The sequence below is a fragment of the Manacus candei genome, unplaced genomic scaffold, assembly GCF_025592945.1.
Source record: "Manacus candei isolate 608988 ecotype Guabito, Panama unplaced genomic scaffold, ASM2559294v1 h1tg000061l, whole genome shotgun sequence".
NCBI classification, from domain to species: domain Eukaryota; kingdom Metazoa; phylum Chordata; class Aves; order Passeriformes; family Pipridae; genus Manacus; species Manacus candei.
The window spans coordinates 6,944,602-7,232,959 of NW_026138109.1; the positions used below are offsets into that span (position 1 = coordinate 6,944,602).

The 288,358-nt window shown below is 50.0% G+C and overlaps 1 protein-coding gene across 5 annotated transcripts; it reads right to left on the minus strand.

Moving 5' to 3' along the window:
* Nucleotides 1-22,433: 22,433 nt before the first annotated feature.
* CNTFR (ciliary neurotrophic factor receptor) lies at nucleotides 22,434-225,852 on the minus strand. 5 transcript variants are annotated; one of them, XM_051804631.1, is made up of 12 exons: nucleotides 225,688-225,766; nucleotides 223,386-223,559; nucleotides 174,150-174,254; nucleotides 127,823-127,916; nucleotides 107,721-107,805; nucleotides 80,373-80,603; nucleotides 46,195-46,312; nucleotides 45,257-45,423; nucleotides 38,003-38,166; nucleotides 26,118-26,298; nucleotides 24,477-24,621; nucleotides 22,434-23,622 (listed from the first exon to the last, which is right to left on the minus strand). In XM_051804631.1, coding segments are annotated over exons 3-12 (1,230 nt in total). In that variant the 5' UTR covers nucleotides 174,194-174,254; nucleotides 223,386-223,559; nucleotides 225,688-225,766; the 3' UTR covers nucleotides 22,434-23,621. The 5 variants fall into 5 exon arrangements, with proteins under 5 accessions (XP_051660591.1, XP_051660590.1, XP_051660588.1 ...); XM_051804630.1 differs by lacking the exon at nucleotides 223,386-223,559 and having other exon boundaries at nucleotides 225,688-225,784; XM_051804628.1 differs by lacking the exons at nucleotides 127,823-127,916; nucleotides 223,386-223,559 and having other exon boundaries at nucleotides 225,688-225,852.
* Between the last annotated feature and the right edge of the window lie 62,506 nt (nucleotides 225,853-288,358).

Below are 288,358 nucleotides of genomic sequence, written 5' to 3' on the forward strand. Positions count from 1 at the left end.
GGTGTTGTGCTCAGCTGTGGTTGAGGCTTGGTGCCCACAGCACCCGAGCAATAGCCCAGTGCAGCACATCTGCTCGTGGCCTGGGCTACTGCCTCGCCAGCCACATGTGGCCAGATCCATCCCGCTTGCACTACAAGAGCTGGGGCAGTGCCAGGGCTGGGGATATCCCTCCCTGAGTCAGCTCACATGGCCTCTCAGGTGCTTTGCAGAAGGAGTCTGGTCCCACCAGCCTCCTCACATCTACCCTCAGCTAGTGGCTCATGAGGATTTTGGGATCCGGGGGACAGGCTGGTCCCAAGCAGAGAGAGGTTTCCTCCATCCGGCTTCTCACTTTCCCCTTCCCGCCTCCTAACGCTGCTCTGCACTCCACAGTCCATGTGAGCTGAGGGACACTGAGCATCTTCCAGGATCAGCCAGCTCCTCGGGAAGGAGCGGAGTTGGGCGGGCTGCAAGCGTGCATTTGGCCGTGGGTCCTCCCCCGGGAGCAGACCCTGAGCTTTTCTCAACACTTCGTGGTGCTCGCAGGGCGCCGGGAGCTGGGCTGCTTGGCGCCAGCGCTGGCGGGGAGCCACGCGCTGCTTTCTCCGCTGTTGCAGTGCTGGAGAGCTGAGCCGAGCTGAGGATCCGGGGAATCCCCTGGCTCCGCAGGGCTGGGGCCGCCTTTGGGGGTAGGAAGTTAAGAGCAGAGCTCGATTTATAGGGGTCTCTGTGTTGGGAGTTGGAGCTGGCAGACACCCCAGTGGTGTGCCGGGAGGAGGGGTGTACTGAGGACCTGGTGTGTATTGGGACTCCATCTCTGAGCAGAGCTAGAGAGCTGCAGCGTTGGGTGAAGAAGGAGGTTTGTCAGTGGTGCGGGGTCTGCTGGTGAGCAGCGCACTCGGGGGACCTGCATGCACCCTGGAGTCCTTGGGGCAGGACTCCTCTGCATCTCCCTGATGAGGAAGCTCTGACATTGCAGCCATTCCCCTACCCCATCCTCAGGCTCAGAAGAGGATCTTGAGCTTCGCACACTTCGAGCTCCTCCTTTCTGCCGTGGCACAAGAACTTCCAAAAAGACACGTTCCAGGCTGTCTGCAGCAGCATCCCATCCAGCAGTTAGTCCCCCTTTCAGCTCCCCATAAGGAGAGAATCTGGGGAGCCTAGGGTCTTTCTTCTCTCTCTCTCTTCTCTGAGCGAAGAGGCCAGAGAGGAAGCTGCCAGCTCTTGTCCAGACAGATCAAGACTTGGACATGCGAGCAGATGGCTGGGGGTTATATTACACTACCACAAACCCATGCAGGACCAGCTGAATTGGGGCCATATGAGCTGTGTGCTGCCCTCCCTCCCAGTCCACAGCTTTGCCTGACTACCTGCTCAGAGATGTCCTGAGCTCTGCCAGGAAGAAGCAGGCACATCCATGAACTGGGCTCCCATGTGCTAGATTGGGAGAAGAAACTGGGAGGTTTGGACTCATAGGCTTGAGAGCTGGAATTGGGCCAAACTTGAAGCGAGATGTGTCATGCTGATGTGCAGGTGCCACCTCATGATGTTGTGCTGAGGAATGGGGACGCTGGTTCTCAGCCGTGCTGGATGAGTTAGCACTTACTGTAATTTCTGCCTGGATAATGCAAGGGGAGCAGATGGATCTATGGTAGAGGACTGTGGGGACTGGAGATGAGTGCATCTGCAATGTATGGTGTCCTTTCATGGTTTCTGGGCAGAGGGAATTGCCAAAGGGTGTGCCTCCTTGTGTGCAGGGCTGGCTGATGGCGTGAAGCCTCTCCTGCCCCAGAACCCATTTCAGTGCTGCCTGTCTGAAGATGCTCCATGATCATGCAGCCTGGGCATGGATGGGGCACACATATGCCCTGGAAGCCAGCTCCAGTGACCGTCCCTGACGTCCTAGAGACATAAGTAACCATTCCAGAGGTGTAGGTGTCTGCTAGGTGCAGGGCACTGTGGGGCAATGAGACTGTTCAGCACCAGCCTATTTGCCTTGTGTGGGACTTGTCCTGTGAAGTCTCCTGCTCAGTGGCTTTGCTCTGGCTGGCTTGGCGTGTGTCCGGGCTCTGGCTGACGTGCTGTGGGCATGGCCCCGTCTGAAGTGCAGGCTTGTTGTGTGTTTACCCTGGCCAGCCTGAGGTGTACAGGAAACCAGAGAGCTCTGCTCCCTGGCTGTCACTTTATTTATTATGGTCACAGCTTGGGCTGCCCACACTGTGAAATGAAGGTAGCAAAACCCCCAAGTGCTGCAGTACAGTTCCCGCCCTGCCAGCCCTGCTCTGCTCTGATTCATATTGCTATCCTGGAGCTGGGAGCAGTCCTGTCCTGGAGTGAGATGGCAGGATGCTTGGTGCCATGCAGTTATCATAGTGTCTGAGAGCAGGGGGGCTTGTCCCAGAACTGTCCATGCCAGAATAAATTGCTGATGGATGCCCAGCCCAATGGCATGACACAGTCACTACCTGCACTAACACTTGGATGTCCCAGTCTGGTTGCATCTTCCCTGGCTCTTCCCTCCTGTTCTGCAAAACAGTAGTGCATCTAGTCCATAGCTGCATCTCTGCTCCAGGGATTTTCATCCATCTCTGTCACCCCTGTCACCCCCAAAGGAACACTGACCAGCTGCCACTGGGGAACACTGCCCAGCTGCCACTGCAATATGCAGACTGGACTCATTCACTCTTTGGGCTTTCAGGACCAAAGATGTTTGTTGCCTGTGGCCAGCAGCTCCACACAGCCTGCTCCGTCCCTGCTGGATGGTCCTCCTCCTAGAGAGGACACCATGGTGGTGGCTGTGGTGGCTTGAAGGGTGGAGTTTAAGGTTGGGAGGCTGTTGATGACTGGGAATCTCTCTGTGTGGGGCTGGGAACAGGTGCCTGAATGGGGACTTGAGCCATCCCAGGTTCTCCCACCACTGTGCACTGCAAGGACCCGGGAGGCACCATGTGAAAGGCTGCATGCTGCGAGGCATGGGCAAACTCACAGCTGAAGGGTGAAGCAGAGACAGGCAACATTATACACGTGGCTATTTATAGGAACTGCTCTTCTGCCAGAACCTGACTGGCAGCAGCAAGGGCTGGGCTGGCATTTAGGGAGCTCAGTCCAAAATCACCAGCCAGCAACCTGGGGACATGAAACAAAACCTCCCAGTGCTCAGAGAGCTCCTGGTCCCCACAGAGTCACATGGCTTGCTGGATTGCATTGCTATTAAAGGGAGAAAATGCTAGTGAGCTGATAAACAGGAGAAGGTGAGCCAGCTCCTGAAACCTTGGGCAATTTGGCAGCCCTCCTCCCACAACAGGCAGCCAAGTGCTGGAGCCTACTGAACAGGACAAAGCGTTTGGTCTGAAATGGTTGGCTTGAGTCACAGAGAGTGAAGGGGAAAGAGAGCTGCTTCTTAAGGTGGATTTTAAGAGCTTGATATTAGTTTTGTTGTATTTAGGCATCTTAAGTTTGTGTGGTTTTCACCAAAAGAAAGTCCAGGCAGAGATTCACTGAAGCACCATAGCAATATTTGAGTCTCACTTTCTGAAGACATTAAATTTATAGGGTGAGATAGCGAGCAAAAGCCAACCAACCAACGAAAACCAACCCAAAGATGTGGAACATGAGATTTTATTTACAAAGGAAAAACAGGAATATTCTGGGGGGTGGATTTCCCTTCTGGCTCTAGGTAGCATCTCCTTGGTGCCAGCCCTCAGCATCTGGATGCTGCCCATGGAGCCGCCTCCTGGGCACTGCACAAGGAGACCTTGCCCACTGACAAGGCTTGGCTGCTTCCTGAAGCTATTAGTGACTGACTACAGGCTGGCTTTTTGTTGTTCAGACCCAGAGATATAACACTCACATTCTTGTTCCTCAATCTCACAGTAGAATAACTGTTCTTGTACCCAGTAAATCTTAGCAGAGCTGAGATACTGCTGTTCCTGAGACTCCCAGCTTTTCTGGATGCAGATATTTCTGCTATGCCTATTGGACCAGCTCCACTAATTGCCCTGGTGCTGCTTCTGTGCATTGGGATGTTGACACCCCATGTGCAAAATTATAGGGGAGCCAATCCTGGGACCTGCTGCTGGCTGTGAATCCGGGCAGGATGGGGGCTCTTCTTGAGCACCTGCTCCTGGACGCTGCTCCTCATTTGTGACCCACATGGGATAGGAAAAATCTTTATGCTAATGTGGAAAGTCCCACTGCTCCTGCCCCCATAAGCCCAGGTCTATCCATGCCTTGGCACTCTGGGTGATGCTGCAGCATGGAGCAGAGCTGGGAAATAGGGGCAAGATAGGGGAACTCAGAGCCCAGTGCTCAAAGCCCTCCATCCTGCTCCATAACATAGTGGTTTTGCTGGAGGGGCTTTACCCTGGGGACGGGCATGGGCCCGATGTGTGCACATCCCGGGGGTAGCAGCAGCCCCCAGGCTGGACCACGACGTGCTCATCTAGGGCTGGGCGGCTGAGGGGGAGCAGGAGCAGTCCCCGCCGAGGCCCGGGATGCAGGCAGCCTTCCCGGCTCTGCTGCTCGGGCTGCGGCTGCCCTCTCCCGGCTGCCGACAAGGTCTGAGCTTCTCTTCCCGCCGGCATCTGCCTCCTCTGGCTCCCAGACTGCTGCAGACCTGACGCTCGCACCCCTCTGACCCTTTCCCTGCTCCACAGCACCCAGCAACTCCAACCTATCGAACTGGAACTTCCGTGTCCCCACTTTCACTGCCGAGAAAGTCACGGCAGGAGCTGACACATCAGGCTTCGAATCGTTGCTCCTTCCCCCTTGATGACAAAGAGCACTGAGGTGTCATAGAACATAGAGCATAGAGCATAGAACATAGACCCAGGGGTGTCATAGAACCTCTGAATGGCTTGGGTTGAAAAAGACTTTAAAGATTGCTTTACTCCAAACCCCCTGCCCTGGGCAGGTACGCTTTTCACTAGACCAGAGGGTCAAAACACATCCAGAGATGAGGCATTTACTTCTTCCCTGGGCCACCTATTCCTGTGCCTCACCACCCTCACAGCAAAAATATTCTTTGTAACATCTAACACAAATCTCTCCTCTTTTAGTTTAAAGTCATTCACCCTTGTCCTATCACTGTCTCCCTCTGTGAAAAGTCCCTCTTTTTATAAGCCAAACCCCTTTTAAGTAGCAGTTTCATGGTGGTTTGTTCTACAACAGGTGACAGGTACATCTCTCCTCCATGCTCCACATCTCCTGGGTCCCTGGTGCTCAGGGCCTTTACCCATTGCAGTGGGACCCTGAAACAGTCAGAGCTTTGGGGATATCTGTTAGGAGATTTTCCTCTGAGTGAAAAAAATACTCCGAGAAGTCAAAGCTTTGGAAGGAAAAAAGTCAGGAGAACTGCAGTGGGAAGGGCAGTGGTACTGTGTGGGCTGTCAGGCGTGAAGCTCTTGTCCCAGACAGAACAGGAACGTGCTTGGGTTCAGGGACAGGCAGAGAGCACAGCGGATGTCTGTGAGACAGATATTTCCTGAGATGGGCCAAGCCATGCCCCATCCCCATTCAAGATTCTACCATGGTTTTGAACTTTGCATCCTCCAAGGATGCAGCAGCTTTCCAATATGGAAAAAGGCAAAAGCATCCAGTTTGACAATTTTTTCCTGAGCTGCTGCTGCTCCATTTGACTCTAAGTAAGGTGGGGCACCTGTGAGAGAAGGAGCAGCACAATCCAGGTCATCTGTCTCTATGGCAAGGGTCACAAGAGGATGGACCTTGAGGTTAGAGGCACCATGAAAAATGAGGATCTTAATATTTAATGGCAAGGATCCTTTGAGCAAGGACAGGTCTAGATGGAGAACAGCCCAAGCATACAGAAATGGAGGGAGCAACAGCCACTCCTGCACCAGGAAGAGATGCTGTGGGCTGGGGGTTTGTGTGAGACATCAAGGAAATCTGATGTTTCACTGTGCATCACTGGATTTGTACCTGCTCCCTGTGAGAAATGACACCTGTGGAGCAGTGGGTGCAATTTGCAGTTGCAGGAACGGCATGGCAGGGGTGTACACGGGGACAAGGGGAGCAGTAGGGAAAGTGAAGAGGTCTGTGGCAAGAAAAGAGGGATTTATGCTTTGTGTAATAAAACCACTATCTCAATTAAGTCCCCGGAATTCGTTGTCTGGATAGGTTATATGGGTTTATTGCTGGAAGCTGGTCTGGGCCTCTTTCTTGGAATCAGTGTGAGAGGGTGGTGTGGGACAGGGGGAAAATTGCCCCCTGTGGGGTGTCTCTGTCCCTCACTGAGGGGCAGCGTGAGCTGATCCAGTGCAGAGCAGCTGCTGCAGCTCCCAGGCAGCGTCACCAACGCGGTGGTCCCCGCAGACATTTCTCTCACCAGCGGGGCGGTGGCACGTGTTAGTAAATCCGTGGCTGTCTGTCCTGCAGGCTTTGTGGTATCCGAACAGCAGAGCCTGGATCCATGGGCGCATTTGGTTGATTTGGAGGAGCCTCGCACAGCCGTGCGAGGGCAGCACAGACCGCTGACACACAGCAGCAGCAGCAGCAGCAGCAGCAGGAGTAGGAACAGACCAGAGCCTGCACACCTGCTTGCTGACGATTCTCTGCACAGGTCCCTCTGGGGACCCCTGCCCGGTGCTCCCTCTCCAGCTTGCTCGGGTTGAGCGGAGCTGCTGCAATTTCTTGCTGCTGGCTCGGGAAACATATTATCTCCTTTCCCCTTTCCCCCTGGTGGATGAGATTCAGTGACCATCCTGGGTGGGTGCAGAGGGCTCCAGCTGTCACTTTCCTCGGGCTGTGTGAATTGTGCTTGCTTGTTCACTGAGAAAAACAGGTTGAAAATGGCGAAGAGACATGAGAAAAGTTGAAAAGAAAGTCAACTTTTTGGGAGCTGTGTGGGAAGCCCTGCTCACCCAGAATTTGCCCTGTGCACCAGCAGGCCAACTCTCTGCACAACACTGGGGACAGGGACTGGAACTGTGTCCATGCTAGAAGTGTTTCCATGTTGGCAAAAATCTTGTGGGTGTTGGGATCTGTCCAGGCTCAGTGCCCCCAGAGATCCCTGTGAAGCAGAGGAGAGGATGCCCAGGATGACAGAAGCCTCTCCAGTGTGACAGGAGACCAGCATTGCTCTGACAAGGGAGGGGGAAAGAGGCTGGCGAAGGTGACAGGGCAGAGGGTGTGTGACCTGTGAGCTGTCAGAGGGAGCAGCAGGCATTCAGGAGGGTGAGCAGGTAGGAATTTGTGCAGGATCCTGTTGCTGATCTGGCAGGTATTCCTCCTTGAAGACACTGTTCATTAAAGATGGGAAGGCACAGGGGATTTTCCTATATTTCCAAGCTCCAGACAGTGTCTGAAGGACTTTCTTCACAGGAAAAAGATCTCTGGTGGACACTGGAACTGGACTAACTGTATTTCTGGGAAGTGAGCCAGGACTGTGTGAGGATACCTCTCAGGACTATCCCCCTGCTCAGCCCAGCTCAATCAGCACCCAAAAGGGACTGACTCTGATCTCTGTGTTTGCCAAGGAACACCAAACAGACGCTAAGGCACTAAATTTGGGCATTGGACAACTTTATCCTTGACTCAATTACCTCAAAACATTTGAGAAAGACCCATCCTCCCCACTGTAACAGCAGGCAACAGCACTGGAGGGCTGTCCTATTCAAGAGCCCACAGAAAAGTGTGGATGTTCAATTCCTGGAAGTGTCCAATGCCAGTTTGGACAGGGCTTTGAGTAACCTGGTCCAGTGGAAGGTGTCCCCACCCATGGAAGATGTTCCTGCCCATGGCAGTGGGATTGGAATAAGAAGAACTTCAAGGCCTCTCCCAACCCAAATGATTCTATGATTGCGTGATTCTATGCCAAGTACAGAGAAGGTTGTTCCATTTTTGGAGGAGCTAGCGCATCCAGAGATCATCTACCCATCAACCGCAGCTAACCTTGATACCTGCTTGGGTTATAAAGTTGTGTAGAATTGCAGCATCTCCTCCCTGGATTCGACCTTCCTTCCTTTATGGCTTCTGGAAACATTCCCACTCTTCAGAAAAAGTGCTCTTGGGAATACGAGGTACCTGAAGAAATGGGCCTCCGTGAATCTAAACACTTCTGCAAAGCAAATGCCAGCCCATGGAACACGGAGTGCAGATGGAGAGAGTCACAGGCCTCCCCGCTGGGATGTGCCACGGTAATTACACAGCAGGTCCCTCCCCAGCTGTTGGACCAAACCCAAGCGCCTCCCACTTGGGCTCAGGTTCGAGGCTCAGGGACAGGGAACAGGATAAATCTGAGAGCTGCCAGCTCCAGAAAGCCAGGTCTGTTCCTACAAACGGCCTTTGGATGGGTGAGCTGGGCCCAACAACAGACCCGAGTTTTCACCGGGATCTAGAAGGGGCTGCTGTGGGGTCCCATGTCTCAATTCCCTTCCCCTCCTCTGCTCCTTGACTTTTCTCAGTGCCCTGCTCCACTGCAGGGTAAAGCGGCACTCCATCGTGCAAATTTCTTCCCTGAGGGAGTCCAAGACACTGGAGAAATAGATATTTGCTACTGCCCATGTTTTTAAGCCACAGCCCTGCCCATGCTAAAAGCTCCAAGGTGACATACGTGCAGGTTTCCCTGCATGAGCAAGTGGTTGGTCATCACAACAACCCCAGTAAAGCCAGGGCCAACACTCTTCTCTCAGGCATCTTGCTGCCTGGCACAACCTGATTACATGGCTCATCCCTAGGGCTTGCTGGGCACCTTTCAAAGGACCTCAACCCGATGAAAACAGTTCCTGCCGAGCAGGTACGCTCATAACTCTGGCATGTTCGAGGCTGGGGAATCCATGGCCTCCCCTGATTTCCCCTTCCAGGCAATTTGCAGATCATGATGACACCCAGGATAGTTTATTCTCGGCCATCTGATGCTTTCTCACCTGAATATGCTCCCACGACTGGGGAGTGCTCAGCAAAACACACTTCTGGAGGAGAGTCCCCCAAGACTGCAAGAGGCCATGGGATTTATCTCTGCAACTTATAAAAAGTTTTACTACAAATCTTCTGGCCCAAGCGAGCCAAGAGCTTGCTCCATAAATTACTACCAAGCTGGGGATTAGGAGCACTAAAACAGACGTACTTCACAGCTAAAAATAAGGCACGGCACAAGCTTGAAGATTTGTTCTGCCTGGAAGTTTTATTGCACCCAAACTGTATGAGATAATGTGCAAGAAAGAACCGCTTAGCGGATCCATCTGCTTTTGGACACATTCGCCTGCGCAATCACTCTGGAAAGAGGCAATGAATCCGTGAAAGAAAGTGGAATTAGGCAGTGTTACCCAGTGCAGTAAAACTTTCTCCACACAAAAGAGAACGGCTGCCCTATCCCCTCCGAGCTCTGCTCTTACTGTGGCCCTGGGGATGGCATCCCTGGTGCTCCGAAGACCCCAAACTTAGGCAGTGTTTGGGGGTGCTGATAAAGTAGTGAGCCCCACCACTGCTGGTGCCAGGTTGCTTTTGCAGGATTCTTGTCATCCCAGGGGGCCCTCATGCACAGTCCTAGCCTGGGTTTGGTATCTGAGCCCATCCAAGGGCCCATGGACAGTTCCCTTCCCTGGTTGGGAATGGATGCAGGAGCTGTTGAGTCCAGCCTCGGTCAGGACTGGGATTCCTCTCATCTGTCCACAGGCACGTCTCCACCCTGCTTAGGTTGGGTTACCTTAGCCCATGGATGTGAACAGGCTTTGAGAAAGTATTTCTCTATGGCTGAGGCTTGGGTGTACGTCCAATGGTGCCCATCTTTCTTCTGGCTGGGTGACTGAGTGTAATCTTGCCAGTTTCCATCCTGCAGGCACATAAAAAAATATAGTTAAAAAATTTTAGTACATGCAAAATTTATAATGTAATGCAAGAATGGTAATGTACGCAAAATTAGTCACAGAATTACAGGGTGGCTGAGGTTCACAGGGACCTCAGGAGCTCATCTTTGCTCAAGCAGGGTCAACTAGAGATGTTTGACCAGGACCACATCCAGGAGGCTTTTGTGTAACTCCAGAGATGGTGAATCCACAATCAAATTGGTCAACCTGCTCCTGTAGTTGGTCACCTGCAAAATAAAAGAGTGTTTCCCGTGTTCCAGTTTGTGGCCATTGCCTGTTGTGCTGTAACTGGACTCTTTGCACCCTTCGCTCAGGCATTTATGAAATAAACAAATACAATAAATACATCGACCAAATCTCCCCTAATCCTCCTCTTCTCCAGGCTGAACAATCCTAGCTCTCCCAGCCTTTCCTCGCAGAAGACATGATCCGATCACTTCATCATCCTTGTGGCCCTTTGTTGGACTCTTTCCAGTATATCTACGTCTGTCTTGTACTGGGATTCCAGGACCGGACACAGGATTCCAGATGTGTCCTCATCAGTGCTGAATAGAGGACAAGGAATTTCTCTCTTCGCCTGCTGGCAGCTCTTTCTACAGTGCAACTTAAAATAACTCCTTTGCAACAAGGGCACACTCCTGGCTCATGTTCATCTAGGTGTCTACGGGGATCTCCAGGTCCTTGTCTGCCAAACTGCTTTCCATCTGAGTGGCTCCCGGAGTCTATTGGTGCATGGGGTTGTTCCTTCCAGCATGCAGGACTTTGCACTTCAACAACCTCAGAGGGGACAGCAGGACCCGGGGACATGGTTGAGACCCCAGTTTGGTAGTAAGGGCCAGGCTAGTTAATGTCTGGGGCCATGACTGCAGCAGCTTTTGAGGAGCCTTGAACATGCCCTGACGGGAGTTACCTGTCTCAGAATCACTTTCTCTGGGATATGAACAAGGGCATGGGGGAAGGTAAACACTGAAACAGCCAGGGGATATGTGGCTTGACTGAACTGGGAATCACAGCTTCCCTGCTAACCTGTCCCTTGTCTGGGACAGAGGCAGACCCGTCCTGTCACTCTGCTGTGTGACGTGAGTTACCAGCTTTGCTGGAACCAGAGCTCAAGAAATGTGGCACTGTTGGACTTCAGCTGGGGCTGTGCTGACCCTCAGTATGAAGGGACCCAAGCACTGATCTGTGGTGACCCTCTTAGTCACATCACCAGGGTACAAGCATGCACTTAACATACAACGCCACGTGCATCCTCACCACACGTCTGAATGCCTCATGCCATAGGGCAGAGGAATAGGATAAGCCACCCTGCTCTGGAAACCATCTGTGTGTGTGTGTATGCAGGGATGGAGAAAGGCAGGAAAAGGTTTGCTGGGAGAAATTCAGCAGCAAATGAAACCACAGCCACATCCCCTCAAGAAAGCTGCCAAGTCCTGTCAGCTCCTGGAGGCTGTGAGCTCCTCCTGCATGAAAAACCCTAGAGCAGCAGGAGGAAGTCAGGTCTCCTACAGTGGCCCAGAGACTGCCACTGTAGCCCCCAGCCCCACACCAGCACTCAACCAGCTGCCTGGACTCCCGGCATTTGCTACTGCTCTGGGGATCTGCAGCCTCAGGTGTGCCCAGGTGGTCTTCAGGGCCACCACGAAAGGGCCAGCCATGGGAATGTACCCCGCACTGAGACCAAGCTGTGGTGTGCGGTGAAGCCATCTGTTTCCATCCTGCAGCTGCTGTCCTTCCCATTGCAATTTACTCGGCCTGCTATAATTTATTCATCCCAGGATGCAGCTTGTACATCTGCAGTATCATTACTGGAGACACCATTAGCTTTAAAATTTTATAAACCTCTGTGCAGGTGATAAGTTGAAAAGTTAAAGAGGGTAATTGTGGCAGGAAAAAGGGGGTATTTGCTCAGTGTTCATCTCACACCAGAGATCCAGGCTTGAGGGGGGGGCTTTGGAGGGAGATCAGCAGGCTGATGTGAGTGAGTGAACTGCTACCAGCTCCCAGCCAGCTCACCCAGCTGCAAATCCTTCCCCACTGGATTCATGCCCTGGGCAAGGGACCTACAGGCAATTCCATGCATTTCTCCCTCTTCCCTCCTCAGCTGCACCATTTCCTCAAGCCAATGACAAGAGGGGCTGGACATCCAGATGTTTGCATCTGGATGTGTTGCTCATGTTTCCATGATGAACTTGACAAGGGACTGGCAAGTGTTAGGGCAATCCTGAATCATCTACCAGCTGTCTGGTAGTTTGGATGATTCAGGACTCTACAGGGAACTGGAAGAGTCTCCATCATATAGACACTTACCACTTGGAGCATGCTTGGGTCTCCCAAGCTGCATCTCCTGCCTGCAATTCCCTCCTACCTTTCTGCTTCCTGACCAGAGCACCCAGGTTCATGTGCCCTCATTAAGAATCACAGCAATTAAGTCATACTGGAGAATTTTCCTAGACAGTTTCCATGGCCTGAGTGCAGGCATGCACCAAAGGTTTGTCAGGAAAGTGGGCATGGGAGCCTTAACCAGAGGCCTTGCACCCTTTGCAATGAATTAAGAGCATGCTGATCGCTCCTGACAGCTGGAGGTCTACATGACAGCTGAGACAGGGGGATAAATTCCCTCTCCCCAAGGCCAAGGGAGATGCGTGTACAAGGATGATTTACAGGCTACTCATAGGGAGTGGAGAGCTAGGAGGCTGCAGGGACCGGGGTCAGTGCCAAGCAGGTTGGGGCATGAAGGAGTGAGAGGTGATGGGAAGGAGTGAGGGATAGTGAGACCAGGGAGGGGAGCAGAAGAGACAAGGTCCCAAAGGAGACTTGCAATCTGCTGACAGCTTTCTCTCTCCATGTTGCAGGTGAGAGCATCTCAAATCCCCTCTCATTCCTGGTGTACCTTCACTCTTGCTCAGTCTCCTGCAGCCTGGGAGCTTGGACATTTTTGCCTGTCCCTAGGATATGGTCATGGCACAGGCAGCTGTGAGTGCTGTGGACAGGCTGCTTATGGGTCTTGGTGGCATGAGTCTGTCCTGTCTTGAACATTCTTTTTTATGTTGGCTAGTGAAAGCAGGCTGGGCAATCTGACTTCCTCCTGTCCTTTCTGTGCACATAGTCAGTCCCTTATACACAGCACCACTTTGCCTTCTGTGGGTCACTGGTCTGCAAGGTGGGTTCATCACACTGCATCTGCATTATCCAAGCCCTAAGCCCTCACGTGAGCTTTGCCAGTAGTTGATGGCAGTCCAGTTTCAAGTTTCAGGAGGCATTTCCCTCTCCACTCTGCAAGCATCCTGTGCGTCCTTCCAGAGCCACATTTCCCAGGATGCTCCAGCACCTAGTCTAGAAGGATGCAATATCTGAATGCTCAGCTGAAGGGAATTCAAAAACCCTTGAGCAACAGGAGGGTAATGAATCATGGGGAAGTCTGGAAGATATATCAGCCCAGTCAGCTGAGACTGACCAGTTCCCAGCCTGGCCTGCTCTGCTGACATAGCCAGATTGTCCTTTCCTTACCCAAGGGACACCTACACACACATAATTTTCCTGCTCCCTATCCTTCTTCACTGTGATTTTCTGTCTCTGGTTTATTGTGGGAAATTAAATTGATATAGGACTGAGAAGCCTAAAATTGCCTTAAGTGAGAGGACAGGCTTATTCTGCTGCATGCCTCAGGTAGCCATGATCTGAAGGGGTGATTTTGCCCCAGGGCAGAGTGGTCATTTTCTTTTTGGGGTGTCACACCACGGACTGTAAGCACCATCGTTCCCACATTTACAGACCCTACACTGTTGATGCCAAAACAGCTCAGCCTTCCCATCAGCTCTCACTCTGCTTCATGGGTCACAACAAGGGCTGCCTTCTGGTTTTCCCCACAAAGCCCTGGCTCCTTGGGAACAAAACGGGAACTCCTAGCAATGCCTGGACATCTTCTGCAGAGCATAGTCCTTTACAATAGTCCTTTGCATAGACTTTACAACCCTCAGCAGCCTTGATGGTTCTGGACTTGAATCCACGCATCCTACTGAGCTAGGACAGAAAAGACAGCCCTGCACAACAATTTCTTCTGGAGTGTGAAGACAAAGCAAGACTGCACTCAATGGCCAATTTTGCCGGCCAAAGCTAGCTCCTTGCTATTCTGCTGCACTGGCTTTCTTCCCCCTGTGCTGCACAACTTCCAGCCACTGATATGCCAGGATAAAGTCTTCTCTAACTGTTCCTGACTTCAGCATGCTGCCAGGTAAACAGCGTGGAAATTAGTGGAGACAAGTAAATAATTTGTAAACAATCATTTATTCATTAGTTTCCCCTCCTTTCCCTGTGCAAGCAGATTGCGAGGTGCCTCAGAAGCGCTTGCAGTTTGGAGAGAGTTCTCTTGTAAGGCATTTCCCACTCCCCATGAATAACTTATGAACAGATCAGAGTGAATATTAAAGGCCTGAAAATCCAGAGACTTTTGGCTGCTGAGCTCAGTAAGTAGTACTCCAGCTCCTTGAATAGATAAGATATCTAACGAAACAGCACTAAGTGATTCACTGTGCTGTAATTAAAGGGTGCTCACATTTGTTAGTCAATGGGCTGCCTGTCAAGTAGGAAAAAGTAGCCATGCATCAAGGGGATGGCTGCCTGGGTCTGTGATTGAGACACCAAATGCTAGCATTTACTTTTGGGGATGATTCATGTCGTACAGTGTTTTTACCAAGCTGTTCATGGGAGGCAAGCACAACCTGGCCAGCTGGATTGGGTTGATGCAGGAGGTTCACAGAAAGAGCTTTCTGGATATCCTCATGAGTCTATAAATTACCCAAGCACCGACACTGAGGGTTTGAGCCCCAAAACCATGGAGAGTATGAAGATGCACTGACTTCAAAGAGTCCAGAGGCAGGTTTGCACTTGGCTTCAGTCAGGTGCTCTGTGACGGGCATTTATCCACCTTCGAGCCAAGCCACCTGCTTTGTGTTATTTTTTTTTCCAAAAGATGATTATAATTCACTCAGAGAAAGGTTCCCAGCCCCCTGCTTGGCTCCTGAGACAAGGATTCTTATCAGTGCTACATGAAATAGGGGGAGGTAGGTTATGGGCTGAAATCCCTGTTGCTTTTGCAAAACTCCCTGTCAACCCTACAGATGATGTTCCCCACCCCCCAGACCCAGCAGGACGCACTGCTCAGGGTGGTGCTTGTAGGACTGGAGGCTATGTCCATTCTAGGTGTCTTTCCCAGTGTAGGTCTTAACTATGTCCCAGTGTTGGAGGAACCACATGGCTGGGGACATCACCAGAACCCTGCCTTGAGGCATTTGGCACAGCATCTTTCCTGCCACCTGGCTGAGACACCAGGAGGAGTAGAGACTAGAGGATTTCATTCTAGTGGCTAGGAGATCCTTGATAGGACTTAAACCAGGGGTGAATGTGGGTCACAAAACTCTGGATCCAGGTACTTAAATACTTGGGGTACACAGGGGATGCTATGGGTACCCCCACAATGCCATGAGTCTCCTCTGGGCATCCCACGGCATATCTACTGGCATGGTGCAGGTCTTCTCACACCCCTGAGCATCCCCATGGTAGGCTACATGCAGGGAGCCCTGCCAAGAGCACCCTCAGGGCAATGTGGAGGCTCTGGGGCAAACAGGGCCCCATTCCCACCGCTGGGATAGACCCAAAGCAGCACACAGCTTGAGGCCGACCCCAGCTCCCCCTTGCCGGATCCCCCATGCATCTGTAGTCCCTTCCCCTCTCCGGCAGCCCCCTTGCACCTGCACTCCGAGGCGGAGTGGGATTTATCCTGCCCCAGGCGCTCGGTGCGAGGGGTCAGCCCTCATAAACCTCACCGGCACCGGAGCCCGGGCCAGCTGCCTCGCTCGCGCCCACAGGGAGAGCCCCGCACCCCGGGCGTGTTTTCCTACATGCGCCTAATGCTGTTCCCCAGACTAGCACCTATCCTGTTGGGTCCAGAGCATGGCATGGTGGCGACATGGTGGGGATGGGGCTGCATGTTCCCAGCCCCAGGCTCCCCTCCCCACACCAAGCACTTTGGGTAACCCCCCGGAACGTGGGAGGCGGCATGAAGTCATTCTGGTCCTCCAGCAAACCCCTCCAGCTGTCTGGAGCCAGTGCAGATTGTGGGACGTGTCTGGTGACTGACGGGGCCTCAAATCCACGTTTATGTGAGATGATATCGAGAGTTTTAATTTTTTTATGAGCGAGGGGTCAGGGGGAGGAGGGGATTCCCAGGGCGGCTCGGAGGGGAGGCGGTGGTGCGTGCATGTGCGTGTGTGAGACACATTTCGTCCCACTGACCCCCAGCTGCAGGAGTCCTGCACAGATAAAACTAGCATCCCATCATCTCGGAGCGTCAGGAACCAGCTGGGGAGGAGATTGGACAATGGCAGCTAGCAGCCTCCCTGGAACAGGAATGTGGCATCAGGGCTCACAGTTGGCTCTCTGGATCACACTCTCTGCTCAGTCTCTCCTGCACATCACCGAAGTCCCCTCTAGTCCCTCCCCTCAGGGTTACTCCAGGCTCAGGCCTTTCCTTGGTAGATGAGTCCCTGGAAAACTTTGTTGAGCTGGTGTCCTCCTTTCCCAAAGGAGAGGCCACTCAATGAAGCACCTCAGCATGACTTCTCCAACATCCAGAGTCTGGTGAGATGCTGTGGCAGCATTCAAACCCTACTGATATTCCTGGAGAAGCTGCTATCCTGCCCTGCAGCCTCATGGGCAGCGTTTGCTGCATGCTGGTGGTTTCCACAAGGATAACCTGCCTGCAGATTGCTCTGCCCTGGTTTAATCCTAGCAAACCTTAGCTCCTAGCCCTGCATAGAACCCCATGATTGAGGAGCAGGTCAGAGTCACCAGTGCTTTGCAACTGGCCAGAAAACTGCCTGGTCTGTTGTCAGGCAAGGGCAAGGCAAAAAGTGAGCCAAGGTGAAACCTTGACATCTGTTCCCAAGTGCACCTATGCTGTGTGGGATCCTGCTGGGAAAGGTCTTGGAGTAACCAGAAAATCATGGAAGAAGAAGGTACCTGCCAGCTGCACATCCAGGGTCAGTGGGTGAGCCTGTTCCCAGAGCTACCTCAGGTGACTTCCAAAGGTGGGGAGCTGGGAGCTATATGCCAACCATGTCCCATGGCCAAGGCTGCAAGGTGACCATGAAGGTCACACACTGCCATCTTTGACTGCAGGGTGGGGACTTCCAGGTGGTGCCTGGCTTTTTTAGTGGGAAGATCCTGTCTCTGCTTCCCATGGACAGTGAGGATGGAGGAACCTCTCCTCAAACTGGCCAGAGTGCCTGCGCGCAGTGACTCTCACACGGAAAGGAGGAGGGGGGCCGAGGCCTCTTTGTAACCCAATCTCGTCTGCATGGGCCCCTTTGTTGTTATTACATTTATTTATTGATCCCCCTTGGGAAAACCTTAGCGGCGCTGGACTTGCCGGGGCTTTATTAATGGGGGTAGGGAGTGAGGGGAGGGAAGGGGGGCTGAACAGAGCACTCCAACCATCTGTTCCCACCAAAGGGATGGAGCAACAATAGCCATGTTTATAAAACTTCTCTGCAACTCATTGTGTTTGCGAAAGGACAGCTTCCACATCAAAGGCTGTTTCCGCTCCCACTGCTCAGGGGCCCCTCCATCTTCCAGCATCCTGCAAGGATTGCCCTGTCCTGGTCCCTTCTCCCCACAGCTCCAGGCACATGGTGAGGTGATAAGTGGCATCACCCACAGAGGGACCACCACGGCTGGGGACACCCCAGCCAAAGGGTCTGTGCATCAACCTGCTCATGTCTGGTGGTCCAGGGGGACTTTCCAAGGGGAGGTTTCTCCTGGAAGCAATAAAACTCTACCATAAAGCATTGAAAAGTGTTTACTTAATGCTGGTGATGGGAACACCAATATGCCCAGTGCTGGAGACCTGACCCCAGGCTGGTTTCATTCAGTCCACTGGGACAGCAATGTTCATGAAGCTGCTTTGGTTTTGCTCAAATTTCAGACGTGGAAAAAAAATAAAGGAAGAAAAACAAAAAAGGAAAGGAGCAGGGTTTGGCCACGTCAAAGCTGGCTGATAGGGTCCTTCATAATGAAACAACTGTGCTTGGCTTTGCTTGAGGCTTGTATTAGATTATCTGTTACAATCAGACATGAAATAAAGACCATTAAATAGCAATGAAATATTTTGACTGAACCAATATGTTGGGCTTTTTCTTCCCAAACTGATCTTTATGGACAAGATGAGGGTTTAGTTCTGGTTCAGATCAAAGCCAAATGCTTTCTTGGGGAGTTGTGAGCCACCTCCTGACCATGACCCAGTCCTGCAGCTGTGGGGTGGGCTGCTCTGAGGTGAGTCCGCAGGCTGGAGGTTTAGGACATACCCAGGCTGTCACACATCCCCAGCATGACTCCAAATAATAGCATGTCACCTCCTTGGACTGCATGTCCTTCCCCATTTGCTGCTGCTTTATGGCAGCGATTGTCTCCATGGGGTGCTTCATACATGGGTTGGTAACTCTGCTGGGATTAGTGCCCACTGGGTGTCAGGAACAGAGACACTTTCTCTAGAATTTACAAACATCTCAGTCCAGCTTTGGACAAAACTGAGACCTCTAGAGGATGCTGCCACTTTGTCTTGCATGGGAAAGGCTTCTCTCTGCACCATCTGCTTGTGCAAGGACCTGATTTCCAGCTGACAGGACAGGCGTCCTGACAGCAGTCTGGTGGCTGGGCAGGCAACAGGCTGTCTCACACCTTTCAACTACCCCTTCCACAATGGAAGGGGAAGGCCTTCCCAGAGACTCTATGATGCCTTCTTGGGAAGCAGTCCAAGTCCCTGTTGGCTGTGTCCTGTTGGCCTGTCCTCCTCCAGGCTGCTGGAGGAGACCTGAGTACGGGCCCTGATTGGTTTTGGCAGGGGGGTAGGGAGCATGCTGCTCTCTCCCAGCACTTAGCAGCTTCCCAGGGAACTAAGCAGGAAAGAAGGAGAGGAGCCCAGACTTGTGGGAGACACTCATTTCATGCCTAAGCCACTACTCCACTGCTCAGCCACATGGCTCCATTAAGTCCCCTCCTGGCTGTCTTCTTTCCATCAATCACCCCGTCTCTGCGAGCAGCCCAGACACCGGATCTGAGTTATAAATAAGACAATCAATCAGCAATGCTATTAGATAAACAGAGTGGCAGAAGCCAAATTAATGCTTGGCTTTTTCTTGAAAGGGAGGGAAAAAAGAGTCAATTGCTTATTAGAGGACCCTGGTGTGGTCTGGTCTCCCTGCTGCAGCTGAGCCGGGTGGGCTGTGCTTAGCTGCTTGTCTGCATGCAGGGAGGTTTGGGATGCAGATAATCCATGTGGGTCACCCTGACCAGAGCAGTCAGGGCACCGGGGCAGACTGGAGGTGAACAGGGAGGTCGCAGCACTGGGACAGTAATGAGGAGCTGAGAAGGCAGTGGTGGGAGCTGCCCATCTGGAGGTTGAGGAATTTTCAGGGCTGGCCTTGTGGGGAGGGAGGGCATGAGTTTGCAGGTGGAGGTGTCTGGGGACCAGGGACACAGTGCCAGGACGAATGCTGAACCAGCCAGGACAGACATGAGGAAGAAGAGAATCACTGCTAGCAGGCTCTTCAAATAACAGATGGTTTCTTCTGGAGATGCATCAAGTCCTTATCTGGAGGCACCAAGGAATAAGATGGTCCAGGACTGTCATCTGTGGTCTGCTGTGGCCATCTGTCACCTCTTGTTGCTACAAACCTCTGCCCTACAGCATTATAGGGATACCCAAAGTTGTTTCTACCATCAGGGTCCCCAGCTGAAGCTCTGCCTGCTTCTCTGTGGGGTGGTGGCTGAATCACTAAAAGCTACAGGATAGCAGAGAGGAGCCTTTCCTCAAGGGGGAACCTTGGTGCCTGAGCCATCCCTCCTGCAACTGGGAAAGAGAGACCTGGAAGGATGGCTATAACCTGGAAGGATGGCTATAATATCCTGTGGTTTGGGGTGGGCTCTTGTATTTTGCTGGACTTGACACCATTACTGGTTGAGGACTGGGGGAGTCTGGGCTCCTCCAAGTCAAGCCGACTCTATATCCTCACCCCTCACAGATGCTGCTCTTCATGCTTTCATCCTGGGGACCACCTTTCCACTAGATCCTGCTGCTTTCACTTCCACCTCCCACTTCTCCTTTTTGTTGTGATGGAGGAGGATGTTTGCCCCTTGAGGACCACTTCTATGCCTGTGCAAAGAAGCAGCAGCTCTCCTCTGCCAGCTGGCTCAACAGATCCCACCTGGCATTTCCACCTGGCTCAGCAAACTCTCACACTTGGGTCTGGCTGTGCAGCTAGCAGTGTGCTTTTTCAACAGCTGAGCCTGCCTTCATTTTCTGCTCTCGCCTGTGACTGTAATGCTCTGCCAGAGAGGAAACACACAGCACAGTGCCCACTGCTCCTCCTTTATCCACCAAAGCATGCTGCCCCATCAAAGGCTACACGACTCCACCCTGTTAGCCTAATTTGTGATAAACAAGCTGTTTTTTTATCCTCTGGGGGCTCCAGGCTCCTGGGAGGCTGGTGTGGGAGCAGGTAGATTCTCTGACTATTGGGTCAGGGAGGATGAAGTCTCTGTTGTCACCCGTCTCCGGGAAGGATGCAGGAGGTGCAGTGATTCAGTCCTATTCCCCTTGCTCAAGCAAGGGGGCTCTCTGCTTCCTACGAGGCCTCATGTCCAGGAAATAGCTCCTGCTTTCCACCTGCACTTCTGATCCCTCCTGCAGAGCTTGGGGAGCTCCGTGCAAGGCTGCTCTCGCATCAGCAACAGCCCAAAACAACACCTAAGGTGGGATTTACTGCCACATATGTTCTGGGAAGATGCAGGGACCCGTTGCGCCCGAGTGATGTATTGGATTTCAGGTTATGTGATGCACAGGTCTCTCTGAGCACTGTAATTCCCTCTTTCTTCCTGTATGGATTTATACTGTTAAGTGGATGGATTTTCTGCTTGGCAGGGACACTCTCCTGGGACCTTCCCCAGTTTGAAACATCTCTGCACATCTGTACGTAATATTCCTGGGGCACTTAACAAGTGGGCTTTTATGACACCCCTTGCTTTATGGACTGATGCTTAATGTGACCAGGCACCACGGAGGGGCTGACGAACCTCAGCCCAGAGCCAGCAGCAAGCTGTGCACCAATTCCAGGTGCTGGAGGGTGCCCGGGGCTCTGTGTGAAAGCCACCATTCTCAGATGGCTCTCCATACAGCTGCCCTGGGCAGTGGGACCATTGCTTTCTTGGTCCCTGAAACAGCTTGAGAGGGACAGGTTTCCTCTCCTTAATAACCTGAGACAGCATGCTTCCAGACCAGGCATGGAGATCCGGGGTGGAGATGAAGGCAATCTGTCTGTCTGGGTTGCTTCCCCCAGGCAAGGGCTGGGCCTGACATTTTCATCTCTGCTAAGAGCTGTTCCTTCCCCCTGCCCCAAAGAGCCATCTGCTATGGTAGATTACCCCAGCTTTTAGCACTGTGAATCCATAATTAGTGCATAATTAATTACCAGATGTTTTTAACACTAATGAAACATTAATAAATGACGGAGGCATGTTGTCTGGTAATGGAACATTAACCAGTGAACCAAGCCAGCATGTGGGGCTGTGCTGCCGCCAGCATGGCCGAGCCAGAGACAGGGCTGCATCGGACTGAGCTCTCCTCTAAGAGAGTCCCAGCACAGCTACAAGCACAGCAAGTGCCTGGTGAGATCTAGTGACCAGCTCTGTACTGCCTTCAGGCTTTGCAGAGCCAAGGCTGTGCCTCCTTCACCTCCATCCTTCCTTCCTTCCACCCATTCATCCATCAATTCACCACCATGCAGGCATGCACCCATCCTTCCACACACCCATGTCCCTGCTGGAGAGATTCTGTGGAGCACTGGATAGGTAATTTGCTAAAAAACTGAGCTTTTTTCCCCCAGGATGAACTGCAGCTTGGTAGCATCTCTGCTCCAGGTGGTGCTCACGAGCAAGGCACATGGGGAGAAGACAGACTCCAGCTAAGTGCTTTACTGCATCCATTGCCCCCACACTGGGTCCCTGTGAGCCCTGCCCTGATGGAAGTTTAATTCAGAGCATCTTGGGCAGTGACATTTTCCTAACGTGCAATTATTAATCAGACAAGGAAAGTGCATTAATTGTGACTACGTGCCACCTCCAGCCTCGAGGCTGCAGTGGGGCACAGGCAGGCCTCCATCCTCCTGCCGGTCCAAGAGGTGTCAGGATGCAGTCAGAGCTCAGGAACACATGGGTTCATCATCAAGGGCCCATGAACAGGGAGATGTGGTGCCTCCCCATCACCATACGGGTGTCACACAGGGTGGTGACAACCATCCCCTTTCCATCACGGGGGGTTTCCAGAGTGGGTATCCCCACTGCACCTTCTCAGGATGTCCTGAAGGCCAGTTTCTGTGTTTCCCATCCCCCTGGAAAGATGACGCTATGGTCTCAAGCCCCAGGGCAGGCTCCAGGGTGTCTGTGTCCCCATCACTGCTGTCCCCACGTCCTCCCCATCTCAGCCAGCATGACACACAGAAGCAGACAGACAAAAACACCCACTCCAGACAGAGAGGAAATAACACCCAGAGCCTCCAGTCATCATGAAATGAACATTTAATGAAGACAGTCTCTCCTGGTGCGTGTGTGTGTGTGTGTCTGTGTGTGTGTGTGCATGTGTGCGTTGTCTCTGTGTGAGCTTAGTTTTATCCCCTCTATTACTTTTTTTTTGATTCTTTTTCTTTTTTTATATATATACATCTATAAAAAATTCAAATACAGCATGTCAACAGTGGGAATACTAGGACGTACGGTATTAAATACTGCGCTTGGGTCCAGGCAGGGGCAAGAGGAGGTGTCTTTACAAAACAGGACTTCGGGCAGGATGGGGAGGAGACCAGAGCAGGCACAGGGACATCTGGGGACAGCGGGGGACAGCAGGGGACAGGTCTGCAGGGCTCCAGCTCTAAAGGCAACAGCAGAGCTATTCTGCTTTTGTTGGAGAATGAGACAAAGACATCAATGGGGGTGATTCCCTGTATCCAATATGGTTAAAAGTTTGGGGGTGATGTTGGGGTGGGGTTGGGGGTGGCAAAGGCTCCTGCAGGGTGCTGCGGAGAAGGAGGTGGAGGGACAGCTCTCCAGGTGCTCAGCAAGGGGCAGGAGGGTTTTATTGGTGTTTCATTTCCTTTTTTTCCACTAAAACCCTGCCAGCTCCCTGCTCCCCATCACACTTGTGAAAGCCACCAGTTGTCCCATCCATCATCCCCTCGGAGGGGACCAAGACCCCCTGACCTGTGCACCACTCCAGCTTCGCCATGTGGTCGAGAGCTCAGGGGAGCAAGTCCGGTCCTTGGGGGACCCCCTTTTGCCATAAGGGGGTACACAGCTTGGAGCATCGTTCCCCTCACCACCCCCCCATTTTCATATCCCCTTTTCTCGGTGCACCGCTGCGGGGGGCAGCAGGCACGTCTTTGGCGTGGGGGGGTTAGCTGTATGAGTGGGGCCCTCAGCTGCGGCACGGGGCCCAGGCTCGCTTCACTTTGCTGGGCAAAGGGGGACGGGGATGTCTCCTTGCAAGGTCTCCTTGTTCCGGGCTGGGAGAGGATTTTGCGGCTCCCCAGGGGACGGCAGCGGCTCTGTCCTCCTCCGAAGCGATGGCGAGAAGCGTGATACGTCCTCAATGTGTGCAAAATCGAAGAGATAAGAGACTCATCCCGGGAGTGGGGCAGCGGGGCGGGGGGCGGTGGCGGTGGTGGACGATGGGGAAGCATCTGCACTGGGCTGCGATGGATGGACAGATGGAGATCTGCAAGGTGGGAGGAGAAGGGTCATGGTCCCTCTCCTCACCGATGGGACACACCAAGGAGAATTTGATCTTTTTCCACGGGGGAAATTCAGCCCTTCCCAGAACTCAGGTGCCCAGACACATCCCTTCCACCTCCTCCTCCCAGGACTGGACCCTCCCCATCCTTCCCCAGCTGCAGGCCACTGCCCCTTCTGATGCCACCACTAATGTCACACGTGAGGTGACATAGTGAGTCAGAGGGGAGCAAAGGACCTCATTCCCACTGGGGGCTTTTCCTTGGACACCTCCTGGGGCATCAAAGGATGGGTGGCATGTTCTTTCTCTCCCAAAGGTGACACGGGTGGCTGCACCAAGATCCATCCCCCAGTTTTTGGGCAGCTTGGGTACAATGAAAAGATTTTTGAGTGGGACACCCATGATACAGCAGGCCTGATCTGTAGAGGAATAGGAAATTTTGTGGCTCTCCAGGCTGCCAGCTCCACTCTAACCTCTGAGCTCAGACAATTTTTCTTCCATCACTACGCAAAGGCCTTAGATTTTCACGTGGTTCCTTTGCCTCTTGAAAAATCAGCAGCTGAGGGGGAGAAGGGCTGCTGAGAATGAGACATCAAAGACTGACCCCTTTGCCAGCTTTGTTTGAAAAGCCATTTTTGAGATCTCCACCAGAACATCCATTTGGAAAAGCAATCAGACTTGGTGCATTTACAAAAAACTGCAAGAAAAACCCAAATTACTTGTTCTCAATGCCCGCCACAGCCTGGCTGGAGCATCGCCTTCCCAACCGCACTAGAGCCCCTAGGGTCCCCCTGCACCCACACCCCACCTCTTACGCCTCTGATTTGGGAGATACTCACTAAATAAAGAGGACACTATAGGCAGCCACGACCAGTCCAGCTGTCCAACACACTGCCACGGCCCCGCTGCCCACCACGGCCCCCTTGTCGCAGATCTTGGTGGTGGGTGGCGCCATGAAAGAGGAGGTGCTAGCGCTTGTTGTCTCTGTAGGGAGGGAAAGTGGATGTCGAGGGCAGCTGGAACGCCCTGGGATGCATCCCATAGGGGCAGCCCTGCTCTCCTGTGGGTGGGGATAGCGCAGTGTCCCATCCCCAAATTGCCCTCACTGTTATGCCACACTAGGGCTGAGTGAGCTGGAGGGGGTGGGATGATTCAAGGGATGGTGTGATCCATGAGACTTTCCCTGATGTGACAGTGGACCGACTGCTTGGAGATGCTTGTGCAATCAGGCAGAGCTGGGCATCCCTCCCCATCACCATCCTGCCCAGCCGGGCTACTCTGAGCACCAGCTCTACAGGAAATTTAGCTAAGAAATCATGATGAGCCACATCTCTCAGCAGAGAGCATCCCTCACCCACAGAACATCCCAGACATGCCTGTGGCTGCTGGGCTGGCTCACAGGGCTTGTCCTCCTTTGTACTGGACCAGATGGGTTATCTGTCCCTGCACAGAGCTGCAGGATTGCAGAGAGGACCTGTATGGGCAGTCAGACTGGGGCATCTTTGGCCACATCCAGAATACCAGAGTACCCCTGGCCAGAAAATCGGGCTGATTGCTGAGGGGCAAAAGGGTCTGTCTTGACATCTTTCAGACTCCACTGAGGTGTCACAGTGAGACTCAGCCCTGGTGTTGGAGTGTCCCACACCAGCCCTGCAGGGCTGCACCAAACTGCATGCACAGGGACATGTGTGCAAAGGGCATGTGTGTGAGGGACACACGTGTGCCTGCACAGGGAGCAGGCAGGTGCCATTGGAAGTGGTATTTACATTTAGCACAATGCAGGCAGATATAAAAGCAAAACCAAATCCCCAACACCAGCACTGCTGCAAGCTGTGCCTGCACTCCTCGAGGGAGTTCATCCCCCTGGGAATGGGGGACTGCAAATCTGTGCTGCTGCCTGAACTTCCAGGTGCTCTACTGGGTGCTGTTTCTAAAAGTGGGGGTGTCTCTGCACGGGAGTCAGGGGAACCAGTGCAGGGTCTGCTCCATCCCTTCTGGGAAATGGAGGGCTGATAACACCCATTTGGACACAGTCCCAGCTCTTTCCTAGAAACAGAGACTTGTTAACTTTGTGGCTTTTATTTTGAATTGGCATCACTCCGAGCCATTGTGAGGGGTTGGAGGTCTGGAGGGGGTAGGACTGGAGAGGGGAGGGAGGGATGGAGGGGGACAACACTAAAAGGGAATAACAGTAACAATAATAATAATAAAACAATGCCCATCTTTGTCGTCCCACCCCAAGCATGCCGGCAAGAAGGATGCTGGACCCACGTGAGCTGAGTCAGCATTCCTCAGGCCATGGTTGCACCTGCTGACAGGGAAAGTGTAGGGTGAAGGGCTGCAGCTCCCCAGGTGCTCAGGGGATATCCTTGTCTGGGGACAAAACTTGCACAGAGCCAGAGAGGAGGTCCCTCAGCCAGGACTCCTGTTTTTATCCTGGCTGCAGGCACAGCCTGTTTGTACTGGGAAGGGGCTCTTACCTGTGATCTGGGCCTCTGTGGTGAGATGTTTGGGCTCCTCCGTCCAGGGGGTGGCATGAACAGCCACGCTCCAGTCACTCCACGTGCCGATGTCGTTGTCTTTGGCTGCCACCTGGATGATGTATTCCTTGCCAGCGTAGGCATCCGTGATGGTGTGCGACGTCCCATCTGACAGCTCGACCTGAGGGCAGCAGTGGGGAGGGGAGGGTGGTCAGAAGGTGGTCAGCATGTTTAGCTCAGCTAGAGGACGTTAACAAGATTTTGCAGCACTTTGGGAAATACTGGGGGGTTGTGGGGAGAGGCATGAGCCCTGGGCAGGGATGCAAAGGGAGATGCTCCATGTGCAGCAAAACCAAAGGTCTGGAGACCCGGTCCTGCTCCCAGACTCGTGGTGCCTGAGTGGAGCAGCTTCCTCTAGAGGTCACCAGAAACTAACAGATGTGTGTGCAGGCTCCCTCAGACATGTTAGGGCAGCTGGGATTTGGATGTCACAGGCAGTGGATGGGGTATGCAACAAGCTTTCTGGGCAATATTGCCAGTGCTGGGAGGAGGCTTTCCCACCAGCAACACCCCTGGCCACCCTGCTCCTGTGCCTGTGGCATCCCACTGTCCTGGCTTCCATCCCTCTGGTTGGGCCTTTGGACAAGGATCAAGTTGTGTCCAGCTGTCTTTCCTAGAAAATATTCCCTCTGTCCTGTTGTCACTGCTACCTGAGCCACATATGGTCCTGCCTAGCCTGTCCTTGTTGCTGCAAAGTCCAGTGATTTAACCCCAGACTGTGTCCACACCTTCTGGGGGATCTCTGATCCACTTGGAGCTTGGCTTAAGCACAGGGGGATGTAGATGCTCAGCAGAAATGGTCCCTCATGGCACAGATACCAGTGACCAAACACGCCTGGCTGACCGAAGGGGAGGGCTCAGCACCCAAGTGACCTTCCAGGGATGAAGTCAGACTTGGCCTTGGGGTCCTTAGGGTATGGAGGGGACCAGGGCAGGAGCATGCCCTCCACCCCATCTCTCAGACTGAGGACCAACATGCTGCCAGCTTCACCACCCTACTATGCTGCCTGTGCATGGGTGGGTGGGGGGGATGGACACACAGCACCCCTTATCTGCCCTGAACCCTGTCTGTCTGCCCAGACACACTGATAATAAAAATGCTGGAGGGGTAAGGGGGTGGTGTGTGTCTGATGCAGTCCATCCTTGAACACCAGTGATCAGCTGGGGGCTCAGGCTCAAGCAGAACAAGTAGCATGTCATGAATGGGAGGAACTTCATGGTGCAAGCCACACAGAGACCTCCACACCTCCCCAGCCACCCAAGAGAAGGTCAGGCACAGAATCCCACTGCCCCAGGGAGCACCAAAGGCTGAATTTGATTAAGAACTCAGTTCAATTACAGGAGCAAGATGAAAACTTCTGCTGGGTCCTTGAAGCCCAAAGAAAGAAAAGCTGCACCACTGGGGTGCCCTGGAGGTACCTGAGCCAATGCACCTGTGGGATGAGGCTGTCTTGGCATTGTGGCTTTACACACACAGGGATGATGTGCACACCAAAGATGTAGGTGCACACCAGTGCCTGGTGTGGTCAATGTCATCACCCCACTGCTTACAGGAGTATCTGAAAAGTAGGAACCCACCCTGAGAAAGAACCAGCCCTTTTTCAGAAACCACGGTGCAGCACATGCAACAACCTGACACAGATTTAATCCCTTTGGCATGTGAACTGCAGCCCTCTCCCTCCCCACCCCAGGCTTTTATAGTCTCTGTAGAGGATCCCTTACCAGGCAGAGGGGCAATTTTGCTTTCTTGCACCAGGTGAGAGCTTTTTTTTCCTATTCCCACTTCTAGAGCTGCATCCAGCCTTCCGCCCAGCACATCAGGGCCCTTGGGCTCTTCATTTCCAGCTGCTCCTGCCGCCCAGCCTGGGCCCGTAGGAGCCCCACATCTGGAGCACATCTGGAGGCAGACCGGACTGGTCTCCCCCACAGCCGACAGGGAGCAAAGGTCCTCCTGCTGCCAGCAAGGCATGAAGTGCTACCAAAACTCGGCAGCATGGAGAAAGCCGCGTGTCCATCTCACTGCTGCAGATTTTGGGGCTGGATGGGGGTCCTGCCTCTCTTCACACCACTAACTTGGGTCTGACACCATGACTGACACCCATGGTGCTGGTGGGATGCAAATGAGGTGCCACTGGTTTCACTGCAGGCTTGTACCAAGCTGGCATGTGCCTAAGCACTAAACCACTATCAGCAAAGCCTGAGTCCACCTCTATCATCCAGGGGACATCTTCCCACTGTGACACGGGTCTCACCATAGGGTCTCACCTGTTGGCATGGGGGCAGTTACTGAGGGTGCCTACCAAGGGATCCAAGATCACAGCCTGGCTGGGCAGAGCCTGATATGGGGTGCAGACGAACACAGACCCTGGCGGGGCTCCATGCAGGGTCTCCCTGAGTTTCCAGCAAACTGAAAAGGCTGAGCACCAACCCTAGGGTCACAGGTGCTGCCTCTTGACCAGGTAAAAGGGTTAGCTCACAGGTCCCCAGCAATCTATACCAGGGGGGTGACTGCTCCCATCCTGGGGGCATAGGTACAGTCCATCCTGCCGGAAAATGGTTCGGGGCCATTTAACTTAATGGGATAGGTGAAAACTGAAATCTTGCAAGGTCTGGACAGAAGGGAGGATAGGGAAAAGATAAGGAGGATGCCAGTTCCTCCTGCAGCACAAGGCTGTGCATCCTCCAGCATGCAGGGAGTCTTGGCTAAGACACATCCCACCAGCCCCACCAAGCTCCCGCCCTCCTCAGCCCAGGACCAGGGTCCAAGATGGATCAGGATCCTCAGACGTGATGGGCTCTTCACACCTGTTGCTGCACCCAGCAGAGCTGCAGAGGCAATTTCTGTACCCTCTTCTCACAGGGACACACTTTCATGGCCCTAGCACCTAGGGATGGGTAGGTGGGACAGGAAACCCATAAGGTTGTGAATCACCTGGTCTGATTGGCAAGGCACCTCCCTGCAGTCTTGTGGCATGGTGAGGCTGTGCCTGCCTCCCACACCTTGGGATTCATGCCTTTGCCAGTGGCTCCAGTCACTGCTCACAGGTGTACTGCTGGTGGGCACAGCAGGCCGGGGTGCCCGTACAGCACTGTGCACACCACACAGTGGGGACCCACCTGGATGGGGTCAGCCCAGAGCTGTTTAGTGGCATCCACCAATGTGGATGGCAATGCTAAGGTGATCAAGTTAAATTAATCCTTAATGACAATTATATGAAATGAAAACTCCCTGCAGACCTGGATTGCTCTGTGCTAGGCTGGGGGTGGCTTGGAATAAGAGAATGAAGACAGGGTTCTGAAAGATGCTGGGGTTATGCAGCTGGTGTGTGGCTTTCTCCAGGTCTTTCAGCATCCTCTGAGCCCCCATGGCTCCTCTCTGACACCTGTAGCAAGCAGGCTGCAATAGACCAGCCCCACCGAGGTCTCACTGACTTGGCCAGGCTGCTTTTCCATCCAGGAGCATTTTCTCTATCCCAAAGAGCCTTGCCAGCTCAGTGCTTCCCCTTGGGAGCAATTCCTGCCTCTTCCCACCCAGAACAACAAACCAAACCTGAATGTTTGCAGATGTTGTGTCAGAGACACAACTGGGTCAAGTCTGTGCCTTGTTTGTCGAGGGGGAACATACCCCCAGGACCCAGGCTGGAAAACCTGGAGGACCTTCCTTATAGGACCTGGGAGGATGCTGCCCTAAGCTCTGCTTTACACAACAGACAAAAAGAGAAGGCATGGACGACATCATCCATCTCTCCCCACACATATGACCTCTGGATGCAGAACTTCTGAGCTGGGTAGCCAGGGACACATCCAGTATTTGCCACGGTGGGTGAGAAAGGCCATGGCTCAACACAGAAGTGCCACAGCAGATGGGAAAGCACATGGGGACTGGGTCCAACTGGATACAGACAGGGAGAGACGGCAGGGAAGACACACTGGGGAGGCTGTGGGGGGATGGATGGACACACAGCATCAAAGGCAGAGAGAGAAATTCCTTAATCCCCGACCCAGCCACACAGAGACAAAAGTTGGAGGAAGGCTGCGCATGGTAATTTTTTTGGCCGGGGGGGTGGGTTTGCGTGTCGCTGCCTGCCTTTGTGTACCTGCCAAAAGTCAGTCCAACTGGCTGTGAAGTGCTGCCCAGATTAATGAGGGATCAGTAGCCAGTGCAATGCAGAGCTATTAGCATTGCAAAAAAAAAAAAAAAAAAAAAAAGAAAAAAGAAAGAGAGAGGAGATAGAGGAGAGAGAAATGAAAAAAAGCCCTTGAACACAGTAATTCAGACAACAGCTTGCTGAGGACAGCGGAGGCTGGGATCCCATTCCATGCCGTGGTCACATACTCCAACCAGCCTGTTTGGAACGATTATGGATCTGCTGAGGGCCCACCCACAGTCCCAAGCACCAGGATAAGCCCAGGGGATTGATAAGTGGGGGACAGTCATCCAGGGCAGGTTGGGGAGATGATGGACCCACACTCAGCTTTCCCCCTGCCCATGCTGGTCCCCCCTGCACATGTGCTGGAGGCCTGGGGACATCCACAAGAGCCATTCACACTCCTACACAGAACATAGATGTGTGCCCTCATTCCAGTCTCTGCCTGCAGACTGGTGACGCTGCCTTTCAGCGCTCAGCACAGCAGGAGCTAAGAAAGCCTTCCCTGCTTCCGAGATCCCCCCACCCTGCTCCCATGGTCCACAGCCCACCCTGCCAGGGTGCCCCAGCAGTAGAAAAGGTCACTGTGTTCTGTTCCCATCTGGGCTTTGCTCCTGGTCCAGTGGGACCAGGTAGCAATTATTTGTGAATAGGGTGATGCACAGGCAGGTCTGAAGCCCAGATGGCCTTTGGAAAGGGATGGGTCAGGAAGGGAAGAAAACCCCAACCGTCCCTGCCCTGGCAGCTGGGATGGGGGCTGGTGCGTGTTGAAAGGAGGTGGAGGGGGATCAGATGCCTCCTTCTCTGTATCCCACATGAAAATGTGTTTGCTGGCTCCCCTGTGGCAGCATTGGCTCTGCCTTCCATTCCTTGACACCTCCTGCTTTCCAGCACAGCTCCTAGTGCAGGAAGGGCGTGCTTTGCTGGCAATACGGGGATGGGGGCTGGCACCCCTCAGTCCCACGGCAGGGACACACCACCTCTGTGCATGCCAGGACAGAAACCATGCACCTGTCCCAGGTGTATCAAGCCTGGATGAGTCTGCTGTCCCCAGAATAAAAGGAGCACCCTGGCTATTGTAGGGTGAAGCTGATGTGCTCACACAGCCTATGCTACCCACAGCATGCATGGAAACATGCTCGTAAGAGCACAGCTAGGTGTGCCATGCACCTGGCATCCTTGCACCCTCCTCCTCCTCTGGGTGCTCCTCAAGTTGTCCTGAATGATGGGGGAAATGGGAAGTGGGATAGGGATGGGACACCCCAGTGGGCTTGATTTCACAGCCACTTTTCCCCACAACAAGCAGCCAGATCCTGCTACCGGGCTACAAGGAGCTTTGCAGGGACCCAGTTACACAAGCCACTGCTGTTTCAGGTGCCTTCAGTCCCTATGAGTGCAGGGGGATCTCAGCAGGCTCTCACCTGCCCTGGGGAACAAACTAAACCAAAACTGTAATCCCCAAGCAAGCTGCTCCACTGCTGGGAAGTGCAGGAGGGTCACTGCAAAACAGTCACTGCAGCCTGTGAAAAGATGTTGCCATGTGGAAAAGAAATGTTTTACTTTTTCCCTTTCAAAGCCATGTCTGGAGAGCAAACAGGTCTGACATTCATTACTAACAAAGAAGCCCCCAAATACCTCCTCCTTCCACAGCGCCACAGGAATCAGTTGGGCTAACCACAGACAAAATGTTCTACCTGGACACCAGAATAATTAAAAGGTTGGGAAAAGTGAATGACCTCCTATTTTTCTCTGCCAGGCAGGTAGTGGAGGATCCAAGCAGGGTCTGAATTGTGCTCCCTGCTATCACCCCCTCCTGAAAGGTCTGCTGTGGTGCTGGTGCACATATCTCAGCCCTGCTGTGGGTCTGGGAGGACGAGCTATCACAGGGCTCCTCTGCAGCCAGGGCTGTGTCACACCAAATGCAGCTGAACAGATCCCTCCAAACTCAAAACACAGAGCATCTTTGAAAGCGGGGCTGTAACACTGCTAATAACAGGACTCTCTCTCCAGATGTGCTCGTCCCTTCTGCCAAGTGACAACTGGCAGAGCTCACTTTCACTTGTGGCTGCAGGGAAGATGGGATTGGGGATGCTGAGGGTGCTCAGAACAGCCCTAACCCTGCCTAGCACTGACATATCTGCCCGCAGATGCATTCACCACACTGACACAGTGGGCTGTGGGTGAAAGCAGCTTGTGCATTGGCATGGCAGGGCACAGGCACCTGCCTGGGGTGCTCTGCATGTGAGCAGAGAAAGCTGGGCTTGCTAGGACCTTCCTACCTGCCTGTGGCTGTGTGAGCATGCAGGTGAGTACAGGCACACAGTGCATGCATGAGTGCTCTGCTGCTCAGTGGCACCTTTACAGCTGCCAGGTGCTCGGTGACTTTTAGGTCACTTGTAGTTTTCAACTGGCCTGAGAGCACCCAGACAACACCAGCCACGGGTCCTGAGCCTCAGCTGTGTCCCTGAGGCTGGGGGGAGGGTGGATGGAAAAGGTGATTTCTAGGCATTTCCCACCTCCATCCTCCTTGGAGACACACTCTGCTCCAGCCCTGCCTGACCCACACTGAGCTGCGAGCGACACTATTACAGCCTCAACATTTTGCTCCCACCTATTAATTCAATTCTTTTTCCTCTTCTTTTTTAATCACTGACTTGCAGCCAGGAGGGGAAGGGAGTGAAATGCTGCAATAAAAGCTACCAAGCGTGAAGCTGTAACCCAGCTCCCTCAGGGTGACCTCCCTGCCAAGGTTGCCTCATGAAGAGGGGGAGCAGAGGAGAAGCAGCAGAGGCACGGGGGGGATGCAAATGGGTGCAAAGAAGCGCGTCTGTCACAAAGTGACATTGCCACAGTGCTGGTGGGGACACTGCTGTAGCAGGCAGTGGCACTGATTGTTTCCCTCCTCAACTCTCTCTGTCCCTCTCCCTTGCCCATCACCAGCAGGATATGCATTAGCTCACATTTTCAGGTTATTTCAGGCTGGTCCAAGGCAGGAACTTCAACAGACAGACTGTGAGATATCACCTGTTTGGCAAAAAAGTGTTGCTTTGCCCTGGGAGATGACCCTGAGCCCACCCTGGCAGCCATGTCCGACACTGGGTGAGGGAGGCCAGTCCAGTGGACAATGCTGTCCTCACACCAACAAACCCAACACTAAATATTTGGCAATACCCACGAACTTCCCACTCCTTTCCCCAAATCCCCATCATTTGCCCAGACAGAGCAGGCACATATGTCTACGTTTCTTTCTTTTTGCCCCAGTTCTTAAAAATCCTGTGACTGTGGGAGCACCTCTGCTTGCTTTTCCAAAGAAGGATGTTTCCAGCCTCTGCAAATGCTCACGAACGTGGCTCTAATGCTTCAAAAACAGAAGAGGAAGGAGAGAACCCAACCACATTATTAGCTTTAAATATCTCATGACCTTTTACTGCAAATCTCAAGATCTGAGGCGCAGCCCGCCTCACGCTTCGTTAACATTTCATGTTGTCAGCACGGCCAATGGGTTCAATTAGACTTCACGACGGCATCTGCAAATTGCTGGCAGCCCACGGGAGGAAATCCTCCCTCAGTCTGGCCACCAGCTCTGACGCTGCGTAAGAAATACCTTCCTGAGCCTTGCCACATTCCCAGGATGTGCATCGAGCTGATCAGTGCTCAGCACATGTGACTGCCCTCCAAAAGCTGCGAAAAGGGGAGATCCTGCTCTGGAAAATGCTATGGGATGGGAGCAAATTGGGTGCAAGACCTGCTCCGGGCTCCCCAAAGATGCTCAGAATGGTGTCTGGCCACCCGCCTGCATCTAGGGGTGAATGTGCAGATGTGCTTGTGGGGAGATCACAAGTGTGAGTGCGGCGATCGCTGCTGTTGCAAGTTAACTGAAAGAGCCTGTAAAACCAGAAACAGGCTATTAGCAATCCATTAGGAAAGGGTATCCAGTTCCAGCCTAGGTAAGCCATTAGAGGAACATCTGAAAGCATTGGGAGAGCTCGCTTGGGGCCAGGATGGGGCTATAAAACAGAAGAGGAAACCATGCTAATCTGGCTTGAATTACAAACTTAAAAGCAGGAGAAAAATAAAGAATACCCTAAACATTTAATGTTTTATATTTAGGAGACAGAAGGGGAGATTCTGCCAAAAGGAGAGAATAAAAAAACCTGTTTAGGCTACAAATATCCATCTCTCTACTGGCAGCAGAGAAACCACCAGCCCCTCTTCCAGAAAGGGAAGAGTGTGACTTTAAAGTTGCTTGAGTTTCAGAGTGAGCTCAGTGCTGGTGGGGTGGAGGGGAGTCTTTGGCCACATGATGGTGACATGATGTGACATGGCTGCACCTCCAACAGCTACAAAATGCCTGTGCCCACATTCGAGGGAGCTGCTGTGGAGTGGCACGATTTGGCACATGCTTCACTGCACGCCCATGTGAAAAATCATCATCATCATCTCTCCATGATATAACTCCCAGAGGACTTCACCGTAATTCCCAGAGCAAACTGCAACACTGGAGTTGCTAAGTGGCCTGAGCAGAAAAGCACTGCTGAGCAGGGGAAAGAGAGTGCAAATGGCATGCTGTGACTCAAACCCAATCTGCAAAGCGCTGGGAATGGGATGAGGGTATCCCCCACCTCTGGGTCAGCCCCAGAGATTGCTCGATGGGGTGGGATGCTTGGACCAAGCATCACCTGACTTTCTCTGGTGGGGGAAACTGCATTTATGGCTCGCTTGCACAGTGGCAGTCTCGATAAGATCCTCCGCTCCTGCCACGGACAGCTTCATCTTCTGGTGCCAAGCCCTGGCATTATTAAAATCCTGAAAGGAAGAGCCTGGAAGAAAGCAGACGCTGATTGAATCAGGCCCTATGGTATTCGACAGCTCAACATCCATCTGATCCTATTAGTGCTCATTCAGTCCTGCCTGCCGAGGTGCTGTGCATAAATCAGACCCTGCAAAGATAACGGGAGGTGGAGAGGTGAAAGGGGAGATGCTTCTTCTGCCAAGAAATATCACGTGTGAGTGAGGCCTGCATGGATATTCCTCTCTCTGGGCAGCCTCCTATGCTTCTTTGTGGGTTTGCTCCTGCAGGGGTGCTGGGCTTCCCACGGGGCAGCCAAGGAGATGCTTAAAACCCACAGCTGATGCAGAGGTGGGTTGCCATGAGGAGGCAGGAACAGGGCTCAGCCTGGGGACCTTGAGCACACAGGGATGTGCCAGAACATACCCAACTCCTCCTGACTGTTGGCACGGACTTCTCCTAACCCTGCTGAACTCCCAAGCTGCCCTGCTGTTGGCATGAAGGTTGTGTGGGCATAAAAATGAAGGGCTTTTCCATGCCAACAGCCAGTGGGGACAGTTAGAGCCAAGACAGGGAGCAGCTTGTGGCAGGAGACCTACACCTCCACAGGAATTAAGACACTCCCATGCAAGCACGGCATGTGTGACCACCTCATCCTTTCTCAGGGCACCTGTCCCTTTGAGGTGAGACAATACACCACCACCGTAGGACAAGCTGGCTGGCTGAGCTAGGTTTGGCCCTCCCAAACCATGTCCTTCCCTTTCCTCTCCGGATTTGGGGGAACAGAGACACCCCACAAGATGACAACAAGAAATAAGTCAAGCAAAGAGTGCAGTGTGGCTTGCGCATGGTCCTAGCATGCTGACATCGGTAGGGTTCATTTTTGGGTGCAAATGCCTGCATTTGCAGGGTGTCCGGCTGGGCTAAGCAGGCTGAATGTGCCAAGGGGGTCTGGGGCCAGAACAGCTCCAGTTGCTGCAGCAGTGTCATTCCCTGGTGTTTGGGAACTGATTGAATTAGGCTTCGCGAATAATTCATCTGATGAATAGTGGCAGTTTTCCTCAAATCATCTACAAATCAGATTTTTCATTATCCAGCCAGCAGGGCAGAGAGTCAGAAAACAAGGCTGGTACCTCACTTGCTGAATGCTTGCACTTGTTCACCGAGCAAATTATTCCCCAAACACTCTTCTCCATCCATCAGTGATAAGGAGCATGTCACTTGCAAGGTGATTCTGATTAAAAGCAGCACCCAGGGCTGGTGAACCTTCTCAAAATGCTGGGAGATGAACCCTTCCCAGCCGTCCTTGCACCCACCATGACTGCTGGTACCTCAAGCTCTCTCTCTCTGAACCTCAAGATATCTTTATACAGGAGAAATGAAGGTTTTTTAATGCCCAAGAACTGCCTTTTCCAACTAGAGTGGCCTTGCCACCAGTGTTGCCAACACCTCCATGTATTTCCCACCACCGCTGCCTGCCCAAGAGCACTGATGGACAGGCCACACCATCCCCTCAAGGCTCTGCGGAGAGGGAACTGTCATGGCTTGACCCCACAAATACTGTACCCAATACCCAGTGATGGAGGGACTGACCACCCTGGAGGTGTTGAGGTGAGAAGATATCTCACTGCTATTCCACCATTTTTGGGTGCAAATCAGGGTAGTTGGCTGGATCAGGTTGTGGTAGGGTAAAAAGATTAGCTTTTTCCACAATTTCCCACCTTGAAAAAACTGATGTTGAGTTTAGCAATTGCCATTAAATCTTCCCCTTTTGGCACAGTTTCTACACTTGGAGCATTTCTCCCCCAAGTGACAAAAAGTACCTACAGAAAACTAACATCGAAACTCCACCTCTGCCTTCTTACCCCTCAGAATGCTCCTCAGATGCCCTCCCACTCCCAGGAGGGAAGCAAAGGGCAGAGAAACAATCAGGAATACCCTCTGATTTTCAAAGTCATAAGAAACACTGCAATTTGAAACATGACCTGCAGCGCTGCTTCATCAAAAACCCAACCGACGCAAAAAGAAGTCTCTGAGACACCAACACCTTGCAGAGACACGAGCAAAGCCTCCCATCCCCTCCCACATTTCTCTCCCCAGGAAGAGCTGGTTGGAAGAAAATCTTGCTTGGCTCCCTGACTCCCAGGTGCTGGGGATGAGGCGCTGCCTCCTATTTGTCTTTTTTTTTTTTTTTTTCAAAATACTTTATCAAGCACTAAGCACCTAATTGGCTTTCGACTGGCCCTGCTCAGCACAGAGGGCATGCTGGATGAGCCATGCCAGCGTAGAAGCACCTTTCCTCAAGTGGCAGATTGCTTTCCTGCACAAGTCGAGCACACAAGCAGCATGCAGAGGTAAAAGAAAAAAAAAAAAAGAAAGCCTGTTCATTATCTTCCTGCAGTAACAAATGAAATCTGTCCTCCGGGCTGTCGAGGATTTCACCGACTATTTTTTTTAAAGAAACAAGAAATAAAAGTAAAAAATACGATAACATTGCAGCAATCACTCCGTGACTGTGCTCTGAGTTACAGCGAGAGGTATTTTATCTCCAGTTCAAAATCTAAATGTGGCAGAGGCGCATTTAAATGTGGTGACATTTATACTTTAAATGCCTTTTACATCTCGTTGGCAAGTTTTATATAGAACATATGTATGGAAACTAGGTAGGGGCTGTGGATGAAAATGTGAAGCAGGGAGAGCCTGCAGAGCCATTTGTAGGCAGTGTGAACTAAAAAAAAAGATAGAGAGGAAGAGAAAAGGGACAAGAGAGGTTGCCTGGCCATAACTTTACAGTTTTTTCGTCCCTGAACCTTGTTCACAGTGCAACTTATTCCCAGTCACCAGCTCCCACTGCTCTGTCCCATCCCACATAGTGCAGCATCACTTACGTGTTGCCACTGGTCCAGGATGAGAGGCCGATATCGCAGGAAGAACTTGAGCGGGAAAGACTCAGGGTCAGGCCAGGATGAGGGGTTTTGCCATGATACCTCCAATCTCCGAGGGTTATTGGGCACGGGTTTGGCCACCACACTCTCCGGAGGGTCTGGCTTTACTGGAAGAGAAGACAAAAAGGTGGTTGGTAAAGCTTTGGATGTGGCATCCTTCCTTTATACCCCTTGGCACAGCTGGCTGGACTTTGCACCATGTGCTTTCCAAGGATAGCAGCCAACAGGCAGAACATCCTTTTCCCAAACTAATTAGATGCAAATCACCTTTTCTTGTCCAGGTCAGTGGTATGGCTGTCCTGGCTCAAAATACCACCATTAAGAAGGTGCCAGTGCTGGCAGAAACAACCCAGCCTGGGCAGAGAGCATCCCTCCTGGACAGGGCTAATGAGGTCAGGGTGAGGAGCCCACCAAGCCCAAATCCTGCACTTTCATTGCACCTGTTGATTTCTGGGAGTGTGACCCACATTCAAACCCTCTTACTTCAGAGTGATGCGCCAGAGTTTAGCCCTTGGGTTTGGGGCTGGGGTTTGGGGCATTCACAGCAATAGCAGAACATATTTGCTAAAGGGGAAGGCTTGCCCTGGTCACTTTCTACTCCAGGTCTCTCTCTGTCTGCCCTACTCTGCTTTTGGGATACAGGAATATTTTCTTGCTACCTGACATGTATTTGAAGTGAATATTAATTGGCTGTGAGCTATGCAACATGCTTTGATGTTGCAGTTACTTTCAGAGTGCCAGAAGCACATCACAGACAGGCTGTGATGAACGTCGCTGCCTGTTGCAGAGCAAGCCTCGTTCCTTGCCAAGGGTTTGATCAATCCTGACAGCTCAAATTCCCAACTGAAACGGCAAAGCTAAAAAAATGTGTGTACGCCCATGCTTCTCCTTTGCTCATAGCCAGGGAGGAGTTGGACACAGGGAGCTGGGCACACAGCTGTGCCAGAGGTGGAAGAGGGCTCTCTGTGCACTCTAGGAATAGCAATCCACGTGAGTCCTCATGTCCTGGGAAGGCCCTTAACCCTGTTTTGATGACCACATGCAGGTGAATGGATCCCTCTTGGCCTGAAAATCTCTGGATTGAGTAATGGTCCCCTAGCTCTGACCACCTCAAGAAGCAGCCTGTGAAGATGCCAGCATCAAACTCCACTGCCAAGCACGAAGCAGGAACACTAGGGCCATGGGGAGCCCCCTTCTGCCTAGCAGAGCTCCTGTTCTGCTCTCAGAGTTCTTCTCCATGCTGACCACAGGGTTCACCTGCTGTGGGCGGGAGGTGATGTCCACACAGGGGCTTTGCCTGCCCTGAGAGAGGAAGGAGGGGGTGAGTGAGCTGCTCCCTCGCTGGCCTGCCTGCCTGCTGCCTGCAGCCCTCTCCTGTGCAAGAAGGGCATCTCCCCCTTTGCTCAAATGGGACCACACACTGACGTGGGGCCAGTGTGCACCAAGTGGAGTCAAGTGTGTGTTGCTCGCTGCCATCCTGCTCCAGAATGATGGTGGCATCGCAGCAACTGTCTCCAGGAAGACACATTCCCTGTACCATTACTGCATCCTCCTCTTACGAGAAACCAGCCTGTGATGCTTTCAGACACACTTTCTTGGCCATGGGGGGCTGCTGAAATTAAGCCACAGCCCAACTACCTTGGTGGGCTACCTGTTTCGCCTCAAACATAGCCCACCACCACCTCCCCAGCCTTCTTGCTCAGCACCCTGGCACTCACCCTGCTGCAGTCCTTCTTTACCATCATTTTCATCACCACCCTGAGATCACCCTCTCCTGCCTCCCATCACCTTCCCTCTGTCACAGCGAGTGCAAGGAGGGCTGGGCATTCCTCCATCCCCATGGCACCTGGTGCTCAGAGGATGCTCCCAGAGGCTCAGGGAGTGGTTGGTAAGGAAGCACTCATGTGCCTGACCACAGGTGCCTTGTGCCACTCTCCCAGCACCCATTGACCACTCTCTGTGGCAGGACAGGACATGATTTTCCATTTACAGCTTTAACCTCAGCAGGAGGACTTGCTGGGGCTGTGCTGTGCTGAGCTACTCCAGATGGCTCTGCAATTCCTACGTTTGCTTTGAATCCCAGGGCTCGGGCTGGACATCAGCTTCCATCGACAGGGACTTGGAGTCCAAACACATACGGAAAAGTATAAATCCAGCACTGGCTCAGCAGGCTTGGTTTGCAAACAAAAGTCTGTTTGGTTGAATGAATGCAGATGACTGTGAACTGCAGCTCTGCAGTGAGGAAGCGCAAAGGAAAGTGCAGGCCTAGGGGTGGACGTAATGGATACTCCCTGGGGTAACACAGGGAGCCTGGTCCTGGTTTTTAGTATGCCAGCCTGGAGGCATGCTTAAATTCAGTCGTGCTGGGCAAGGTAAATGCGCTTGGGCAGCAATGAGAAATGTGATGGTTGGAGGAAGTCAGAAAAAAGGGTGCCCTGATGCTGAGGTGGGAGTCACCTGCCCATTTTGCAGGGATGTGACCATAGCCCGGCTCCCGTGGGTTGGAGACTGTTCCTGGTGCACAGAAGAAGGCTGCCCTGGCTCCAAGCACATGTTCCTGGCTGTGACAAGGCTTCAAACAACACTGTGGGTTAATGGGAAAACCAGCAGTCCCTGCTACCTCCCCACGTGTCCCTCCATCCACGGGACTCCAGCCCAGGCTAGAGAGCACAGCAGTACCAACCCCTCCAAAAGCACAAAGCCAAATCTGCCACATCCCTCCAGGGCAGTGGGGATACAGCAGCCAGGAGAGGTGACTGCACCTCCAGCAGCCTGTCCAGAGAGGATAGACCTATGTCTCCTAGGAGAGACATCATGGGAAACACCTGGACTAGTCCCATAGGGGCCAGTTGAGGAGCAAGGGGAGACAGGGTGTATCCAGCCCCTTGATTTCTATGTGACCTTGAAGGAGTCCTTTATCCCCTGGAGCCTCCTGGGTCCCTGCTCCCCAGACAGGGACAAGCGCTCCTCCTTCCCCAGCCTTTGTCTGCCTTCATTCAGCCTGCACATGTGAGGCAGGGGCTGTCTGGATGTACATCAGCCAGCATAATAGAGCCCTGTCCTCACCGAGGGCCTGCAGGCAGTAACGTAATAAAAGCAGTAATAGTAATAATAATAATGGATGATGGGCATTAGGCTGAGTACTGGTTAAGCGGCTATAAAACCAGATGTAATATTATCCTGCAGAGCTGAGGGAGCATCATCAGACATTCCTGGGAAGGGGACTTGGCCAGGAGGCTACTCACAGCTCTTCCCACTTGGTTTTTGGCTGCCGTGTCCAAGCGAGGGTTTGGAGTGCAAGAAGAGCATCTGAGAGCAGTTTTTCTTTAAGGCGCTGCATGCTGATGCTTAACCGTGAGTCTTTAGCTATCCATTGCCCCTGGCTGTTGTCAGACATGCCTCAAAATGAAGGTGGCAGTTCAAGAAAGGCAGCCGAGACCCTGTGGCAGAGAGCAGCCCGTTGCCCAACCCATCTCTCCAACAAGCACTAAAATGGATCCCTTGCGGCCATTAAATATCCCCTGGCATTTTCCATGAGCAGAGGGATATTAAACTCCATGTCTTAGCCAAATGTCAGTCTAGGTAATTTAATTCTGGCTCCCTAAGTAGTATGAATTGAACTGACCTTCTGCTTAGGCAACTGTATACCCGTGTTCAAAGACTCCAAATTTCATACAGACATGGGCACGTTTGTGCTCGTGCAGCCTCTCTGAGATGCTCTGCATCTTCATCACCACAGAGCTGGAGCTAGGACAATCAAATGACCTTCTCAAGGTCACACAGGACATGGGCAGCAGACATGGGGAAGGCACCCATGCCTGCAAGGCCCCATCCAAGGCTGCCTTCCTCCTTTTAATGCTGTGCATCTTCTGATATTTTCCCCCAGGATCACGAGGATACAAGTGGGGAGATGGGATGCTGTGTGGTGATCTGGCTTTCCTGGTGGATATAAAAACCAGCTACCTGGTTATTGGGCTGAAACACAAGTGAGGAAGGTTGGCTTGTGTCCTGGAGCATCACAAATGTTCCCACGCTGTCCCAGCCATCACGGAGGAGGTGGCCACTCCTGACACACCATCTCACTCCTCCCTGGTATTTGCCTCTGCATCTCGGCCCTCTCCCATCCAGCCCCTTTCCCACCTCCTCCTGCCTGAGGCTGGAGCGCTGATGTCTATAGGGTTTTGCAGAACCTCCTCACACTCACCTTTACCAATATCAATACTTCTGCAGAAGATGTAATTATGAAAACAAATTCCAGGAGTAAGATGAGGAGGAAGGCAGCCCGGATCTCCTACCAATGGGAGATGGGGCCCAGGGGGCCAGAAAAGCTTTTCCAGTCATCATTGAAAATGACAAAGCAGAGTGACCCTTCGCAGCTGGTTGCTAATAACCAGCACGGCACGACTGCCAGCAAGGCATGGGCTCAGGACAGCAAAAGAAAGTACCAATCATTTTCCACTCAATTAGAGACCATCTTCCGAGCAGCTGGGGAAGGGATTTTCTGCTGTGGGCTCCCGGGAGGGAGCAAGGAGAGAGGAATAAAAACCAAAGCAGGTCACTCCTTCCCAGGGGGCTTTTTGTGCTTGCCCAGGCTGAGTGGGTGGTCCAACCCAGCAGAGGGTCTGCTCCTGGCTCAGATGGTGCTGGGAGGGAAAGCTGCTTGCCCTGCACTGCTCCGGATTGCTCCGTGCCCAGTAGGGCATGAGATCAGGACTTCACGGCGGGAGTTTAACCTCCATGCAGAAGGTATGACGCTTTTCTCTAAGCTAAGGGAAAAACAGAAGGCATGCTCTGACAACCCCAGCCCATGGGTTTTAGAAGAAGCATCACACAGGTGCTGGTTGACACTGTCTCTTCATTTTAGCGGGATGTGTCCAGATATTGCAATGTTCCCACTCAGCACTTTTTCAACGAGCCGGAGCAGCGGCTTTGCCCTGAGCCGTGAGTTTTCCAACTCTTCACTTAGCAGAGGGAAACCCAGAAAAATTTCCAAGATGAGATCTTATCAACCCTGCTAATGCTAGTGGAGATCCCCAGAAAACCTGTCAGGTGCTACATCCACACCTCCAGCACCCACCATGCTGGAACATAGTACTGGATTGCAGCTGCAGAGAGGGGAGCTGGAAGAGGCACTGAACCTTCTGTAAGGACAGCAGCCAACCTGGGGCAAAACTGCAGGGCGAAATGCACTAACAAAGTGCTCTCGTTTTAACTGGAAACACCAGGATGGCAAAGCTCCACTCGGGGTAGGTGGCTGCTGTTCAGAAGCAGCAGAGTTCATCCTATAAAGACTCTGCTAAGCTTCCTGACTGCCTTCTTCAGCACTCTGTTACCACCCTCTCTGTGCTACTTATCCATGGTGTCCATACTAAGTCCTGAGGAGATTCTAAGGCCATTAGATACTGAACTGGTTATGGGAGAGGGCTGGTGGCAGGGTGCAAGACATGACCCTTTCTATCAGCATCAGCCCATCACCCCTTCCCCAGGTGCCATCCTGGAGCATCTGCCAGGTAATGCTGGGTGGTCTCGCCTCCCACTGCAAATGCTGGGATGTGTCCAGGCACCCTGCACCTCTCCAGGCACTCTTGCAAGAGACAGCTATAGTACACCCATGCTAAGGGCTGGCCTGGGGCAGCACTGGCCTCTGCTCACCACTCCTCCGACCTGGGCTGAGTTCAGACTGCTGGGCTGGATCCGGCTTGTGCTGGTGCTGGGATGCCCGAGGCTTGCAGCTGGGTGTGCTTCCCAGGGGAGTTACCCTTGTGTGCTGGATGAAGGACCAGATGTTTGGGAAGCCAGGCAGGGCATGGGTGGGATGCAGATGATACAAGAGGATGCCCTGAACTCCTACAGGAGGGAATGCAAGGAACTTGGAAAATGCAGCTTAATTGCTGTCCTGGGCCCTGCAGGTTGGAGGTTACCTTCATTTTTAAGGAGTGTATCTTCCACAAACACAACAATTTCCATTTAAAGGCACTCAAGTGACTGAAACTCCACCACTTTCCCACTAAGCTCCCTGCCTTGTTAGCAATGTTCCCAAAGCATCCTGCTCTGTTCAGAGCTGGCACCTTGCTTCTTGTTCAATATTTTCCAGGATTTGGAGTAGAAAGGAAAATCTGGGATACCAGTGGAGCTCCTCTTCTTGTACTCTGGTACTTCCAGCTTCTCTGGACTGGGATGTGTAGCACACCGAAGGCGAAGACCAACTGCTGGCTGCACTTCAATGATTCATTTATTTGTTTTTCTGGTCCAGTAATTGCCACATGTAACCAGCAAATTGTTTTTCAACGTATTCCTGAACTCTACTCTCTCCTATTTTTCCCATTCTTTGAGGATGTCACAGCACCAGCTGTAATCTGGCTTTGGCTGGTGGCAAAAGCTGCCTGTTTTGCTGTGTCTGGCACTCAGTTCCTCAGTTCATGCCTGCCCTTCACGGTCAGAGCATCATCTCCACCGTGGGTCTGGACATGGTTGGGCAGAATCCCTGCGGCACAGCCCAAGACATGGACATCTCAGCTCCCAGAGCCTCCCGCTCCCTGTCTCACATTGCATAGCGTCTGATGGGGCAGTGAAGGGGTGCAAAAAGGGGAATAGGGTTTTTAGGAGCATATTGGGCAAGGGCTGGGGGAGGCTGACTGTGGGAGAACTTTATCCTGACTAAGGATGGAGGGAAGTGAATGGGACATTTTAATTTCCCTTCCACTCCTAATTCCCAGGACTGCTTCCAGCACAAACACCAAACCTCTCTTTTAGGGACACTCTGAGGGGTAAGATGGGCAACACCACTTGGACCACACAATTTTAACACGTCTCTGCCCTGGTACGTGGCAGCCACTTCCCAGTCTCCCAAGCAGGGAGGAGCTCAGCAACCATGGGCGATCTGGACCACTGGGGATGGGACCACGCAGGGCACCAGGTCACTGATGTGACCAGCATGGAGGCTGCTGTGGCCATCCCCCAGGATGCTCAGGTGCTGGCATCAGTTACAGCAAGGTCGTGAGAATGAGAGGGTCATGGGGAGGATGCCAGCATGGCTCAGACCCCGTCTCCATCTCATGCATGGATAGAGACTCCAAGAGGCTCCACTTGGAGAGCCAATCCTTTCCCCATCCCATCTCCCCAGTGGGTGACGCTGAGCACAGAACAAGCCAACCCCAACACCACCTTGGAGAGACCAGTTGTTGCCGTGGAAGTTACCTATGGCGAACTCGTCAAAGGTGACAGTGGTGTAGTTTTTGCCCAGAGCATTCGTGACTGTCAGAGTCACCTTGTACTTCACCGTTGAGAAGAGCTGGAGGTATCTGATGTGACACCTGTTTTTGGGAACTGCATCCTTCTCACAGACCATCTCTTTTGTGCCGTGTCTGGAAAGCAGAGGTGAGAATAGCTGTTACCTATGGACGCATCCAAGCTGCTGGAGGAAGCTGCAGAGTAAGCATCTCTGTGTCCTCACTAAGCCCACGGGGCCCCCATGCACCAGCCTCTGCCACAGCCAAAGGGGCTGCTTTCCTCCTGCCAGGAAACTGGGGAGGATCAGTGATGTTTTATCCTAAGCCTACACAGAGACTGCAGTAAATGTCCTCACGCTGGCTTCAAGGAAAAGATGGGACCCTGCTGGGGTTGGGTCTGCCTCTCCTACGAGAGGAAGAAGATAATACATGGCACCAGCCTGTATAAGGGCTGTGCCAGAACCCAGGCATGGGGGGGAATGATGCCATGCCATGGCCTTTTCTAGCTGAGAGACACTGCTGCTGCACAAACATAGCCAGACTACAGCAGGAAAGTGTGTGGATGTGCCAAATGTCTCAAAAAACAGCAGGCACCACCTCCACTGCAGACAACTGGTGCAGAGAGGATGTCTTGGGAGGTACGGAGAGGGGACCTGGGAGATGGGGACTTTCCTTGTCCCCTCTAGGGAAATCAAAACTTTCTTGGCACAATGCCCCAGTCCCAAGCATCAGGTTTGTATGTCCCTGAAACATCCTTCCCCAGCTCCATTTTTGGAACACTGATCCCATATGCTCAGCACAGGTCAGACTCACTGCCCCAAGACTTCATGGCTCTACTTGAGACCTGCTCCAGGCTGTGGGGACTAAAACTCGCCCCATTGCCACCCTCCCTTCCCAGACACTTACATGACGGAGATGTTGAATATGTTGGGGATGTAGGTGGGCGTAGGCAGGTGCCAGCTGCAGTAGAAACCCTTCGGGTAGTTGTTGGATCGGCACATCAGCACTGGCTCCCTCGGCGGGGCTGCCAGGGAAAGAGAAAAGTAATTACCTGCTGAGGAGGGGTTATTATCACCAGGTTCCGAGCAAGGGGATGACCCTACTGCTGTCAGCCTGGGAGGAAAGAGTTTGCAATGGGAGCCTGATCTGTGTTTATCAGTTGCTGGAAGTATTTGGGGGTCTTTGTCCCATACATGGTGCTGAGGTCCCCCATGAAACCTTACTTTGGACTGGGCTGTGCACAGCAGCTCCCCTTCTCCCTGGGCAGCTCACCATTAATGAGAGATGGAGTGACAGAGGGGGTTGGCAGGTACCCGGGGAAATTATCTTCCAGGCTGCAACAGAGATGTTGCTGATGAGGAGGAGGTGCTGCTCTCTTGACCCCATTAAGCTGCACTGCTCTCAGCTTTCTCTGCCACATCCCTGGGGAGTGATAAACTTGTTGAGGGATGATCCTCCAAAAGACTAGAGGGAGGATGAAGGACCACTGGCAAGATGACGAGTAACAATGTGAAACCAGCAGAAAAAATTCAGCTCTGCAGGCAGATTAGCAGTGTTAATGCTTTTGGCATGGGGCAGAGCATCCCATCCCAGGGCTCTGCCTCCCAGGAGACAACTGGAGACAGGATGAGAGCACCCAGTGGGAGCAGCCTTCCTCTGGTCTCGTTAGCTGGTCCTAGACATCAGAGTCAGAAGAGAATTTAAACCCACACTGCATTCGGCTTTCCTGGACATCCTGCTCTTTGCAGCAGCACAGCCAGAGCTGCAGAAATACTTTGCAAAATGCCGAAGGCCAGCGCTGGCAGAGGATGAGATGTGATACCTTTCAGCTGATACATTTCGTCCTTGTTGTTAAAAATTTTAACTGACCTGATGCTGAGGTCAACTCCTCTCAGTACCTGGGCACTTGCATTGCTAAGAGCAGAGTCTGGCTCCAACTGCAGCACCCTGGTACAGTGCCTTGCCATTAAATACACTCCCGGGGCTGGATGTGCACCACGTGCCCCTGCCCATGGCAGGGGGCTTGGAATGAGATGGTCTTTAAGGTCCCTTCCAACCCAGATCATTCTGTGATTCCATGATTCTATGATGTTGGTTCAGGGAACTCGTGCACCAGTCTAACACTCCTCTGCCTGCTGGGCCAGAGGCATAAAGGGTGGAGGAGTCGGTGCCTTTGCTGCACCAGAAGGAGGCCAAAACCTGAAGCATCAACAGAAAACAGGGCATCCCGGCAGCCATATCTTGCAATTCCCCAATGTGTGTGCAGCCCTGCAGAGCTGCAGGTGTTTGGGAGGTCTCTTCGGTCCCACTTAGGCACAACCCAGGTCTCACTAGCATAACACCCTCAAGGACACATCCAGAACCAGAGCAGGACCCTGATGGGCAGCAGCAGACACCTGGAGAGGGCCAATCCAGCTGGTCTGCCATGAGCACAGACTGCCAGGGCAGGATGCCGGGATCTTGGCTCAGCATTGCACAGCAGAGCCCAGGCTCAGGAAATAAAGATGGCTTTTGCTAGAAAAGTTGGGGGGGGGGGGATGCAATGAGTTCCAGCTGCAGCTGGAGTCTACAGAGTCTACTACAGTCTGATGAGGGGAAACTGAGGCACGGGGCTTGCACACCTGCCAGCACCCCTGGGGCAGGGCTGAGAGGGAGCCAGCAGATGACAAGAGAGCCAAGGGCAGCAGTGTCAGGGAGCAGGGAGAAGGAGAAGGAGAGGGAGAGGGAGTGGAGGGGGCCAGCAGGAGGGAAGGCTGTGCTGCTCGCTCCGCGTGTTCCTCCTAATGGCTATTTCAGCCTTCAGCCGACAGACGAAGGCCAGAGTCTGGTTAATGAGCCTCCCAGTTAAATTATTCAAGCAGACCCTCCACAGCAAAACAGAGTGGCTAATCGCAAGGCCAGAGATAAGGGCCTGATCCCTGCTACAGCTCTATCCTCTTCCTCCTCGCAGGCTCCTTAACCCTTTCCCTGCCTCCCCGGGGAAGGGGGGGGGCAAACGCAGCATTGCCCTTTGCAGGATGCAGTGGGGGTTCTGGAAGTGTTCCGAAGGGGCTGAAGGGGTGCACGCAGTTTAGGGGCAGCCTTTGGGGCCCAGGTGACCGCGTGGTGGCACTGTGGGCTAACAGCACCTGCCCGGCCCCCGGCAAACAGGGTTGGGGCTGGGAATACTACTTAGGGACGCTGGAGAAGCTGGGGACACTAGGGATGCTACCGTGAGCGTCTCGCCCATTTGCTGCTTGTGCTCAGCTGTCCCACTAGGAACCGGGAGACGCCGGGAAGCCAGGCAGAAGCAGAAGGGGCTTTTTCGAGCATCCTTGTAGTCCCGCAGGATCCAATCCTACCCGCACGGCCCCAGATGCTGCACTGCTACTGTGTCACTAGTAGTCCATCTGAGGATAATTTACCTCCATTGTCTCCAGTATTACCCCTGATATGGCTCTTTGTGATCTGAGCTAATTCCTCCACTGAGGAGGCTGGGGTGGGCTCATGCCTCCAGGTTTGCTTTGCTGGGAGAAGGTGGGGGCTGACCAAGCTGCCCCCTGCTTCCAGCCCACTCTGCAGCAGCCTTTGAAGATGCCCCATTTTCACAGCCTTGAATGCCTTGAAAATCCTGCCCTCTGCTTCAGGACTGGGGCCCCAAATGCAGCCTCAACCCTCTGTGTCCACAGCACACTCCACCTTTCATCCTCTAGTGCCTTTTAGCAAGCCAGGGGTGAAAGAAGAGGCTGGGGAAGGGGGCAAAACCACCCTTGCATCTCTGCCCTCCTGATGCAGAGTTCAAGCACAGATGCAGCTGAAGGGATGCTACTGCCCCAGCAGCTGTCTTGCCCCAGCTATCACCCTCTCTTTCTGGGCAGACACAAGCTGTCTCACAGGGACACTCCTGCAACCTCCATCTCTGCAAAGAGCCATCGGTCCAGGAGCCACAGGCGTTTCGGGAGGGGGTTGTCATGCAACTACCCCATTTTCCACCTTGATGGAGAGTAAATCCATCCCACAGGAGAGTGTAGGGCCAGTGCAATGTGCCACCTGGAGCTGTGACCACGACAACACATGGGTGACTGTGACCATGACTGCCAGGCACCACGGAGGAGAGGGCTGCAAGCCCCTTCTCAGCTGCCTTGGTACATTGGGAGGGCTCTTTTTGCCCACTCTGTCTTTTCCAAGCTGGTGGCAGGGCCCTCATCTCCCTGTGGGACATGGTGTCTTGCAACCTCGTTCCTCTCCCCTCCTCTCCCATGAAAGGCGCTCGCTGGCACAGCTCATGCTGCCCATCAAAGGCTCTTAAAGACAGCAAATAAAATTGCAGGCTCCAATCGATCCGGCACTCTGTAATGCTGTCTTTGGAGGTGGGCCAGCCCATCAGGCCGACAGAGAGAGCAAGAAAGGCAGTGGAGCAAAACAAAGCCATCAAGGGAGCAGCCTTAAAGGCTTTTTCTGCCCTGAGGCTTTGGGCAGTGCTTCTGGGTGTGGGGTGTCCTGCTCCAACCTCCTTCATTCTCCCCCAGATGATGTCCAGCTCTCAGCACCTGCCCCACGCCAAAACCAGCCCAAGTAACACAATGAGCCACTTGGGCACTTCTCTCCTGCACACAGCCTCCTTAATCCTGGCAAATATTTACTTCCCTGTCACTTCATGGAGCTGCTGAACTATGTGAAGGCAGAGTTCCTTTCCTTTCGCCACAAACAGTGCCTGCCCTCTCTAATCTGTCTGTTAACCTCTCGCATGGCAGGAAGCCACTTCTCCCACGTGCTCTGCTGATGTCCTCTGCTCTGCTGATGTCCTCTCTGGAAACCTGGCGTGTTTAATGCCTGGCTGTGGCAGCTTCCCAGAGGCTTGGGCTGCAACCAGCCTTGTTGCAAAAGCTCAGAGTGAGGGGATGAAAGGCTGCACCAGAGCCAAGTGTATCCCACATGGGCATGCTGCTCTCAAGCAGTTCCAGCAGAATATGGGGCTGCAACAGGCAGCAAAACCTGGGCCCAGGGTCATCATCTCTGAAGACCCCACAAAAGACTAATGGCAGGGATGGAGTTGGCTTTCCAACCACACAGTGCCCAGTGTTTTGCATCCTTTTAACCTCTGTCTCTCTGGTTTGCTGGAAACAGCTGTTGCTTGACCAGCTCCAGCACCCCTGCTCAGCTGGTAAGAGCACAACACGTGGACCTTGAGGATGAAACAGCTCTCGATGCATCAGCACAGATACACATTTTTGTTTCCCTCCTCATCTCTAAAGCCCAGTTATCCTTGTACCCTGAGTCCCACTGTGCAGAGGAAAAGTGTGACCAATCCATTTTAAAAACCACTAAAAATGATCTACAAGAGCTTTTCCTAACTCTGCTAGGTCATGAGATAATGGACATTAAAATCATGACATTTTTATATATAGAAAAGTTATTTTAGGTCACTTTTAGAGGTTTCTGAAATGGATCAGTTATAATTTTCCTCTCCTGCTGAGGGCTGAACGTACTAAAGATGCCTTGCTCCACAGGTGGAGGGATACAAAAAATAGTGCCAATAAGAGTTTTAAGAGGCCTCTCAAACACTTCTGTAGGAGGTATTTTTTCTGGTGCACTCGGGGCACATTCAGGCGCTGGGCTGATGGGGGATAATGAGCCTATAGTGTGCTTTTGGGGTCACCTGCATAACTCATCATCTCTGTCTTGGACCAGCAAAGGCTCCAGAGTCCCTTGCAGCAGCATGTGCTTGTGCTAGAGGTACAGCTGTGACACAACCTGCCTGCACATGGGCAGGACCCCTGTGCTGCTCTGTGCTAGGGAACAATCACAGAACCAAGGCTGTTTGCTGCCAGACTCCTGCTGTTTGCATCCTGGCCTCTCCCCAGTGCCCACTGCAGGACTGCTGCCCAATCTCTTGTCTGTGCCTAACATACCCTCCATATCATCACCCACTGACTTTTTTGGCACCACAGCCATGACCTTGCAGGCTGTGAGTATGTACTGATGAGTAAAAAGGCAGATGAGTGACCAAAAGCAAAGCTGCAGAGGCCAGAGGGCACAACAGGGACCCACCTGGGAGTGAGATGCCAGCACTGAGCATGTGGGCAAATGTGCACGAGAGCAGCAGACCCCTCACATCTACACGCACATTGACACAGATGCTTTTGTTATGCACATGCTGGCTGCAAGCACGATGTATTATTTATCTAATGCTGCTTTTCTAAAATTGTTTGTGTAGAGCAGGCTGGTAGGAAACAACAAAGAAAACAATGATGAATAAATCATATTTTTTACTGCCAGGTGGATGAGGGGAGCATCCTTCTGCCATGCACCACCTGCGCTGGAGTGCAGCATGGCTGTGGCTGGGGACAGTGCCTTCCATCAATCCAAATGTTTGGATATGGCTATGTTTTGTTGCTGGTGAAAGGGATGAAGGTGAAGCTTTGATTTTGCTCTGATTCCCCTTGTTCAGTTGTTCTTGGGTAAGTATGAGGATGAGAAGGGGTGCAAAGGACAGCAGTGGGGTGGTGCGTAGGCAGGTGATGCTCCCTATGTTCTGGGAACATCATGTTCATAGCCACTGCTTATTCAAGAAAGATAAAGCAAGGGTTTGGCTTTGGTTTGATGGTTTTGTTTGTTTGTTTTTTAATTAATGAGGCAGAATTCCTTTGAGGGAGAATTAGAGAACCCAAGAGTGCAGGGGCACAGAGTGAAATGGGTTTGTTCCTCATTGACCTCCTGGGTTACCTGGGCAAGTGTTGGAGACAGGGTTTACGTCTCTCCCTTTCAGTCTAAGCCACCCCAACCTTAGCAAGTGGACATTTTAAGGAAGACATTCCTCCCGCTTGAAATTAGACACTGAAGACATACCCCTCTGGAGTGTAAGCCATCCCAGCTGACACTAGAATTGTCCGCATTCAGCCAGCACCTGGCCCAGCCCTGACACTCATAGGATGCAGCACCTCCCTGGTAGCTCCCAACAGGGGCCAGGGACAGCTACAGCTGTAGCCAAAGTCCCCTGACCCTGCTACCATCTAGGAGCCAGCTCCCCAGCCTCAAAGAGCAAGAATTTATTCCCCAGAAGGTGCTGGAGAAAAAGGTGAACTCAGCAAAAGATAAATTTCTAAAAGGCCCTGTTTTACACTGATTGGGACTCATAAACCAAACTATGGATTTTCTCATTTCCCTTGCAGAAAATTCAGTGAGCACGGCAAGAGGCAACGCTGTAAATTTTTGGGTAGGGCATTATTCATAGAGAGGAACGTCCCACTTTCAAGCCCATGTAGCAGGGCAAGCTCCTGGTGTGATAAGAGGCTCACTGGAGTTTGCTTCATCCCACACTGCACGAGGCCATGCTGTTTGCAGCACAGCGTAGGTGCTCTTCAACCTGACCACTCTCCAGGCTTCAGAAAATTAGTGAGCAAGCCTCACAGCCCCAGTCTGTGAGAGGAAAGAGCAAGAGAAGAGGGGCTGTGAGAACTGCAGCTATGGGTGGGTTGGATGGCTGGCATGGCAACTGTCTCTGGAGATGCTCCTCAAGATGTGGGATTTAGGCAGGAGAAGCCATCTGGCATCCTGCACCCATGACAGACCCCCTTGTTCCCCCTCTGTCCAGCAGCGCTGGTACTGGACAGCATTGCTGTCCAAAGGAAAATGACCATATGAGTCCTTGGAGATCCTGCCCAGCACACTAGCACCCCAAACCCTAACTGTGCTCCTGCAGTTCACTTCGTCCCCCATGGAACAGGATTCTGGGCTGGATGCCTTAGGGACGGATGTACAGCAGGGCTGCTGGGCACCTCCAGCCTTCACTTGGGACTGCATCACAGGGGAAAGTCCCCACTAACCCCCCTGTCCTCCACCAGAAACCAAAGAGCAGCTTTGTTCTGAAACAATATTAAATATTGAACAAAAGAAAGCAAATCTGTTATCTGGGATAATTGTGAGTAAATAAAACATTTAACCAAACCAAATGCAGCTGTTTCTACTTGGAGCCGGCACAACAGCAGGGAAGCCAGCTCAGCTACTCTGCATCCTCGTTACGGCAGCTGATTATTGTTTTGTGTATAACAGTAGCACCGCCAGTCCTCGAGCGGGGCCGGGGTTCGCCGTGCTCGGTGCGGCACCCCCGGGATGGGGGCACCGTGAAGGCGGGATGCGGCGGCACAGCAGCGCACCCGGCACGGGAGGTTCTTTGCAGCAGCGCTGGGGTTTGCTCTCCAGCCCGGGGAGTTCACGGCGAGGCCGGCTTTCCTCCCCCAACACCTCTGCGAGGGGATTTGCATGTAACATAAACCATTTCAGAGCCAGGTCACTGGTTCGCACATAGCCCCGGGCAGTAATGACCGAACGTCGTTACCGGCTGCTCTAGGATTGACTGTGCCGGGCCCCCGTCCAGCTCCCGGAGACCTGAGGAGCGGTGTGGGGTGAGACACCGTGCAGCAACCGAGGGAGGGTGCCGGCAAACGCAGCCTTGGGAGGCCCCGGGGATGGAGAGCGCATCCATGCCCACAGTTCAGGACCGGAGCATCCCAGGATGCCAGTCTCCACGCTCACACAGCAGCGCCGGGGCTGCAGCTCCCACGCGTTGAGCAAGGGGCTGACGTGCTCTTGGCTTTTGCACATTCATGGGGCTTTCCTCCACTGGGGTTTGGAGAGGAGAGCTGCAGCTCCCATCCAAATGCTGTGTGTGTCCCTTATAAAATGGCTGGGAAGTTTGAAGGGCATGAATTACACGGGATTTTCCAGTCCCTGCCAAAATAATTTCTCCTTCCAGGGACCCTTTTCTTCGACATGAGGCTGGATGCACTGTGCCAAGGCAATGCAGGGGGAAAATGCTTCCTAGCAACACATGGGCTCCCCAAGCAGCTGCTCCTCACCCCAAGCAGATTGTGGTCAGTGCACATGAGAGCACACCACAGCCCTGATCTCCAGGGAGAAGGATCTGCCTCCCTTGGTAGTCCTTGATAAAAAGCAGAGCTGTCTGGCACTGCTCTGGTTTCTGCTGTGCCCCACCTCAGTCCACACCAGCTGTGAGCAACACATAGTCCTGGAGCCCAAATTTGTGCAGACCCCTGGCAATCTAATCTCCTCCAGGAGCTCAGCCCTAAAAGCTGCCAGCCAGAGAGAGGGAACATTCCTGTCTGGTGTGAGGGAGGGCAGCGCCTTCCTCATCTCAATTGTGCAAGGGGAATGCCCTTGATGGTTCTTTGGCAGGTATTGGGGACCCTGAAGGTCTGTGCCATGTCAGTCCCCTGTCTCCCTGCCTGCAGTGTTTGCAGAAGAGAACTCAGCATCCACTTCTCCCTTTTTTCCCAGCTTCAGGTACAAATTCCCTGCATAACCTACACCACACAATGCCCCTGCCCACTCCATCACCTTATTCAAAGGCAGCGAGAAAGCAATCCATCCTCTCTCCAGATGGAGAAGACAGGGAAAATACCAGGTGTGATCAGACACAACTGGGACCATCAGCAGCCACGTATCCTCAGCAAAGCTGTCCCACCAGAACTCCTGGAAGTTGTATATTTATCCATGAGGAGCCTCTGGAGGGAAGCTATAAGCACTTTGTCATGTACTGAGTAACAACCCAGCCACGAACATTACCAGCTATCACTCCCAGTGGGGGAGTGTGGGCTGCCTCCAACAGCCAGCAGTTCTCCAAAAATGCCTCCTCTCTCTTCATCCCTCTTGACATGCAGTCTGGATGCATCCCCTTCTCTGCTCTGCTCTTCCCCTTGTTGTTCTCTGCAATACCCCAGTGAGGTACCTCCTGGCAGACATGTTTCTCACTCCATGGGGAATGCAAAAGAAGAAGTAAGAGATTTCTGTCTCTCTGGAGAAGAGAAAAGGATACTTTTGGGCTTCTATTCCCCTGTCTGGTTAGGAGGAGGGACTGATGGGAGCAGTTAGTAAGCAGATGTACCCCCTATCCACTTTCTCCTTGCAGTTGCACTGGCTTTTGCAGGAAAAGTTCCTTTCCTTCAGCATTTATTGAAAACCACCCTCTCCTCTTTTCTCACACATGTTTTCCTAGACAAAACGCTGCAGGCTGTTCTCCCATCCCTTTAAAAGGCAGAACCCTTGGTGCCCTTAAGCCTGTACCGACTGCTCAGCCTTGGGTTCAGTTGGGACAGGGAACCTGATAGTGGGCATCTGTATGAAGGTACTACTTCCTGTGCAGCAGGTGTCTGCACAGGCATTGGAACCATTTGCTCATCCCATGTTTGGTCATCCTGATTGCATTTGGGTTTGCTCATGCAGACTCAGCATCCCCTGGTCACTGACTCATATCATTGGGGCTGCCTTTCTGCCCCCCATACTCTCCTGGTGAGATGCTATGCTGCTCCAGGGCTGATCTGCAGCCTGTGCCTGTCGCTGAGCCCCAGGGACTATGCTGGGAGTGTGGAAGAGCCCTGGTGACCTTGCCCAGCTTCAGGTCATTGTTACAGTCCTGCTGGGAAATCCCAACTGCAGGCACCTTGCAAAAATAGCTGGCCTGGAGCCAAAGGTCCTCCGAGAGAGATGCCAGAGCTGGCTGCAGAGAAATGACAATCTTCCCATGCTGTTCCTTCTTTGAATACGTGCAAGTCCTCTCAGCAGTAGCCAGCCTCTTTCAGTATGTCCAGTGAAGCCACCCAACCCACTCCATATGTGCCTCTGCATAATATATCCTGGAAAATCAAAGCACTGGACTATGGTGGGGATGGAGCTGAGAAGGACACCTCAGGGGATGGCTCTGGTTTATGGTGCTATTCTGGCTGCTCAGGGATGATACGAGTCCATTAATGACAGGTATATGGGAAGATGCCTAATTTATCACAGGAAGTGAGGTCTCCACACCAGTCCTCAGCTGCCAACTCTCTAGCCTTGAGAAAATACCAGTCAGGCATGTCACTAACAGTGGGAGTGTCCCCACCTCAAGCCTAAATCCTCCCCTGTGCTGGGGTGGAGGCAGGAAGACCATCAGTCTCTGCAGCTCACCCAAAGTGTGTTGTTCAAGGGGATGAAACCCAGAGGAGTGTGACATTTCTGGATGCGGTGGGCTGGGATACCAGCTCAGCTAACACCACAGTTCAAGGCCACTGCTCTCTTTATGAATGTCTGTTTTTTTATCCTCAGGCCTGACTCAGGCCCTGGCCTCATTCTTTTTTTAAGGCAATGGGGTCCTTGGGATGATGTAAGTCACACAGCTCCAGACTTCACTGCATTTGGAAGTAATAGCTGCATCCTTAACTCAGGCTGCTTCAAGGGACGTCCCATTATTCAGCCCATCCCTAAAGAAATGGAGCTAAAAAAAGGCCTTTTGCTTTATGAAAATGATGTTCATCTTCCTCAAATCCTGGCTCGATGCTTAAATCCCCACAAACAGCAGTGGGCAAACCCCAGGGGACACTCATGGCATGTGTGGCCAGGGCAGCTCCAACAGCTCGAGGGGCTTGGGGAGCCACTTCCCACTCAACCGAGAGCCTGAAATTTGCAAAACAAAGTGTGAAGCACAAACCAATTTAGTTATCCACAGCCACTGTTTTCACCTGGTCTAATCACCACCTTTGCAAGGTTGTTTTTATTTTCTTCCTTCCCTACTCCCCCCAGCTCTACTCCACAGCAAGCACCTCACTAAATTCCCTTAATCTTCCCTTTAGGTCATATGCTATCTTTTAATCCTTTAATCAATTTTTCTCTGGACTCCCTGTAATTTATCGATGATCTTTTAACAATGAAACCCCAGAAGCAAACACACCTTCCCCGAGTGCATCAGCACTGGATCAGTGGCAAGAGCAGCATCATTCCAAGTCTGCCCTGACAGTGATAACCTGGATGCTCAGCACAGCCTCTCTCTCCTGATGGAGGAGAGCAGCTTGTCATGCATCCTCTGATTTGCTTACAACAACGAAGAAATAACAAGCACTTATTTTCATACAAAATATTGTTATCAATATTTTAATTATTTCCTGAGGACCAGTGGGAATCCCCAGCAGAAGGATAGATCGCCAGGGTGGGCAACCCCCCTGCTCACACCAAGCACCACAGCTGGGAACGAGTTGTCACTCAGGGATCCCCATACCTCTTTTGGGCAGGATAAAGGAGCCAGGATGCTGGGATGGGCCCCACCCACAGGTGATTCTCCTGCTTTTTTGGGGAACACACCACACTGTGCATGCAGCAGCACTGCCCAGCACAGCAGGAGACCCCCCAGAGACCTGGAGCAGAGGGGAGAGAAGGGCATTATGCCCAGATACCCCACTGATGGGCTGGGACTGATTTTTGACTGGGTTGTGGTCTCTGCAAGAGGCTCAGCACTGGATCAAGTAGTTTGGCAGGGAAGCACAGGGCTGCTCATTCTTCCCCTCCCTTTCTCACCCCCTCCAAGGTCAAGCAGTCCTGGACTCTCAATAAACTGTCGCAGGGGCTCCAGGGGATTTTAGGAGGTATTTGCTAGGATTTCAGCAGACCTGAAGCGTGACTTCACAGGGATGGGGGGGAAATACCCTAGAGCTTTGAAGGGAAACGTTATTAGAGTCACTGAAGGATTTTGCTGTGCTCTCTGAAGTGTTGCACAGAAAATTACAGGTGAAGAGCAAGTCCCATGGTCTGGACCTTGCCAGCAGCATAAGGATGGTGTGGTGTCCTGGCTCACATGAGCCCCATCACATGAGCCCCACCACGGACCAGGAACACACTGCAAATGCCTCCTGCAATAAGGAGATGCTTCATCTCGATGCACACAGATGGCTCAGAATCCTTCTGAGATGAGGTGAGCAGCCAGGATGGGTCTGAGAGCCAGGGCTTGGCTGAGGATGAGAGCTGCAAGGAGGTGCTAGCAAAAAACAGACAGAGCTGAGCACTAGGGGTTTACCCAAATAGTTTACCATCCTCTCCTGGAGCACAAAAAGCAGCTCTGGCTGGGTTAATGCCAGTGCAGCTAGGTCTGTCCCATGGTTTGTAAGTCACCAGAAGCATGGGAAGGAAGGCAATACGCCTGGAGTAAGTGGGGAAATGCTGCAATGCTGCCAAAGTTTTGGACCTTTCCAGTGGTGACACGAGGTTGAACCCAACCAGGATCCTGATGGGAAGATTTGGGATTTGTCTGTCACAGAAAGATGCTGGAGGCATATCATCAGTGTGATACAGCAACCTCGTGCCCAGAAAGTGGGTCACAGGCATTTCTGGACAGCAGATCCCACAGCAGCACCCACAGCATTACGGCAGAGCAGCTCAACCATGGCCCAGCATAATGAAATTCAAATGACTTTTGAGGTCATAACTCACACATGCATCTCAGTGGCTGTCTCTCCTGCTTTCTGCACTAATATGGGCTGGAAAGTCAACAACTGGGCCAGGACTCACAGGGCAGACACACAATCTTTGTTTCTCTTCCCATGACAATGCTTTACTTGGACCCTTGGGGAAGTCTGTAGCTCGAAAGCAGCCCTCGCTATGAGCCAAATGGGTTGCAAATGTATTGGCATGTGTTGTGTCATCTGCAGTGGTTAATAGGATCCATTTTCCAAGGAAGGGGAAAAGGAAGAAGAGGAGGGGAATGCTTGAATCTGCAAAACAAACATTCACCACGCCTTCCAAAGCACTACACCGAAGGCAACAGATTATTTATGAAAGTTAGGTCTGGAGCTGTAACCTGCAAGGGCTTCTCACAAAAATGCAGCTGGATTCAGATGTCAAATCAAAATCCTTAGCACTTAATACCTTCAAAGTCTGTACACGGAATGGATGCATTGCTGGCTCCAGTGGGGTTATCATGAGATTTGTCTCTCATTTCACCAGCAGCCCTGTTATTACATCAATTCCTGCTACCCTGGAAGAGATCAGGGGACCTCTCTTCCCAGTGGCACCTACACCATACCCCAGCTCTGAGGCATTGCAGGAGTTGCCATCCCATGCAGTATTTGCTGCAAAGCTTGGGAAAAGTGATAAATGGCAGAAAAGCACCCTGTGCCACCTTACAGACAAGGAAATGGAGGTGCAGAGCAGTCAAGGGATGGCTACTGAGGATGGAGAGGCTGACTGAAGATGCCTGCTAAATCCCTCAGCCCTGAGTGCAGTTCCCCATGTGTCCTGGTAGAGCCAGGTGCTCGGTCTACCTCTGCTGGCATATGAGCATTGCCGGGCTCAGCACCCATGGGTGGCTGAGTCGCCCAAGCCCCTGCCTCCTGCCTGGCCCCAGACAGGGCTGGGAGATCCCTCCTTGCCTGTCCAGCTTCCCTGCAGCCCAAGCAGATGTTCTGGGTCCTGTGTCCTGGGACAGATCCCGGCTTGATTTATTACTGGACGTGACTTCTGGAGTTTGTCAAAGGCACCCACTCCCCCTCCCCTGACTTTTCCCACACCCTTCCCATTTTGTTTTACGTTCACTTTGTGGTCTCCCCACCATAGCTTGCAATAAACAGAAACTCATTTCCAGTATAAACAACTGCACACTCTGCCCCAGCGAGCCGTACAACCCTGCCTTTCCTGCTCTCCACCCCTCACTGCTTTGGGTTCTCAGAAAACAGTCTCTTCCTTCTGCTTTTTTTCACCCCCCAGCCTCCTGGCCCTTTGCATTATTTTTTTCCCTGAGATTTATGACGTGCCAGCCAGAGTTGGAGTGGTTTATCCCACTCCACATCACGTACATGCTATTAAAAGGAACTCTACCAATAGATCTTGGTAAGGAAAGCCACCTGAGCTCTGCCTGAGCTAAGGGTTTACACCCAGGATGGGCAAGTTGGCCCCAGTATGGCTAGAATCCTTTAAGACGTGGGATGCCTCTCAAGGCATGAAACAAGGCAGGATTTAGAAGACTTGAGTCATAGACTGGAAGTGTGTGGGGCAGATCTTGCCCTCCCCAAGCCCTGAGTCGGGAGAGACACCAGCCTGATGGGAGCCAAGCCTGGTGAGAGACTGCAGGAATGCCAAGGAGAGCTGGACAGTCACCTCTCTGGAGGGCTGGGCTGATGCTCTCAGTTGCCTTTATCTATCTTTAACCACTGGGGAGGGAACTGGCTGGGCCAAGCAGGCTGCCTCTGCTCTTGTTGTGCTTGACGGGGACAGACAGGCATTCAGGGAAGGCAAATCAAATCTTCCCTTTACATGGGGTACACAACTGTCCGCAGCATTTCCATGGCTGTACAGGGAGGGCAGCCAATACATGTGTGCTAGAAAGACCCGTAACTTTGCAAACATGGTGCCCATCAAACGCCTTTGTCACCCAGTGCTGGCACAATGTGCAAAGCCAGGCTGGCTGTGGCTCAGTGGTGTGGATGGTGTGCTTGACCCCACCATCCTGACCCTCCACCTGCCAGCATGCACCCAAGTGGATGAAGCCAAATCTGCGCAGATTCAACCAATAAAAACAGTGAATATCATTTTGTCACCTGTAAGAGATCACTAAAGGCTCCAGAGGATTCCTTGACACTGGAAGTCTTTGTATCAGGGCTGGAGGCTTTCCTGAGAGTTCTGCTGCCCTTTAAAGAGGGATTCATTCAGAGCAGCACCCTGGCAGAGGCTACACAGCAGGGCAGGCAGCAGCAGCAGGCCTCCATGTCTTCCTCAAATCCCACATCACAGGGATGTTGCAGGGGATGCTGTGCAGCATCTGCCTTTTCCCATGGCACAAGGATATTGAGGTCAATCACCTTGTCACACTCGGGGACAAAGCTGCTTGTTTGGCCCAAGCTCTTTGGTGCAATTTTACTCTCTGTTACCTTGCTTTTACTCTCTACTACCCTCTCCCTAGGACAAGCAAGCCCAGGACCACCAACCAGTGGTCAGAAATCAGTAATTTAATTCCAGGCAAAGAGCTGGTCAAAGCAGCCAATGGTTTAATTTTTGCTGGGAGATTCAGAAAAATAAGGAAACGAGATGGGTTAGTGGAAATCTGAACCTAAGTGGTTTGGCTGGAGAGAATCCCAGCATTGTAAACTGGCCTCTAAGAGTCCTGGAAATATCCTTATGCCTGCTGTGAATGTATGACACCATGCTCATACTACCACTGGCTTGGACCCACTGACAGCAGGACTTGTGTAGTCCCAGACAGCTGGATTTTGGCTGCTTGTGCTGCATCTCTGTTGGTTTTGCCCCATTTGGGGTTTTCCATGTTGAAATGAGCACCCTGAGGGGGCTGCAGAGCACTGGGGTGCTGCTGGAGGGCTGCAGCACTGCACCAGGAGCTCCACATCTACAAGAAGGTTATGTTGATTTGGAAAAAAACTCACACATGTCATTTACAGGAACATTAAACCTGAGTGACTGTCTCTATGCAGAGTATGAGTGCAAACAGAGACTGCAGTACTATAGAAACCCTGTCACAAGGCAGTGGAGAGCAACCAGCCACAGCTCCTGGCCTCTGATCACTCTCAGCAGCTATTCCAAGCAGGTGAGTTTGCCCATCTTGCTTTGTCCTCAGAGAGCAGCTGATGCTGATAAGGTCTGTAATGTTCCCAAGACAGCTCCGTGGGCAGGATCTGGGCTGGATTGGTATCTCCAGTCACCCACTTTAATGCATAAATGTGCTGGATTGAGCTGTACACACGCTGCTCGATGCAAGAGCCAGGCTGTGAGCTCGTCCTGGGGAAGCTGGGTCCTCCCAGAGGGAACTGTTCCAGGTGGTTTAAATTCCCTTGAGCAGGAAGTGACAAGAGATTTGGTAATGCAGATCCACCTTGGCGCAGCCCGTGCTGTCTGTGCAGCAGGTCCAGCAGATGGTCTGCCCATATTTGATGGGAAAGCTGAAGGGCATGGGAGGTTTACACTGCAAAATGCCCAGTTCTCATGGAAGCACACTGATCAGGAGGAAACACTCTAAAAACTCCTTGTACAAAAATCCCCGAAGCGGAGAAACCCTTCTGTTACATGCTGAGACTCATTTTATCTTGACAGCTTGGCTAATATGTTGCACCTCATCTCCATTTTTCGATAGCATGTCATGACATGGCTCCGTATCATGATGAGAGCAGTTGATGTTGCAGGTGGCTGTACCATGGCAGCAGAGTTACAGCCAGCTACACGGAATTGCACAAGGGTCTGCCAGATTCCCTAATAACGAATCCATAGCAATGGATTAGCTGTCTATGGAGATAGCTGGTAGTGTTTTATGACCCCTTCACACCCCATTGACAAAAGCACTCTTGGTATGAAGGGTGGCAAGGAAACCACTCCGCTCCTCCCCCATGGATGAGGAGCTGAAGCTGTCCCCAGCCTCAGCTGGGGCCCCTTTGTGTTGTCCACACAAACCACGCATCCTCAGTGCAGTTAATCTCTGCAAGCTAGAGGCAGGAGAGAGCCCGGGCTGCCGAGGCCCTGCACAGCTCCTGGCACTGTGGCTCCTGGCAGTGCTGCAAACAGCACAGTGTGCCCTCACGGCTCACAGCAGCTCCAGCCTCTAACCTCACTGCAGTAGGTCTCTTTAGGCATCCCTGGCACAGTGCCTGCCTCCCTGTCCCTGTCCCTGCTCAGGAGCACAGGCAGCAGTCCTGGCTCTCTCCAGAGTGATATTTGCAGCTAGGAAATGCTCCAAGTGTGCCAGCACTGGAGCCTCTGATTCGACTCCAAGTGACCTACAGGGTACTGTTAGAGCTGCTGTTATGGTGATTTTTATTTAAATCAGTATCTTCTGTGTTATCCCTGAAGCACTCATTACTAATAACCTCTCATCCTCCCAGCACGCCTTCAGCGGTGGTCAGATTTGCTTTGCTCTGCACAGAGCTGCAGGCCCTCAACACTTCCCCTTTGCAACTCCACCTCTGCTCATGCCACCCAGGAGCGATGCTGCTTCTACCCTGGGTGCCACTCAGCCCCTCTGGCAGTCACAAGTACCTGTGGGACTCCCAGCTGGTATTTAAGTTTCCAGACACTGCGATGGGAGGAGAAAGCCCTGTAAAATCTCATTTCCAAAGTCTTTAAGTGCTGGCCTCATGTGGGATCTGACAAAGCAAATCCCAAAGGTCCTGCACGCGGCTTTTGAATTCCATGTCTGCAACACTCTTCATTACTATTTGCACACCCTGGCCCTGTGTTTGTGGCCATGTGATTGCTGGGGAGAGCAGAGGTTTCTTTGCCTACAGTTTCTCAACACGCATGGAAGAAGTCCAGGTCACTTGGTCACCTGCACAAGCAAAAAGGGGCAAGGGAATCCCTCAGGCACTAATGCAATCCTGCTAACCACACAGTGCACAAAGAAACACCCTGGTTTCCCATTATCTTAAAATTACAAGAATAAATGCTCTCCTGTTTCATCTGAGCCCATATAGGTCCTTTTCTACCAGAGCAGAAAGTCTTGGTGAATCTTCCACCAGGTACAAGTGTGGCTCAGCCCTGAGGTGAGCAGACATGGATCCCTCATGGGCACATGCTGCAAAGGCAATCCTTTCTGCCAAGCACTGTGCTAGGGGTGCTGCAGACCCTTGTGGCAACGGCCCCCGAGAATAAAGCACCAGCCACCATTTCTCTGTCCTCCCTGGCCACCCTTCCCCAAATCCCTCCCCAGCGGCTTCCCCAGGTTGTAAAAGCCAAAACCAACACAGGGAAAAAGTGAGGCCTAAACTTGTCACCGTGATGGCAGATAGACACGTTATGGATTTCCCATGTCAAAATAATGGATCAAAACTCATGCTGCCACCCCGGCTCCAGAAGGGCACGGCTGCTCCTGCCCATGGTTTATGTTCGATGAAACCGAGTTAGTAGCGTTTTTATCTGTCAATTAGGAACCATGAAACAGTTATTAAATAGAGTCAGAGCCCTCCTTGCTGCTCTCCTGGGCAGTGCAGGAGACACATAACAGCCTGTAATGAAGCATTAAGCAGCAGCAGTTTTGTTTCTGATAGGATTGGAAATGATAAGCCAGCGAGGCATGGCCGGATAGGGGGAGCGGGTCCCCAGCTCAGCGGACACATACCAGCAGCTGCTATGGGGAAGATCAAGACTGAAATTTCTGCCCCCTGCCCCAGATAAAGTCTCTGTAGGACTGCCGTCTTGCTGCATCTGCTTGATGGGGAAAAAGCAAGGGCCTGAATTTAATTATCTTCTTTTCCTGGTGCAGCCCTGGTTGATTACCGTGGAGCCAGGAGGGCCTTTCGGCTGTGAGCAGCAATGTTATCCAAGCCCCAAGGAGAAAAAGAGCTGGTTTAAATAAGTTTTAAGAGACAGGGACTGGGCTGTTCGTGGGAAGGGAGATAACAGGCACAACCCACTTCTGGAGGTCATCAAAGTCTGGGGAATGTTGCCACTGCCCTCCAGCTGCAGATGTGATGCCCTCCAACATCTTTCAGTATGATGGCACATCTCAGGGCTGAAATTGTCCCCCAGGCAAGGCTGGGATGTCTACCTGACCTCAGGGGTCCTCTCCCAGGATTCGGTATAGGGCAAAGCCCAATTCTAGACAGAGGGATGGTATCCTGTAGAGAGTGAAACATCCCAGGGAGGAAGAGACTATCATGGAAAGGGGCAGAGGTGCATAGTCCCAGTGCCAATGGGCACATTTACCTGTCTACTTCCAACCCCTCGTGTGTCAGGGTTTGGCAGGTCTGCACCCACACCAGCTCCAGAAGCTGCATGTGCTCACCCATCCACAGCCATGGACCCACACCCTTCTTAGCGATTGCAGGCAATGCCTGTTTACATCCAAGGGACCACACAATTAGGGGACGAAGCAAACTGTCCTCACAGCACCTTGTCCCGAGGAACACCATGGATCTGGCCATGCCAAAAAGTTTCATACATTTTTGGGTGCTGTGCAGCTTGTTTGTTCACAACAGAAACAGGACAACAAAAGCAGTGTTTTTTTTGCTTCTGGTGATTTTAAATGAAAGGTTGAGTTTCCAGGGCTTTTCCTTTTGGAGCTCTCTCTGATTTAATTAAAAACCTCATCAAACAAAAATAAAATGAACAAAATCTTGAACAGAAGCGCTTAATTCTCTAACAAAATTCAACAAAAATTTTCATCTGGCTCCAACTTCCAGGGCATTTTTCCAAAATTGCCAGTGAATAGCAAAACCTATTCATTTCTGCTTTCTGGGCAAACCCGTTAGGAATTCGAAGATTAGCATCTCCCAGTACAACAAAGTTTCCCACTAGCTCCCTCTCCAATTGCCACCCTTCAGAGTGCAGTTATTATGTTGGCTCACTACAAACTTACACTATTCACCCCTCTCTTCCCAGGGACTTTTCAGAGTTTCACAGTGTTTGCAAGACTATGCCCTGTCCTTCCCTTCCAGCCGTGAAGAAGGAGTCCTGGCTCCGGCAGCGATCTGAGCTCTCCCTCCATGGGAAAATGCAGCTATAGTAGCAAATCACTCAAAGGCAGTGATGGACAGGTTTCAGCACAGCAGACAGGATGGATGCTGGCAAGTAGGATGCTATGAGAGGAACACAGAGGGTACAGTGATGGGCATGCTGCCCTAGGGAAACACCCTCCTCCTGCATCCGCTGTCCTGCTGCCATATGCCATGGGCATGTGGTACCAGCATGGGGCTCTTTAAACCTCATGAAGAGAGGCAGACTTGTTTGGTATTTATTGCTACCAAGCCATCTCCAACAAGTTCATCTTGCCAAGATGAAGAAGATGACCAAGATATGGCTGAAGTAGTTGTGCTGCCTCTCTAACCTATCTACAGAATAGAAGTGGGGAAATACTGAAGTGTCAGGAGAAGCAACAGGTGCTGTAACAGAGGAGGAACCCAGGAAAGGCACAGAGCCATGTCTGCAGAGACTGGCACACCCAGGCCCTCTGAACTGCAAGCTGCTTCCTTGAGAAAATGCTGTCTTGGCTCCTGCAAATTGGGATGGGTTGGTGCCCAGGGCAGATTTCCACCTCTGCAACATGGTGGGTTGCTCATGGCTGCAGACAGCAGGGGAGCCCAGTACCACTCAGGCTGAATTTCATCCCTACTCCTGCTGGGAGCTGGGTGCAAGCCCCTGGAGTGGTTTGGCACCTGCCACTGGAGCCATCACACACAGCTGGACTGGGCTGCAGAAGGAAAGATGCAGCAGGGACAAGAGAATTGGGAATCCCTGACTGTTCTGGGAAAATGGTGAGAGGTTTTCAGCTCCCTTCCCACCTTAACTGTGCCTGCAAGGTAGCCAAGATGGAAGGCCACATCTGTAACCAGTGCACCAACATCAGGATAGGGGTAAGGAACAATCCAAGTGGTTCTCCCCATTCTATCCCAAAGAAGATGCAAAATTAGGGCAAAAGGCAGCCCAGGGTCCTTACAAAGCACCTACAACCCTCATCTGTCTGGAGACCTTGGACTTTGCAGCCCTGCAGCAGCAGGATCCTTCCCTCGTTGCACCTCTTCAGCACAGAAATAGAGGCTCCAGGCTGTTCCTCAGGTATCAGCCTCTGATTTCGAAAAGCAGCCAAGTGTCTAAACCAGGTTGGAACTGCTGTTGGTTCCACAGAGCTGATCAGCCAAGAGACAGACTCGGGTCAATGTGGACAGAAGACCCGTGGGGACTCTGCAGCAGTGGCGAAAACGCTCTGCAAATGCCTCTATCCTAGCATGAGCATCCTCCAGCTGGCAAGAGGGGCTGCAGCCTGACCAGCTGTTCCATGCCTGCTTTGCACTGGGAAGGGATTCCAGGAGTGAGGGGAGGGAAGGTGGGCAACCCCTCCTCCCGCACCTTCCTGGCTTCCCTGAAATTTGCCCAAGAACAAACTCTCAGGGATTAGCAGCAGCCACATCCTGGTGAGAACAATGTTAAGGGATTATGAGATTAGAAATACCATTTATGCCGAGAGGAATAACTCTAATTCTTATCTGATTGTCTACAGATGTCAGCAATCAAAGCTCCTCTTTCATGCAAAGCAGGGAGCACTGCCCGAGTGGTAGGTGAACAGGACTTGGCCCTCTCCTAACACCAGGAGGGCCAGTTCCTTCCCACTGATACTGGTATGTGCCCTGGATCATGTTTGGCAGCAGTTGCCGCTGTGTTAGTTCCTTCACGGGGAAAAGCTGCTCAGCAGGAGCCCTGTGTTGGGGCTGCATCCCCCTCCTCTTCTGTCTCTGCTGGGTCGCCTGCCCGGTATAAACTCTACTGTGCCCTCTCCGTGCAGGGTGCTGGTGGAGAGCCTGGGGTAGTGGGTGCTGCTTTGCCCACAAGCAACACCCCCCCGAAACTCCACATCTCCAGATCACCTGCAAGCCCACTGCAGCCATTTGCTACCCTGTGCCACCAGTTCCTCCTGCCATGGGCTGTGTCCTCATGAGCAGTGTCAGCACCTTTGGACACAGCACCATGTGAAGGTGCATAGCCTCCCCTGAGTGAGGCATAGCTCTTCCTGCTCCTAGAGGGGTTAGACAGCTTCAGAAAGAGACAAACTAACCAGGTCTCACCCCAAAACGATGTGCTGCACCACTGTACTCTCAGTGTCTGCCTTACGCCCAGCTGTATGGGCTGAGAGTGTCAGGGCTGGAGGCAGCATCACTGTCCCTGTGGCACAACTGCTCCCTGAGCTGGCCAAGCACTTTGTGCCAGCTCGCCTGGGGAGGCAGTTCCTAATGGGGTGGCCTGGGAGACTCTCCCTGGCCATTAAGGAAGGTAAGTGCTTCTGGGCGTGCTGTGCCAAGCTCCTGTCTGCACACTGGAGGCAGAGGTTCATGCCGTTTGAAGGCACATTATCTCCATTCAGCTCCTCATCAAAAGCTCTCTGTCAATCCCTCCTTTGGAGGAGGGCTGCAGGAGCTTTCTCTCCTTCATGCTAATGTTTACTTGAGTATCTCCATCCTATCTCTCTTCTTCCTTAGCTTTCTCAGACCCGAGCCATCTCATCCCATCTTAGCAAATTTTGCTTTCTGACTTCCCTGTGCCTTGCAGACACCCCAGTGCCAAGCCACCATTTGGCCATTATCCTAAGGAGGGACATGCAGCATCCTCCAAACACCCCACAGCGTCCTGTGCTGCAGGTTTTACCTCACAGCCCTGCTCTGCACCAGCAAATACCCAAGTCACATAATCTGATGAAAGAAACAGCAACTGCGAAGCTAAATCTGCAAGACGGGGAAATGCACCTTCCTTAACTCACAGACTTGAAGGCCACGGGAGAAAATTAGTTCATCTCACCTGACCTCCTGGGTTGCACAGGCCATTACATCCCTCCATTACCCCTCTGTTGAGCCCAATAACTCGTGTTTGACTGAATCATCTTTCAGCAAGGCAGCCAGCCTTGATCTGCAGATAACAAGCGACAGAGCAGCCGCCACGGCTTTTGGCAGTTTGTTCCGATGCTTAATCATTTTTTCTATTACAAATATGAGCCTCATTTCTAATTCAAACATGGTTGTGCTCAGCTTCCAGTTATTGGCTCTAGTTATGCCTTTGCTTGCTGGTTTAGTACCCAGCATCTTCCCTGCTTGGAGGTAATTACCAATGGGAGTCAGGGCATCTTTCCAGCTTTCCTTGAAGGCACTGAAAAGACTATTTTAAGTCTTTTTCATTTTGGCAGTTCCACTGCTCTCTTCACATCCTTCTTTACTTTCCTGGTTTTCCAGGGTCCTTCTCAAATCACTTAAATAACATCACAGGAACAATCTTCAAGGAGCTACTGTTGTATTTGTTGTATGTATACAGCATTTGGCAGAGCTAGCTCAGTCTTGGATCCAAGAGCCCTCTTTTTGTCCAGCCTGTCCCAGTGCAAACTCACAGTTTGGGGCATTTCCATCCTGGCACCCTCCTGCAAGAGGTATCTTCAGCGCTCTCTGCAGTTTTGCTTTCTTCATCATAATTACACCCTGGAGGTGTGTGGCAGCAGAGACTTCACAGCACCACCAGTCCCAGGTAGCTACTCTGCTCACCCCAAATGAGAATCATCCCCCAGGCTTGCTGGGAGTTGCTGGGAGACAGGGAAGTAAGAGAAGGGAATGCTGCAAAGCAATGCCTGCAATGACTATGTCTCACAGCAGCTTTGTGAGCCTTTTAATGCCCATGAAAAAGCCCACCACTCTTTTCCACTTCTGAACAAAACCCTCAGCATCCTCTGTGGGCTGACGCAGCAGTCCTTGCACCACTATGGCAAAAATCACATCCATGAATGCTGTCTTGGCAGCTAAAAATACAAGTGGTGCTTCCCCTCCTGAGCCTTTGGAGGAGATGGGAGTGTTGTTGGTGTGCTTATGCTGCTCCAGCAAAGCCAGTGGTGTTTGCAAAAGCCAGGTGTCACCACCGACACTTTCAGCAAGGAACAGCCTGGTGCTCTTGCACAGAACAACCCAGAAGCGTTTTCCCACCTGCTTTGCATTGATGTGAATAGCAAGGATGGTCATGGTATCAGCACCTCCCTCCATGCTCTCTTCTCCAGGAGTGCAGAGTTCTGATTTTGTACCTTATCTAGCCACTTACATCCAATTTTTCATCCAATGTTTCAGGTCAGCCGGAGATAGGGGAATTCTCCCTGCCTGTGACATGTGTATGTGATATAGAAACACCTAGTCCTGTGTGATCTGAGTGTGCTGCTTCCCTGGGGTGGGTTGCAGTGGCCAGGACTCCTGGAATTGGGGGGGCCCAACCCAACACACCCCATTTGGAAAGCCTCGTAGGGTGAGGATGGCACTGAATCATTAATCTGGTTTTTAAGCCCAGCTTTGGAAAATTGTTCCCCAGTCTGTGCCTTAATTTCCCCTTCTGCCTTTTTATTTAGACTCTAACTCCCCTGCTTTCCACTGAGCTGGGGGTCTTCTCCCTGGCAGGGAGGGGAATGGAAGGTGTGGTGCAGGCTGCTCTATAACACCAGTGCAGCATGGGAGTCCATGTTCCTGGTTTTCAGTGAAGTCAAGAGAGGAAGAGGAGGAAGAAGCTGGTGAGGCCAAAGAGCCTTTTCAGAGGGCAGCTGCACCTGGCTGGTGACCCAAGTAAGTCAGGCACAGAGGGAAAGGGTAGCAGCTTGGGTCCAAATGCAGAGAGTAGGGACGAACTCAGCACTGGAGGGATGAGCATTAGGAAATCAATTAGGAGCCAGAAATGCACCCACAACAGCCAGAGGTGCTCCATGCCAGCATCCCGTCTTTGCAAAGGCACATTCAAATCCAGTGCACACTTTCAAGCAACACATCTACCTATTGTGCCAAGCCACGACACTGCTGTGCATACAGGGATGCTGCAGCACGCAGGTGGTGATGCACAGGTATGCACAGGCAGGTCGTTGTGCCCCAGAACACCACCTCTTCAGAGACATCAGCACAGGCATTTCTTTGCCCAGCACCTTCCACTCTGTGCTCAGAGAGATACCTATGCAGCACTGGATGCTTTGGGCTCTCACCTCATTGAAGAGACAGTTTTGGGAGCGCATACTGTCTTGGGCACTTCTGTGGGAGAAGTGCTCTGTGGGCCACACCATCAGCGTGTACCCCACCCTGAGAGGCAGGGATTCAGCAAGAGAGGCAGGGATTCAGCAAGCTGATTATTCCCCAAAAAAACGAATGGTGCCATGTCAACTGCAAAGACAACGAGAGATGACAAATCCCAGCTCGTTCATCATACACACAACATATTTTACAGCTCCAGCCTGCCAGGAGCCGGCATTGGCTCAGACTAACACAGGTTCCACAGCATCCAGTAAGCAACCAAAAGGCAGAGAGTTGCTTGCAGCCCTCTGCTTTCTTCCCTGACCAAGAGGACAGGATGCACCCATGACATGTGACAAGCCACACATGTGACAAGCTGCGCCTTAAGGAACATGCAGAGTTGGGGTGTGCTCAACACAAAGCCGCTCACACTTTAAACTGTGGAGAGGAAAAACATCCAGGGTTGGGAATGCTCAGAACAAGACAGCCCACATGAGCAAAAATAGAGCACCGAGGTCTGAGCTACAACTCCTAACCTCCTCAAGGTTTCCTGGGATGGACCCACTGAGTGATCTCCTGGCCTCCAGAGGTGGATAGCAGCATCCAGCTCCTCTTCCTACATGTCCAAGCTCAGCCACACAGGAAATCAAGCTTTCTCTGTGAACCTGACTCTGATCCAGCCCTGGCTTTATAGTTGCTCTGTCCTCAACTTCTCTCAGCTGGGGTAAACTGCAGCACTGGGGAGCCACTGCTGGTCCCTGCTGCCATGAGTTTCTGCACATGCATTGCTGGGCTCTGCTCGATGTCCCCATAGCAAGACTAAATTTTCCCATGCTGCTTGGAACATCAGGTGGTCATTGCTCGCTTGCTTTTGGTAAACACCATGCACCCTTCTCACTCCCCTGCATCACCAGCAGCCAGGCTGCCCAGTCTGGTACCCTGTGAGCTGCTGGAGAGAGGGACACCCAGTTTATTGTTAGTTGTGTTCAGCAGGCTGTGTTTAGCTCCTGTTGGCGCAGAGAAAACAAGCAGCCGTCACCCTGGGGATGGTATCATAAACCATTTTAATAAGGCATTTTGCTCCCCTCTCCCCACCATCCCAACTCATGCAAACACTGCCTTGTTTAGTTGGCAGCAAACAATAAAGAACCCCAGGGAGCACAGGAGGGGGAGAAAAGGGACATCTGTTTAGAGCATTTCTACTGCATGGCTCTCCCAGGCTATTTCTATCTCTTCTTGTCAAAATTTATCAACTGCATAATTGTTTAAACAGCATTAAAGTGCTTGGAGCAAGAGCAACTGGAAATTGTCCTGTAGTTGCCTCTGGTACTGATGCTGACAGCTCAGGAAGGGACTGGGGAGAGAGGGGATCCATCGGGCATGGGAACCCTCTGACTCCTTTTCCGGGGGTGAAGACACCACCCTGTCTTGCTAACAGGAACAAAATAATCTCATTTTATCGCAGTGTCCTTCCCTGCTTTCCAGATCCAAAATTCTGCTCCCTGTCCTCTGCTCCCTGTTATGACCTGCTGTTAGCACACTTAGTCTGCTAAATTATTTACAGTGGACTCACTTGCTTGGGAAACCACAACTAATGACAATGTATTTCACACCGAAGTACCCTGGATCTTGCCGCGACCCTGCTGAACCCTTGGGTGGCACCTCACTGCGTGCCCGGGCTCTGCTGTGGTTCCCAGCCACCACCAGAAGTTTCAGAGAGACAAGGAAAAGCACTAGGAACTTGGAAAAGATGAGGATTTGTTGCTGCCTGCCATCTCTTCTCCTTTCAGGCAGGAGGGATGTCGCCACACAGGATTCCCACTGTGGCGTCTTCCCATCCCTGGTGACACTAGGGTGCCTGCAAATATGGGCACATGTGGCTGGTGACAAGAGCTACACTCTGTGCTGGTGACACCAGTGGGATTTCTTATTTTAGCACTGTCTGGGAAGCAAATAGTGATGTTCTTTAAGTACCGCAGCTGTATAGAGCTGTGGGTGAAGAAGAGAAAGCGGCATATGCAGCATCAGTCACTTTGCTCCCTGCCCCATTGCTGCAGTGACAGGAGGTGGCCACATCCCAGCCAGTCCCTCTCCTCCCAGCACCCTGGAAGCTGAGGACACATGGCTGGTGAGCGGCAGGAAGTTTGTGCCAAATATTTTGACAAGGGGCACTTAGGAGCAGCTCAGATAAAATCCTTCCTGGCACAGAGGCCAGTGCAAACAGAGCACCAGTGTGGGTACCCTCTGCTCACCCCAGCAGTCAGGGTCCCAGCCTGTGACCACTGTCTCTCAGCCTAGGAGGCTTTGTCTTCTCAGCCCTAGGCATCCCTAATTCCTGGCACTGCAGAGCAAGAGTTGTGGGAAGCTGTTTAGACTGGACTTGGGCTTCTTTAATTACAGAGCTGTTTTTGTCATGTTAAGCAGGATAAACAAATCTCAGGAGAGCAGAAGGAGGCTGTGCTGCCATCCACCCAGGAGGTAGGATGCTGGTGCTGCATGAAGCCTTCCGTATTCGGTGTTTGTGCTAGGCAAGAACAGGGAGGGTTTCCCAGGAAGCTGCCAAGCTCCAAAGCCTTTTTTCCTTTTCTCCTCCAGCCCAGCAGCTGGAGCTAGGCTCCCCATCCCATGAGCTTATTTCCAGCCCAGCTGCAGGAGAGAGGATGCACAGAGAGCCTCTCTGGGCTCACTTCACGTGTAGGTCCAAAGCTCAGGATCACACATTCACTAAGAGGGCTCTTGCATTTTGAGCAGCCTGTCTCTGACAGACATTCCATTCCTATGTCTGGCTGGTTACTGGCAACTCTGGAACTTTGCCACTTGAGGAGGGTGGCAAGAGGGAGATGACCACCTTCTCCCCTTCACAGTGCTCTCAGGCCATGCGATGCTCCTGCTGTGACTCAGGTGGAGCTGTGAGCTCTCCACAGCACCCAACATGGCACGAGCTCATCAGTCAGTGGGGCTGAGCACGGGTCCACGTTCCTTAAGGTACTGATGGGGACCTGCCATGGGACGAGGGATACTGCATGCACTGGCCACCTCCTGGGCATGCTCTTCCCTCAGGCAGTGGCTCCACAGGCCACAGCATTGGCAAGGCCGGGGCAGAGCTGCCAGCACTGTGGTCTCATGCCTCCGTGGCCCCTAACAAACGCCACGTGACGCTCCCCTGGCCTCACCACCGCGCGCTCCTCGCTGCCCCCAGCTCCCCCGCGGGAAGGGGGGGGGAGCCACGAGGAAGGGAGAGGGGATATTTTTATTGTTTCTGACACCGGCTGCCCCAGATTATCATGTTTTATGCAGCGAGCCAAAGAAGCATCACTCTGCTATGCTGCAGCTGGGCTGGCTGCCCAGCCCAGCCAGGGGACGGGCGAGAGGAACGCAGCGGGGCGCGGGTGCGTGCGCGGGTGCAAGCGGACGGGTGTGTGCACACGCGGGCCACGGGGCACGGCTTCATTCAGCCCTCCCCGCTGCGGCACGCAGCGTGCATCCCGCTGGACGGGGCAGGAAGGTCGCCTGCTGCCTGCAAACATGTTTGTTTTTCTAGTCCGGCTCCTAATTCGATTAGGACTAATTGCATTTGGGAGTGTGGTGGGGTTTTTTGGGTGGTTTTTTTTTTTTTTTTTTTTTTTTGGCCTTCTCCTTAGAAAACTGGGATTGTGATTTGCATACTGTTACCCGGTATGCCTTTCCAACTCCTGGCTGGGCCAAGACCCGAAATCTAGTCACTGGCAGCACAGTCCATCCATCCATTGAATTTTACCAGCCACAAAAACACAGCACAGCATGGGAAGGCAGTGATTGGAAAGCCTCCGTGCCTCGTGAAATAAAGCCGAATTTTGATGAACTCCTGCAAGCTGGTTGACCTAGTCTGTCACACTTTCTTTCTGTGGCTCTCACAAACTGGGGGTGATGCCTGACTGTGAATCACCCCAGGACTCCTGCACCTACTCAGCCTCCAGTAGGCACATGGGGAAAAGGAACCCCATCTGTAGCAATAAACCTGGCAGCTCTGGGGTGTATCTCCTGATGTTGGAATACCAACAGTCATTTAAACTTATTAGCTCCATTCTTGCCATAGGTTTGGTCCACATTAATGTAGTCCTGCCCCAAGCACTGCCTGGGCACAGCCTTGGGGCTGACCTTGAGTGGGCCTATCCCCAAGGGGCAGGAGCACATTTGGAGGGTGAGAGGGATGAATCAAAGGGGCGGGTGCTGCTCCCTGCCAGCTGGCCCTGGTGCCAGGGAACGGTTACAGTCGTGTTTAACTTGTTGCTCTCGAAATAGCCTCAGTTTACATCGCCGCGGGAAGGGATTGGATAAGGTCATAAGGGAAGAATCCATCAAAAGGACTTTAAAAAAAAAAAAAGCCAAAACCCAAGCTCTGTGTCACAGATCGCTGGACACAAGCAAGGAAATATCTGCACACACTGACCCCAAGCCCAGGCCTTCTCTGTCAGCATCTGTGCAAGTGGCAGGAGTGCTGGCCTGACCAGAGGCATCCTGTTCCGAGGCAGGGTATCCTCACCACTGGCTGCCAGGGCCAGCCAAACCTCTGCTCTCCCAAGCTCGCATGTTGACAGTGCCCTTCTGCAATTTTTCCCACCAAACCAACCCATGGAAGCAGGCGAGCATACACCAGTCTCTGGCACTGCCTTTCTCCACTGTTTAGCTGGTGCCCATCATGAGATGCTCACGTCTGCCCTGGTGCTGCATCCCACTCCTGGGATGCAGAGGTGCATGTTTTACATGGAGATGTCACTATGTTGTTGTTTTTTTTCTTCTTTATTGCAATAGGTGAAAAAGAAAAACTGGTTTAAAAACAACAGCAACAAAAAATAGATGCAAACTTGCAGTACAATCCTCCGGTTGCAGCTGGAGCCCAGCTGGGAGGAAAAAGTCTTCTAAGACAGAGAAAAGGGAAGCTCTGATTATTTATTAGTGGCCAATGCTTGATTGCTTGCTAATCAGTCCAGAGAGCACACTTGGGTTCTCCTGGCCTCCCCGCTCACATGTGGTTCCTGTTGGTTTGTCCCTTCCTCCCTCCTTCTCTCTGGTTTTGCTTTGTTTGTTTTTCTGATAATTTGGTTGTTTTTTCCATGTCATTTTCCGTCAAACCGCATGTTTTTTCCCCTTTCTCTCGCCAGGCGCTGCAGTGACAGACATGGAGGAAAGCAGGCCAGCTTAGGACTGTTTGTCCTCTGCCAGTCCCATTCCCAATCCCTTTCCCACCATTCATTGCCTGGGAGGCAGCGATGCCCATGGGGCAGGGCTGGGGCTGGCACCAGGCTACAAGACCCCCACAGCATCACTGTGACACAGTAGGTGACTCCACTGCCTGCATCCCGACCTGTGCATCTTCTGCTGGAGGAGATTCTGCTGTATTTCCTCTCCCACACAGACCTTATCCCTGCCTGCACTCCAAACCACTGGGCAGCACCTTGCTAGGCAGTGGGCAGAGTGATGAGGTTCAGATGTCCAGCTGACAGGGCTTGGGCATCCCCTAAGCTGGGCGGAAGGACAAACGGACAGAGCTGCTGTGTTGGGATGGAGATAAGCAGATTAGAACAGGACAAAAGAATGGGAGTGGAAGGAGGGTGCCTGCCCTGGCTGCCTCCCTCCCTCCCTTCTTTCACACAAGGCCTCCCCACTCCCATGTGCGCTCTCCGGCTTCTGGCAGCCTTTCCACCGCGCGTTTCCACTCCTCTCTGGCCCATTAGCAGTATTTTTATAACATTCTGTAACGCACGGAGCCGTGTGCCAAACCTCAAGAGTGCATTATTTCCCAACGTCTTTGTTATATCCACCCCCGGGCCCTCCGGCTGCGCGTTTCCAAATGCAGAGCTGTGGCTTGTGGGGGCAGCCAGGAGCCCGGCACCACACTCCTGGTACCCAGAGCCTTCCCCTCCCTCCTGCCTGCTCCTGGTGCTCAGCCCCAGGCTCAGGCCAGAGATGCAGGCCGGGTGTGCAAAAAGACCTGGACCCATCTCCTGCTTCAGGCCATACTTGGGCATCTGCTGCTCTCCAGGCTGCAGGGCAGGTGATTACTGAAGATAAACACAGAGCATCCTGGTTCCTTTCCTGTTCTTTACCTCCTGTTCGACTGCTTGAAAAATGGGGCAGACCAACAAATCACTGCTCCAAGTGCCCTGGAAGAGGCTTCCCTGGAGTAGTGCCAGCTTCCCCCAGGCCAATTTGCGCTAGGGTTGATTCATGCCCTGTAGATGGGTGATTTGGGACCCCTAGGGATAAGCAGGCCTGTGGGCCTTTCCTTCTTATCATACCTAGATGCACACTGTCCCTCTGGATGAGCAACAGTGTCCCCATTTCTGCAGGGAATAAAACAGCCCAGCTACCTCCAGCAGGGTGCTGGTGGGCTCCTGGCCACATCCTCCATGATGTGGACCTGGGTGTCAAACCCCACCCCAAGGACCAGATGAACTACCTGTGTCCTCCCTCCCTGCCCATTGATGAGACACCTTAACACTTGTGATTGCACCATTATGTAGCATTCTGGCCCCTTCAGCAAGAAATCCCCACCCCAGATATCCTTGGGTACCCCCACAGCCACTGACACATCCCATGGGAGAACCCTGCTCCCTGTGGGTCAGGGCCATTATGGATAACACCACTGAGAGTGGTCCAAACGCTGATGCTGAAGCTTCGCCATGTCTCCCAGCAGCTCTCCTTTTCAGCACAGTCTGATCCCCCTTAGCTATTTCCTAAGCTGTGTTCCAATTCTCATACTAATCCACATTTTCTCTGGTTTAACTCATAATTTCCCATGTGGCATCATAGCAAATACTTCACTGAAGTCAAGACAGATTACATCGACCACATTTCTGGGCTTAGAAAATTGTTTCCCTTATCAAAGAGAGCTATCAGGTTAATTTGGTGTGATATATCGCTGGCAAGCCCCTCTTGTATTTTTCTCCCATTTTCCATTTGTCTCCATGTTTTTAATTGCTCCCTGTTCCAAGCGTGCCCCACAGCCCCACTGTCCTGTGGGGTCAGGCTGTCTGATTAGGACTTTTCCTTCTCTCAAGCACAGGAGACACACCGCCTCTCCCCACAGCCCTGGGTACCACCACTGACCTCTCAGCTGCTAATGAGCCTTTCTAATGAACAGATGTCCTCACACAGGGGATGAGGTGTTCCCCAAGCCTTCAATGCATTGTCTTCTTTGAAGGTGCCTCTGTGACAGAGGGTCATCTCCAGGTTTTATCCTCCCTTCTCTCCCTTAGCTTGTGATGCCCGTGCTCTCAGCATTGCCACTCAGACCCACCCAGCACGGTTCATTTGGTATTGGGCTCTGCCAAGCTTACTTTTAATCTCCCCTGAAACCTGTCTGCAGAGCCAGCTCTGCTCTTCTCTTCTCATTTGCTCTGTATTTATGTGGCTAACTCCCCTTTTCATTTCCTCTGCAAGGTCTCACTCAGCTTGACTCCTGGCAGGTCTCTCTTTCTCCCTGTGCTCGCTGACCCCCATGACAGAGCTTGCTTTGCTAATTGACACCCTTTCCTGGTCCTCGACCCTTCTCCGCTCCCTCCCCACATCCTTCCTGTGGCGTTGTATGCTCAGGAGCACTCCTGGCTTGCCTGTGGGGCACGCTTTAGGTACCGTCATTTATTTAATGAGATCTCCAGCACTCTCCACTCACAGCCTCTAGTCCCTCTCTCCCAACTGCAGTCAACTTTCTTGTTGCCCCAGTAAAAGAGAAAAATGCAGGCATAGGCCTGTTTTCATTTAATTTCTCATGCAATTGAAATGAAACAAGCCTAAGATCCCTCAAATCCCAGGTTTGGGCTCCCAATGCACTCAACTGCAGCAGGGATGCTACCACAGGGCCATGCTACAAACATTCCATGAGTCACCCATCTCCACCTCCACACCCAAGCCCATCTCCATCCCCTCCTGGGATGCTCCCAAACCCACTCCTTTGCATGAAACCACACCCACACACCCCCAGGGAATCAATTATGCCCAGCAGAGCCAGGAAACTTGGGGTGGGGAGGGGGATGCAGGCAGGGGCTGGGGGTGGCAGCGCTGGGAAAAGAAACCTCGCAGAGAACATTACATTAAAATCCAGGCAATTAAATTAATTACTTCTAAAAGCGTCTCACCTGATTAGTTCCTTGTACAGTTAATTGTGTTAACAACACCAGACATTCGCTTATTTATTTGTCACCCTATCTCCTGGGGCTGGTGGGCCCCTCCAGTGTCCAACTGGGCTCCTCAGCTGCCCAGTGCTTAGGGGGGCTGTAAGTCTCCAGCAAATGGGAACACACAGTAATAGGAAACAGCAGGATTTGGGCTCTAATGCTGAGCAATTCCCACGGGTCCCTGAGCGGATTGACAGGGATTACTATTAGCAAGGTGCTTAGCAGATGGAGGAGCCATTGCAGTCACAGCGATGCCACAGCTGCAGAGGAGGTGGTTGGAGGCTGCAGCCCCCTCCCCACTACCTTCGTTTCCTGGAGACCTGGGCTGCAGCCCCTCGTGCTCTGTCACAGCCTGGGACCTTTCCCTACTCGGGATCTGACAAGCACATGCCCAAGCAGAGGAGCTGCAAAACCTCTTTGTGCTGCTGCCCACACTGCACCCAGCTCCTGCCTGTTCTGCCTCTGAACAACTCGTGAACACTCCTCACCCCAAGAGCGCAGTTAAGAGGCCCCCAACTCATTTGCTAGGCAGTGGCCTTTTTGTCTGCCATGCTCCCAGCCTCCACACCTGCTCGCTGGTGTGAGCCCTGCCCTCTGCTGACTGCTTTTCCTTGTCTGCTTATCACATCGCTTTTCAGCTTCTTCCAGCACGCCTACTCCTTGGCCCACATGCCAGGATCCCTCTCAGATGACCCTAAAACATGAGTCAGGCACCATACAGCATCTCCAAAATCTCTTCAACAGGTGCAGTGAACCCCTCCTGCCTGATTTTCAGGGCTTATGCAGACCCTCCTGTGACCCTCTGCCCCTGCTCTGTGGTCTAGAACGGGAACACCACCCTGGCTCTGATACAAGGTGCAGAGGGTGAGACAAGGAGTAGAGAAAGGCTCTGCTGTGTCTTCCAAACCTGGAAACATACAACCACCTACATGATGCATCTCTAGATGGCAGAGCTTCCAGCTGGTGCCTCTCAGTATCCTCCACAGCAATCATCTCAGAGCCGGCTACACCGGCTGGTGCCCCCAGACACCCACAGCTGCCAGTTGCAGACGCTGTACTGTGAAACACACAGTTGCTATCAGATGTACAAACACAGCAGCCCCTAAAACACACAGCTGCTATCAGCTCTCAGCATCATGTGAAATACAGCACAACTCTTATCTCTCTGCCGCTGCCCCCCCACAGAGACTTGTGAATCCGTGGATCTTGTCCTTAAGATATGCAAAATGCTGGGGAACGTGGAGCTGTCCTCCAACATCCTGTGCACCCAGAACCCTGCAAACACACAGGGATCACCAGCACCTTTTGGCTGCTCCTCTGAAACAATCATGTTGCAGTAACCCCAGCCAGGCCTTCTCCTTCCTGACTGCAGTCCTCTCTGACAGCTCAGCCCCAACTCTTTCCACCTGTGGAGATGGTTGCTGTGGCCCATGGCTGGATGCAGAAGCTACATCCCTTCCCAAATTATTCCCAAGGCATCATTTAACCTATCGTCTTTGATGAAAAGTTTGAGGTGGAGGGGTTGATTTCAGCCAGAATCAGTCTGCCATAGGGAGCTCATATGGTGGTGTGCAGCTGACGACTGTACGTATGGAAAGTAGAGGGGTTGGCATGGCAGGAGGGGGCTGTGAGGAGTCAGTATGGGAGCAGAGACTGTGGCTCTGTCCCTCTCAGTGTGACATGCTGGGGTACTCACTTCCCACTTTCAGGGTGGTCTGGTATTTGAGGTGCCAGGCGGAGCCCTCGTAGCAGGAGTACTGGCCGCTCTGCGACAGGTCAACGTTCTTCAGGATCAGGTAGGACCCGTTCAGGTGGGACTCGTCGATGTCGGTGCCGTTTACTGTCCAGGTCACAGCGGCATCCCAGTCCATGGAGCCACACTTCATGGTCACGTCTGCACCTACCCGCTCGAATTGGGTGTGGCTGTCTGTGGGGAGAAAGGGGAGAAAAATGGGTGAGCTCAGAGCCTGTGGGCATAGCTGCCTTGGAAAGGGGATCTTACCATCCCATCTGGGAAGTAAGACAAGGACTGGGGCATGGACTGACACCGTGTAGGTGGCCATGGAAGCCTGAGTTCTCCTCCTGGACCTAGTAATTATTTATTTTAACCTTAGACTAGATTGACAAATACCAGGGGATCAGTATCCATGGACCACCTCCACCTGCAGGATGGTGTCCTCTGACCTTTATCATGGAGGAGACACATTGGAGCTCTATGGCTCCTCAGGTAAACATCCCACAGCACGGCCAGAGACACACACCAGCAAGGCATTGCCATTCCTGTATCTACATCACTTGTTGGAGGACACAAACCAAATACATGCATCGGAACTCTCAGCAGAGAGATGACAGAGTCCCAGGACTTGTCACCAGTAAACTCCACATATTTCCTAGCAGAGATGGGAAGCAGGTACCTCTCCTTGCAATTCCCTATCCAGGAAACCAGGAAGGAGGACTGCAACCCAACTGTGCCATGCTTTGGAAAGGGGCAGCTGCTTGGTGCATGCAGTGCTGTTTGTCTCCCTGTCTGGGTTTTCTACTCTCTCCACAATAACATGATGCCTTGCTGAGCTGTTTGATGTAGCAACTCACGAGTGGGGCATCACAGCTCATTGGGCACCAGCTGCCTAATTGAATTTTCTCAGGTTTCTGGACAGAAGCTGGAGCTGACATTCATTAATGATCCTTAGCAATTGAATATTTCCCTTGTTGTTACACTTGGCTGTGCTGAGCTGCATGTGGCAAGGATAAAACCACGTGTGTGTGTGTGCATGACACGGGGTGAAGCAGGACAGGCAGACTGAGTGGGAGATGAGGTTCCTTCAAGGCTTCATCAAGCCTTTGTGCAGAGACAAGGGTGGTTGAATTCTCAAAATACTCCCGGGCTTCAAAAACACATTTGACAAGGTGCCTTCCAAGGAAACTAAGCAGCCCTGACACATGGGAAAGTCCTTGCAGGGATTTATAGCAGCTAAAGGTCACAAGACCAAAGGTGAGAGCAGGCTGCCAAATATAGCAGTAGGAGACATCACCTGGTGAAGTTTGACAGAGATCAGAGCTGGATCAAATCTGTCCAACACCCTCATAACTCACAGGTAAAAGGGAGTCAAGGCAGTGAGAGAAGACAGCGTGCTGCTGAGGCTGTCAGGGCAGCCCAATCACAGCTGGGTCCCAAAGTGCTGCAGAAAGACATCACGGTACAGACCCACCAGGCAGTTACCCTGTGTCAATACATGCACAGTGGGATCCACACTGAGAAAATGAAGCCTTGCTTCCCCTACCCTTACGGTTCTAAATGTGCCACAGCCTTCATGGAAACATATCTTGGAGTCATCACGCTCACTTCCCTGAAAACATCAGCTCACTGGTGACCAAGACTCCAAACCCAAAATGGAAAACACTGTAACCTAAAAGCCATGAACAAACCTGTCCCCATGCTGTTAGGAGTACAGCAACACTGAAAACAGAGCAGAGGAAGGAAACAGGAATAGCAAAGGCTGGAAACAGATCCTACATAAGGATGGTTTAGTAGACTCAAACCCTTTATCCATAAAAGGAGACAACCAAGCAGAGATGTGACAGACGTCTTAGCAATGATGGGTGACACGAGAGGACAAATAGAGAAGGACTGATTGCTCTTTCTCGTAATAAAATAAGGGGTAGCAAAACAAGCAAAAGGAAGTGGGTATTTTTACATGAAGTGTGATTAAATTACAGAAATCCATGTCCATCAGATGCTGTGGATGTCAGCATTTGGGAGGGGGAACACTAAGTAAATAAATTCATAGCAGAAGATACCACCCAGGGCACTAAAACACCAAGCTGCCCAGTGAGCCAGGGGATGCTGCAGGCAGCTGATGGTGCAGCAGGATGGGAAAAGCAGCCCCCAGGCCTGTCCTGATCTTTTCTCCCTCTCCAGACATCAGGTCCTGGGTCCCCTTGATAGGTGGGACCACACGGGCATGATCCAGCCATTCCTTGTGTGAAAGCCCACAGCCTAAACCCACCTGCAAAGGAGGGAGCCCCAGGGTAAAGCTGGGCCCTGGAGGACAGCCTGGAAGATCTCAGCCCTCCTGCAGATGGTCTGTCAGGACACCTACTTCTGACAGGGATACAGCACCTTTGGGGATGTTACCCCTGCTAGGAAAGGGTGTGCTAGAAACACCCAGCGAAAAACTGGGTTCTAGTGAGTAAGATGCTACTGGGATGCCTCAGGACCATTTCAGACACTAGTCAAGGAGGGGGACCTTTAGTAAACTGTGCTGATCAGAAAAGTGTATTTCAATGGTCTTAAAAAAGTTGAGAGCATATACTGACAGGTGGAAAAGAGGGAAGAACACCTGAGATGACACATCTATGTGAGGAGGGATTCCTTTAGCTGGAACAAGACCAGACAGACAGATAGGCAGAAGTGGATGAAGATGGATAAGTGGATGGATGAATGTGTGTGACAACAGACAGATGGAGAGCAGGCTGGATGGGCACAGATGGGACGGAGGGAAGGAGGGATGGAAGGACAATAAATGGCAGTAGTGTTGGGTGGATGGCTGGCTGTTCAAATGGCTGTGGCAGTGGACAGATGGATAGTTGAGTGAATCAATGGATGGATGGAAACACAACCAGGAGAAGTGTGGATGGACAGATACAGGTATCAGAGCTTACTTAAGAGTTCCAGCATCTTACTCAAGTTTTCCTCTGATTTCTTCTATTGCATAAGGTAAAGAAATTTTGTCTTCTCTTTCCTGCTGGCTCACACATGGCCTTTGACTATCCTGTTCTTACACTTGGGATTCTGCTTGGTAGAAGCACTGGAGACAGTGCACCACCCACCAGCCTTGCGTGGGGAAAGGCTCAATGCAGTGATGGACCCACAGACCTGCCTCCCTTGCCTTGCTCCTGCCTGCTCGGGGAAAGCTCTGGGGATATCCAGCTCTACTTCTCATGACTGTGGCTGAGAGCTTGTGTATAGCTAGTGACTGAAGGACTAAGCTGGGAAGGAGCTAAAGGCACCTTGAATTATTTCTTACTTGTCCATAAACGCAGAGCAAATGCATCGGCATTCATCCAGAAGGGCTGAGGGAGCCATTCCTGGAAGACAGGTCTTTGAAAGCAACGCTCCTTTCCAAGGCAATGATTTAAGGTTTCTGATGAAGGAGAAACCCAAAGCACAGCTTCAGAGGAAGCATTTCTCTCAGCAGGGTTTGCTGAGGATCTTACTGGAGCAGAGACAGGTCCCCGTGTCCTTCCTCACCCCATTCCAGGCATGGGAGTCCCACCCAACCACCCTGCCATGCAAACATATGGCAGCTCCTTTGGGAATGGGCACCATGGGGGCAGCTCCCCCAGAATGCTGGAGCAGCCCTGTTTTACACTGCAGACACAAGCTCTGCTTTAGGATGGGGATGGGCAGCAGTGTCCAGAATTTTTTTCTGTGAGTCTCCACTTCCTGTAGGCTGGGAATGGGTAGGCTCCCCTCCCAGCCACCAAGAGCTTCACAGCTCCCTTGAGCAGGGAGAGAAGGGAGGTTTGTCCACACTCCTGGTCATCATGTAACATACAGGATCCGCAATGGTGCCTGTGCTGCAGTGCCAGCCCTGCTGGATGGACCTCAAAGAGTGATATGGGCAGAAACAGAGCCAACAGTTTAGATGGTTTGAACTAGATGTGGAGGAAAATTTATTCTCCAGGAGGGTGGTGCAGTGCTCAGACAGGAACCCCCAGAGAAGTGAGATCTCCAGCCATGGAGGTTGTCATGGCTGTGTTGACAATGCCATGATTGATCTAGTCTTCTGCTGAGGACAGACCTCTTCCAAGTGGGACATTGGACTTGACACCTCCAAAGATCCCTTCCCACCAACACTGCTGTGGTCACTGGCTACTTTGAGATGTTTGTGACCGTTGATACTTAGAGATGCTGTCTAGCCCCTGCACCACCCTACTTCTCCAAAGTATGCCACTTATTGGGTCAGGTGACATCACAAGGCTGCGATGCCATTTTAGCAAGGCTGTGATGCTGCCACCCCAACCAGCAACATGCCTCTAGGCATCCAAGCCCACCAAGGGCCACATCTTCTGCCAGGGCACAGCGCACCAGACAGGCACAGCATGGCTTATAACATGAAGTTCCAGATCTGGAAAGAAACTATGGTGATGCATAATGGGGTCAGAAATTACATCTTTACCCACAGCCACACAAAACTGCAGTGGAGGGAAGACGGGAGCCAGTTGTGGGACAAACACACACAGCTCCCAGCATTGGACCTGGGGCAGCTTGGGGAAATGAGCTCTGAGCTGTTTGCTGCCCTACTAGTGATAAAGAGTGACAGCTTGACGGGTCCTGCAGCTGTAGGGATCAACAGGACAGTGGTACAGCAGAGATGTGGAGGGAAGATGAAACAAACTGGCTGAGATGCAGGGTCCATGGAAGCATATTTGATGCTTCCCAAACCCATCCAGCTGGAAAACCGATAGGAAGATCATCCTCATTTTCCTCCCTAATGAATCTTGATCTATAGCGAGACTCAAAGGGCAACAACACAGGGAAGCCCTACAAAAACCTGAGGACTGACCTGGCATACACTGTGCTGGGAAGGAGTGGAAATCCTCTTGGGACCTTCCAGCCCCACTGGTTGCTCTCCCTCTGCTCCAGCTGAGACTCCCACCCTGTCAGCATGGGCAGCTGCCAGCCACGGCAGGTGTGCTGCTGAGCACTGGCCTGCCCAGCATGCACGGAGCCATGGACGAGGCGCTGGGGGTCTGTGCCCAGATGCCTGAAGGATCATTGGAACAGCCAGAAGAGGAAGTGGAGAAGATGGTTTGCATTCCTGGCACCAGCACTCACCACAGTCCTTCAATGGGGGTCTTTGAGCCAGGGCCTGTGGCAGGCACACATGAGGCCAAAATCGTCCTTGCTGTCACAGCAATTTGCAGATAGACTGGAACAACTATTTCCTCTGGAGTACTCTGCCCAAATGCACCGTGGGGTTGTGGCTCATGCAGTCAGAGAGAGAGCAAAGGAAGGCACTGCAGCGTTTCTGGGGAGAGGCACAAGCACTCTGCATGTTACACAGCCTCAGGAAGCTGAAGCAGTGAGAAAGGTCATGTCTCTGCTTTTCCTGACAGGACATGGAGCATTTCTGCAGTAGGATAGAAAACTACACACATTTCTTTGGATAGAGGCATTCACATCACCCCACTAGCCTTCGTAAGTCCCTCTCACAGCTAGGAAACTAGCCCCAAATAATTATCTCAGTGGCTAATTGGCTGTCTGTGTACACAATAAATTATACGTTTAATATTTACATGGTGCCAGGACTATGCCAAGAGCTTTCCAAGGATATAAACCAGAAAGGTCTTGCACTCTTCAGCTTCCCATGGTAATTGAGATGAATCAGCCCACAAGAGATCAGCTGGGAGCCCAAGAGGATGGAGAAGGCAAGGGGACAGAGAAGGGGCCAGGAGAGGATGTTCTGGCCTTCTCCAGCCACTGGACAGGGTAGGGGCACATCCTGTGGCCTCTCTCTTGCTCCAGGACCCATGTTCACTGGCCAGAGCAGCATCAACTGTTTCCAAGGGATGCCAGTGGTTCCCCTCCCATGTGCAGCTTCATAGCCTTGAGGTCTGCCCTTCTTGAGATGAAACAGCCTCTGGCTTTGGAGAGGGTTTCCCGACTCCTTGAAGCACACCCCACCCTTGATCTCCTCACATCTATTTCCCCTGATGCCACTTGGTCTTTGCATAGCTTTTGTTGCCAGCAGAAACCTTCCCTTCAAGGAGAAGAAATTTCATGCTTAAGGAGGCACTTCTTCCACAAGTGATTTAAAACTGGATACATCTTTGTAAGGAAACAGGCATAATTAAGTGTCATCGATGTAGCCAAAGATATGGACTGTTCCAAGTTAATTTTGTCCATTAATGAAGACTTGCAGAAAGCAGAGCCTGCATTTGTTTGCTCTACTTTGGTAAATCCCTGGAGTCAGCAGCTTTGCTCTTGACAAGAAAAAATAATTAGCAAGAAACTTTAATTAAGAGATAACAGATGGGTGCTAAAGGACTTGTACTCAATCATGCCACGATAGCCTGGAAGCAGACCTTGGTTTACTTCAGGGGTGTTGTGAAGGAGGCACTTTACCCCTCCTACGTGCTTGGCTCAGGGCAAGATCCAGGGCAGGAAAGCCTCTTCTCTCAGCCTGGATGCGACCACAAAACATTCTCCTGTGAGCAAAGCCCTGCTCCCCCTGGAGAAGCTTTCCTCTCAGTCTGCAGCAGCCTCACCTCCCACCACTGCCCTGCTGAATGCACCTCCCTCTGCAGCTGCACCCCAAAACCAGCCAGGGATGTCCATCATGAGGGGACAAGGGGCTCCATGGCCCTTCTAGCTGCTCAACTGCATAAGGCTGGTGCTTCTACCATCAACCTTGATGCAACATCTGCTGGGCCTTTCTGAGGGTGAAGGGACACTTTTACCATCAAATGTTCCATTGTCACAAATGATAATTCAATCCATGGGCTCCCTTTTGGACATGATGGTCCAGCAGTGGGGAGGTGTGATGCCTGCTCTGCTGTGAGCTTGACGATGCCATCCCCCAGACCCAGCTCCAGGTGACACAGTTGGGATGGCAGCACTGTCAGGATGGTGGCACTTGCATCGCTTGTGCACAGGGGCCAACAAGGCTACACAGTGGCAGGGCATCAGCACCCTCCTGGGGACAAAACACAGTGCTAAACCCAGTAGGAAACCACAGAACAGAAATCCACTGCTGGAAGCAGAAGCCACACAGACTCACAGCAGAAGCAAGGGCCAAGTCCTTGCTGCAGCATTGGTTCAGCCTCATGGGAGGCAGCAGCTCCCCGTGCCTTTTGGGCTGTGGTCCCACGGGGCCTGCTGGCAGACATGGTGGCAGGATGGGGAATGCTGCTTTAGCACACAGGTAACTTAGTGCCATTTTTCTGCTTGTACCACATCGTCAGACTGTCTGAATCAACAGGTTTGGCCTGATCTGAGTGAGATCTCACCAGGGCACCCTGTAACTGCATAGGACTATTATGTCTGTGCCTTGTCCTGGTATTGCTGCATTTTCATCAGCCCCACGTTGGGACAGAGCCTCTCTTTGGACCTGCCAAACCAGATCAGCCCAGAGCCTCATGCTGGCAGTGCTCCTGGTTGTAAGCCAGAAGGGCTCCATGTCAGAGATAGCCTTGTTTTCCTTCATGCCATCACACCCAGCTCTTGTTGGAAGTAGTAGGAACTGTACAGGGATGTGCTGCCCCAACAATAACTTGACCCTGGTCACAGGGGTCAAGCAAAACTGGAAACAGCAACCAAGTCCATCCTGACTCAGTAACAAGAGTCTCCTCAGCCATATATGGGTAGCAGACCCCAAAGAAGCTGCCCTTTCCCATGGCTTCAAGGTAGGAGTAAGCTCTGCCAGAGGGTGCTAATGCTGGTGTGCACCCATCTGTAGTGGTCACATACTTCTATCACTGATCATGCTCAATTGACACAGCCAGGACCAGGAGAAGATGCACCTCTGCTGTTACTTCTGCTTTTCTGTCCCAGTTGCTCTGCAGCAGAGAGGTCTGGATTCTGTTGGGCTGCAGAATCTGATCTTAGCTTTTTTTTTTTACCCCCCTAGGAGACTTTGCATCCCAGGAGGGAACCTGAGCTCATGCGTTGATCTGTTTTCCAGAAGGTCTTGGTAAGACCATCACTTGGATGTCCCAACTCTTCTGGTCCAAGTGTTCTGGGACTCCAAGTGCTCTCATTACTGCAACTGGCTGAGCTGTGACAGCATTTTCATCCTAAGGCAAAGGGAAAGCTTGCCCACTTGGCTTCCTTGCAAAGCCAACTTGAGATGACTCATCTTGAGGAAGAGCAGTTGCATGGCAAAGCAGCAACTCCTCCAATCTCTTGCAACTACATCATGGCTGCCCCAGCATGTGGAGGGGTGTGATATGGGGGGGAAAGTGTTGGAAGACCAGGGGGACATGAATGGCTCTAATGGGAACCAGCACAGAGCAGAAAAACCCCACCAATATCCTTCAAGCCAGGGTCATTTGAGTCTTCAACCTTCGCTGCCAAGTGACTGGCGTTAGCACCACGGATGAATTAGAGACTTGCTTTCTGGTCCTGCTTTTTCATGCAGACAGGACAAATAACTCTAGGCCACAAAAGAGTGCTTAGATCAGGCTTTTCAATGCCGTTTAAGGGGAAATCAATATGATTCGGAATTAGGTGCCCAAATCACAGCCATAAACACAAGAAAAGCTCATTGTGGTCCAGCAACGGCGTGAAGACACCTGTATTTACTGAGCTTTGGGGAGGAGCCAGAGCCGGATAGAGACTTCGGGGCTCCTCGCACCCTGCTGATCTCAACCTGCCTTTTCATCCCGGTGCACAGCGTACACTTCCTCACCACTGCCTGCCAATGCCCGCACGCCCTCCCCCAAATGACAGCCTTGCTCCACAGAAATACTCTGGGGGCGACTGCTATTTGTTCACACAACAGCCCGGCTCCCGCTTCACCCCACTCAGGGTTGCGGATTAGCATCAGGCATCGTGCAGTGTTTTTTTATTAGCACAGAATTATGGAAGTCAGAGGCGTAAAAGACCTGTTGGGTCCCACTCAGTCCATCCTCCTTCTGCCAAGACAGTATTGGTCCCTGCAGCATATTTACTATTTCTCCAGTCTAATTTTACATACTGTACAATCTGTGCTGTGCCAAGTTACGATCCCTGTGTGAGAAGCAGAGCTCTCAATTTCCAGGCTCTTGGGTGTGTAAAATCACAACCGCGATGTTAAATTAACTTTTTTTTCCCTTGCATTTAATCATTTAATAGCTCTAAAATTCAGCCCCTCAGGCTCTTTCTGTCTGTCTGTTGGCTTGGGTTTTGCCTGCTGTAGGCCAGTGGCTTGTCGCTTACACATGTAACACTCCCACCCCTGGGTGGATCGGCAGCAGCTGGGCTTGAAGCTGGGGCCGCTACAACTTAACACATAAACTTCTGCAGCCTGAGGATGGAAAAACTTGTTTTCTTAACCACAGGTACAGGAGGTTTATCCTCCTCCTTATAGCCCAGGCCTGCAAGGAGGAGGCAGCACAGAGTACGCTGCACACAGGAATGGCGCTCAAAAGCATTATCCAAGCTGGACTGAGAAATCAGAACAGAGGTGCAACCTTCAGTATAAGACAAGGGAGGATAGGGAAGCACTGAAATATTCCAACTGGTGCCTTGTGCCCAGGGAACTCCCAACAGAAGCTCACTATTCCCTCCATCTCTACATCCACCAAAAATTACACTCCAAGACTCATTTCTTCCCAAGCAAGGGATTTCTTCCCCCCGCACCAACACCAAGACTTTTCTTTGTGTACATAGCTACAGGACGGCAGAGGAATTGAGCTGCTGCCAGAACAGCATGAGGAAGAGGGGGGGAAGAAGAATAGATGCTGATAAAATGGGAAGCATTTTCCCAAGTTTGGGGGGGGGAGTTTGACTCAGTCACCATCACTCCTCCAAGTAATTCCTGAACATCTGGAGCCCAGTGCTGATTTCAAAGCAATATTAAAAATAAGGCACCCATCTACTCTGCCCTGTAGGGGCTCTATTAACCACTAAAACAAGGCACTGGGATTTGTATTGGTAATAACAAAATACTACATTTGCATTTCATGCCTTTCACTCTGAAGGATCCTTAAGCAATGCCAAGCCTGGAAAGCATCACTGGCACGTCCTAAACTGTGTCACAGTCTACAGAGCTGCAGCCCACCCGTCACACAGAGTATCTGCAGGGTGCAAGTACCTCTGTTGGGAAAGATGAGCACATATCAGATCCATAGCACACTGGAAAGAGAGGAGACACAAGATAAATACCTGAGTGTAGCTAATGGAGCACTCCAGGCCACATAACAGGACCCCAGGAGAGAGCTCCTGGATCTCAAGCTGAGCTTGGAAGCAGAATCCAGCCCGGGGCTGAATGAGGCTGGGACTCTGGTTAAGGGCTGGAAAGTGTATCTGAACAACGGATGACATGACTGCAAGATTGTCGTCCCCAAATGGCTTCTGAGCTCCTCGTGGGGCTCAACCATATTAGGAAGCCCCATAAATTCACAGGCTGCCTGGGTTTTCACAACTTACTCTGCAGTCAGAGAGCTATTGAGGGTGGCACAACCATTTGTAGTTGTCTCTGGGCAGGTAGGAGAGACGGGGACTTCTGTGCACTACATGGATGATCCCTGCAGCAAAATGTACATCCATGAGAGAACAGGGGGCTGAAAATGCATGATGCTTCGGGGCACACAGAGAGAGGCTTTGCATGACTTCTTATGAAGATCACAGAATCCTGGAATGCTTCGGGTTGGAAGGGACCTTTGAAGACCATCAGTCCAACCTCCCTGCCATGAGCACGGACAGATGTGCACATACCACAGAATCATGGGATGGATACATCCTGTTCATATCCCCACAAAGCACAGTGCAGAAGCTCACAGGAGGTCACACCACCTCTGAAAAGAAAGCTTTAAGACAAGCACAGTAAGCCAGGAGCTTTCGGCTGGGTAGGTCCCATTCCCAGCAGCATCACAGAGTACTTTCAGAGGAGGGTGCATGCAACTCCTTGAAAGATTGTGAACTAAGCCAGTTCCTGCCTGGCGCTGCTCCCTTGTTGGTGCCCTAAGAACCAATGTCCAGCACCCTTTCCAAAACCTGTGAAGCAGCTCTTCATTCTCTTAATGCAAAGAACCTGCTCTTCATTAAGCAGTTAAGCACTTCCCAAACAGCCCCCCCAGCTTGCTGGTGGCAAAGGTCCTGGCTTCATCATGCAGAGCCTGAGAAAAACCCACCCTGTAATTTCTATTTGATGTTGGTGGCCTCTCTGCTTCTAGAAACACCTCCTCCTCTTCCTCCCCCTCCTCCGAGCTTTTCCTGCTTGTCTACCAACTGCCATTCCCTCCCCATTCCACTTTTGTTGCCATACCTCTGACTAAACTCTCAAAAGCAGAGAGCAGCGCAGCTTTTGGGAGCTCAGTCTGCCTTTCGGAGCATCTCCTAACCTCCAATTATTGATGCTGCTGTTTCAGAGAGCCCTCAATTTGGTGTGTGTTTTTTATTCCCTGTATTGGGGATGATGAGCAAATGTTAGTTCAGGAGTAGACATTCATTCTGTATAACTTGAACCAATTGCCCATTATTTCCTAAATTTCAGCATGTAAAAGCTTTGAGCGTCTCACTGCAAAACAACAGGTAAAAGGCCAGTTATGTTCATTGACTGAAATACAAATAAATGCGCCCTGCTCTCTGGAGAGCTCTTGGGTTTGAAGCAGAAGAAGATTTTAGGGAAGAACATTTTCTGAAAGTAAGACTATACAGAAGCTCACCACATCCAGACCTCCAGTTATCTGAAGGCACTACTGAATTACAACTATTATTAGCACAAGAGACACTTGAATTCTGGAATTTCTGTAAAACATTTCGAATTCAGGTTCTGAAGCATTTAAAGGACTTGAGAAAATATCTTTGGCTCCAAGTCAGCAAAGCACTTAGGCAAGGCCTTAACTTTGAGCATGTGTTTAAGTACCTTGCTGACCTGGGGCTTTTAACCCCAGCAAAAAGAAAGCAGAGAAGAAATAAAAGCCAAATAAAAAAATTCTGGTGTACACTGAAATCTCCAGACAAGCAAAAATAATATAGGAATCTCTTCTGGAAAGTAAGAAAACCAAAATTAATAGTGACTGGCTTTAGAATTAAACACTAGGGGAAGCTTTCTGAAGGAGGGGGGAAGAAAGACTCCCAGAACAAATGGAGTATTTCAGTGTAGCCTAACGCCAGCTTTACTCTCCTGCCTCTTCAGCATCCAGAAATTATTTATTGCTGAAAAAAAATCCCAAACCAAACTCAAAACCTGCTTCCCCCTCCCATTTCCAGACTAAGTGTGATGGGAGAGAGAAAAATCTTGGCTTCAGCAGTTAAAAAACATCTCTGAAATGAGTCGGCTGTGAGAGGCTGTCTCTATCAGGAGGGAGGAAGAGGATAAGGGATGAGGGAATAAAGGGTAGTAATGAGGAGGAAATTGCCCAGAGGCAGGAGCCTGCAGACAACCTTAAGCACTGCCTTCCAGAGAGGAAATAGGAGAAAGTCCTTAAGGAGAGAAAAATCATTGCAAATCTATGCACACACACACAGAAAGCAGCTACAGGCAGCAAGTGGTTCTTCCCCTACCTCCAGCTTGAGGCCATGAACAGAAAAACCGAAGCACAGCAATAAGAGGATCCTCTGCAGCCCACCCAGGGAGAGGGGCCGCCGGCCCACAGGAGACAGCAACGGGAGAGCAGCCACCGGTGCAGGGACGGGAGACAGGAGGTGCCCTGGCTGCTCCAGGCTCCGGTGCTTGCCGCCCTGCATGGCTCTGCCACAGCCAGCAAAGGCTCAGGGTGCCATGAAGTTGAAAATGCTGCTCTGGCCCCGTGAGGGCAAAAGTTCAAACTGACAAAAATTCTTCATTAATGGGGAAAAAAAAAAAAAAAAAAAGGAGCGCTAAGTTCCTTCCTTCAGAAGGAAACCAAAGGTTTCCATGTCTTTTAGGGCTTTTTCTTCAAAATTTCTACATTGTGTTGTACAAAAGGCTTTGTAAAACTTTTTTTTTAGGGGGAAAAGGATGTTAATTAAAAGTGATGAACCTAACCATTTCTGAAAAATACCAAAAAATTCAAACTACAGCCTTTCCTTCCCTTAAACTTCTTTTCTCTTCTCCCCCCCCCCCACACCCGCCAGAGAAATACAACTTTGTAAAACATTGAGATGTTGATGGGACTTCATTTCCAACAGAAAATGGTTCCCCTGAGGATTTTCCCAATCAACTTTGCTCAGCACAGATTGGCAAAAGCTCTTTGCTTCCCAACGGAGATGCCCCTCATGGGAAGCGCAGGATCCCAGCACAGAGCTCTTCCTCAGCACTCATGCTGCCACACTGCCTGCAGCCCCCCAGGGATGGCCACCCTGTCATCCACTGTTTCTTGCTGGCACGCAGAAAGATGCAGCTCTCAGAAAAAGGAACTGACAACACAAACGAGCGAGACAAATGAGGAGAGCATCATCCTGTCTGTCTAACACAGGCAGAGCTGAAGTCCCCAAAGCAGATGAAATGACTGGCCCGGGGGAGTTGACTGCATCAGAGCCAGGCTCTGAGTTTTCCTCTCACTCGGGATCCTATGGCACCTGGTATACTGACACCAGGGTTTGGTTGGGCTCTCTTGACCCTGCTGAAATACAAAAACCCAAAGCACTGAATTAATTTGAGCTGATGTCTTTTTATCCACCTGGGACCTCCTGGGGATGCCAGCACTCAGACACTGTAGGGGTTGCTTGCAGGACTATGAGACAGCTGCTGCAGTGCTCCCTCTGAAGCACCAAAACAAAAAGCCTTCCACGAATAAGGGTTACACTAAAAAACTCCTCAGAGCTAAGCAAGTTAAGAAAAATGGCGCGAACTCACTGGAGGAAGGAAAACACAATTAAATCACCCAACAGCCTGTATCCACTAATCCTTCGTGCTACCAGGCTTGACTTGAAAGTCTCTGACTGCTGACACCCACTTCCCACCCCTCATCCAGCCCTGGCACTGCTTTCCCAGCACCCTGGCAAGGTGTCTATGCATACGCGTTACGTGGCAAAGAAAATCCAGTAGAGCCCAGGGCTCCTAGCATGCTGTCACAGCCCAAACTGGCAATGGGCTGTCAAGTGGTAACCTCGGGAACTGTCCCATGTTACAGCACAAACTTAAGACACTCAATGTTCAGCATTCCACAACATCAGGCAACAGCACCAGAAAAAGCTGTGATGTGCTCATGGTGGCTCCTGTTTTGAGGTTCTCCACTCTGGAGCTGTGATTTAGGGTAGGATGAAGAATGTAATGGGATTAATTCTGCCTACCTAAATCCTGAAATTTTCCTTCTGGATTTATGTCCCAAAGTCCTACTCATAGATCAGTAGAAGGATGTCCAGGGCCATCTCTCCTGTGCTGACAAGAATAAAATTGCAAAAATATGGAGAAAGAAATGCATTATCCATACAAAAGCCCATGGACTCAGACAGCTCAGTGGAACAGACTTGCCCAAATTCTGGAGTAAGATGGTTCACCAACACAGAGATAGGCTGTCCGCTGGGTTCCTTGCTCACATTGGGTAGACACCTCCATCCTAAACCGACTGATCCAACACCCCCGCCCCCACAACCTCTTCCAAATTTCTTGGAAGACAAGGAACTTCCCACTTCTTAAAAGCACTTTTTGGTGGACCAGGGGTTAACTGACCCTGCTGCCATGCAGGAGATGTGAGCAGCACCTTTGTTAAGACTGAGTCAAGCTAAAACAATGTCAAGAACCAGAAAATAAATAAATAAATGAATGAATGAATGAATAAAAAGAAAAGGAAAAAAACCAAAACCCTGCATAGACATATAAACAGATGTTTCTTCTAAAATGACAGCTTCCAAAGTCCCATGTGGTTACTATTCCCCCCTCAGGGATTTTCCTTTCTGTCTCCTATGCTGCCAATGCAGCAGCTATGTAACTTTTGAAAAGCACTGATCAACAGCATATAAATAGCTGCAGTGATTATATTGCAACACTTCACTGCTTCCCTGAGCTGCAGCTCCCTCCTCCACTGTTGGAAATACAATCAATGCTAATTAATTAAGGGCCAGAGCCTGCCAACCATGGTCACACCAAGTTCAGTGTTGCTTCCTGAATATTCAGGGCTCACTCTCCATAAAAGCAAGGATCAGTCTCCAGCACTGTGTGTTGAAAACAACAGAAACTCTTTGCAAGCCAGGAGGGACAGACAGACGGACATGTCTGTCTCCGAGCTGAAAGGCAGAGGAATTACCTGTGCCAGGGCAGACCCAGTGCACTGCAGCTGTAAATCAGCAAAGGGCCACTGACACGATGGGAAGAGCAATGAGGTAGCCTGCAGGCAGTCCCAAAGGCTCTCTGCCAACAGGAACCACAGAGCTGGCAGAGCTTTTACACCTGGCCAAGGCTGAAAGGAGGATGCTTGCATGTGGCCAGGGAGAGAGCACAAGCGTCTCCCGAGACCAAGGAGGAGTAATACCCTTTCTCTTAGTGCCCTGTGACACTGGAAGAGGGGAAGGCAAGGGTGGGTGTTAATGGGTGAAGATGGAGAGGCCCCTTGAGGGTAAAGGAGACAGAGAATATTCCAGCAGAGTCAATGGACTTCACTGGAGCACCAGTGGGAACAGTACTGCAGCTCACTGGCTGCATGAGCCTGTGGCCATGGTTCCTACCCCTGCCAAAGGGCTTGTGTGATGCTCTAAGAGTGAGGAGGCACCAGTGGGGAATCCAAGCTCCTAGCTACCCCTTTCCTATGCCACACAGAGGGACCCTCACTTAAAGGAAAAAAAGAGACAAACTCAAGGCCCTGTGCTTCCCACCACAAAGATAAAACTAATTTTCAAGTCTGTTGAGCACAGGAACTTATATGTGACTACCAGACTGATGCCTTGCTGCATCCCAGGTAATGCTACCTCCCCTCCTAAGAGCAGACATCCTGCAGGGCTCAGCAGCCTCTTCCCACTCCTCACCAACCTCACTGGATTTTCATGCTTTGCATCCAGCCTCTCCAGTTGTCCCAGAGGCTAGCACAGATTGTGGCAGGTCCCCAGGCTCACAGTTATGGCCAGACATGGAGGTTTCCCACGGCAAATTGCAGGCAAAGGACTAGACAGACAGGCATTAGCTTCTGGATTTGATGCACTCTCACTCCCATGAGTGATTTTCTCCCTTGCACAGCATGCTGTCAGCTGGAGCAACCACACCACAGTGCAAGTAAGCCACAGACGCAGCAGAGCCCAACCTGCCAGGGCTTGTGGCTTGGCTGGAGTCAGAGGCTCTCTGTGACTCATCCTACAAAGTCTCAAGTTCATGGCTATGGCTGGAGAATCCCCTTGGGTACACTCCAGGCTCAATTTACTGTCCCCCTGGGAGCAGATTTGAGCGTAAACAATTCAGATGATGAGCAGAGCTCGCCTTGGAGAAGGTCCTCACTTGAACCGATGCATGGATGTGGGGCTACAAGGACAAGCTCCCAGAAGCAGACCCCCATGTGTATAGTCTGCACCACACAGATTTTCAGCTGGCGCTGCTGTTGTGAGCCTGCCCTCGTGCTGCTCACAACAGGATGAGACTCTGACCCCCCTCTGCAGCTCTGTCACCTCTGTGAGAGATGCTTATCAACTTCCTTGGCTTTATTTCGGTTTGGATCCTGGAGGCAGCAGGTGTGGCCCCTTGCAAGCAGGACAGACCAGTGGAGCACAGAGGGGACCTTTGTCCAGAGAGCAGAAGTACCCTTTGGAATAGCAAAACATCCATCCTCCACCATCTCTCTACCAGCGTAGCTGTGTTATTCAGCAGCATACCCAAGGCCTGGACATCAGGAATTCATGCACACACATGCACACCTCATTACACCTTAGCAAATACCGCAGGAATCAAGCAAGACGTGCCATATGCTGCAGCTCTGCTTTAGCTTGTGCATCCGAGTCGCTTCCTTGGTGTGATGGTGCCAGCTCTGCTCTGCCTACAAAGCACACAGGTCTTGGCCAGCAGAAGCCCTACAGCCTCCCAGCCTTGCAGGTCAATGTTTTCTAGCATCAGCTCTGCAGACCTCTGGCTGCTTTGCAAAGCCCTAGAATAGATAACTAAGAAAAGCTTGGCTACCGGCAGATGACTTAAATTTTCTACAATAGGTCTGCTCTGGGGGAAATGCTGCAGGCTTTGCAAGCTAAAAAAGCTAGGAAGGTCAAGTGTGTTGATCCTGGGATGTAAGGCAGTGCATGGCTCTGTCACCCGTGCACGCCCTGAGGTGAGGCTTTGCCCCATCCACAGGGAATTTTGCACTGAGAGGTGAATATGTCTTCCCAGGGACTTTCCCTGCACACAGGTGCACACAACTGTGCAAGGAGAAGCTTTTAGCCCCTTCCCCTTGTCTCTTGAGTGGAGACAAATGCTGTGTTACCCTCTTCTGTGAATCGCATCCACAAAACCCTTTCCCCAACACCAGCCTCCCCAGTATGGCTCTAGTCAAGGAAAGGCAATGCAATGAGGCTCCAGACTCCTCAGCTTCAATTAGCACCTGATATCAGCTGAGTCTAAATAACAGTCTTTCCCAGCAAATTGTACACCCAGAGATCAATGGTCCACACACAGGACTAATATCGCAGTAACCCCTCCTGCCTCCATCACTGTCAATTGCCTCGTGGTTTCACTTCACTTCTCCACCTGATGGGCCTTCCTGGAGCAGTCATTACAAGGTGACACACATCACTTTTCCCCTCTGTAACAAGTCTGCCACAGCCTCTCCTCAATCCTTCTTCTCTTTCTCCTTTTAATATGCCCGAATTATATTGGCTTCTCTGCATGGATCCACTTCATTTAGTGCTGCCCAAGACCGCTTATCCTGAAATATGCTCTTTTCATCCACAGCACAGACTGCACACCTTGCAAATTGTTCTGTTTATTTTTTACACTCCAGCATCTCCCACCCTTATTAGTAATCTGAGTATTAGGTATTTCCCTTTCCACAGAAGCACAGTGGCTGCCCATAGAAATTAACCCCACCAAAGGCTTTGATAACAGAGGTTTGTGCATGTTGTGTCCCAGCATCTGCACTCTCAAACATGCTTCATGGTATCTTTGCTCTGTTCCCACCACAGAAAATCCTTTCCTCAGAAAGCAGAGATGAAGGTATTTGTGTTCAGTGTCTTGCCATGGCTTTGCTCCCTTTATGCAGGACTTTGCTTGCTCCCAGATTTGTCATAGGTGGATTGAAGACAGCAGTGAGTCCCAACACTACAGATGGATATGCAGGACCTGAATGTCTCAGTCCCAGCCCCACTTGCCCTTTTGGTCCTGGCTTCTGCTACACATAGCTACTGGAACATGTTCTGGGGATGATCAGCATCACCCTCTGCTCAAGCTGTGGGCTCCTGCAAGTGGTGCCCGGAGCTGCCCACAGAGCAGCAGCACTTTGCTCTTTCAGCTTGACAGGAGATTGCCTTTGCAGTCCCAGAGCAGCCTATGATCCAGGACTTCAGACACTGGAAATCCTTCAAATCAGATAACTAATGAGTGGCACCTTCAGTCCAAGTTCTGTTGGAGACACGTCTCTGAACAAGTTGGCTGGGGCAAGGCTGCTCTGGAAACATGAGATGTCTGGCTCCCTGGGATGGCCACATGCAACTTCTGAGGCGAGACCTTTCTGAGCTTTTGGAGGCTAGTTGAAGCCAAACCCCTGAAGCACTAAAGGTTTCCACTCCAACTGTCACTTGTTTTATGAGATCTTCCATTTCTGGAAGCATTTGAGAATGTAAAAGCAGGACGAGGATTGCTTCCTCCCACACTAAAAGGAGTTCAGTGCTAGGACAGAACATGGCCCTCCTTCAGCAGCCAGAGCTCACGTAATGAGCAAGGCCCATGGCTATTCCCTGGGTGCTAGGCTACACCTCAGCTTCCCAGGGTCTGAAAATCAGTGCAAATTAGACTTTTGCTTTCTTCAGCATTTGGGGGCCCCCAGCTGCTATGGCAATTTACAATCAGGTGTCAGCAGAGGAAGCAAAGCTCCTGCTCCACACAGCAGGACGATGCCACCCCAAGAAGGAAATGCCAACCCTTCCTCTCAGCCTCTCCCCAATAAGCAGGGCTTGCTTGGCAGTAGGTTTCAACACGGGTTTATTGGCAAGGACCCTCTGGCTTATGCAGATGCTCCATGAACTGAGTGCTGCTCCCCATCCCACACTGCCCTCTCAGCACATCTACACAGGCAGAGAGGGCCTGACTCCTGCCCATAGGTTGTGGCCGCGTTGCCCTATGGCAGCAGTAACTCTCCACTCAAAGTTTCTCTAGGTGTCTGGATGGACTACAAATCCCATTCCTCTTCCTTCACTGCCTGTTGGTGTGCAATGAAGTCTAAGAGACTACTGAGACATGTTTTTCCTTGCCACTGGCAGAACTAATGAATCCTGGCAGACTGCGATCCTCCCGGCAGTTTCCTCTTCTTACCACAGATGTGAACTATTTTCACCAGTTTTGTGGGATCAAAGGCTTGCCCAAAGCTTGACAGATGCACACTTTTAAGTTATATTTTCTTTTTTCTTCCCCCCCCCCCCGAGATTTGTGATCTGCTTCAATACCCAGGACCTGCAACTGATGGAAGGTTCCTATTTTTGTAGCATCACAGGTATTGCCAGTAGGTTTCCTTCCAAACTCCTTCACAGCTCATGTAGGACAGAACCCCGCTATCCTCCAGGACTTCATCAGCTGTATTTCAAACAACTTCTCCCATTTCCAGGAAGGGGCAAATTCAGTTGAAATGCCTCCAACCAGACTTGTACAACAAAAGCATGCGGCTCTTTTGCAATGGCCCCTGCATATCTCCAAACTTTGGTAACTTGCAAAAAGCAAGTCTTCAAAGCCCTGAACCATCAAGCTGTGTTTCCTCTTGTCTAAATGACACACCCTCTATTTTTCTTTCAGTTCTTCTACTCTCTTCCCCACTTGTACTTCAAGAACATCTCACCTCCTGCACTTTGCACAACAGGACATCAGTCATCAGTCTCATGCTGACCTGTGGCTCTTTTCCAAACCCAGACCCCAGGTGAGAGCTGTGAGATCTCCACTCCCTGTCTGAGAGGCATGAGCTGTGCTCCTACATGTCCCAGCAAGGCAGGCCACACTGCTCCATGCACCAGCAAATTTCTGTGGTGAAAAATTAACAGACACTGCATTGGAAATCAACCCTCTTGATTTCCCACCTCCCAAGAGGGAGAAGCAAGCCTGGGATGTGCTCCTATGGGGCTGTTCTGCATTGCTGACTGGACCCCCAGGGAATGCTGGGCTCTGGAACCTGTGGAGTGATGAGGCAGTGGGCAAGGAAACACAGGCACTAAAAATAGGCTGTTTGCGGTAGGGGCTGACCACATTTATTAGCAAGCTTGTGCTCTGGCTGACCACAAGGTCAGCTGCCGAGAGCTTGGCCATAATTCACTCTGTGTCTGGGCAGGAAATCTACTTGAGCTCAGAGGGATGTCCAGTAATAGAAAAAGTTGTTCCAGGACCTGGGGCTATTTTTGCTGTTTTCTTTCATTTTGCAGACAGGGAAGCTTTTGGGAGATGCATCCTGTGCTGGGAGGGAAAAAAAAAAAAAAAGCCAGGTGCTCGGGGACAGATGGAGGGGTAGAAAAGAAAAGGGGAGCATGCAGATGTTTGTGCCTGTTTGGGTCTGGGGTTGTTCTTCTTAGACAGACTCACCTTCACCATGTAGGGCAGGGAAGCAGTAGGGGAAGATCAGAGCAGCAAGGGGAATCCCAGACCTTGATGGGCTCTTAAACACCCTAACAGCATGCAGCAGAACTTAATGGGTTGCAGCAGGGGTGTCACTGCAGGTGGGGTGGGTTGCTGTCTCTGCTGCTTCCCTGCAGCTGTGAGTTGGCAGGGAAGATGGGGAGGCAGTGGGAAAACCATCACAGTAATGAACGCTCAGGGATGGAGATGATGGACCTTCCTTGGAAAGGCATCAGAGGGCAACTTGAACTACAGCCAGGTCGCACCTCTGGCCAGCATGGGGATGGGCCAGCAGATTGGCCCCCAGCAGATGCAGCAATCCCATTAGGACAATGCTGATCCCCAGTGGATGGCCACAAGCCTGGGCTAGGCTTAGCTGTAAGCAGCAATGAGCAAGGCAAAGGAGGCAAAGAGCAGATGCCTGCCCTTGAACGGCAGCCTTCAGAATGATTTAAGCAGGCTCTGCTGAATGGGACTGCAGTTTGGAGCGAGGCTGGTATTTTCAGCCAGCTGGATAATGAGAACATCCAGAGTTATAACAGGAAGGATTAAAAAATGTAATTGCTAATGGGGAATTAATTGTTAATGGGGAATCATCATTGCAGGAGGGTGTTCCCAGTGTGGCCCCGCAGGGATCTGTTCTTGGCCAATTGCTAATCACTCGTCTTATCAATTATCTTGAAGGCAACATAAAACTGTTGCTGGCAAAGTTTGCTGGTGACACAAAAGCTGATGTATATAATGGAAAGGATGAATCCGTCACACACAGAGCTCTGGAGTAGTTAAAATACGAGCCCTCCCTCGGCAAGAGCATGTGTTTTACGCAGCCAAACACAAGTCCATTCATCTGCAGTGGAGGAATGTAGGTCAGACTCACAGAATGTAGGATGGTGTCCTGGGGAGGACAACGCTGATAAGGCCTTGGCAGGAGCCACCCGGAGATGAAGTGCCAGTGCACTGTGCTGAGAGCAAAACTTGGCCAGAGACACAAGCAGGTGTCACGGGAGGTGGGAAGGTGCTGTGCAATAAGAAGACAGAGCTTTTTCCTGTACTGGCTCCAGCCTGAGCCTGAAAGGAGGCTTTGTGGGAAGCAGGCACCATCTCCAGCCTCCCAGCCGGCTGCTCAGTGCACAAAGGCAGTCTCTTTGACCTTGCCTTCCTGAGCAACTGCCTGTGCCCTGGCAATTACAAAAATTCCAGATCACTCTGTTGCACACGCACCTCGCCATGGGGAATGCATGGACAAACAAACAACAAATGACAGATGTTAGTCATGTCACTTAATGCATGACTGAAGGACACTGATAGTGCCATGAGGGAGAGGAGAGGAGAGAGGAGAGAAGAGAGCAAAGAGAGAAGAGAACCTTCTGAATATATGTTTGTAGACAGTATTCCTGCAGAGCCATCTTAGGTTGGATGCATATCTCCCCTGTGGGCACAAGATCAAACTTCAAGACCCAGGTACCTCATCACACCTCTTGAATCCAGGCACCTAAATTGAACTGCATTTGCATAACAACCAAAACCTACATAGATGTCTACAAACTAAACACACAGTCCTGTGTGAATGTCCAAACCATCTCCTGCACAGAAAATCCAGAGACCACCAACAAAAGCAAAGCAACCAGTTTAAGCATGCCAGGCAGATGGCATTCCCTGGCATGTGCTGAGTGATGTGGAGGAGGCAGAGTCCAGAAAGAGCTGGTCACATCCCTGTCAGCCTGCAATTGCCACACAGAGAAAGCTGGACAATGTGAGGAGGGGAGAGATGAACATATCTACAGCTGGTTTCCCTTCAAAAAGCCAATTTGCATGGCTTTGCTGTTCCTTTTGAAGGCTATTTACTGGTCCAGGCTTTGTCTTAGCTGAAATGTGGGCAGCATTTCTAACGAGGCACATGCAAACTGGAGCTCTCGGGAGGCTTTGCAGCAGAACTGAGTGGAAAAGATTAGTGTCAGGGCTTAAGAGAGCAAGAGAGAAGGGAAAGTAATGAAACAAAATCTCTCTTTTCCTCGGCTGAGGAATGATGGGGGCTAATTGCTTGTTGCTGCTGAGAAAGAGAGGAGATAGGAGCTTCTGCACCTATCAATAAATTAACCCAGGCATGTGGCATCTGAAATGCATTCATTTCCAGAGACTTTTATCTCTTTGTCTCCTCTCTTGGGCGAAAGCATAATTATTGTTTAAACATGAGTTAATTCAGCAAGGTGAGGATCAATAAAACAGAATTACTCCTCTTTTAAAAGCAAAGAAATCTCAATCTGGGACAGTTGTGAACATAACTCTGGCAGAGCTGATGGATGGGGAAGATGCCTAGGTCATGGCAGGAATCTGGGGAAACAGAGTTCTGTCTTTCCAGGACTCCTGTAGCCTTTGGGTCTAAGAGAAAAAGATGATTCCAACAGTAGGCAGGCATGGCATTCAGTAGAAAAGCTGAAATCACCCATGCCTCTACACTTTATAGCATGATGTGTGGTTAGGCATCTCCACTATGTACACACTTCCCATGTAAGGGCTTTGGTAAAGCTCCAGGGCTCATGCTGTGACCTCTTCCTTTCCTTTAAGGGTACCCAAGCCCTGTTAGGGAGAGGGACCCCTGCCAGCTTTGCTCTCACACAAAGGAGATCTTGGACAATCAAAGGTGTGAGTGTCACAGCAGGCAGCACTGCATTGGTGCTCTGCTGAGCTTTCCCCATCACCTTCCTCTATTCTGAAATAAATTGGCAGCAACTACTGCCTGGAGAACAAAACACAGGAAGGAAAACTGAGCTATCCACAATAATAGGAAGATGATTAGAGAGCTACAACACCTCTCCTATGAGGAAAGGCTGAGAAAATTGGTATAGTTTAGCCTGGAGAAGAGAAGGCTCTGGGATGACCTTACAGCACCTTCCAGTACCTAAATGGGCTACAAGAGATGTGGAAAAGTGACTTTTCACAAGGACATGTAGTGACAGCACAAGGGGTAATGGCTTTTAAGTGATGGAGGGTAGGTTTAGATTAGATATTAGGAAGAAGTTCATCACCTTGAAGGTGGTGAGGCCATGGCACAGGTTGCCCAGAGAAGCTGTGGATGCCCCACCCCTGGAAGTGTTCAAGGCCAGGTTGAATGGGGCTTTGAATAAACTGGTCTAGAGAAGGTGTCGCTGTCCATGGCAGGGGGGTTGGAACTTGATGATCTTTAAGGCCCCTTCCAACCTAAACCATTCTGTGATTCTGTGATTCTGTGTAGAGAATACTAGGTTCCCCCCTATGGTCTTCAGGCTGTTGTGCCTCCTCTGACGTCTCCCGTTCTTCCTGCAGCTCCTGTCCATCCCTCCATGCTGGCTGGATCTGTGTAGATGCGAACAGCTCTGCCCAGGGCAATGCCTGTCTCTGGAGGCAGCCTGGCCCAATCTGGCAGCCCCATCCAAAGCTGCTTATTCCTGCACTGGGGATGACACCCCTGGACCACTTGCTCTGTGAGTCTGGCAGGAGGGTCAAACAAACATATTCTGACAGCTAGTGCCTGTAAACCTCATCTCTTTTTATCCCGCTTCCAGCTTCACCCAGTGCATCACCTTTTCCTCAGCTGAACAAAGAGCCTGAGGTGGCTGTTCAGAACGACTTGGTGCCACTGGCCGGGCTGGTAAGGTTGTGTGTTTGATGGAGCAAGCAGTGATCCCACCCATGCCGAGCATGCCACAGGGGCCTGCCAGAGCCACCCAGTGTGAGGGGCTGAGTGGCATGGGGTGAGGGGTTTAGTGGCAATAGGATTAGCAGTGAGTGCAGGGTGCAGCTCCTGGCCAGTGGCAGCACCAGCGGCACCCGTGGTTCAACCCGGTTGCTCCAAAACACAGAACCAAAGACCCCTCAGTGGAGGTGGGATGGCAGCAATCCCGATTCAATGGTTTGAGCTGTTCTGGGCATAAAGACACGTGCCAAGAAATCAGAGATGTTTCTTCTGGGAGGTGGCACCCCCGCCCGCAGCCAGGCATTCTGTCCTATCCACATGCCCCCCCCCCAGTCAGGATAACACAAGGTACTGTGCCATGGGAGAGCCACTCAAGAACATTCTCTTTCACTGCCCCTCCTGTTGCCCTTCCCTGCAACAGGACACCCAAACTCCTTTGCCCGAGCCAGGACATTAGTGCCAGCCTCTGAGCAACCCTCTGGGGCTGCCCTGATGGATATTTCTGGTCTCCCACCACACAGTGCCCACCCCCCATGGGTAGCTGGACGTGGCAGTGCCCAGTGAGGTGGTGAAGGCAAAACCTTAGCAAGCTGCCATGGATGCAAAGCAAAGGAGCACTGCGACCCTTGGGAGGAAGTGTACCCCAAATCTGCTGACCTCTGAGTCCCTCCACTCCCTTCCACCAACACAGGGGATCATCCTGAGCTTCCACATCCTGGCCAGATGCACCCTTTGCTCTGCTGGCTTCAAGGAGAAGGACCAAAGACGAGCAGCAGAGGGGTTAATGCACAAGCAGCCTCACCTTCACCAAGCCTGATGCTGCTTTTATTAATTCATGTGGCACTTTGCAGGACGCTCCAGTAATCACCAGGGTGCACATGAGAGCCAGGAGCGGGTGGCCAGGCTCAAAGTGCTCGTGCTCACTTAACAGCTTGTCACATCCTCCTCACTCAAGTATTCAGTGCTAATGCATCTCTTAAAGTGCTTCATGAGCTATTAAAGTCGAACGTGCCTCAAGTGCATGATAAATGGACTTTATGCCAGCATCTTCCCCCTATTCCACCCAGTCCCTGCCACCAGTGGGATTAATGCATCCTTCCACCCCATTCCTGCTGTGCTTTTCCAGCCCGAGGGCCCTGCTGGTGGGAGATGAACCCTGGGGTTGGCTGGTGAGGAGAGGCTGCAGCACAGCAGGGGGTGAGCTCTGGGTGGGGGGCACAGAGCACAACCCTCGGGTCTCAAACGGGGGCAGACACTCCCCAGCTTGACCCGCATGTGTGCAGCCTCTCCAAGCCAGCCATGCTGGGATGGGCAGGAAACCTGCTGCTCCAAAGCCCCTGCCCAGAGCATCCCCTCAGTGTTGCAGAGAGGTGCCCAGGACGGACATGCAGTGCCTCTAGAGAACAGATTGAGGACAGACCTGGAAGTGCCCTACTAGCCTTCCTCTAGCCCTGTCTCCTTTTTATGTCCCTCAGAGCAGAGCACTCTCTCTGGCTCTTGCAGATGGGAAAAGCCCTGCCTCACTTTGCAAACCCCATTTGCAAAGCTCCCTTCCAGGCACAGGTAGGCAAGGGAAACAGGAGGGACACAAGGTCAGGGGAGGCTATGCTGCCAAATCTCTGAATCCTGCTGGATCACAGAGTAGAAGGTGACTGTCACTGCAGCTCTGTGCCAATATGCTGCTGTCAGTGGCAAAATGCATGACTCTGCTCAGCACTGGTGGGGAACAGCATTTGTTTCTGTCTAGACAAAAATTTTCCAGCATGTGTAACCCTAAAGTACCTGGCATTTCTGTGTTTTGTGCATCACTCTGTGTGGAGCTGTGGGCTGACTTCCCTGCAGCATAGCAGGAAGCAGCCTGGTGCATCCAAAGAATGCTCTGGTAGTCTTGGGTCTTTCAAAGCTTCCCAGGCAGCCGTCCTGCAAGCACAGCAGGGCCGAGCAGCTTTACTTCTCTGCAGGAAGCGTCACACCACCACAAGCAGCACACACAAGATCAGCACCCAAATGTTTTGAGCAGGAACTCTGGGAAGGGACTGGGGATGTTCCTGCAATACCAGCCAGCAAGCTCCCGCTGTGTCCAAAGAGTGGTGGTCCCCATGCAATAGAGAGGTGCTGCCAAGTCTCAGCTGCTTTGTGTCCAAGCTGGAAGCTTTTGGCAATGTAAACCTGCCCAGATGGATTTAGGGCAAGTCAGTGGGGCACTCTGGCTGGGTTCCTCGATTTCACAGAGCCCACAGATAAATAGATGTCTTTACCGGAGTTAATCAGCAAAATCCCCCTCTATCATCCACTAGAAGCAACTACAGACAGGCTGACTGCCAGGAAAAGCAGTACATTTTGGAAGTCCCCCATTTAGTCCCATTTTTGCAGGGCTGGACTCCACAGTGGAACCCAACCATCCCCCATAACCTTCCTGCTTCCTGCCTAGACTCATGATCATGTGGGGCCCTCCAGCTCCCAATGCTACCAGTGACTCCAAAATATAGTCTGTCTAAAGCCACAGCTAAGGTAGGCCCTGAATCCTCTGCCAACCTGGAGAGAAGTGAGCTAGTGGTGGGTGCAGATGTGTGGTGGCAATGGGGATCAAGTCACCCCAAGGAGGTGAGAGCAGGATGAGATCATGGTCATGGGGCAGGGCATCAGGGTTTGGGGCTGTCATGCTGATGCCTCTTCCCAACCGTTCATCCCTTCATGGGTGGGCTGTGCAGGGCAGTGCCCAGAAAAGGGTGGGGGAAGGTGTCCAAAGCAGTGCCCTGGCTGTAGGGTCACCATGGGACGCACAAGGGTGTGGGCAGGGAAAGAAGCACCAGCAGGTGCTGGGAAGATGCAGGATACCAAAACCCCACAGTGATGGGCTGGAGGAGACATGTGTCATGGAGAGGAGAAAAGTGGTATCATGCAGAAAAGTAGCATCAGGCAAACCTGGACGGTGCACCCAGCTTCCCACAGAAGAGAGGCTGAAGGAGAAGCATTCACATTTTTCAGGACCCGCAAGGTATGGGAGGTGCGAAGGACTCACCCGGCTGGCTGTGCCTCTGGGCGTACACCACCACCACCACCGCGGCGAGCACCATGCAGCAGGCTGACGGGACAGGATTAGCCATCTGTGGAAGCAAACACAGGCAGGAGCAGTCAGGGTTGGCCCCCAGGAGACTCCAGTGCTGAGAGCCCGTCCCTCCCGCACAGCCAAAGGATGTGATGGGACAGCAGGGAGACGGCCATAGAGCCAGACTTCACCTCGGCCACGGGGGAACTCGCTGCAAAATGAGGCATTTTGCTGGCACGTGTTTCATCATTCAATAGCCTGTGGCACTTCCATGGGAGCTGCCAGCACAGGCAGGTGCCTGGAGATGATGATATGCCTTGCACAAATGCTGTGCCTTCCTCATCTCATTTTCAGCATTTCTCTTAAGAAAGTCAAACCCTAGTGCTGGGCTCTCCTTGGCAGCTGCAGCATCATCTTAGGAGCCGACACTGCCTGCAAGAGGATAATTGAAGAGATGGGAGCACACCCAACTAGTTCACAGCAGCAGTTGGTGCTTAGGATGTCCAAGACGCAGATCTCAGCACAGGCAGCTGCTGCCACTCCAGTGTGGCCTGTTTTGGTGCTGCCCACCAGCCCGATGCAACAGCAGCTACACTTCTGGGCATGGCAGGGACAGCACAACCCTCTTCCATATCTTCAGAGTGACCAACAGATGTGGCATGCTGCCTCAGCCACCTCCTGTCAATATGGGCACAGTCATTTCCCACTTCTCTGGGCCAGAAGAGAGGCAGAAGCTACTCCATCCCAGTGAGCTGTGCCATGTCCCAGGGGATGCTGTGGTGGAGAGAGGTGTGGAGGAGGCGACAGCTAGGAAAGCAGGCAGTGAAGACATCCTCCTTGCACCAGCAAGTCCCCCCAGGATTGGGCAAATGGCAGCAACAACCACAAGATGTCCTGCACAGCCCTGCCAAGCTTGGAGATGCCCAAGCTCTCCTGTTCTTGCAGCCAGGGCTGGTAGAGGAGACCAGAGCTGGGAGGGAGCCGCTGGGGACAGCAGTGGGGATGCCAGCCCACCCGCCAGGATGTAAATAGCACCATGCATGAAAAGCAAATTACACCTTCAAAACCATTTAAACCTCTCTAATCTCCAGTGCCGTATCGGTAACATGCACAGGATTGTGGTTTAATCTAGAACATGAGTATGGGCTCATTAGCCAGATGGCATCCATTTAAACCTAAATAAAGGGGGAGCTGTATTGGCGAGAGAAAAAAAATCCACCAGAACATATTCGATTACCCAGCACTGTTGCAGGAGCCCAGATGGCCTCGGGTTCGCAGCAGGACATCGTGAGCCTTTGCAGGGCTGGAGGGGAAGGTAAGAGCAGCTGGGAGGAATATCATGAGCAGATTTTGGGGTGCAGCTGGACCAGCCTGACCTCAAATGCCTCTCAGGGGCAGGGATGCTGTGGGAGGTGGTGGGTCTGAGAGGGAGAGCCTGGAGACGGGCAGAGAAGGGACCCACTGCTGAATTTGCAGTGTTGGGTTTGGGCTGGGAGGAATGGCAGTGAGAGCCATTCCCAGTGTGCTGTAGCTGCACAGCACGGACATGCCAGCCACAGACCCTGCTCCCAACCCTCCTGAGTCACCTTGAGCAAATCACTCTCGTTGCCTCCCCCATGCCTCAGTTTCCCCACCTGTAAAACAGAGATAATGAAGGTGACCTTCTTCTGAAAGCTCTGGGCAAGGAGCACTAAGCGCTAATTACAACATCCTTATCATTCCCTCTGCTTCTTCTCTCCTGCTCCTCTTGTGCCTGCTCTCCACTCTGGCTGCTCCATGCGTCCCCCCAATGCCCATAGCATGGCTGCCCGACTGTCACCCTGTCTGTGCTCTGGCTGCATCACAAGTGGCAGCCTGGGGAGCAGGTGATAGCTGGAACCTGAGGCAGGTGGCAGTGCCACATCCTGGGGCACTGCTGGCATGTGGGGCCCTGAGCAGCTTGGGAGCTACCTGCAAATCAGGATCTGACTCCCTGTTTACTCCCAAATTTACTTCCTACTGAATATTTCATTCCTACAGCCCTGGAAGGCTGGTGGGTGGCACCAGAAATTGAAGCAGGTAAGAAACCAGGGGCCAGAGCCTCCCTTCACCACAGTCCAGGTGACTCCAGCTAGTGTAGCCACCCCATTTCTGGGGAGAGTGGCAATGACAGGAGGTAGGACAGACCCCCCAGCAACCAGCCTGTTCTTTGAAGAGCGTGAGATCTGCTTGATGTAGCCTTTGGTTTGGCTCAGTGCAAATACCATCACCAGCCATTATACTCTACCTCTTGGTCCTGCCAGGGAGCAAAGCCACCTAGTGCCCTCTCCTGCTGTTCCTCATCTTACTAGCTGTTAAAATAATTGCTGCTGCTCCTGCCTATGTGTTTGGCAGTCTCACCTAAGGCTGGACCAGTGCCGAGACAGGCACTGGCAAGGAATGTGGCAAGGAATGGTTCCTGTCCTGAAGCACTGATAATCTCCAGGGTGATGTTGTTTGGATACATGTAGGAAAGAGAGAGCAGAGGGACCTAGATGAGGTCCCTGGGGACTTTGTAGCACAGCCAGGACACAGGCAGAAACTTCCAGTGACGACACAGGGAGCCCACCGCTCAGCTGCTTTTACCCTGCAAAACCTCACTTCTTCTCAAGGATGAGCCCTGTGACAAAGCAGAAGCTGGAGCTATTTTAATATGAAAAATCTATCCAGAAAACCAACTTTTTCTCACTTGAATTGCAATTTTCCATGCAGTATTTGCTTTGTTTGACTGTTTTGCCCAAAGCCATGCTGATTTTTTTTTTTCAAGCACATAACAAAACCTTCACAATTTCTGCAGATGCTTCTAATGCAAATTTCCATTTGCTGTATTTGCTCATTTAACTGTTTCTCTAGCACAAGCCAGAATCCCAGCATGTGGGTGCATGGGCCAGTGAGCAGCAGCTCACCAGGTGTGCAGCTCCCTGGGCTGTGTCCCCACGCCAGCAGGGATCAGTTGAGAGGTGATGGAGGGGAACCACATTTATGACACAGCAAACTCAGCAGTGGGAAACTCAGTCTTTTGCGGAAAAGGAAGATTTTTCCCCTGTAATGAATAATTTCTTGTTTGTGGAGAGGAAAGAGAAGCCTGGGCAGGAGGAAGGGATGTGAGGGGGCACATGTGATATGGTGGACCAGCAGCTCTGGAGCTATCCTCCCTGTCCCCAGCTTCTTGTCTGGGGAGAGAGCAAATAGTTGATCTTTCCCTACCTTGTCCTCTACACCAAGGGTAATGAGGACATCAGTCATGGTCTCTCTTAGCAGAAGACAACTCAACATAGACATGAATATGGTCCCCTCCAGCAGCTCTCAGTCTAAACAAAACTTGTTTCCAGTTGCCTGTTCCCTGAGCCAGATCAGAACTGAAGGGGCGCAGCGATGTGACATTAAGTGCTGTTGTGTGATGGGGCGAGGACAGTCCCAAGGGGGGTAGCAAGAGTGAAGAGGATTGTTTACCCAGGGAAAAAGCTGGATGCCACTATCTGCTGAACAGTCCCAGTGTCCTCTTCTGAGCAGGCAGCGAGATGGATCCTTTTCAGCTCTGCTTTAGTATAATCTCCAAAGCCTTGGGGATGCTCACTGATAATGGGGTACCAATTGGCAGCTGGAAACAGCAGCTCCAGGGCAGGGCTATCCCTGGCTAGCGAGGGATGCAGCCTCCCACCACAACTCTCACCTGTCACTTTCAGCTCACTCTCAGCAATGACAAATAAATAAAACCTCACTCTGGAAGTGGGTGGCTCCCACAATAGAAAAGCGGTAGTTTCAAAACCTAATATTTCCATGACAAAGTCTTCTGTCAGGCAATTCCCCACTAGGTGCTGTTATAGGGACTGGCTCTGAAATGGTGAACTGAGAGAAAACAAACTCTGTTTAGCCATTTCCTTCCCCTGCAGCCTTGCCCAGAGCCTGGAACTCTGCAGGTACCTAGGGCAGACACTCTGCTGTGACTGTACAGCAGACAGCAACTGTTGATATCATGGTACAACCTCTACTGCAGACACCAGCTGTGGATGTCATGGTACCCCTGTACTGCAGACACTGACTGTAGCTGCTACAGCACACCTGTACTGCACACACCAACTACAAGCGCTCTGCTACACCTGTCCTGCAAACAGTGACTGCAGCACACCTGTACCAGAGATGCTGAGTGTGGTACTGTACACCTGTACTGCAGGTGCTGACTGTACACACTACAGTACAGCCCACCTATCCTGCAGGAGAGGCCACAATCTGCCTCTTCCAGAGGTGTGATGCTACACCTGTAATGCAGATGCTGACTGTAGGCATCACAGTGCCCCTGCACTGGATGCACTTGAAGCAGACACCTCCTGGGCCCCAGCATTATCAAAGGAGAAACACCCTTACCAAAGCCACCCTTGATTCCTCAGCCTAGCCCTTTGCCAGAGATCCTGACACAGCTTCCCCTGGCCCTGGGGATACAGGGTGCCTCCAGAGAGATGCCAGCCTTCCCAAAGGGCAGCCCATGATTCCAGGGTGAGCAGTGAAGCACCACAGCGGGCAGGACACCCGCCAGCCCCCATTCCCGAGGGATTGCACCACTCCTGGGCAGCACTGTGTGAAGGAGGGCAGCCCTGGGAGCAGTGCTTGAGCACCTGAAATTACTGAGTGCTGTCTCCTCCTTTCAGATCACCCCTGGCAGCAAGGCAATGGAAAGGAGAAGAAAAAGTAGTTGTCACTTAATGTCAGACACTTGCTAACAGCCCTGAAACCTTCTCGCCCTACAGTGCCCTGTCAGCATTAAACTCCACTTTGTGCTTAAGAGGAAGAGAGAAGAGAGGGGCTTTATCATCTCCTTAATACATGCTATCAGAAAGCCTTACCTGCAGAGACAGAATCCCTGCTGCCTGGAAAGCTTTCTTAAATCTAATTTAAACCCCCACTGCCAATAGAGCAATTAGCGCTGCCCTCCTGGTCCACAAGCACCACAGGGAGGATTGAGGCCAGCTGAAATTAATTCACTCATGGCTCTCATGGACTGTGACTTTCCTCCCTCCACCTTCTCCCTTTCTGGTAATGAAGGGGAGACCCCAAACAAGAGGATGCCCTGGAGGAAGGAGCCCCCCATGGCAAAGCTCCTCCATCACTGTGTCTCTGCCATCCCAGCACCCACTGGATCCCTGGGTGGCTGCACAGACCCTCCTGCCCTTGTGGTCTAAGTGAGGGACAAAAGGTGGAAGGATGGTCCTCACAAAATTTCCCAGCTGTTTTGGTGGAAGATGTGCCCCTGAAGGCAGCTGTAGACTTGCAGGGCTCTTGGCTCCAACATAGCCGCTGAAGCCTGGGGTTGCTCCACCTTCCCTGCATGTCACAGGTAGGGTGTCTTCAGTGAGAAAAGCAGTGAAAAAAGCTGCTCCCCATATTCATGAGAATGAAGAAAGCAGCTCCTCTGGAGGGAGCATCGGCCCAGATAAAATGAGAGCTACTTTGCAGGGGGTACTGCAGAATTTAGGAGCTCCAGGGGGAGCTGGGATGGTTTGGGTAGGAACAAGCAACTCATGAAATGGCTGAGGCTCCTTGGGAACCTGCCTGACTGGCAAGCTGGCACCCAGGACAGGTAGTTTCTTGCTCCCATGGATCACAGCAACATGTTCCCACCAGGGCAGGGAGCTGTGGAAAGGCCAGCAGGGTCCCAAGACTCCCAGCAGTGAGGTCTTCACCCTGCAGCTACAGGGGCTGGGGGATTTCTGCTCCAGGAGCAAGGTGGAGTCCTCTCCTCTCAAACCACACCTTGCAGCTCTTCAAACTGACCAGGAAGCCCTAAAGCAGCAAGACTGCAGTCCACCCCTGTCCCATGCTGGGTGCTATGATTCCTCTGCAGCCTAGGGACAGGCAGGAGCACAATGTCAGGAGAGCACTGGACAAGTACACTGATTGAAACCTCTCCAGTGACTCTGCCTACCAACAGCCCTCGGTGCCACATCCACTGTGGGGCCATGCTGCTGCTGCCCATCCCCTCTTCCCACTTGGAGCCTTGAAGGGGATGCTTCCAACAGCCCATACCTGTCCTCAAAACCCCCACCACCGTAATCAGTTTTATTTCAAGTAGAGGGCAGCAGTCCAAGACCAGCCATCTGCTCCAGCAGTGATAAAAGCCAACACAAAGAGCAGCATACTAATAAGCACCACACGTCTTCAAAACTGGCACCGTAAGAAAGCCCAGCAGGGCAGGAGGGGGCCTGAATCCCCAGGGCAGAGATTGCAGAGGAACATTGCCCCCGGACTCTTCCTCAGGGACACCAGTGCCACCTGGGCAGAAAGCTCAGCTGAGCTGCCACATCCAAGCCCACCTTCCACATCCCACATCCACACCTGGGCAGCCTCTGAGATGGAGGAAAGCCTGGACCAACAATAAGAAATGCAATTTTCCCCCCTCTTTTTACTCAACTTTCCTCTGCATTGAGCATTTCCCGACTCCCTGCAGAGAGAGATTGCAAGAATCAATTGGATCTTTGCTTCTATTAAAGAACTGCCAAAGACAGCGCTTTTTATCTGGAGTCTCTGTTAAAATGAGGACTTGAGCAGTGTCTTTCCATAGATGGTATGGAGTTGATGGTACCATGCCAGGGACGGACAGAAGAGATCAGACAGAGAAAGAAGGGAGATTGGAGATGGGAGATGCTTGTGGTTCTGGTGCTTCCCAGTGCTCCACTGCGGTCACCCAAAACAGGCTATTTGGGAGCAGATCCTGCTCATTCTGTCTCTCTAGGCTGTGATTACGATGGTTTGGAACTCTTGGCGTCACACTGAATTTCAGCACTTCAATTCCCAGTCTCCACCCACAAAAACAGACTATCAATGATGCAGAATAAAACAAAAAAACCCCCACAAAACCAAAACCAAACTCCCATACACTGAGCAAACAACCCCAATCAAACAACCCCAAATGCTTTAGGAAGGTCTTGCTTCCTCACTCCAGGTTCAGTTTGTGATATCCAGGCAAATGCTGGCAACAATTCCTATTTTTGTCTGCGGGGCTGCACTGTCCTTCAACCCATCCAGGATTTTGCTCACAACCCTGCTTTCTGTCTTGAGGAGATTCTGTGGCCAGGTTGCTTTATGAAATACCCAACACCCCTTAAGATGTAAAGCTCCAGGTCAGAAAAAAGCATCCTAGTGTTTAAATTCAGACTGAAGCATAGTCATGTGCCATCCAGAGCAAAACAAAGAGAAAAGGGAGGACAGAGCTTGTTGTCCAGACTTCCTCTGTCAGCTGGATGCCCATGGCAGAGCAGATATGGAGCAGCAAGGCATTTCCAAGCCTTGCCAAGCCTAAGGAGCCTGGTCTCTGCTAGTAGAGATTTTGGAGGGTATCTGGCTGCTGGAGCTTCAGTATCCTCCTCAACAGCACCAGGAAACACAAGTTTCACAGGGTCTTGCTTGAAACATGAAGACTGCATCCCTTATTAGCCCAAACCTGCTCCTCTAGAGGTCTGTGCTCTGCAGCACCCATGCAAGGGGCTGGACATCAGCATAGGCAGGTCCATGCTGGCTTGGTCCATGCTGGTTTGGCCCCCGTAAACCTTCTGGTGGTGAAGTCCCCAAGCCAGGGAGACCTACATCTTCTTCTTGAATCAACACACACAGGCAAGGACTGAGGCCACAGCTCTGCTACTCAGAAAGCAGGGCATGTTTGCTTTTTGCCAGCATGCTAAGACTGAACTGGACAGGGATGAGAGTCTGAAGTTGTGCTGCAGGGGCTCAGGGATGCCAGCAGGATTGGAGTGAGGAACGCTGGAAGAGACCTTGGCAGCCCGTCTTGTCCAGGGAGGGAATTAAGATACTGGCTTAGCAGCTGGGGCAGTAAGTGATGGAACATCCAGTTGTACAGAGCTTCTTGGGCATTTTAATTTTAGCTTGCTTCTTTTGTTTGGGCTTTTTTTCTTGGCACAGAGGAAGCCACTCCAATGACTCTGACGCTGCCCCTCCAGAGACGCCTCAGGATCGTGGAATCATAGAATCAATCGTTTAGGTTGGAAAAAGACCTCATTGAGTCCAACTGTGAACCTAACATTGCCAAGTCCACCACTAAACCATGTCCCTAAGTGCCACATTTACATGTCTTTTAAATACCTCCAGGGACAGTGACTGTGATTTGTTTTTGCTTTGCTTCATCTCTCCCCCCTGCCTGCAGTGCGAGTTGGCAGGAGGATGGAGTAGGCAGGAGCCAGGCAGCTTCCAAGGCCCAGGCAGGGCAGCAAACACTGCTGGAGGCAGGAAGGGGCTCAGGATGCTGAGGACTGTGTGTCTGTAATGGCTGTAAAGCTGCTGTGGGACAGGTGTGACAGTGAGGACATTTGTCCTCCACCTGCATATGGGCTTCCCCCTGCCTCCCTCCCCACTGTAAGAAATCTGCCCAAAACCTGAGCAGGGAAAAGCAGGCTGGAGTGAAACGCTGCCCACACTGCAGACAGATAGGGTTTGGTGCTCATTGCTTCACCCAGTTCCATACATTTTCTTCATCCCATTCACCCCATGAGGTCCCACAGGCACCCAGCATGCCTCGTGCAGCCTGCTGGAGACTGTCCTCAGACACCACAGCAGCACCCAGTTTTTTAAGTGGGCACTGGAAGGGGAAAGCTGAGGCATGGGTGGTGTCTATGTAATGCCCAGACATCAAGTGAAAAGGGTGGCACTGAAGGGAGGAACTAATCCTGCCCTTCGGTAGGGGCAGCCCAGCCAGTGATGCTGGAGGGGGCTTTCTGCTGCCAGTAGCCTCTTTGGTAGACACAGGGGTCTGCCCCAGAACTGAGCCTAAGACTGGTAGTAGGACTGGGGCACCTGTTCCTGCTTGCAAAATGGTAAAGCAGTGGGAAGGAAGCGATCCCTTTTTGTTCTGACCCCCTAAATGGCACTATTCATAGGCTAACCTTTACCACGTGGCAGCAGTTATCTCGCCATCACTGATGCCTCAGTTTGCAGCAGGACCTCACTGACCTCTGCCCCACTTTCCCCTCTCAGCTTGGCATTGCCTGGAATGGAGCTGGTAGAAGGGGAAAGCAGCCAAGAAACAGAAATCCAAGGTCTTTCCCCCAGCAGCATTTCTGAAATGGGCTGGGAGCACCCTGGGCTGCCACTGCTCACTGGCCTCCAACTGCTGCCTCTTTGAGGGGCTCTGGCTGCTGGAGCCTGGAGCCAGCAGAGCATCTGGGGTGAGCCCCAGGGGCCACTGAGGACACCTCTGAAACCCCGCGGAGACCCTCGCTCTCCCAGGGGTCCTATCCCAGACCCCGCCAGCGGCGGCTGCTGAGAGGGAGCAGAGGATGAGGAGGGAGAAAGAGCTGACCTGAGGAGCTGTGCTGAAATAAAAGTCAAGAAAGTCTCCCGCCCAAAACTACAGGAAAGTTTAATTACCAAGGACAAAACACCATCTGTTTGTGCTGACTGTGACCTCCCGCTGCCCCCGGGCTTTAACAGCTCTTAAATTAGCATGTTTGTTTGGGGGTATTAGCTGTCGGACATCAGGGAAGCAATTCCCATGGGGTAAGGAGTAGGATGGAGTGGCTGTACACTGAAACACGTGCCGGGGTGATGTGACAGGCTCAGCCGCGAAGGGGGAAACAAAATACCCCTTTGGAAACAAGGATTCCCTCTGAGCATGGCTCTTGTGAGCAGCAATGAGCTCTGGCAAGCCGAGCCTCACTGCATGTTGCCACTGGCAGGTGAGCTATGGTGTGAGACTGTATTTGGGTCTCAGCCTCCTTCCAAAAAAGAAAGCCAAGATGTACACTTGGAGGAAGATTTTGCTATGTAAAGCCAGCAGAATCAATTGAATATTCAATACAGGAGAAATTGGATTAAAATCCAATTTGTTTTCAGACCTGCAAGGGAGGAAAGATGCACACATTGGTACCAAGCCCTAAAACTGATTTAGTGATGTCAAACTGCACAGTTCCTTTCTTTGTTTTTTCTTTCCTATGGCTTATGGGATACAGTATCCAAGATGGACATACCATCATATTTCTACCTACCTACACTGGAAACAGTCTGAAACCAGCTTGGATATATAAGAGAAAAACAACTCACTTGTGAGAGGTCCCACTTTGCAAGACCCCAACAGTTTTTTTCTCCATCACCTGAGCTTTGCTCTCTGAGCTTTGCTCCACTCTCAAGCCCTGTGGCTGCCGCAGAGGAGGCTGGAGGCAAGGGTAGATGCTGCCAGTATTCCTCCTCCAAGGCACTTTTTCCACTAGTAAACTCTCAAAGCCAAGTGCTAAAAAGGAATGCAAGTAGCCTCTGTGATCTGCCATGAAGACTTGCATCGAAGGAGCACAGGTCCAGGTCTAAATTCATCCTGGGGCAAGTCTAGGACCTGTGGGTGTGGAGGTGGCCATGCTACCAGACTCCAGGACTAAGCAGGAGCGTGCTTGCTGCTCCTCCTGCTTGGCCCCACACTCTCTGCACTGCTGGGGCACATCACCCTGCTGTCCCAGCAGCCAGGCTCTCGTTGGACTCTCCAGGTTCTTCTTTCCTTCCAGTCCACAGAACCAGTGCCTATCTCCCACATCCCTAAGTTCCTCAGAAGTCAGCTCCTCTCCAACTCTGCACCACATTCATCTGCCTTAAAACTGTCAAGAATTTTTGTCCCTGAGCTCAAGAGCCAGCATTAAGCCTCACTCTGTGCATCTGCCTCCCCTTAGGGTCCCTCTCCCTCCCAATCCCTTCCACCCCTAAAATCACGCCACGACTTTGCTCCTTCTCACTTTTGCAGGCAAAGCAGCCAGTACATGAAGGATAACTTGACTTGGAAGTCCCCTTGCCCACCTACACCCCAGTGATCTCCAACCCGGGAGGCTGGTGTTCTTCAAACCTCCTGCCTGGAGCCTGTACTCATTCCTGCCCTCTCACGGGCCAGGCAGGAGGCAGGAACTAGGGTGCCACCCCTGCCCAGCCGGCTGCCTTCCACCAGGCATGGCAAGGCAGATGTGGACCACGTGTATGTTTTGTCTCAGGACCCTTCCTGCAAGCTCCAGCACTGAAGGAAGAAAAAAACCATCAGCCAAGAGTAGCCATGGAGTCCCTGGCAGCCTCTAGCCCCCTCCCAAACTCTGGCTCAAATCCATCCACTGGGGCAAGACTCAGTTTAGGGGACGGCTTGTTTTTTAATCAGAAAATATTCATCAGCATTTAAAAATAAAATAATAAAAAAGTGTCAACCAGCTGGGGCCGCGAAAGCTGGGGCGTTTTTGGCTCCTGACCGAGCACTTTGATAGAAAGGCTTTTTGGAAAATGCCGTAGAAAACATTTAATTTCTCCCAAGGCCTGCATATGGGGCTCATCACTCGCGCATATTGCACAGGAATATTCATGTGTGCTGGCCTCCTGCTACAGGATGACGAGGGTTCGCCGGTGCAGCATGCAAGAGGGGCTCCTTCTCTTCCCTTTTTTTTTTTTTTAACTTTGGAAGAGGAAAGCACAGTATTTCACTTTCAATCCCTGAATATTTGTCAACGGCAGAACAAAGGAAAAGCTGAGCCAGAGTCGGGTCTGCTCATACGCATCAGCTCGCTGCACTCACCACAGGGTAGAGACACAGATGAACAGCAAATGCAGGGAAACAGATTTCTGCCCCTGGTTTTGCTCCTTTCTGGTTGCCTGAGCCCATTGTGATGCTGCCAGGATGGAGAGTGGAAGCCCAGCATCCACCTCCCTGGCACAGCAAGAAGTTTCAGTTCAATTCCCAGTTCTCCACCCCAAGGACATGGATGTGGCTCATCCTGGTCCTGCTGCTCGGTAGATGCTTTATCTAATGCCCTTCTGCAGAACTCAAGAAGACTGAAAATACTCCACTGTGGCTGCAGAGCAGAGCCTGTACCAGCAAGGAGATGACTGCCATGGCTCATCTTCCACCAATGCTGCTGGCTCTCTCCCTTTCACCCTCAGCTTTTGGCTCAGCAGCATTTGTTTTTCTGCAACAAGGCAGTGAACTCTTTCAGACAGAGCCAACTGCACACTGAGCATCTTCTAGCCCTTTCACTGGGACGCTCACCTACAGCAAATGCTTCCTTCCTTCCCTTGAGCCTCCCTCCTTCTGTGAGACCCTACCTCTAACGTGCTCTAACCCTACCACCTCCCGCCCTGTAGCTTGCATACCTTCTTTAACCTTTCCTAAAGCATTTGTGCTCTCTTTCCCTAGCTCTGGCTGGACCCCTCATTCCTATCAAGCAGCTCTCTACAGCTCCAGCACCTCCCAGCACAGGGTGCACCAGCCCCTGCAGATTCTGACTGGAGCAGATCCTGACTCGCCCCCGAAAAGCTTCTTCCCAGTAGATGAAAACTCAGAGCACTACTTGAGAGAAACCTGGGCAAGGAGAGGGGATAGGAAAAGAAACCATCTGAGCCTACTATCTCTGTGGCTGAAGTGAAGTCAAAGACAGCTCAGTGCAGGGCTCAAACTGTCATTCTTAAACACACTCTTGAAAAGTATTAATAATAAAAAAACTCGATTGAATCTTCCAAACAGGAATCATGCCTAAATAACTGTGCACACTAATGTGCGCACACACACACATACTTTATTAATTTTCATATTTTTTGGCAACGTTTCCCAATTGGAGGGGAAATTTGATGCCAAGTATATGCTTAGGCAGGGTCTGCAAGATCCACTACGGAAAAAAATTAAATGGAAAAAAAAAAAGTCCTTAAACCACATCTGGAGAACTGTGCCTAGTTTTTGGGCCCTGGTACAAGATGGGCATTGCTGACCTTCAGCAAGTCCATGAAGGGCCATCAGTGTGGTGATGAGGCTGGGGCACGCAGGAATGAGGACAAATTGAGAAAAAGGGCTTGTGCAGCCTGAAGAAATTATGGTTTTGCGGGGATCAAACGGCAACCTGACAGCTCCTAGCTAGAGATTCCTGAGATGATGCAAACAGACTCTTTCCTCCATGGTGGAAAGATGAGTGACAACAGGCAGGAGCTGCAACAGGAGAGGTTCCGGCTTGCTGTGAGGAAGACATTTTCCTATGACAGTCACCTGCTAGAAGACAAACCCAAATAGGCTGTGGGGACCTAGAGGTTTTCAAAACCCAAATGGGCAAACTCAACTGGTCCCCTCTCAGTATTCACCCTGCCTAAGGCAGGAGGCTGGCAAGGTCACTTCTCACCTGGAAGGACGGGTGAACGTGCCATTGCTAAGAAAAATTAAATATGAAGAATTCCACCACAAATTCTGAGGGGAATGGCTCTGCTCAGTGCTCCTTTTGAACACGTTGGAAAGAAAAGTCTGACTGAACAAATCTGAACAGCTCTCTGCCTGGAGTGGGATGCAGACCATGGAGATGGACAGAGACCATGGGACTGCAACATACCAGGGCCAGATACTGTGCTCAGCTCATCCCCATCAGTGAAGACCAAGGAGATGGCTGTCTTCCCCTTTTCCAGATTTCCTTCTGTGGGGACCGACTCCAGTAAGTGATTAACGAGCGGCCAACCCCATCAGCACGCAGGCTGCGTGCATGGGCGCTTACATGTGTGCGCGCTGCTCCCCGAGACTTGGCGGGGAGGGGAGCTGGGGGGAAGAGCGCTGACAAGCAGATGATTAATTGAAATGCAAGCGGGAGGAAAAGTAATGTCCGCTAAGACTATCAGGCGGCGCGAGCATGGGAAAGAAACTTGGAGACGCCGTCTCCATCCCTGCTCCGCACGCATGGCGCCTCCCAGCTCCGAGCCGCTCGCCAGCCCCTTCCTGGCTTCTATTTTTGCAGGTGCAATTTCGTATTTGAAAATAACCATGCTGCACACGCACATATGTATTTTTCCCCGCCGTCCCCCGGCTCATTGCACACGGAAACAGCAGCGATGGGAGAGCAAACCTCCCAGTCTGCAGCGCACGGCGGCAATTAGACATGCAAGCAGCTCGTTAGCCCGCGCCCCGGGGTGAAGGTGCCCCCAGCCTGGGCTCCTCACACAACCTGCACCTTACAAGTGGCACAGGCTTGAAAAACACACAAAAAGTTACCAGTTTGTGCTTAAGTAATAAGAAGAAAAAAAAGGAGAAAAGAAGGAAATAGAAGAGTCTGCAAGCTCACGTCTGGCTCAGTTCCGACCGTTGCTCAGAGTCCATAAATTATATCCCAAGCATTGGAGCTGGCGTGATTGCACTATCAGCAAAGAGGGCGAGCAAGCTTCTGTTTCTCATCCAAGGCAAACAGGCTCAGTTTGGGTCACCAGATAAATAGAATGGAGATGCAATGTGGTACACGCTGTTCCCCGGCACCGTGGCTGGGAAAAGTACAGAGGGGGAAGGTGACAGGAAAGGGATATCCTAGGGGGAAGTTTGAAGCAGCAATAACAGCAATAACATGACCATTTTATTATGGTCATGGTCAAGGTTAGCACCCTGGGAATGTCCTGCCTCCAGGTCCTTCTCCAAAGAGGAAGACCAAAGAGAAGACCAAAGGGCCTTTCTGCAGAAAGGAGAAGATCCTGAGCTTTGAAGTTTTTGGTTGGAAAATGAGGGATGTGATCTTGCTGGTGGCCTCTTGATATAACCACAGTGCAGATGACAAACACCAGACTCTTGTCCAATGGAGCACTGAGCAAGCAGGGCTTTACAGACGCTAGCTAAAACATGATCCAAATCCGGGCTGCTAGAGCATGGTTATTACCAGCTTTTCCTTGGCAAGCTGATCTCCAGCCAAGGCAACTGGCTCGAGAAATTAACTTGTTGAGTTGTTCAGCACTTTGCTGCTCAGGTAATGAGCAGAGCTGTAGGCGATTGCATCGGACGGCTTCACAAACTGTTTGTACCATTGACACGGTTTAACAGACTGCTGTTTATGAGACAGAGCAGTATTTAAAAGACACACTTCTCTCAGAGCCGCACATAAAATTTGATAGCTAAATAGCTGTAAATGCTACTGGAGTCTGACAACTCAAAGAGGAATCAAGGGTCTGTCACGCGGAGTATCCGCCAATACACCCGGCCCCGCAGAGCCAGCGAGACTTCCACTCTCATAAAACCTTTTTTATATTGGAAGTGAGAATTTGTGCAGCGCATATGAACTCTCTTTTATTGGGCTGGTGTGATGCTGAGAAAATGCAGTTAAAGTTGTACAAGTCCTCCTTGGAGCACTATTGGGGTGCCTATAAATCAAAAGCTTTATCCCGAAATGGGTTTACTAAATAAACCCTCTTTAATTTGGGCTCGTGCTGAGCAGCAGGACCACAGTGGGAGTGGGTGCCTCCCCTTGATGCTGCCCGTTCACACTGGTGGAGTAGGGCCAGCCCGAAGTGAGTGGTCTCTGGCCCATCTCCCCACTCTCAGAGCCAAGAAGAGGATACCAACCACAAACCATCCCCCCAGAGCCTGGCACTGCTCTCCTCTCTCCTGTTATGGAGGTTTTACCCTCCCAAAACACCCATGGCCCCCCACAGCACTCCCAGCTCTCAGTCCCAGCCCAGTGGCTGCCCTGAATCCAGTCCAGATCCCTGTGCCTACACAGCTGATTCTGAGAGCTCCTGGGAGCATCCTGGGCTGGAAGGACGACAGACCCACCTTCAGCACCCAGTGGAAATAGAGTATTTCCGAATCTTCACAAAGGTCTGGAGCGCTTAGGTTGGGGAGGAAGATTTGGGCCAGCTCCCTTATTCCCCAAAGACTCCTATATCTCTGCTCCACAGCTGCATTAATTATTTCATCTTAGCCTGGCTTCCTCATTAAGCTAACTTAGACAGCCCGTGGGTGAGTGACAGCAAGCCAGCCTGTAAAAGCCCAAGCCAGCAGTGCTGGAAACCATAGGCTTGACATGGACTAATATTACACATATCTCAAACTCACAATCTTCAGAGAACCTGAGGCTGCTGGCTGGACAGGGGAAATCCCACACAGAGCCGATAGCACGGCATCCGGGCCAAGCGTGGGTATAGACACCTCACCCCACACTCGGCCAGCAGGGCCTAGCCCGATGCTGGGAGCAATTCCCTCATGAATGCCCTGAAGGTGCTGGGAGTAGAAAGCCCTGGCACTGCTCCCAGTGGACCCGAGTGTGACACAAAACATCTGTGTCAGAGCAAGGGTCGGGGAGCACAGCTCCTCTGGCACCGACTGAGGGACAGCCACTTCACTCCACTCATGTGGCTGTAAGCTCAGCTAATTTCAGCATTGGGCTCCTCTTGGGGATGTATGGCTTTTGTGGGCTGTAAGAATGACACTTCAGGGCATTACAAAAATCCCCTTTTTCCAGTGCTGCCAAATATGAGGCTTTTGTGTGAGTCCACTGTATTTTGCCATCTCTGCAAGCAAGTGTAGAAATACAAGACTTCAGCCCCCTAGAATCCTCCAGGGAAAATTCAAAGCAATGAAGAAATATGAGTTGTTTTTCCATGAACCCATTGAAAAAAGAAAAAAAAACCACCCTGGAAAAAACCCACATTACTTTTCAGCCCAGTTTTGCCAGCAGTACAGGTCTTTTTCCCACAGTCTAAGGAATCAACACATTTTCAAATCACTCCTGCTTACGGTATTGAATATCAGAAAAAGATTGCCTTCCATTCAGCAGCTGTTTTGGGACACCGAGAGAAAAGGCAAGCAGTCTAAACTTAAGAACACATGAAGAAAGGCTCTGATACATTTAAAAACTAGTCAGAGGAACTGGAACAGGAAAGGAGAGGTCTGCAAGGGGTGAGTGCAGAGTGTGTCAGGGTCGCAGCATCCTTCCATAGCCCCAGTCTCAAATGGCAGCAGAGGGATCATCAGAGCACTGCTCCACTCCTATGGATTCTTGGAAAAACGTAGGGATGTGTCCTTATTTTCCCAGGAGAGTCAGCAGTATCTCCTGATTTCCACACCTTCAGCCTTTCTGATACATGAATGCCCTGGCATGTCTCTGCTGCTGGTGGGGAGTGGGTAGCTCCAAAAATAAACCAAGCAGCTTGCTGTGTTAAGAGGAAACACAAGGGAAGGAATAGCAATAGGGGACAGAGGATTTGCTGAAACAAGTTTGCCCTGAAGCACTGGAAGGAGACAAACCTTCGTTTCCTACAGGGTTGTGCTATTTAATCTCCCTGCAGCCCCAGCAATAGCTCCAACCTCATCCTGCTCATCCTGTGTTCCTTGCCTCATCCATAGGGACTAGACCAAAACCCCAGAGCTTTTCTGAAATAAGGGTATGGGCCTGGACCCCAACTCCAGTGGTCTCCCCTATCTATCAGACCAGGGTGCCATTGGCGAGCAGGATAGTGAGCCTTCAATGGAGAAGGCTGGAAGTCCAGCAGACCACAAGAAGAGGACCTACAGGAAGAGAGATGAGGAAGCAAAACTCAGCAGATACCAGCACTCAAGTTGGGTCATGCAGCACATCAACCCTGGCTGAATGTCCCCAGTGATACCCTTGGGCAAGGGATCAAAGCCGGGCACCTTGTCCCCATTCTATCTAACTCCTGGTTCCCACCTGGCCCCCACAGAGCCACAAAAAAAGCCTTAATGCCATCAGGTAAGCAAAGAGTCATGACCGCTAGGCTTCTAACAAAGACAAACTGCCTCTCTCCTTTCTCCCAGATTGCAAGCAGATGTGTGCTTAAATTACCTGCTGCTGACTGTGATGCTTAGCAAAGCGCCGTGGTCTAGGAGCAGAACGAAGAAAAAATGTGTGAATCGAGAGAAGGGAGGATTAGCAAGAATTCAACTGGCTCTGGGAGGGCAAAATGTCATCATTGCAGAAAACAAATGTCACTTCCATCGCAAGACAAGCATTCGTGACAGCCAGCACAAGGGAAACCCTCACTTCGCTGAAGTCAGTGGTGAAATTAAGAAAGTTCAGGGAAAGGCTGCAGGGCTGGGTCTGAGCTCCCCAAAGGGAATAGCTCCCAGTCCACAGCACAGTACAGGAGCAGCCCTGCTACATGGCCTTGGCTTCTTCCAAAGAATCTCTTCAGGCTGGTGTACCCAGCTGCCTGCATGACTGGTACACAGTGGCTCCAGACTGTTTTGAACTTCCTGACCTGGCTCCTGCCAGTGTTGGCTCCAGTGGTGGGCTGCACGTCTTCATCCTTTTTCTTGAGTCTCCCCACAGATGCCATGGGAGTGCAGCAGCAGCTCCTGTGCCCAGGAGGGCACAGACACCCAGGACACATCTCGGAGGTGCTAAGAAAAATGCTAATAGAGCAAAGGCCTGGAGAAATGTACCCCCATCATGCTGGTCCTCTGTGATGCATGAGGAAAATGGGCTCTGCACCACCTCTGCCCCTACTCAGAGCCTGCTTGCACTCATATCAGCAGCAGCTATACCCTCATGGGATGCTGCCCAAAGCCTGCAGCTTCAGCACACATCTTTGTACCAAGGGCAAGGCTCCAAGAAAGGCCTCCTCAGAGAGCTGGGTGCAGCCCAGGAGAGCCCAGACACTGTGCTTCTTCTGTGAGGGCAGCAGATGGCTGCAAGGACCCCTGGTCTTTAGAAGAGCATCCAAGGAGATGTCCCATCTCCCAGCAGCATCCTGCATGGCAGGACAGCATTTTGCAGGCTGAGCCATAGAAATCAAGCCCAACCTGCTCCCCTTCCCCCTCACTGCTCCTGGCTTGCTCTCTGCTGAGCCCTTGCGGGTCACACGTGGCGTCCCACTTCCCGGCACAGCTCCGCCGGCTGGAGCAAAGAGCAGAGTCAGACCCCAAATTGCAGATTAGTGCGTTGGGTTCATGCACGGGAAACAAAAGATCGGAAATCTCTGAAGTGCACAGCTGGAATCCACACCCCGACCATGTTTTTGTGAGATATCACGTACATTTTTAAAAACTATCTAGAGAGGGTTCTGCTTTAAAACAGCCTGGCGGCTGCTGCACTGACACCGCTGCCTGTCATGCTGACCAGGACCTTCAATTGTTCCCTGTCCCCCACAGGCCATGCTCATCTGTAGCCTTTAGCCTTAGGTTATGAAATGACTCAAAGAAAGGATTGAATGTCCTCCTCTGCATTCATTCAACACCAGCTGTGGAGGGAGGGTGGGAAAGGAAGGACGTGTGACCCAGAAAAATCACTGTGGGATACTACCTGCCAACACCCTGAAATGGTGGTTCCCAGAAACTCTGGGATTCTTCTCCCCATCATATGTATGGCCTTCCAGGGTCACTGCAATGGGAATGCCCATAAACAGCCATAAGATACTTACACGGCAGCATGAGGAACATGGACTGTGAAAGCACTGGTCTCTCTCTCATACCGCAAATGTGTGGTTTCTTCTCCCTTCGAAGCTTCTGCAACAGCAACTATATGATGGAATGCTAAACTATGAGATCATTCTTTGCCTTTTTCCATGTACCAGGCTTTCAGGCTAAAAGTGATCCAAGGTAAGATTGAATATATTTGTGAGATGCTTAGGTATTCTGTTCCTCAAAACCACTGATTTCCAAGAAGTCCTCCCACATGCTGCAGGAGCCTGGATGAGGGTTTCATTTCCCTTAGGGCTTTGTGTCTTCCTCATTGACTCTTCTTCCCATATCTTACACTGTCTGAGTTCCAAGCTGACCCCTCGGCTTATCTCTGCAGGATGTTTGCTTCAGAGCTGATCCTCCGTGAGCACTTCCTGCCTGTACTGCCAGCTAGAAATGACCAGTCAGCCCTTCCTATGCCTGCTGCTTCCCAGGACTCCTCCACCTCAAAGCATCCTCTATGATAATTTTGCAGCAAGCATTCCACTCAGGAAAACATGGTTTGCTCCATTCAAACTGACTGACCTCAGAAAAGTAGCAGCTCCTCCATCCTCCCTGACCACTTTTTTTGGTCAAGGAGAATTGACACGAGACATTGCATTTCAAATTGAAATAATTTCTTTAAAATGCAGTATGAAATTTAATTCCAACTCAGTGACATGCCACAACCAGCCTCCCCAGAAAAGGAATACTTTGGGAGCCTCTCTAGTGATTGCCCCTTAGGGACTGCAGAGAAGGTGCAATGTGTTGATGCCAGGACTCAGCAGAAATGGTGCTCTACGCACTCGCCATGATGGGACATGGAGCAGGATACCACACTATTTGGAAAAACAGTTTCCCATCCATACAATAAATGCCAGAGCAGCAATATTGAGAAGTACAGACACAGGCTCACCTTAACGCAGGGAAGAGCCAATCCAATCCAACCTGGGACAGCAAAACTGTGAGCGAAATCCCCTTCCAGCAAATGCAGGGCCAACAATGAGATGCTGAAAGAAAGTGAGTCATTGAATGAAGGCATTTGCTTTTCCCAGCACATGTGTGGAGTTATTCTCACCTGAAATCGGTTTTTGGACAGCTAGTGAGAACATGCTGTTTCAAGTCAAACATGCCTCGGTCACTGTCCCAGACAGGGAGTTATCTCTGGCTTTATTAATGGGGAAAGCCACCGCACTGACCCTCTTGCAGTATTGGGGTGAGAGCAGTAAGGAAGGAGGAGAAGCAACACCTGCTCTGCTTCTCCCTAGGGAAATGATCAAAAAAACCAACAAGACCACCGCCCACAGCCAGGGATGCTCAGTGTTGCCCGGACAGCTCCAAGCCCAGGCTGCCCTCCCTCTCACACCTAAGATGGGAAACCCATTAAACGCTGCAAGCAATGAACCCTCTGCTGCTGCTCCCTGGAGGCACTTTCACGGTCAACTTGAGGAAATTGTTCCTGATATCCAGCCTAAATTTCCCTTTGTTGATTTTCAGCTGAGCAGCGGAAAGGTGGGAGCTTTAATGAGACAAGTGGGGCCGCTGGAGGGGAAGGAGCCGTCAGTTTGAGCGAGGCAATGCACAGAGCTGTGGTTTAAGTAAAACAGCTATTGCGAAAAGCCCAGAATCCTACAAATTTGGGATGGAAAATGTCTATTAACTTTCCCAATGGACTAACATGAGATTGTTCCCCCATTTTCTAATGTTTCTCCCAGTCCAGCTATTTGATTGGGACCAGAGCTCTGCAAAAATATGAAGGCTTCGTTCATTTTTTTTTCATAAGGAATTGCTGTACGTGGAATAAAGTGTTGGACTTTACGATCAGATTTTCTTGTTTCATCCAAGGGCAAAGTTCTGCTGTTTTGCCTTCTCTGCTCTGCAAACCGTGTGTCCCCTCCACCACTCTAAACTCTTCTGGTGTATGAGTCAGGGCATGATGTGCACAGCAGCAAGTTACTACCAACTTGTGTGAGCTTTTGGGGGTGAGAAATGCAACACAAAACTGCAAGCAGCTGCCTTCTGGGATATAGCTGCTGTTCAGCAAGGCATCACCCACCTCATGCACTTCCTCAGGAGCCCAGCATGATGCTGTACGGCAAACAGGCACTAGGAGAAGTTCACTGGATGTGAACCCAATGCCATCACTCACTATTTTTTCCACCTCTAATTGAGGAAAAGGCTTTTCATCAGCAGGTAAGACACTGCAATGCTCATGGGAGCGTTCCTGGGATGTGCAGATGTGTGAGCAAGGGGTATATAAGGGAATGATGATGCAGCCAAGTGGGTTAGGCATGACATCTGTTGCTTCCAGCAACTGGGACATCAGGACCTAAAAACCCAGCTTAAGAGATGTGATTCAGCAAGCAGAGTAACAATGGTTGAGTCTGGGAACACTGGGCCCCTCTGCTGAGCAGCATCAGCAGTGTACACCCTTGAATCCCAAAACCAGGTTGGCTCCTTTTGGGGGTAAAAAAAGCTCCCAGGCTCTGCTGCACCACTGTGGCTAGGGGTTTGCCCATTGCAGCCACAGATCCCACAGGATTACAGAAACAGAGGCATCAAAAGAGCAAGACCTTGCAGGGCTGGGCTAATTAACTCACCCCAATTTGCCTTAATTGCATGGTGCTTTTCCATTCCACTTTTAGAGGCTTGTAAAGGCAAAGTGGCCGCAAGCTCTCTAGAAACATCAGGCTCTCTTTCCCTGGGGAGCTGCTACCCATAAAGTTTTACCAGCAGAAAGGAGAGCACGGTGTTCTTGGTGGTGCACAGTGAGGGGGTTAGGTGGGCAGGAGCCCTTCCTTGCACCTATGTTGGGTTAGAGCAGCGCATTGCCTCCCCAAAATCTGGACCCAACTTCCTGTGCGGAGAAGGGCAGAGGGTTTGGCGCAGGCAGCTACAGGCACGCACTCTCTAATACTAACATCAGGTTTTGGAAGCTTGTCAGGCAACACATTAACCTGCTGAGCAGGCAGCCTTGGAGTTTCCTCTCTGTTGCCCTCACAGTGCTCTTTGGTGTCACAGCAGTACCCTTGCAGGATAAGGGTTCAGCACACACTAGCTGCAAAAACTTCAATAAGAGACATCCACACCAAAACATTAAAGAAAACCTACCTCACCGCCTCTGGTTTTAGCAGCAGGACAAACCCGAGCAAAGGGGAATGAAATAGAGATTTTCCCCATCTACTTCCTAAACATCAGGTGAGGGAGCACATTGCATGGTCCATTGCAAATTTGGGATGTGGCAAGACAGCAACCACATTTTATGTGTTGCAAAACCACCTCCTCTGTGGCAGATGAGATTTAAAGCATACGCTCCGACCTTGGTAATACTTTTTACATATTGAGTCACTGCTGACACTGGAAATAACAGGGGGAAAGGGCTGGGATTTCAAAGAGTTTGATGCATGCCTGGATCTGCTAAGAACTGGGACAGTCTCAGTTGCCAGCCCGGCCCTCTAGCCCTCTGCCACTCTTCATTATGGGCACAAGGCAGTGCGATTGAAATGATCTGAGGTAACGTAAAACACTGGCACACCAGAGTAGGAAGGAGGAGGAGGAGGATTCAAAGGAGGATGAGGCACAGCCCTCTGACATGTAGCCCTAAGAGTGATGAGTGCAGCCAAGACGGTGATTCCCCATTTTTTACTAGCCACCTCCAGTGAAGGATGGCTTGTACAGAACAGCCCATCTTTTTTTCCTGCTGGAAAGAATCAGGACAGGTTCATGTTCTTTGCCTGTGAAGGTAAACATCTCAGAAACATGGGGAGAGGAGTGAGGAGACTCGGCAGAGAGCCTTTTCACTGGAGGGAGCAAAGATAAATGGGCAGATGGACAGGAAAAGTGAGGAATCCTACCCCATCTGATCCCTTCAGGCTGACCCTCAGCCAGAAGGTCAACCCCCCTGAGACACTTTACCAGATACATTATTTGATTTCCCAACTCTCTCCCTTCTCCCAGCAAGAGAACAGCAGTCTCCTATAGCTCTGATTTGCTAAATAAAACACTCCTTGAAGGCTCCTTGCAATAACATTTGCACAGAAAATTGACATTCTTCCTCCTCCCATCAGCCCTGACACTGTTTGTTTGTGAGTTAATAACTTGAACGCTTGGCTGAGCTATTGATCCCTTCTCAGAATGATCATTCTTTTGTCCAAAATACACCAAAAATACAGGAACAAGTTTGCAATGGCAGAATGAACTCGATGCCTGAATGTGGCCCCACTGGCATTGGAGGCAGAGTCATGTCCATCCCAGATGCCTGCGGTATCTTCTGCAGACACAACTGTACAAGGTTGGATTTATTTCTCTCCATTGTCAAGGAAGAGATGTTGCAGCTTGCAGGTAGAAAGTGAGCTTTCATGACCCAAAATTATCATTTAGCTTTAAATATTCATCACCCAAACGGGGCTTCACAGAAGAATAGCTGGTGCATGTAAGTGTCTGTGCTAGAGGTGTCCAGCAGAAGCAGTGTGTGGGTACCATCACATTTAGTTATAGGAGAAACAGTGCTTCAGAGCCCCAGTTCCCTACCTGAAGGAGAGAGGGTAACACACCAGATCAGTCCCTCCATCCAGGACGTGGTGTTCTTTGGGCTTTTGTTATATTAGACAGGACCTGGCATTCCAAAAGCAGAGCAAAGCTCTGGGTTTCACCCACTCCCTCCTGCCAGCGCTCGCTTGGAAACAGATCCTCCTCCATCATGAGCCCTTACAAAACCTGACTAAAGGAGACAATTAAGGTCTCTCCAATGCCCTCATCCTCCTTAACCACTCCTGTGCCAGTAGGGCATTGCACCACCTCTCCCAGGGGAATCCTCGCCCATGGCTGTGTTTTCCTTGGCAACGTGCTTGCATGGCTCTGGCTAATTGTTCTTCAGATTGCTCTTTTCAGGAGAGACTTTCATGGCAAACAATCAATTTTTCCCGAGTTGCAATTTCTTTTTTTTCCTTCAAAGCCTTTGATGTCTGGGAAAGTAACAGGCAACCTCAACACACGGCTGAGCATCAGGCGAAGGCTGGGAAGCACTAAGCGGAAATGCATTTAGTTGTCTGGGTCAAAAACCATTTCCTTTGTTAAATGATTATTATTGTTCCAAGAGGATTTCAGTGGGAATTGAGGGTGCTTAGATAGATGGATTCACAGGTTTGCTGAGCTTCTATAAGGGTCTCTATATCCTCCACCATAATTCTACATCATAACTTCCAACACCAATAACTCTTCTATGACTCCCAACAGATATTCCTGTGCCTTCCAAAGCAATAACTTCTCAATGAACTCCAGACCTGCCAAATCGACTGTTTTCCCCCTGCGGACGCCTGCTTTTTGGCCCTTCTCACTGCCCCCCCGGGAATCTTGACCCATTTACCTCTCCTTCTGGTTCCAAGCCCAGTGCAAGGGGAGATGAGATCAGAAAGCGATCTGCCTCGAACATCAACAAATAGCTCTGGCACTAAAAGCTTTCAGTCATCTCCCATTTTCCTGACTGCTCTCAGCAGTCGAGGATCCAGATCTGGACCTGCCTGCACTTCTGAGCAAACCTTTCCTCGTCACACGCTGCCCTTTCTCACAAAACTCGTTTCTTCCCACCCATACCTCAAAACTGCTATGAGTGTGTTGCAGGTCTCCCCTGGAGAAATTATTTAGGTTATTCTTTGGGGCTAAAGAACAAACACTTAAATAAGAAATAAATTGTTTTACATTTCCTGAGTTGCCAAGCCTCCCAGTTCAGCTGTAAGAGCATTGTGCCAGGCACAGAGGCACAGAGCTGCTACCTCTCCATGCACTTGATCTTAATGATGTGTTAATTAAGCTAAGGTTAGAGCTGCTCATTACTTTATTATTTTTGGTTCTATCACAGTAATGCTCAGTGGGTCTCAATCAGGAACAGACTTTTTTTTCCCCCCTCTCTCCTTTTAAGTCACAAATTATTTCAAGATCTGGTAAAAATAAATGCACACAAGCAGGCTTTGCCCTTTTTCAGGGAATTTCACTTTGCACAGGAAGAAAAGTTTCAACAGTATATTGAACCAAAAATGAACATATGCAAGAAGGGAAGAATGATATGCATCAAAAGTTACCCTTTTTTGTTGTTGTTGTTGTTGTTGAAAAATGGGTTTTTTTGGAACAAAGAAAAACCCCAGAAGATTAATCTTACAACAGTGGGTGCTGTGTACAGAGTCAGTTCGTGCTGCAGAGCAAATACTGAGCAAGGTACAAAGGTGCCCAAAGGAGGACAGAGGAAGTATAAGTGATTTGACTCCACTTTTGGGCTCTCCCATTGCTATTCTACTCGCTGACCTGCAGACTGCTCCAACTGCTGGGGCCAAGCATGGCCAGCCACCTCGCAGGTCATCCCCATCCCACGAGCACACGGAAAGCAAGCAGTGCTTCTGAGCCTGAATAAATAACCAAGATTTAAAAGAAGACACTAAATTTGCTGGAGAGCATGTTAAAGGAGCATGCCCTGGTGTAGGTCTCCTCATCACAGGATACCTTCATGTGTGTGCAATGAGTTGTCATCAGTCCTGTGATGAGCTGCCACAGGCACAGCCCTTACCTGTCCTGGGGAGTTGGTACCAGGGGTACCAGGAGCTCTGCAAACCATCATAGTCCGAAATCCAATGAAGACCAGGACGGATAGGCAGATGGGGAATGCCACAGAGGAAATTTGGGCAGGTCCTCTTGACACCAGAAGAGATGCCGGTGCTCGTTCTCAGGGAACGAGCATGCTGCTGCTCTAGGAATTCCCCATCTCCATTCTCTCCTAGTCAGGGGGAAGTAAGCCACAAAAACCTAGAATCACAGAACCTTAAGTTTGGAAAAGATCCCTTATATCACCAAGTCCAACCAGTAAGACCTCTCAGTGTCCTAATGCAGGAGGATCCAATGCTTCTAACACTTCTAACCTTTGACTACTATAGCTGTCAGCTTCTCCTTGTGGGTATACACTTAGATGTTGGTGTAGGAATCCCACCAGGAAGACAGGCTTGCATTGCATCCCCCAGCTGCACTCCAACACCCTGCAAATGACCTGGCTTTTCAAAGATGCCATCACATCCATCCTATACAATTACTAGAAACAATTAAGCCCATGATGGACCTCAAGACCACCATGAAAAAATGTGAAAGTGAGCCTCCCGTTCCCACAGAGCCTAGTTTCTGCAAAGGATTTGCAACCCAACTTCACATCTTTTGTCAAACAGGAGTCAGGACTCCTCTTCCCTGGTTTCCAACCAAATGCAACCTATGCCATTTCTGGCTGCTTCTGAAAACCACTCAAAAATGTCATTAAGAAACGAAACCTCTAGACACTGTTAGTGTTTCCCTGCTCTGTGCTGAAATCATCACTTCTCTTTCCATTTGGTGCTGCTACACTCATGGGGAAGGAGATGATTCTGTCCCACAATTTAACCCTTGATTTCAGAAAACCTCCAAAAGGGAAAAAAAAAGCACCCTTTCGGAAGAGTAGCCCATAGGAAAAAGACTTTAGAGAGGTTCAGCAATGCTTAAATGGATAACGGAGCAGAAATGGCTCCAGCAACTGGGGCAAGAGAGGACTTTTCTAGGGAGTGTGATGTATCCTAAAGCAGCAAGTCCCATTGGCTCTAGTTTTCCAAAGAGGTCTCACAGCACAAAGTGATGCAGGCAGACACACAGCAACTTACTTGGAGGCTCTGGCATCCAGGCTTCGAGCAGGAAGGCGCTGCACAACTGCACTAATTATCTGCTGAACATCTGTCTCTCCCCTACTATCGTGGGGCTGGAGGAGTCCTCCTGCATAGCTGAGGATTAGCACTGGAAAAGATTTTGTTGACTGTGTGATTTTGTACAGGAGGGGGAGAGAAAAAAATCCTACAGATTCCTTCAAAGGGGGAGTGTTTCAGCGAGAATCTCTTGCATGAAGGAGAGGAATTTGTGCTCTAAATCAGAGACCCTGGTGGAGCAAGAAGTAGGCGCTTGCCGTGATGTGGGCTGAGGGATTTAGTCCTTAGCTCCAAATTCTGGGGAGCAGGACCTTTGCCCCTGTGATCCCACACACTGCAAGCAACATCACGGCATCTGTTACAATCCAGAGGGTTCTGGATTGTAATCTTCCTCCCTCCAAAATCCCTTTCATATTTCCTTACAGCCAAATATGAGACCGCAGAAGATTAATGGAGTGAAACTGCAGAGGCGCAGGGGGAACAGTGCATGGTTGGGCTCCCATTGATCTCTTCATCCACACTTGGTGAATTGCAATCCTTGTTAGAAGCTGGAGCTGCCCTTCAACAAAGCCGCTGGGTTTCTGTAGGAGCAGAGCCTGGGGCAGGCAGGATAAGCCCCTGGGGTGGGGAGAGCTTGAGCAGGGCTCCTGTAGCAGGCACCCAGCCTGCTCCACTGGCAGCAGAGGTTAACTACCAGAGACCAGTCCGTTGGTGGCTTTCCAGGGACTGCTTTCCTGGGACAAAGGGGGATTCTTGAGTTCACCAGTGACTTCAGAATTTAATAATAAAAATAATAAGACTTTCAGTTGTGGTGTGGTACCCAGGGGGAGGTGTGCATCCTTCTCGCTGTCTTGGCCAGGATGTAGTTCTCCCAAAAACCCTCTATATCCAGGGAGAGAGGCAGCAGCACAAAGGACCTAGGACAGGCTGCTGGCATAAATCACCCCCTAATAAACTGAGGAGCCTTTTTTCCTGGAGAGGCAGGGGAGGGGATATGGAACTGGAGGCAATGGAACTGGGTGGAGGGAATACATCCTTAATCTTCTAATCTTCAGTCTGCATGCCCCCAAACACAAGAGGAAAAAACTGCCCAATTTTGTGTTACATCCACTATCCACGTTAATGAGGTTTGTGGAAATATGTGCAAAAAGCCTGAGAGAAGCCTAAAAACCAAACCTGTGGAGAAGAGAAGCTAATTCCCCACTGTTTAATTAGTACAAATATCTTGTGAGTTGGGCTTTTTTTTTCCTTTCAAGGCCATCAGGGGCCAGAAACTTGCACAATAACACAAACAAAACGTCCCTTAAAATCAACTGGTGCTTTTGGCCAAGCAGAAACAGTTGGGATTTCCAAATATGGCCCATGGGAACAACAGTCTAGGCATTCTCGGGAAGCATCTCGGAGCCTAAACTGTCTCCTAAGAATAAAATCCTTCAGTTCAGCACGACAAAAGAGCCATTGCATGACAGTCTCTGTCACACAAGTGTGCAAATTAAGTAATCGATCAAACGAGCAATACCTGGGAAAAGAGCGGCGCATGGTGCACGTCGCACCAGCAGCAGGAGGACAGGGCTAACCTGTGGATGCCTCTCATCACACGTAGGCTATTGTATCCCTTCTCCACCCACACCACAGCAAGAGGGGGTTTCTTTTTGGTTTTGGCTTTTTAATCCAAGTTTGGGGAGCAGGACCCTTTCTTGGAGAGAACACAGGTATCCAGCAAAAGCATTTGTTTTGGACTCAGACACCACATAAATCAAGGGATATTCCATGGGGACGTGACAGAGCAAAAAATTAGATGTAAAATTTGCCAGACAGCAAGAAATGAGCTAGAAATTGTTGCCGTCTCTCCTGGGTCAGAGAGGGAATCCTGTCTCAAAGGCTTGGGATTGCGTGTGTGCCGCCAGCTTCACATAATGACGTTCCCTAGGGCAAAAAGAGAAGGAAGACTTTTTAAAATCACCCATGACTTACTGTCTTCCATCTCTTTTAATTAGTTCAAAGGACATGGCCACTGCCCCTCCACGGACTGAAACATCAGGATGTGATTTTTGGAGCCCAGCTGTGCCACCCTGAGAGCAGGGCTGAGCAGCTGCTCAGCACCCAGAGGCCCAGATATGTTTGCAAACAGATCGGGCAAACGGCTGCATGTTTGTAAGTGTATTTTAAAAATCAGATCCTGTTGGCAGGCAACTCTCAGACAGTAAGCAGGGCCAAATCCCATGAATAAATTGCTTGGAGCGAGTAGTTTGACGCGCCATTATTCATAACTAATGCAGTCCTAGTAAACAGAAAATGGAGGCCAAATCTGCCTGTATAGACACCAATGACCTCATCTATTTTCACCCTATTTACTGAGCAAAATAAGCGCAGAAGAGAGTTACCACCATCCTCTAAAAGGGGAAATGGAAGTTTTGGAGGAACAGTATTCCCAACGGCTCCAGAGTACAGTGGGAGCACAGTGAGCAGGGATGCAAACTGAACTCAGAGTCAGAGCAGACATTTGGTCCACCAGCGCAAAGAAAGAAATAAAGCCAACCAAGTCCCTCTCCCATCTCTGAGCAGCTCTTGCTCAGGATTATGAAGAGCACAGTTTGCCTGAGCCAAGAAGAAAGCTGGAGCCAGCGGAGGGGGCACAGCATCCATAGCGCTCTCCTCCCATTTCCCAGCCAGCATTTCAAAGCAGGTTATGTAGAGTTTTTTGGGAGCGAGTAAGCTGCAGTGCACTTCCCAACCTCTCCATAGTGAATTTCTAAGCAAAACAAACAAAATAAATGAGGGAAGTGAAAAGGGAGCAACAGGCTGCTCCTCTACCCAGCATAGCAACTGCAGGGCTGCTCAATTCAACCATCGAACAGTTGGTTACAGCAAGCACAAGACACAACCCTCATGGTGTTTTCATTCACAAAAAAAAACATCAGAAGTCACTGCCAGGGCATACTGCACAAACAAAACACCCATCCTGATTGCAGATGGGAAGGGACCCTTGTGAAGCGCAGGTCTGCTAACGCTGATGCAGCCGCCAGAGCAGCAGCTGCTTCCAAGAAGCCGTGAGGCTACAAACCAGAGCAGACGTGATATTTCTGCCACATTTCCTATGTTCTTTAAGAATTACATTTATTTCAATTTGAGCAACACATAGGAAAATTGTGAACACGGCTGTGATCACTCTTCTCTTACTTCCTTTCCCAAATAAATGCAAATTTTAAAGGTGTTTTATTTGCAAGTTGCTTTCACCTTGAAGAGGCCAGCTCAGCACCTCCAGAATTTACCTTAGGGAAAACCAGAGCCATTGACCTGAAGACTGCCACATTCATCTCAAACAAAAAGAGAAATACTTCTGTAAATGACAAAGAAAATTTATTACGCTGCTTACAAGTTTCGGCCCATCAAAAAAATTGCCCTGATTTCAATAATTGACTTTTCAAAATAAATACTATCCTTTCATCAATAAGCTCAAAACACAAACCAACCACAAAACCCTTTGGAAAAAAAAAGAAACATAAAAATTATATCTTTACACATTAATAATGTTTATTAATCTAACTGCAAGCATATGTCCACATCCCTAATTTTACAATATCACACATCAATAATATTTTACAGTTTTTTCATATTAAACTACACTATTCCCATGAAAGCAAAGTCCTAAGTATTCCCCTTAAAAGGCCCTTGACATTTGAATGCAGAATGGTTGCATTTTGAAGTATTAACACTAAGAGCACATTTGGTTATTCAGACTGGCATTAACCATTCATAAAGTGAATGGGGCAGAGTTGTGGGCATGTCAGAAAACAGAAAATCTTTTAATTGTATTAAAAGAGTGGGAGTCTTCTCTGTCTCCTTTTGCTATCACCTTCTTCACGAATCAGCCCCTGAATTTATTAAGCAGCCAAAGCAGCTTGGACCAAGAGCAGCATTGCCAACTCTCTGTGCCTCTTTGTTTTGGACGAGCCTTAGCACATAATCTGTTTATTAATGCTTTGAAGAGGGGCTGAGCAGCGAGGAGGAAAAACTGGCAGATGATAATATTATTTAGGCTAATCAAGAATATGATGGATAAGGGAGACCATCAAAGTGAACGGCAGTGCCAGGCAGTAAGGAATCACGGTGTGATGATAAATGCAATGCACCACATGCTGAAAGGGAGATTTTGAACTAATCACACACATTGCTGCAGCCTAAATTAGCTGAAAACAGACAGCAAAGTGATGTCAGCCTTTGTTCTGTGGCCACAGCTAAAATGGCAAACAAAATGTTAGGTGATATATAAAGACCCAAGATTATAAAATATGTGATGCTGTAAATAAACAGTATGCCCTGACCCGTAACGTTTGCATTAATCCTGGATATCCTGCATAAAGAAAATCAGGGGAAAAGAGTATCTGTTCAGAGATGGGCAATAAAAGTAATGAGATGTAGAGAAAGAGTAGAGCCTGAGATTTTAATTTACAAAAGAGGCAGATAAACAGGAAGAGAAAGGAGGTGCAGGAGCAATGAAAGGGAGCTGACAAATGCTCCTTGAATATGGCAAGGGCAGGAGAGTCCACAAAACCAAAAACGAGACTTCAAACTGCTTTATTTACACACGTAACACCTGGTGCACAGCCAGGTCTTGGGCTATGCTGAATGGGAGCTTCCCATAGACCCATGACCAGGGTGAGTTGAGAACTCAAATTAAATGCTTTGATTTCTAGAAGACTAAGTGTGTGGTGGCACTGGGAGTGGGTGAAGGAAGGATCATGCAGGAAAAAGAGCACCAAGGTCAAGGGAAACACCACCACAGTCAGCATGAGGTCTAATGGACGAGACCTGTATTTAGAGAGGAAAATGCAACCTGCTCCCCATGGCAAGGTGCTCCTGGATGGGCAGAGCCAAGGGTCAACCCATGCCCTGCAGTAGGCTCATGGGCACCTCTTAGGCATATTTAGGCATTTATTGAGTTAGGTTCTCTCTCTTCTTGTGTCTCGCTCAACCCTTGACGAGGAGCACCGCTTCCAGCACATCATCAGGAACGCCATGTCCACACAGCTCTTCAGGGCAGCTGCTGCTCACGGTGAGCTAACTGAGGTAGAGCCCCCACCTTTCCCAACACCATTGGGATGCTCCTCAACACTGTGCTCCCCACATCCAACAGCTGCATCCTAAAACCACGGTTGCCCAGGGGCAGATGGGCAGACACAAATCCTCGTGTGTCTCTCTATCTTTCCCCTCCCTGTTTTCCGAGGTCCGGTGATTTCCCAGCTGATGAACACATTACCACCTCATTCAGCAACGCCTCGGAGGCGCTCACGTTTCAGGCCCCGGCGAGAAAAAGATGAAGTATGAAAATCCCTTTCCTTTCCAATCCAGTCCTCCCAGCATCGGCCAAGGAGCAAACACAAAACGCCTCGGAAAACACACAAAAAACACCGGACGTGAGAGGCCGTGCCGAAGTCGCACCATATGCAGGTGTCAGGGAAAAAGGTCTCCCGTCTCCCACGCCAGGCTGCTATCTCCATCCCACAAAGCCTTCCCATGAGGGGTTAATAGCTGAAGAGGATCCTTTCCCTCTACTGGCTTGTCGGTGAACTGGACCAAGTGGGGAAGGGTGAGGATTTTCCCAGCCGTGCCTATCGGCACCAATGGGTATCTGCAGATGATACCTAGTCTTGAGCCTTCAAATATGTCCATGCTGATATGGAGAGCTGCACATATAGAGCCCCTATCAAAATATCATCTCACCATTCAGCTACAAGTGGCAGTGGCTCCAGAGTACCCATTCTGGGGTATTGCTTAGGAAAAGTGAGAAAAGCATCCACAGCAGTGATAGAGAAAATGTTGGTAATGCTCCAGTATAAGGGAGCATGTCAGGCAACCTCCATCTTCATCCAAGATCCTTGGGAAAAGGCATCAACTCAGCATCTCATGCCAATGATGCTTCGTAGGAAAGATCGTAGTCTCTTCCCTGAAAGGCTTTTTGGAAAGGGAAGGGGTTTACAGCAATTATAGCACTGTTCCTCCCTTCAACATTCTCACAACCACAAGCACAGCAAAAAACCCCACAGCTCTGCTCCACACTGGTTCTTCACCCCATAAATAGATATGGGCTGATCACACCAAATTCATGCAGGATTTTTTGGAAAGTGCAAAGGAAAATGGGACAGAGGTTTGTTTAGTGGTGACAGCCCATTCCTGCCTCTTTGACATTTGCTCTGAACCAGTGAACTGCACAGCATTTGAACTTTTGTTCAGACAGATAGGCCTGTGTATTTAGAAATCCTTGAAACTCATCCATCTGCAAAGACAGCAACTCTCGATAATGCAAAAGCTCTAGCCGGGATGCTGAGCTCAGCAGATCTCTCTACAAATGATTCCTATTAAAGTAAAAAATTACAATACAAGCTTCTATTTGACAATCCAAGCCTGACACAAAAAAAACGAATTAAAAAAACCATAATATGGTTGTGCCAGCCAAATTTATGGACCACTGAGGAGCTCTGGGAAGGCACTGAAAGACCTGTTCTTCATTGCCTGCCCCATGCCCAAACTCTTTCAGAGGAATGCACTCTCCATTGCACCTCGGACCATTCGGGTGCAGTCATTCTGATCAGGATCTGCTCAGCAATTCAACGCCTCCAGAGGTGGAAACCCCAACCTACTTGGCTGGCAGTCAGTTTGGACATCCATCCATCCACCTTTTCCATGAGGATCATCTCTCCTGGCACTCAGCCTGAACCTTCCACACTTTGTTTTACCCCCGAGGTTCATTGTCCTGTGGACACAAGGTCTGGTTTCCTGGGGAGATTTTTGCACCTCTGAAAGCTTACAGCTTTTTGGGGTTTCCTCTTCTACAGACTCAATACTTCCAAACCACAGTTTTGGGAATGTGGGGCATGATTTGCCCCCTGACTGCTTTGTACACCATCAACATCAGGAAAACACTGAGAAACTCATCACAGGTGATCAGTGCAGCCACACACCAGCACTGGTCCTGATCCCACCAGCAAGGACAATGGGGTACAGCTACCAGGACCAAAGGAAAAATGCAATCATCCTAACTAAGAGCCCGAAGACCTCCTGAGGACAGAGCGAACTGCAGAACAGCCCTCAGTGTGGTTTCCCCGTCTGGGCAAGAGGGTGGGATGTGTTGGGGAGATACCATTGGTAACACATCCCCCTCTCCCTCTCTGCACGCCAGGGCAGCAGCAGAGTTCTCAGCTCCCAGTTCCCTGCCCCCCACAAAGCCTAAACCAGCAGATTATCACGTTAACGCTTCAAGTGTTTAATTTCCTGCTCCAATTACATTGGTTTTGTAGCAGACAGGCAGGAGGGGGGAACAAGTGAAAACAAGCCTGGTGTTTCTAACTAAACCCAGAGCGACCCCAAGACCACCAGGTTTCCCTTCATCTCCATGGATGGAGGGGTCAGTGTTCACGCCAGCGAGGTGGCTGGATATAGGCATGGGAGCCACCTGAGTGCCAACATCTCAGGCCAGCAGTGGAGTCACTCTCCATTCCAGAACTGAAATGAAAAGGTCTTTTTCTTCAGCAGCTCTGTCGACCTCCAGAACACTGCAGAAACATTTGTTGCACGTCAAGAAAAACAAGGCAGCTGGTGTTTGCACAGCCCCAGCTGCAGAGAGAGGCTGAGGGAGCATCAAGGAGAGAAAGGGGATAGGGTAGGAGGAGGGCAAAAATAGTGTGAGTATGGAAGGGAGGATATCAGAGCGCAGGATAGCTACGGAGTGAAAAATGAAGGAACGAAAAGCACAAAGGGAAAATGAAGGAGAGGGAAGGCAAGAACATGAGAAAGGAGGAAAGATAGTGGGGAGAAAAAGAAGGAAAGACTGCAGAGAAAAGAAAGCGAGGGTGTGGAGAAGGAAAGAGAGAGAGTGAGGAGAAAAGCACTCGGGAAGCTGCAGGCTGTGGCCACATGCAGGCTCTAGTGGAGCTGTCTCTGCCTGGACACTCCCCTTGCCACATCCATTGGGTTGATCAATCCTCCCCAAAGGAAAACAGATCTGGAGGAAAAAAGATATCCCAACCCAGGTGTCTTGCAGGACAGCAAGTCCAGCTTGAGTTGCTTTCGAGAAATATTAAAAAAAAATAAACTCATCCATGAGCAAATCACTCAGCCTGAAAGCTGTGCTAGCTGCTTACAGGGAAGAGTGGGGCTCTGGAACTCAAAATCCCATGGAAAACACCCAGTGACAGCTCTGTAGCATCCCAATTCCCCCTGGGGGGAAGGTGGACCCTATTGCCCTCAGCTGGCCTGGGCCAGGGGATCTCGGCTGCCTGCAGAGCTGGGGATGCTTTCCCCTTGGTGCCTTTCCCGGAGGTCGCCCATGGCTGCCGTTATTTATAGCCGGCTGAGCGCACACACACTGCGCTGAGCTCACCCGAGCGCACGGGGAAGGAGGCGAGGAAAAAGGACTGACCTTGGGGTCAAGGCCAGGAATAGCCGCCAGCGGCCAGAAATAGCTAGTGCCATGTTCAGCCCTAGTTCTTCGAGAGCTGCTGGATCAGAGCATGGTGTTTCCAAGATTTCAGCCGCAGTCAGGATAGGATTGATTTCGCCTTCGGACTCATGTTCCTCCATAGCTGCTCTCCAGCTCCAAAAATCTGCCGGGTGGATGGAGCAGGTGGGAAGGGGCAGGAAAGCAATCCAGCGGTGGGGAGGGGATGACTGACCTCCAGAAAATGTGCTGGAAAAGCAAGGGAGGCAGGTCGCGAGGAGGGACGGGTTTCAGCACCTGCTGCGGCGAAGCCTGACGCTGACCTGGGAAGGGGCGACGCAGGGGAGCAGATTCCAGAGGATTTTGGCAGCATGCAGTGATCAGCATGCAGCTCGATGACTCCTTTGGGTGCCTGAGAGAATCTCAGCACATGAGATCAACGTGGACGGTGTGCAGGCACGAAGGCCATCACGTGTGCGCCGCTGTCCCGCTGGGGAGCTGGGGAGCAGAGACAACCGCCCCTGTGCCCCAGCCATGCACGGTGTGGGCACCCTCCCCACCCTCTAGGGATGTGCATGTACGAACACACGTGTCTGTTTGCACATGCAAACACAAAAGCCTGGTGCACGCTGCCGCATCCAGCCCACATACAAAGGACTTTCCTGGCTGCCCTGGCAGGACCTGCCTGCGAACGCCTTGGATCCCAGCACACCCATCTTGCTCCACGCTTGGCTGTGCTGGAGTGTCCTGCCCCAAGGCAGGGCTGGATGCTGCTCCCGGGTCAGGGTCAGGCTGAACCCTTTTTTCCAGGATCACTGGTGGTTATGGAGACAGTGTGAGACCACGGGAGTAGGAAGGTCTAATCCTGCTTTTTCCAGCACTAACCCCAAAAGCTCAGTTACTGCCAGAGAGAGACTTGAATTATTAACCCTCAAGTACCACATCCAGGGCCTAACACTTCAGTGGGTAAGTGGAAGATGAAGACAGACAGGGAAGTATGGTGGAGCCTGTGCAGAAGGCTGAAAGCCCTGGGTGAGCAGTGCTAGCCTGCTGGCTACCTGGTCTGCAAAGAAAACCACCTCAAGTTCCCTGCAGAGATGAGATCCTCACTCCCTACTGATCAAAGAGGAGGTCTGAGCAACTCTTCTCCAACCACCCTGTGTTCTGCCCTCCCTGAAGAGCTTCCCAGCTGTCTCCAGGGTATTGAGGGAGGGAGGGATGCTGCTGTGACTGCAAGGCACTCCTCCCTTGCCCCCACCAGCTCCAGAAGAAACACAACCTGTCCCTTCCATAAGGTCTCCCTAGGTGGCCACTGCCTGCCTGGGCTCTGCGGCCACAAGGCCCTCAACCTGTGCAGCACTGAAAGGCTGAGATACAGAAAGAACTGTCTCTGGGCTTTTTTTCCTGCATGGTTTTGAGCAACATTTTGGATATGGAGGGAAATCCAGGGCCCACCTGGTCCTGTCCCCCAGCTGGACCACCACAGCACAGCAAAGCAAAGCACTAAACCAGGTCTGTGTGCTTCTTCACAAGAACTCTGGAGGATACTTCAAGCACCATTGACTGGATTGCCACAAAATAGATATCCCCAGTGTCAGACAGGAGAATAGATGACCCATTGCTCCATTAAAAGCCTCTTCTGCTTCTTCTGCTTAATTTTCTGATCTGGATGCTGTTCTTCCTAGCCTGTTGCTGCTTTTGGGTACCAGCTGTGCAAATGCACCTGCAAGGAGCCAGGCGGGGTAAAGCTGACCAAGTAGGAAGTCTCCCAGCCCAGGGGGATGTGTAGCACCAGACAGGTCTCACCAGGTGGCAGCAGGTTGTGCTTGCACAGATGGGGAGTGAAAGAAGAGCTGGAGAAAGCAGAGAGGAAAACCAGAAAAATAAAGTGTATTCTAAGCAAGGAGTTGAGCAGAAAACACACAGCACTGGTCCAGACCTTCCTGCCTCTTGCAAAAATACACACTTATGCAGGTATTTCTGGCGGGTGGCTTATACAGGGCTAGTGGACACAGTTCCTGCAGGTGTTACCCATCACCTGCAGCTCTCCCATACTCCGGGTGTGCAGGGTGGCCCGCCAGATCCACTTCCTACCAAAGTTGCCCAAGGAGCCGTGGAGGCAGGTGCTGCCATGAGTACAGAGGCGGTCTTCAGCCTGTAGCAGCTGGGGAAATTCATCGGTCCAACCATGCCACACCAAAGTCCCATGATCCAGTAGGAGATGTCCCTGCCCACGGCAGGGGTAGCTGGAACTAGATGATCTTTAAGGTCCTTCCTAACCCAAAGCATTCTGTTATTCTACGAAAGGCCCTTCCTCAAAACCATCCAGGAGCAGAAGTATCCCCTTGAAGTTTCTCCTGTTTGCAACATGCCTTTAAGCCCAGACCACATCAGCCCAAAGCCCCAGAGAGAAAAGGTTTAACAGCATCAGCTCCAGAAGAGCCGTGTCCCAGTGGAACCAGGACAGGAGCAGGGAGGTTTGTGTATGCACAGCTGGGGCAGAGCCAGTCCCAGGGAGCCCTGCCAGTCCAGCATGCAAAACTCAGAATCTGGTCCCGAGGTGGGTTGTGGTTTTTTTTGTTTAACAAACTACTTGCCAGCCTTGTAAGGCGAGTCCCCACGGTGCCCAAATAAGCTGAGTATTTTTGGCTGCTACCCCTGCAGCCCTGGGCTGGCCTTTGGGAAATGCATACCCTGCAGCCCTCCGTGCCCTGGTAATTGAAGAGGCTGCCTCTTCTCCGCGCCAGAAAAGGGATTACAGGACACGCTTAAGGGCTTGAATTCATAACCTTCAGCGTCCCCCGGAGTTGGGGACCCTCCTGCCTGAACCGCGGCAGCGGCACCACTAGCCGGCAGCACTGCCAGCCACGTCCATCCCAGGCATCCAAAAGGCCTGGGCTTCAAGCTGGGGCAGAGCATGCCAACCCCCTGGCTGCTCTCAATTAGCCGCTTTTGAGGCTGCAAGGAGACAAATTACTATAATTTAACAAACAGACTTTATCTTAAAACGACTGCCTTACCCAACACCTATTGATTCCTGTTCCCCTTCCAAAGAACTCACCACAATTAAGTTGTCACATCCTTAATGCCCACGTAAAAATGAGTCAGCTCCAGTGTCTCCCAGAAAACCTCGTGTGCGCAGGATTACAAAACCCAGCTGCCGAGTTTCCTTTTTACTCCTGAGTTAGCTGGAGATGAAATTTATCTCGGTGGTAGACAGTAGAGCTTTTATCTGCATCCCTCCGGCTGCCATGCAGCTTGCAAACAACTCGTGTCTTATCTTTCCTCTTCCAAACTGCCAATGGTTTTGTCCTCCACAGGCAGGGCATTAGGGAGAGCAGAAACTCAAGTTTTGTGGCTTGCAGCCCTGCAGAGTTAATCCCTGGCTGCTGGGACAGAAGAGCACGCTGCAGAGAGGGGGTGCAATTGGTAGGACCCCATCACCCCAGGGGGCTGGCACAAGGATGCCATGGGATTTCCTGCCTGATGGCCTGTCCCTGCCCTGCTGGGAGTTCTGCTTGCCTGGGACATGGGCTGAGCAGCCCAAAATGCATCACATTAGCATGTCGTGACTCAGTTCCCCTACTGCCACACAGACTCAGCATTGGTGACACCTTTACCAAGCACAGGAACAGCAGCATGGGTCCCAGGAACACAGTGTGTTTGCAATGCAGAGGGGATTTCCTTCCTGAGAGCAGGTGAGGTGAGTGTGAGAGTTGCTTTTTCCTCCCTCATATGGCCTGTTAAGCTGCTGTTTTAGTATCCAATCTGGGGTCATCACCATGCACAACCACATTTCTCTTGCTCCCTCATGGAACAGCTCAGGACTGTACAAGTTCAGCCAAGGCTGCTCCCCTGGACCCTCCCAGAGATGCCGTGGAGCAGCCAAGATGCCTCAGAGGGATGGAGGGAAGGTGAAAAGCCCCTGGCCATTCAGTAACATCATGGAGTAGGATTGATTCAGTTCTGAGACAGCTGATGGTGCCTGCAAAACCTGAGGTTTTGCATTTCCAGCACCCCAGACCAGCTCAAGAGGAGGACTTCTAACCCACTGCTGCTCACGAGGAGACGGGAGGGTAGCCAGGGGGAAAGACAGCACAGAGAAACAGCAGCAGGGGGAAAAAGCCACAACGAGACCATGATGCCAGAGATTAGGAAGGGATCTTTACAGAGACCGGGGAGCTAGACCTAATTACACGCCACGCACTCCGGCAGTGTGCCACCAGCTGCCGTTCGTTTCACGACTGCAGTAGACAGATCTGATAATCGGTGCCACGTAGTGGGGATAATCTTCCCCTCTCTGTCTCCGGACACTTATTTTGCTGCAGGGAGAGTTGCAGCCAGCTCTGCAGAGAGCCCTGCACCTGTGTGCAGAGCCAGGAAGGCTTAGGGGTACAGATACAAGCATCCAGGCAGGTGCTGAGCCCTGTGATAAGGGTGCACGGTGAAGGTGCTGGTCTCTGTGGGTCCCCACAGAGCATCCCATCTCAAAACCTCCTTGCAAGAGAGGACTCTGTCCTCTTCACTGCTGAAGCTGGTGCCATTTATTGACAGTGTCCCCGTGAGGCAGGCAGGGGACTGAACAGATGCATGAGAAAGGCTCTGCAAAGTATCATAAAAGCAAGAGGAAAAGCCACATTCATAAAATACCAAACACCAGGAGTTAATAGGGGGCACCAGGGATGCCATGGCTCTCTTCTCCGCCCTGGAAAGACCTCGAAGGAGCTCAGCATAGCAATTTTTTTACTGCATGAAACTCAGGTATCTCTTGCTTGTTTCTAAGAGGACAAAGTGGCCCCCAGCAGCAGGGCTGGGACCCCACTGGGGCAGTGGGAGGGTGGTGGCAGGCAGGGATCGGTAAGCCCCCTCCGATCCCCAGCTCCCATCCTCTTCGGAACGTCAATCAGGCACCTGCCAGCACAGCCAATTCACTTCCATTTGGAAAATTAAAGAAATAAAATGAATCGTTTGCTTAATTTGAAAGGGTGGCAGGAAGCAAAGATGCCTTGGGCTCGTGCCAGCGTGCGGAGCTCTGCTGCTTCTAGCACGACCACAGGGTTTCACTGGGGCAAACATCAGCCCGTTCCCCCCCTCTGTCTCCTGGATCAAACAGCCCTTCTCCAGGGGGCCACAGGGACTCCCAGTCTGTTCCCACCAGTCCCTGTGCTCCAAAACTGGGCAGCGGTGGGCAAGCACAGGGGTGGTCAGGGCAGTGATGCCCCCTCCCTCCCCCCCCCCCCCAAACTACATCCGAGAGCCATGGGGACCAGTTGTCCCGGGAATGCTGCCCCACCGTGTGCTGGGAGGGCGAAACAGCCAGGATAATTCCTCAGGGGCATTTGGGTTTTGAACGCTCTGCCTTTGACCTGTTTGCCCTCTGCTCGTCCCCTGCACCCTTGTGCCACAGCACAAGGCAGGAATGAGGGCGCAAAGGTGGACGTGAAAACAACAGGAAGGTGCATGGCAAATGCCTCCCAAAATGTTATCTCTCTGCATCCCTATGGCCTCTGCTCTGGAAATGCACACACTCCTCCCCAACAAACTTTCATGATTCTGGGGACATCACAGGCAATTCTCCCTGTCTCAGCTGCTCTCAGCTCTGAGACAAACTTCTCTCCTTGGGAGCTGCCCTCATCCTGGTTCTGCAGCCCCACAGCCTGTAGGACTCACTCCTGCTCTGTCCCAGGAAAGGGAGAAAGATCGGGAGGGGACCCTGTCCTCCAGATGACTCTCTGAGACAGAACTGAACTCTGGGCTGTGTCCTTCCCCCTCCCCAATGTGTCCTACTGACTTGTAAGACACAAACATCATCTCACTGCTTTTTCCTTCTTCCCCCCCACCCCCCCAGCCCTGCAACAAAGGCGAATCCCCAAATCCCAGCTCCTTCCTGCCAAAGACATGTGCACCTGCAGAGCAGCTGATGCCAACATCCAGAGCAGAGCCAAGCACAACAAACGGGCTAAAGAGCCCTCACTGCACAGAGACCAGCTTACAAAAACAACTGTATTTCACCCAAACTCTATTAAACTGTCCTGGGTTATTGCTTCGTTTCCTTTCCCACCACTGAGGATCAAATGAGATTTCTGTGGCTACACAGAGATGCTCACATATCTCTACCTTCAGCTGCCCCTTCTGTGCTCTGTGCAGGGTGAAACCCACTGTGGGGCAGCACAGCTTTGCATGCAAACAACTTCCCCTCTAAGATGACTTTTTCACATTGGGAAAAGTACAACTGCCACATTCCCGCACACAGTTATGCAACAGGGCACTCAAACTCTTTGCAAGAGCCCAAGGAGTCCTGCATGCTGGGGTCTCCTTGCAAAGCCTGAACAAGGGGGTCACACAAGCTTCCAAGCCAAAAGGGACTGGTGTGATGATGATACCAACCCGAACATCCCTACCATGTCCTGACACTCTTCACCCCTACAAGCTCCAATCCCACTCTCTGCGCAGCAACTAACACGGTCTTAACCAAGGAACAGGGCACTGCTCCCTTCCCTTTCCCTGTGAGCGTCCCTCTCATTTTGCCTTCAACCTTCTGGGTTTTCCTCTGGTAGACTTAGAAAGTTAGCTGTGAACTAGGCCCCCGGTTTCCAACGCAGAGGATTTAAAAGCTGCGCGGGAGATTCGGGGCATGGCTCCCACTAATTTCACAAAGTTTTACACATCTAAGCCTCAGCCATCAGTTTCTAACAAAAAAAGAGGTTCACTTCAAGGCAAAAAAATAGCTGAGAAAAATGAGCTTTACTTCCAGAGGCTTTTCAAAATAGAAGCATCTGAAATGCAACAATCCTTGCAAGCACTCAGCAAGCTTTGCAAACACATAAGGGCGGATGGAAAATAAAATCACGAAAAATTTCCACTGCCTGTCGTGTCCCACAGTATCTGTGCAAATACACACACACACTCTCTCTCTCTCTCTCTCTCTCTCTCTCTCTCTCCCCAGCTCAGCCATCAGCAGTGTCTGGAGAGGAAACGCAGAGAAAAACTCCAAGAAGTTTAATGAACTGTCACAGCTTAACAAACTAATCCCTGCTTATGTTCACCTCATCTCCAATGAGAGGCTGGGAAAAAAAAAAACAGTGCAACATAAGGCAGCTATCTCTTATCTGCTCCATTGCACTGCAAGGGCAGAGGATTGAGCAGAGGCTCCTGGGTCACAGTGAGGCACCACTTGCTCCTCCACAAGGCACGGCCAGAACCAAGCAAATACCTCGCAGTGATTTCCCATCACAAGTCTGTGTCTGTTTTCCATAAATACTTCAATTAAAGGTAAGAGATGTGCATGGCTTACGAAACACTCATGGAAAGACAGCTTTGAACTCGGACATGAGCATGCACTGGGTACAGAAAGACAGTCCCCTGTGCTACTCATTCATGGCACTGGACTTGTCCTCTGCAGAGAGCAGGACCGCAGCTGAGCAAGCAAAAGTGGAGGCAGAAACAAAAGCCAAAAACAAGGAGGAATTGTTTTCCTCCTGCTTCCACTGAGTCCTCCAGGGAGAACACTGTGTCCCCAGAAAAACCTAAAGTAGGAGCCACAGGCACGTTAAGCTGTGCTCCATGAAGCTGCAGGGAGCCCAGCACCTTCATCTCAGTGTCCTCATACTTGGGAGAGAGCGTTAGGTGCCTCAGCAGACGCCAGAAACAGCAACATGAGGCAGGTTCCTGCTGGGCAAGCTGCTCCTGAGAGATGTAAATACTCGCTGGCAGGAGGCACTGGGTAAATATCTTGCAGCAGTGCAAACAAGAGCAAGTAGCATTTTCCTGGTAAAGCAGTACCCAGGCTTTCAGTCAAAGCTCAGGGCTATATTTTCTTAGGCCCTTTACTGAGCCATCAAAAGGCTTTACCTCTCCCATCTCCCTTATAAACATGCACACACACACACTCAACAAGGATTTTGTCCCCAAAATCCTCCCTCTCTACATGAACTGCTTCCTGTCAATTCCTGGAGCAGAAAGGAGAGAAGCTCATCATGTGAAATATCATCCACTCCTGACCAGCAGCTCCGAACTTCATAAAAACCAGTGCCTGCACACAGCAACACATTGCCATAACATAGGCACTGTTTCAGAAATGCCTGCAGGACAGCTGGTACCAAACTGGAAAAGACTGCAGTGAAACCAGGACATAGGTTTAGTTGAGCAACAAAGCCTGGGTGCAGATGCTAAATCAGCTGGTAATCCTGTATATCAGTGAGAAGGTGGGTTTTTTTGGTAGGTTTTCTTTTTCGAACTAAGTAATGTTTTTCTGATTTGGTAAAGAAAACCTTGGCTCCATCTGATGCTGGCTTGCTCTAAAGTAGTGGAAATGCCAGCTCTACTGTCAATCTGTCTCACATGGGTGCCATTTTGTCTCCCCTTTCTGTACACGTTTCTAGGAACAGGTTAAAAATTTTCAAGAAAAAATAAAGTGTACAGAACAGCAAAAACAAGAAGGAACTGGGGAAATTGTTTGTGGTCCCCCAGGGAGTGGCAAGGAGATAGGAGGTTAGGTCACACAGCACAGATTTGCTTTTCACATCCTCTTCAAGAACACATCCAGTGGCTTCCGCTCAGATCCCCATCCCTGCTAACACAACACCCCAAAGAAATGATTCTCTGCAGGAAAGCGAAGAGGGTGATGGGATCTGCTGCCAAACCCTTACATCTCACAGTGGGAGAGAGGGGAGACCGAGAGGAAATGAAAAACAAATCCTGGAGCCGGTGATGTGCCGAGGGGTGGCTTCGGCCTGGTGTTATCTTTGTTGGCAGGGTGGTCTCCACGGGGGTCACCGTGAGAGAGGGGATTAAGCACTGGCATCCAGACATGCCTGCACAAAGGCAGGGGAAAGGGAAAGCTGCTCTGAAAACCGACAGGAGGGCAGGTCTCACTGGGATGGTTGTATTCCTGCAGATTTCATGGCTGGCCAAAGCACTGGTGGGACTCGGAGAAGATGAATATGTTGGTGGTCTCCCTGGCAGCCAGGCTTCCCACAGAGGAGATAACCCCATGCCCAGGCAAGATGCCTACCCGGTCTGTTGCAGCCTACCTAGAATGAATGAAGGGAAGGCACACAGAGGAAGAAAGGGAAGAGATAGAGGTGAGACGGTAGCATTGAAATATAAACGAGATGAGACAGCTCTGTAGATACTTTCAAAACTACAGAGATGGGAAGTCACAAGTAACCAGGTCCCCATACACCATTAGCACATCACTTATTAACCACCCATTAATGAAAGGGTTGCAGATAGCACGCTCCTGTCTTCTATCATTACAATACTTTTCAGCTAATTCTCTTTCCCTCTCCATTTTTATTCCAAGAAATTCCTCCAAAAGCTAATAGCCAAGAGCTGCACCTTAATTTCTCCTTTCCTTTCTTTGAGGCAAACCTTTAAAAGCAACAAATACAAGCAGAAGGAGCTCCACAGCAAGTTTCCATCTAGTTCTTTTTCCACGCAGGCCTCACTGCCCACCGATAAAAGAAAGCCCAGAGCCCCTTTGGAAACTTGCATGAAGCTTCTCTCTCCAACTCTGCCCACAAATGCACATTGAAACCCCTACTATCTTTTATTCCAGGAAAATTATTTGCAAGCCTAGCCCAAGCCCCCAAGAACATGTTGTGTCTCTTACTATTTGCTGAAGAGCTTCAATGGGCCAGCAAGTTGCTTGCAGAAGTATTTGGTTTTCCCCCATAACCTCCACAGCTGATGACCTCTCGTACTGTGAATAAGGCACCTAAAGAATAATTCTGCACTGTTGCAGAAAATAATAGCACCTCTTGCTAATATATGTATTTTCCAAAACATGAGTATGTATACTGCCCTTTTCTTGTTTAAGAAAAGCAACTTGATTTCTGGACTCAGTAATAATTTCAGCAAAACCACAGGCAGAATAGATGCAGTTTTGGACTAAGAAAGCAACTCATCACTCCGCTATTTATAAAACTTTTAAAATATATGTACAAACATAAAAGTACTACCCCCCTGTTTGTACACATACCACCTTATCTGATCAGACCTCATAAAAAAACAGATGCTATCTTGGAAAGCAACTTCCTTGGGAAAATAAACTGCCTGTAGTAAATCCCAGGACCAGCATGGGCAGCTGCTCCAGGCATGCTGTCTGAGCCAGGCTTGCCACTCTGCAGAGTCTCAGGACAAGTAGGGCAGGATTAATGCTCTCTGCAAAGCAGGAAAAGAACAGAGAGAAGCCATGAAAATCTCACAGCGACTGCTAGCAGGAAGCTGGGCTTCATGCTGGGGTTTTGGGGTGATGGAGGCAGCCGAGCAAATGAAAAAACCCACAACCCACGGATGTCAGCAGGCTGTCAGCGTCCCGGAGGTACCGCCATAAAATCCACACGCAGCGAAGGGTTTGCCGGTCGGCGGGAGGGCTGGTGAGAAAGCAAACAACGCGCCGGGTGACAGCGGAGGCTCTGCGCAGGGAGGCTGTCAGCGCCCGGGGGTCGCACAGAGCCTCCTGCCCCAACAGCCTGGCTGCCAGTGAGCCCCGCCGAGTGGGACGGGAGCAACTGCGTGCCGACTCAAAAGCGTGCGGGGCAGCTTTCCCACACGGCACGGAGTGCCAGCGCCTTTGAGCGGACTGGAGTCGGCTGCGCCGTGATGCTGTCGGTCAGAGAGCACCGGCGGGATGACGGAGGGTCAGCCCTAGCTCTTGGATGATCAGTGAAGCTTCCCAAACTCGCCGACGGAAATGAAAGTGCGCTGAGCGCAGAGGGATGCCTGTCCCGGATATTCGGCGCAGGGAAGAATGTGGAGTTCTTGGAGCGGGCATGGCCACCCGCAGCTGTGCAAACAACCCCGCTGAGAAGGTGACTTACCTTGGGCCCCGACCGAGATCGCAGACCCCTCCCTTCCAGGAAGGCTTCTCCCTTGCCCAAAGACGGGGACAAGCAAAGCTGAGGGCTGTTTCCCAGCGGGAAGCTGCTGTCTCACGGATCAGAACGTTAAACGAGATGGCTGGGGTTAGGACTGAGATCCAATAGCCACTGCCAGCCTGACCCAGCCCAGTACACAGCAGTTGCTCCTTGATTTTAATTTATCCCCACGAGGGTGGTGAGTTTCTTTGCCAGCAGAAAAGCAGCGGCAGTGGCTGCAGGCGAGAGGGCTCACTGCACTGCTCGGGTCTCATCCCCCACTGCAGCATCTCCCCAGCGCTGCAAGCCCAGGAGGGATCCCGCATCCAGTTGGATGGGCAGGAGGAATGCAAGGCCCCGATCCAGGAAAGCACATGCTGATCCATCAGCACCCGCATACTCCTGACTCCTCTCTTCCAGAGGAAAGTAACTTCAGATGATGAGAGAGGGAGGAAGGCAGAGTGATCAGCATCAGGTCTGGGGAGAACACAATACCCCAGCACAGGCTGGTCAGAGCCACATTGGAGAATGACAATTTGGAACCTGGATGCAACCCTGAGTGTCAGCAGGTCCCAGGGCCGTCTCTAAAAGACCATCACTGGTACTGCAGGCAGGAGAGGAAGAGAAAGAGACACCCAGAGATTTGGGAGGTGTGAGCCATGCTTCTGGCTCCACCACAGCTTCCCAACCAGAGGTGTGTAGCACAGGAAGGCTGAAGGTGCTCTCAGCTCTACCCTCCCCACCTTCAAATATAGGCAAAATACTACTTTTCTTCTGTTTTTGCTCCCCAGTCTGTCTACTGTGGGTAATAAATGAAGTCTGTAGGCCCTACAGTAAAAAAAGGTGGAAGAATTTTAAATCCCACAAATCCACTGTATGTTTCAGAGTTGGGGATAAGGAGAAGGGGAGGACCCAGCACAGTCTCTAAATCTTTATTTCCCTAGGCTCCCTCAGCCTGTTTTCTCCCAAGCCTTTGTGCTACTTCAACCAACTTTTATTTTTGGAAAAACAAACCAGAACAAATGGCAATAAATATAGGCAAGTTTAGAGGGAAATGGCTGGGATTGCTCTGGATCCTGGCAGCAATCTCCTGAATGCTGCTGAAACCCCGGGGCCCACTTCTCCCCAGTGGGAGATGTAGTCCATGGTGGGAGGTGTAGAATATGATGCAAGATGTGGAGCATGGTGGGAGATGAGGACCACAGTGGCAGCCTCACCAGACGATCCACCTTCCCTGGCCAGGGGGCAGCTTGTCCAGCCCTGGCCGGGAAGGGGCTCTCTCCAAGCTCCTGGGCTCAGTATGACTTCTCACCACATGCAGCTATTTGATCCAGATGGGCAGAGGAGGTGAAGAGCTGCCAGGCTGTCACGGAGCAGCCACAGCAAGGAGGTCGCAGGGCATTGTGGCTCGACCCGGGGGATGAAGCCTGGCCTGTGGCAGCAGAAACCACCAGCTGCAGCGGGCTGGGTGGATGGGGGCTCCCCTCCCCAATATCCCTGGGAGGGGAGAGGGATGCTGTGCAACCCTCATGCTTGGCTGAATTCAGGCTTTTCAGGGTTAGGACCAGATATGCTGTTCTGTGACAGAGCATTAGCTTATCTAGTGCAAGTCAGCCCCCACAGCCACACAAAATCCTACTGTGATATGAGGGTACTCATAACACGTGAATCTACATCAATGATGTTTTCAGCTTAGAGAGCTCTCAAACCCTTGCCAACTGTAACTAACAATGGATGAGAATCTCAGGCAACTAATGCCTATTGAAAAAAATGTGATAAATATTCAAGTTAATCAGAAAAATAAAAAGAGAGAGAGAGGAGGACCCCGCAACATTCTAGTTGCTGCCTGCCTAAGAGCACCATCTTAAAACAACCCAACAACCAAGCCATCACACACAGACCTGGCTATAATCACACCAGTTTCTCTTCTCAAAGCTCTTTTACAATCTTTGAGGACCCTCCAATAAACAGCACACTAAAGTGTCTGCTCAAGATGAAACAAAACAAAACATCCAAAGCCCAAGAACACAAACCCTTTGCTCAACTGCAAACCTGGCCTCAGGGAAAGAGCTGACCCACAAACCCAAAACCAAGCAGCACATGAGCTCATGGTCATCCTTTGCTCACTGCTATACCCTTAGCATGTCTTCACCTCACATCTGTGACAGTCTCCCCATTTGTCTTCTGTCCTTGACTGTATAAAAGAAGTTGACAGAAAGGGAGAAATATATCACAGTCAGTACTCTGAGCCAACACTACTGGCCACAGGTCAAATAATACCAAATACATGTATTTCCTGAGCAGGACAAGATGAGTGAAAACAGCACAAAAGGGTAAGCCAGGCCACACAGAAGAGAAATGGGCAAGAAAAAAGACCAACCAAAAATACCACAGTCTCAGAATGGGTTTCAGGAGACAACTTTGACAGTCAATACTTTATTCCTGGAATAGGTCGCCCATAGAAGATGTGGATGACCCATCCCTGGAAGAGTTGAAGGCCAGGTTGGATGGGACCTTGAGCAACCTGGTCTGCTGGAAACTATCCCTGCCCGTGGCAGGAGGTCTGGAATGAGATGATCTTTAAGATCCTTTCCAACCCAAACCATTATGCGATTCTGTGATTCCAAAGCTAGGGCTTGTTCCCTACTGGATGGGCTTTGGCTAGCTCTGCCCTGGGGCCATATATCCTTCATGACATCTGTTCAGAGCTAAAGCAACCCCAAAAGTGACCCCCGAGGAGCTTCCCAAATTTGTCCTAGGCTGCCAAGATCCCACAGTGCCATCTGTGGGATGACTCCATCCAGTTTTGACTTCCAAGGAAGTGACATGCCACCTTGGTGGTGGCAGAGTCACCTGAATATGCTTTTAACACAAAACAAAGACCAACCTCCATCCCCCAAAACATCCTCTTCTCATTCCCACCCCCCCAAAAAACCCACCACCACAAAAACACCACCCAGCCCCTATTGTAGCAGAACAGAGGGTTAGAGTCCCAATTACAGAACTGGAAACACAGTTACCCAAGAGAAAAATAAACCAATTACAAAAAAAAAAAAAGCCAAAAACACAATTCCAGATTATATTTAATACTAAAATTCCTCCTTAATTGCTCCAGTGTCTCAGCCAGTTTGCAGGGGAGGAGTGGGGACTGGCAAATTAGCTCCCCCCAGGGCTGCTTCCCCCTAGGGAGCTTTCCCAATTTACATTCCCATTGTGTTCTTTAATTAGTACATTCCTATAGCTTTTCTGAGAGTCCCAACACTTCCAGGGCTGTGACAGTACTTTATAAATAATAAATTGGAGGGAGTATTCACTGTACCCTGCTTCACTCCTCCCAGCATCCCGGTCGGTGTCTGGAAGCTTTTGCGGGACCACACACAGCCTAGAGCAGCCCACCACTGCCAGCCCCAGAGGCGGCCTTTTGTGGGGACATCAATAACTTCTTTTCCATGTTTCCACCTTGCAAGACTTATTTGGAGTCCTGCTTCCTGCACAAGATTCTCCCAGGTGAAACATTTGGACTTTGTGGTATCCCCGTAATGTGGTTCCCATGTGAGTGAGAAGGACTGGGAGGAAAGCTTGAGAGGAGGTCCCTGCAGCCCTTTGGCTAGCCAGGAGCTTGCCCAGAGGCATCACTGGAACAGTCAGTCTTTGTGGTTCAGGCTCTACTCAGAGCCATCCCAAACCCAGCATCAGTGAGCACAGAGAACGCTGCTCCTCTACACGACAAGACAGGCAACACCCTCCAGTCTAAGATTTCTGGCATCCTAGGGACACATGAGCTACTTCCTTAAGGGCAATAAAAGGGGGGAAATTAATTTATTCTGCAGCACATCAGCCAGCCCGTGCCGGGAACAGGGGCCAGACAGAGCCCAGGTTACCTCTCCACTCAGGAAAGCCTCCAGTGCCTTCAGCCTCACAAAAGTTTCACCCAGATAATCCTAAAAAACAAATGGAATAAAAAGCCCAAGGTAAAGGAAAGACAACTCAGCCAAGCCATGCATCACAGCTCCAACCCAACATTTTCCCAGGTCTCATTCGAGATGATTTATGAAGGCTGACACCATCATTAACCTCTGACCATATCCCCCCTGCCTGCAGGGCATTTCGCAGCCTGCCTGGGACTGTCCAGAAGCAACGTGGGGGGACGACTGAGTTTTTATCTCCCCTGTTAACGCCATTAGGTGCTCTGAGCGAGACCCACTGGATAACCTTACCTGCAGCCACCGGGACACTGCACTTGCCCTTGCTCCCGGGATGAGCCCTGCACACGGCAGTGCCGCTCACTGCGTGCTTGCACACACGTGCAGCACTGCCTGGCACAGGCAGCAGGCACTAATAACCTGCCATTTGCAACCCCATCTGGTTCTGACACGTCCATTATTCAAAGGCATTTGGCAAAGACACTGCGCAAGTCATATGCAGAGTCCGGGTCAGTTCACAAGCTCATGAATTCCCAAACTATTCGCTGGCCGTGCTGGTAGCCAAGCTGTGAATAGGTTTCTGGCAGATTTGAAAGGAGCTAATGTTTTCTAAAAACACCTGCCCTCAGAGGCTGCAAAAGCCCACAGAATTCCATCCGCATTTAAGATGCATATACAGCCCTCCCTGAGTCTCTAATAAGATGAAAACCTGACTTGTCAGCAACTATACAGCATCCCCTATTTTTTATCAATCTCATAGGAGATCAAGTGACACCAGAGTCCCTGAGCCAGGGGTGCAAATCTCACCTCTCCTCACCCTTCCCTGCCTGCCCAGGGCTGGAAATACAGCAGAGCATGAGCTGGTCTCTGACCATCCCCAGTTCCTTTGCCCAGCCCCTCTCATCCCACAAAGGATGCAATTGGCTGACTGCTTCAAGCCAAGCCCAAACCCGAGAGTGATGCCCTGAGAGCACAGGTAGCAGTAGCCTTGGATGCTCCTGATCCTCCAGCTCCTGCATCAGGATAATACACTAGCTGGAGCCTGAGGGAAGACGTGGAAAAAGCACACTCAGCACCTTTATTTCCAGCCAATTCATATCATGCTTTGCTTTCCCGTGACCCACCAGCCGTGGTTTGCTGCCTCACATGTGCAAAAACACAGCAAGCTTTTCCCTCCTGCCCCATGGCTGAGGCTCCACCCTCCTCCCAGCTGCCTCATTGGTGCAAATCCCTACTGCAGTTTGCTCAACCACTGGGCAACCCTTCCCTGCTGCAAACAGCAGCCCACCAGGCTCCCTGAGATGAGGCAGCATCACACACCCGCTTGGAGAAGAAGCGGGAGGCGCAAGCAGGGGAATATGAGACGTGATTTGCTCGGAGACAGCTCTGTGCTTTTGGCAGAACTCGAGGGCATTTGTTTTGAAGCTGTGTTTACATGCCTTTGATCAGACGTGTTTAACTTTTCTGGTGCGTGACAGCAGCAAAACAAGTTTGATACAAGGATAATGAAACACATTGTGCGCCTGTACATGTAAACGGCTATAACAGGGCTACACACATCAGTAACTCAAACTGGAGGCGGTGGGGGGGAGGGATGTGTGTGTGCAAAGACAGGGAGATGCACCATGGTGATGCTAACTAGTTAAATATATAAAAAAATAAGCACTAACTCAGCAACAACAGCTCAATCTCAGCTGTTGGACTTGGCCAGTTGGAGTCTGAACTGAGCCCAGTGCAGAAGCAAAACTGTCCACCGTCACAGGGAGCTTTTCCTTAGCAGATAACAGGACATCATGGCTCAGGGCTTGCTCACAGCAGCACGTCAGGGCACCAGTATGGAGTAGCCCATGCTTTTTCCAACCTCTGAGGTTCATCAGCAACTCTCAAAGTCAAGAGCCATCTTCTAAGAAATGCAGCACAAGATTGGAGAGCAAAATGGAAAGGCAGCTTCCAGAGATGCTCCTAAAATAGCTGCTCTCCAAAATGCTACGGCACATCTGGCATGGTTACCAAGGCTGTATCTACATACATTTAGACCAACTGGATCACTAAACACCCTGTCATGATTTCAAGATTCACCAGGCAATAAGAACTCTTTCCCAGCACGATACAGAGAGGCAGAGCACTGCCTGTATCCTTACAGCACGGGAGGACAACACTGGAGCCATGAGCATTGTCGTAAACTGGGAAATGCTTCCCAGCACTGCAATGTAAACAGCCACAACTTGAACTGCTAACACAGCCACTGGCATGGTGCAAAGCCTCAGAACAGACCAGGGGCTATTCCTACAGAGCAGTTGGGATGCAATAATCCTATTTTGAGACACGGAGGAGTGTGGATGACCCAGTCTCTGCTAAAGGGCAAACCCAAGTATGTTTAATTTACCACTGCAAAATGCCAGGAGAGAGACTTTATAGTACAGTCCCATGCTGACCGTGCTTCAAGATGAGAGATGCCACCATTTCTGTGTGCTTAGGGCAGCAAATGAGCAGAGCACATTGGCACAAGAGGTTTCCTAATGGCATGCCACCTCACTATGCAACTTGTCAAGCCAACGCAGGCTTAAGCAGTGGATCTTAGTTGGCAATAGCGGGGGAAGTGAATACTCAGCTGTGATAAATATTTAACGTGCTTTTAGTCCTGAAGAAGTGTAGCACTGAGGCTATCATCCTGTAAGTGAAAACCAAGGCTGATTAATGGGGGAAGGTACTCCCATTTATGGGAGGTTAGGATCAATCCCAATTCTCAGCTATTTGTTGAATCTTTAATGCTCTTTTTTCGATAGCAGAGTTCCTTGGTGAAGGGCAGCATCCTAATAAGGCTGCTTTAACGGCAGGGATGTTAAGGGGGCATAAATAAAAGACCCCTGTGAAAAATAAACAATGAGATAAAAAAATGCATTCACTGCATTTGGCTGGCTTGGAAAAAGCAGTTTTCAGGTCCCCACTCTTCTTCGAAGGATGGATTTACTTCTTTCGGATTTTTTCTGTCATCTCAGAACTGAGCCCAAGGTTATCCCCCAGGCCAAAGACAAGCTGTTGCTCTGGGAATGAGGGAACATCAGCACCAGCCCAACAGCCTGTGTCTGATCTTTCCACATCCTTCACTCCATGCTAGAAAGGTCGCCTCCCACTCCCACACCTCAGCCCTCTTCATAGACTCAGAGTTTCAACATATCATGCTCTAATTCTTCCCTCTCTGAACAAGGTGGTCTTATACCACCCTTCATCTCACCAGCCAAAATTAATTCCCTGCCTCCGTAGTTACATTAGCATCAACCACTCCCCTCTCATGCTCTCAAACCCTCGCCTTCACTTCTCCTTCTTCTAGGGGGAAAAGTAGACAGCTTGCATTTACAAGGCATTTGCCAGGGATCCCATCTCCCATCAAGAAGAGCATCCCTCTTTGCTCCTTTTGGGTCTTCCATTGCACCACCTCCCTGCATCCCCCTGCTTCCACACTTGCTTTCCCCAATAAACCCCCTTCTGATTTTCTCATCATCCAGCAGGATCAGTTTCGCAGATCCCTTCACTTGCTAGCCAACTTTCCCTTGCCAGCAAGCAACACGGAAGGAAGACCACAGACATAAGCCTTGTAAATGAAGAGCCACACAGCCTTGCCACCCTTCCCCATCTTTCCACCCTCACCTTTCCAGTTCCATTATGCCTTATGTTGTTTCTTGTCTGAAACTAAACATCAGCTCCTTCCTGGCTGTGCTGTTACCCTTGCCTGCACCTTGTGCCAGGGATGTTAAAGCCACAGAGGCATGAAAAGGAGGGGGTGAAAAGTGAGCCAGGAAAGGTGAACAGGAAGAGGCAGTGAAGAGGAGAGCACATTCACAGCGGGGGTGACCAAAGATGCCAGAGCCAAGTGCCGGTTCCCAAGCATGAGGGATGCTGGTGCATCCCTGATGAGCCACTCTGGCTCCATCAAAACATCAGCTGAAACAGATTTGGTTGTCTGAGCTGAAAGGGTGCTGGCTTCTCCCCAGTGTGACAACCAGAATGAGAAGAAAATGTCGCATCCCAGACAGGAGCCAAGAACCTCTCTGGCCCCCAAAATCCTTCATCTCCTTTCAAATTGCAAGGGAATCAACCTTCACAATCCTTTCTCTTCCTCCAGCCCCCAGGTCTGATGTGGTGGACCAAAAATACAGTCCCTTCAAAAATGAGACTGACCAAAAAGCAGCCAGAATGGCTGGACAACCTCCCTCCAGGGCTGCAAGTACTGGCAGAGTGGGAGACAGGGTCGCCCCCTCTCACAGCTGTACACACACATGCTACACACATGAGGGATCTACACATCCCTTACTACTCCCACCCCAGACTACTCCTCACTGACTGTGCACCAGGATCAATCAGCATCTCTCCCTATCCACCACTGTAAACAGGGATTATGAGTAAAGATACCAGGCTAAGTCTCTGCTGCAGATTAACCTGCCATTGTCTGCAGTGACAACACCGGTGCCAGACATCTGTCTGTGCCCTGTGGCTGTCCTCAAGCATGCTTCCCTTTGTTGCCATAAGACTTTTAAGAGAGCTGCTATGAGACAGATTTCTCTGTCCAACCTTAGCAAGCTGTCCCAGGCACTCCTTGTGCTCCTAGCAAAAAACAGCAAGGAAGCAGAAGTATTCTGTGTCCCTGCAAGATGCCAGAGACCAAAGCTGGGATGCAACCTGCTGGCATTACAGGAAAAATCAGCACCAGAGAACCAGCCACATCTTCAGGTGGAGAGCATTACTCCCGATGTCCCCGTGGGATTCTGCATACCCACTGACAAGCAGCACAGAGAGATCCACCGTGTGGCAATGCCAAGCACAGGAAGGATGCGCTCATCCCAGGGAAGGCACAACCAAGCCCTAGTCTGATGCCAAACTGCCCAGGTGCTCTGGCTTCTCGCCCTAAACCAGGATACCCTTTGGCTGAGCCACATGCTTGGGAAAATGATTCCTCTGGAAGTGTTAGAGACAGGGCTGCTTTTGTTTACAGGCTGCTGGCAATGGCGCTGTGCACCCCACGTCCTCCCCCAGCCAGGAGCGAGCTCCAAGAAAGGAAATTACACAAGCCAGAAGGTTTGATGGAATGAACCCATTGGGCGGCTTGAAGATAGCTATTAATGGAGAGCTTTCTCTAATTGCTTTTGTATAATCTGGGGCTGCTAGGCAGAACTGGGTAATAAATGAAATCCAATTACATTTTCTCTCAGTATTTATTTTATTAAGTAGAATTCATCAGCTGATGAAGGGCCCCTCGAGGTAATGGCTCATGACCCAGTGGAAGGCACTTTTTTTAGTATTATTATTTTCCCCACTCGGGGAAGCAGATAATTCAATTCCCCAGTAAGTGCAGACTGCTACCCCTGCACCGTGGGAAGAACGACAGGTCCCAGGGGTGCGGGGATCCCACAGGGACCCATGCTGTCCTCCCAGGCAGGATCCCTGCTCTGCCTGCTGGTGTCCCAATGACGATTGAACAGACGATTGAACCTCAACTTCAGTGTGCCAGCTGAAATGGAGATGGATCTACAGTGTGCAGCAGGTGTGGTGTGCTCCAGAGGGGACACGGCAAGAATCAGTGTTAATCCATGGCTTCTCTCCAGGAGACTGTAGATATTGGTGGCAGTGCTGTTTCCCTAGGATGTGTCTCCTATTGCGGGTCTCAGAGTTTGGGCTCAGTTTGGGCTCAGAACTGTGACTGAACAGGCTGCGAACACTGTGAACACCAGCAGCTTGGATCCATCATGTCCAGCCCTGCACCCCCGCACATCCACAAGGACCACCACTGCATCACTCTGTGACACATCACCTCAACCACTACTTGCTGGTGGTTTGAAACCCATTTCCTGGTGGTACAGACACAGTTGCTTCCATAAATGCTGCCCAGTGAGGTGACCAAAAGCACTCGTCCCACACGGACATGCCCAGCCAAGCCTTGTGCCACCATTAGCATGGTGTTGCCAGCACGTAAGGTGTCCATGGCATTTATGGTGCTGGCACCACTGCAGGGTACCCCAGCAACCAGGCAGCGTTTGCTGAAAGCCGTAGCACTGATGGACAACAGATCCCAGGCCCTGGCACAGTGCCTTCTTTGTGGTGTGAGAGGCAGCAAAACCCAGTGTGGGTCAGGAGGGCTTGTTCCAAGTGTATCTTTACAAGCTCTAGCTCAACCCTGTGGAGCAGGGATGGCCACTGTTGCACAAGCCCCTTTCTCCTCCTCCCTCCACATCAGAAAGCATCAATGGGGCTGGGGTTTGCCAAGTAATCACAGAGTCTGGTGCACCGCTATTGCCCTTCTGGTGGAGCCCACAGCAAGGGTTCCTCCAGCATGAGCAGGCAGGATACCTCGGGGATCTTGCACTTGGCTGCTGGGCTTTTCACCGTCCCTCTTCCCATCCAGACATTGACTGACGTTCACCCCTCACTCCCAAGCCCAGCGCCGATAGCCGCAGCTCGCCCAGCTTTCACTGCCATCTTGTCATACAAACAATTTATCACCCGCCAGTGAGTGCTCGTTACAGACGACAGACTCCAGTGTCCATTAATTAACAGGAAATACTGAGAGAGGCATATACACACGCACAAATCTGTCTGAGAGGTTTCCTACACCATCCACCACGGATGCATCCACGTGCTGCCACAGTTAGCACAGACTCTTGGAGCCACCGCAGAGGTAGCCAACAGCAGCCAGGCTTAAATCAAGAAAAAGTAACATTACAGGGAAAAAACGCCAGCTATGGAGGTGATAGAGTAGCATGGTTTTATTCCTGAATTAGTAAGAAACTACTCAGCTTAGGGATCAAGAAAAGGATAATGATTCGAGAACAGGGGAGCAAGCAGGCCATGTCCCAGCTGCTAAGAGTTTGGAGTGAAGGTGACTCCATAGACACCTCCAAAGGGCTTGCACACTCCTTTGTTGCAGGAACAGCTAATGCTTTGCCTAACCTTGCATGGTGGAGAAGGCATTCTTAGCTGCTCTACCTCCCTTCCAAGCCTTCCAAGGGTCCACCGAGGCAGTCCCCTATTGTGGCAGCAAACCTAGGGGTGCGAGAGCTTCCCCTCAGCAGCCTTACACATCCCAGACAACAACTGAGCAGCCCTGAATGAAGGCCTGTCAGCACTTGAGCCCTCACGCTGCTGGGCCAACTAAAAATAAATGAAGTGTAGGTTTAAGAAGTGCCATGTGTTGCTGGTCTTGATGCAGAACCCAGGCACAGAGGGTGAGGAAAAAGGGTTTCAGAGAGTAAGGAAAAGATGTTTCAGAGGAATCATCTGAAACTGGTCTGGTTTTTTGATTTGGGAATAAAACCTAAAACCAGTTGGAAAGGAGATCTAAACATCATGTAAAAATCCAGTGCTTCATCTTTTTCACAAGTGGGCTTTCACTTTCTTCTGCTGAGGCTATTTGCCAAGCACAACGCAGAAACACGACCTATTCGAGTTGATCCAAAACTGTTTTCCACCAAATAAGCCATTCTTCTGAAATCCTTTTGCCCAGCTCTGCTGCAGGAGAAGCTATCTGCTCATGGCAGACCACGATTTATGCTTAAATGAGCATTTGTGACTAACAGACAGGCTAGATTCATAGTGAAATGCATTATCAATAAATCAGTCAATCACTTCTGCCCTCAGCTCAGGGCTGAAGTCTGGAGTAACTACTCAGCACTTTGTCAACCTTTACTCCAGCAAAGTCTGGGTAAGAGACCTCAGGATTTAGCCTATTGATTGCTTACTATTGTTTGTGATGCCCTGCATGCGTTAGACATGCTCCCTTCAAGCAAGATTAAATACCTGGCTTATGGCATTGGGATTCAAGAGAAATTATCCTTTACAAGTACAGGAACAGACAACTCAAACTGCCTTGTGCAATGGTCCACTGTGGTGCAAAGGCACCTTGAACCCACTCTATCTTGCTGCCAGGGAGGATGGCACATGGAATTGGTGGCTCTCCCAAGGGCTGGTGTGGTAAGCCCCACAGTTGTAGCACATTTCTGAAAGTTATGCAATTTTGACTGTGTGTCCAGAGCCTCTGCAGCTCTCAGCTCCTCTGGGTAGTGTTTTTAGCAAGAATAGTAGAGTGACAGCTCCCCGGCAGCTTTGGGCAGCATCTCCAGCTCAAAGGCACCCTTAATACCTCTGTCAAACTAGGGTCTCTCGGTTTTTACATTTCGTTTGAAGTTAAGCTGATCTAACTTGGGTGAGTGGGCACAGACAGAGTTGCTGAACCAGGGCCCAAGCAAGTCACAGCAGAGCTGCCGCCAGCTCTTGGCTGGTGCTTGTGCCCCACACATCACCATGGATATTGAGTGTATTAATGCAGGTGGACACAAGTGACCATCTTGTCCCACCACAGGGCAAGCCTGGGACACTTGTTTCCGCCACAACCATAAAGCAAGAAAATACAGCAAGAAAACCATTTTCATGGCAGAACACCTCTTATTAACTCTCTGAATGCTGCCTGCCCTCCTATCTCCAGCTCCTCACTCCCTCTACCAAGGAGGCAGAAAAGTTTCTGCCAGTAGCCTTCAGCCTCCAGATCCAAGCCTGATGCCCAAATAAAGCCAGAGGATGACCTGACTGTCCCTACAGCACGTAGGTAGAACGCTGAAAGCAAAACTAGGTAAATAAGACTGCAAATAACTTACTCATAGGAGTCACAATGCTCCTGGGATTTGCCTTTACTCCACTGGTGCAATGGTTGGGATGACAACAAGACCTCAGCCAGCCCAAGATGGGAGTCTGCTGATTCCCATCTCTGGGAATCTGTCTGTTCAGTATGGTTTAAGTTGCTTCAGGGTTTGTGGTGGTTTGGGCTAGGCCTTCCTTGGTGACCAGTTTGTAACCAAGGAAGGGTCCAGATTTACCCAGTATTCCCTACGATTTTTACGTAAGCCAGATTATAAGAAGAAAGGAGGAGAGGTCTTCGTCCTCTTTCCTTCCGGCGGCTTGGAGGTGCAGGTTCCCTGCTGTTGAGTCTGCCGTGTTGGGGAGCGAGGCCTGGTTGGGTCTTGTCGACCTTGGGAGACAGAGGTTGCCGGCGATCGTTCTGGAGCGACCCTCGGTTGTCCCAGGAGAGTAGTGAGATATTTCTTTGCTAACTCTTTTAGTGGATAGATATTGGGCTGCTAATTGGGATATTTATATATATAATATTTTGGTTTTGTTCCTTTTCCCTTCCCCCTTCCCTTTCCCTTATTTTTAATTGTATATAAGTGTAAATATATTTATATATCTCACTTTGGTTGTCTCTCTCTCGTTTCGGGTTTTCTTTCGGTTTTTTTCTCCCTCTTCTCCCTGAGGTTTTGAGGGGGGGGGGGGGAAACTCTGGTGGTAAGGTTTGGAGACTTGGCAGGGAGCCAGCTTCAAACCATATCAGGGTTTTACCCACTGCTGGTGCAGAGGTAGGCACAGGGACACCACCACCTCCCAAGAACCCCTGCCATAGGCTGAACCTTATTAGGGATGAAGGGCACTTAGAAAGAAGATAAAGTCTCACTTTCTAAGGATGCTTCTCCCTGGTGACACCACCCTGAACACAAGGAAAAAACCTTCAGCAACTAAAACCCTGCCATCTCCTCAGAAAAAGAAAAACATCCTACAGAAGGACCTGGCAACTTTAGGAGGACAGGGGTGGGGGATGGAGAAAGTTAGAAATCCATGATTTACAGAATCCAAACCTAGACCACCAGCTGCTCTCCCAGCCCCATGGCATGCCCATGCATCGGAGATGGCATACCGATTCCCAAGTTTCACCCACACATCCCACTGTGAGGATTTCTGATGCTTGTCCCGCCTCCTTTTATTTCTGCCTGGTGCCCAACCTCCCCCTCTCCTCTGGGTACTTTTCCTGCTGCCGCTTGTTCCTGTCCTTTACAGCTCTGCTTGCTGTCACTCGCATAACCTTGCCTGTTTGGTAATTTGTGGCAATAAAGTGTCACTGTGGGGAAAAAATACAGCGTCGCAGCAGCATATAAATTTCTGATCCATAAATTGTGCTGGCCCCCACGTGCATGCCCCTCCTTTTCGATGTAAAGTGCAACAATTTAGGGCAAGAGGAAGAAAAAAGAGCTGGAAATATGTGATCTTACTGAAGGGCAGCACTGAGGTGTTCTCATCTGGGGCTGTAACAAATGCTGAGGGACTAGTGTGTGCTGTAAATTGCCCTGGAGACATCGGGCCTCGGTGGAGGCTTCCTAGAGCTATCCAGAGCTTAAAAAAGGAGGAAATAAATAAAGGGGGAAATAATAGATTAGACATTGCTAAGGGGTGCAATCAATGCTGCTGTCCCCCTCCTCTTTGAACAGCCTCGCTGGTGCTGAGCACACATGACCCTGGGAGCACCATGGACATGGAAGGGATCCAGCTGTGTGCAGCTGAGCCCCTTGCTCCTCTTCCCACCTATATGTGGGATCCTGCCCATCCCCATTGCAGCTGAACAGTACATCCCCACCTCCAACCACCCTCCTAGGGTATCAGGGGGACTATGAGGAGGTAGGTCTGCACTTTTTCCCTTCCACCTGGTACAGCAGATGCCCATTTTATGCAGACGTATCCCCTGCACCAGGCTGACAATGGTTCCCCATGGCTCAGAGGCAGGACTCAGTGGGGCAGATCCTCCCTCAGACAAATGCACCTCCACATTTGTGGCCCCACGATTTCCAGCTTTACTGTGCAGAGCATCAGGCACCCACCACCACAGCCCTCCAGGAGCCATGAGACTCACAGCAACCATGACACTCTCTGAAATGGTTTTAGAGGGAGTACAGGCCCTCTTACTGATGGTTATTTCTTTTAACTGGAGTACACAGCTTGCCTCCATCAGACCCCTCATATACTGAATTATCATCTCAGTCACACTGTAGATCAGCATCCCAGGCCAGTTGCAAAATGTCACCTCCAACACTACTGCTGCCAGTCTCCTAAGCTATGGCTCCTGTGCCAGAGCCAGCAGACCGTCCGTCTCCCATGGTCCTCAGTACAATGGGGTCTCATCCAGCATCCATCACACAAAACAGCAGGAAGACTTGCATTAAAGCCTTCTCCTGACACTGACATCTTTCTTGACATCTATGGCTCACCTGTGCAGCCCAGTAACACTCCTGTGAATATAAACAAGCAGGAGGGAAAGTGCGTTCACCAGACAGATAGCTTGGGGAAGTGTCATCACCCGTTGAAAGCCCATATGTGGTTTTGTAACAAAGGTATTTGCTTCCTGTCTTGCCCACTCATCAGAGGAATATACGAGCAAGGCTAAGCGGCACCCTGGAGACAGACTAAAACCAAGCAGAGAGCAAAGGATGCTTGGAGCACTCCGCAGGAGCCGTGCAGGCGAACACATTATGGACACCCTGGGGAGGAGAAATATCCTTTCTCCCAGGCTTGGGAATGGCACACAGCCAGAATCCATCATGCGACCATCCTGCACCTGACCAAGAGGACGTGTTAAAAAACCCAAAAGAAGTCAGGTGTTAATCATCAAAACTACCCATGGACAACTCCTTCCCTCCCGGAGCCACAATACACTGAGGCCTGAAAAGAAGCACTTATTGTGAAATCTCCATCTCACTGCTGTGGGTTGGTGCTGGGCTTGGGCATAGGAACACCCACGCTGTGCCACTGTGGGCCCTGGCAGACAGCAAGCCCCACACGAGCCAGCTGCGGGCCCAGGCAGCAAAGGAATCAACAGCAGGCTGGGCTGGGGGAGCAGAGGCACAGCCAGCAGGTCATGCAGCACTTGGACCACATCAACACACTGCTCTTAATTTTAGGAGCCCTAAGACAAGACACATGTTGATTAATTGGAGGAAATTCAGCCAGGGCCACTGAAATATTCTTAGAAGCTGTTGAGAAGACTTAGCCAAGCTCTTCAAAGCAACACATAGCAAGAGGATGAATGACAGTGGGCATAGCTGAAACAAAAGGTTCTCACGGGATGCCAGGAGAAACTTTTCCCTGCTTTTCCTAGGGTCAGAACTGAGGGAAAGTCAGCACAGCACCTTTAACAACAACACTCAAAGCTAAGCAGAATGAACCATTTATCATTCTCCCATTCCCAAATTCATGACTATTGTGACAGAGCAACATATGAAAGGAAATGAAGAGAAACTCTATCACATGAGCACAAACGCTCCTTCACACCAGGAACCGAATCTGGAGTTGCTAACCCATTTCATTCCACCCTTTTCACCATACCCTCAAAAATCACACATTTACAGAACATGTGTGTGTACAAACACTGCAAGACCTGAGCTAACTTGGCCTGAGGAACCACTCCAAACATGCAGTTTGCGTGGCTGATCCCAATTCCAATATTCTTGATAGTCTCTGATGAAGAAGGTAAATACATGACATATGATAATGTCAGTGGCCACATGTTGCTGCTTGTGAGGTTTAGAGTGAACAGTAGGAAAAATCTCTTTGCTAGGAGGGTGGCACAGCTGAGAGCCAGGTATCCCAGGAGATGGAGGATCTCCATGCTCAGGCTGTGAACCCTCATCTCAGCAGCCACACTGCTCTGATGTGACGTCTGTGGCCATTCTGCTCTGGAGCTTTGAGGTCTCTGGCGGTCTGTGCAAATGCAAGAACAAGATGAGGGATTGTTGGTCAGACTTAGTCTTGGTCACAGACTCCACAGCTACCTACGAGATCTCTCAGCTACTTCATTCTTACTGTCTAAAATCAGGTCCCTACTTGGAGGAACGACAAAGCCCACATTGAAGCACTAACGCTCTGGGCTGTGCCTGGAGGGGAACACACCTCAGCCACCAGATACAACATATTTCTTCAACCCAAACACTGCTAAGTACTCAGAAACTGCATAATCAAGTGACAGCAGAGGAGCTTTGGCAAGACATCTATCCATCTATAAATAGAGCTGTGTGTCCTTATCACAGGGCTTTGATGCGTTTGGGAAGAATATTTTTTCCCCTTCGCCACCGAGTCCCAGGCAGCACAGATAATGGGCTTGAATCGATCCAGCTCTAGTATTACTAAACTTCCTACCACCATGGCAGCATGCCAGCCTCAAATAGGACAAGAGAACATGTGTCTGCTCAGAGCCAACCACAAGGAGCAGGCAGAAAATTGCTTTTGACTTCAAAAAAAAAAAAAAAGGTGCTTTTTGCAGATTTGTTGATCAATCTACAATGTATTTTAGAGGTTTAAGAAAGTCAATAGAAACAAGATATATCATTGCTGCACAAGAAGCTGAGAAGTTGTATTTCTATTTATGCTGCTACTGGCACTTCAACCACCGGCTCAATGTCTTCTCCTGCAGCAAAGTCATGGGAAGGAGCTCCCTAACACTGCCACAGTTCACCACCCCATTGGTTTTGCCAGGACAACTTAACACTGGGGCTGGCTGGAGTCTGAAATACCTTAAATGTGTCACTACTGCACCTTGTGCTTTGCTTGCAGCAGGAGGACAGCAGGAGGACACAGGGACACAGGCAGTGGCCAGGCTGACGTCCCACAAACTGCAGTTTGTCTCCCCAGGTCTCCATCCACATGGGTTCAGCACACAAGTTAACTCAAGTCTCTTGGGATGCTCCAGGCAGTGCTGAGACAATCCCTTGGGATTTGTTGCTCAACTTAGTGCTGCTGCAAAACCACACAGGGAAGTGGCCTGCCCTCTGCAAACTCATCCCCAGGGATGTGACAAGTAGGTCCCTTGATGCAGGCACATCTGTGTTGTACCCACCATACCTCTTGCACCATCAAGGCATGGCTTGGAGAGACCTTGCACAGAACCTCTTGCAGCGCTCTGGCCCCCACAGCTCCACCACAGGGCACTACAAAGCATATTCAGGATTTTTCTTTCCCTTTTTTAGTATAGTGAGTCACATAACATGCCTTATCAAAACAGACCTAAATCATGCCTGCCTCTCCCCAGATCCCATGTAATGCATCAGCCATTAAACATGCAATTAGCTGCATTTACAAATCCGTAAGAGGCTCTCACCGGCTGTCCATCACTCACAGGCAGGACTGTTTGTATCCCTCCAGTGAAGCCTCTCCTAACGAGCCACCAGGAAGAGGATCCCACTGGAACTGGCCACATCCCCTTCCCAGCCTCCATAAGGCACAAAAAACCTTTTCCTGGCTTCCATGCTCTGCCTCAGAGGGTGAAGAATAATATGCGCATCAGGATTGGAAGGAGTTGGCTGTACACTCTTGGTCAACAGGCAAACTCCTTTTGCTGTTGGATGCCCAGCTCCAGACATCCTTCTGCTCCAGAGCCCATCCAGGTATGGGAAAACAGGTCAGGCTACAACATGGGAAGAAGAAACCAGCTAAACCAGAAACAAGGCTAAACCAGCAGAAACCAGAAAAACAAGGCTAAAACATATCCAATTGCCTGTCAGACATCCCACCTGAACCCCATCAATGGTCTCTTTGGGAGCAAACCTAGGAAAGGAAGTCAGTGATGCAGAGCAGGAACAGGCAGCTGAGGCACGAAGGCTGGCAGGAGTACCAGCCTTCTCTGATGCTTCTCCAACCCCCTTCCCATCTCTCTGCCAAGCTCAAGCTACTCCAACAGCATATCTTCTGAGCTGGGATTTTACTCCTTGTCTGCCACACACAAGCAGGCATCAGGGGACATATCATTCAGCAAATCCGAGGAAGAAACAAGCAGCATTAACCATTAGAATGTGTGTTTGGAGACCCCTCAAACTCTTTTTTCCCTTGCTCCCGTCTGCTTTGCTCTGGGCCACCAAATCCAATTCAGCAGCGCTCAGAGCTTGTACCAAAGCTGCGACGCATTTGTCAGATCCCTGACTAGACCCATGGCTAATTTTACAACACTAATTTATCTCACCATATTACATCGCTTTCATTTCATCCCCCCCCCGGATCCCATTACCGCCAGTGTACCTTGTAGCCAGCATGTAACAGTAATTGGTATTATTAGAGATGTACCCTACTCGAGCTGCTCTATTTGCAGAGCTGCGAGGAGTCCCGTGGGTGGGCTGATCCACACCGAGGAATGGGGAGGGAAGGAGTCCTTATTCCACGCCACTCCACGGATGCCACTAACAGGCAAAGTCAAGGGCAGGGCTTTGCTGCTGTAGAGCACCTCTGCATGCCCAGACCCCAGCCTATTCCAGCTGTGGCTCCATCAGGTGTTGTCCACCCCTGCGGGTCCTTAACCTTGACCTTTTAATTCCAGAGGCCACATTCAGCCTTGCACACAGGGAGCATTTCTGTCCTTGCTTGTGGCTCAGGGGATAAGGGACTCTGCCAATCCAAGGTTAAAGGGGCAGCAAAACACTCCTGGGAAGCATGATGCAGGGGTAGAGAGGCAGGGGACAAGCACAGGGAAAATTCATGACACTTCATGCTATTTTGGCCAACAGTTTCTCCTCTTTGGTATAAGCTATTGCTTTCCAAGATCAATGTAACCAAAGTCATGCAGTTTTAGTGTCTAAGTGAGAGACTGCGCTAGTCAAACGGTGACAATTCCTACTTAAGATGTCCTTGCGTTTAGAGACTTGTTAAATTTTAATTCATCATTTTCATTTCTCAAGGAGAGCATCAGCAAGCACTGGCTTCCCCAGCACGGCTATGCAGGCTCTGTGTCCCCAAGAGTGGCAGCTCCATTCACAGGCCCCTTCCCTGCTCCACCAGGGTCCCTGTGGCTTGGAGAAAATGACCCCAAATCCCTCCTCAAACAGCCCTTGTGTTACCACAGCCCCATACAGAGCACATATGCAACAGGTCTCAGAGGTGAGGCAATCTCTTGACCATGGCTGGTGGTGGTGTTGGTTTCCTAAGAGGATGCAGCCCTTTTCAAGCATAGCCCGTGGAGATCCATCACATCTGTGATGCTGCAGCCTCCCAGGGCAGGAAAGCACAAAGAATATCAAGCAGACCTGAGAGCTCCAGGCTGCGAGAGGTGGCACCTCACCTCCCATCACAAAGCAGGTCTGGGTGACACTTACCTGCTCCAGAGTGGTTCAGCCACAACAGGACCTCTGCTACCCTGGTTAGACGATACAGCTCTGAGCTGCCCCAAGGGCTTTCAAGTGGGGAGAGTTCTTTATGAAGATACTGTCCATGTACAGTCCATGACATGTATTTTCCAAGCTCTTCATGCAAACCTGGCCCTCCACATTCTAAATAATCACTGTCAGCATCTGTCCTCTTCGTACAGAAGCCAAAAGGCTGCTCACACACCAGAACCAGAAGCAGCCTTTTGTCACACTTTAATAAATGCCATCCTCACCAGAAGACATGTGTCCTGCACACCCACCATACCCAGGTAGTCCAGAGCACACCAATCAAGTACAAATTGGGTGAGCAAGGTTTTTAACACACCTCTTACCTCTCCACCAGTCCAGAGTCCTTGGGGCGTCCCCAAATTCTCATAAACGTCCAGAGGATTCTTCTGACTGCTTGACCAACCCTCGCTGCTCAGATCTGGGATTTTCTTCAACAAAAGAGAAGAGACAACCTGTCAGGTTACCAGGTGGAGCTCTGCCACTGCTTTGGGTTTAGGAAACAACCAAGGGAGGGGGGCATCTGTTTCCCAGCCCTGACAGCTGGAGGTAACTGGTGCAAACATGAAGCTAGTTTAGACTAAGAGCCCTCCCACATGAGCGTCACAGTCCAGCCCCAAAGCACGCATTTGCTTAATTGTTTCGATTCAGAGACATGAAATGGGAGAGGGAAAAAAAAAAAAATCCTGCAGCTTGGGGCATCTGTGATCTTCTTTAAAGACAGACAGCAATGCTCCCCAGATGAAACAGCACAGCAACACTACACTGTCAGCCCAGCACCAAGGCATCTGCCCACCAAGTCTTGCACTGCCTAAGCTCTAATCCTGAAAAGTCTCACACACATGTTAAGTGGTGCAGAGAGAGGCCACTCTGACTGAACCTGGGAGTATGAAGAGGAAAGCAGGAGTGTACGGCTTTGCAGCAAGGACACCAAGAAATGGGAGAGGAGCTTTCTGTGCTACGCCTGACACGCTGCCTAGTGAGATGGAGTCTGAGGCATTAGCATAGCCAGTAGTGCCCTCCCTTACAGCAGGAAATATGCTTTTTGTGTTAGACAAATTATCAGTTGAGATCTGTGGTCATTATCCAGCTCTTGTGGCTGAGGTTGTGTTTCCCCCCCCCCCCCCCCGCTTCTTTTTAAATGCTTTGAAGAGAAAAACAAAGTCTTACGGATCTGCATTATTAAAAATGAAAAATAAGAACCAAACTCCACTGGCAAGAGGAAGGCCTGGGAGTCACTCCTGCAGAGCTACTTTCCCCTGTGACAGCGGCTCCAAGCCTGGAACATCACAGGCTTTAATTAGCATCCAACCCTCAGTTGATGAGTTTTGCCAAAGTCCTCCCCAGGACCGCATGCAAAGCCTAGGTAAGTCAGCACGAGGATGCTACAGAAACACAAACTACAACCCCCATCCACTCTCCACCTTGCCTACAAAACCTAAATAAATAAATACCCCCCCACACCAAACTCCACTGGATGCCTGATGGAGAAACCCTCATTTGCAAATCGCTAGGAAATAATTAAAAAGTTTGCCCAGAGCTTAAAAGGAGAGAAGTGGACTGTTTGTCATGCCGGCAGCCATGGTGTGCCGCAATTTATCATGCTTGTCAGATGTCAGCCACCAAGAAATTTAACTCCAGCTGCCCCAAGCCCAGCAGCCGCAATGCCCTATCAGTCAAGAGCTGCTCTACCAGGCACCCTGGAGCTGATGAGTGGCAAGGAGGGGAGAGGGCTCCTCCCCACCAAGCCTCCTCTGGTTCTGCAATGCCAATGCAACTCTTTTGTTATTTTTTTTATTTTTATTTTTTTAAGCCACAGATGAAGCAGGACAGAGGAGACCAGGCTACAGCAAGAGACAAGACTCGTTCATCACTACCTGCCAGGGACCTGTCTGGGCTGTAACTTCAGCTTGGCAGGGATATGAGAAGAGAGGTGGGTTTAGCACTGAATACTCTCAAGCAGAATATTCAAGGGAGGGAGTGCATTATTATGGATACAAAGCACAAAATCCTGATGCCTTTGCTCAGAACCTGCCCATATGAGAAGGACTGACAGCCCCGGCCACCTCTGTGCCTTGTGCTGATGGGACAAACCACCCCTTGCCACAGGTCCAGCAGCCTAGCTTTCCACATGGAAGTCAAAGCATGACTTGCCTTTTAGGAACTCCAGATTGAGGTCAAACAGGGTTTTGGAGGAACCTGGCATGCCCAAATCAGGTCACCAGCTGAAGGACCTGATTTGGGGCATGAGTTACGGCTGAGCCAGTACGAAGATCTGTGAGTTAGGCTTCCCCAAAAACTGCCACCTGCCTTGGTCACAGCTCAGGTGGGCTCACATAAGGAGCAAATGCTGCCAGCCACAGAGCGTGGACAAGTCCTGGATCAGATCTCTGCAGGAGGGTTTGCATCAGTGTTGAGCTCACCCTGCATCACCAGGACTTGAGGTCTCAGCAATGCTACGGTCAGGGCACTTCATCAGTGTGACACATGCTTTATAGGGCCCATCTGGGCTGCCTCCACACAAATACTCCTGCTTTGGCCATTTCTGTAGCAACAAGCTGAGTTAAGAGGAACCTGCCTGCAAAAGCACTAACTGTTTAAACGAGTCCCTGCAAAACCCTGGAGGATGCCCAGTACCCATGGCATGCTGCATGTCCCACACGATGCATCTGCACAGTACAGAGAGGGCTAACAGATAACCAAACCACTTGCAAAAAAAAACACATTCCAAAAAACACAGCATTTGCCAAAAATCTTTCTCCCCAACACAAGCCGGGGCTACACCTTTCAGAGATCCGTGAATTTTACTTGGACCAGCAGAAGGGGCCCACAGTTTCCAAGCAGCAAGGCATCCCGTGCAAGAGCTGGACACAGGTTTTGCACTCACGTGTGCTCAAAGCACCGCAGTTCCTGCTGTGGGAACCTCCCTGCACACGCTATATATAACACACCCACACAGCAGCGTGTCTCAGAGCCTCGCGACTTGGCGCAGGGAAGGTGGATTTTTGTAGCATCAGCAACAGGCAGATCCCTGATGCCTGGCTGAAAACCTTCCCCAAAACTATCAGACCGAGTTTCGCAGCACAAAGATACTAAAATTTTCTCAGCACGACAACTGCAAGAATTTTTCTGTGTTGTTTTCTTTTTTTTTTCAATTTTATTTTTAACTGTGGATAGAATAATGCCTTTTTCTCCCCCGAACTCTGTTCTGCGAGCAGCTTAAAACTCTCTTTGCTAAAATTTTCCAAAAAAATTCAGCCGGAGGCAGAGACATGTGAAGTTTCAGTCCAAATGGTTAAAGGCTGGCGTAGTTTCAAGCAACTGAAGACAGGGGCTTATAATCAGAAGTGTCAGGCAGCCTTAATTATATTATTTCCTGAAGGAAATAGTTTTCCCTGCCGAAGTCCAGGAGTTATTAAAAAAAGTTGACCTCACTGGAACCAATCAAGATGGAGACGAGAAGCCTGTGATGGATTCTTAAGGCAGGCATGTTCATGCATCTGTATTTTCAGGGGTCCGGGATTTTAGGACAGGTGTTCCCAGACAAGCCTGGCCTTGTGACAGCCAATGGCCAGGAGCCAAGATGCAAAGCCCCCTCCCATCCACCCTCGTGAAGTGCCCTGAGCAGGGGCACATAGAAGCCCCATGCACCCAAGGAGGGTGTTTCCTGTGCCCAGATCGATTGCCTCACCAATGCAAGCAAAGAAAAACAGCCAGATGCTTTGTAGCTGTCAGGAGCACACAGGCTTTTTGTCCATCTCTTCCTCTGCGTCCATAAATAAAAGTGACAGCAACTTTATTTAGGACTTCTTCCAGTTAAGAGGGGATGGAAGAAAAGTGAAAAATGAAATTGTAGCTCAGCAGAGGTGGAAGGGGAAGATCCTGGAGGCACAGCTCAGGCTCTGCCACTACTGCAGCAGCCTGGGCTGGTGGTAGCCCTCACACTCCAAAATCAGCACCTCCATATCCCCATCAGTGCTCCCTTCTCTTTTGCTTTCAGACATAGAAATCCCCATCCCACATGCCTGTGTCTGCTGCTGCCCATCAACTCCTCAGCACTGCCTGAGTGGTTCAAGCGTCTGGAGTGAGTCAGAAATGGAATAACCATGTCTTTTTTCCTCTTGAAAGAGATTTAGAAAAACCCCAAATAATCCAGAGGAGAAACTCACCTGTTCCCTGTACCTATGCAAGGCTTGTACTCATAGCATCAACAGCAGCCCTGAAATGCAGCTCAGCCCTGTGCAGCTCACCAGCATGGCTGAGCAGTGGGTGCAGCACCTCCACCAGCATCCACTACCACAGAAGGTTCTGCCTGTTTTGGCTATAACCTCCAAGTCTTTTGCAACTGAGTCAAAGAACAGGAGAGAAGATGAAGTCTGCTCTGCAAGAGGGCTGAGCACCCTTCAGACCCAGCCCCAGGCAATGCCCCCCCCATGGGAGACCACAGCCACGGTTTGAACATCCCAGCCTGGTCTCCCCCCAGCTTCCTGCAGCATTTCCCAGCAGCACAGCACCTCCTGTATCTCAAAGGTATTGCAACACGCTGATAACACAAGTTTTGTTTCAACCTTCATCCCACTTGCACCACTGCAAGCGTGATACCACAATCCAGTCCAGACAGGGGCTGCACCATCGTGCCAGTTCCCAGGTGCTCAGGGGCTTGACTGGAGCTAATCTGGAGTTGTGCCATGCACTTGCACACAAACACAAACACTCAGGGTAGGCGTGTAAGAAAAAGAACTCCTCCCTGTCCCCCGGGAGGGGTGCCCACCCCATGCAGAAAGGATTAGTGTGGAAGTTGTGTGCAGCTCCCCAGGGGGAGAGAGGCTGCCAGTGACCTCATGGGTTTCTTCCACCGCTGCCCTCTCCGCTGCCATGAGTCAGAGATTAATGACAGGCCATTTGTCAGCACCAGTGGCATCATCACCAATCTCATTTCTGAGCAGACATCTGACCTTGCTTGCCTCCCCGAGACCTGTGTTACCGCACGGCTCCAGCAGCCTCCTGACAGCTCCCAGGGGACACAATGCAAGGCAGGGAACCAGTTGTGACACAGTCTGATCCTGAGTCAGGATGCACAGACTAACCCTTCAGCTGCGGGATGAGTGGTGAGTGCCAGCTTGTCCCACTGCCCTACCCTTCTCCCAGCTGGCACCCAAGAAAGGGTCTCCCTTTACTGAGCACTGGACTAGGTTATGGAGAAGGGAGACCTGGGCCCAAAGAGGAGGGCTCAGGCAAAGCCAACCTTGCCTGAATCTCCATAAGGAAGGGGAAAGGGAGTGAGGGACACACATGACCCTTTTCTGATGCCTGCAGCATCCTGTGTCTCAGCCTCACGCTACCTAACCAGCTGGAGGGATCAATGTGCAATTCCAGCTGTGGCACCAGAGCTTCTCCACAGTCAACCATGGCTGAATTTCAACCCATATCTCACTCAGTGAGGAGATCAGATAAAATCCAGACACAGACCCACCCGGCATTCCTAAGCAGAGCTTGTGCCCATGTCCTGTGGTGTAGATGACCTATGCCACAGCGTCCAGCACTCTTCTGCCCTAAACCAGACCATGCTGGCACTGGACAAACCTGCTATGTGACTGTCACTTGGTCACCACACACAGCTCTGGTCCTCACAGAAAGTGAGTAGACAGGCCACAAGAGGTACAGGGGAAGGGGAACAAAGCATGTTCTGCATCAGGGCACAACATGTCTTTTCAGCCCGGGAAGAGGGAGGAGGGAGGACAGCCACAGGACCTCAGGCTAGACACACTGTGTTGGCCAAACCACGAAGTTCACACAGCTCCTTATTAAACAGCAGAAGACAAATTATTTCAAGAGGAGCAGGGAAAATTCAAGGAGAACAGGTCCTCTGACAAATGTTGGTCCTGATACAAGCTTTGCCTCAACACAACCCTCAGCCTTAGACAGCCAGATGCACCCCCACCAGGAGGGACAAGACAACCACTTACATGGATCTTCTTCTGCGCTGAGTCAAGCCAGTCCCAGTTCTCATATTTCTCATAAGAGGAACGAATTAAAATGATGTGAGACTGGGAAAAGACCCACTCAGTTAAGATGAAGAAATCAGTGCCATTAAACGTCATTAGAATAATATGCCCAGAAAGCTTCATAAAAGGAGATACCATATGATTGAATGCTCTCCAGACCCTCATTTTACACAGACCCAAAACATCAACCAAGAGCCTCTTGTAACAGCCAACTCTCACAACGATCAGAAGGTTTGAGGTTTTGTTTTGTGATGTGTTGTTTGTTTTTTTTTCCTGAGGAGCCTTTGGGTTTGCAATTGAAAGTACAATTCCTTTAGCTCCTGGGGGGGGCAGAGGGGGGAATAAAAATCATTTTTCATTAAGCTGGAGCAAATGGCATTTTTGCTTGTCAAAAATATTTGACACAACTCTGACAGACTCGACCAGACATATAAATAAAAGATTTAAATCCTTCTGCTTTCAGAGCTTAAAAAAAACCTGCTGTCAGTCTCATGCCAGTACAAGCTCTCTCCTACAGGTCACACTCCTTAGGAGCTGCCAGCACCATCCCAGCACTGATACCAGGACAGAGGGCTGGTACCTGCCACACCAGCCCGTTCATCAAAGTAGAAGCCCACCAGCTCACGTTACCTCTCTGCAGGCTGCTCTCTCTGAGACTGGATCAGCCTCCCCTGACTCAGCCAGTGAAAAGCCGGCTCCAGGGGCAGGGAGGTGAGCAGCATCGATCCCTTCCCTCTCCTGCCACCATCCGTATCCGATAGCGGCATCGACCAAGAAGTGCTGGATGCTGTATTTCCTCAGCCACCTGGGCTGTGCATCAGCAGCCATCGAGCCTCCTTCCCCATCCGTTGTGTCAGCGAGGCAGCCACAGACGCTGTGACAAGACGCAGAGCGGTGTCGAAGCCCATTTCGAAATCCTTCTATCCTATTCAAGCCAGAGAGGCTTATGTGCATGGATTTATACTGTTTGCCCCAATATTTAGCTACTGAGCTGACTAATCTGTGTGCAAGAAAAACCCCGGTGGCTCAGAGGCTGAGCAATCTACATCATTCATCGTTTAGATTAGCTATTGTCTTAATCCTCTTTAAACTACTGTATAATATATAAGGGAATGGATGTCCTATATGCTTGGGATATGCAGAAAAAACCTAGTCCAAAGCCTAGAAACTTGGACAGAAGCTAGAATGACAAATCCTACCACAGAAGCCACAGAAGAAAAAGGAAACTTGTTGCACCCCCTGACAGCTGGTTTAACTTCTTGATCTATCCACCCTAACAGCCTTTAATTATTTCCTAGCCAGCTTCCTAAAGCTCCTCTGCCCTCTCCCTTCATCGCAACCCTGTTACGAACTGCAGATTCCAACCTGCACCAGCTCATGCAATGTGGTCAAGCTGCTGCCCCGAGATGTGCAGCTCCACACCCTGGGAGAGGGGACGTCCCACTCAAGCATCACCCATGGTCGTGCTTGTCTCGGAAAGGCAACAGCTCTGCCCAGCCCGGTGCCAAGCTTTGGGCCATGGCCGGTGAACAAGCAGGCTCAGGGCAATGATTAAAGCCTGCTTTAATACATGATCGTGTGGCTATCCATGTGGCTATCCATGATCATGCCACACATTGTTGTAGCACCCATTGGGAGGATGAACAAAACCAGGATTCTTTATGGAAACAACAAGGAGTTTGGGGGCAGAGGGGGGGGGGTGCAACAAGGCAGTAGCAAATGAGGCTTTAGTTCCCTGTCTGCCAGACCTGAGGGAGCTAATAAACAGACAGATGAGCTAAATTGTCTTCTGAACCTCTGTATCAGTATTCACATTACAGAGGCTGCTTCCAGCAATTCCAGAGTATTAATAATAAATGCTACATAATTACAGCAGACTTGCTTTGTCCTCTCTTCCTGTTTACTGTCAATGTCTCAGTAACCCTGTGCAGTCCACAGCCAGCTCTCAGCCAGCACCAGCCCCTCCACAGATGGCACAGCCCTGGCATCACCAATGGGTGTCTCTCCCAGCTCTCTCCTGGGGAAGTGAAGGAAAGATCGAGTGCTGATACCACTTTGAAGTGATAACTTTCTACCTGTCAAAGCCCTGACAATGTTGCTGCAGGGCATGAAAAAGGTGTATTTGAGGGCTCAGCAGCACTCCCAAGCTGGGATGAGCTGGGGACTGTGCAAACAGCATCTCCAGTGCAGAGAGTTGCAACAAGTCACCAAGAGCCTCTTACCAGTAAATAGGGCTTATGGCATCTCCTGGTTTTAAACTCCTCTGGACTTGCAGCTGGAGCTGCCTTCCCTACAGAGGTGTTTTTTGGGGTACCTCTGCTCCAGCCCATGGGGATTCTTTCTGCTGCACCCAGGGTTACAGGGCTGTCAGTGGTGACAAATGCCTGGGATGCAAACCAGGAGCAGTAACACTGCACACTGCTGGGAGCTGGAAGCAGGCTCTGGAACAACCCCAGAAGGACATGCTTGTAGGAAGACATAGGAGATGACCTTCAGGTCCCAAGTCTGGCACCCAGGTAAGGAAGAACTAAGTTTTGGGGTAATCGAGTTCCAGACCTCCAGCTTGAGCAGTGGCCACACCCTCACACCATTCTCTGCAGCCCCCTGGCCCCTCAGACCCTACTCTTTCCAAATATCCAGCTACTCTTTCCAAATATCCTTCCTCCCAGGCAAGCTGTACCAAAATGTCTGCCCTGTCTGATAATTTCATACACTGATCCAAATGAGAGTTAAAGACCCTCTGGCACTTTTCCCCTGAATTTTAGAAGTGTTTCATCCTATGTAGCTGCAAACTGAACTCTAGAGCCTGCTTTACTTCCCACAAGACTGTCTCTGTGAGTATTTCTTCCTCAGTTAAAGGCAAAAACCATCAAAACTCTGGAGAAGGGTCCAACTTAACAGTGCAATAGCAGTTTATATCTGAACACAGGTTTAACTGGCACCTTTCAGACTAGCCCTCTCTTTTCCCAGCCTTGCAAGGAGAGTGCCATGGCCCTTAACACAGCTTGAATAATAGAAGAGAACAAATACCTCAAATGGGATTCCTGTGAGAAGAAACCAATATGCAAAACAAAGTATGCCTGCCTTCCAGTGCAAATTAACTCAGCTTCTGCCCTGACTCCAGACCTTTCCAGACTAAGACCCATTGGATGGTAAATGAATGCCAAGCAACTCAGATGCAAATTTCTCCCTGAACAGAGAGAGCATCAAATGCTAAGGGAACACTTGATTCAAACAGCATTGAGAAGCCTTGAAATGGAAAAAAAATCCCAACCCAAATCCAGCTCTATCAGTCACACAGGGAAAGCAAGGCTGGAGTGACATAAGGACTTCTGTCCCTCAGACGCTGGTGTCTCCCCCTCAACTGGGGACACGCAGAGCATCCCCCAGCGCTGGCATCCTGCCACCATTCTCCAGTGTTTCCCACAGCTGCACATGTCCACTTGGTGTTTTCTGTGCCTCCTTGCCAGGTGAAGCATAGAAGAATTTTTCTCCCTCTACACAGACATGGTTTTGAATTCTCAGAGACTGAAACAACAACCAGGAATAAATGTTAAAGAGAAAGAAAGACAGTGCTTCTGTCCTAAGATGAGTAAGGCACTGAGAAAAGTGAGAGGGACAGATGGTGCAGGGAGCAAGACAGAAGGCAGGAATCCTCTGGACTGCTTACATGGGAGTGTGCATGCCAGAGAAGGATGGAGCAGAATGCAGATTGGGAAAAAATGGGATCATCCTCATCACATCAAGCTCTTCCTTGCAGGACAGTACCAGGAGGACTACTTTGAGAGCAACATGATTACTAGACAGCCCCAGAGTACAAAGAAGGACAAGTTCACCCCCACTGGGTGGCCCTGGACTGATTACATATCTGCTGACTGCCTCTTTCTTCACTCAGTGCCACTTTTGGCAGGGCAGTCCCAATTCCTTCACCACAGGGACCTGTGCAAAAGGCAGTCAGCAGGCTGGAGTCCCCACACACCACTGTGGGATGGTGCAGCCCAGAAAGCAATAATCCATATGGACAGGGAAGGGAAACCCATGAAGAGTTGCAAGGAAGATGACATATGTCAACCCCAGAAAGGAAGATCCCAAGCTGGATTGGATACCACGCAACCTGTGCTGCTGGAGGAGCTCCCACACTCAGGGGGAAGGGATAGCCCTGCCAGCCCCTCACAGCATCCGCCAGACACACGGACAGACTGCTGGCTGTCACAGCAGGATGGAAAGTGTGGGAGGACAGCAAAGTGCCTGGACTGATCCCTGCACGGTGATGCCACAGGGTAAAGCAACATTTGCCCCAGGATTATGATCCAGTACTCCTAGAAGACAGAAAAGCATTAGTTTTCTGAGGCTCCACACTCATCTCCAGGACAGCCTGCATCCCAAACCCCTGCCAGGGCTGTTTCCCTGCTTTCCAACAGTGTCCATGTCCAAACCCACCCCCCAAATCTCAGGATGCTCCTTGGCAGTTGATGACAGCACATTGCAGGCTGTGTGAGCCTCTTGTGTCAGCCCCTGCCGCAAGCCATTTAAAAAAGAGGCAGCAAGTTATTAATTACAAATTAAGCTGCTAATTGATACTAAGCTCTGTTAGCTCTAGGGGAAACAGAGGTAGAGCTGTGCCCCTCGCACCACGGTTCGTTGACTGCAAGTGTAATATGAGGGGCCTGATCTCCCCAAGAAAGCTGCTGAGGACACAGTTGTATGGCTTCCAGCTCAAGCTGTGCCTGGCAGTCCAGGGATCTCTTAATACTTCACTTCCTCCATCTGTAATCTGCCTCCAACCACTGTGACAACCAAAGGTTCAAACACCCTCTCCCAGATGACAGTCAGACCCCAGTACAAACCAATAAGTGCCAGTGATTGCCTCCATCAAACTTTTTTCATAACACAGCAATTAGGGGTGACAGTTCCAGGGCTCCCCCCCCCCCAAAATAAAGATCTCCTCTCTTGTAGGGGCTGAAGTTTCCCTACCACCACATCCTAGTAGCACTTCAAGGTCTGCACAAGAAGTCCCAGGTTTTTTTAGCCCTGTTTGGACTCTTGCATGGATGAGGAGATGAAGCATTGCAAGGATTGGTCCACGCCAGACAGGTAGGATGGAGGCCAGTCGAGATCCTAGAGTTTAAGAAATCCCTCTTGTGCAATTTCCTCAGCTCTGCCTTTTGAAAAGTTCAGAAACACAGTGCAGAATTACCTTCTCTCTTAATAAGTAACAGGTAATAGGCAATAAAACAATAATATTAACAAATAATGAATAACAACACCTTAATAAAAGGCAGTAAAGCTTTGAGTATTGCACCCCTTTTTCCCAACTTTGAAGCAGATGGGAAGCTCATCTCTTGCACAGGGAAGCTCAGCACTTGCCTGCATTGGACAGACCTGCCTTGTTCAGGGGCTCTGCTGGAGCAGGACCAGTTCTGCTGGGTTTGGCCATCAAGCAGCCAATGCCAAGGTTTCCATCCATCCGCTCTCGCACTGCTCTTCTCTTCTGGCAGCCCAATTAAGCCTAACGAATCACATCCAGCACAAGTCACGAGAAAACGCAGGAAGACTTGGCGACCACGGTGCTGTGCAAGCACAAGATGAATAAATAAAATTGACTCAAGTTGACAGAAGATGCCAATTCAGTGGCAGACATTCTGTAGTGAGGCATCTGTTTGGGTGACTTTGGCTAGCCAAGCAAAGAGGGCAAAAAGAAAACGTGACAAAAGCCAGTTCTACCTTTTAATGAGGAAAAAAACTCCAGGGATGTTTTATGCTATTTCAACATTTAAGTTTAAAAACAACAAAAAAAAGAGTAGATTTCTAGTTACCAGAATGGATTTGGAATCACAGCTATAGAATACTGTAGACTGACCCAGATGTCAACCTAATGACATGCAGGTAGTGCAGGACCAACCAGCTCAGGTACAGGGGCTGCTGCAGGTCAGGGCTGAGCATCTCAAAGACTGGGCTTTTCCCATCCCTTATTCCTCTTGCAGTGTTTGACCACCATCATGGGGATAAGATACTTCTCAGTGCTTGACAAGCAGTCAGACGCCCCAAATTGGGCTGTGGTCTGCTGCCTGTCCCTGAGTGCTTCCAAATACAACTCCGTTTCTGGCCTCTCCCTACCATCAAGAGGCTCAAAATTGCAATGATGCCCCTCAGCACCGTGCTTCACCTTCCCTTCCCCAAGCTGCACACACCCACTGCTCCCAGACTCTCCAACATCATTCCTGTCCTCCACAAACCCTCCAAGCTACGCAGCTGACAACAACCAAGGAGCTTTGACATCACTCCCCCAGGAGATGATGGTGGGGAAACGCTGCAAACCAAGGCAAACTGCACAGCTTCCTAACAGACAAGAAACCCTTCCCAAATCTAATTGAACCCATAACCAACTGTCACAGTTTTTCTTTCAAAAACAAAGTGCCCTGTTCCATGGTAATGCAAACAGTTACTGTTCCAACACAGTTCCTTCCCTTCCCCATTCAATTTGAAGTCAATTACAGGAAGGTTAATGGGGCAGAGAGGATGCCAGTTGGCTGGGTAATGGTGTCAAAGCACCTGGCATTGCCTGGGCAACAGCTAGGCAGCGGGGATGTAAATGAAGGCACAGGATTGCACTTGGTCCCTCGAAACGAGCTGATGCAATTGAGCGTATCAGCATTAATGAAAATGGAAATGACGAGAGAGCACCCAGAGAAACAAGACACTGATGGGGGGGATGGGAGCTGCACCCACTGCAGGAAGATATGGCAACAGGCACCATGTTCTGAGTGTCAACAGGAACAGCCTCCATGGTGCCAACCTTCCCCCAAGTCTTCACTCAGATGTGCTTCCCCCGGTTTAGCACTCCAGCTTTGCAAACCCGGGACCAAATCATGTGGATCTGCTGAAAGCTTCCCTCATGCAGCTCCTGGCTCCTCTCCAGACAAGCTGTGACAGAAAGAGCAAGAGGGGAGACTGTGTGCGTCAAGAGGCCACATCTTACAGTGACCTGATAAACATGGGGCCACGGCAGAAAAGACCCAGGGGCAAGAGGTGCACAGGAGCAGAGGTGCTTGAGGGCACTTCAGTGCAAGGAGCACTGACCTGCTCAGTGGGAAGGCTGTTCCAGCAGTGCAAACCGGATTCTCCAAAGCTTGCAGTCCACACATCATCTGCAATTGATATTTTGAAGTTTTCAGACAGAGGAATGGAAGCCTTTATATGGGATGTTGTCTGCCAGTACAGCACTTGGCACAATGTATTTCCATGGATCAGGGCAACAGGGCAGCACCTCAGAGTACTGCAAGCCTCAGACACCTGCAGAAAGCCATTTTCAGCCTTGGTCCACCATCCAACTGCTATATCTTCTCCCTAGTCCACGAGCTCCACCAGATCCCCCTCAGCACATTTACTACTTGGAAAACCTTCACCTCAGTGCTGTTTAGTGTTTTCTATCCCACTCCATGGGACCGCTTTCCCTCTTTCCTCACCCCATTCACACTCTGGCGCAGCTGCAGTGATGCAGATGCCTTCGGTCCTCATGAGGAGGCCATCCATCCCCAAATCCCAGTGGCATAGGTGCTTGTGCCCCTCTCAAGCTTTCTGCTCACCCTCTTCAACTCCACAGTCCACTCCTAAAATATGCTCCAAGGTGGCAACAGCTCCACCAGCAGCCACAGTGAGGTCCCACAGGGGCTCTGCTGCCCCAAGAAAAGCTGCATTAGATGGACAGGGGGAAGCTGACAGCATTTCTCACACCGGTGACTAGCAGAGCTTGCACAGTTGAGACGCAGCTGTGCAAATGAGACCCCAGCAACCACCCCCCAGCTCCAGTGATTCTCCACAGGCGTGAAGAGCACTATCAGGGACACAAAGCAGCCAACTCCACAGGGAAGCAGTTGGGTCATGCATCCATTTACAAGGTCAGCGCCCTATGCCTCTTTAAAGTACTTCACTTTCACTGGAGGCAAGTCAAGGTGACTCGGACAGACTGTGCTGCTGCTGCCCCTGTTCCCACTGATGTTCCATGCCCTTGCAAGCCCCTGGGAACTCAGGGCATCCTTCTCTGATCTCTGGAAACGGCCCAGCAAAGCAACAACCTGGGCCATAAATAACACTGGCAATGGGCAGAAGCAGAGCAGCCGTGGGCTCTGCAGGGACTGGAGCATCCCTGGCCAACCCATATGCAGGCTCTGTGGGACACAGGGCTTGCCTCAAGCAAACACCTTCCAAATGTCGTCCCTGCCTACCACAGCGGGACCGGGAATGACTGGGCTCACAGCAGTGCCATCCCAATGGCAGGTCTCTCCTTGAGTTGCTTTTAAATGTCAGCAGTAAAACAGCTACACAGAGTGAATTAAATGGAGGAGGGGGAGGAAAAAGGAAAAAAAAAAAAAAAAAAGAAAGAACAGAAAGACGAAAGGGAGAAGAGACAGCTCCGCTAATAGCGAGTCAGCCAGAAGTCTCAGAATCCATTTGAAATGCGTAGGGCTTAATTTAACTTAATGGTTTTGTCAAACATTGGCACTCTGTTAAAAGCACAGGAGAGCTGGTAATCCAAATGCCAGTGGCTCTGCTTTTGCTAGTCACAAGAAAGCTGCTGTTCCAGTCCCCAGATAGATCCATCTGGTTTCATGCAAGCAGCAAGTATAGCCCTGGCTACTGCAGTCACTCAGGAGGGCAGTTCTGTATTTACTTAGCACTGGCAGCAGCTCTGGCTTTGCCCAGAGTGTAAAAAATAAACACAGCCACTGCATTTCTGAGCTTGTACATGTCTTAAGGCAGCTCCAGGCTTCTCCTGAAAACACAGCTCAGTCAGGGGAAGAGAGATTTTCAACTTTCCCTCGGGAAGACAAAATGAAATCTCTCACCTATGTGGACTTTGGAAAGAAGTTGAAAGAAAAAAAGAGTAGCAAACTCTTTGCTCACAGTCAGGGAGAGAAAGACACGAGCTGCAAGCTGGTTCCCCATCCAGCCCTGCTCTCTCCTCTCTCCAGCAGCACTAGGTCCAGGGCCCCCGGCAAACCCTGTGAGATGGAATGGGGCTCAACCCCAGGGCAGCTGACTCTGTTGCTGTCAAACCTTCTTCTAGAGAAAAAAGTAAAAATTCCAACCTGCCATTTAGGGTGATTTTCCTTCTGCAGACTGAGCCTGTCTTTACACACAGCAGGGACAAGCAGAGGGTGTTTAAGCCTCCTTGCCTGATGCCCTATTCTGGCAGTAGATTGGGAATTCGGGACACCTCATTTTGGTTTTGTCTCCCCTCTGAGGGCACCAGCAGGTGACTTGCAGAACCAGTTGCTGTGTGATTCAAACCACTGAGACACAGGCACACTGGGGACAGGGACCAGACCACTCTCCTCTTTGCAGTGACAACAGTCCAGTAAGGTCAAGCTTGCCTACAGAGTCTTGTATGGAGGCTAAAACATTGCTTTTAACCTGTCAACCATCTGCAGGACATCAGTCACTGATCTGTCCTCTGCACCCACATCCTCCCAGGCAGTAGCTGCCACCACAAACTGGTGAGACTAGAGATGCTGGGAGCACAGCTCTGCCCACCTCCCCAGGCCTGTGTGATTCCAACAGCAGATCCCAGAAGCCTTCCCTTCCCTAAGGCAGTCTCTACTTCCCAGCACATTCCTCAACACTCTCCTCTGGCTCACTGCAGAGAACCCTCACTGCCTTGTACCCCAGGCAGAGGGTTTGTTTAAGGAGCCAGCACTAAAGGAAGCGCTGCTGCCAACCTTCAAAGCAAAGGGCTACAGGGGGAAGCAAGCCCTAAGCTCCAGGGCCATGGGCACATTCCCGGCTCCTACACACAGTGCAGGTGGGAAAGGAGTTCCAGGAAAATTCAGAGGGGGCAGCGGAGGCTTTTGAGCCTCTGCATTGCCTTAAACCTCCCCCTCCATCCCAGGACCTGGATTTCTGTTTGATTTAAGACACAAATGGGATCGAGTTTAAAGGTCTCAGCCTGGCCCTTGACTCCTTGGTGGGAGTCTTTCCACATCACAAAACCACCAGACAATTCAGCCTGATTGACAGCCTTTCAGGCAGAGGGGCCCGGGGCTGAGGGAAGGGAGGGGGCCCGTGGGTCAGGGCTGAGGGAGGGTAGCCAGAGCAGTGCAAAGGGCTGGGAGAGCAGGGGATGGCTGCAAGGTGGGGGGAACGCTCAAGGTTTGTGCTTCCACAGGAAAAAGGTTTTTGGGAAAGGATGAGAGGCTAAAGCATCCTTGAGGGATTCAATTCCACTTAATACAGGCAAAATCCAAATTGCAGATAGCACAGGCAAGGGCAAAAAAGAGACTTGGTTTAATGCACTTTTTCCTGAGGTAAGTGGATAGCACTATACACCAGAGAAAGCAGGAACCTGAGGTCAAGGCAGAAGGAGGACCCCAGGCTCACAGAGAGGAAAGGAATCAGTGACAGGCAAGAACCAGGAGAGATCAGAGATGGGAAAACAAGTGAGCAAAGCCAGAGTTTAGCACCCCTACGCTTGGCCACTGAGGCTACAGCAAAGGCTGAGATGGCAGCATGGAATCACACACATGTGGACATGTGCATCCTGTCCCATTCTACCTTAGGCCCCATCCTGCTTTCCAGCTCTAGCAAAACCCTGCCCAGTGAAGGGACTTGACCAAGTCACCCCTGCAGCAAAAGGCAGGACTCCCAGAACAGCCAGTAGCAAAGATTAACTGCTTCCTCACCTCCTCCACTCTCCTACTTTTCACACCCCATCTTAGGAGAGCTGGGCACACTGCTCAGCTCCCTCCAACACACCTTTTCCCCCTCCTCCAGGGCTGCTGCCAACAACCTTCGTGGGTCTGCAGAGCCCAGTCTCCTGCTCTATGTGGTGATTCCCTTTCCAAGCCCACTCACATGGCTAATTTTGTGAGAAGATTCTCTTGAAAGTATTCTCACCTTGCAGTCTGGGTCAAACTCATGTTTGCCAGTCCCTCTTCTCAAGAGGACACAATGCACTTCTGTGATAAGATGAGAGTCATCATCACTTGGGGAGACCAAGCAAGGGAATGTAAGAAGACCACAGATACTTGTCACGCTATCTTATTTATCCCCCCTTTTGCACACAGGAAACCCTTTCTCCTACCTTTTTTTTTTTTCCCCTCCAAATAAAAGAGAAAAATTTTAAGCTGGTGCTTTAAAGCACAGCAACCGCCAGCCCATCTCCATGGCTTGCCAAGAGAGCAATTCATCCTCTGCCTCTATTCTGCAGTAGGTAAAGCCCCCCCTCTCGCTTTTGTTCATCTCCCCGCTCTTTTGTCTGGCCCTGAAAGCGTTGATCACTCCTGCATGAGGAATGTGAAACTGATGTGATGTGATAGGAACAATGCTCCAGCCCTGCTCCTTGCAGCCACATCAAAGTCCCCATTTGCATGGCTTCCCCTTGCCTGCCTGTCCCCCTCTGCCCCCGGCCGTGCTCTGGCTGCTTCAGCGCCTTCATTGTCCTTCCAGCTTCCAGAAGCAGCCTTGGCTTCCTGCTAAAAGGCACTCAATGTGCTCCCCATGCCTGCCTCTGCCTCCTTTTGCCCATGGGAGATGGGATCCATGGGCAGCATCTGGCTGGCAAGAGATGTGGCATAGACAGAGGCTAGGATGCACCAACACCCTCTCGCTGTTAATCCTGCTGTCTGGTACCCATTCCCCAATGGATGCTTCTCCCTGCAGGCTGGGGTGGGGCAGCCTAAGCAAAGTGATAGAGAGGTGAGGAAGAGCTGATAAATCAGGAGGTGTGGGGCAGTGGGGCCCAGCCCTGCTAGAGGAAAATGGAGAAGTGCATTAGCATAAAGATTAGGACATTTCTAAGCCAGTGAAGGGCATAGGGGTAGTTCACGCTGAAAATGCCCTGCTCTTGTAGTATCTGGGGGAGATAGAACCCGACTTGTCCTTGTGGTGTAGGGGGAGAGATGTGGAGCCAGACACTCAGTAAGGATGTGACCTGACAGGTGGGCACCACCACACCTGTAGCACTGCCAGCCCATGCAACACCCTCCAGCATTGGCAGCTGCATGGAGCTCAGTGGATGCTGCAAAAGTCACTGGAGCAGCTGGATAAACACAGCTCTGGGTCCAGGCAGCTGAGCCCAGAAATGCTGTCACCAGGTAAAAACCCTGCTGCTACCTTGCAATGAACAGCTATATCCCAAAGCTGAGCAATGCCCTTCCCAGAGCACGCTACACAAGGACCTTCTCCAGACCTCATCAGGTCAAAGGCTTTAAACCAGCGCCAGCAAAGGAGCCTGCTGAGAGAAAACAAACCCTCCAGCAAGACAGAGAGCCTCTCCCCAGTCTCACAGCAGCTGTGGCCCCATAGCAAGCTTGTGTTGACATGACAGCATCTGGAAAGTGATCGCTTTCCAGCTCCCCGAGGCACCACCTGCCTCTAAGTCCCCTGGGAGCCCCAGGCAAGCAAGCTCCCTTTCCCTTCAGAGGGCATCCAGGGGCCTGTTGCCAGGCAGGGAGATGCAAGCAGCACTTCAGGGAAGGGCCATGTACCAGCCATGCCAGCTGTGCAGCGAGCAGGAGGCTGGCATGGGACGGGACCAGAGGAGAGCAGTAGTGGGACCACACAGAACCACATAGCACCACTCAGTGTTGGAAACAGGAGGGACACTGATGCTTCTGCAACATCGAGGTGCTGCTGATACACCTCGCAAGCTGAAGGATTTAATTTTTGGCAAAGAGGCAATAAACTTACCTAACCCTTGCCAGCAGGGTCCACTAAGATTGATTTCCCCTGTCCCACTTATCCTGAAGTATCGGACTTCCCTTCGACCTCAACACCAACCATGATGCTGAGCTGGTCTGTGTCACTAACCAACACACAGAGATGGGAAGCATCTCTCCACTGAAAAAAGACACTTCCAGGTCCAGCCATTTCCAATACAGCAGGCAAGACCCAGGTGACAAAGGCTCTGAGTCCAAGCACATTTCCAGCTTGCACCTCATACAGAAGACCAGCGATGAAGAGGGACTCCAGGTGTTTTGACTTCAAATGCACAGAAATCCTAAACCAATCTCTCCAAGAGCCATTTCTGAATTATCAGTTCAGAGATCAAAATGCACACATGGGTTACATGTAGTATGTACTGCTCTAATGTTAAACAGGCACTTCTCAAACACTTTGCAGGCCACCTGTACCCAAGCAGCCTCACAAATCTTGAGATCCCCTACCTCTCCTTTCAGTTTTTACCTGGTTTTGTTTATTCCCTTATAAGCTTATAAATTATAAGCTTTATAATGTGCTTATTATTTGACCCCTATTCAAGCTCCTCTGCTCTTCATCTCTAGCTGGAGCTCAGCAACCTGCCAAGGGACACAACACTGGCAACTATTCCTGATTTATACTGATGGAGAATATAACTTCCCTTTGCTAAAGTAAATAGAGTCACTACCAAGAGGCAGAGCACAATATTTTTTATTAATGAGCATATTTCTGCCGTAGTGCTCACTGGGGAGGCAAGACACTCCATGTGGAAGAACTAAGACCACCTTCCTAACATTTTGGGCCAGATTTGCTACACAAAGAGCCTGCTGTTGTGCATTACACCTGGCCAATGTCACTCCTGGTTAGGAAAAAAAATCTCTGCGAGAGGAATATGGCGGGGTGTGATTAAGGAGGGATTTTTCATTCAGACTTATCCCTGCCAAGGTGGTTTACCTTAGGATGACACCAGAAAGGCTGTTTTGCTGTAGCTGTCCTCACACACTAACCAGAGCCCCCAGCAGTTCTGAGGCTCCTTTATCAGGCTGAGGGGAGTATAGCAAACACAACTGTGCTGCCCACCATCCTGCTGGGCTCCCACCTGGCTACCCCCAGGGGATGAAACTCAGAGTCCTCTGCATCCTCAGGAGGAACAGAGGTCCCTGTGGTGGGCTGACCTTTGCTGGATGCCAGGGGCCCACCAAAGCCACTCTATTGCTCCCCTCCTCAGCTGGACAGGGAGGGTAGAAAATACAGCAAAAGCTCATAGGTCAAGATAAGGGCAGGGAAAGATCCCTCACCAATTACCATCAGGGGCAAAACAGACTCCATTTGGGGAAATTAATTTATTACCAATCAAACCAGAGTAGGGTAATGAGAAATAAAACCAAATCTTAAAACATCTTTTTACCACCCTTCCCTTCTTCCTAGGCTCAACTTTAGTCCCAGTTTTCTCTACCTCCTCCCTCACGGTGGCACAGGGGGATGGGGAATGGAGGGTGTGGTCAGTTCATCACATGTTATCTCTGCTGCTCCTTCCTCCTCAGAAGCTGGACTCCTTGCATTCTTCCCCTGCTCTAGCACGGATTCACTACCACAGGACTCAGTCCTCTACAAACTTCTCCAACGCGAGTCCTTCTCATGGGCTGCAGTTGTTCATGAACTTCTCTAGTGTGAGTCCCTTCCACAGGTCAGTCCTTCAGGAGCAGACTGGTCCAGTGTGGATCCCTTCCACAGGGTACTATCCTTCAAGAACAGGCTGCTCCAGCATGGGTCCCTCAAAGGGGTCACAAGTCCTGCCTGCCAGCAAACATGCTCCAGCACAGGCCACAGGTCCTGACAGCACAGGTTTCCCATGGGCATCCATGCCCTTTTGGGCATCCACCTGCTACGGCATGAGACCTTCCACAAAATGCAGGTGGATCTCTGCTTCAGGGTGGACCTCCATGGGCTGCAGGGGCACAGCTGCCTCATCATGGTCTGCACCACAGGCTGCAAGGGAATCTCTGCTCCAGCCCCTGGAGCACCTCCTCTGTCTAGGTCTTCACTGACCTGGAGTCTCCAGAGCTGTTACTTTCACACACCCTCGCTTGTCTCTTCTCTGGCTGCAACTGCAGTTTTTTCCCCCCATTTCTTAAATCTGTTATCCCAGAGGTGCTACCACAATCACTGATGGGCTCAGGCTTGGCCAGTGCAGGGTATCTCCTGGAGCCGGCTGGCATTGGCTCTGTCGGACATAGGGGAAGCTTCCAGCAGCTTCTCACAGAAACCACCACTGCAATCCCCACCTGCACTACCAAAACCTTGCACACAAACCCAAGGCATGCCCACCCCCAGCCCCGAAAGGCAGCATCAGTCCTTTTTGGTAGTCATAATGATGCAACAAGTAGCTTTGCTCAGAGAGATGGTGGCCTGCAGGACTCTAGGACAGGAGCCTTGCTCTCCTGTTGTGGCAGTGAGCTGTTGCAGAAGAGGACACAAAGGAGATGCTATACACCCCTCCAGTACTCCATCTCCCGAGCCCTCCACACAGTGTCAGCAAAACAGGATAGGTCCCACTCTATCAGAGGGGTCCTTGCCAATGCTGCATCAAGAAGAGGAAACAATTTGTTTGTGCCAGTAAGGGATACAGTGGCCCCACACAGTACTCACTGGGCAGTAAAATCCACCCCCTAAAGGTGGTGAAATACTGCAAGAACCTCCTGCTCCCACAAGCAGGGGTGGGTATAATTCCTCCCCTGGGGATCAGGGACCAGGAGATATTCCCTTACGCACGGTCCCCACCAGCTCCTGGCCACTATCAGCAGCTCATGCCGACCACATGGGCTGCTGCTTTCCAGGACACTGCATCCAGAGAAAGCCCCCTCAGCTTGCCTTACACTAGCATGGCATTTTGCTGGAGCCCAACAGCACCACTCGAGCAGAGGCCAGGCAGGCACCCCCAACCCTCCCAGCCCATACAGAGCCAAAATGCTGCAAGACAGTTAAACAAAGCCACCCAACTCACTGCATCAGAGGAATGCCACAGGTGAAGAGACCTTGATACAGCTGGGCAGATGTTGTTTCAGGGCTTCATAATCCTCTGTCCCTAATTCATTCCTGGTTTCTGCAAGACACAGTTAATTCTTGACCAGCCACCACACATGCATGTTTCTTTGCTTTCAATCGGCCAGCAAAATCCATTTACCCTGCCTGTCTCATCCGGTTTCCATCAAGCCTGCTGAATTCTCCTTCAGTGAAATAAGCAAGCTTACTGTAACACCCTCTTTTGTAAGAGCAAGGCGAAAATGACAGTCTTCCTGGTGCCCGACTATTTCCCTTCACAGGAGCTAAACATTGCTTGTTTTCCATTGTGAACTGTTCTGACTTCTTAAAATGCATGAAAGCACCAAGGGAGTCAATTCAAGTGGGAAAGAAGTTTCTGAAAGAGAATATTTATTTACCTTGCAGTTTCCTGTGCAGAAGTTTAGGCTGGTAATATACTAGTCAAGGATGTGGGGGTCTCCAAGTGAACACGAGGGGGAAGAGATGCAACTCAACATCTGCCTCGTCCAACACCAGCCATGAGCAGCCAGAGACCAAACTGTTGATTTAAGATTCTTGGTTGCAAAACTCCGCTTGGTGGGTCTGTGGGAGGGAAGGCAAAAGCTCCCCCAGCTTGCACACCCAAGTGGTTTTTTTGCTTTCGGAGCCACAAGCCACCTTTGGTTCTTGCAGAGCAGAGTCCCAGTCCTCTGCAGTATGTGATTTCCACCTCAAGGCATGTCCTAAGGGTTTCTCAGACTAAGTTTGTGGCAGAACAGAGGGAACAGAAAACCCAGACCTGTCCCTTCCACATCCCTACTCCTTTGTTTTTGCTTTTGTGGTGACACACACCAATGACAAAGCAGCTACAAGACACCAACATTATTGGCCCTGTGCTAAATGCTGCCAAAGAAGCAGCATGTGATTCAGAGTGACCCTTTCACCCAAAAACAGCTGGAGAATCAGGTCAAGCTGATATCTGCAAGAACCCGGAAGACCCACACTATTAACTTCTGCCCAGAAGTAGACACCAGGAGCCTCAGAGCAGGGGGCAGTCCCCAGGGATGTACACCAAGGGAGGAGACCACCAGAGAGCCCTCCTCCCATCCCTGCTCCTGCCTGAGCAGGACAATTGCACATCTGGAGCCAGGCAGCTGATGGGAACCCAGCACGGTGCACACCAAGCTCTGCTGAAGGAAACCTGGCCCCTGTACTCCATTTGCAAAATGCTTGAAGCCTGATGCTTTCAACACAGGAAACATCCAAAGTCCTTACACTTTAGGGTTTAATTCCCTCTTCCCCCTCCCTGCAGTAGCCTGGAGTTTTCATTTCTCATCCTCTCTTGTTTTAGTTTCCTCACACTCTTTTCACATCCTTGCCTTTTTTTCTTTTTTGGCGGCTCCTCAAGTTTCATTCTCTTTTCCAAGTTACACGAGATGAATTTAAGACTTCTGCCACTCCTCCCTGCTCATTAGCAGACATAAATTAAAAGTAGAATTAAAGAGATTACTTGCAATGCCACTTGAGACACCTTGAAGCTTCTTATTGCTTTGCCATGTACTGTGAATTCTGACCCACCAAGGGACTTTACATTTGGACCTTGCCAAGCATTTATCTGCATCCTGTTAGATAGGTTTGGGGGAAGAGCTCTCATCCTTCTCAGAAATAAGATAAGATTAAGGCTTTGCTGGAAGCTTTCCATTCCTGCATCAAGTTTGTTGCAAAAAAGTTACCACCTGCTAAGGTCTTTTGACACTGAAGTGTAGATATGACCCACTTGCAGGAAAAAACATGCACAAATTGATTTTTTTTTTTTCCTTATTTGTTTCATGGAATTTGGGTAGGATGTTACCAGACCTGTACTGGAAACAGCTACCACCTGCAGGGCATGGGTCAGCTACAGCCTCCCACAGAGATCATGGCTACAGTGAGCCAAGGAAAATCACTGCACACCGGACTGCTTCCAGGACCGAGAACATCCTGCTGATTTCCACATTTCCAGGAGACAAACAACTGAGGACCTACAGATTTTCACTGCTATACTCAGCTGCACCCATCCCCTCCCCTCTGCAATCCTGTGTGCCACAGAAGAGGCTAAGAGAGATGCCAGTTGCTCCACGTTCAGGACCTGATGCGCTGACATTAGCACCCAAAGGCTGGGGAGGTTCTTTGAGTGCAAAGTTATTTCTGAAGTTCCATATGATGCTCGCAGGTGTAGCTCCTCCTGTTAAAAAGCTCAGTTGGCACAAACCAGTGGGCACAGGGTTTGCAGAGCCCTTCCTCAGCACCACAGCACCACTCACACCTCTGACAGTCACGTACAGACCCAGGCAAGGTGTAAAACTCAGCTCCAGCACCTCAGGGACGAAGGGCTTGGGGCAGAGCACCCAACCACCTGTGGGAAAAGAGCAGCAAGAAGGACTGAGCATTTGTCACAAGATACTCTACCCCAGCTGGTCACCGGAAAGGAGCTGGGAGTGATGAGGTCAGAGCACAAAGCCAACAGCTCAACAACTGTCAGCTCAGAGCGCCAAGGCACAGCAAGAGCACAGGGGCCATCACCACTACGTAAGACACCACATGCCTTAATCTATCCCCAGGGAGAGAACCTCTTCCAGCCCAGACTGTTTGTGTACTCAGCTAATTTTGTTGCCTGACTTTCCACCTACTTGCTCAGCAGAAAACTGATCCTCCCAAGCAATCATCACTATTTCATCCCTACCCTCAGACCCAAGGCCATGGCATAAGCAAAACCCTGCTACACTGCATCAGCTGCACAGCCAGCATCACAAGGGCAACTGGCTCCCCTTGCCGTGTCCCCTTTGCTGAAGCTCCTCTCCCAGTCTGAGCGCCATGAATGCCGGCATAATCAAATACTGCAACCCACTTGTTAACCCAAACGAGCCTTATACATCCTAAAATGCAGTTCCAGATCTCCTCTGTGGCTCCTACACACAAGTCAGGCTGTTCAAGTGCAGTAGTATAATTAAGGGAAAAAAATACCCTGCATACACCAGGGAGCATCGTGAACAGCATGAGCTTAGTATTAGTTCTTGCTAGAGCACAGTGAGACTATTCCTGGCTGCTGCCTTCAGTGACAGTGTCCATACTTGAAAAAAAAAAAAAAAAAAAAAAAAAAAAAAGAGGTTGTGGAAGTGGAACAGTTTCCAAAAAGAATTAGGAGAATGAGTTGGGAACTGGAAGGCCTGCTGTGCAGACACAGGCTTGAGTGCTCAATTGGTCCAACTAAGCCAAGAGAGACAATCAGGAGAGGACTTAATCACCCCCTGCAAAAGTACCAGTGCGGGGAGAAGATTTCTGCTGGCAGTGGGAACCCCGCTCTGGGGCTGCCCAGATTCCACACAGTGAAGGCAAAGGAGACTACTCAGCTTATGAGTCACTGTAAGAGGGCAAACAATCTAGCCTGGGCTGGCAATTATTATGCCCAGGTCTCAGCTCCAATTGCAAGCCACCCCAACCCTTATCCCCAAGCTGTAACAGAGGAGGGCGGATCAGCATTGGAAATGTCCTGGTCCCTCCCCTGGACCAGCCACAAAAGATGAACCAGAAGCCAAGCTGCACTGCAACACCAAGGGCATCTACTGACAGCCCACCCTGAGATGTCCCTCCTTTATATCTTCATTTCATGAACCTTCCTTTATCTCTTCATTTCCAAGAGACTTGCCAAAGGAGAAGCCCATGTTCTCACTAAAGAAAGTCAGGCCAACGGTCATTTGGAAAAAGAGAAGGCAGATTATTTTGTTTTTAAAATACAAGTCAGCTATCCTCACTGGATCAGGGGGAGGATCAATTAGGACAGACCAGCAAACTTAAGAGGTCAGAACAGGCATCGCATGTGTTTCTCCATCACTTTGAAGTCTTACTGCTCTTCCATTCCTGCTTCCATATTGAAACCAATTTCATCAGGGAAGCTCTGCATCAAACAGTGCTCTAAAACTGAGCTGCAACACCAAAGCCTGCTCTTCACTCCTCCCTCCAATTACAGTGCTCATTTCACCTTTAAAATAAGGCTGCCTGGGATTCCTACTTGAGCTGACTAATAAATGGCACAGACCAGCCACTGCCAGGGTGAGGCTGCAATCCCATTGAAGAGCTGCATCCTGGACCCAAACTTGCACACGGGAGAGCAAAGACATTACACCTCTTCACAAAGACATTACACCTCTTCACAAAGACATTACACCTCTTCACGTGGGGACAGGAACAACTCACTGGGAACTCATCTTTTCCCTGGGGCATCCTCTGCACTGTCAACACCCCAGCACGAGACTACCTTTTCTTTTTAAAGCAAGGGGACACATGGGCTTGTGCACAGGCCAGGATATCAGAGGTCTGGGGTCATTTGCACAGGCCAAGTTTCTTCACAGAGCTTATGCAAGAGTGGATTTAGCTAGGCAGTCCTGGAGCAGCAGAGATAGATTTCAATTCCCTTCTATTGCCTAGTGTGGCTTTTGTCCTGCCCTCCTTCAGGTTGCCTCCTCACCTTGGCAACAGTACCTCACTGGTCAGTCTAACAAAGAGATGACTTGGAAAAAGGAGGAAGTTTTTCTTCCTTTTTCAGTCATTTTCTTAAGTTTGGATGTCTTCTTTTGCCATTGCACGTGGAGTTCTTTGCTGCTAAGTTTTGGCTGCTCCTATTCCGTTGCCATGGCTGGTTGGGGCCTCCCAGGAGGTGACTGGATAGAGACATGGGACCCAGCTCACTCACTGTCCCATCCCTGGCATCTCATAGCTCCTCCCCACTAGAGAATTTTCAAGAAGGTGTTCAGAGACAACGTTTCGCCAACTCACTGCAGAAAGGTCCCATGCTCAGCAGCAAGGCATTAGTAGACATGCAGGGAAAAAGTAGATAAGCAAGATGACTTAAAAGAAAAGAAATTTGATTTGGCAGCACATTCAAGGTGCCTTTTTCCAGAATAGCCATGAAGATCCAGAAGGGATGCTGCACACAGACCATCTAAATCAACTAAAACCAGACTGTTTTTCTTTTACAGCATTAGTCTCAATCAGGGAAGCAGCAGAGGTCTAGCCAACCTGCAGACAGGGTAGCTGGGGACTACCCCCAGCAATGCTGTTTGCCTCTGAGGGATGATGGGATGCACAGATCTGGAACCATCAGCCACCTCCAAGTCAGCTCCTGCAGCTGCTGTAACAAATGTGGGAACAGATGGGGAAAAAGGATGGGAAGCAGCAGTGACATGCTGCAGCAACACACCACCTTCCTTTCAAACAGCCTTGCTCGGTGCCGAGTCAGGCTCCTGTTTGCTTCATACTCACCCTTACCCATTATCCATCTTCTCCCTCCTCATCTCCCTCCTCTCTTCAGCCTTTCTCACTTCACTCCTCTTCTTCCTTCACTGTTCCCATCAGGGTCAGGAAACTCTGTGGTTCAGCATCTTCCATTTGTGATTTGTGTGATTTGTACCATCTCCAGCCTGGTAAACTATAAGATACTGGAGAGGATCCAGGACTGCAGGAAGCATGTCTGCCTTGGCAGAGACAAGAAACAGAGGAAGAAACTGGATGGGAACTAGAGGGGCTCTTCCTTCACCCGGCGCCCCAATCTCTCTTTCCCAAGCCGTGTGATTTATCTCTCTCTGGACCATCTCTGCAGGAACCAGGTCTATTACGGAAATTAAAATGTGCTGTTGCCAGCAGATGGCAAGATCAAGCCCTCGGCATGCCTGTCCCCTCCAAGCAGGAATGGCAGACACCACAGGGCTCACAGCCAAGCGCATCAGAGCAGGTGCCAAGAGAAGCTCCTACACTGCTCCCTGAAGGGCCACCAGCTTTGGAGTCTGCTGGCCAGTGGCACAGCTCAGCAGGCCAGCCGGATGCCAGTCTGAAGCTGGATTCTGACACAGCCAGCCTTCCAGGAGTGACTGAGAGTCATCACGGGCCTGCCGTGCCATTGCATACAACCCACAGCATGAACACTTCCAAGGTGTTAGAGAGATATCAGGATGCTTCAACACTGAGACCGAGTGTGGGGTGGGGGGAGGTGAAAACCCTTTCCCTTCTCTCCACAGCTTCCTCTGCTAAGGAAATATCCCTAATAAGAATATGCCTGAATCAAGGGAAGATTCACCTCACAAATAACTACCACAGGGGGCTAGTGGCTGCAGGTACCACTAAAAGGTGTGACCAACCAGGAGATCCTTCCCTGAAAGCAAGGTTTCAGTGTTACACACACACATACACAGAGGAAGCCTAGAAGAGGCAGCTTGATGTTTCATTGACTGCAAACACAAGAAGGTCATTATCATTCCCCAGAAAAATCTTTTTCACTCATGTATTCCCAAATGATAACAAAAGAACATTCAATCCCGAAGACGTTTGTGCTCCAAGCTGGTGACAGCTCTGGAGACAGCACAGAAATAAATCCCTGCAGAAGCATATTAGAATGGCTTGGAGCTAGCAAGGCAGGCACAAACTTCTCCTGAGCAAGATGAGCTCAGTCAGGTGTTACTGACTGACATATGAAGAGAGAAATGCAACCCATGCCAGGAAGAGAGGATTTCGAGGTGCCCCTTCCTAGCCCCATGCAGCAGCATATTGCTCCCCAGACCAGCACTCCTCAACCCATGCCCTGAAGGCACCACTGAGCAGCCCGAGCACTGCTGCAAAGGCAAAACCTCACACCCATATAGCAGCACTTGCACACACAAGCAGCTACACAAGAAGGAGAGCAGGTTTGTGAGCAGGGGGATGTTGGAATATATCACAAAACAGCTCATGGATTTTTGGCAGAAGAGGCCAGGTGGTCCCTAAAAGACAAGGAAGGCAGTCCTAAAGGGTCAGAAATTGGTCATAGCAAGAACAGGAAAGAAAGAAGCCTTATAACCAAGGGGTCTTCAAAACTCCCACTGTTTCCCTGATGGATCAGGGATGCAGGTGATGTACATGGACCCTGGCCCTAACAGCAGGATAAGGTGTCCTTGTGCACTCAAGCACCAAAACAGGAGCTTGTACTACCTGAGGTTCTGCTGGCCTAAGCTCTTGTACAGGCAAAGGTCAGATGAGAAACAACCAGCTCTGGGGGAAAAAAAAAATAAAAAAAAAAATCAGGTAATTTTTTGTAAATTAATTTCCTGCAAACAGACTTTTTGCTGGTACTTCTCATCACTTAAGACAAAAGAATTGAAGTTATCATCTGGACAGTCAGAGCACTGCCAACAATCAGCCTAATCTTTGTGATTAGAAGAGGATTTGGAAACAAACAGAAGGGGAGATTTCCTTCCTTCCTTCCGCAGCATTTCAAACAAACCTGCTTCATGCTGTGCCACGAGGTAACCTTTTGCCAGGCTGTCCTTAGCCCTGCCTAGACACAACAGGGCACTGAGCACTGTATATGGGGCCAGAGACATAATTCTTAAGTGCCTCTGAACATGTCCTGTTAAAGGGATCACAGCAATCCCCACACCACAGCAATATCCTCCTGCAATCACCAGGAGAGCCTGGGGTGACACTACCCTCAGCTGGATCTGAGCCCTGAACTCCCAGTGCCCTTTCTGACCTTCTGTACTCTGTTCCCTGCATTCCCATGATACTCTCGCCCCAGGGCACAAGGAACCTGCCAGGATTGCTGATCAGCTGCATGATCTGCTTAAGAAGAGAAGATCAAAGCACACCAACCATCTCCTCTGCAGCCTGTGCCATTTCTGTCCTATGCTCCTTAGTTCTCAGGGAAGCATCAGGGTCAGCCAGGTGGACTGAAGGCAGCACTAGGTGGGTTTAGTCATGCCTGTCTCCCAGGAGTTGGAAGATGCTTGAAAAACATTGAGCCCTGCATCCAAATGCAACTCTGAATCGCCAATCCAAATGCGGGGAACAACAGAAGGGAAAGAAAAGTGCCCTTTGGCAGGCCCCTTTCTCCCAGGCTAGATCACTTGTGCCAGCAGATTGAGGGAGGGGGGTACAGTGGGGCTGTCCATCAGCTGCTGACAGCACAAACACTTCATCCTCTGCCAGCTGGAACATCTGGGCAGCTCTGCATAAGTTTCTTGGGTACTCTGGACCATCATCAAGTGATAGTTCATCCTCATTCTCCCATCCTTGCCAGCCTTCTGACCATCCACTCCCTAAATAGCTCAGATCATTTCAAAGGGAGGGTACAATGAACAAGAGGATAAAAAAATAAATTTTCCCCTCTCTCTCACCTGCCTGTGCAGCATCTCTCAGTCTGAGACTGTGGGTCAAACAGCCTCCTTCAGTTCAAGGCAAACAGAGTGCTGTGATTTTTAAGTGACCATCAATGACCCAGAGCTGCAGCATGGAGAGAGTGGATGCAGACCTGCATCTTAAGTAGATTAGATTTTGTATTACACTTTCATAGACACAGCAGATAAATCCCCTAAACACTTCACAGCCAGGTGTAATACCACCCTGCAAGACTTAATGCCATGCAAGGAACACGCTTTCCACTGGCTGCAGTCTGGCTGCTCAGACCCTGCCTCACCCTGGGGAGCATGAGCCAGCAGGTACTTTAATTTTTCCTAAGGAAAGAGGTACAACCACTCAGTTTTTGGTTAACCAAAAGCATGTAGGTACACTGCTATCAGGGCTACAACCCAGCACATCTGCAGGCTAGCTCCTGGTGAGGGTTATTCTAGCCCAAAAGCACCAAACCAGCCTGCCATGATCTACACGGGGAGCAAGAGACTGCATACAGCTTTCTGCCTCAATGGTACAGGCCTAGAGCAGCTGGGGAGCAAGACCAAAGCACTCCCATCTGCCTGAGCATCACTCCCAGCAAAGCACAATAAGCACATAGTGGAGCTGGGAGCACCCAACATCTTTCCTTCTGATGTTTCCCCTCTGGATACAGGGCAGGTCATCACTGCTCCATCCAAGATCCATGCTCTGCAGCTCAAGGGTAAGCAGATGGTGGACAGCCACACTTGCAGCAGGAGCAGAGCAGGAAGCTTGCAAATCAGGCTACAAATGCAATACAGCCATGCTGCTCCAGCTGGCAAGCCCTTTGTTGTGCATAAGCAGACTCACTGCCTCCCAGGACCTGCACGTGCCCCCAATTTACAGTGTATGTGACAGAACCATAGTTCCCATCAGGGCAGCTTGCAAGAAGAGAAGGGTATGACAGGTGCCTCTGGTGTAGGTGTCACATTAACACACAGCAACAGTAATTATCACATCAACGAATTAAGCCTGGATGATCCATCTAGTGATCAAAACCTCGTTTCAGCCCCAGCACAACTTCTTGCCGCGCCAAAGTCCCTTCCCCTTGCCACTCCAATCCCTTTGTGATCAAAAGGGGACCGGCAAAGGCTCACCAGAAAGGGTGCTGCCAGTTTTCACATTTTCTTTTTGAATTTAAAGTTGCATAAAGAAATTTATGGGGTATTTTTCAGGCCGAGATGTTGACATTTTGTTTGCCCAGTATGAGTGCCCTCAGTTGCTTTATTGCAAAGATGCAACTGAACAAATCACCAAGAACAGAAGGGACCAGGGAAACCCCCCGTGAGATGCAGTTGAGTTGTGCTTGATGTTACAGTTGTCACACATCAGTGCTGAAGATGTACTACCAGACGACTGTGGTACAGCATGAAACCTGTACCTGGAGACACTTGACAAGACATGTCTAGGCAGAGAAGGAATGCAGCATGAACCTGGGGTGCACAGCATCACCAAAAGTCCTCACAGCACAGAGCCTTGCTGGAGGGCACTTTGCAGCTGCAGGTACAGAAGCACAGGCTTTGCACTGGTGAAGTGCAAGGGATGCGTTTCCCCAGTCAGCCCCTGACAGCACCTGAGCCCCCAGAGCAGGAGGGAGAAAAAGCCAGCAGGTCCTCTGCTCTTCACACGAGTGGCTGGATGGTGAGGGGGTGCTGTGGGCTACGAAGACTTGTTTTCCTGAATCTGTGCACTTGAACAAATTCACAGCAGAGAGAAAAAAAAAAAACAAACATAAAAATCGCTTTACTTTTGAGCCATAGACTGTCAAAGGCATGCTCACCCTGTTGTTATGCCTTTCCTTGCATGTCCACTACTGTCCACTGGCAGGGACAGAACCCTGGATTATGTGGGGGTGCTGATCAAGCCATTCTCAGGGAGTAAGGCAGCCTGAAGCATGCATTGGGAAAGCACTGGGGCAGATATTTTGATTCGCATTTGCAAGAGCTTTTGACAGGAGCAAAGAAAGAACATTTTAAGCATTCCTTTCAGCCGGCATGCATCCCAGCCCATGAGACCCCTCCTAGGGCAAGGCACAAGAACAATCTCTTTCAGATCAAGGGCTCCTTTGTCACCCTGCTGCAAGCCATTTGACCTTCAGAGTCAGAAGGAAGCTCATATCACAAGCGGTCTGGTGGGCCCGGATTGGGAGCGAGCCCAGGCACTTGAGAAGGACCACAGCCCAGCTGCCAAGTCCAGCATCTCAGCAGGGAGATAAACAGACCCCGAGCCTGAGCACTCAGCTCTGGAAACACTTGTTTCGGCTCAGCACATTTCCTCCGACAGCCAGATACAGAAGGTCACTCAGGCCAGCTTTTCCATGTACAAGAATATCCTTGCCAAGAAAGAATAGACCCAGGCCAAGCTATGCTATGGGTGTCCAGAGAAGGTTTAAGCCTTTGAAACAGAATCTAGCCTTCACCAACAGCATCTTCACATTTCTTGTAAGCGCATCAATCCCCCCTGTCCCCCGTGCTCTGAGAAGGGAGCCTGCAAACCCTTCATCATTCATTCACAGCTCTCCCTCCAGTTGCCCCACCTTGAATATTTGGAGCTCTTTTCACTGCACCTAATTGCAGAAGTATTTATTAAGACCACAGCACTTCTGAATGATACTTGGAGACAGCTGACCCCACAAAGGGCAAGAGCCAGCATGGCTTCTGCCCCAAAATTCATCAAATACCCTGGTGTGCAGTCTTTTGAGTACTGATTGCTTTTGACAACGAAGCTGCTCCTCACACCAGAAACCTCGACAAAGTAAGAGCTGACACAAGTTGCTATTGCTGGTGAGATGCAGCCATGTTACCAGGGACAGCTCTCCCCATGGGCTGCACCTCCTGCTGTGCACTAAGGCAGGACCACAGCACCTCCAAGTCACTGCAGAGTCCATCCAGCATCTGAAATGCTGCGTCTTCTCCCAACTTTCAGATGCTGGGCCCTAGCAGAGCATCTCGGGCCAGCTGAAACTTTAAATGTGTGCCTCAGATATCAGTGTATTTACACATAGGAGTTGCTTGTTGGTGCAGAAACATCAGAACAGGCACCAAGCCTGAAGACAGGGTTGCAGTCAACCAGCTCCCCTGATTTCCACACCTCCACCACTGCCTTCTGTGGGGAGGTGGAAAAAAAAAAAATATATGGGTAAACATCAGTGCAGCCAATATTCTCCTTCAAACCTGCTCTGGGATGACTGAAACCATGACAATCACAGCAACAGTTTTTACAGGGCGACAGGAACGAATCTGAACATCAGGCACCAGCCAGAAGGAAGTCACGGCTACATGGACACTGCAGAAAGCTGATCTTGGATGGCACCCGGGTCAGCGTGAGCAAGGCACACGCTGGCCGGCATGCCAGCTTCTCCAGAAATGGGAAATGTGTGACAGATGCATCGTGTTTATGTAGCGGAACCGCCGCTCCCACAGAGCCCTGTCAGTCTGTTTGCACACAGGCACACTTCAGGTCTGCGTGCGTACCCTTCCCAGCCTACCCAGGCACCGAGGTGTTACAATACACATTTAACTAATTTAATTACCAAAAAAAAAAAAAAGGGGGGGGAAAAAATAGAGAGAGGAAAAATATTAAGGCACACAGCCTGTGATTAAGAATTTCTTTCTCAGCGTGCTGGCAACACGCCTGCAATTACCAAGCCCTTGATTCTCTAAATTCTCCAGAGATCAACAGCACCTGATACCAGCATGTCCTCAGGTCTTTCATAACCCCGAAAGCTGCTCCCCCACCCCGCTCCCTGTTTCAACACTGGTGAGATTTTTCACACCTTGCAGCTCAGAAACACTTAAACCTCGGACAGCCTGATTCCAGCTCGGCAGGTCACACCAGATTCGCTGGAGTAATTGGCAGCACAGGTGGGCTGCAGCTGACACAAGCCAGGGCAAAAGTACTCTCATTAAAAGCAGCAAAGCAAGACCACGCTCAGCGCGATGGAAGGAAAATTACTTTCCACATCGGCTCTGTCGAGCCAGCCACCAGCACTGCAAACGCAAGAGCTAGGACAGCCCTCCCGCTAATAAGATCCTCCAGAAATGCAAAGGATGGCCAAAGTAGCTGCGTGAAGGCAGGGCGGGAGGCTGGGGAGAGCCAGATGGCTTTTCCCAGCCAATAACCCCAGGTGCCATAGGGTTAAATCAATGCATGAAGCTATTAAAGGGGGTGGAAGTGTTTTAACATGGTTGAGTGAAATTCCTCACACTTTTAAGTCGACAAGGACCCCATTGGGGCTTAATGGGCTAGCACAACCCATCCCATTACAGGTCGTTAACACGAACAGGAGTCTTGGGAAGAGGGGCAATTAAGGCTCCCCACTAAACTCTGCAAGAGGGACTCCCTCCCTAGCTTTGAATCCCACAGACTGGGAAGAGGGATGCAGGAAGAGGCCATCCCCTCTGCCCCCTGCACTTTCTCCACCTGGAAAGGCACACAGAACAAGCGCTTGCAGCAGGTTGAGTTCTCAGCAGGCTTAAGGAGAAGAAAATTGCACCCCAGAGCAAAGGGCAACGCTAAAAGCTCCCAAACAAACTTCCTCTGCTGGAGGACATCACTCTGCCCCACTTTCCTCTCTCCAGACTCAGGAGCCACGGCCCATCACACATCTGGCAGCAGGAACAAGGAGACACCAACAAAGCATCTGTCCTGGAGAAGCAGCGGGCTGTTTGCCTGAAGCAACAATGCAGTGCTGGAATTACTTGCACCCTTGATTTCTGCCCTGCGAAGTGTGGTTGTCGCAGGTATTTCTAGCCTAGAAATAAAGTTAAGACTCCTCAGGAACTTAAGAATAGGTATATACTAGTTATTTTCCACTGGCAAGAAAACAGTAACTAGAGCTGAGGTTAGAAGGAAAAGCAAAAAAGACTCATTGCATTACCCCTTAAACTACCAGGTATGAGAACCTTGCCCTGCTCTCCTTCAGGCATCCCTGAGTAGGACAACCAGAGCTGTCAGTAGAGTGGGGTGGGAGCCCTGTGACTACAGACCTGAAGTTAAAAATAGGAGAGAAGTGGCCCCCGAATGTGGCTGCCAGCTTCTCCCACACAGCCAGCTCTGGGGAGGGTCTGAAATACTGATCTGCTCAATAGACTCTACAAATTCAGAAACAAGAACAATCCAGAACATCAATGCCTTGCTCAACCCGGAGCAGAGAACAAGCTGGGAAAAGTTCTGGGTGGCTGCGAGAAGAGGTGTGGATGGGAGAGAGAGACCACCCCTGAGGGAGAATGCCTGGAGCAGTCCCAAAAAAAGTGGAAAAAATCCTACAATGCAGAGTGCAGACAGCTTTGGACAAGATGATTTGGCAAATAAGTATTTTAGTATAATGGAGCTGATACTTATTTTTTCTTCCCTCCCATAAGAGGGTCCAAAGCTGCCATAGAGAGTATAATAGGAACAAGTTCCAACAGTCTGCTTTCCTCAAGTACCTCTTCCTTAGGGCATCCCACCCTATCCACGATCTAAACATCCCCACAACATGTGCAGCACATCAGGGCTTTGGTCTCTCACAGTTGGTGTTTCCCTTCCTTGCCTGTCTCAAAAGTGAGGTAAGATCATTGTAACAGCACCATTCACCACAGGCAGTAAAGTGATTCTGAACTTGCATCAGTCTAGCCAGGACTCAGCTCCAGCTCTTTCCCTTCTCCTCTCTACTGAAACACCCACCCTACTCACAGCCCTTTCATGGCTGTGCAAAGTAAGTAGTTGCAGAAGTATAACTCCCACCACTCCTCCTGGAGCCCGGGAAAAGCCAATTTTCCAATTCTCTCTCTGGCTGCCTTCACAGCAACTATACTCCAATCCTGACCATCACCTGGCTCAATGACACCAACTGTAACACCTCTCTATCCCTCCAACTGCACCCAGCTCCTCCAGGCTCCCACTTTCTCACATGCCCTTCATTGCAGCCAACTTTCCTCTGGCAAAGGGCTCTGCTCGGATCTCCCTAGCCTCCAGCTGCAAATACTCCCTTCTTTGCATCCCACTCCAAGCCCCTTCCCAGGATCCTCTTTCCCTCAAGAAAAGCACTGCTCACCACCGATGGCAAGGCTCCCCAGCATGCCCACACTTGGAACAGCCTAATATTTATAGACAAGGCACTTTGTACTTTGCTCTCATCATCCTAGAAGGAGCCCCAGAAACACCTAGAGAACTATTATCCCAGCACCAGGTTTGCTTTGATGCCTTGGAAGTGACTAAGTTGCTGTAAAGCAGCTTGCAAGCACCTCTACCCCACATGCACCTGGGCTGGTCTGCACCAAAAGCAGAGAGCTAGGAGCACATCCCAGCAGGATGTGGAGCACGTCCCAGGAGCACATCCCAGCCCAACTCAGAACAATCTGCAATCTGCTGCTTTATCTCTGCCTCAGAGTGGGAAAGGGCAGAAGTACCTGCAAACACCACAGTAGAAACAAACAAACAAAAATCCAAGCCAATTGATTTTCTTGCTGTCCTCTCCTTGCACAGGGACAGATCCAGCTGGAAAAGGACCTCCATGACATGCCTACTCCATGCCCTATGTCCCAGGAAGCCACCCCAACGGCAGGGCTGGAATAAGCAGCACTAGGAGACACCCTGCCTTTTCCAAAAATCTAGGAGAGGAGCTGGAGCCCCATGGAGAGAGGAATGCTCAACCAGAGAGAAGCCACACCTTGCAGCAAACTATTTCATGGTGAGCCACTGGCACAGGTTGCCCAGAGAAGTTGTGGATGCCCCATCTCTGGCAGTGTCCAAGGCCAGGCTGGATGGGGCTTTGAGAAACATAGACTAGTGGAAGGTGTCCCTGCCCGTGGCAGGGAGGTTGAAATTAGATGGTCTTTAAGGTCCCTTCCAACCCAAACCATTCTGTGATTCTGTGCTTTTGCTCTGCAAAGACCAGGGTGAGCCCAGCCTGTAAAGGCTCCAGTGGGTCTCCTACTGCTGTTTTCTGCCAGAGTTGGAGCTTGAAGACAGAACAAGGGCATGGGCTTCTTCCCACCACCCCCACCCAGGAGATGCTACCTGGCCTCATATAATCAACAGAGAAGCAAACCACATCAGGGCAATTGAAGGGACCAGAGGCACTGTTCTAACCTGCTTTTGTCCTGCTCACACAGGATGAAGCGTTGCTGAATGAGTGCATGGCTGGGTCTATTCACCCTGCTGCCACCACACTGTAGCACTGCCCGAGGAGTACAGGCCACTTCCCTGCTTGGTCCACCTTGCATTTGTTTTGCATTTGAGGCTCAGGCAGGTCTTATTTGTAAGATGATGAAATGCTCTGAAGCCTTACACGTACATGCCAATTAGATGCTCCAAACCCCATGCTCAGCAGAAGGTCAAGTGTGTGGTGTGCTGTGCTCAGCCACACACTCCCCACGTCAATCAGGCTCCTCAACGGGATGTCTGAGGAGAACTTGGAACAGCATCCGCCACTTTGCTTTTATGGTTCTCGGGGAACTGCCTTACAATGGGAGGGGGGGGTTGATATAAAAGTTGGGGGTTTTTTGTTTTAAACAAGGGGGCCAGACATATAAGAGGCTCACAACTTCGAGCTGTTTTGATCCAGCCAGCCCCCTCTCTGCTGAGTTCTGTCAGGAGACAGGCACAAAGCACCAATTAAAGACGAGTTATGCTTTTTCTGTCAAGCAAAAAAAAGAAAAAGGAGAGGGGGAGATAAGATGATGGGAGGGGGGGAGAAGAAATCCAGCCCTGGAGTCATTTTGCTTTCCAAACAAGCTGTCAAGGCAGCCCCCTCCCTTCCCATCTCCCACGGAAGAAGAGCAAAGGAGCACCCGCACGCCTGCTGCAGACGCATGGCATCAGTCATCAGACCACACCATCAGTCACTTGGCACATCAGGCCGAGCCATGCCCTCGCTTTCCCTCGGGCATCTGTCAAAGCCTGTGACAGGGAACAAGAGCAGCAGATTCTTAGTGAAGATGGTCTGAGCACAAGCCCCACCAACTCAGATGACAAGAATCCTCACTTATGAGCAATTAGACCGGGAGCAAAACAAAACAAAGGCAGCAAGGACTCAACGCACTAGCTTGGTGTGGCCACGACATCAGCTCAATTTTTCCATGGTAGAGACATGCACAGCTAGCATAAGCATGCAAACACTGCCTCTTCTGCCGTATAGGTTACCATGTTTGAAGGCTCCCTGCACAGCCAGGAGCTCTTCTGGCTTGCAGCTGAGCTCAGGAGAGAGAGCTGAGGGCTTCCCCTATATATTCCACACCATTGCTTGGTTCTAACCAAGGCAACCTGCCATTGCAGCATACTGGCAGGGAACCACAGCATCAGCATGGACACAGCAAGCTCTATATCAATCTGGGCTGGTACTACCAGCTCTGAATCTACCCTCAACACTTGCAAGCCATACCCAGATCTCACACAGCAAGTACCAGTCCTGCAGCCAGACAGATTAAGAAGAGTACAAAGATAGATCCCTCTGGGCTTTATTATTGCATATGGCTGAGGAAAACAAATAGCAAGTGCAACCCCTTCTAGGGTGAAAATGGGCAGGCACGTTAGCACTGCACAGGCATCAACCCCAGCTTTAATATCCAATTTCTTTCCCTAGCCAAGTACCCTTTGCAGAGCCCGTTAGTACTGATTAGGGCATCAGCTTCACTCCCACATCTTCCTTCCTGGGCTTTCTGAAAGCCTCAGCTAATTACAGCAGCAAAGTCAGCCGCGGGAGGTAATGCAGCTCTCATTTCTAGAGGGTGGCACTCGTGCTGGGCTGACCACTCCCAAGGAGGGGATACCCTCTGCCACAGCCCAGAGCACAACACATAGCCCCGTCTTCTGGGCAGGATCCACCCCACAATTAGCCCAGAAGAGGAGGGAAGAGCATCTCTATCCCCGTTTAGGTCTGCCTGGGCTAGCGGCACACAATCCCAGCTCGCTAGCGAGATCCCTGCTCATTAGCATGGGGTCACTCAGCTGCAGCAGGGCACAAGCACCACTTGGCTATTGCAACACCACTCACGTCCACTGCTGTGGAAGTGTTGAATTTCTTTTAAAAGGTCTGAAGCTCTTGGTTTGAATTTAAGAGAGGAAAAAAAAAAATCTCACAAAGAATAGCAGCATCTCTGTAAACATACCAGAGGAAAAAAGAAAACGAATCCTTTGAGCCTCTTGACCTTGACAATGTCCTTATAATTACAAGACTATTTATTTTCAGTTAAACCCCAACTATTGAACAGACAGTGTCAAGTTGTTTTTTCCTGAGCAGGTGATTATCCTGCTTGACTAATCTAATGAAAATTATCAGGAGGCTACTGACCTCCTGCTACACACACTAAATAATGCACAAAGCTTCAGGATCAGACGGCCAAATCATAACCCTGCCTTATCTTAATCACTTTCTATACAGCTCCAGGCCTGTTCCACTCCTGGTTGGCTGTGTTATTCCAAATGCTATCTCAGTGGAAACTACAGAAAAGCCAGCCCTGAGAACACACAGCAAAAAGTTACCTCCTTAAGATTTATTTTTGTAGAAGCCAAGAGCTGCAGAGGTAGATATATTTAGTCTTTAAGCTGCTGTCTGGCTCCTGAGCTTATAGCATGAGGCGGTGGTCCCCCAGCACCCGGCTTTGCGAAAAGCAGCGTTTTCCTGCTACTTCGATGAAGGGTACAAGGAAGGCAAGGTCTGAAGGAAAGTGTATACAAAGGGGCTCACTGGTCCAGATACGAAAAGCCACCCTTTCTGCTCCATTCTCTCGAAACCTCATTTCAGCCTCCTCCTACAGACAGGGCTGCCCACATCTTTTGAAGGTGCCGCAGCACAGCCAGTGACATGAGAATTACGGTACAGCAAGAGGACCCAACACTGGGGGTGCTCTGTCCCCAGCTCAGGGCACACTGCAGGGGCCTGTGGACCTGCAGCAATCCTGTCCCACTCCTTGTAGTCCCTCTCTCCTTCAGGAGAGAAAAACAAGCGCAGCAGCTGGAAGAGATAAAAGACTACAGCTATCAATTAAAGAGTCAAGAACTAAACAAGGAGCCACAAAAAAAAAAAAAGTTACGCACACTTTCCATACAGCCTCAACATGAACATCCCCCACAGCTAGAGGAACAGATTGCACAGGGGTGACTTGAAGCCTAAAATAAATTTCCACTTGGGAATCTACAGAGAACTGTGGAAAAAACACTGCTAAAGGACCAACTGACTAATTTTTACACCCCTGCCCCCCACCTTCTCCTTCCCGGTCCCCAACACTACAGAGCAGACACTCTCTCACCCTTCCAGCCTGGCCTCACTGCCTCAACCTTATGCACCATCATAAGTGGTTCTTCAGACCTCCTAGTACAGGAGCTCCTAGTTTACCTCACTGCCACAGCCAGGAGCTTCACCTTATGAACTGCTACCAGCCTCAGCAGCCTGCTCCTGCCCTTCAAGCCTCTCCCCATCCCCAAAACACCTGATTTATCCTCCCACCCTTGATGTCATGGGTCTTGAGTCACTTCTCTCCATCTGGGAAGGTGCTAAGCAAGATACAGGTGGACAGGATTCCTCATCTTTTAAATGGCCAATTTCTCCCCTCTTACAACCTTTCAGAAGAAAAGGGGTAAACAGTCTCCTCTAAAGTGAGCAGAAAAAAAAGACCAAGGTGAGTTTAGGTGTAACAGAAGAAGGAGCAAGAGGAAGCACAGAAAGACAGGCAGGAAATAGCACAAGATTCAGCTTTGGGAAAATACCAGCTAACACATGCAAGGAAAATGATCCATAGCAGAGATATTCAAAGGGAAGCAGAAATCTGGGAAAAATTAAGGTCCACAGCAGCAATTGTGGGGGGACAGTGAGCAAGCTTTCAAACTGAGAACTGCCAAGGCAGAACCTTTACTTAGGGCACAACTCAAATCTGCAGTCAGGAGGATTTAGTCCTTTTGCTTTGTGGACATGGCTGTGCCCAAGGGTTTCTCCAGAGACATGATCCTGAGCCCCATGGAGCCCAGTCACATCATCTGGACATGGTATGACTAAAAGGGTTAACTGGACAGGACTCAGCAAAAGGAGAGGTCCTTTGTTTTTCTTTTCAATTTTAAAGATCTGCCTGTTGCTGAGGCATCTGAACTACTTCTGGAAGGAGTTAGAACAATAATGAAATTCCTCCATTTCCTAGTCTGGGTGACAAAAGCAACCTCAGGCTTCTCTGGTCATTGAAGCCAACACTGTAATTGCTTGTGTCACACAGCCTTGCTCCATCCATATGCACTGGCTCTGCCCTTAAAAGCCAAGATGCAGGTCAGTTCATGTCTCTGCTGTCTAGCAGCTGCCTGGTGCCTTCCACGGGCATGGCTGGGGTTGCAAGAGGGCCATCAGCTGGGTTAAACTGGCATCACCCCACTGAGTTATGTGGGACTCTCTTGAACTGCCACCCTTGCTGAAAAATGCTGCTCAGGGACAGCTGAGACAGCTCCCAGCAGGGTCTGGTGACTATAAAGTGGGAGGTGAGAGCCTAGTAAAAGCCAGTGAACTACAGCTGCCTCAGGATTGACTTTATCATCATGCCTGGTCAGAGAGGAGGCTTGCACAAGAGGAGGGGATGGATTTAAAACCAAACAGCACAAAGCCCTCAAAAATGCTCCAAGGAATAAAGCTGGAGCTGGCTGCTGGTGCTGGGACCAAGGGATGGCTCTGGCTCCAGCTCCAGCATTTGCAGCCACCCCTGGCTCCCTGTTCCAGAGCAGGGGGAACACCATCCTCTTCTCATGCAGGAAACAGGCACTGAGCCTTCCCTTTCACGCAGTGGCAGAAGGTTGTGACTGCCTGGGAGGGACTGCGACACACCAGAGCTTGCAAATGCGTGTTCTGGGGAGGTTTCTCCGCTCCCCAAGCTGACTTCCAGCTGGAGACACGTGTCTGTGCTTGTCCCCAAGGCAGACAGCAGCAATAGAGGCATCCTCTGGTGCCAGTCCCCGACAGCAGAGCATGGCAAAGCATTAGAGTGACAGCCTCCAGGGACGCAGGAGCAATTTACTCACCACACACGGACAAGTGCTCCCCTTCCTAGCTGAAATCCATCGGGCGAGACACTGATTAGTGTCACTCATCCTGGCTGTCTCAAGGCAGACACCCAGCCTGCTGGGACTCTGCTGAGAGCCCACTAGCTCATTGCATGCACGCTTGCCTCTAAGGCCTAGGTCAGATGCAGGCTTAAGGAGGAGGAAAGGACTGCATGCAAGTCCCTACCATTACCCTCTCCATCCCAGCAACTCTTTTCCAGAGCAAGACGTGGCTCTGTCTTCTAGTTTTAAACACCCACCCATTCCAGAATGGCCTGATCAACAGGGAAAGGAAAGCTAAAATCTGTTTCTCTTCATGCATCTACCAGCAGAGCTGTTGTTCCAGCTCCCACATGTCACTGCCAGTGACAGTGGAGGCAGGATGAACTCAGCTGGACTCCTCCAAGGCAGGAATGGAGCAGGATGACCTGTTGCTAGGCCAGCACTTAAGAGAAAAGCATCTTCAGCTTGACAGCTCAGCAAATTTGATCTGAAACTGGCAAGAGAGAAAAACTATAAAGCCTTTAAATGTCATCTCAGGGGCTTGACTGCCAGAAGCACTACAGACAGACAGACAGATAAGCACAGTGCTGCACAGAGAGCTGGATGCCCTACTTTGGTCTACTCAGTATTTACTAATGTCTCCCACAGTGGCATGAGCTGTTAGCAACTCAAGAAATCTGGTTTTCTGCCACCAACTCTTCTCTGGGACCTCAAGGAAATCCCAAAGCCACTCCAAGTTCAGTTTCCTCTCTTTGCGGGCAACGATGCTTCCCTGTAACCCCAGGAGGTGGCAAGGTTAAAGGCTAACCCTGGTAATGCACTACAGCAAGCATCCTTGGGGAACCCTCCAAGCCTAAATGCAGATGGTGCAGTAAGTCAAACCCTTAGTTTGGGTCGAGACCCAAAGAAAGGCCAGAACAATTCCTTGTTGTAAGAGGCAAAGTCAAAATCATCAACACATGTCCTCTGCCATTGGTTCTTCTGACCTGGGCAAGTCACATCATCTCCTTCCTTCCTCTACCAGCACTGGGGAGACAGCGAGTCCATCAGTGCACAGCTGGCTCTCCCCTGTGCATAAGGCAGCCCTGCTTGGAAAAAAACCCCCAGCGTTGCTGGCCTGACTGCAGGTGAAGATGTACCAAAACTAGGAAGCACAAATACTGCATGCCCCTGAAGTCAAGGGCCCACAGTGGTTGTTGGGGAAGTTAACTCTTCATCCTCGCTTGGCAGATGAACAAGCCAGTGGCTGATCCAGAGCAAGGAGGGCTGGGGGACAGCAAATGTGTCTGGACAGCAAATGTGTCTATCCAGGAAAAAGCACTGCACACAGTGGGGATACAGAGAATTGAGATTGCCCTTCCATTCCTCATCTCATCTAAGCAAGCCCCAAGAACACGGTGTGTCTCAGCATTGCTGTGAGAGGACAACACTCACAAAACAGGAGCAAGCATGGTGTACCAATGGGAAATGGTTAATAGTAGCTGGCTGGACTTCTGGAGAATGAATACCTTCAATGGGAGTCCCCAGGTGCATGCTTGGGATATCCTGCAACACTTAGGTTTCACAGAGCTAAAACTGCACCTTCTCCTGGCAAAACAACTCCAACTGCAGCCAAAAAGGAGGACCCTCCAAAACATTCTGGCACTTGGGACATGACAGGCATGCCCCATCAAGAGGGCAAGGAGTTTCTGCCAGGTGACATAGCACATCTGTGGCATGGCCAAAGATATTGTCCTGCCAAAATGCTCCCTCCTGCACAGATTTCAGCATTAGCTGGTGCTCTGTGCCCTGTCATAGCACTCACTTTCATGCACGAAATAAAAACTAGACTTGCCAACATACCAATGGGCCTGTCAAACTAATCATGTTAGGAGGACTGGAAACACACCAGCAGCAAGAGCCAGCCCCTGCTCCAGAGCCCTTGTAGAAATCATGCATCCAGGAGACGGAAAAGCCTCTGTCATTCCCGGAACCCAGGTCAATAAAAGCACAGACAACTCCATCCAGAGGGAGAGTTTTTCTATGAATCACAAGAAAGAGCAGCTTCAGCTCCCCCAGCTGAAAATAGGTGGGCAGGCACAAAGAGCCAGCACGGAAACGTGTCTGTGCAACACGTGTGGGCAATCGGCCGCCCTGCACATGGCCGGGATATGGGACAAGAGGAAACCACTCTGAACTGAGCTGGGAAAAACAGCATCGGCAGCTCAGAGTGACTTTTCCCACCCCCACCAGCCGGGTTCCCAAATCCAACAGCCTCCCACCCATATGGGTGTCTGGCGTGCCAGGGAGAGACAAGAGGCTACGCAAGGATTTCAAAGCTGAGAGGTCCCAGACAGCATTAAATGGCCTCAGATTCAGGGAGCGAGAATAACCCACCTTTTAGGGAGTAAAAATATCCAAAATACACTTCATCCAGGTGCCTCAAGAACAAAGCAGTCCCCTCCCCAAACCCACGGTTATCTGTGGGTGCACTTTACTGTAATGCTGCTATTTCTGGAGCTCTTCATTAAGTGAGAAGCCCAGAGGACTGGACAGAGCTTTTTTTTTTATCGAATTTCAGAGCAGCAGCAGCCTTTTGTTCTCTATCCTTCTTTTTAACATATTTATTTTTCAAGACCTTAGTTCAGTTTCACAGGGGAGGGTAAATCACACACTGGTTAAAGTCTGGCACAGGCTGCCTGCCCTTCGCATCTGAGAACCACCTCTAACCACAGGAGAGGATGTGTCTTCATTATCACCAGCATTTTTTAGGCCCTAGACAAAAGAACCATGGTGCAGAGTGTGCCTATGGTACAAGCAGGTATAAGTTTGTTTTCTTATACAGGTTGCTTTATTAATTTCACCACCAAATCTCATGCCTGGCCCTGGGGTACCCAACCCAGCCTGCTTCTCCAAGCAGGAGGGCAGCAGCAGATCCCTCCTTCTGTACTGATTAGCTTGTAAAGCTCTAGCAAAGGGAGTGCCCCATTCATCACCTATAACATGGCACCGTAAAATGCAGTGTGCCCCCCTGCAGCACTGGGACACCATGGCATTAGCATGGAGTAGGGATAGCTGTATGAGTCAGCCCTGCATGGCAGAGTCCTGCAAGTTACTTTCATATGTATTCCAGATTCTGGAAAAGCCACGAGAGACCACGAGAATCAGGAAAATACCAGGCTGCAATTTCGTGAACAAAATCAATTCACTAGCTTAACACCTACATAATTAAAAGCAGGCTCATCCCTGGGTAGCTGTTAGCATGGGGATGTGCCTGGTTGTGTGTTTGCTTTTAGAGGCAGGTGATACTACCTACAAAAGCACAGGGTCACCAGCCCCTTTGCAGAGGCAGGCTGCCCACAGTACAGAGGAAACACATAGGGAACATCCTTGCCCTGGGATCTCCTTTTCTTCCCATTGAAATGGGAGTAACAGTAGCTCCTTTCTGCCATGGAGGTCTGAGCCACCCACTGCTTCTCTCTCCTGGCAATTCAGCAGGCTCTGACAGCAATGGGGACCTCAATCCTAACAGAGGAGAGAACGCTTTTGCTCACTGATGCTGGGAATGACAACAGGCCCTGCTCTTCACACTCATCCACCAGCCAACTCCCTGACTCTACCTGGCTCCCACTGGCTCTTAGCACCACTGGTGGGAATGGGCAACTCATACTGTCCTCTCCTCACAGGGTAGACTGAACCAACTCAGTAAATACCAATGGTGTTGATGGATAAAGAACAGGGAGTGAGAGCAGTCCTAGAGGAAGCAACCCCCAGCCCCTCCTCTCACAGGGGCACCAACCACCCACCACCCAAGTTTGGTCCAGTGGAGGTAGGTCCAGGCTGCAAGCTGCTTCCAGCATCAGGACAAAGCTTTCCCAGCAGGCTTTCTCTCACCGAGGATTTCTTGTATCACTTCCTGCAGCAGTTCCCCCCTCACAGGGTGTGTTGCATAGTATTTAAATACAACCAGGTCTGGGCAAGCCAGATTTCAGTTGATCCCATGTCCCCTCTGTCAGGCAATGCTAAGAAAGGGGTCACGATTCCTCCACCAGCTGTTGGTACCCCGTCACTTATTGCAAACCCTTACGATCTTCCTCCTCCAGCCTCCCCCAGGCAGGGAGCAGCAGAAAGTGATTCCCCAGGAGAAAAGAGAGAGATTTCCCACATAATGGGCACCGGTATTAATTCTTTCAACTGCTGCACTTTTCTTTCACTCTGTGATTTTATGTGCATCACTCGACGTTGGCAGCAGCCCCGGAGGGCATCACAAGTCACCTGAAAGGAAAACAGCTTCTTCCAGCACCGTCAGAGCTGCCTCTGAGACAGAGGGCGGCAGCTCCGGCCATGCGTGGCCACACTGACCAGACAGCTCACAGCCACCATGCCGGATCAGCAGTGCCTCAAGAGGGCTTCGATGACATCTTTAGGGTGTCACGGCTAATTAGAGCCCTGACTATACCCTCTAATTAGGTAACACTTTCAGACAAATCACCCTGTCCTCTTCAAACCATGTCACGCCTTCAGAAACGATCCCTAATTGACTTAAAAGTAAACTCGGCACTTCTTCCCGGACCTCCTTCCACTTCACAAGGCATTTCAAAATAAATAAACCCCTACTCCTCAGTCCTGTCTCAGAAACCAGCTGGGGAAGTGCCCTCACATCCGCACAGGCACGCACCTGCACAGCCTGACAGAAAACCTCCATCAGAGGCATAAAGCAAACGTACTGACGCAGCAGCAGCATCGTCCTCCTCTGATCTCTCGTTTCTAGCCATCCTAGTGCTACTTTCAACAACAGTCAGCAAAGCCTTTTCTCAGAGAACAGGAGTGTTTGCGATGCATCAGTGTCCTACTAAAAATATTGCCCGGGGGCCTGTGAGAGCAGCAGTGCTCCAGCAAAGAAGCCTGGTATGTGGCAACAGAAGGCATTAAAAAAAAAACCCCTAACCATTTAGAAATTAATATGCCAGAATGTTATCAAGCGTCAACATTTGAATCCAGAAGGTCGAGTTCTGTTTTCATTAGGTAATGAATAAACTGAAACGATCCAAATGTTTTCAGTTTCCCACTAGCACAAAATTTTAAGAAGACAGCCAAAAAAAAAAAAAACAAACCAAAACAAGCAACAACAACCCACCATCATAACTGCAAACATGATGAACAAAAACTATCAAAATTCCTAGAACATATATATTGAGCCTTTGCAAGCCTGCTATGAGAACAATGTCTCTTTATTTGCTTTCCGTGAGGTTTGTTATAACAAGAGAGAAAGACTCCAGTATACAGTGTTTTAATATACATACACGCATTCACAGCTGGAATAATAGATCTTACGGACAGCGGACAATATTACAGCTGAACATATGCAGAAATGCATAAACATATCTTCAAAAACATGTTCTTTGCACCCTACCCAGATATATCATGGACACATGTATAATACACACACACACAGACACACACAGACACACAATGTTTCAGAACGATGAGAACCATTCATTATATCAGACTCTCTAAAGTTTCTGCTGCTTTGGGAAAACATGACCCTGAGGAGACATCACACATGAACTTAACAACCAGCAGAAAATGAAACTGTAACACGCTGCATCTTGAAAGCCAGCCCTGAACCTAACTTAATCCCTGCTCTGGACAATGCCTCTGGAGAGACATTAAAACCATGCTAGGTGTTTTCCTGGATTTCCCAGATTCCCCGGAGATTCCTTGGCACTCTGGCTGCAACCACCTCCTCGCTTCGGAAACGTTTCCGGCTGAGTGCTCCCATCCTTACTTCTGCTGCTCCCACGGCCAGTAACAGACAGATCCAGGGGAGCACCATCCGGAGACCTGTCTCCTGCCCTGGCAGCAGGACTAGTTACCTGGGGCAGCTCTTGCTGTTTAACACTCGGACTCCTACAAAACGTGCAGGGGAATGATGTACGGGGCTTTAAGGGTCAAGAGCAGCTTTGCATCCTCCTTTCCCATCCCCAACAAAGGAATTCCAGCAGATCTCGTGCCCCCTAGTGTCATCCCGGCGAACGGACCGACACTGGGCACCACCAAGCACGGGCTACCACCTGGCCCAGGCAGTGCCCTCGCCTATCCCACAGTGAAGCTGGCACCGTGTCCTACTGGTACCCAGACCATAGTTAAATTCTCTTCTCAACAGTTCACGGGAAGGGCAGCGTGAGTTTGCTGCCCTCCCCAGCACTCCTGGGCAGCAATAGCCCCCCGAGTGTCCCCATGCCCAGCACAGTGCCACCTCTGTTCTGCTCTGGAGGAGCCTTGTCGAGGTCTGCCCCACCAGCAGATAGCCCAAACGGTGTCCCTGGCGAGGGGCCAAGAGGAGGAGGCAAAGAGCATCTGCAATGGACACTGTCCAGAATACAACTCCTCCTAAAAATAGATGGACCTTGGAAGGACACGGCCCTTCCAGGGAATGGGAATGCTCCCATGGTTGGAGGTCAGGCTTTGGGATGATAAAACTTCAAAGCACATGAATGCAAGACACCACTGCCTTTGTTTCCCTGTTTTCTCCCTCTGAGAGCACCTGTGGCATCCAAGCTCTGGTCATGAGCATGAAAAGCAATGCACAAAACCAGCCTAGAACCCAGCCAGCCTGCTCTGACCAAATGACAAGATCCGGTATCTCCCAGGGAAATGCCCATGCTGACTGCAACGCTAATGAGTGCAACAGGGACCAGACCCTGCATACCAAGCACCTAAACATGAGGTATGTGCTGAAAAGAAGCACAGAAATCATGCGTGCCTCAGTTTCCCCATCCATCCAGCAGCCCTGACACAGCTTGCCCTCTCTTATTTTGTTCATCCCTCCTGTTCAACTATTAGTTCTTGTAGGAAGAGGCACCCCAGGGACAGCGCCTAGACCACCAGCCCCTTTCAGAATCTGCTCGCAGCACTCAAGCAAACCTCAGCAACCCATCACCAAAATTTGGAGGAATTCTCCCCAGGGCACTGACCTGGGTATGCTGCTTTCTTCTGCAACACCGAGCAGGGACTATAGGTTAGAATAATGGGGAAGTAACTCAGTTCAGTGCTGACAAAGCATCACAAGCCCCAGCGGGGTGGGAGGGGAGGAGGTGTCCTTCCCTCACGCTGCCATGCCTGGTATACATCATGTTTAGGGCCAGGCATACGTCACTGACACAAAATGGACAAATTGGAGGGATTTCAGAAAAACGAGTGACAAAAATGATCAGGAAGCAGAGGGGATTGATTTACAAGGGGAGATTGAAAGAGCTGCGATCAGTCTTGCTGGGCTGAGCAAGTACTGACTGCAAGAAGCAGTTGGATGCTAATCTGCAAATGGGATGAAAACAATATGGGAAGGAATAATTTAGTATCTTCATCAGTATTGGGATGAAATGAGGGGGAACTCAGGGCTGAGCAGGCAGGCAAAAAAACCCCAAAAATCCCAAACCAATGCAAAAACTCCTTTCCTAGTTATGCACGACTGTCTCCACCAAAACACACAAAGTCCCCAAAACTCTTTCTGCCCAGGACAAGGACCCTTGGGATTAACCAAGCCTAAGAAAGTGTGTGCACGTACACACACACACACACACACGCACGCACGCACACATACACATACACACACACACACACAGCCCTTTCCCACCCCTGACTCACACTCAGGAAAGCAGCAGGGCCGCCACGATAACCGGAGAGGATGGAGGCTTCACGCTTGCAGGAAAGCAGTGGAGAGCGAAGGCTAAAGCTGCCGGGAGCGGTGGGAAGGTCCCCGCAGAAGGATGCTTTTGCACTCCCTGGTCTTCACAGGGGGAAAGGTGCTGAGATGGCTTCCTGCAAAGTGGCAGGAGTGAGCTCAGCTGCGAGCACTCAGATATTTACACACAAACAGCACATTACTCAGCAACTCCCATTTGTCAGGCGTAATGGCAGCGGCAGCAATAATAAATGACAGAGCTGAGAGACAGGCTCCCCAGGCGCACACCCAGCCCCAGCCTGAGCTGGAGCAGGATGCATTCCTCCAGCCTGCGGGGAATTAACTGAAAGTGGCAGGGAGCTGGGGCTTGCACCCACAAAACTCCTGCTGCTGGCTTCAGAGAGTCAGCCACATCTCCGAAAGCTAAGCCTTGGCTGCACCGTTATTTGTATGTGTATGTGCATCACAAGCTTTGTGGCTCTGAGAGGTACCAGGGCTTCTTCTTTCCAAGTCTAGGAAGTGCTGAGCACCTTCCATGGAGATGGGGAGGGGGATGCAGTGTCCTGGCAGGATTGGGTCCTCTCAGGGTAAATCAAACAAAAGATAATGCACGAGCATTAGATCATGGCTTGGCCTGCTCTGAAAACAAGCTCTGATAAACTTATCCTAAAGGGCTGTTGCAAAAAAGTCTGCCAGGCACGAGGCTCTCATTTCCAAAGCTCAGCCTGCCTTGGGAAAGTATACCCTCTACAGTGAGCCCCAGAGAGCTCTGGTCCCAGGACCTTGTCCCAGTGAGGTGCTTGGTCAGACACAAGCATCACTTGCACATCTCCAGATCTCATGGCAAAGCTCTAACTCCTCATGGAGGAGCAGAGCATGGAGCTAGGAGCAAGAAAGGCTGCTCCCATATATTTGCACATTTTGCAGGAAGCAGCCAGAGTCCGTGTCTCGCTGCCTGCACACACAGCCGGTGGGACCAGCAGCAACACATGTGGATCCTGTCCCTCACAGAAGTACACAACATGGTGCACGGAGAGCAGGCACAATCAGCGTTAAATTAGCTAAATCCGAGCAGAAGTCAGCAAGTTCCTGAGCAAAAAGCCATCTGAGGAAAGGACCTCTGTGACTATCCCACAAATTAAAACACAAAGAGATGAGAAAAAGAAATCAAATAGTTTTGCAGGCAATCACCTTTCTGCAACCTGCACTCCTGTACAGACCCTACACATATGTCCGTAAGCATGGGGTGGGGAAGGATAAGAAAGTGAAGAAGTGCTGATCATTATACCAAAAAAGTTTAGCAGTTAAAGAAACAATTGCCAGAGGAGCCAGGGAAGCTAGAACATGCAGACCTGGTTCTGTCCCCTGCGAAGGCAGCACAAATTGGCTCACGAGCTAATTGGAGTCACAACTCGTTTTTAAGATTACAGTGGGGGAAGTCACCAAGATGTGGAAATGTCAGGGAGTTTTGTGCAGCAAAGGGATCGGTGTGTATTATGCAATTCTGGAAAGCAGCCCTCGCACTCATGCTCGGGATGAATTGCATGCCTAGCCCGGGGAGAGCAGTTCCCCAGAAGAGCCATGCAGACGCTTTTTGTATAAAATCACAGCACCCCTTCAGGAAAAAAAAAAAAAAATAAAAATTAAAAAATCAGCACGGCCACAGCAGAGAAAAAGGCAGGTTGCGCCTTTGGAGAGACGGAGAAGAAGCCTGCTCTCCCGCCCAGGAAATCCACGGGCTCCGGTTTACAAAGAGCCGCCCCGCAGTCCCGGCTCCAGCCCCGTGCGCTGCCGCAGGGAGGGCTCATCCCTCTCAACCCTCAACCTGGTGCCGGCCGCGATGCCGACCCCGCCGGGCAGGGGACGGGGGGTCCCGCCGCGCCGCCCCACCGCGGACCCGCTGCCCCGGAGGGTGCGAGGACGCGCCGGTCCCCTGCCCCCCATCCCTCCCCGCCGGGAACACACGCACGGCGGAGCAGGAAAGTAAGTTGCCTAAATTGTTTCCTCGCGGGGGGTGGACGCGCGGCCCACGGCGGGGCGCGGAGACGCGCGGGCGCGCTGGGGAAAGGTGCGCGGCTGCAGGGCGGGAGCGAACACCAGACCGGGGCGAATGCGGGGGAAGAAAGCGTTCCCCTCCGCCCTTCTTTCCGCCTGCCTCGGCGGCGGGCACCGGGGCTCGCCTCCGCTGACCCCCGCCGCCTCCCCCGTCCCGTGGGTGGGGGTTCACCCCGTGCCGCCCACCGGCCCCTGCCGCCCGGTACTCACGACGCCCTCCTTGCCGCCGCTCTCGGCACTACCCCATGCAACCACCGGCTGCTTCTGCACCGGCTCGGGGGCTATAAGCTCTTTTAAACTCCAGCACATAACCCATGTGACCGCAGAAGCCACTGGTAAGGAGCGCCGGGGAGCCAGCGATGAGCTCAGCCCGCACCCCCCGGCACAGCGCCGGGGACGCGCTCCCGGCCCCGCCGCGCCGCGCGCGCCCGCACACACACACACACACACACACACACACACACACACACACACACACACACACAGACACACACACACACAGACACACACACAGACCCCATGCTCACAAATACACACACACATCCGCACACATCCACCAGCACGCACACTTCCCCACCACCACCACACACCGGCTCACGCCCCGGCGGACACACCGCCTTTTCTTCCCCACGGATGCTGAGCCGGAGGGAGGCACCGCACACACGCGCACCCCACCAGCACCCGTGCAAACGCACACTCGTGAAAGCACTGTGGGGATGGAGCCCCCACGCACACACAACAATCCCCACAAGTCCCCCCACCTCCTCAGAGATGCTGCCCCGAATGGAGGCAGCAGCCTCGCAGCCCCCCCAGGTGCACACACGCACTCACGTGTGCCCCACGCACACACGCGGTCTTGCATGATGCACCCTCCACATACACACCCCCTTCATCATGATGTGCAGACCCAAGAGAAAGCTAGATCTCTGTGCACACCTCCATGCGCATCCTTGCACGCACCCCACTCATGAGTGCCACGCTCTCTCGCACAAGCACCCTCTTGGAGTGCGCAGTGGAAGCGCCACAGGCAGATGCAGACTGACATCACTCACCCCTCTCACAAACAGTGCACAACCAAGCACACCACACACACATGGGCTATGCTTTTGCACCCCTCTCACACAACTGATGCACAAGAAAGGCAGCTCACCCACACCTGCACCCACCTTTCCCACTTCAACGCAACCTGCTAGTGTGTGCTTAGCAAGCCCACCCTGCCCATCTATCACACCCTCACTGCTGCGGGGTCCCCTGTAGCATGTAGGAGCATCCTACATCATAGGAAAAGTCGGAGAGCTGTCATGTGTCCCCTTGTGCTGTGCTCAGTTACTCCTGACAAGGGAGAAGCCCCAGGGATGGCCATGAAACTGGGCCAGGTTGCCCGCTCCACCCACAGCACAACAGAATTGGGAATGCCAGGCTGAAATGTGCCGAGGGGGTACAGGAGCCGAGTGTGAGGCTTTGGTGTGCAAAAGGCTGGGACAGGCGGGCCTGGCTGGGCAGGTGCAGGCGTGTGCTGCTGGGGCACGCCAGCAACACGTGTGAGAAGGCAGAGCTGGCAGGCAGAGGGCTTCACTGAGAGCTGAGTTATGGAAAATGACTCTTTCCAAGGAATTGCTAAAATTAAAGCGGCAGTGAGGCCAAGCAAGCAGGAGCCAAAGGGGAGGGTGAGCAAGGGCAGCCAAGTACCCTCAGGGCAAGGAAGGGCAGAGTGGGCAGGAGGCCGTGGAGAAGGCACCCTTGAAGGGCATCCACCCCCCTCCCACTCCTGCCAACTGCCCAGGCAATTGCAAATACTTAGAGGGTGAGATTTGGGGAAAGGTTGATTGGCACCTTGGTGGCACTGATTGGGGGATGCCATGGAGCAGGGGACTGGGGGGAACAGGCTTTCCCAGCCACATCCCCTGCTTGACTGCTAGCGTGCAGATAAATACCTCTGTTTTCTCATCCTGGAAGAGACAAATACCCATGGAGAAACAGCCTGCTCACTGCCAGGGGCTAGATGCCAGAAAGGGGCAGGGACTGGTGCCCTCAGGGGATTTTTGGGAGCCCTTCAGAGCCCTGTAACTCATTATGGGAGTCCTCTGCTCTTATGCCCACCCTAGTGACTGCGGCAGGGCTGGGATGCTGCTCCCTGGACATCAGCATTCACCTCGGCAGTGAGGGCTGTTCCAGCTCCCAGATATCTGAGTGTTCCCAGCACAAATCCCCGTGACTCAGGAAACAACACATGCGAGAAAACTCTGCAGAGAGGACTTGGTAGAAATACTCCCATTGGCAGCTTCCCACTTTCCCTGGCATCCCAGGACTTCTGGTCTGAAGAAAACAACAGTAGTAACAAAACAACAGAACTTTCTTCCTGATCTTCCTGTTAAAGCAAAAAACAGAAATATAGTGTTTTGGGCAAGCCTACAAAAGTCAATCTGTTTTGTTCCAACTAGATATATCTTGATCAAATCAAAGCTACCACCTCTCCCTGCAGTCCTGGCCTTACAGAGGCAATGTCACACAGGCAGAGGAAGGGGGCTGGGTGGGAGACAGGTTTTATCTAGTTTGTCATTGATGCTGCTAAAAGCCATTATTAATTGGATGGAAATAATGATGTTTTGTCTCAGATGAAAGTCCACAATAAATTATATGTTTATTGTTACTGGTTTTATCTATGAAGAATAACCAGCATGTTGGGGCTCTGGGGGAATTTGAGATAGATAATAGCAGGTTCTGAAAAAAAAAAAAGGAGGGAAGGAGGGAAAACTAAAAGCCAAAAGAAGATGTCTCCAAGGCTGTTCAGCAGGTTGCAGCAGAGCTGGTGAATGACCCTGCTACCTGGAAAGTCAGGACTAGATTGAAGTAGTCATGAAATGGAAGAGGAAAAAAAATCCCAACCCCTTATTCTCCCTCTTCATCCCTCTGGCCCTGCTGTCAGCCAGGATCAGTGCTGAAAAAAAAAGAAATAAAAGCTGTACAAGAAGCAGCAGCTCTCAGATGCCATTGGGAAATATGTCAGGAGAGCAGATGGTTTTGTGGGGACAGGAATGGAAAGATACAGAAGCATTAATAGGTCCAGGAAGAGAGCTGGACCCGGGGAAATGATTCTCCACTAGCTTATGAGCCAGTGTCAGTCCATCATGCTGGGCTGCTTTCTCCATCCACTGTACCCACTGGCAGCCACTCAGAGAAAGCAAGGGGCTCATCACAAGCCTGTACACTGATGTGCAACCAGGGCACTTATCACCAGAAATGTCTCTCTACCCCATCATGTACTGCCCACCTGCCTCCACCAGCGTTGGTACCCCAAGCTAGAGAGCAGATGCTTTGCAGCTGCATGGCAAAAATACGATACAGCTGAGCTATGGTCAGATCCTGAACTTTTGAGGCCAATTCTGACCAATTGTAAAGCAATACAGATCTCTTGGACACCAGAGGCCAAACCTCAGGGGACAGCACTGGCCTGGTTTACCCCAGAGCTGCACATATATGAGGTGAGAGTCTGAGCCAATGCCTTTCTAAAGCATTTATTTGATACTTTGTGGCAAACATCGCACTAAATTACTCACAGATTATTCAAACATCGGGAGAGCTGATTAAATGATTACTGGTGAATCATTTGTTCAAAGCAAAATGCCCAAATTCCTACACTGAGCTACTGGCAGGCAACAGGCAGATGAGTTTCAGTCCTCAAAATCCCTGAGCTCACATCAGCCCCTAAGTCTGCACTCCTCGCTCACGGCTTCCCCAAAATATCCGCCCCCTGCCCGACCCCTTGCCACTGGCAGGAGCAAGGTGAATAGGAGACGTGGGGAACCATTCCTTGAATTCCTGCTGGACTTCAGGAGAACAACAACACAGCAGGCTGAGCTAGAAGCCTTGTCTCTCGCCTTTGCACAAAAGAGATTCTCCGGAGGGGGAAAAACCCCACAACAATGGTGAGGAAACGTACAAGAAAACTGCAAAGAAAGCAGCTGACCTTGCATGCCGCAGGCCAGAAAAAAGTACAAATGTTCTTGCAAAGAAGCAGGAAAAGATGGAAGCTATGGAGCCGACGAGCTTTTTACCAGCCCAATTTAATCATCTTCTCAGCAAATGCTCCCCACGAGGAACAAGAGGGGAAAGCAAGATCATGAAAAGATTGCAGGCAAAGGAATTCTGCTGGTACTCCTGGACTGATTAAAATTCCTCAGGACTCATGGCAGGAGAGAATATTTTATGTAAAACTTCACCTTGTCTTTATTAGATTTGCCAAACTTCTTCCTGTGTAGATAGTGGGAGGTATGTGCAAAAGACAAAGGTGGAGATAATAAGTTCAGGACCTGGCTGTGGCTTTCCAGCCCGTTACCCATTTCTCTGGGAAGGGTGATGGTGGTGAGCACACAACAAGGTGCAAGGAAGGAGAGGCTGTGGGAACTCCCCAGCGCCTGGACAGTGTGATGTGCACGTGTGCACAAAGGTTTGTGCAGAAGAAAACCCTGTCCTTGCATGTAGACGTGATTACAGGCATCAAGTGGCTTGGAGATGAGTGATTAGCATGATTTAGGATGCAGAGGGGTGCAGAGGGAACGAGGTCTCAGCTGAAATAAGTGAGTAAAGTTTCCATGTTCATCAAGGATGTCAGGTTCAGTGCACACTGTTACCAAACCACTCTGGGAAAACAGAGATTGGCGTATGGCGAGACCCCTCACTGCTACTGCTGGGTAAGATATCGATGACAAAGTACTGCCTGACACCTGTTATAAATAACGTTTGTCCCATCACCCACTCAGCACATGGCCCACTGCTGCCAGCTCCTCGCTCGGAAGAGGCTCAGCATGGAATGAAAGCCATATTTAAAATACATTTTCGCATATGTCTTTCTGAGCAAGGAACAACAGGAGAGGGGTCTGGAAAAGGTTTCCCCCAGCACTTTTTTCCCTGTGGTGCCAGAAGAACTAGCCCATGAAATCTCAGGCAAGAACCAAGACTTTAAAGCAATCATGTTTTGCATCACTGTTCCATGAATATCCTGAATTACAGGATTAGTGTTGCAATGCTCCTGGAACGGAGAAATCATCACCATAATCCTGGGTATTTGCCAGATGGGGTGTTTTTTCCCCTTGGATCAGGACATCTTACAGGGGCTCTACAGTGCTGTCCCACTGTTAGGGTCAGGGGCCATGGAGGTGTCCAGAGGGAATGTGGCTGGCATGAGGCATACCTGGGCTAGTGCTCTGCCTCAGAAGGGGTCCCAGGCATCCTGCCTCCAGCACTTTCTGTAACACGATTGCACCCAAACCCCCTCGAGGTCTACAGTCTGTTATGCATGGCAAGGGGGCTCTCATTGCCATAGGGAAAGCAAAGATGTCCTGATGGTTGAGGCTCTCGCCTGGATTGGGAGCCCCTGCCGCAAAACCCTGCCATTCACCAGCCATGTGCGAGCCCATCCCAAGCTGTGGCCGATGCCAGCAGGGCTGTCTCATCCTGCACGATCCGCCTGTGGATTAACACCTCGAAGCAAGCCAGCATCTGCTGCAGCGTGGATCCTTGCTCTGGTTGTGGGACTGGCTTCTATCACAAGTCATCTTCCTCACATAGAAAGCAGAAGCCAGGGATTAGAGCGGTTTGAAGTTTTTAGCATGAAAAGGTCGGGTTTGAAAGAAAAAAGTGAAAGAACTGCTTTTTGAATGTCTTTTGGTGAGGAATTTGAAAAACTCCTACCCCCATGACTTTCTAAAGGGTTGGGGTTTTTGTGTTGTTTGGTTTTGGGTTTTTTTTTGAGGGGGAAAGATTAATTTTGATTCACTTTCTCTCTTTCTTGCCTTCAGCTGAAAAGCACGATTTCCCCAGAAAACCACATTTGGGATAAATACAATATTGCAGCTAAAAAAATTCTGGGAAATGTCAGGAAAAATCAAAGGTGACTCAGTTTCAAACTCTGCAAGTCAGAAACACCTGGGAAACATCAGTGCCGGGTGTGGGAAGCAGGGGATGGAGAGAAGGGAGAGCTTCCATCTCTAACAACAGACTCCATGAGCTGCCTTCAGAGGAGAGAGCTACAGTGGGAAATACCCATCCCAAATATGATGCCTGGAAGATGATACCACCACCACCACCATTCCTATGCCCCCCACTGTTTGCCCCTCAATGAGTACAAACCTTTCAAAGATGCATTTTATTAGAGCGAGTTGCTGGGTTTCTCCTCCTTAGCCTTGAGGATAAATTCCTGTAAGTCCAGAAGCTCAACCAAGCAAGTGAAACCCTCTTGAGCTAAGTCCATCCTTACCCCACAGCTCCTTGATGCCTCTGTGTGGGGCACATCTATACCACGAGGACAGTTAGTGGCTCCTGTGGCCACCAGCAAAGTCAGAATGGGCACTGCTATGTACCATATAGCCCTTACATAAAAAAGGAGAAATACCCCCTCTTCTTTCTGTTCCTTCATCCTCTACCATCTTCTTCTTCCTCCATCTCTTCTTCTTCATTATCCGTGTTCCAACCATCCCTTCCTTCAGCCTCGCCACTGCCAAGACCAAAAGTGGACAAATGTTTGCTTTTCTCTCACACACCTGGCAAAATCACAGGTTGTTAAGGCCACCTGTCTGTTCATCCCATGTTGAAATGTTTCACTTGTGACCCTTCAACACTGATTTTTTTTTTCAGCAGAGATTCATTTGGCTCCTTCTTAAAGCTGAGCAGACCCTTTCTTTCAAAAAATGCCAGAATGGGACATTGAGTCAAATTGCATAATTGCTTTATATCATCTCCTCAGAGCAGGTAGGGCACCTACAAGTTCCTGTTCTCAAAACTAAAGATCTGAGAATTTCCAACCAAAAAACATCTTCCCTTCCATCCCTCCTCCCCAAAAATAAAAGCCAGACAGAAGCTAACAAAACAAAACAACCAAACAACCAACAAAAAACAAACCCTCAGGAAAAAAAAAAAACAAACAACTGTCAGACAGCATCAGCTTGGAGTCTTTTATCTGAGTCCAAACACAATCTGTTTTCATGAGAGAATTGATGGGGGTCTTCTCACTGGGTTTGCCTTATATCCCATTTTGGGAACACCTTGCTGCCTGGGACGATGCACCACTAGGGAGCACAAACACCCATCCTGGGAGTATTCAACAGTTATTTGCCAAGAAGACCTAATGGTCCAAATATTCTCCCTTTAATGCAAAACTATCCTGACCAAAACTTCAGCTGGGACTTCCTGAGAGGTGTTGAAAAATCTGGCAGGGTGTGGAAAAGCCCATGAAATTTCCTCGGGAAATTGGGCCGGCATTGCAAAAGGCTGCCGAAATTTCTCAGTTTCACCCAGGTGGAGATTCAAGCTCTCATGAGAAACAAGAAAATCTGCATCTCCACTGATACCTCGATGTGAAACAGCAAGTTAGCAAAACTTCAGGTGCTGTAAATTTTGATTCCCTGACAGCAACTTTAGCAAAGCTTCCCACCTAGAATGTGGAAAATTAATTATGCTTGCACTGCTTCTTTGTTTGAACTAAAATCAAGCTTCTAGGAAAGTTTTGGGTGTTTATGGAGCTAAAGGAGGCTGCATTAGAAATATTGATGCTCTGGAGGGTTCAAGGCAGAGTCTGAGAACGACAACCCCATTCTTCAAAGGGCTGTTTTCATCCCCTAAGGTCAGGCACAGACTTTCCCCCCCCTCCATCCCTCTTTGCCCGAATGCTCAGAGAGATTTGCCATCTATTCCCAACGATCCCTCGCTCACCCGCTGCCTCCATAGCAGCAAGTTTCTCTTGGCGTGAAAGAAATGCTGCAAAGCGGCGCGGATGCAGCCATCACAGGGGACAAGAGGAATATTTTTCCAGCGGGGTCTCAGGGGAAGGAAGGGAAAAGACAAATAAAAGGACTTTTTTTGGCTCCGGCAGCTGCTGGGAGCGGCAGTGCGCGGCTGGATGGTTCTCCGTGCCTGCAGTGCCATCTCCCGGCAGGGCCCGCTCGGGGACCGCAGGAGGATGCTCGGCGCTCACGGAGCGGCTGCGGGAGCCCTCGAGTGTGGGCACATGTTTTGGGAAGGCAGTGCTCGTCCTGGGATGCTTCCCCACAACCTACCGGGGGCAGGACTGAACGCCGAGGGGCTGGGCTTGCAGGGGTTAAAAAAAAAAAAGAAAACAGTACAATTGTCTCAGATTTTTTTTCCTGCCTTTATAGTAAGAGATGCTTGTGTGTGGGGTCTCCAAATGAGACAGGTGTTCTCTGATGTACAGAATGGAACAGAAGGGGAAGAGTGCTCGACATTGCAGCATGGTATATATGAAAGTACCCCTGAGAAGGTCTCAGGGTGTCTGTGTGCTGTCCCTACATTCTCCCCCTGACTTTTGCTTGTCCCTGCAGCAGTGTGGGGAAGCAAGGGCTTATCCTTTTCATGTGTCTTTAAAGTATCAAGCGGTGAGTCCTGGACTCTTTAGGCACTCCTGGGAGAGCAGCAGTGATATGGTGGAAAAGATGGTCGAGAAGGACCAGTTTCCAGCTCTCCAAGTGGTTCTTGCTCTATCAGATGCTTTGAGCACCAGTTTTGCTTCTGGGAGTGTGTACTTGGGTTTTGAAGTGGGGGGGCTTACATCTGAGACCTGCACTGGCTTCTGAAACAGGGGTGTATTCAGGACAGGACAGAAGAGGGGGATAGCAGACATCCCAACCAGCTAGTGAGGCTGGTGTTCCCCCAAGGATATAGCAACCCATCAGATAGACAGAGGAAAGAGGAGAGATCAATGAACAGAAACAATCAAATTTCCTCATGGGGCTGAGACAGCCCAGATCTCAGTGTGCTGGATCCCATCTTGTTCCCACCAGTGGTCCCGCTCAGCTTTGGCTGTGCCCAGGTTGTGCAGTGTGCCATGTATCCATCTCATGGGCTGGATTCTTCCCTCAGGCTCCTCTGAGCTGGCCAAGGAGCAAAACCCAATCTGGGACTTCACTTTCTCTGCCTCTCAGCACCTCCCTAGAATCTGGATCTTGTCATGGCCAGGGAACAATATCCCCCACCCCAGTCAGCACCATTTTAAGCCCATGCTATGAATGTGCTCTAACTCTGGTACATGGGGTGTAAGAGCTTCTACCATATCACTCACTGTTGAAACAAGTGATAAATAATTGCAGTGACCTCCCCTGTAGATCACAACTGCACTTAGAGACCTCTCTGTGGAGGTCAGGGTTCTGGATGAGGTGTGTTGTGCATACACAGTGCTAATTTAAGTAGGGATAGAAATAAAAGCACATCAACTCTTATTTTCAGACAATGGTCTGAGAGGAAAGCAGTGACACCATTCTGCCCAGCAGTGCAGACCAAGCTCTTGGATTCCTTTCCCTTCTTTTCTGGCTCAGTATTTTGGCTTTTCATCCCGGTATATCCTTCAGGCTCTGGGAGCCCTGCACCCAAAAGTGGGTGCAGAAGCAGGTCCCTCACTATCTCTGGGGTAAGCACAAGGCATCATTTTATTCAAAGAACTGATAAGTCAGCTTAACTTGCACTTATGGACTACAGAAGAGTGTGAGGGACTTGCTGTTCTCTATCAATACAGACTGCTTTCCTAAGAAAGGTACAAAATCCTGTGCTTAATGCAGGAGTCCTCAGGCTGGCCAGAGGGACCAGGTTCACACCAAGGAAGAAGTCAGACCAGATGGGCAAAATGGCCCTCACTGTCCTAAGAGTTTACGAATGCAGTTTAAAGTCTTGGGAGCTCTACTTCAGTCTGATGGTTTAAGCAAAAAAAAAACTTTTGAATTTTGATTCCTTTCCCATTCAGCTAAATTCCAATTCAATTTCTTCTGGACAAGTTTATAATCTTTCTCCTGCCAACCAGGCGCTTTAATCTCTATCATTGTCTTGTTGCCCATCTAGTTCAGGCTGCTTCAGCCTTTTCCAAACAAACCCAGTTGAAAAGGGCCATCTCAGGACAGGCAGCTCTGCCTGCCAGCCCCCAAACCCTATGTGCACTCTGCCAGGAGCAGGTAGGGGTTGTGGGGTAAGGGGCTGTTTGGCACTATGCTCACCACCATGGTTAATATCTTGTACCCCGAGCATCCTTTAAACTAAAAGCAGGGAGGAAAAGAACTGCCAGGGATAGATTAGTGTTGGCTGCTGACAAGGAATCAGCCAGGCAAGAAAAAGAACTGCAAAAAGGAGCAAGATGAGATGTGAATGCACTCAGCTGCAGGGGAACAATATTTCTTGCAACAGCAATGAACACAGTAACAGAAAAAGGCTTGTAAGCATCTTGATTTTTTAAAGTATGCTCCTGCTGCTACTGTAACAGCATACGCTCACATACAAAACGTGTTTGAGAGGAGTGTGAGAAGCAGGAACACAGCTCCCAAGTAATTTTATTTCTTCCACAAAGATCTGCAGCGTGGGAGCAACCAGCACAAGCTGCACCGTGATCTCGCAGGGGATGTGGTCAGCACAGTATACACCAAAATGCCTTCATTTACGGAGGACTGTGAGTGAATGAATGAATGAATGAATGAATGAATGAATGAATGAATGAATGAAGAGCCTGTGATGGTTTCCTCGTGGACCAGAGCTTCTTCCTCTTGCCTCTTGCGAAGACTGCTGAGAGTTTGCAGAGCAGAGGTGAGGGAGGGAACACAGCTGGAAACAGGCAGCAGAATGATCAGATGGGGTCTGGAGGCAGCTATATCTGCATCAAGCTATTGGAAATAGTTAACTTGAGGAGGAGGACAGGACACTTTCAGGAAAATTTCAGTGCCTGAAATATTGGGCGTGCTGGCCCTCTAAGCTGTGGTCCTGGGGCACCTTTCAGCAGCACAGCTCTTGCCTTCTGTACCTTGTCTCCATCATCAGATATACACAGCCCTGTTCTGTGCTTACATTTGGTGGGGGGTCCTGATTTGACAGCACCTCCCACAAGCACTCCTGCAGCACTACCAGGCTGGCTTGGATGCAGGACAGGGAGCACATCTCCCATGACATGGACAAGGCAATTCTCCATGCCAGGCAAAGCGCAGGGCAGGCAGAGGATATGGGAAGTGATACATTAAATCCTTACTTATTGTCTATCCACAACCCAGACAACATGGGTGGGAAGAGCACAGATGCCACAAACATTAAAGGTTTCTCTGCTGGGAAAGCCTTTCTCTGCTCGAGCTCCTCTCAGCAAGAAGTGACTCGATAAAACTCTTTCAGCGGTGCTGATGGCAGACTGAAGTGAAGCAGCAAACACAACCCCAGCAGGAGACCGTTTAGGTTATTATTTTAATTAATTGCACATGTAGTTAAACTGAAAGAAAAATAGAGACGTGACACCCAATTATTCAAATCAGTTTCTGCCAGTCACACACGGCTGCTGCTACCAGAGTCCCAGCACAAAGCTCTGCCCTCTGCTATCCCCAGAAATACCAGGTATTTACATCTCAAGGTTGGCAAGCTGTTGTCATGCAACTTTTCTTGCTGTGCAAAAGGGATGAGGAATTGTAAATCTACCAGCGTGATCCCACGGGGAACTGCATTTCCTAGAGCCAGGGAATTAGCCTCTCCTATGGCAGACTTTCCCCCTAAAATGTCTCATTCTTCATCATGCAGCACATACTGCTCCAGACAAGCTTCCCAGTGACCTAGGAAGGCGCTGGAAGATGCAGCCCCATAGCCAGGAGAAGGGCTCTGTGAGAACAACAGGCATGGAGCTCCTGAAGGGAAACACCCTCACAGCAATGTCCAGCTCTGAGGAGATGTTAACCCAGCTCCAATCACTTGGGGTGAGTTCAGGAAGTTACAGCAGAGTGCTTCAGGCTGGGAAAACTGAAAGTTTTCTTCTGTAGTGAACAAAAATGTGAAAATGAGGCTGTCAGGCTTTTCAGGACTGGAGCTTTTGAACATAATTCCCCCTCGGGAGCAGGCATTGCAGGTATTTAGAGCTGCCAGTTCCTGTTCTCCCACCATGGGGGCAGACATGCCTATTTCTGTCTGTGATGCCAGGCACAAATCCCTCTTGAGCCCCCAAGAAGCAGCCCTGCGGCTGTGATCCCCAAATGGGCTCTTAGTGACCAGGTGGTTTCCTGATTTCCTACAATGCTTTTCCCCCAAAGCAACAGCTCAGTGAGATCTCTGGTGATATCTCTGCTGTAGAAATGCCAGAGATTTCAGTGGAAAGGAAAACTTCCATCTCTGATCACCTCTGACATGTCTGGGAATTCCAGTGAGGCCAAGCATGAGGATACTTATCCCAGCCCACCTCAACTCTGCAGTTCCTCTGGGTGCAGCCATTTCTCCTGTATCATCATCTGGGACACCCAGTGGGGATGAGAGCTGTACCAGCAGAATCAGGCAGACCCGGTCCTCAGGGGACCTGTTGCCTAACCAGGGCAGGTGAATGGGTAACTTGCCTGATTTTATTCTATTTTTTAAAATCAGTCTGGTGCACTCTGGTGACCTGCCTGTCCTTCTGCACCATTAGCTCGGTGGAACAGGCACCAGACTCTCCCCTATGCTCATGTATCAGCTACTTCTTCACTCCAGCAGTCTAGCTGATTAACAAGTACAATTAAACTTCCAGCTACGCTCCTCCATTTGCATTTCACTTTGAAGTTTGTGCTTTCTGTTTGAGAACTGGAAAAGGTTTGGTATGTCCCAAAAACAGCTGTTTTTTTTCAAACTATGTTAGTTAGTTCGACTGAAGATGTTAAATTTCCCTTGAATTCTGGTCCTGCCTAGGTGCTTGAATTGTCACACCACCCTCTTCCTACGTGTGCAGGTAAGTTTCTTGTTGCATTATTTTGAAAGGTGTCCCTGGCCATGGCAGGGGGGTTGTTAACTATATGATCTTTCAGGTACCTTCCAACCCAAACCGTTCTGTGATTCTGTGATTTTATTCACTGCGAATAGAAAATCTTCTATATATCTATCTTCAGAGAATATCTTCTCTGCCTCCCCACACTATCTCACCCCATGGTTTCACTGTAAGCCCTTCAGGGCAGATGCTCTCCCTGGACTGTGCTGTGCAGAGATGGGAGAACAATCACACTTTAGAAACGGATGGAGTTAATTAACATCATTCACCTTCTCCTGTTAGCGTCTGTCCCAGCAAGGCTGGCTGCAGCAGTGCAGACTAAGGATCTGCTGTAGCCTTATGTGGCACCATTTGAGGTCTGCACCTTCTTAGCTGTCAGATCTGTCCTAGCTGTCTGTCCTAGCTGTGGACACCAGCCCGTGTCCTGGGGAACAGTGTTCCCCAGCATGTCTGCCCCATGAAGAACAGCACTGCTGCAGTGCAGGTGCTGCAGAGCTGGGGGTGGCGCCTGATCCAGGGGGGCCCTGCCAGCTGCTGTACAGGTAACACATCATCAAAGCATCATTTTGCAGTTAACAGCTTCTAGGTGAGGCTTTGATCACAGCCACCTTGTTCCCAGACCCCACAGTTCCTCCTTCCACCTTCTTTACCGTTACAAAGACATTTTTAAAGATTGAGAGATTTTATTTTTCAATCAGTGCCCTCCTGGAGCAGTGCTAACACCTCTCCTTCCCACAGAGCTGGGACTCAGGTCCCACCCCACTCAATTCCAGCTTAAACCCCTGCCCTGGGTTTAACCTGCCAATCTGGTTACTTCTTTAGAGAGGACAAAAAAACAGGCTAAGGACAGAATGTCTCTTTCTGCCTTCACTGGAACAATTGTCATTAACAAATATACCTCCCCAAACCATCCCACAGCTACATAGTAGCTACATAGTAACACTGCTTTTCTCAGTTTCTTGTCAAATTTAAAAAGACAGCTTTTAAAATCCAATTAAATCACTATTGTAGCCCTGCCTCATACACTGTCTGTGTCACCAGTGCAGTGACAGACAGGAGAGAGAGTTTTTGGGAAGCTGGAAGGCTTCTTGCTGCATTGAGGCAACTCTCAAGCTCTGCAGCTGCCCCAGGCTTTGGCTCCATGCTGCAGCTTGCACGAGAAGTACCTTCCCCATGGAATTATATCCCCCCAGGCCCATCAAGCTGTAGGGACAAATGCAGCACCAGCTTGGGATGCTCAGGTTTATGTACCTCCTTTGCCTGAGGCAGATTTGCAGCAGTTATGGTCCATCTCCTGTGCAATGTAAATCCAAAGTTAGCTGTGCCCTCAAAAGGTGCTTTTCCCCTTCTTAAAGTGGTGGAGTAAGTGCTCAAGTCTCAAAACTTCAGAAGTCATTCCATGTCTGTTTTCTTTTGCTACAGAATAAAACAGCCCTTTGCTGTCTCCTGTTGAGGTTTCACATGTACCAGGGTTGTTTCCAGACACCTGGACATCACTATGGGGCAGCCCATTGCGGAGGTAAGGCACAGCAGTGCTACCACCTTGTGGTGTGACAGCCCTGAGCTAAATGCAGTGCCACTCTGGATGCTGGTGAGACTACAGGCCTGTCAGGACCTTGCTATATGTGCCATGGGGGCTTGTGCCTGCCACTGACCAGCTCTGCCCAGAGATAGAAGGAAGCACAACCTGCTGTTGTCCCACAGATCGTCCCTTTGTTTTCCTTCTCATGCAGGGCTGATCCAAAATGGTGGGAATGGACATGAATCCCTGTGGACCTCCTTAATACAGAGTCAATCCTGAGGAAGGCCAGAGAGAAACCACTTTCCAGTGATGCTCTAGCAGCAGTAGCTCTCCAGAGGCTGTGTGCAGGTGTTTTCCTCTCCCATCTCTCAGGTGAGGAGAAGCAAGGCAGACCTGAATATAAGAGGTTCCCCAGATCATGTGGTGACACAGACATGAGGAAGAACTGCTGAACTGGTGCCTCATGCCCCACCCTCACAGGGCAGAGCAAGGTCTCACTGTTTGAGTGAGCTGGCCAGACCCCCAGCTTCCTGAGTGACCATCAGGCCATGTAACAAACTGAATCAACTCTTCCTAAGTCCACCAGGCTTCCACCAGTCTTTCTGGCGCAACCAGTGACTGACAGCACAGGCTTATCCACCTTCCTCATCTTCCTCAGCACCCAGAACATGCTTCAGTCCATGTGTGGAAGTAGCATTTCTGCTTGTGAGGGCTTGGAAATTTTGCTTGCATCATTCCTCAAATGAACAGCAGCACCAAAAGAAAAGAAAAATGAAAAAAACCAAAACCAACCAACCAAAAAAAACCACCAACAAACAAAACCCAGCTCTAATATAGGACTTACTGCAGGCTTACTACAGGGAGTAAAAGAGAAACTCTCCCAGGTCCAGCCAATTTTCTCCTGCCTCCCTCAGAAAGTGGGTGACTGGTATCAAGGTGAATCTGGAGCCCAGCATTCCTGGTAAAAATCCAGCCCCTGCCACAAGGAAGCTCTTTCAAAATCTGTGCAGGGAGCAGTGGAAGGAGCCCATTCCTCACAGAGGAGATGGTCCTGATGGAAAGATGGCCCCGAGGAAGGGCAGGCTTGGCTTGGGACGATGCCTGCGGACGGCTCAGATTTGTTTGCAACAGGCAAGTTTTCCAAAACAAAAGAAGAAACTGCTTCAGTAGAATCCAAACATTTTGCCAGAAAAGTATCATTTTGGTAACATATTTAGGGGAAATCATTTAATTTAAAGTTTAGATTTATACTTTATATTCTATTGTGATTCACTCACAGTATGTTATGTAATATATATCACACCCCCAATTTGCATGCTGAATTTTAATATAACAAAAATGCTGAGAAAGTGTCGCTTCAATTTTCCAGAACAGCCCTGAGGAATGTTTGCTTGACCAGAAATTTACATTTTTCATTCCTACTTGGAAAAACAACAACAAAGAGGTCGATATTTCCCACGAAACAGGACTCTCGGGCTCCGACCCGCTCTCCTAGACAGTCTGGGGAGAGCAACTTTAAAGGCAGGGCAGGCAGAATACTCTTGATGCTTTCTGTTCCCTGCCCCGTCCCGCGCCGTAACAACTGATGTCTTCAAAAGAAACAGCTCCTCGAAGTCGCAGGAAGAGCAAAAACCCTGAAACAGACCCGCCGTGCCCCGAAACCATTCCTCTTCAGAGAGCACTCCCTCTGGGCAAATGAACTTCAAATAATTTCTCCCTCTCTCCCCCTCCAAAGAAGCCCTAATGACACCTTGTCCGTGAACTTAATGTGTTTTAAACTATCTCCATGCCTGGCCACATACTTGGAATGTCCCCTAAGGACTGCTAAAAAGTCACAAGCAGGAAAAAAAAAAAAAAAAAAAAAAGACAAAAGCTTCAGTCTGGGTCCCTGGGCTCCCACCCCCGCGCGGAGGGGAGGGAGCGCCGGTGCTCAGCGTTACCTTTCGCACACCAGGACGAGGCTCCTGGTAGATGGAGCCGGGCATGAAAGCAGCTCCGGGACATCAGACTGTGTTTGAACTTTTCACCACTTTCCTCCCCCCCCTGCCCCCACCACCATCTTGAGGGGGGATTTTTTTTTTTTTCTTTTTGGTTTCAAAAAAAGCCCTTCAGGAAATGATTTAGGAGCAGAGAGCATGGTCAGCTAATGGGCTGCAGCTGAGGCAACGCGGGGTTGTGCTTCTGTCCCTGCGGCAGCTCCGCGTGTGCGAGGGGCTCTCCTCCTGCACACGCACGTGCCCACAGTCGCCTGGCACATCCCAGATCCTGGGGCAGGCAGACCTGGAAGCCCTTCGGAAAATAATCAAAATCCCCAAACCCTCCAAACAGCAGCTGCCCTCCACGTGAGTTGTTGAGAAACAGGGACTAAACAACTTGTGCTCTTCCCTTCCAGCACTTGCCTTGTGTCCCTGCCTTGCCCTTGCTCAATGTGCTCCCAAGTGCCCCTACAATTACAAACCAGCACTTGCTGCCCAAAATGCTGTATGTTTGCTGCAGCCCCAGGCTCCGGGCAGAGCTGTGGGTTGATATCAGGGAGAATCAGGGGCTGGGAGTGTTTACAACTTCCCCTCTGTGGGTTGTCCTCCCCTAGAAAAGCAAGCCAGGCTTCAAACACAAGCAGCACAACAGCAGCCTCTGCCAAGTGCCATCTGTCTGGAAAGTGCAAAGGCTTTCAGAGTCACAGATTGCCCTGCTTTTCCCCCCACCCATCCATCACCCCTGCCTAGAACTGTATCCTCAATTCCACACTGATTTTAGAGAGGCAAACCACATCTTACCCAGAGTCCTGGTGCTGCAGGTTTATCTTTTGAGGGGAATAAGGATGGTGGAGATAACCCCTCCCAAGACAGCAAATTTCTCTTTCAGACCAACACCCCTGCCTGTTAGTTGCAAAGGTGACTGTGGCACGGGTGATGGACAGGACACAGGGCAAGGGCATGTTGCTGCTGGGAGGGCATCAGGGTATGAGAGACGAGATCAGGTCCCCATGCTCTCCACCATGCTCAGGAGATGAAGGTGTCTGCTTACAGGAAGAGAACATCCCTCTGATGATCCCACTCGGACAGCAGTGCACACCTAAATACGTATTAAAACCAGTTGTACCTTTTAGGTTACTCCCAGAAATTATTTGTTTTGAGCCTACCTTATAAAGAAAGGCTCATCTATGGGTAGAAAGAATCCTCTGTCATGCCTGGCCATTGAATAAATCCTGGCATTTCCCACATGGATCTCCCTAGCTTTAAATTTGCTGTGGATGGAGAGGATGGGTGACTGCCCTTAATATTGGTGGCAGCCAAAAAATTATGAGCCTGCTCTCAAAGGCCAGTGCCACCACCACGGATAAAATTCCTGGAAGTGAGTGATCCGTGGGGTAAAGGAGAGCCTGGACAATGCAGCGACCTGCTCCACTGGCCAGCATTGTGCAGCACTCAGCAGTGTTACACACCATCCCAAACCTCCCTGTTGGCTCTGTCCTCTTGGCCTTTCTGTATTTACTGCAAACACAGCCCTCCAAACAAAGAATTCTGCTTCAGTCACAATCTTGCAGGTTTCCGATTAATAACTGCAAAATTCTCAAGATTAAAGCAGGCAACCACAAAAGCCCTGGGGTAACTTTACCACCAGCTAAAAATCAAGAAAATATTCATGAGAAAAACTGCAAACAATTCTGCTGCCCTTTAGAAAAGCCTTGCCATTTTCCAGCTAGCTCATCCCAGATGCTGCAGGAATAAACGGATCTGCAGAACAGGTCTGGGGCTGACTCTGGTGCAAGTCACCCTCCAATCTCGAAGTGCAGGGTTTTTGCCAGCAGGCAGCAAGGGCTCTAGGGCAAGGGAGAGGCAGGCAAGGGCACCTTCATATGTGGGGGAGATGAATGATGTTTAGGCAAGCGTTTGGCTTCTGTTTCCTGTTTTCCAGAGCTCTGGAGGCTGGAGGCAGTGCATGGTGCCTCTGAGACAGGGGCACTGCAGGACAGGGGCTAAGGACCAGGTTCTGGATATCCGTGGGGTGGGGAGATGGAGTGAGAGACCAGTGGGAAGCACGATGGGGCTGAACTGGGGGCTGTGACCACCCAGGTAGGGCACGCACCACCTGCACGCCTGCCCCTCATTTGGTGTCAGCTGCTTTCTTCTCTGCCTTCCCTGATCTTTTTCACCAAACTACATTATCATTGTTTCTGACTGGCTTGCCATGGACATCTATTTATTTATTTTCTTCCAACATGCCAGCAGGGAAGACTTCTTAAAGTCGCCCCATTTGCTTCCCCCTGTCTCCACCCAGCCCCGCCCTAATTAACAAAACATTGCTGTTAACGTATGTGACACTGTCAGCGGGTTAAGGGGCAGAGGCAGCCCTGGAGTCAGACCTTATTCCTGCTCCCCTCCTTTTTGGAGAAGAAAATCAGGTCTCGATGTGGAGGGGCAGGACTGCCCCTGCCCTGCCCTCCTGCACACCAACTCCCTCCCCATGCTTGACTCCTTGGCAGGAGCTTAGAGAGCTTCTCCTTGGGTGCATAGACAGGAATGGGGGGAAAAAAAGAAAGTTGGGCTGGTTTTTTTTTTTCAATTTTAAAATTATGCTTTTAATTTTTTTTCAAACTAAAAATACCCTCTTGTTTTAAAGTTTCCAAGCACGATGCCCTGAAGAAGCAAGAATGACAGATGCCGCCGAGTACAGATGTTTTGCTTTCCTTTTTTTAATTTTAATTAGTAATATTTTCCACACCAAAAACTCACAGATGGCTATTCGTGTCCCTGCGACTGGGTCAGGTCAGGACCAGAATGACCTGCTGGGGACATGGCCTAACCACCCTGCAGCATGGTGGTTATATTTAGGCAGGACTTTGCCTTATTAACCTATTAGTTGCCATTGACTATCTGGGCACAACTGAGCTGCCCTCATCCTCATCTGCGAGGCATCCTGTTTCCTTTCACTACAGGTCTTCTGGACAGCCATCTCCCCAAATACTTCAGCAATCAAACACCTGAGCTGACCCCATGATATGACTCTTCCTACAACCCTACCTCCACCCTCTCATGCACATCCATCCATGATATCAGGATTGTTTTTTTGTTTGGTTGGTTGGGTTTTCTTGAGGAGTCATAATTTTAAACCAGTCCATTGCCCTCGGGTATCATGTGTGGAGTTGTGCTTCTCTAAGACAACATTTCAACATACAGCAAAGGTGCAGAGACAGGCTCTGGACAGCATTGGGTGAGATGCTGTCACAAGGATGGCTGAGGACACCACTGAGGGAGGGTTGGTGGAATTACCCCGTTTTTCTTCCCTGGGCTTCCTGTGCCATGTCTGCCTTGCAGATCATTGATGTCTTCCCAGCATGGCTCTTGCTTCCCTGTGGGACTCTTTGCTTCAAGAAGCCCTTGTGGAAAGCCACCTTTCTACAGTGATCATCACAATCCCAGTTTCGCTGCCTTCTCGCACATCCACACACGTGCGCTGACCCACGTAGAGGACTCACTGCTTCCCAGGGAGGAAAAATACAGGAGCAACATCAACTAATTTCAGGCTCTGTCCTGCTGGGAAGGTTTGTGCTAGTAGACTGGAGCAGTGATGGGTGAAACACAGCTGTGGGGAATGTAGGCATGGCAGGAAGAGAGGGCAGGCTCTGCAGCAGGTGCATATATGGATTATACATTATCCAGGAGGTGTTTGTCAGGAGTCACTCTCACTGCTCCATCAGCCTATGGAAGAAAACCTATATCAAAAAAAGCTTCCTTAGGTTTTCCAAGCACTTGCTTTGCTCTGAACAAGGCATTGCTACACAGAAAAAAATCGTGTAGCCAGACACCTCTGTGAATTGTCGGCCTGGTGAACTGTGGTGATGAAAATTGCAAAGCAAGAGGCAGGAATTATTAGGAATGCCACGTCATTATGGTGTGTGCCCCAGGCGAAGATGTACGTGGCTCTGTTCCTCATCTTTAATCAAGATGAAGCTGGAAAAGATTTAGAGGGTACTGGCAAAAATGAGCAGAGGGATGGATTTTGGGTAGGGAGCAGCTACCTAGGGCTGAGGCTCTTCTACAGCACAAGGGGTGGCTGGAGGAAGAAGGAAGCAAGCAGCATGGGATTACTTGGGGATGTGAAGTTTGTCTTGACAAAGCACCCCATCTGTGTTGCTTTTGGAGCCATGGGCAGGTCTTTGCAGTGAAACAAGTCTAAATTCCCCAGCACAGATAACCTCTACTCTGGCAGGCTCATATGCACCTGGGGTCTTGCCTTCTCCTGCATCTTTGATGAAGATGTCAAGGACCATCAGCACCTGAGCACAGCCCAGAGCCCAGCATCACAGCAGGAATGGTCAGAACAGGAAAAGGCTCACATGAGGCTGGGAAGAGAAACGAAGAAAAGACTTTTTCATGAAGATGCTGGATAGCACAGTCTGAAAGAGCCCAGAGCTTCTGCAGCTCAGGAACGATATATGCCTAATGAATGCTAATGAACCAGCCCTAATTGCAGAGTTCTGAATCTCCCTCTCTAAGGTGTGATGTGCATTACAAGACATCAAAGCAGAGGACAGAAGAGAACCCAGTTTCTTGGTTCTGGGCATGTGTGTTAGCTCTTGGTCCCTCCCTAGAGCCACTTGCTGGTTAACAAGGCTCATTCATCTTCTGAAGCAGGCTGTTAAGTCAAAGTAAGCCATGAGCACAAGGCCTTGGGATATACCAGCCATCTTGGGAGCCTTGAGCTGCCACGGCTGGACTATAACTGGGGACTTGAAAAACAAGAAAAGCCAAGAAAAAACATGAAAACCATGCCAAAAAAAACCCTAACAGGCAGCGATATTGGGAAGGGTCGGGCTCGATTGTTGTGACATCTACAGGAGCATCCAGCTCTCCTGTGTGGATATCCTGAGGTAACTCCAGGGATATCTTAGGAAGAGCCAACTTGCAGCAGAGCCTGCCAGGTGGCTGAAACAGGGTGAATCTATGCTAGCAGTAGCCCTGCTTAATGTCAGTAAATGGAGCAGAAATCCTCTGCCTTCCCCAGACCACAGGGTTTCGTGTAATAGACCCCAAGTGCTGCAAAGCCCAGCCAGGTTTACGTTGTGGAGATGTGGCTGTCTGCCTTTTATTGTGTTTTGCTCTGCTATTCTATTATACTGCACAATAAAACACCAGTTTCCTCCACTCATTAGCCATTTACTTGTGCTTGAAGCACACTGAGCGCTTTCACGTGCCTGCAAAGAGAGGTGTAATCTGCTCTTTGGGAGTCACTCATCTCCCTGCAGACCCACTACCTGCATCACAAGCGTGGCCACAGCATGTATGTGAGTGTCTGTGTGTGTGTGTGTGTGTGTTTGTGTGTATGTGTGTCCAGCTGTGTGTACAAGCACAGCGGCATCACATGAATGCTGCTCCGAGAAGTCCATTCCTCAGGCCAAGCTGGAAAAAAACTGGGGAAAAAAAAAAGAAATTCATGGTTATCTGGGTAATTTTAATTTATCTTCTTTATATACACCTACCTCCTAGATTAAATGAGCTATGGGGGTCTATAAGAAATGGCAAGTTTGAGCATCAATAAAGACAGCACAGGTGGGAAGAGGAAGAAATAAGGTGCTCCAGCAACCACAGATTTGGTGGTTTTTTACTTTACTGCCTTAGATACAGCTTTTCCCATATAGATTTTGGGGTTTATTTGGTTGATTTTTGCTTTCAGCATTTTTATGATACTTCTTAAATAAAAATGAGATTTTATCACAGGTGCAGCAGTCCAGCAGCTTATGATGCCCCTCGAGCGTTGGGAGAAAAGCTAACCTGGGCTTTGGACATTGGATGGCAAATCCAGGCAGGATTTCTACAGGCAGGGGCTGTGCTAGGGGAGAAGTGGAGCATCCATTTGCCCTTTACTTTTCTACAGAAGTGTGTGTGTAGAGAGGGGAATAGAACCATCTTGGTGCAGGGGGCAACTAAGAGAGGAGGCAGAAGCTACCATCACCCTACCCAAGACGAAGCAGGGCTTGGCCTTTGCTTCGTGAGCTCTGATTCAGAGGGTGGAACAACCCTGAGAGGTTGCAAACATCTCCTACCACCTCAGCACATGAACAAGCAGCCTGTGGCCCCCAATGCAGACTGCAGATACCCCTCTACCTGTGTTCTGAAGTTCTGTGAAACCTCCCAGCTTCCTAGTAACCTGCCTCCAGCAAGGACTGATAGTTCCCTCTGCTGGGAGGACTGTGAAGAAATGCCTTTGAGCTCCTTTTCCCATCTGAGGAAAACACAAAAATCAGATGTCCCATTCCTGGAGCATCCTCACCACAAGCACATCCGGAAGAGTCCTTCCTCAGGTGTTACTTCCCTCTCTGCCTGCTATCCTGATAACTATATAGAGGAAAAGACAATCCAAAGTTCACATTTGATAAGTTATTGACTCTTGTTAATTTTTTTAATCCCTTCCCCACTGTGGAAATGGGCTATTTCCAGGAAATTTCAGCTTGTTTTTTTTTCAGTTTCTGGAGTATAGTCTTTGCTGTCATAGTTGCAGAGAGAAAAGCTGGGCGATGTATTCCTAATATAGCAAAGAGCAAATGCTTCCCATTTTTTAGATCTTGCAATTCTTTTTTAAGCTGATCTGCAGAATCTGATAACTAAGGGATTTTAAAAGTTGGATGATATTAAGAACCAAACAGAGCATCCAGCAGCTACTCTCCTTCATTTCTGGCTCTCAACAGGTAATTCTTCAATAGTCTGAGGCATGTGGTTGTGTTTCTCAGTCAGATAAAATAGCCTTTTCTGAGTCCTGTCAGCCTGAAATCCCATTAATTTTATCTGGGTGGATTGGTAAGAACATATGGGATTCTCCTCTTTCCTTGATCCAGTAAATGAGGGACCAAATTAAGAGCAGTGGTAAGAGGAAGAGGAAGAAAGGGTGTGTTGAGGAGGCAGAGGCTTTGTTTCTTCCATGAGAGACAGCAGCAGGGTCGAGGAGAGGAGAGTGTCTTAGACATCCTTAAAATCCAGGTCAGGAACCAGCAGAGACATTACTATTTTAACAGCCTAAAGCAAACCCTGCCCCGCATTGCCCTGCCTGATTTGGGGTGCAGGAACCCTCTGCTGAATTAGTTTATTTCTTCCACACCGTGACCTGAATCAGTTATGGTGGTTGCAGTGAGTATCCTGTAGCTCCATCAGCTCCATGTGGCTCCTGCAAATGCAAAGTGATGCACCTGGGCAAAAAAACAAAAAGAGTCTCGCAAAGCTGTATCTGACAGAGAACAAGCTATTATCCTCCTGAAAGTGGGTTTGGTGTGGGCAGATCTACAGAAGTCCCAGCATCCTATTCATTAGCAGCCAAAAAAGCAAACAGAAAGTTGTGCTTTGTTGGGGGAGGAACGGAAAAGACGTCTGTGCAATCACACAGACCACGGCGAAGCTGCATCTCGGATTTGCCATGTAGCCTTGACCTCTGTCTCAGACAAGAAACAGGGCTGGAAGAAGTAGAGGGAAGGTGACAGGCCTGATCAGAGGCACACAACAGCTCTGGACACAAAGTGACTAAATCATTTAGGACTCTGCAGCACAGAGAAAAAGCTTGAATGGAGATGTTGGGAATAACCTGACAGGTTAAAAGAAGGTGGAAAATTAAGTATTTCTTTTTGTTGTTGCTTGCAATGCAAGAGCGGAGAAGTGTCCAGGGAATTCACCAAGCAATGGACTTAAAATGAACACAAAAGGATGCTTCCCCACCCCCGCCCCCACCCCCCCAGTATATGTTTAAATTGTGGAGCTTGTTGCCAGCAGATCTTGTAGATGACAAGAGTTTCAACTGTTTCCAAAAGCAACTAAGTAACATGAGTGGAAAAAAAAAAATCCCATCAAGAGCTATTAAGGGCAAAGATACCATCTTGAGAGGTGTGGGAGTGGGGAGGGTATGGCCATATGCGCCCTGTCTCTAGTGTTTCTCTCTAAAATTTTCACTAGTGGGAAGTGGCAGAGGGTAGATTTTGGAGGAGGAGGCTGTTTCTGACCCTCGCTGTCCGTCCTTATGGTCTTTAGTATAAATTTGGGATGGGTTGGGGATAAGTCAGGGACAGAAGCAGAGCTAAGCATCGTTCAGACTCCAGGGATGAAAAGGATGGCAGGCAGTAGAAGAGACCTAGGTCCAGCCTTACCCCATTTGCATTTCAGCTTGGCTTCTTAAAAAGATGTGTCATTGCTTTCAATCCCCTCTGTAGCCAGTAGAGATGGAGGCCCTGTCACAGAGTGGATAAGGGTGACCATAGTGAGGCTCACCAGGAGTGTCTGAAAGCTGTCAGGAGGGTCCATCTCAAACAAATACAGCAGGACAGCCATGTTGTAGTGCTTCCCCAGTATATCATCCCTGCTGGCAGCAGTCTGCTGCGCTGGGACTTCCTTACCAATAAGCAGCTCTCTGTTCACTAACTCCATCACTGATTTTGTGACTGCAAAAGGCTGCAATACCATTAGCCAGTGACAGGCAGATGCTTAGATGCCTGGTGAATCTCTGCATGCTGTGGTTCTCAGCTGATATATTCCACTGAAGATCTGACTGGGCATGGAGTCAGAAGCATGTGAAACGTGTTATTTCATCTCCCATTGCTCCATGCGAGCATCAAGCACCCTGCACTTCCCAAAGGGGTGGCACCTCTCTTCTAGTTCAGGTTACTGCTGCAGTTTCATCCCACAGTGTTGAGGGTATGGATCAGTGCCCAGTGAGGCTCACATAGCAGCACAAGACCTATGCCACAAGCTCAAGGTCATCAAACCACTTTTAGGTTTGATATTTGATGAAGAGTGTTAGGCTGGGATCTCAGGAGAAAACTCGGGCATGCCAGGCAGCCAAGGAATAGGCAGCTCTTGTCCAGAGGAGTTCCTGACTCGGAAGCATCATCCTTTTGCAGCCTGGAAGACAAAAGAAGGACTAAGAGAGTCCTCATGCCAACTCCACACACAGTGGCTGTGTCAAAACCAGAACATAACTCCTTATCCATCTTCCTAGCCTGCACAGGAAGTGCTTAGTGCCTGGCACTCTTCATCAGAGATAGCATTTGTATCCAGGTGCATTCAGCCTGTTTTTAAACAGAGGCCCAAGCCAAGCAAAACCCCAAACAGCAAGTCCACCTCACATAGTGTGAAAGGACAAGCGATAATGCTTTTAAACTGAGAGAGGGTTGATTCAGATTAGATATAAGAAAGAAGGTTTTTTGCTATGAGGGTGGTAAAACAGTGTCACTCATTGTCCAGAGAGGTGGTAAATGCTCCACATTGAAGATCAGGCTGGATGGGGCTTCTGAGCAACCTGCTCTGCCTGAAGATATCCTTGTTCACTGCTGAGTGGTTGGACTGGATAGCCTTTAAAATGTTCTCTCTAACCAAAACTATTCTAAATTTCTATGATTCTGTGGTTTTGTGATAGTGGGGGACTCTGAAGCCTTACCACCTCAGGTCAAATGCAGTTGAGTCTTTATAACCGAAGCATAAAAATTCTGACTTTTAGCAGCCTTGAATTTTTTGGATGGTGCCTAGAACAAGGAGCTTTGCACTGTTTCCTCAGCCTTCACTGAGCTCACCAGCCAGGCTGGAATTTGCAGGCACAGGTCTGTCAGTGCAGACATGGTCTTTAAATTAGATCAGCTGAAGGAGCAGGAAGGAGAGGGAGATGTGATCCCACAGGAGGGAAGAGGCTCATTTACCCTCCACACCCCGGACATCCCAGCAGTGTGCTGGCTGCCTGCTAGCACTCAGGAGCACACAGACAGAGCCAACAGCAAGCAGTACTGCTGGCTGGAGGGAAAGAGAGACCTGTGTTTCCCCCTCCCTGACCACATTGCCTGTCCCCTGCAATGTGACCAGACTCCTTCTCTGAGAGATCCCAAGGCTGGAGCTGGAGACACCTGTGTTTGTACCAAACCTTGCCTGGCCTGTGGAAGGTGATTATTAGGCTGTTCTCAGATGTGATGACAGCATTGCCTCTCTGCTCTCACTTCTGCCTTTCCCATATTTCCAAGAGATAATGATCTCATCTCCTAACTGTTGAAGATCACTCCTTGTCCTTTCTTCCCCTCCCTGTTCCCCTCCACTGTTCATTATGGGATAGAAATGTTATCGACCAACAATCACTAGATGTCAAAAAATCTTATCGCAGAATCCAGCTGCCAACATAGCCTAAACGTGCTTAGGAAATGTCAGTAAATTACAGGAGAGAGAGAAAGTGAGAGCGGGAGGAAACATTAGTACGAGGAGTGAACTGCAATTAACTGCTCCACATTTGGAAGAAGCAGGAAATGTATGGAGGAAAGCAGAGCTAAGGGGTCATTGATCTCTGTAATTGAGGGGAAACTGAGAAATTGATGGCTTCATGGGGTTCAGCTGGAAGGAGAGTGTGTTTTGTGGGCCATATTGGAGCAGACAGACCATTGTTGTTGTGCGCAAGGCTTACGACCCATCCTTGTTAGGTCACTCAAGATACTCCCCAGTCTTCCTTGGAAGCATCTTATTTGTGTTGTTCATCTTGACACCTCTCTGGAAAGGACTTCTAGTCTCATGGCCATGCCCAGATTATGCTTTTGCATTGGCATAGACCTGTGATCAGCCTCCTTTGCAAACTGACTGGATGTCAGGGCTCGCGTGTTGGATTGCCATCAAGGCAGATTGGGATCTGTTATCTCTAAGGGTGTATCCGAGAGTGGCCTGGAGAAGGGTCAAGCCAAGGCTGCTCAGTCTGAGTTTGCCTCCATTTATCCCACAATTCCTTCAGAAAATACCATGTAGAAGATACTACACAACCATCCCTGGCACAGCCTTCCACCACTGCCCTGGGATTCACTGGGTGGCTGTTTAACAATCCTGGAGGTAGGATGTGATTGACTTCACAAGAGGCTCCAAACATAGTCAAGTGTTGCCCTTTTAGGTCCTGCTGCCTGTCCCAAGAGCACAACAAGGCTTATCCCTGCAAGGTACTGACACAGCTGACACAGCTGGTGGAAGCCAGCAGTTTACAGGCTCTGCCTTGCCACACCACATCAAGGGATATGCCACAGTATCTCCTGCTGTGGTAAGATGTGATGCTCTCACCTCATGTAGATGAGAGGTCGGATGGTCCCATGCAGTAGTGTCCAGCAGCAGGTTCTGCTAGGAGAAAGGGCTCTTCTCTCTCTGAATGCAAATATCTTTGTGGAGATGATATGTCATATCCTTGGCCAAGCTGCCCGAAAGCTGGGAATTCAGGTCAGATCTGCATGACCTCAGGGAGTAATCTATTCTCTCCCTTCCTCTGAGGCAGGATCAAGCATCTCTGGAGAGGTCCTGAACTTTCATTTTCTCTATTTCCCATCACCACTGCCTGATTGTTCCCCATACATGTCTTCAAATATTTTGATGCACAGGAGCCCACAAAACTCAGGACTCAGTTAGACAATGCAAACTGCCACAAACACCTACAGACCCGTCCAGCCCCTCTCTCTCTCCTTCTCCATCTGCATCTTTATCTGCATCTCCATCTCTACTTCAATACTCTTACATCTCCCTAAACCAAGCTTCCAGTCCCAGGGCTGTTTCCATCCCCCAGTCTCTTACAGCATGCTTCTCCTCTTCTAGCCCCTGCTTTCCACCCTATCTCTGCTTTTCATCTCACACTCTCCAACCTCCAAATTTTCCATCCTGCACACACCCTCCCTGTGCTGTGAGAGAGACTGCAGAGAATGGAGCAGAGCTGGAATAGAAAACACAAAACACTGCACAAACATGTCTCCATGACCTGGCTGCTCCATGGGAACAGTCTGACCTTGGCTCTTATCCCATGGTAGAGGCAAAATGTTTTAAGGCTCTTTGTACCACTGAGGAAGAAACATTGACTAGTACAGTTCTCAAGGACAACCACAGGTCATCTTCTGTGACTTCCTTGTCATGCCATACACGCCAGGTCCCAATCTGGGAACCACAGACCTGATGTCCTGCAGGTATGGATACCACTTACTCCATTAGGAAGATGTCAAGGTCAGACTGCTCATTGCCTGCTAGATTAAATGATCACTTGCAGAATTCACAGGCCCTTTGGAGATGTCAGCATCTAGTAGTACAAGAACATTCCTTGTCACTGCAGCTCTCCTCAGCTCATGCTTTGCACAGCTGAGGCAGGCACCAAGAGGCACAGACCTGTGTTTCTCCATATGCTCTCTGCCCTACCTGCAGCTGCTGCACAGCCAGGAACTGCCTGCCTCGGAGAAGCTGTGCTTCCAACTGTCCCCAGAGCAGCAAAAGCACAATCAGGTCCAGGACTCCCTCTACAATCCAGGATAGGACAGGTTAATGATTTTCCCTAAATGGACTATAGGGTGAGCAGAGGATTTTTCTTTTTCCACAGGGTCATTTCCCCACTCTTTGCAATGAGACATTGCCATTTAAGAAATAGCAGATTACATTTATTTGGCCAGTGAGCACATCCAAAAAAGATACTCCGTGTTTGGGAAAAGATGCTCACCCTCCTCCAGGAGATGATGACATTTCAGTCTTTCTAATTAAGTTTGTGTCCCAGACCAGCAGAATCTGGAAGATATAAATCTCATTTTTCTCCCCTTTGTATTAAATTCAATTTAATGTTTGTGTAAGATAAAGAGCTTATAGCCCTGGATGTCTTTGTTCTAACTCCCCATGGACACCACTTAGGGCAGCAGGGTCCTCTCCTTCCTGGCCCCTGGTCCTGGGGCTCTCAGCTGCATCTGCTGATAGCCCAACTAGCTTACAGTGCAGTCACCTCCCACTGGGAAATCATGGAGATACTTACTCTTCTCAATGAGTTTCAGGCAGTGACCCACAGAAGAGGAAAGGGAAAGCATGATAAGCACCTTAGAAGTTTGTCCTGGCTAGGCAAAGTGGTCCTTGTGGCTGTGACACCTATGTTGCTCTGTAGTGTCAGAAGAAAAGCTGAAACTCTAGAAATCAAAATCAACCTGTCCTGAGACAGTCTCTCTCTGTGAGTGACCTGAAATAAGGCAAATATCTAGACACCAGCTACCACTGCAAAGTTTCCAAAGCCCAAACACGGCACACTGCCCCACGAGTGAAGGTGAATCTTCAAAACCAGCAGTAATGAAACTGCTTTCAGATAATTTCCAACCATCCACTGGAAAACTGCACATGACTCTGATCCTCACTGCTGGCAAATGCCATCACCATCCAGTCATCATTTGCTGACATGTAGCTCACCAAGGTCCTGCAAACTTGTGTTGTTTTTTCTCTGTCTGTTCTACTGAGCCTAGCTGGAGCTACGGACCTGCCCTTCCTTCTTCCCTGTGTATCTGTGAGTGAAATGGAGCTGATGGTGATCCTGGAGCATATGTGCTACAGAACTGCAAAAAGCAGTAGGAAAATCCCCTGTGGCAGCACTCCAGCACTGGAAGCTAGCTTTGCTGTCATGAAGACCTGTTGTGATTGGTGTGGGGTTTCAAGTGTAGAGAAGTTGGTCCTGTCTTTTGGCCATGAGGAGATGTATTCAACACCTCAGTTCTGTACAGACTCTTCCTTTTCCTTTGCTGTGTCCTGGGGATTGGTGACTGGGAATCTGCCTGCACCCAGCTGGAGCACCAGCTGGGGCCCTTCTATTAACATTGCCCAGCAGAAGGAACAGCCTGTCTTCCCACCCACACAGAGCACAACAGCCATGGAACCCCGTGAAGCACCTGGTGTGTGAAAGCCAAGCTCAAAACCCAGCTACTGCTCAGAAACTCCTGTGGTCCTTCAGTGCTGCGTTATCTCCTCTGCTTCTGCTGTGACAGCGGAAGGAGGAGGTCATGGAGCCCTGGGAACCTGTTGTCCTCTCCCCCTGCTCTTACCAAGCAGCCTTCCCTGCCCTGTGCAATTATGAAGGTGTCAGTGTTCATTTGACTGGGCTTGCTGTGCAACAAATTCACGTAGCCCTCAGGGGACTCAAAAGTCAAGACAATTTCAAAGGGAAGGTAGAAGCTTCCATTTGCAATTTTCTTACTCTTTCCCATCTGCTCCAATGCAGTGATGGGAGGGCTGAAGGAGAAGGAACTCACGATGTGGCTGAAATACATCAAAATCAGAAGTTTCATTAACCATGCTCAAGAGTTATTATTCAGACCTTCCTGATGCTCCAAGACTGCACTTAGTTGGCTGAAAGCTTTTAAGTGCAGAGCCACTGGATATAGGCCAAATTGTGTGACTGTGATGCTGTCCATGACCTCCTTCAGGCTCCCTGGACTTTTTACCTCCCAGGTGTTCCAGCTGACCTGTAAAATCAATACTCTGGGACTGCATATTTAACTGAGAGCTTGTCTTGGGCCAAGGCCTCAAAGCTGTAGATCACAGCTAGGTATTTCTGGAAAAAGACAGCCAGGAGACAAGAATGAAAAGGGTGTAGACGTCAGTGTGAGAAGGGAATAAGCTCATACTGTTGAGTAGAAATAGCATAGTCATAGAATCACGGAATCATATGATGGTTTTGGTTGGAAGAGATCTCAAAGGTCATCTTGTTCCAAATGCCCTGCTGTGGACAGGGACACCATTGCTAGACCAGGTTGCTAAAAGCTTCATCCAGCCTGGCCTTGAGCGCTCTCAGGGATGGTGTATCCACAGCTTCTCTGAGAAACCTGTGCCAGTGTCTCACTATCTCACACTAAAGAATTTCTTCCTAATAAACAATTTAAACCTGCCCTTGGACAGTTCAAATCCATTCTGCTTTGTCCTATCACACTACATGTCCTTGTGAATATTCCCTCTCCAGTTCTCTTGTAGCCCTTCAGGCACTGGAAGGTTCTCTAAGGTCTCCCTGGAACCTTCTCTTCTCCGAGCTGAATGAAATCTCCTTTCTTGCCCCAAAAGCAATCCCACAGTGATGGATATCATAGAAGATCCAATGGACTGCAGACTTTTTCATATGTTTTCCAGTCATCCTGATGTTTGGGCAATCTGCTGAGTGTGGGAGACCCTAGGTCCATCTCTCCTCTGATTCACTTATATCCTATGCAGATACACAGAGACAGGGTTTCCAGCTGTCATTTCTATTCTGGTGGCTGTCCTGCTTTGGATAAACCATTCAGTATTCATCAATATCCACCCTTTCTCAAAAGGTCTCTTCTCTTGACTAGTATAGTGCTTGTTTGGGTAGTAGGAGCCTGGTACTCAAACCTCTGACTGGAGCAAAAAAGGGTGTATATATATTTTTCATTTGCAAACCTGTAGTGACAGAGGGTGGATGGGGAAGAGGCCAGGTTTTCCCATCTTTTGTCCCTAGGATCTGCAAGGCCTTCAGAGGCCATTTGCTGCCTAAACTTATAAAGATGCTGTGATGCCAGCTGAGCACAAGCTGCGATCGCTGCAGCCATTAGTGCTGCTGGCAAGCAGCTGGGGGTATAACAGGTATCATCTCTGCAAAGACAACTGAAGACAGTACAAGGGTAGTGCCTACATGTGCCTGTTATAATTTTGTGTTAATTGCTGCTGTAAAAGCAGTACCCAGATGAGATCAGGTCCTCTGAAGAACAAGGGGCAATGCTTGCTCCAACTCTCCATCTCCATCTGCATATCCAGACTTACAGTCTGCCTTGAGACAAAAGGTAACGAGGAGTAATAAGTCTGTAAGAGTTATAAAAGTGAGAAGGGCAGCTCAGCATGGCCCCATGTGCCTTTGCTGAAGACATTCTGGAGAATGAACTGTTTCAGAAGCCAGCCTAGGGGTCTGTGCATCCACCCTGGTCCTTCCCAGTGGAGAAAATCTCATTTCCCACCACTAATTGATGCAGAGCCACTCAGCTCACTGAAATTACAGAGAAGAAAGGGTTTTGGGGTTTTTTTATTGGCCATCTATTAGCATTTTTAATTTGCTACATGAGGTAAGTTTAAAAAGGTGCCAGAGAGCAGTTTAAGAAATTAGCTGTTCTTAGCATTTTCTATTCTTTCTGCCTGACTTGGGTCCTCAAAGCCTTAATTAAAACTAGGGAGTGCTTCCAGTGGAAGACACTGCAGACAATGAATGGCAAGGCAAGCTGTAGCCCCTCACTGAGCATCATCTTCTCTGGGACTTCTGATAGGAGCAGGGAGCCTGAGAGAGCAGGGGGGAGAGCAGGGTCATCTCAATGCTCCCCAAGTATAGGAGGCACATGGACTGTGGAGTGGGACTGCAACTTCAGAAGCTGCTGCAGGAAGCAGTGCTGGATCCAGGACTGGGTGAGAGGGGCAGGCATCACACCCTTGATGGGAGACTCTTGGGGTCTCTCTCCTACTCCCTGTTGCCAGTTAGTAGACAGATTTGCTTACTGGAGGGATTTCCCTACTCATCACTCATTACTGGGAAACGTTTCTCCTCCTCCTGGCTCCCCATCATATCCCTTGCTGTCAATCAGCAGCATCACCAGACAATTTGGGGGGCCTGGAGAAACAAAAGGGCTTTGCACAGCTTTTCCAGCACATTGTGTAGTAATGCAGGAGAGAAGCTTGCTGTAGGTTGGTCACTTACGGGCAAGAGCTAGGTTAAAGCAAGACCCAATACCACCTTGCAATGATGAATAAGTAGACAAAAAAAATTTTAAAAGGGCAGACTCTCAAGAATATAGGTAACATTTAGCCTCCTCTGCTGCTTCTTATCTACCTTTCTCATTTTAGGCCACATTGGACACTTTCTCCACTGACTCAGAATAGAATTTCTTTTTCTCAATGCCTTCTCCTCCCCACTGGCCAGCCATGCTGGGCATCCAAACTCAGAGAGCCAGGAAGAGGCCACACTGCTGCCAACACATGCCACAGCTACAGCCTTGCTCTTAACCTCTGCCATGTGATTAAAGACAGCAGGCACATGTCTGACTGCCCACCATGAGCCTCAGCCCAGCACCAACATCTGTACCAGGCAGCAAAAGAATAGGATGCCAGAGAAGTGAAGGGCATATCCTCCTTCCAGAAATAGGGAAGTGGCCTAGTGAGAAGCTCCAGGGAGCTGTGGTCCAGACACAGAACACAGCTACAGTTTTGCTCAATGCTTTTCTCAGGATTTATGTTAGAGAATAAAAATATATTTTGGAAGAAGGTTGGGCGTGGAAGTAAGTGTTAGCTAAGCCAGGGACAGAAGAGGGACCACCTGCCTTCTGCGGCACAAATCATCCATGCACAGATGGGATACTCTTCCTTGAAGAGAGAGTGGTCACCATGACCTTGCAGGAATGTAAAATTTGGATCACTTTGCTCCACATGACTCCACCTGTTGAAATCCAAGGACAGAATGTGGCTGGAGCTGCTTGTGGTGTGGATTTACAGGCTCAGGATGGAAGCAGTCCCCAGCTGTCTGTTTGGCAATTGCTGTCTCAGCAAGCAATGTGAGCTGGGTCAGGGCCACCCTGGGCCATTACTCTTTGGTGCTGGATTTTTCAGCTGTAGTTGAAACAGCATCTACGGATCATCTGCAGTGAAAGCCTCCGGGGTTAAGCCCTCCAGTTTATCTCCTGTCCCAGTTCCTGCCCCTTGACTGCTACCATAGTGCAGAGACTTCACTAACCCATAGAGGGGACATCTTCATCCCTTTCTCTCACCCTTTGTCTGCCAGGAGTCAGCAGAGACCACAGTAGATGAGACTGAAATTCTGTGCTGGACCACACCGGGTGCTCCATCAACAAAACGACCAGATTCTTTTGGAGTAACTGGTACCTTTCCCAGCATGGAACAAAGGTTGTGCCTGCGGGTGCCACAGCTTAAAACAGTCCCAAGCTGGGCAGTCCCCCTTCTGTCTTGCTTCCTGGCAGGCTTTCACTCAGCCTTTCACCTGCACCTGGGTGTTGAATAACTGCACAGAGCTGCCACCCTTGTGTCAGGTCTGCACAGGAACTTCCCCATATCTTACCATTAAAGAGGGGTCAGTAATTTCTGTCTGGCTCCATCCTAGCAGTATGTGAGCGCTGGAACAGGACTAGTCCCCTCTGGAATGTCTCCATGCCACATGTAAGGAGCAGGTCAAGATGGCTCTGCAGAGGCTGTGACTGGTGCTGTCATTAGGCAGCTTGAGCGGTGAGCAGGAGCTTCTGCATATACTGCAGACCCCGGGAACCATGCTGCATGTAGCTGGGTACCATCTGTTCCTGCCTTCCCCACCGACTGTTCATCCCTCTCACATCCATAGGGCTCTTGTTAACACAGCTCTCCACTGATCAAACCCTGCCATCATGCTGGGCTCAGTTTTCCTCTTCCTCCTCTGAGGAGTCTTGTGGGGGTTACTCCACCCCAGCTTTAATTAACACTGGGGAGAAAGTGAAAACAGCTCTTAGCTGATCATGGCAGGGGACGAGACCTAATAAACCCCAGGAGAGGAAGACTGACTGCAGGAATCAGGGTAGTAAAACCAGAAACCTGTGAAGCAAGGCTGGGCTCGGGCTCCGCAGCCGGTTAGTATTCAGCTGGAATGCCACGTAGTTATAGACAATGTATTAACATCAAAGCCGCTGGGTCAGCAGTTTTAGTTAAGTGATATATTTGGTATTATATTTTTATTGTGCGTTCTTTACACTGTGTTTTTATTTTTATGTTTTCATGTTCGAATTTCTGCAAGAATTTAGTGCTGCTGGAAAGCACTCTATCGACAGCCCCGGAGATTGAAGCTCTTTGTCTATATCCTGGGAAGGCAGCGTGCTAGCAGCCTGCTGGCACCACGCTGGCTCTTTGCCTCAATCCCACTCACAGGGATCACCTTTAGAGATGAGAGAGCAGTTCCGTTGGCACTGCCAGCAGAGAAGGACAAGGACATGTATTTGTGGGATCCCAACCTAGGATAAAACACTCTGAAGTCCACTTTGAAGCCAAATTTGCCGAAAGCTCTTGTAGTCCTGTGCCCCATTGTGCCAGAGGCGGTGAGGCACATCACAATGGGATTTCAGGGTGGATGGTGTCATGGATGCTTTTGACCTGCAAGCCACAAGTCTCCTCTAGCTGCACAATTCAGGAAATCTCATCTACTGCAGAGAAGTGAAAACATCAGTCCCCCTCCTGTAGGACCAAGATAAGTGAAAGAAAAAGCTGAGATCAAGCTTGGTAGGGTGATGGGTCAGCAACAGAGTGAAGTCCCCAGTCTCCTCTGACACTGGTAAAGGGCACGGAGTGACACGGGTCGCTGGTGCTGCTCCCCTTCCTCATGCCTCTCCTTGCCAACCCACTGCTTTCCCTTTGCTCACAAAAAGCTGAATTGACAGGAGAGGAGAGGATTAACCTTTGCCACCCGTGTAGGCTGCTGCGTACAAATATTTCTCTCCAAAGCGTCAAGTAATAAATGAGTCTTCATCTTTGTCAAACACCTTGGAGTCCATTTGCTGTGTCTCCCCAAAGGCAGCACAGCGGGGCAAGGCACTGTGTGAAATACAGGAGGACTATAAATCTCTCCAACACTGTATGGGCATTTTACAGCTTGCAGTTTTCACTGAGAAGTGGCTGTAAATAATGGAGGGGGATATCTGCCACCTGTCTCCAGGGGAGGATTTATTTGGGTGTAAGTGCTATAGATCTTTGTATGTATGCTGCAGCTGTAAATAAGCAAAGTTTAAGCAGTGACCGGAGTCTCTCTCTCTCTCTCTCTCTCCCCCCTACTCTTTATCTCTCTGTTGTTTCACCTGTTTGTTTCCCTACTGTTTTAGACTACATCTCACTCCTGAGGTGAGCACATGCCTGGAGAGTCACTTGAGGAGGAAGTGAGTTGCTGTGATTGAGTACAAATTTCACTTTCACATTCAGCACATGCAAAGGATTCAAGGGAAAGAGAAGCTGATAGTTAGGATTCAGGACCTGCTGCTATGTACTCTTCAAATGCTCCTTTGAGTTCTTGGTTCAGGATTTTAATGATGCTGTTATTCTTGTGCAGAAGCATATGGTTTGCTCCAGTCTGTTCTGTGTTGCTGTGTGCTGGCCCCTGTTTCAAGTCACTTCACTCAGGGAGCTGCTGATTGTATCTGGAGGGAAGTTAACTCTTTGAAAGATCGCAGCTGCCAGCCCATGGAGCACACCTAGGGACACCCCTGGGATGTGGCATGCACTGGGCTATGGCATGCAGAGCCAAAAGGCTTTGCAGATAGCTGGCACTGTCAGGACATGCCAGACTCATTTGAGGGAAGATGTATTCCTCAGGCATTGAGGAGAACTTGCAGGATGTGTGTAGCTTCACCTGCAAGGATGATGAAGAATCCAAAGAAGTCACTCTTGATGGACGTAGCAAAGCAGCCCTCGAAGGAACTGCTGGCACAGTACTTGATTTCGACAGCAACCTACAGCCCAGGTGGTTGTTGTCCCTGCAGCCAAGACCCAAGCAGAAGGTGACCTTGTTCTTAGGCTGTGTTTGGGAACACAGAGGCAGATCTTGGACATATCTAGCTACAGACTACAGGAGGCTGCCCTCGGGCTGTGCAATCCACACTGGAGGAGGAGCCCCTGGCCCCTGGGCAGTGTTGCAAGAAACTCAGTCACCTGAATCTACCATTCACTGTCAATGCCATCCAGAAACATCTTCCTTCCACACCTGGCTCCACATGTTTCTCCAAAGACTCCCTGAGCGCCCGCTCAAACTCCAGAAAAAGAAATGCATATGTATGGCCAGGGCCTCTCAGACATTCAGAGGCCCATCTGATGCATTTTCAGCTCTTGGCAAGCCAGAAAGAAACCAGAAATCAGAACAGTAGCAAAAATAGTCACCCCACTGATGCAGGGTGACAGCAGATCCCCATCCTGTCAGCTTCGCACTGCACACGTGCAGTAAAAAGGCAGACCCAATTCAAAACAGCTTGTAGCAATCTCTGCATTGCAATATTAAGTAATGCCCTTCCCTTGCCCTTCAATATCTTTATAAATTCTACTCTCCCTTTCTGCCCACACAGCGTCTTACAGAAATCAGAGGAGAAACAAAGAGCTGAGGACAAGGAGACCTGGCATCCCGCAACAAAGAGCTCTGCGAATTCTTCAGGAGATCCCCATAGTGCGATTAGCATCTCTTTACAGCAACATCATCTCTCCTTCTTTTGTTTCCCCAGAGGAAGATAAAATTGTCGCCAAGCACCAGAGAATGAAGCTTGATGAATACTGAAAAGTCATTCACCTGCAAAGTACGATGGACTGGTCCCGGACACGGACTGATGGGCGACTGCTTTTAATTAATGTTTCCAGAAGCTGGGGCAAGAAGAAGGAATATCGGGGCTTAGAGCTGTGAGGGAAGTGCAAGGAAACAGGGCTGGTGTTAATGAGAAAGGACAGGTAGTACTGGCTGAGGTGTAAGCACACAGCCTTATTCCCAGGCACACAGCCTTACTCCCCTCTGCTCCCATAGACTCAAAGCATTCTTAGGCTGCTGGGACACAGCCCTGCTCCAAAGCCACCCCTTTGGGCTTCCACACCATGGGCTGCTCTGACCATAAGTCCAGTTGAGGAGCCGTGGCTTCACCCTCTGCTTTGCTGTAGGCAAGGAGCTCCTTTGGCTGCTTCAGACTTCCTTCCACATTTCTCCATGAACCAGAAATCACCTTCTGAATTAGGGAACAGAATTACTATTGCGAGTTTTCTTGAGTGTGTCCTCACTTTTTTTTTTTTTATAAACCAGCAGCTCTCAAAAATGTTTTAGAGCAGGTTGATTTTATGAAATGATGTTGCTGAACTGAAATTTGCAGTAAGTTTGTGGGCAGTTTGAACCCTTCCCAGTGACTTCTCATATTGATGTTTCCTATAGTGACTCATTGTCCTCCATATAAGCATCTCTTACTGACTGAAGCAAAAAGGCGCAATTAGAGAAGAGTTCCTCTATGGGTCTCCTGAAATTACAGTAGTTTATATTGCTGCCCAGCAACCTGGAGCTAAATTGCAGTGCTTCAGCAGCTCTGACAATTGCTGTTTCTCCATTCATACGCCAGAAACTGATGGATCCAAACAAAGAGAGTTTCACTGACTGAAAGAGAGTAGGAGATGCATAGGCAAACCACGGAATACCCTAGTAACAGATTCCACCCCTCTCACCTTAAGCAGAGGGGCAACTGCTGAACCCCAGTTACATCATGCTCAGAGTCCTTTAGAGGTGCATTTGGACAGGTTCCTGTCTGGCTCTAAGGGGACAGGCAGTTTATTGGGGCTTGGGCATATTGCATGTGTGAACAGATACAGCTTTAGGACTAGTTTAGGAAGTCCATCTGGAGCTCCTCCTGGTGCAACCAAATAGACCCAGCATCTCAAAACTATCTGTTGATCTGTCAGCTTACCAGTCAATACTGCTCCTGTATGGTCTCTAGGAGTTCAGTTCCTTCTTCCATATGCGACTTGGGCCTAAAAACTCATCACATGTGTCTTCTGCTGATTGTGAGCTGGGAATTCTTGGTGTCTTGATGCTCCCCAGTGTGAGCTGTTTCGGGAAAAATTTGGAAAAATCAGAAATAGCAAGTGAAGCACTGGAACTGCAGCTGTGTGAGTAGCAACCAAATAAGCTATGACTAAGATTTGACAGACAGATAACCAGAGTGTGAGAAAGGTCTGCAAGGTTGTGAGGTGGAGAAAAGGGATGGAAAGAAGCCAGTTGTTTTCTGTTTCTTACAACAGAATTAGGAGGCATCAAATGAAAACTGTAGGTGACAGATTGTAAAGAGAGTAGATCTTTTTAAACAACACATAATTTACCTGTGGAACTCACAGAATCACAGGCTACTTGAGACTGGCAGGGACCTCTGGAGGTCATTTTGTCTAACCCCTCTGCCCAAGCAGGACCACTGAGAGCACGATGCCCAAGACTGTGTCCGAATGTCTTTTGAATATCTCAAAGGATTCAACCTGTTCACCACTTGATCGCCCTCACAGTAACTAAGTGTTTCCTGATGTTCAGGAGGAACCTCCTGTGTCCTCATTTTTGTTCATTGCCTCTGTTCCTGTCACTGGGCACCATTGGAAAGAGCCTGGCTCCAGCCTCTTTCACCCTTCTTCCAGGTATTTATATACTTCGATGAGATCTGCTCTCAGTGCTCTCCAGGCTGAACTGTCCCAGCTCTCAGCCTTTTCTCATAAGAAATGCTCCAGTCCCTTCATCATCCTTACGGTTCTTCATTGGACTCTCTCCAGTGTGTCCACCTCTCCCATAGTGGGAAGCCAAGAACTGGATACAATGCTGCAGCTGTGGCCTCTCCAGTGCTGAGCTGAGGGCAAGGATCAGTTCCCTCAACCTGCTGGCAATGCTGTGCCTAGGGCAGCTCAGGATCCCATTGCCCTTTTCTGCTGCAAGGGATCTTTGCTGGCTCATGGTCAAGTTGGTGCCTTTTCTGCTGAGCTGCTTTCCAGCTGGGTGGTCCCTAATATATGTGGGGCATTGGGCTGTTCATCCACAAACTCCATGATACTGTGGATTTGAAACGTTTCCACAGGTCCAAGAATAAATTATATGAAAGGCGTGTGTGGGTGGACTTACCATGATTGTTTACTACAAGGATGCCAGTATTAGTTTGGGACATCTGGGAGAGTTCTTCTCCTTATTACCTTCCTTATACTTTGCTGTTGGCCATGATGTGAACTGTGAGGGACATCCCCACATTCCTGTGCAGAAGTCAGCTTGTGTTCAGAACAGATCTGGGATACATCTTAGTGGGAAACAGCAAATAAAAACTTAGGCTGGGGCAGGAGATCCACTTCTAGTTTGGGACATGAACCAGAGGGCTACCAAAACACTGGTGAGGAGGAATTTGTTTTAGAAACTCAGATCAATTTTATCCATCATCAAGTAACCCCTGGTGGGACACTTTTCGTGCCTAAGACTGGAGTATCCCTCTTAAATTTCGCAGTCACTGTCTCCAGGATACCCCATCTCTATGTCCCCTTTGAGTCCACAGGTTGCTGACATTTCCATATGTTCTCATTTTTCATCTTCCCTATCTGGAAAAGACACCTCAGGCTGTCACAGCACTGATAGGGAGGTGAGAACTGGCTTTCAACTTTTTTTTTCAACTCTTTTTGCTTTAAAACACCTTGAAAAAATGTTCAAATAAATTTTCCAGCAGCAGTTTATTTACTTTTGCTCACAAAGCCATATTTATCTACAAAAAAAAAAAGTCAAACCTCCCAAATGCTTGAAACACAGGAACATGGGGCTGGCAGGGACTTCCAGACTTGCCAAATCTAATCCCTGCTGTTGCAGCAACACATCACGATGTCCTTTCAGAACTGGAGTCTGCTCTCTCTTAAAAGCTATTTGGATTTCTGCCTCTGTGGCTCCTACTGGGTGGCTGCTCCAAACCCAATTGCTCTAATGGTTTGAAGCCCTTAACTAATTTCCAGCCTGGTTTATTCATGGCCAGTTTATATACATTTGTTCTCATGCCAGCACTGTCCTTTGGCTGAAATAGCTCTCCTACCTCTGTAGTGCTTATTCCCCAGACGTATTTAAAGAAAACTATCCCCAGCCTTCATTAATACACTGCAATTACTTGTTTTGCCTGCTCTTCTGCAGAGGGTATGGTCTCCTGACCTGTCCCTTCACGCCCTTGCAAGCTCACCTTCAGCTTCCTCCCAGCCTGGGTGAAGAGTGGCATGGAATCTACAAAGGATTGTGTTTTCACTGGGAAATGGGACTTGGATGTGTACCATAAGAGAAATGCCATCCCATACCCGGGCCTTTCCCCCTCCTGGTGTGCTCCTGGAAGGAGCAAGAGAGTCTCGGTGAGTACCTCTTATAAGATATAAAACCTTACAGAAAAAAGAGCTCCACAATTAGCAGCAGCTTCCGGCAACAGAAATAAGAAGCAATGGCAGGATAAACTGCAATTTATTTCAAAATATGTAAATCTGCTCGTTAAATAATTCACATGAGTCTTCACACATGAAGGTGGAAGAAAAACCTTGGCAGCTGTGTATATCCTTTCTCCATCAAAGCCACACTGTTGGCAGCTGCTGTTCTCTTTCATCCTCAGATTTTTCCCTTTCTGCTCTCCATATTTCAACCTCCCTTTTCTACTTCATCACCTGATACTGGATTTCCAGAATCCTCGTACCATCAGGCAATATCTTCCCCTCATTTTCCTCGTTTTTGTTCTGCAGCTTGCCTTAAATTTTTCCCATCCCTGGTGTACCCTCTCTCAGGATCACTGGGAAGTGAGATTCCTGTATAACTGGGGCCTTTCTATGTCATCAAGGAAAAGATAAAGATCCCATGTCCTGAGGGCTATTTCTGCAGCAGTCTGCTCTTACTGGGTGAGATGTGTGATGATTATGCCTGGACAAGCTTCTTTTCTAGGGAGACTCCCAGTGGCTGCAGCTAAAGCTCCCCCTGCATCCCACCCTGCAGTGTTCCCAAGATATGTCAGGATCATATCTTAATGGAGAGGCAGAGCAGAGCACTAGCAAGAGCTTTCCTTGAGGAAAAGAATTCCTCCAGTGAAACAGGGATGCAGTTCCTGAATCCCAAATGATGGGAGGAGGTACTCAGGGAAAATTAAAAGCCAAACAAAAGACTGGTAGATATTGATTTTGTAAGCAAAAAGTTTAAGAAAAACAGAAGTATGAGAAGTCACTGAGCTCCCATTTCTGGGTGATGGGTATTTGAGAGGGATTCACCTCAGATACTCCACACAAATGATTTATACCTCCCTCTAAGTCACTAAAATTCAGCCCAGTGCTGGACAACTCAGAATAAACACTTTATTTAATGCATATGTTAATTTTCACTCTTTCCTGCTTTAGTCAGGAGTTTCCCAAGTTTCATGTCATTAGGGAATGGGGAACTCCATAAGAATACTCTTTGTACCTCTATCCTTTACTCCCAACAGTTTCCTACTGGTAGCATATCCATGCAGTCCCAACACAGATGATAGGATTCTGGCAGAGCAGGAGCCTGGCCCAGAGCTATTTTCCCATGCTGTGAATATTTTTAAGATTTAAAAAAAGAAAAAAAAAAAGAAAAGAAAAGAACAGAAAAGAAAAGAAGAAAAAAAGAAAACAAACAAAATGTCTATTCCAGATTGGGCTAGAACTGGAATAATAATCCTTCAAGACTTGTTTGGCACAGTCAAAGTATTTCACTCCTGTCATTGCCGACTGCTCTGCTCTCGCCTCAAACATTTCTGGTACCCTGGGGTTGTATTTCTAAGTAAGCACTGAAGGAAGTCAGAGACCCATAGTGTTACAATTCCAAAAGGTATTGAGAACAATTAGTTTTAGAGTTGGGAAATCCATCAATCCCAACCATTTCCCAAGGCAAGTTTTTGTGTTGAGAAATCAGAAATTAGTTTTTTTTTTTTTTGATGGAGGGAAAAATCATAAGATTTCCCAAACATCTCCAAACCGATCCCCTTGAGCCAGAGGATTTCACGGTGCTGTTTCCTTGTCTTCTGGCAGTGAAAGGCAACCATGGGTAATGAAATGGATAAGCAAAATAAGAGACAGTCCTGGGATCAGATATCCCTTGCATGGGCCACTGAAAACACCACAGATTTGTTTCTTTATGAGGCCCTGTATAGCTGGGCTGTTCCTCTGCTGGCACCTGGCTCTGACAATATGTTATTTTAATACTCGGATCACCAAGGCATTGATAACCTCATGGGGAGCTGAGATAGATCTCTGTAGATCTTCCTTCATTCCCAACAAATATTTTCCCATCTGCCCTTTTACCTGTCAGTTTTGATGGCACAGCATGAAGTAAAGAGACTCAGTCACTTTTCTTCTTTTTTTTTTTTTTTTTTGGTACCATTTATAATTTTTACTGAGTAAAGCAAGGCATGCTCCATAAATCAGACTGTAAGTTAGAGAGTCACACTGCGGAGTGTGCAGCACGATGAGGCACCAGCTGCTCTTTGCAGATGATAAAGCTGTAAATATGATGCTGGTTTAAGGAGGCAGCCCCTGGGTTGTGACACTGTGTGCCTTTGCACCCCCTGTATTTCACAAGAGGTTCTCCAAACTATTCCAACAGCCCCACCAGGATGGGATGCCAGGTCTGTGCCAGCCAAATCCACAAAGCCAGTCACCTGCGTGGGCGTGCAGGGGCTGGAAACGTGTTCAGACCTTCCTGAAGGTCACAGCAGTCAAATATCATGCCTGGATTAATTCAGTATGCAGCAGGGAGCAGGAGCAGACTCTGCTCCTCTTTTATAGGACCTTGAGTTGTTTGATGTAAGGCCGCATGCAAATCACTGCCCAAGGATGTGTTTGTCATATAATTAATATTAGCTCCCACCCTGGAGTACACTTCTGTCAACACAGAATAAATATTCCCCATTAGGATGAGGGTTGGCTGGGGAGATCAGGACTTGAAGTGCTTGGATAGCTCTGTGCTAGCCACCAAGGATCAGTTCCCTGGTGCTTCAAGGCAACCAATGAGCTACAAGATTGTTCATTTTTATTTCCAAGAGGTTTTGGGTTGGTTTTGGTTTTTTTAGGTTGTTTATGGTTTGGCTGTTTGTTTTGGTTCTAGTGAGTTTTTAAATATTTAAATTATTTAATTCAATTTTCACTTCGGAAGTGGCTTCTCCCTTCCCCAAGATGTGATTGAAAGCCCATTGTCCAGAGGCTTCCAGCGCAGTTATGGACATGTAGGGGAATGAAGAGGCTCAGAGCAAGTCTGGCTCTGAACCCAAGCATGAGCCCCACAGTCTGGTGTTACAGCAAGACACAGATATTTATTTTTTTTAATAGGGGGGAGATAAATAGTGCATTCATCGGAAAATGTATGCGGAGAGAAGGTGTAGTGAATTTTCAGATTAAACTTGGCAAGTGTTTTCAAGTTAAAGAGGAGATATTTAATCACATTTTCTTGCAGAGAAGGCTGAATGCTGGGTTTCAGCACAATTTTTAAATGAAATGTCTCCATTTTTTTCAGCAATGCTTGTGTTTGTCAGCCTGACGATGTGCCGAAGGGGCTTAGCAAGGCATCTCAATAACTAGTTGAAATGCTCTGGCAGAGCCTTCACTGAGTTTCTGGGCTTTAGTACTTTCTGATCAAGAGAAATGCTGAATAGGCCAAAGAGCAGCAAGTTTTGGCTCTGCTTAGAGCTCTGCTCAAAGCTCTGCTCACCTCCATTTGCATGACACTGGGCACTATCCCCTGCCTGAGCCCAGAGCCAGGGGCTTAAAAGCCAAAGGAACCCATGGTGGTCCTGCAGGGAAGAGATAGGCTGTGGATATACACAGTCTACTGCACTGGGAGCTGGGGCTGGGTGCAGGAAGAATTTGCTCTGTGGGGACAGTGGCACCAGCCAGAATGGTGATCCCCCTGGCTGGTCCCCAGCTTCTCCCCCTTCCAAGGCTTTTGTTGCAATTGCATTGTGAGGCTCCCAAGAGCTGGCATTTTCTGGTGGCAGTAAACACAGAATAATTTGTTGGTACTCAAAGAGAGGCTGCCAAGGTAGCACAGACAAAGGTTTCGTTAAAAAAAAAATCCTAAGCAAAAAAAAAAAAACCAAATCCAAAAAAACACCCCTACATGTACACACACACACAAAAAGATTATGCAAATGCTCCAGAGAAGATGAAAAATTAAGCATTCCAAACTAGCAAATAATTCAGTCTTCTCAGTCTCTTTTTTCTCTTTTCTTGCCTGGATGGGATCTGAAATTACATTTTACCGCCTGCCTTTCTGAATTGTCCTTGTACCTTGCTGCCAAGTTGCACCCCTACAGAGGACACTGGCTCCTCAGGGATGAGGTACAGTGTGCTCTCCTTGCCCAGGTCCTCAGGGACAGGCATCTGCTCAAGCACTGCCTCTGTGCAATGTGTATGGGGGGCTGCTGTGCCTCCTCTCTCCTCTTTGGATCATTCAGACCAGTTTCAACCCATTCAGCAGGAGAGAGAGTATTTATGTGAAGACCAAGAAACCTCTGGGATGTTGCAGTGGGCACCAGGTGGAGGAGAATATCCTGCTAATATTCCTGTTGGCAGAAAGCTCCTGTTGTGTGGTGGTGATACTCACACCTTGCGAGGCAAAGGAGAAACCACCCAGCTACCTCCAGCCCAATGTGAGGAGCAGGAGAGTCACCCCTCCAAATACCAGGACCTCTGATTGTATATTTATCACATACATAGCACTGAGCTTGCAAAGGCTGGGGAGAAGGAAGTTCAGCTGCAAAATCCCATTTTGCAGAAGGGAGATGAAGTCTCAGGTAAGAGTAAAACACCAAGCAGGGAGGTGCACAGCTCGCAGTGTACTGACCCATGTTTTCTCGCCATGAGCAGCATGGACAATTTCAGCAGTGGCACTTCTGTCGTGGAGTGGCTTTGACAGTGTGGTCTGTCAGTGCCAGCAAGTAGGAGAAAGCAGTTGTTTTTCTCTTGGCTGAGGTTTTTAACACCCTCACTTGCAGCCAAACAGCAGGTTCTGACTCAGCCATTGACGCTGTCTGCAGTACCCTGAGGTACAGCGCTTCAGGGTGTCAGAGCAGCCTGCTGTGGGGGCTCAGCCTGATGAAATGCAGACAAGGGAGCAGGGAGCAGCAGGAACAAGAACACAACACCCCAGGATCCCCCACACCTCTTTCTTAGTAATGCTTTTGCCCATTGAGAAGGGAGCTTAAATGAGGCGACCTTCAGCACCTCTTGATGGTCCCCCATCTCCTGGCATGAAATAGAGGTTCCTCGCCATTAGTATCGCTTTCCAGCCCCATCATAGCTTTGTCTCCATGCATCCATTTGTCTTGACTCTGTTCACATGAGTCCTTGGGGTGCCAGGTCTCCCCCACACCATGCACTGCCATCTCCCTCAGCTCAGCAGCCCCTCGCTGCCGTGGGAAGCCCAGCCTGGGTTCCCCCTCCTCAACCTCCACCCCTGCAGTGAGCAGATTTTGCACAGCAACTGCTGCATGCAACTCCAGGAGGGTTTGTCTTCAAGATCTGCTGCACTTACAGATACGGTTTAGTGGTGAACCAGCAGTGCTGGGTTGGACTTGATCTTAAAAGTCTTTTCTAATCTAAATAGTTCTACAAGTTGATGATCCTGAAAAATATAAAGCACTCATTGTACCACAGCTGTCTTGCACAAAGCAGAAGGAAAAGGAAATTTTTGCTGAAGATTAGAGAGGAGTGTTCTCAGAAAGAGCTGATTTTGGCTATCAAACTCTCTCCATAGGAAAGTGTCAGAGGACTGGTTGCTGAAGTGATTTAAGGGCAGGCTTGACAGCTCACAGTGGTTGTTCATGGCAAATGATGGAAATTACAGAAAAGAATCCCCTTTTTCTGAAGCCACACTACAACCCTAATCAGCGAACTGACAGAAAGTAAGCTGCCTGTATAAATATATGTATTGAAATGTGGAAATATGCACACACACCTATATTTAAGCCATATCAGCTCCAGTTCATTTTCTGTCCTCACAGCCAATGTGTATGGAAGTGGTGCAGGGAGGGGGGAAAGAGCTGATGGAGGCAGAGAAGGTGGTGAGAGATGTGTTCACCCATGTGGCTGGTAAGAGACGCATTCATGGATGTTACACTTGGTGAGAATCCTGGGGACTTCTGTACTACTTGGTATTTTGTTTTCTTGAAGCTGCTAGAGACTGGAACATTGAGAAAAATCTCAGCCTGTTTGTTTTATTTATAGTCCTTGTGATTTCATGGCTGAACTTGCGGATGCGAACCCCAGCAATTGAAAGGCCAGCAGACAAATCAATAGATCCAACACCTACTCAAAGCCTCTTCCTTTTGGAAGCTTCATCTCATCGTTTCCAATTGCACAGGGCAGACTTACCAAAGGGCAGAGAGGAGTGGGGTGGTGAGCAGTGCCAAAGGGAGGTGGAGTGGGGACAGCTGTGGGGCTGCACTGGTGCTAACCCAGAGGTGCCAGCACTGCTGCACCCAGACTGGTGCAGCAGCAATTAGCACCCAGTAGAGTTGCTAGACTTTGGTGAACCTGTGCCTGGGTTACAGTATGGACCTTTGCCTGCTGCTGGTCCTGTTCCAGGCTTTGTGTGGTGTGTGCTGTTCCTCCCAAAGGTCTTGCCATTTCACCAACAAAATCAAGTTTCAGGGAAGAGTAAGAAGAGGAAAGAAGTAAGGCTGGGGAAATCTCTCCTTATTGCAACTCCCTTTGATCATGAGAGGTTACCCTCTAAATGATAAATCTTTGGTATCATTTGTGTCTACTTTAGCTGTAGATGCTCAGTTAGACACCATTAAAAGCTTCATCAGCTTTGCCACTTTACATTGGTTTTCAGTCCTCTCTGCTGGTATTCCTGGAGACCAGGCTTCTGAAAGTGTCTGGGAAAAAACAGCAGCCAATCAGCCCAGCTAGTAAGCAGGGAAAAGTTTACAGCTTGCAAGTTCTTCAGGTACAGTAAGCTCCTGTATCTGTTTTATGTCAGCCCACACATCCTCCAAAAAAGGTGTTGCAAAGCCCTGCTTCAGAGGTAGCCTTGTGAGACAGAGGGGATAGTGCAGCAGCTGTGGGATGAATTAAATACAACACTAAAGAAAATGCATTCCTGAAAAGTTCTGTTGCAAGGTGCCTTGGGGATGGAGCGTGCCTTGCACACAGCAGGTCCTAGGGATCATGTAGAAGGGCTCATTCTGGAGCTTGAGGCTGCATCCTTGAAGGAGATGCAACATGGGTGTGCTGCTTCCAGCTTCCCAGCAGACCCTCCTGCACAATGTGCTGGAATTTATTTTGTGCTCTTCAATACACACAGACATGCCCTAAATTGCTCACATTGCAGGGTAATCTATCTATTGTCACTCTGCAGTAGCATGCCAAAGTAATAGTGATGAAGCAGTCATAGTAGCTCAGGATTTTCAAGGCAGGGGGTCTGGGCTGTGTTACTGCTGCAGAGAGGAGAAGAAAATATGTTCTGCTACTGCAGCATCTCCCCAAGCCGTAAATGGTGTATGGCGGCCACCAGTTTGCCGATTTCTGCCCCACAGATGGATCCAGCATCCTCCCGCAGGGATGGTGGTGTTGGCTCATGGAGCACGGCCAGCGAGAGGGCTGCCTGGCGTGGTCGACTCCTGCAGAAAGCTCAGTGGCACCGACAGAGAGCAGACTCCTTTTTGTGGTACACACACATAATGGGAGCAACACACAACGTCACTGTCTGCCAAGCTGCCCATTCCCATTGGAAGATGCAAGTTTTCAGCCTTGTTCTCCCAAGCTGGGGAAGGTAAAACGTTGCACTGGCCTTGTCTGCAGTCACTAACCAGAAAGAAACCCCAGCGTGGTGAATGAAAGGGATGGGATGCCTTGCCATATAATTAAAACCAGAACAGCCAAGATCAGAAACGGTGATGCTGCCTCCTGTTCTCAGCTGCTTCTGGTCTCCCCCATCTCACAGCTTTAATTCTAACTAGCCTCCCATTCCTGTCCTTAGCTCCTCTGCTCTGAAAACGCAGTGCTGGTTTCTCTCCTTTCTGTTTGTACCCTGGACCATTTCCAGCCTTGACCATTTTCAGCCAAAGCCCTGCAAGGACCTCTGTGTGTACATGTTTTCAAACTCCAGCAGTGCAAGCCAGGACCACAGAGGACCTGAAGGAGGGAGAACACTGCTAGACTGGATGTTGGTGCCTTGGGGAGAGAGCAAAGCTGTGCCACAGCTTTATAGCAGCTGTGTGAGGCCGGTCTTCGTGCTCCATGTATGGTGGAGGGCAGAAGGATATGCTGGGAATGATATCCCAGAAGGCATGAGTTTTCTCCAGAGTCCTCCTGCAGCTGATCCTCAAGCTCCATGCTGCCTTGTGTGCTGTTAGCCTCTTCCAAAGCTGTGTCTGGGACTTGCATCGTTCCGTGCCTTTCAAACCAGCTCCACGGGCAAAGATAGTGGATAGAGGTGAAGAGGTTACCTGAACCAGGGAGCCACAGAAAGGCCCTGGCAAGGCAGGGAATAGGCTCACATCCCTCCCTGTGGCCCTTCCCTCATGGAAACAGCTACTGAGAATGCCAGTGGAATTTGTAACATCTACCACTAGGTAGTTTCTTCTTGAGGGTACTTGTTGTCCTCTTCCACTGGGTGCAATATCACACACTCTGCATCAAGAACGTGTTTCTGCCATTCCTCCCTAGAGGTCCTCGGCCTCCTGGACCACAGAAGAACTATCTTATTTCACCCCATGCAGACAGCTTCACCTTCAAGATGCCTCCCATTTTGAGCTCCCCATTGGGGAACCAGCATAGGTAAGCCTGTGCTGCCTCATCCCACTTCACCAGCTCTCCTCCCAGAATACACCAGCACATGAGCAGCGAACCCTGGATTGCTTTGCAAGCCTGTTCCTGGGAAGCAAACACAAAAGGCAAAGAGACAATTCATTAGAAACTCAAGCCCCAGGGAAGGGTTGTTTGGGGTTTTTATTTTCTTATCACAGAATCCACCCAGTTCTATGATTTTCAGCTTATTATGCAATGCTGCACAGATATAAAAATAAGAATACTTCTTTACATACAGGGATCAGAAGAACTGAAGCCTATCAGAACAACTTTATTAAGTCAGATCAAAGCCCAGATATCTGAGCATCCTCATAAAAGTGCATGTGTAAGGAAGGCATAATATCATGACAAGCAGGTATGATCCTCCTCTCCTGCATTCTCCCCATGCTACAAATATTAGAGAATTGTAGTCTTGATCCTTATTGGATCTCTCTTTTGTGAAGTCATTCAGTCTCACCTTGGACCCAGGTAAACTTTTAGCAGTGACAGCACCCTCTGGCAAGGAGTTCCCCAGCTAAATGGAGACCTGTCATCCCTGATTTGGTTTGAATCTGTTCTGTGCAGCTTCCTTTGATGCACTGCAGCTCTTGATCTCCAGACAGAGCCCAGGTCCGAAGATTTTTCGTTTACAGCTTCCTGCAAGGTTTGTTGTTTCTGCTCAGAACAGAGCATTAGAGACCTCAGGCCATTCCCGTAATACAACAACCAGAGCAAAATGCTCTGCCTTTGTTCCTGCTCACTGCAGTAGACCCCATCTCTGCTGCTCATTGTTTTAAGACTTTTCTATTAATAGCAGAAACAGACATGCCATTTCAATAATTCTATTCAAATTAATGCCTTTCATTATGCTCCAAACACAACATCAAAGGCTTAGATTGCACCCTGGCCCTTTGTGAGACAGAAAGAGTTCTGGTATAAAGATTTCCATCAGAATAGACGTTTGATGAGAGAAAGCTTTTTTGTCCATCAAGAAAGATAAGTTTCTTAATGGGATTAGAGGCTTTGGTTCTTGTGGATGAGTGACTGCAGCAGCCTAGGAGGTCCTTTCCAATGGCAAATTTTGTCCCACAACTCACTGTGAGGGAAACATGTCACATTGGGAATATTTTATTTTTACTTTGTTTTTGTCTGGGAGAGAAAGGTCTGTTTTCCCAGGACTGCCAAATCCTGGTGTTGGCTGGCATGACATAGGGATCATGGTGTATCTTGGAGAGAGCTGGGACTACACATCTCTGATGGTCAGGAGAAAATAAGGTCAGAGACCACTGTGTCTGCTAGGATCCCTTTGCACGCTTTGCCAGCCACCCTTCTCTACCAGCAGATGCAGCCAGTAAAGAAAGAGGGTCAAGATCAAGCACAGTGGAGGGGGTCTTCTCCTGGGGTGAAGGAGATTGAATTTGTGTGGCTGTATTTGTCCCTGACTCTGTCCATGATCCTTTGCCTTTCAGAAAGAGAAGTACTGGGGGATTTGGGATCACTCACATGGTTCCTCTGCCCCTTGGATTAGGCCCGTAGAGGGAAAGGTGGCTCAGTAGCTGTGTGTGCATTTCCTCCTGGAGCACCTGCATCTGGGGAGCCATCCACCTCAGGCTTGGGGGAAACCCAGCATGTAGCTATGTAGCTGGTCCTGCAGAGAGTGCAAAATAAAAACAGTTGGGTCCTCAGAGCATGGCCAGGGCCGAATCTTGTCCTACTGCAGCAACACACTGAAATTCCTTTTGCCCTCTCAGACCCCATGCTCCAGGTGCATCCGTCATCAACCCAGATGCCTACACCTACCTTCCTGTAGTCTGCAAAACAAGCTGGATGTACTCCATCTGAGCCAGGACTGATCCTTGGGAACACTGACACCTCCCTGGGCTTATGTTTCTTTGTGCGCATGTTTTTACTATGCAAACTAGCTCTAAATGTCCTTGGAAGTAAAGGAAGAAACTACGTCTCAGTTCATTGCAGGGAATGGGCTCACACATTCTTGGTATGTAGTAAATTCTGGTTTTCCTATTTTGCTGTTTTCATCAGGAACCTTTGATTGGGTTACTCTTTGTCTTTTGGTCTATAAAGGCTCTTAATGAAGCCCTATTAGTGAACTAAACAGAAACATTTACTCCTTAAAGGACTTCATTATGCAATTGTAGCTAAGCAGAACCTGCTGAAATGCCTCTGCATGTTCCTAGTTTAGAAGTCCTGTCTGTGTTTGGAACAGCAAATGGACCACATGATCAGCCCCCCTGGCCAGTGGAAACTTGGAGGGCAGAGCTTCTCCAGGTTGCAACTGCCAGTACGTGTTCCATCACCCCATGCAGCCCAATTTCCCCCCATTTAGGATCCACCTGTGGCTCCTTATGGTATGTTAGCCCCATCCATATATGAACAGGGCTGGAACCCACTGCCTCCTTCGTTGTTTGTTTCAGTGGTTAATCAGTCTTACGGTGAAAAACCTGTGCTTTCCTCCTGAACTGAATTTTGCCTGCCTGAATTGAATTCTAGCTGCTCGTTCTGACTGGTATCATCCTTTGCTAGATTAAAGAAATGGTACTTATTCCTCAGTGTCATAGGTCAACCCCAGGCAGCAACTAGGCCCCACACAGGCACTCGCTCACTCTCCCGATGTAGGGATGGGGTAGGGATTCAGAAGAGTAGAAGTGAGAAAACTCATGGGTTGAGATAAAAACAGTTTAATAGGTAAGGCAAAACAAGGAATTCAACCACCACTTCCATGGGCAAGCAGGTGTTCAGCAATCCCCAGGAAAGATGGGCTCCCTCACACCTATCAGTTACTTGGGAAGACAAACACCATCTCTCCAAACACGCCCCCTCTACTTCTTCTTCCCCCGGCTTTATATGCTGAGCATGACACTATAAGATATGGAATATCCCTGTGGTCAGTTGGGGTCAGCTGTCCCATCTGTGTCCCCTCTGAACCCTCCACAGCCTCCTTCCAGGTGGGGTAGGAAGCAGAGAAGGCCTTGACTCTGTGTGAGCGCTGCTCAGCAATGCCTAAAACATCCCTGTGACTAACAGTGTTTCAAACACAAGTCCAAATCACAGCCCCAGAGTAGTCACTACTGAAAATATTAACTCTATCCCAAGCAAACCCAGCACACCTATTAAGGTGTTTACACAATTTATTTGTCCCACCTCTCCATCTCGTTTTTGATCAGTTACCTTGAGTGAATTGCCTTTGTGTAACAAACCTCCAGTCCTGCTGATCCAAAGCCCTTTAAAAATGTGAGAGCAGAGCCAGGGTCCAGCCTCACCTTGGGACCACCCCAGAAACCCCACTCACAGCCCTGGGTTTCAGCTTGCAGTCTGCTGCTATCAACCAAGAGAAAAATTATCCTTATTTTCTATTCTATTTTTCAGCTGAAGAACTATGAAAAGAAGAGCTCACTAAAAAGACTACTGAAATAATAGAAAACTTCCCACAGTTTACGCAGCATTAAACATGGCCTTTGTTGATGGATCCTGAAGAATCTGGCCCCTTATTTTTTCTTTTTCTTAATTTGAAGAAGGAAAATGGAAAGGAAGATGTTTCATGCCTGGTTTCTTGTCCATTTATTTTATTTTTTTCTCCAGAGGTCTTCCCATGGATCACCAACAAACATTTAAGAAAACACATAAGTGAAATTAAATAGTGTCTTTTAAAGAACAAATATTGTCCCTGACACCTAAAATGGCATACTGCTGTATGTGAGAAAGGCTTTTTATCTATTCTCATGCAAGTAATGCAATAGTTTGTAGCCCTGAGAATTAGAGAATCCAACATAACAAAGAGCAGTAAAGGAGACCAAAGATCCACCTCACCAATTTCTGCATCAGGCACATAATATTTGTGTGCACCACAGCACAGCCTTAACCTTGACTTTAAGATAAGTAAGGGAAACCCTGTAAAGCCCTGCCTCGTTACGCTCTCAGTTTTTGCACTTTTTTCCCAGCATGACTGCATTTCTGCTGCAGTCACTGGATTTTTAGCTGTATTTTCCCAGTAAATCAAAGTCCCATTTATTTCCCCAGACCTTTTTTCAATGGCCAGACCCATAGGCCATGATCAAATTGCCTCTTAGTTTTCCCTTGGATAAATAACATAAGTGAATTCCTCAGTAGAAGACAACCTTCCCCAAAATCAAGTCATTATAGCAGCAATTTTTTTTTATCCTCTTCTAATTAACTAGAGGTCTTTTGGAAAGCAGAAACTCAGAATTGGACACAATGTCAAGTAATAAGATAGCAGCAATCTCCTGGTTCCTGCCTACCGTCTTGTTACTGAAAGACTCAAAGATAACATTCAGTCCCTTCCATACAACAGTGTACTGAATATCTGTTATAAACCTTCAGTCATTTCAAGAATGAGAGACAGTTCTCTGACTTCATTTTAAATTTGCTGGCCTGGATGCAGAATTCCTCAGAGTTTGCAGTAGAAGAGAGCTTATTAAGAGGAGCAGCAGTGATACCCAAGGAAAGAGCATCTTGCTGTGTGAGGTTAATGTTACACCCTGAATATGGTGTAAGACAGCTCTGAGCTGATGCAAATGGAAATGCCTAAATGCTTCTCAATGGACCTGTCCAACTGATGCTCACTTTAGGTCTCAGAGCTGTCACACGGGAAGATGACCTGTATACTGTGCACTAATTTTTACCAAAACAGTGTGTTATTAATGTCACTTGATACTGTGAGATGAAAGGAAAATATCACTGGCTTTGTCCTTTCTATGTTTATCTTGAATTGACAATTCCCAAACCCCCAGATGGATGGATCCACATGTCAAGCTTTCTTATCAAACCTGCAATTAAGAACATGAAGGGTAGGATTCTCCTCCCACTTTAGGTAGATGTCTGGTCTAAACAAACCCTTTGGGCTTCAGTAATACCAGTGGAGAAACAAAGGTGTCTCCAGAGGGTGAGGTGATGCAATGGTTGGAGATGCTCCTATGAGGATGGGATGAACTGCTCCTTAGCATGGCCAGGCTCTCTTGGTGGGTTGCTAGATAGCTACCATAGCTCAGAGACACAGCCTTCAGCTGCCTTAAGTGGAATAATGCATACCCCACCCTTCCCTTAGTCTTATAACATCCTGGCTCTGAACCCTTATAGCCCAGATTACTATAGTCTTATTCCAGCCTGCAATGTGCCTGGTCTGCAGCGTGAAGATCACACTGCACACTCAGTTGCTTTAATGGGCTCTTTCTGACCCATTAAAGAGACCCATGTCTGCACTTTACCAGGCACCTGCCTCTGCAGTGTTTCATGAGTTAAACCAGATTCTGATCAGCAGCAGATGCTGCACCTCGCTCTTGCTGTGATCAGCATCTGGCAGAGAGAAAATGGCTTAAACTAGACTCTGGAAAAATTAATTGCTGAAATTTAAGTGACAGAATAATAATTATTATAATTGCAATAATTGCAGTAATTGATAGTAACGGTTCCTCTTAGCATGCCCCTGGGGAACCTGCATCGCGGGCCAGCTCTGCGAGGTGCTCTATAAACACACAACAAGAGTTTCCTGAAAATGGGAGTACAAAAGCGTGCACAGTTCCTGTTCTCACCCTTTGCATCAGCGCTTTGTGCTGCCAGAGACAGGCAGCAGGAGTAAGAGGACCTTTGGGCTGCCCCATTTTGGGTTCACATGGTAACCTCGCTTTGCTAATGCAAGGCATGAAACACCAGGAAGCGGCAGAAATTTAGGGTAAATGCGTGAAAACAATGAGACCAGTTTCAGGCAGAGGTCTTAGGGCACAGGCAGATGTGGTTTGCCAATGCTGGGGCAAACATCCCAGCAAAATCAAATATGATGAAGGGAATTCACAAAGACAAGCCCCAGCAGGGAAAGACACAGAGTGATGGATTTGGAAATAGCTTGGTTGGGGGGCTGCCAGGATTGAGAGACAATGACAGGCAGGGATCCACTGCCCAGCTTTGGGAGGGGATTGGTAGGAAGGGATTTGACTCAGGGAGTCTTTCCATATGTGCACCATCAAGAAAAGTGTTGGGGAAAGGTGCTGTGGGTTCAGTGCTGCCTCTGCATTCCCAGAGGCCATGGGTAGAGAGCAAAAGAAAGGACATCATGGCAGTTTTTCCTTTAGGTATGTTTTCAGCCTGAACAGAGGTTTCTGAAGTGCAGCTTTTAGTAGTCATGTCTCAGGAGTGTGGTGGAGAAAGGGCCATGGATGTCCAGGGAATTTAAGACAGACACTGCAATTATGGTAATTGGTTTTGACCTCCTACAGGACCTGATCCATGGAATTACAGTGGTCCTGCATGACACTCTTGACTGGGCACTGACATGGGATATGCACTTCAGAAAGCCATCCAGTCTTGACTTCAGAACCTCGAGTGATGGATGATTTTTCCATTCTTGGAAATTGCTCCAGTCGTTAATTGCTCAGTCTATTTAAGAAAAAAAAAAAAAAAAGGGCAAAAAGCTGCACCTTATTTCCCCCTTTAATTTTTCCATCTTCAGCTTCTGGCCATTGGACCTCATTTTCCTTTGTCTGCTCGATTAAAGAGGACTGAAATATCAAATACCATCTTCCTGTGTAGATTCCTACAGGTCAAATTACTTCTTATCCTGCACTCTGGTAGGCTAAGTAGAATAACTTTCTTCACTCCCATTTCCAAGTTTTTTTCCTAGGCTTTCCATCATTTTCACAGCTCTTTCTTTCAACCATTCAGTTTTTAAAACCTTTCCAAAACCTGAATACCAAACTTACAGATGATATTCAAACAAAGATCTTGGCAGTGTCTTACATACTAGGAAATCATGTTTTGTTTCAATCCCATGCAGGTAAATTTAAAGAACAGCTGGTTGACAAAATGATAATACTTTTCCCTTTTTCTTGAAGTTAATTTATACTTGTTCTCAAAACTGTGATCACAGAATCACAGAATGGATAAAGTTGGAAGGGGCTGCAGTGGGTCATCTGGTCCAACCTCCCTTCCCAAGCAGGGTCATCCCAGAGCACATTGCACAGAATTCCATCCAGACTGTTCTTGAACATCTCCAGTGAGGGAGACTCCACAACCCCTCTCAGCAATCTAATGTGTGATCACCTGCACAGTAAAGAAGCTCTGCCTCATATTCAGGTGGAACTTCCCGTACATCAATTTCCGCGTGTTACCTCTCATCCTATTGCTTGGCACCGCCAAGCAAAGCCTGGCTCTGTCCTCTGACAGCCCCCCCTTTAAGATACTTACAGACATTGATAAGACCCCCTCTCAGCTTTCTCTTCCTGAGGCTCAACAAGCCCAGCTCCCTCAACCTTTCCTGGTAACAGAGATGTTCCAGTCCCTTAATCATGTTCGTAGCCCACTACTGAACCCACTCTAGTAGCTACTTTTGTCTCTTGCACTGAGGAGCCCAGAGCTGGACACAGCACTCCAGATGTGGCCTCACCAGGGCTGAGCAGAGCGGCAGAACCACTTCCCTCAATCTGCTGGCAGTGCTCTTCCTAATGCCCCCCTGGATACCATTGCCCTTCTTGGCCCCAAGGACACACTGCTGGCTCAGGGACAGTTTCTTGTCCCCTAGGACCCCCAGCTCCTTCTCCACAGAGCTGCTTTCCTGGAGGTTGGCCCCAGCCTGTGCTGGAGCACAGGATTATTTTTTCCCATGTATGGGACCCTGCACTTGCCTTTGTTGAACTTCAGACAGTTCTCTGCCCATCCCTCCAACTTGTCAAGGTCCTTCTGAAAGGCTACACAGCAGTGTCCCTGTGGAGATGCCAGGGAATGAACCAAGGATCTCATGTTGAAAAACAATTTTTTTCTATTTGAAAAAAATGAAGATTTTTTCTTAAATTATGATTGCCTAAAATATCCCATAATGAAAGCATGAAAATAACAAACATGGTCTTAAATAAGCAGAAACTTAAAAAGAAAAAAAAACACCCAACCAGCAAATGAAAGATACAGAAAATTGACCAAAATCTGAAAATAGGCAAGAAAGTAATTTTTCTACACTTTCCATAAGGGAGATCAGGCTAATTAAAATGGGAACGTTCATATGGACTCCACAGTTTTGCCCTTATTATAAAATCCCTCCCTGTGTTAAGATGGCACCATATTCTGGGGTTCTGTGGATCTTTAGTTTGGTAGAATCCTGAGGAATTCAGTTCTGGATGAGTCCTTCAGAGCATCCCAGCCCTGCAAATATCTGGTCAGATTTTTGAACAGACAGCTCATGGGGAGGAGCATGAAAGCAGCAGACCCAGAAATCTGTGATTTCTGAGCCTGCCAAAACCTGAGAAAGAGTTAATACAGCAAATGGGATAAAGGGCACTTCTGGACATAATTTACTTGGATTTTTTAAAAGGCTTTTTGGTAGAGTTCCTCACAGGAGACTCTTAAGGAAAATAAATATCTGCGGAGTAAGGGGCAGCATCCTGTTGTGGGTCAAAAACTGCTACGGGATACAAAGGGTTGGAGTGAATAAATGACGCTTGGAGCAGTGAGAGGTTAAATGGGAGAGACTCAAGGGACTAGCTTTGGGAGGGACATGACTGAAAATATTTTTTAATGGTTTGGAGAAGCAACAGGGCAGAGAAGGAGGTGAGTTCTGTCCAGGTAGCATCATACTGTTTCAGGTTTTATTTGTTAATGGAAGAAGGAAAGAAACTGACAAAAAGACAGAAGAACTATGAAGGATTGTGAGAAGGCCTAAAGAGATTTGTTCAAACTGGAAGATAGAACAGCTGGAGAACTGTAAGTGAGACAAATGCAAAACCGAGCAGCCATGGAAGCCTGCCTGTGCTTCACAAGGGCTCTGCAGGGATGGGCTGGAGCTTAGCAGAGTCCTCTTAGAGGAGAACAAGCCTACTGCCATAGCATCAGGCAGAAGGAAACAACCAGCAGCTGGTAGAGTTGAGAAAAGATAAATTAAAAGCAATCCTCCACAATGTAATTCCTAAGTTGGGAGGTGACCAATTCCAGGAACGAGTCTCTCCTCATAGTGTCATCAGAGGTGGGAAGGAAAAGAGGGAGTGAAACATCTGAAGGTGTAAAAAAAAAATCCAGTTGTAAAAAAATACTGCTGCCATTATGCACCACTCAGGTTGTGAGATGTGCAAGTGTGAGAAACACAGGGGTGTTGTGTCCCTCGTGTCACCATAGGCATTAGAGCTGTGGTGTCAAGGGTTGTCAGGGTGAGGACAGTTCCGCCTCCAGCTTGCACAAGTCATTGAGAAAGTGGTCTGAGACTGGGCTCATGAAACCCTTAGAGACCTCAGAGCATCTGCTCTGGGGACCAAGGAGTGCTGTAACACTCCTTTTGCTGGAATCACAGAGATATCGAGTGATTTTAGCAGTTTATTGTGCAAGGGGCTTTAATAGAGCTGGTAAGGTGATCCTGGTGCCCTGAACACCATGGTAACGCTCAGAGCCTGAAATGGGAATCCTTTGGCTGGTGACGAAGAAGGTTGAAGACTAAGAAAATAATTAGAAAGCCTAGAAGATTTATCATCAGGTGTTGTTATATGGTGTGCATGGTGCTGTCTCCTGGCCCTGGTACATCTCCTGACCATGTGGTTCTCCAGTGGTTCCTTGCTATGGTTTGCCTACTGGCCACAGCTCGTCGCCAGGCTACAGCCAGGACCAAGCACTGGCATTGCTGGGCTGGCATTTTGCATGTCATACTGCTGTGTGTTTTGTCCTCACACCAGGGGCCAGCCTGCCCTGTCAGCAAACTGTAACCCTTCTGTTAGGATGAATTGTTTCTGTGCCGATCAGAGGATATCCGTGAAACCCATCCCTCTAAGTGGGAATGCACAGAGCAATAGCTTTGAAGCTTGCCACAGTATGTAATCCAGAGCTACTCTGGTATTTTACCCACAAGTAAGGCCAACAAAATGAAATGTGTTTCACATTTTGGACTCTGCACCACCTATGACAGTAGCTGCATTTTGTTGATGACACCTGACTGGAAGAAAACCAGCATTTGATCCTGAGTGTCTAAGCTCTCTTGAGCATGCAGTGCCTTTTCCCGGGTCTCCTGTTGGACATGTTTTCTGCTGCCGTTCATCATCCTTCATATTTTGCAATTAGCTCAAGTATGTGTTGAGAGAAACCAGCAAACATGTTCCTCATTTCCAGCTAGGCTGACGATCTGAGGTGCCTGTGCTGTCTCAAGGCTGGAGCCTGATTTCCAGCAAGCACATCACACACAGCAAACAACAACCTCACCTTGGCCTTCTGTGCTGCTCTCCATCCACCAGAAGTCTATCAAGACTTTCTCCTTAGAAGTGCTTCAAAGCATGCTGTTAGAGCTTCTCACAGCATGCCATCCTTCACCTCCTGACCCTCTGGGATATCAGTTGCCATTGTTGCTGATTTTACTTTGAAATAAAACCTCTCAATGCAGTGAATATACAACTGGCAAATGGCTGCTTTGAGCAACATGGAAACCACCTAATTCAAGTGTATGTGTGATTGCTGTAGCATCTCAGCATTTGTCAGTACTTATCCCCACAATGCCCTTGTGAGGTGGACAAGTGTAGCTGACCTCCTTTTAAGGATGGGGAACTTAACCCCCCTCAAACCAAAAGTGCTTTGCTCACAGGCATCAACAAAATTCCTGGTGGAGGAGACTTGAAAGCAAGCCTTATCCCTTCTTACTTCTTAAACTCTTCTCCACTCAAGCTCTTCACAAGGTTTAAAGACTCTGCTGATAAAAAAAAAAAAATATTCCAGCTGCTGCATTGGAAAATATCTAAGTGACTCTTGCATTTTGCCCCTTGCAAACTCTTGCCTACTTTCCCCATGACAAAATCCAGCCGTTGTGGGGGATGAGGAGCACTTTCACCCAACCACAGCAGGAGCATATCGGCAGTCAATTTTAGGCAGGGAGTTTGTATCTCCAGTGATACACAGAGTTCTCCTTTCAACAGTTTTCCTGCTGTATTGCAGCTTCTTTAACAAGTTGCATGAGTTTTGTTCTTTATCCTCAGAAAGGCTTCACAGAGTCCTCAAAAGAAACTGTTTCTTCCACGATACACCACTGCCAGGAGTGGCTTTCCAGGTTTAGCTGCCTGATGTGATAACTGAAAACAAGCAGAAACAAGATTTTTTTAAGCCACCGCCCCCACTCTTAAGGTGTGCTGTCAGGGACTGTGGCTTTCAAAACTCATTTCTCTTCCCAGCCTCCTGATTTCAGGAGGGAGCAGAAATTCTGATGGTTTTTCGACCATGACCTTTAACACCCAGGCTCAGTCCTCACAGCCTCCCACGTTATGCTGACCTTTTGGCCATGGTAGAGCTGCTTTAGAGCACTGACAGAAATTCTGAAACCTTGAGGCCAGATGGGAACTTTGGATCAGTTCTTCAAACTGGCAGTATAACACGTACAACAGAGTTTCATCCAATTATGCCAGCACGGAGCCTAGGAACATGTGATCATTGCAGCTGGTTGAAAAAATACTAATTACTTTTCAGAGGATATACACATTATATATCAAATATATATGCTAACATATGCAAATTTTCTTGTGTGCAAAAAATAAAAGTCTAGGGGGGTTCAGGATGTTTTTGCTGTCAGTGTACATGTCAGTTTGGAGCATTAAGAAAATGTTCCTGAAATAAAAGACATCTTTTCCTTCCTGGTGAAATTCCTGAAAACAGTATCTAAGAAAAGGCTCATTTTGTTTAAAAAAAGAAAATGTGAACCAGCTCCAGCTGCTTTTCTACTCTGTGACCTTGAGGGAGCAGTTCACATATCTGGTGGAGGCTTCCAGTCCCGGAGGCGATGTCCAGGAGATCCCACTGGCCATTCAAGGATGCAAGAAGCTGTCCTCTATTGTATCCAACAGACCTGTGCAGATGTTTTGAGTCCTTAGGGGTGCCCCCAAGGGCACCAGAGGCTGTGCCTTATGTTGCAATAAGACATTTATACACATTACAGCAGAAAATGCAGAGCAGTTGGGGAGCTGTAGTCTACAGAGAGTCTTGCTGATGAATGCCTCCATCCTTGGCTCACAAATAATCTGGAGACAGTCATTTTAATTTCTGTGACACCTTCCATCCTCAGCCACGCTGCTCCCCACAAGTCATCTGGATGACAGTCTGCATGAGCCACATCAGCGTTTAGCTGGTCTCAGCCCACTGCAGCCTCCAAGGGAGCACATTTGCACAGAACTTGCTTTTCTCCCCCAGGCATTCAGGGGACAGGGCACTGCAGGGTGCCACCCTCCTTCCCAAAACTGCTGCACCACACAGCTGGCAAATGACTGTAATTTCTAGTGCAGGCAGGGAAGCAGGCATCTCCAGCATTTCCTACCCCCCATGATGCGGGCTGCTTGTTTCTCCCCTTCCCTGAATGTGAAGCACCCAACCAAGTCTTTGCCTGCCTTTATCACCTTTGTTTCCCCAAACCTCTGGAAGACGTGGGAGCCTCCCATCCTATGCGGTCTTATCCCATGACCTTAATGCAAATTGTTTGAGACTAAGGACATAATAGGAAAGAAGCTGGGAACTGTGCCATGCCATAAGGATAAGTGACTTGTGAGGTTATTGCAGTTATATCTTGTCCTTTATGCAGTGAACAGCCTTACTATACTGAGACAGGGCTGCCAGCCTGTGCATGGGAGGGACACCAAAATGGTGCTGGGAACAGGGTGGCCTGCCAATACTCTAGCCAGGGGGCAAGAGGAGGTGTCATTCCCTATGGAGGACATGATGGGAAGCCCAGAACAAATGTGACCTATCTCCCTTGGAGCTGACATCTCTGGGAAGTGTTGTGCCCCACATGACTACTGGCACACATTGAACCCGTGCTATGTGGCTCCAGTTCTTGGCTCAGTCATCAGCATCCAGGAGGGAACATTATGCTCACCATGATAGGATTCCTCTGCAGTATGAACCGGGGGAAGGTTTTTTGGCAAATTTTGTAGCTGTTGCTCCATCAACCTGTCTTCATTATGGAAACATAAAGCATCATCTCAGGAGAGCAGCAGGTCAGGTTTTCTGGTCTCCATTTTATGAAAGCCACAATATCCTAATGGTAAAGGAGGCCACTCAGAGATCTACTTTTTCCAGCTTATGTTTTCTGGGTTTTAAACACTTGAAGATTGCCTTCAGTGTTGCAGTGCTCACATCTCAGTGAGTCCCACAGCCCACATGCTCTCAAAAATGTGGGCTTCAATGTTCCACGGTGATTTCTTCCTGGAAAGTCTGGCCAGGAGCACAGATCGTCATGGACATGGTGACACTTCTCATTGCAGATCCCCAGAAACATCTCTACTACAGCAAATTATTTTTTTTCCTGGCTTGCAATGCGGCAGGATGACATTATTTTGATTAATAGCATATTCTACCATGCTGGAGCCCACAGGTCACAGACTCCTCCAGCAGAGAGAGGCTTGGAGCTGATGGCAGGTGTCAGCAGATGGGGAACCAGTGTAAATGAAGTCATCAAAGAGGAAAAAAGAAAAGAAAATAAAAAGAGGAAAAGCAGGCACAGTCAGGTCTGCAAGGAAAGGAGAATTTTTATAGTAGGCAGGTGGGAGGGGAGGGAAGCAGGAAAAACTCCACGCTGAAGTGTTAGAG

Coding starts and splice junctions, on each gene's coding strand:
- CNTFR (XM_051804628.1), bottom strand. CDS start 225,786: ATGTGCTGGAGTTTAAAAGAGCTTATAGCCCCCGAGCCGGTGCAGAAG. Junction 46,313..80,372: donor GACCACCCTGAAAGTGGGAA/GTGAGTACCCCA, acceptor TTTCCCTGGCAG/CCCCGCCGAGGGAGCCAGTG. Junction 24,622..26,117: donor CACAGAGGCCCAGATCACAG/GTAAGAGCCCCT, acceptor CCCTCCCTACAG/AGACAACAAGCGCTAGCACC.